This window comes from Stenella coeruleoalba, assembly GCF_951394435.1.
Source record: "Stenella coeruleoalba genome assembly, chromosome: 20".
NCBI classification, from domain to species: domain Eukaryota; kingdom Metazoa; phylum Chordata; class Mammalia; order Artiodactyla; family Delphinidae; genus Stenella; species Stenella coeruleoalba.
Window position 1 is genome coordinate 45,994,306 of NC_137166.1, and position 252,807 is coordinate 46,247,112.

At 50.0% G+C, this 252,807-nt stretch overlaps 15 protein-coding genes and 1 long non-coding RNA gene across 24 annotated transcripts in view; 10 read left to right on the forward strand and 6 right to left on the reverse strand.

Annotated features, from left to right (window-relative positions):
- Nucleotides 1–115, reverse strand: part of LOC307179033 (interferon lambda-4-like) — a 2,175-nt gene extending 2,060 nt beyond the window's left edge. Inside the window, exon 1 of the mRNA XM_079907771.1 lies at nucleotides 1–115. This exon is cut by the window's left edge and continues 217 nt beyond it. The gene's annotated coding sequence lies outside the window, so the exon portion shown is untranslated.
- Nucleotides 116–7,277: 7,162 nt separating this feature from the next.
- Nucleotides 7,278–8,851, forward strand: LOC307178391 (interferon lambda-4-like; the record flags this gene model as incomplete). Its single annotated transcript, XM_079906530.1, has 5 exons — nucleotides 7,278–7,445; nucleotides 7,864–7,935; nucleotides 8,027–8,170; nucleotides 8,411–8,485; nucleotides 8,616–8,851. The coding sequence occupies 5 exons, from the start codon at nucleotides 7,278–7,280 to the stop codon at nucleotides 8,712–8,714; spliced, it is 558 nt and encodes a 185-aa protein (XP_079762656.1). The 3' UTR covers nucleotides 8,715–8,851.
- Nucleotides 8,852–12,444: 3,593 nt separating this feature from the next.
- LOC307178446 (interferon lambda-3-like) lies at nucleotides 12,445–13,888 on the forward strand (the record flags this gene model as incomplete). Its single annotated transcript, XM_079906640.1, has 6 exons — nucleotides 12,445–12,454; nucleotides 12,558–12,739; nucleotides 13,019–13,096; nucleotides 13,366–13,509; nucleotides 13,618–13,701; nucleotides 13,790–13,888. 6 exons carry the CDS (start codon nucleotides 12,445–12,447, stop codon nucleotides 13,886–13,888), a joined length of 597 nt encoding a protein of 198 aa, XP_079762766.1.
- A 51,042-nt stretch (nucleotides 13,889–64,930) lies between these two features.
- Nucleotides 64,931–71,983, reverse strand: LRFN1 (leucine rich repeat and fibronectin type III domain containing 1). Of its 2 annotated transcripts, XM_079908630.1 has the most exons (3): nucleotides 71,931–71,983; nucleotides 70,076–71,518; nucleotides 64,931–66,283 (listed from the first exon to the last, which is right to left on the reverse strand). In XM_079908630.1, the coding sequence occupies exons 2-3, from the start codon at nucleotides 71,479–71,481 to the stop codon at nucleotides 65,374–65,376; spliced, it is 2,316 nt and encodes a 771-aa protein (XP_079764756.1). In that variant the 5' UTR covers nucleotides 71,482–71,518; nucleotides 71,931–71,983; the 3' UTR covers nucleotides 64,931–65,373. The 2 variants fall into 2 exon arrangements, with proteins under 2 accessions (XP_079764756.1, XP_079764755.1); XM_079908629.1 differs by lacking the exon at nucleotides 71,931–71,983 and having other exon boundaries at nucleotides 70,076–71,616.
- A 10,646-nt stretch (nucleotides 71,984–82,629) lies between these two features.
- GMFG (glia maturation factor gamma) lies at nucleotides 82,630–87,405 on the reverse strand. The gene is made up of 7 exons (XM_079908638.1): nucleotides 87,346–87,405; nucleotides 86,865–86,961; nucleotides 86,718–86,767; nucleotides 86,216–86,265; nucleotides 83,503–83,585; nucleotides 82,951–83,024; nucleotides 82,630–82,777 (listed from the first exon to the last, which is right to left on the reverse strand). Exons 1-7 carry the CDS (start codon nucleotides 87,346–87,348, stop codon nucleotides 82,706–82,708), a joined length of 429 nt encoding a protein of 142 aa, XP_079764764.1. The 5' UTR covers nucleotides 87,349–87,405; the 3' UTR covers nucleotides 82,630–82,705.
- Nucleotides 87,406–94,094: 6,689 nt separating this feature from the next.
- Nucleotides 94,095–131,467, forward strand: SAMD4B (sterile alpha motif domain containing 4B). 4 transcript variants are annotated; one of them, XM_079908631.1, is made up of 14 exons: nucleotides 94,095–94,181; nucleotides 105,989–106,045; nucleotides 107,302–107,704; nucleotides 116,936–117,406; nucleotides 121,936–122,175; nucleotides 122,749–122,858; nucleotides 123,018–123,104; nucleotides 123,844–124,186; nucleotides 125,299–125,384; nucleotides 125,885–126,003; nucleotides 126,586–126,784; nucleotides 126,974–127,097; nucleotides 128,886–128,969; nucleotides 131,287–131,467. In XM_079908631.1, the coding sequence occupies exons 3-14, from the start codon at nucleotides 107,509–107,511 to the stop codon at nucleotides 131,370–131,372; spliced, it is 2,145 nt and encodes a 714-aa protein (XP_079764757.1). In that variant the 5' UTR covers nucleotides 94,095–94,181; nucleotides 105,989–106,045; nucleotides 107,302–107,508; the 3' UTR covers nucleotides 131,373–131,467. The 4 variants fall into 4 exon arrangements, with proteins under 4 accessions (XP_079764757.1, XP_079764760.1, XP_079764759.1 ...); XM_079908634.1 differs by having other exon boundaries at nucleotides 129,389–131,416; XM_079908633.1 differs by having other exon boundaries at nucleotides 129,180–131,415.
- An 84-nt stretch (nucleotides 131,468–131,551) lies between these two features.
- Nucleotides 131,552–136,549, reverse strand: PAF1 (PAF1 homolog, Paf1/RNA polymerase II complex component). Of its 2 annotated transcripts, none has more exons than XM_079908637.1 (14): nucleotides 136,231–136,549; nucleotides 135,649–135,678; nucleotides 135,458–135,550; nucleotides 135,031–135,152; nucleotides 134,871–134,937; nucleotides 134,682–134,783; nucleotides 134,494–134,599; nucleotides 134,325–134,393; nucleotides 134,137–134,240; nucleotides 133,930–134,046; nucleotides 133,704–133,832; nucleotides 132,380–132,485; nucleotides 132,177–132,267; nucleotides 131,552–132,098 (listed from the first exon to the last, which is right to left on the reverse strand). In XM_079908637.1, exons 1-14 carry the CDS (start codon nucleotides 136,275–136,277, stop codon nucleotides 131,701–131,703), a joined length of 1,581 nt encoding a protein of 526 aa, XP_079764763.1. In that variant the 5' UTR covers nucleotides 136,278–136,549; the 3' UTR covers nucleotides 131,552–131,700. The 2 variants fall into 2 exon arrangements, with proteins under 2 accessions (XP_079764763.1, XP_079764762.1); XM_079908636.1 differs by having other exon boundaries at nucleotides 135,649–135,699.
- Nucleotides 136,550–136,785: 236 nt separating this feature from the next.
- On the forward strand, nucleotides 136,786–140,137 carry MED29 (mediator complex subunit 29). The gene is made up of 4 exons (XM_079908039.1): nucleotides 136,786–137,044; nucleotides 137,597–137,655; nucleotides 137,933–138,017; nucleotides 139,818–140,137. The coding sequence occupies exons 1-4, from the start codon at nucleotides 136,829–136,831 to the stop codon at nucleotides 140,058–140,060; spliced, it is 603 nt and encodes a 200-aa protein (XP_079764165.1). The 5' UTR covers nucleotides 136,786–136,828; the 3' UTR covers nucleotides 140,061–140,137.
- A 6,644-nt stretch (nucleotides 140,138–146,781) lies between these two features.
- Nucleotides 146,782–149,302, forward strand: ZFP36 (ZFP36 ring finger protein). The gene is made up of 2 exons (XM_079907296.1): nucleotides 146,782–146,853; nucleotides 147,666–149,302. The coding sequence occupies exons 1-2, from the start codon at nucleotides 146,830–146,832 to the stop codon at nucleotides 148,617–148,619; spliced, it is 978 nt and encodes a 325-aa protein (XP_079763422.1). The 5' UTR covers nucleotides 146,782–146,829; the 3' UTR covers nucleotides 148,620–149,302.
- Nucleotides 149,303–153,681: 4,379 nt separating this feature from the next.
- PLEKHG2 (pleckstrin homology and RhoGEF domain containing G2) lies at nucleotides 153,682–163,131 on the forward strand. 2 transcript variants are annotated; one of them, XM_079906603.1, is made up of 18 exons: nucleotides 153,682–154,347; nucleotides 155,148–155,419; nucleotides 155,498–155,598; nucleotides 156,505–156,571; nucleotides 156,691–156,737; nucleotides 156,977–157,127; nucleotides 157,449–157,586; nucleotides 157,779–157,979; nucleotides 158,423–158,515; nucleotides 158,605–158,691; nucleotides 159,278–159,311; nucleotides 159,403–159,504; nucleotides 159,603–159,650; nucleotides 159,728–159,766; nucleotides 159,933–159,949; nucleotides 160,135–160,311; nucleotides 160,420–161,344; nucleotides 161,427–163,131. In XM_079906603.1, exons 1-18 carry the CDS (start codon nucleotides 154,245–154,247, stop codon nucleotides 162,995–162,997), a joined length of 4,173 nt encoding a protein of 1,390 aa, XP_079762729.1. In that variant the 5' UTR covers nucleotides 153,682–154,244; the 3' UTR covers nucleotides 162,998–163,131. The 2 variants fall into 2 exon arrangements, with proteins under 2 accessions (XP_079762729.1, XP_079762730.1); XM_079906604.1 differs by having other exon boundaries at nucleotides 155,151–155,419.
- A 4,039-nt stretch (nucleotides 163,132–167,170) lies between these two features.
- Nucleotides 167,171–169,815, reverse strand: RPS16 (ribosomal protein S16). Of its 2 annotated transcripts, XM_079908247.1 has the most exons (5): nucleotides 169,683–169,815; nucleotides 169,444–169,545; nucleotides 167,664–167,760; nucleotides 167,515–167,562; nucleotides 167,171–167,374 (listed from the first exon to the last, which is right to left on the reverse strand). In XM_079908247.1, exons 1-5 carry the CDS (start codon nucleotides 169,728–169,730, stop codon nucleotides 167,229–167,231), a joined length of 441 nt encoding a protein of 146 aa, XP_079764373.1. In that variant the 5' UTR covers nucleotides 169,731–169,815; the 3' UTR covers nucleotides 167,171–167,228. The 2 variants fall into 2 exon arrangements, with proteins under 2 accessions (XP_079764373.1, XP_079764372.1); XM_079908246.1 differs by having other exon boundaries at nucleotides 167,515–167,760.
- A 201-nt stretch (nucleotides 169,816–170,016) lies between these two features.
- On the forward strand, nucleotides 170,017–173,508 carry LOC307178644. Its single transcript, XR_013825247.1, has 3 exons — nucleotides 170,017–170,110; nucleotides 171,975–172,132; nucleotides 173,274–173,508. It is a non-coding gene; the product is annotated as an uncharacterized lncRNA (long non-coding RNA).
- A 2,188-nt stretch (nucleotides 173,509–175,696) lies between these two features.
- Nucleotides 175,697–202,498, forward strand: SUPT5H (SPT5 homolog, DSIF elongation factor subunit). Its single transcript, XM_079908179.1, has 30 exons — nucleotides 175,697–175,749; nucleotides 176,014–176,091; nucleotides 181,007–181,172; nucleotides 184,809–184,874; nucleotides 185,415–185,426; nucleotides 185,947–186,016; nucleotides 186,113–186,181; nucleotides 186,291–186,356; nucleotides 186,642–186,672; nucleotides 187,411–187,479; nucleotides 190,918–191,169; nucleotides 192,362–192,451; nucleotides 192,560–192,630; nucleotides 194,207–194,312; nucleotides 194,544–194,637; nucleotides 194,726–194,862; nucleotides 195,293–195,448; nucleotides 195,548–195,694; nucleotides 196,560–196,706; nucleotides 196,793–196,918; nucleotides 197,799–197,883; nucleotides 198,208–198,327; nucleotides 198,412–198,514; nucleotides 198,598–198,725; nucleotides 198,817–198,922; nucleotides 199,376–199,534; nucleotides 199,656–199,824; nucleotides 199,940–200,143; nucleotides 201,914–202,009; nucleotides 202,098–202,498. Exons 2-30 carry the CDS (start codon nucleotides 176,017–176,019, stop codon nucleotides 202,239–202,241), a joined length of 3,264 nt encoding a protein of 1,087 aa, XP_079764305.1. The 5' UTR covers nucleotides 175,697–175,749; nucleotides 176,014–176,016; the 3' UTR covers nucleotides 202,242–202,498.
- A 1,219-nt stretch (nucleotides 202,499–203,717) lies between these two features.
- Nucleotides 203,718–211,145, forward strand: TIMM50 (translocase of inner mitochondrial membrane 50). Of its 2 annotated transcripts, XM_079907586.1 has the most exons (12): nucleotides 203,718–203,947; nucleotides 204,107–204,232; nucleotides 204,875–205,037; nucleotides 205,569–205,600; nucleotides 205,815–205,836; nucleotides 207,304–207,362; nucleotides 207,455–207,574; nucleotides 207,978–208,082; nucleotides 208,192–208,290; nucleotides 209,267–209,423; nucleotides 209,764–209,870; nucleotides 210,659–211,145. In XM_079907586.1, exons 1-12 carry the CDS (start codon nucleotides 203,840–203,842, stop codon nucleotides 210,758–210,760), a joined length of 1,200 nt encoding a protein of 399 aa, XP_079763712.1. In that variant the 5' UTR covers nucleotides 203,718–203,839; the 3' UTR covers nucleotides 210,761–211,145. The 2 variants fall into 2 exon arrangements, with proteins under 2 accessions (XP_079763712.1, XP_079763713.1); XM_079907587.1 differs by lacking the exon at nucleotides 204,107–204,232 and having other exon boundaries at nucleotides 203,783–203,947; nucleotides 210,659–210,927.
- Nucleotides 211,146–215,745: 4,600 nt separating this feature from the next.
- Nucleotides 215,746–223,557, forward strand: DLL3 (delta like canonical Notch ligand 3). Its single transcript, XM_079906531.1, has 9 exons — nucleotides 215,746–215,817; nucleotides 215,946–216,227; nucleotides 217,083–217,140; nucleotides 218,071–218,313; nucleotides 219,248–219,465; nucleotides 220,545–220,767; nucleotides 222,076–222,655; nucleotides 222,906–222,990; nucleotides 223,330–223,557. The coding sequence occupies exons 1-9, from the start codon at nucleotides 215,749–215,751 to the stop codon at nucleotides 223,333–223,335; spliced, it is 1,764 nt and encodes a 587-aa protein (XP_079762657.1). The 5' UTR covers nucleotides 215,746–215,748; the 3' UTR covers nucleotides 223,336–223,557.
- Nucleotides 223,558–235,394: 11,837 nt separating this feature from the next.
- Nucleotides 235,395–241,612, reverse strand: LOC307179268 (EP300-interacting inhibitor of differentiation 2-like). The gene is made up of 2 exons (XM_079908180.1): nucleotides 241,326–241,612; nucleotides 235,395–236,749 (listed from the first exon to the last, which is right to left on the reverse strand). The coding sequence occupies exons 1-2, from the start codon at nucleotides 241,488–241,490 to the stop codon at nucleotides 236,210–236,212; spliced, it is 705 nt and encodes a 234-aa protein (XP_079764306.1). The 5' UTR covers nucleotides 241,491–241,612; the 3' UTR covers nucleotides 235,395–236,209.
- Between the last annotated feature and the right edge of the window lie 11,195 nt (nucleotides 241,613–252,807).

Consider the following 252,807-nt stretch of genomic DNA (forward strand, 5'->3'; position numbering starts at 1 on the left):
CCCGAGTCCAAGCCCCTGCCTGTGGTTAGACTTGCAGAGGGACTGACGCTCAGAGCGTGGGCTGTGGACACACGCAGGGGAAGAGACAGGATGGGCCCCCTCCTACCCTCAGCCTCTCTCCTCTCCCTCCTCAGCTACAATGTGTCTCTGGAGCCTGGTGCCGCAGCAGGGCCTGCCTTCCACTGTCCTCTGGGTGGTGTCCAGAGTGGTGTCCACCTGGGACAGCAGTGCCTGCACCCTCCGTGGTGGCTTTTAAGTGCCCAGCTGGGAATGGTGAGCAAGCGGGCTTCCCCGTGCAGGGTAAGCTTTCCCAACGTCATTGCTGGCCATTGACTAGCCCAGAGGGTTGCAGGCAGGGGTTTGAGGACTTTACCCACCTGTGGGCCAGTGCCAGCGATGACTCTGCTCAACCCTCTCTCCTGAGCCAATTGCTACGTTTGTTTTCTGCACCTTTTGTGTTTTCTGTGTGTCGATCTTTCTTTTGCACTCTAGGAATGAACTCAAAACACACCTTTTCCTTTGGCTGGAAGCTGCAAGCTTGGCAGAGGTACCCATACAAGTGCCTGCTGTCAGGAGTTCATACTCCGGTTTCTTTCTTTCTTTTTAAAGATTTTTTTTTTTCATATGGACCATTTTCTAAAAAGTCTTTATTGAATTTGTTACAATATTGCTTCTGTTTTAAGTTTTGGTTTTTAGGGCCAGGAGGCATGTCAGATTTTCGCTCCCCAACCAGGGACTGAACCCACGCCCTCTGCATTGGAAGGTGAAGTCCTAACCACTGGACTGCCAGGGAAGTCCCCATACTAGGGTTTCTAATGCTTGCTCTTCAGTCTCTCTCTTGTCATTATATCCTTCCTCTCCCTGTCTTTTTTTCCCTCTTTCTCTGCACAAATATCCTTCCCTTCTGTTTTCTCAGCTTCTTTCCTCATCTGGGACTTAGACAAACTCTCTCTGGCTTCCTTAGTCTGTTATTAAATGACATGTATTCCTTTACCAATTATAAAACCATTCTTCGTTTGCTGTTGAAAATTGGAATTGCAAACATGTTTTTCTCAACCACTGTTAATAATAATTATAGTTGGTACATACTGAGCGCTTCCTGTATGCTTGGCTTCCACTTTAAGCTCTTCTCATGTATTTACTGCTTTATTCTCCCCAGCAAGTCTGTGAGGTAGGTCCTCTCACTGGCTGACGTTTTATAAGATGAGGAAACTGAGGTACCGAGGCCGTGCGTCTGTCCAAGCTCACACAGCTTGTAGATGTGATCCCAGGCTGTCTGGGTTATTACTGGTGATGCTCTGCCACTTCTCACCTATATAGACAGATCTATTCATGTGCAGAATAGTTAAGGCATGTTTTGGGCAAGTAAAGCAAAGTTTCCCACATGAGACCACCTTTAATTAATTATAAAGTTTATTAATAAATATTGATAATTACAGGCAAGTAATGGCTGTTTTTCCCATGTATGTCTTCCTCAGCATTAATATGAAAAAATTATTTTGTCTTTCAGTGTATACTTTCCTTATTGAGAGGCACAGAGGTTTTAAAAAACATCAAAGTGGTTGAAGCAGAAGTACTCTGAAAAAAACATGAGAGAAATTCTACTGAGACACTAGACGAGATCAGCCAATGTGTCCATGCGCAAACTTTCCAGGCTTCCATTACCTCTCCCCAACTCATCCCAGCATCCCCCCATTTCAGCTGGAGATCCAAATGGTTTGGGGAAGGTGACTTGACCCCCCGTCTCTGGGTTGGCATATGTGACTTGGCTGCAGCCATTGACCTCAGTTAGCCTCCTTGGCCACAGTGATTGCATTTGGGGGTGGGCATGTGACCTAAGCCAATCTACTCAGAATGAATCTCAGTGCTGGACATCTCATCCCCAGATAGTTGTGTGTATCAAGTTTGTTCCTTTTTATTGCTAAATGGTATTCCGTGGTACGAATGTACTACAGTTTTGGGTTTTTTGAAACAGTTACCTGTTAAAGAACATCTGGGTTGTTTTTTGGCTGTTATAAATAAAGCTGCTATAAACAATCATGTGCAAGATTTTGTATGAACGTAAGTCTTCATTTCTCTGGGAAAATGCCCAGGAATGCAATTGCTAGGTCATATAGTAGTTGCATGTTTAGCTTTTGTAAAAAACTACCAACCCTATTTTCCAGAGGGGCTGTACCATTTTGCATTTACACCAGCAATAAGTGATCAATTTCTCCATATCCTCGTTAGCATTTGACTTTATTTATTTATTTATTTGTTTTTAGGCATTCGGATGGCTGTATAATGATATCTCATGGTAGTTTTAATGTGCATCTCTTTGTTGGCTAACAATGTTGAACATCTTTTCATGTACTTATTTCCCATCTTTCACTCTTCAGTGAAATGTCTCTTCATGTCTTTTGCCCCTTCCCAAACGGACTGTTTAAATTTTCTACTGTTGATTTTTGAGAGTTCTTTATCTATTCTAGACACTAGTCCTTCATCAGATAGGTGGTTCGCAAGTATTCTCTCCCAGTCTTTAGCCCGTTCTTCTATCTTCTTTTTTTTTTTTTTTTTGCGGTATGCGGGCCTCTCACTGCTGCGGCCTCTCCCGCTGCGGAGCACAGGCTCCGGACGCGCAGGCCCAGCGGCCATGGCTCACAGGCCCAGCCGCTCCGCGGCATGTGGGATCCTCCCGGACCGGGGCACGAACCCGCGTCCCCCGCATCGGCAGGCGGACCCCCAACCACTGCGCCACCAGGGAAGCCCCTTCTATCTTCTTAACATGGTCTTTTACATAGCAAAAGTTTTGGATCAAATTCAGTTGATCAATTTTCCCTTTATGGATTAAGCCCTTGCTGTCAAGTCTAGGAACCCTTTGCCTTGCTCTAGATCCTCAAGATGTTCTTCATCACTTTTTCAAAACGTTTTATAGCTTTATATTTTACATTTAAGTCCATGATCCATATTGAGTTAATTTCTATTTTATGTGAAGTTTAGGTCAAGGTTCATTTTTTGGCCTATGGAGGTCCAATTACTCCAGCACTATTTTTTGAAAAGGCTAGTTTTCTCCACTGAATTGCTTTAGTATGTATGAGTATTTCTACATGCAAGGAGTGTCACACCATGTATATCATTCAGCGATTTACTTTTTTCACTGTGTGATATGTCTTGAAGATTTCTCCATGTCGGTGCCTATAGATCTGCTTCATTCTATTTAACTACTGCAGGTCTAGCTTAACCTGGAGTTCCTGGACAATAGGATTCAGGGGAGGGTGAACTTGCATGGGAAAAAGCTGCATCTCCATCTTCACTGACCTCAAACTGAAACTGAGCATTTCTTTCCATTATGAATGTAAGCAACAAACCACAATAATATTAGCAGAACCTGTGACGTTGTCACTAAAAGAAGCCACAGATATTTCCTAACACTTTACAGATGTGGCACATATCTTTTTTTTATTATTTTTTAAAATTTTTGGCGGCTTTAGGTCTTTGTTGCTGCGCGCGGGCTTTCTCTAGTTGCGGCGAGCGGGGTCTACTCTTCTTTGCAGTTCGCGGGCTTCTCACTGGGTGGCTTCTCTTGTTGCAGAGCACGGGCTTTAGGCACGTGGGCTTCAGTAGTTGTGGCACTTGGCCTCAGTAGTTGTGGCTCATGAGCTTAGTAGCTCCACGGCATGGGGTATCTTCCCGGACCAGGGCTCGAACCCGTGTCCCCTGCACTGGCAGGTGGATTCTTAACTACTGCGCCACCAGGGAAGTCCTGTGGCACATATCTTGAAAAATCATTTACTCCCATTACTCCCTCAACAGTATAGTAGTTATTAAACCTACTGCTATGTCTTGTATTTAGTTCATTAATAAAGAGACATATGTATTACTTACCACAAAGTTACTTTAATGTTGTGGTAACTGTGTTTCAAAATAATCGGTTTTCTTAATAGTCCTGTGTATTTAAAAACACGTTTCTGAACAAATAAGCGATTATAGCAAGGTTGCAGGATACAAGATTAATATGAAAAACTATACGGCTTTCTTCTATAACAGCAGTGAACAGTTTGTAGTTGAAATTTGAAATTCCATTTACATCAGCACCCCCAAAAACGAAATACTTAAGTACAAATACAACAAAATATAAATAAAATCTGTGTGAGGAAAACTATAAAACTTCGATGAAAGAAATAAAAGTACATCTAAAAATGGAAATATTCTATGAATATGGATAGGAAGACTCAATATTGTCAAGATGTTGGTTCTTCCCAACTTAATCTATAGATTCAATGCAATCCAATCAAAATCCCAGCAAGTTAATTTGTGGATATTGACAAAGTGAAAGTTTATATAGAGATTCAAAAGACCCAGAATAACTTTCACAGTATTAAAAGAGAAGAACAAAGTTGGAGGACTGACACTCTCTCACATCAAGACTTACTATAAAGTTATAGTCATCAAGACAGTGTGATATTAGTAGAAGGACAGACAAATCAATGGAACAGAATAGAGAGCCCAGGAATAGACCCACACAAATATAGTCAACTGATCTTTGAGAAAAGAGCAAATGCAATTCAATGAAGAAAGGATAGACTTCCAACAAATGGTATTGAAACAACTGGACATTCGCATGCGAATAAATAAAAAAATAAACAAACCAAGCTAGACGCAGACCTTGAACATTTCACAAAAATTAACTTAAAATGTATCATAGACCTAAATGTCAAGTGCAGAATTATAAAACTCCTAGAATATAGTATAGGAGAAAATCTAGGGAACCGTGGTGATGATTTTTTATATACACTGAAAGCACGATCCATGGAAGAAAAAAAATTGGAAACATTTTATACTCAGCCCTATGAAAGACACTATTAAAAGAGTGAAAAAGGGCTTCCCTGGTGGCGCAGTCGTTGGGAGTCCGCCTGCTGATGCAGGGGACGCAGGTTTGTGCCCCGGTCCGGGAGGATCCCACGTGCCGCGGAGCGGCTGGGCCTGTGGGCCATGGCCGCTGGGCCTGCGCATCCGCGGCGGGAGAGGCCACAACAGTGAGAGGCCCGTGCAAAAAAAAAAAAAAAAAAAGAATGAAAAAATGACTCCCTTTCTCTCCCGCAGTCTTGAGATCCATGATTTTAACAAAAGACTGGAAAGAATATCAATGCCCACCAATAGGGGATTGGTTATTCAATAATCCTGTTACAATGCAAGCCTTACCAGTGGTATATGCAGGATGTCTCCCATTTGCCCCTCCAAGTTCACTCTTCCCACTTCTCCACCCTCCTCTGGGCCCCAGGAAGCTGGCCTTTGGTTTCTGTTGGGTGCAGCCAATGGGGAGCCTAGCAGTAGGGCCAGAGAGTGGGGAAGGAGAGAAAAGTCAGAGTATTTATTCCCCAGGCTTCCTCCCTGCAGGGGCATCATGACTTCTCTGTCCCTCCCCCTGTGTACATGACTCCCTCCTTCCCAGGTGAGGTAACCACTCCCTCCCTTCTCCCATTCCTTCAGGCCTAGGGATGACAGACCCTCATCCAGGTGGGCCCCAAGGCCTTGCATTCCTCCTCCTCTGTTCTCTTCACCATCCAATCCCTTTGTAAACACCCTTGATATTAAATCACCACAGATTATCCTACATTGATTAGGCCATCTGTTTCCTGCAGGGGACCTCACTGATACAGTACAATTAAAGATGTGGGCGAATGCAAATGAGAGGTAATGGTAAGACACACAGAGCAGGCTACCAAACTCTATACAGACTCGTTCCAATTTAGAAGTTGCTCAAAGAAAGAGAAAAAAGAAAAAAGAGGAGAACTAGCAACTAACTGCTAAAAAGATTACATCCAGGAAGTGGGATTAAAGACTTTCTTCAACTCTCCAAGTTGTATTTTTTTTTAATATTTATTTATTTATTTTGTTGCACCGGGTCTTAGTTGCAGCAGGCAGGCTCCTTAGTTGCTCCTTAGTTGCGGCATGCATGTGGGATCTAGTTCCCTGACCAGGGATCGAACCCAGGCCCCTGCATTGGGAGCGTAGAGTCTCAGCCACTGCGCCACCAGGGAAGTCCCAATGGTATTTTTTTACTGACTGAATCTTTATAACAAATGTGTTACTTCGATAATCAGAAAACATATGTACAAATAAATATATGTAACATTTCTACTCATTGGAAAAATTGTTCCAGATCTGGGGTGATGGAAGACAGGTGGGTGGTGAAATTATAGGTGGGTTTTTAGCTTTATCCAATGACCTTGCCTTGCTAATTTTATCAGGAAAAGTAGTAGATTTTATTTTTAAAGCAAAACAAAGAGACTGAGACACATGGAGACAGAGAGACACAGGCCTGAATGTTTGCTAGAAAAAGGAATGAAGGACAGATGGAGTTATCGACAGAGACAAAAACAGGACCAGAGAGACAGAGACAAAAGAGGAGGCAAACAGAGAGGGAAGAAAGAGAAACAGAATGAAATGGGGACAGACATGGAGAGAGAGAAGGAGGCACTGAATCAGATATTTAGGGGTAGTTGTGGCTTGGAGATCAGGCTTTGGAGCTGGATTGAGTGTTGGTTCAAATTCTGCCGCTGCCAATCACTGACTGTGTGTCTTGGAAAAGTTCCTTCACTTTACTGTGCCTCGGTCATCCCATCTATACATCGGAGGTGGAACAATTCTTGCAGTGTCATTTTTTGAGCATTAAATGAGACATGTACATATCAGTTACTTAGAACAGGGCCCAGTAAGACCAAGCACTGTATAAGGGCTGGTTGTTATTATAGAACAGAGATAAGGACACCCAGGGTGATGAAAAGAAAGTGAGAGGATACAGAAAGGGACAGAGACCAGAACTGGTGGCAGAGAGCTGGGGCAGAGTCATCGCTGGCACTGGCCCACAGGTGGGTAAAGTCCTCAAACCCCTGCCTGCAACCCTCTGGGCTAGTCAATGGCCAGCAATGACGTTGGGAAAGCTTACCCTGCACGGGGAAGCCCGCTTGCTCACCATTCTCAGCTGGGCACTTAAAAGACACCACGGAGGGTGCAGGCACCGCTGTCCCAGGTGGACACCACTCTGGACACCACCCAGAGGACAGTGGAAGGCAGGCCCTGCTGCGGCACCAGGCTCCAGAGACACATTGTAGCTGAGGAGGGAGAGGAGAGAGGCTGAGGGTAGGAGGGGGCCCATCCTGTCTCTTCCCCTGCGTGTGTCCACAGCCCACGCTCTGAGCGTCAGTCCCTCTGCAAGTCTAACCACAGGCAGGGGCTTGGACTCGGGGCCTTCTCCTTGAGCTCGCTGACGTCCGTCGCGTCCTGCAGGAGCAGAGATGGGGCCGAGTGGCGCAGCCGCGGTGGCCGTGGGGCTGTGGGTCTTGGTGACGGTGGGCGTGGCAGCGGACCCCGAAGTGGTGGAGCCTCCGCGCCGCTTCCTCTCACACTACCGCTCCCTGGACCCCCGGGCGCTGCTGGCCATCAAGGCACTGAGGGACCGCTACGTGAGTGATGCTCAGACGCCCCCGCTCCCTGGACCGCGGGCCCACCGGGCTCGGAGACACCAGACTTTGTCCCGAGGGGCCCTCGCGTCCTAGCGTCCAGCAGGCACATCTCAGATTTCAGGGTCCAGAATTGTGACCACGACCTCTTCCCGGTGGTCAGCTCATGCCCGGCCTTGGTGCGGGTCACAGAGGGGCGCCCCCTCCAGGCGGACTCGGCTCCACATCGGGGCACAGGCTCCGCACGGGGAGCGCGGGTACCTTTCAGCCCCGCTCAGCCATCGGCGCGCTGCCTGGTTTGGGACACGATAAGCACAACCGTCCCGGCCAGTCCCCAGCCACGTCCAGGAATCTCCGACGTCCCAGTGCTTCAGGGGCCCTTGCCAGTAGACCCCGCGTCACCCCAGCCCTTGCCCCGCAGGAAGAAGAGACGCTGAGCTGGAGGCCGCGCAACTGCTCGTTCCGCCGGAGGAGGGACCCTCCGCGGCCTTCCGTGAGGCCCGAGGGCGGCGGGCGGGGTGGGGGTGGGGTGGGGAGCGCGGGCTGGTGCGCGGCCCCGTCTAACTCCCGCCCGGTGCCCGCAGTCCCGTGCGCTGCTCCGTCAGGTGGCCCGCGGCCTCGCCGACGCCCAAGAGGTGCTGAGCAGCCTGCCGAGCCCCGAGCTGTTCCCCGGCGTCGGCCCGACCCTGGAGCTGCTGGCGGCCGCGGGGCGGGACGTGGCGGCCTGCGTGAGTGCGCCGCGCCCTGGCCCCGCACACTTCCCGGCTCGCTCTGCGCCCCTGGTCTCGAGGCCAGGCCCCCGACAGCGAATCTGTCCCATGAGGCCAGAAACGGGCGCAGACACGATTCACCTCCTCTCGGTGTCCCCAAATCCGGGCTTTGGTCTGCGGCTGGGAGGGGAAGCGGGGGGGGGGGAGGGGGGGACTTGGTTCCCCGCCGCCTTCATTAACCTCCTGTTCTCCCTCCAGCTCGAGCTGGTCCGGCCAGGCTCCCGGAGCAAGTCCCTGCGGAGGCCCAGGAGGCGTCCCCAAACTCGCACAGCTGTGAGTGGAGCGGGAGGCGGGAAAGAGGCTAGACGGGAGCCCGGCTTGGAGCCGTGAGGGTCTGGAGAGGGGTCTCTCGGGGAAGGAGATTCCTGACTCAGGCCCGCTCCGCCTCCTTCCCGGGCTGCAGGACTCGCCTCGGTGCCACGAAGCCACCGTCATCTTCAACCTCCTGCGCCTGCTCGCGTGGGACCTGCGGCTGGTGGCGCACTCGGGTCCTTGTCTGTGATCCCGCCGCGGCTCCGCCTGGGACCCGAAACTCTGGGGGCGCCTGGCTGCGGACGCCGCCCTCCTCCGTGGCCCCATCGGACCAGGCGGATCTCTCAGCCTGGACCCGCCGGCGCCGGTGCCAGAGGCGCCCTTTTCCCAAAGACCACAACGAGTTCCCCCGGAAGCAGCGATATTTCCGCGGGATGCGTTGCCCTAAGATCTTCCAGGGCCCGGGCTGGCAGGAAAAGACTGGAGTCCGTGTCCGCCTTGGTCGCTGACCACCACGTACCATGGACCAGTTTCTACTTCTGTGGTTACAGGAACAGCCCTGTCTCATGACAGGTCCCAGCCCTGCTTTGAACCTTCAGTGCCCGCTTTGCGATTCCATGAATATGTGACTCTTGGACGTCCCTGCTGGGGAAGTCTCTTTCCCTGAGGGACTGGGTAGTGAAAGGGCCAAAAGTCCTCTGGATAAGTAGCTTTTTGAATTCCATTACTTAGGTGTGTTTTGTGTTTATGAAGTTTCTGTGTGTATTTGCCGTTCTGTCTTCTGCTGTTAATTTATTGCGAATTATTAACTATTTTTGCATTTCTTTGGGTTGTTTATTCCGTGATCATTTTGAGGGGGGCTGTTCAGCACAAAATGCTGAGACAGGGAAATCAAGTGACCTGAGTTTCAGTTCTGCCCCTGCCCCTTAAGTGTTGCGTGTCTGGGCAAATTACTTCTCTCTGAGCCTCAGTTTACTCATTTATGCCATGACATTGTTACACTTCCCTTGCAGTGAGTACTATACGTTGAAATAATGTTTCTGAAGCTTCCAGCTGAAGCCACAGAATGGCCTTAATAATTGGTCTCCATTAAATAATCACACACGTAAATGCAGAACAATTGCACTTTTAAAATCTGTCTGCATCTGTGTATGGGCAATCTTCGTGGCCAACTGCAAAGGCTGTTTGCCAAGGTCACACAGCTAGAGAGGGTCAGAGCCAGGTTTGAGCCCCAGAGTCTAGCTCCAGCTCCCATGCTCCTAACCACACCCCTGAACTTCCTTTCTAAGAGAAACAGTATGACGTTGAGGGATTTTGAGATAATTTGTCAATTTTCAGGATTCACAGTTGTTGCAATGTGTCCTCCCCCGATGTAAGGCCGATGCAATTAATAGAAACTGACCATAAAGAACACTGGTAGGTGACTTGGGCACATCCCTGCTGTTGCTTTTATTTTTATTATTATTATTTTTTTTTTTTTTTGCTGTACGCGGGCCTCTCACTGTTGTGGCCTCTCCCGTTGCGGAGCACAGGCTCCGGACGCGCAGGCTCAGCAGCCATGGCTCACGGGCCCAGCCGCTCCGCGACATGTGGGATCTTCCCGGACCAGGGCACGAACCCGTGTCCCCTGCATCGGCAGGCAGACTCTCAACCACTGCACCACCAGGGAAGCCCTGTTGCTTTTATTTTTAAAAAACATGTTTATTTATTTTGGCTGCTCTGGGTCTGAGTTGCGGCATGCATGCAGGACCTAGTTCCTCTACCACGGATGGAGCCCGGGCCCCCTGCACAGAGTCTTACCCACTGGACCCCCAGGGAGGTCCACCTGCTGTTACAGGTGAACCTATCTGCAGGGCAGGAGTAGAGACGTGGACCTAGAGAATGGACATGTGGACAGAGTGGGGGCAGGGGAGGGTGGGACGAAGTGGGAGGGTAGGGCTGACATATATACACTACCATGCGTAAAATAGCTAGCTAGTGGGAACCTGCTGTAAAGCACAGGAAGCTCAGCTCAGTGCTCTGTGACGACCTAGAGGGGTGGGATGGGGGCGTGGGAATGAGGTCCAGGACGGAGGGCATATAGGCATACATATGGCTGATTCACTTCATTGTACGGCAGAAACTAATACAATGCTGTAAAGCAATTATACTCCAATAAAAAAATTTCTAAAAAACGTTACGTCTCAGAGCTCAAGGACATTCCCAAATGAGGACTTTGGTCCACCCTCTCCCCGGAATTATGAATGAGGGAAAGAGGGGGTGGGAGTAATAGTCAAAAGGACTCCACACCTTCTGTTCGAGACGTCCATTACCTCCAAGTCAGGAGATGTAGCTACGCTGGGGCCGTTGAGTGTAGTGGTTACTCTCTGGTGTCAGACAGAACTCAGTTAATATCCTGCCCTCACCACTTGTTTGCTGTATGACCTTGGAGAAGTCTCTTACCTCCTCTGAGTCCCTGCAGTGTCCTCTGCATTTGCAATGTAGGCAAAGCACAGGATGTCCTTGGTGCTACCATGAGTATTCAGTAGCACGTTGCGAGGGAATTCCCTGCCATTCGAGTGGTCAGGACGCCGCGCTTTCACTGCCGAGGGCCCGGTTCAATCCCTGCTCGGGGAACTGAGATCCTGCAGGCAGCGCGGCCAAAAACAACAACAACAACAGCAAAGAAAACAAACCATATTGTGGCAGAGCCTCTGTGAACAGGGTGAGATGCACAGGCTCCCAGAAGGAGGGGCGTGTCTCTGTTTCTCTTTTTCACTGGCTGTTCCCTTTTCCTGGAAGGCTCCCCCTCAGATCTCCACAGACCTCCCTCCCTCACTTCCTTTAGGTCTTCCCTCAAATGTCATTTCATGACCTCATTAAATACAGATTTCCTCTCGCACTCTGCTCTCGTCCCTGCTTCACTTCTTTCATTTTCCGTTATCTGACTTGACCTAACGTAATACATACCACATGCCTCATCCCCGTGTCCCAGACAGGTACTATCTCGTACCTCTCTCCAGTAAAAAGCCCCATGAAGGATTGTTTCATGTCTTTTCTTTTTTCAATGCTTTCTTCCTGGCACCTTGAGCAGGGTCTGACCCAAAGCGGGGGTGGGAGGGCAAATAGGTACTTGGTGAATGAATGAAGGCATTTTTCTCAACCCCACCTGATTTCCCTGAAGTACTGGTCACAGCTCAATTTCATAGCACATCCTCCTATTCCTGGGTCCTTGTGCGCCTGACAGTCAGAGAGCAGGTCGGTGCAGGCTCCCATGCTGTCTCTATAGGTACCAGGTGGGGAAGGGTGGGGAGCAGCTGGTGTCCTCTCTGAATTCGCGAGTGTTTTGCCTTTCTCACTCTCCCTCCCACCCGCAGCAGCACCCCTGGACCTTCTGCCGTCTCCTAGACAGCCTCCCTCTTGGAAGTTCCAGGCTCTTCATGGCAACACCTCCTACAGGTGCCTTTTCCCTCTACTCCCTGTACTGGGGACTCTGCCAAAAAGGAAGTCCCTCTGTCCCCTCCCCACCGCAGTCCTAGATCAGCCTGGGCACCGGCGCAGGAGACCCGCCGTGTGGGGCTGAAGCTGCCCCAGCCCCGATTTTGACTTCCTTACTCACTTTCTTGGAGGTGAAATGGGACATGAATCCATGTCAGTTTCTCTTTCCCTGAGCAGCTCACAGGGCTCACAGGCCCCGCCCCGCTCTGGGCTTTCCCAGCGCTCGGCTCCCCTGTTGCCAGTGTCAGCCTCTAGCTGTGTTTTCACTTTTCCTACATCAGCTGGGATTGCCCAGCTGCACAGGCTAAAAGCTGCGCCATGGAACTCAGGCAGGAATTACACCTGAGACGGAGCTGGAAGTTCAGAGACAAGGACAGAGCAGCGAGCTGAGATCCAGAGGAGGAGGCTGAAGTCAGAGACGCCGGACGAGACTGAGAGACCCCAGGCGGCAGCCTCAGAGCAGACACTTGATCCCCATCTGCTGCAGAGACCAGAGAGCAGGAATGAAGCTGGGTCAGCCCCTACATCATTGTCTGGGGCCCTCGCCTCCCCAGAGCCTCCCCCTCCCCGCCGTGACGCCCTCCCTCCCCTCACCTTCTGTCCTTCCTTAACACAGACGTGGCCCCCGGCTGCAGGCTGCTGCTGGTGCTGATGACTGTGGCGCCGAGCAGGACAGGAGCGGTTCCTGTGCCCTCACCCCTCGGGGCCCTCCCAGGTGCAAGGGGCTGCCACATGGCTCAGTTCAAGTCTCTGTCCCCACAAGAGCTGCAGGCCTTCAAGAGGGCCAAGGATGCCTTTGTGAGTCTCTCCCGACCCCTCCTGCAGTGGGCGACCCTCCACCCCTCCCTCTGTGCGCTCCCAGGCTACCTGGGCTGAAGGTGGGCCTGCCCTCCCCGCACTGGGCTGACCTCCACCCTCCCCGCGGTGGGCGATCTCCTGTCCTCCTGCGGTGGACCTGCCTCTGCGGTCCTTCTGGAAGTCAACCTCCCGTCCTCCTGTTGTTGGCCATCCTCCAGTCTCCCTGGGGTCTTCCCTCTGTCCCTCCCCCCATGGGCTGACCTTGCCCTTGCTCTCCAGGAAGAGTCGCTCTTGCAGAAGGACTGGAACTGCAGCTCCCGCCTCTTCCCCAGGACCCGGGACCTGAGGCAGCTGCAGGTGAGTTGGGAGAGTCAGGCCCGCCTGCCCTCACCTGCTCGCCCTGCTCCCGCTCTGCAGGTGGCCCCTCACCTCCTCCTTCCCTCACGTCCTTCTCTCCCTGCCCTCCCCACCCGTCCCCTGACCCCTTCCCCTCAGCCAACCACATCGGCTCTCACCTGACCCCGACTTTCACCTTCCACTGTCCCTTCCTCTGTCCCCCTCACCTGTGCCTCCTCGCCTGTTCTCTCTCACGTGCAACTCTCACCTGTCTTCTGTCTCCTCCTCAGGTGTGGGAGCGCCCCGTGGCCTTGGAGGCGGAGCTGGCCCTGACACTGAATGTCCTGGAGGCCACGGCTAACTCATCCCTGGATCACATCCTGGACCAGCCCCTTCACACGCTGCACCACATCCACTCCAAGCTCCAGGCCTGTGTGAGCACTCGGGGCACCCGGGCCGCGTCTGGGCTCTGGCCACCTGTACGTGCCCCTCTGTCCCAGGCCCTGCCTCACACCCTCAACACCACCCTCCTCTGCCCACAGGTCCCAGCTCGGCCCACAGCAGGCCCCAGGCCCCGGGGCCGCCTCCACCACTGGCTCCACCGGCTCCAGGAGGCCCCGAAGAAGGTGAGTGACCGGGGAGGGGAAACCGATGGCTGGGCTCAGCTGGGAGCCCAGACGTGGGAGCTACTGAGCCATCCCCCTCTGCCCCCAGGAATCCCGGGACTGCCTCGAAGCCTCTGTCGTGTTCAACCTCTTCCGCCTCCTCACCCGGGACCTGAAATGTGTTGCCAGTGGAGACCAGTGTGTCTGACCCCAGAGACTCACCTGCAATGTGTCTCAGCATCTTCGATATTATTTATGTGTCAAAACCCTTTTTTAATTTATTGCCTCCAAATCACTATTTTTATATTTATGTGTGTAATTTCTCAAGCTCAGACCCCATAAAATGTTTATTTTTCTACTTTTTATAAAAACTGTACAAATAAACGATGAAGAAAAGATGCTCTTTGTGGTGTGGGACTGTGTGTGTGTGTGTGTGTGTGTGTTGGTTTTTCTTTGCTGCCATAACAAATTCTCACAAACTGAGCATCACAACACAAATTCATTATCTTACATTTCTGCAGGTCAGAAATCTGGGTGGGCTCAGCTAATTTCCCTGCTGTGGGTCTCACAAGGCTGATCAAAGTGTCACTGGCTGGATTGTTTCGGAGGTTCTGTGCAGGACCCTCTTCCAAACTCATTTAAGTTGTTGACAGAATTCTGTTCCTTGCGCTTGTCAGACTGAGATCCTTTTTCCTTGCTGGCCGTGACGGCCCATCCGTAGCTCTTTGCAACTTCTTTCTGGTCCCTGCACATTGACCCTACATCCCAGAGTCTGTAACGGTGAGTCAAATCCTTCTCATGCTTGGAATCCCTCTCATTTCTCCTTCTGCCACATTTCTCTTCTACCTCCAGCCTGAGAAAGTTCTCTGCTCTTAAGAACTCGTGTGTTTAGACTGGGTCCACTCAGGGAATCCAGGATGATTTCTCTCTTTTAGAGTCCATAAATCTTAATTACAGCTGCACAGTCCCTCTGGCATGTAACAGGGGATATTCATAGGTCTGAGATTGCGGGTTGGCATCTTTGGGGGCCATAATTCATCCTCCCACAGTATGTGTGTGATGGTATGATGGTGTCAGTAGATTGCATTCTGTTATAAGTAAAGTAATATTAACTCCAAGTGCCTTCATAATGAGAACATTTATTATTGTACAGGATGAGAAATCTCAAACAGCAGGGTCCGTTTAAGCTGAGCTTCCAGTATGGCTCCCAGATCCCAAGTAACCATTGTGCACTTGAAAGGTAACTAGTACAAGCCGAGCTGTGCTCTAAGTATAAAATATCCCCCAGAATTTAACGACTTCTTCCTTTTCTTATTTTTCTTTTTTCGGATGTTGCCTGCCTTGTTTCTCCACTGTATGCTTGCTATGTTTTCTCTTTGTCGTTAATAAGGATGTGGAGAGAGTTTGAGACCATGTAAATTCCCGTTACTTCTCAAACTCTGACCCATTCATTTTAGCATCCGTTGTTGGAGTTTGCCTTACGGTTACTATTATGACCATTACTAAATAGTGAGCCTCTCATGTCATCATTCTTTCTACATTTCTTAGTCGACATTCTACTCTTAGGAAGAGCTTTCCTCCCCTTCCTGATTCATGTATTTACCAATGGCTGTATATCAACATGGACTCATGAGTTATTATTTTATAATTGTAGTTCTTTACTATCATTTATCGTGATGCTCAAGTTGTCCCAGATGAGGCCAATGGGAACTTTTTCAAGAGGGCTCGTGTCCTTTTGATGTGTCCCCATCATTTGTTGAGCACCTCCTCGCTTTCTGGTATCAGATTCCCAGGCTCCTTTTGTAATTATCCTGCCTCATCTCTGTAACTCTGGCCATTTCCCCAAGGAGCTCTGGTTCCTTTTAGTGGAGAACAGTATTTAGAAACCAAGACCTGGGTGAACTGATTGCTACAAGGATATCATTGCTTCTATACTCTCTCAGTGGATAGAGCTAGGAAACAGATGTGTGTACATACAGAATTTTTATTTACTGTTTAAAAGATTTTAAATCATTAATAATTTTACACTGATTATATATTTAAATTATATTTTGGGTATACTGGGTCAAATAAAGTATATTTTAAATTAATTTCATATATATTTTTTAACTTTTTAAGCATGGTTACTGAAAATTTTAAATGGTATGCATGGCTCACATAATATTTATACTGAAGTGTGCCAGTTTAGAGAGCATGATGTCGTAGTAGAGCCAGGGTTTTTCCATCTGGCTGCTCCTCCATCCTCAGTGTATCAGTACTGTCTCCCCTCATGGTGATAAGATGGCTGCCACAGCTCCAGCCAACACACAACCACATAATTGTCTATAAAGCTGGATGGCAGAGACTCCAGCTAGCTGTCTCTATATCTGTTATCCCTTCTTCCTTTACCTAGTGGGTTTAAGAGTGCTGTACTAAAGACAACATTTTCCAGCTTTCCCTGCATCTATGGCACTATGTTTTGGCCAATGAAAATGAGTGAAAGCAATCTGAGCACCTTATGAGTTGGTCCTTTAAAGGAAATGGCAATGCCCTCCTCGTTTCCTGTCTCCACTCTTGCTGAATGACAGAAATGAGAGCAGCCATCTTATTTTGCCAATTTTCTAGGATATTTACAGTGGATATAGAATTCTGTGTTGACAGCTTTCTTTTTCTTTCAGTACATTAAAGATTCAAGGGTAATTTATATACGGACTTAGGTCCTCTTTCTCTGGGGCTCCCTCCATATTAGGATTTCTCCTCTCAGTTTCCAACTACTCTTGCCTCCCTGAACTCCAGGGTCTGATACTTCAAGTCAATGACAGGTTTTCTGGGCTTCCCTGGTGGTGCAGTGGTTGAGAGTCCACCTGCCGATGCAGGGGACACGGGTTCGTGCCCCGGTCTGCAAAGATCCCACATGCCGCGTCCGCGGCTGGGCCCATGAGCCATGGCCGCTGAGCCTGCGCGTCCGGAGCCTGTGCTCCGCAACGGGAGAGGCCACAACAGTGAGAGGTCCGCGTACCGCGAAAAAATAAATAAATAAATGACTGTTTTTCTGCTTGAGTTCAAGCTGTCCCTTGCCACACGAACGGAGGTGCGTCCTCAGAGGAAAAGCCCTATGAACTTGATCTCACATAGTGTGTTCCATTGTTTTTTTTTTCCTTCAGCTTTAATGAGATATGATGGACACATAACTTCACCTAAGTTGAAGGTATACCACATGTTGATTTGATACATTTATATGTGGCAAAATGATGACCACCGTAGCATTAGCTAACACCTCCATCCATCTCACCACATAATTCTCATTTCTTGTTTGTGGTGAGAACATTTAAGATCCAGTCTCTTGCAACTTTCAAGTATAAAATGTAGTGCTCTGATGAATTTTACACCTAAGTAACTGACATTTTAAGACGTGAGAGGAATTCCCTGGAGGTCTAGTGGTTAGGACTCAGCGCTTTCACAGCTGTGGGCCGGGTTCAGGGAAATAAGATCCTGCAAGCCATACGGAGTGGCCAAAAAAAAAAAAAAAAAAAAAAAGACATGAAACCTCTACATCATCCTGTGCCTTTTTCAACTCAATTCTTTCTACGACATAGGCAGTCACTAGTCTGCTTCTGGCTGCTGTAGATTAGTTTTTCCTGCCTGCTCTACAAATTCATGTAGTGGGAATTATCCAGAATTATACACTGTGTACTCTGTTGTGTGGGTTCTTTTTTCTTTCACTCAACATAATGGTCTTGAACTGCATCCACGTCGTGTATATCTTGTTTTTTCCTTTCACTGCTGAAAAGTATTCCCTTGTATGGGAATCATTACAAATCATCTATGACTTTCCGTGTCTGGCTTCTCTAATATCTTTATGGCGAAAAAGAGCCAAAAGAATTAGAATTGAAGCTTGTGGAGAGAGCTTGGGATTCCACAATGGGATAGAGGCAGTATAGATTAGGGTCTTGGCAGTAGCCAGAATGGACCATTTTGTGGCCAAGAGAATGGTCTGTGACAGCCTTCAAATTGCGCCACCTGCTGAGTTGGAAGGAAGGTATTGGACGATCCATATAAACTAGAGATGCAGGGGAGGTACCATCAGGGGACCTGGGAGGTGTATCCATATTTCCCTTGGAAGAGCTGATCTTGCCTCCCGCCTCAGATAATGGCTGTTGAGCTTCTTGCTGTTCTGACTGAAAATCCTCAGTATTTGGCTTTCTTGAGTTTTGCTCTACGATTCTTTTTTTTTTTTTTTTTTTTTTTTTTTTGCGGTACGCGGGCCTCTCACTGTTGTGGCCTCTCCCGTTGCGGAGCACAGGCTCTAGACGCACAGGCTCAGCGGCCATGGCTCACGGGCCCAGCCGCTCCGCGGCATGTGGGATCCTCCCGGGCCGGGCCACGAACCCGCGTCCCCTGCATCGGCAGGCGGACTCTCAACCACTGCGCCACCAGGGAAGCTCTGTTTTGTTTTTTAATATTTTGTTCAGAGTTGGCAATTGCTGTCTGTGGGGAAGTAAGACAGTACCCTCTCACCTGTCCATGTCGTGCCTTTCTCCTCCTCCTGTTTTCCCTCAGGTGAGTGATTTTTCACTTGGGGTCTTTCCCATGGTTGCAGTTGGATGTCAGCTGGGATTTGATTGACCTGAAGGCTTGACAGGGCTGGAGGGAGCTGATGGCTCACCCACAGGGCAGCTGTTGGCGGGGAGCTCAGCTGGGCACGCTGAGCGGAGCACTTACAGGTGGCTTGTCTGCCACCATCGGCTGAACCTTGACCCACCCACACTGGGTGCAAGAGGCATGGATTCTTTCCCAAGACCAGAACGAGCTCCCTGGGTACAGTGACGTTTCCGTGGGATGCATGGCCAGAATATCTTTCAAGGCGGTCAGCAGAAGACTTGATTCCTGGGTTGCTTTGGTCACTGACCCCCACATACCATGAACCAGTCTGACATAATTGCCTGGGCTCCTCTGACCATTACAGGCCTGGTCCTCTAATGTGAATCCCCAACGCCTTTTGGGGATTTTATAAATCTGTCACTCTTGGACTTCCCCACCTGAGCAGGTCTCGTTCCCTGAGGGATTTGGGGATCACAGATGTCAAAGTTCCCAGTTATGATACTTTGGTTCCTGCTGTTTATGTGTCCTCGTGTTTGCAAACCCTGTACCTCTGGTGTCAATCTTTTCTCCCGGTGTCAATTCATTTTCATTATCAGATGGTGTTACACTTACTAGTGGGAGCAGTCATTTTGAGACAGTGTGACTGGAGGAAGCCCAACTCTGAACTCAGACCTGAATTTGATACCCAGATGGAACATTTATCTGCTGAGTGACATTTAGTAATATATTTGCCTCTCCTGGCCTCTAGATTTCTTCATCTGAAAATACCTTAGGGATACCTCTCTTTGAAAGGTTCATTTATTCATCCACGCAGCCATTCAGTCATCCATTCATTATATACATGGACAGTATTTCCTAGCTGCCTGTTATTTGCCAGTATTGGGAATACAGAGCCACAGGCCCCTCTCCTCGGGGAGCTTCAGACTGGGGAGGGAGCTGGTCATTAAAATTTGAAGAACAGAAAGGAGGCCAGTGTGCTGCAGTCCAGAACTCCACGAAGAGGTGGCTAGGAGTGAAGTTAGACAGGTAGATAGGGACCAGGGCCTTGGATGTCTGTGAGATCTTCAAGCACTTGGATTTTCCTGGAAGATACACAGGCAGTCACTGCAGAGTTTTAAGCAAAGAAGCAACTGCTCCAGTTTATGTTTCTAAAAGTTCAGGCCTCATAAGAGGAGAGCACCCAGGAATGCCTAAGAGTAGAGGAGGGAGTTTAGGTGTGAGATGATGGTGACGTGCATTCATGTAGAGAGGTTCTTCTGTAAATTAGAAACAATATACGTAAAGCAATTAGCATCTCACCTGGTGGACAGAAGTATCTCAAGTACGATAAAGGAGACAGTATGGTTGTAGTGGTTAAAAGTGCAAGCTCTGAGGTCACAGAGATCTTAGAATCCCAACTTCTGCTCGCTTAGTTACTGCATGACCTTGGGCTAGTCAGTTAAACTTTTAGTTTCCCATCAGTAAACGATATTATAATATCCTTCGTCACTGGGTGGTAGTGGGAATTAAATGTGGTAAATCACGTCAAGTACCAAGGCACAGTCCCTGGCACAACCTAAGGACTCGTTATTAAATCAATATATCACCATTAAAATTTTTCTCTAACATGTGAACTGTCCAAGAAGACAGGAAGCTTTATCCTAGGGCCCTAATCCCTAAAATGGATAAAGGAGACACGGTAGTTGCCAGCCCAGCAAAAATCTCTCACGTCATTTTTTGTGGCACGACCCTTCCCCCACGTCATTCTTGATTGACCTAAACCAACCTACACGAGCCCTCTTGCTAAAGACTCCCGTAGGCTTGGCTCTGTGTCTGCGTCAGCCAGGATCCCCGCAGGAGACCAAATGGTCAAATGGGGTAAGGGAGTTATTTAAGCAACAAAGTACAGATGTGGGGTATGGTTAGGGCAAACCAACACAGGGCAGCACCTGGGCCCATCCAACAGCCGGAAGCTATCACTGTTCCTAAACCACCAGAAGGGGCCTGGGAGGGAGCGGTTACCAGTCCCCTGACAGAGATTCTGGAACATCACTGCTGCCAGCCCACAGCCCATCAGGGAAGTAGGAGAGTCAATACCCACCTGCTCTCTTTTCCTCTCTCCAATATTCTGCTAACACTTCCCACTGCTGAACCCAGCTGGAAGACAGAAGGCAAGGGAGTCCCAACTGATGTAATCCACATTCCTGGACCTAGAGCAGAGTGGAGAGTGAATCTAGAGGGAGAAGAGAGGACATGTTTTCAGACTTCCCTGGTGGTCCAGTGGTTAAGACTCAGTGTATCCACTGCAGGGGGCGCGGGTTTGAACCCTGGTCAGGGAACTAAGATCCCCTCGTGACGCACGGCGTGGTCAAAAAACAAAAGGAGAGAGGACGTGTTTCACAGTGATCCAGTTGGCCCATGATTAGGGGAATTTGGCTTGCGGGGAGGTGGATGCTCTAAGAAAGGTTTTGTTTTTGTTTTCTTTCTTTCTTTCGGCTCTGTTGGGTCTTCGTTGCTGCACGCGGGCTTTCTCTAGTTGCAGCGAACGGGGGCTATTCTTCGTTGAGATGCGCAGGTTTCTCGGTGCGGTGGCTCTCTTGTTGCGGAGCATGGGCTCTAGGCACGTGAGCTTCAGTAGTTGTGGCTCGTGGGCTCTAGAGCACAGGCTCAGTCATTGTTGCGTATGGGCTTAGTTGCTCCACGGCATGTGGGATCTTCCTGGACCAGGGATCGAACCTGTGTCCCCTGCATTGGCAGGCGGATTCTTAACCACCGCGCCACCAGGGAAGCCCTCTAAGAAAGGTTTTATGGTGTTTCATGCGGTAGGCTGAAAAATGGCTCTCCCAAAGATATCCATGTCCCAATCCCCGGGACCTGTAAATGTGACCTTATTTGGGGAAAAAAAAAAGGTTTTTTTAGATGTGATTAAATTAAGTTTTTGAGATGGGATTATCCTGGATTATCAGGGTGAGACTGAAATGCTATGGCAAGCATCATGATAAGAGAGACACAAAGGGAGGGAATTCCCTGGTGGTCCAGTGGTTAGCACTTTGTGCTTTCACTGACAAGGGCTTGGGTTCGATCCCTGGTCTGGGAACTAAGGTCCCTCAAGCTGCATGGCCAAAAAAGAAAAGAAAAGAAAAGAAAAGAGAGAGAGAGAGAGAGGGAGATTACACACACAGAAGAGGAGGAAGGAACATGACCAGGGAGGCAGACATGGAGAGATGCAGCCACAAGCCAAGGAGTGCCGGCAGCCACCAGAAGCTGGAAGAGGCGAGGAACAGATTCTCTCCTAGAGCTGCCAGAAGGAGCATGGCTCTGCTAACACACTGATTTTAGCCCAGTGGTCCTGATTATAGCTTTCTGGCCTCACAAAGGTGAGAGAATAAATTTCTGTTGTTTTATGCCACAAAATTGGAGGTAATTTGTTACAGTAGCCATGGCAAACTTATACAGTTCATTACAGAGACCAGGACCAATTCTGGTTAATGTCTGCAGTAAAGGATTTATTATAGGGTGATAAGTGGCTTACAGAAGTGTCAGGAAGGTTGAACAAATAGACTCTGTGTTGACCATTCAGGTATAACTTTAAGAGCCAAACCATAAACCAGAGCTTTTCAAAGGCCCACTTCCTTTCTAGGATCAGGATCCTGACTGCTTAATTAGGAATTGGCTTCCACTGCCATGATCAGAAAGGCCACAGGCCACACACCAGGGATCTGTCACAGTTATGGGACAACTGCCATCTGGGAACTGCTATGATCAGAAAGACCACCACAAAAAAGCAGACACTTCCATGGGGGTAGAGCCAGCAGAAGAATGGCCTCCACCCCTCGTCCATCATTCAAATCTTGTCTGAGTGCATCTGGTTGGAAGAACCCAAATGTAAGGCAGATCCCAGCTGCACCGGAGTCAGAAAAGTTGTTTTAAACCTTTCTGCCCCTGCAGGCAGGACGGCGTACAAGAGGGAAGTTGAAGTGAATGCAGAGCATCAACCTACATATTCAAGACAGGGTTCCTGGTTGCTAATAGGACCAGGAGATCCTTCCATCCCCTTCTTACCCTAGACGTCGCTGTATCTCCATGTGATGCCTGGAGCTGCAGCAGCCATCTTGGGACCATAAGGATCTGAGGACAAGTCAATTGTCTAAGACTAGCAGATCAGAGACAAGGAAGGAATCTAAGCCTTCCATACTTCCTTCATCTTCTAAAATTCATTAACTACCCTCCAGAGCCACCTACATTTAGATTCCTTCATTGTGATGAAATACATTCTCCTTAATGCTTAAGCCCAGGTGAGACACTGTTTCCAGTTACTTGCAGCCAATGCCTCCTGGTGACCTCACACAGGCAATCTTTCTGTGTGGAAATAGAGGGTCTCATATAAAACAGCAGCGTTCTTTTATGTAAAAATTTACCAGTTTGCATCTGCCCATGTACTAGTCACTGGAGTTTTAGTAATGATAAGACAGACCCTTCCTTGTCCTTGTGGAGTTTCAGACATTCTTCTTTATCCTTTAAGGTCTAACGAGATCCCCTCTTCCTCTGAGAGGCGTTCATTGGCTCCATCAGTAAGTCACATTCACCTTTCTTCCTACACACTTTGCACCCGACACATACTGAGTGTATGAGCTCTTTCTTAATGTGGCCTCTGAGTCCTCAGAGGGCTGAGATGGTGGGCCACACTGGATTCCAGTATCGAGGACAAAGTCCTGGACTCTGCAGACGCCAGAATACACGTGGCAGAAATATGTGATTCTTGGGCTTCCCTGGTGGCGCAGTGATTGAGAGTCCGCCTGCCGATGCAGAGGACAGGGGTTCGTGCCCCGGTCCGGGAGGATCCCACATGCTGAGGAGCGGCTGGGCCCGTGAGCCATGGCCGCTGAACCTGCACGTCCGGAGCCTGTGCTCCGCAACGGGAGAGGCCACAACAGTGAGAGGTCCGCATACCGCAAAAAAAAAAAAAAAAAAAGAAATATGTGATTCTTATATGTGGAATCTAAAATATGATACGAATGAACTTATTTACAAAATAGAAACAGACTCACAGACATAGAGAACAAACTTATGGTTACCAAAAGAGAAATGGGGGTGAGAGGAGGGATAAATTAGGAGTTTGGGATTACCAGATACAAACTACTATATATAAATTAGATAAACAACAGAGTCCTACTGTATACTAGAGGAAACTATTTTCAATATCTTATAATAACATAATATAATGGAACAGAATATGAAAAAGAATATATACATGTGTATATATATGTACATATGTATATGTACATATATATAAAACTGAATCAATTTGCTGTACACCAGAAACTAACATTGTAAATCAATTGTACTTCAGTAAATAAGTACATAAATAAGTAAAAGAAATATGTGATTAATGAATGAAGGAATGAACCAACAACTATAGTGAAAGTCATCACCCCTGAGGTGGGACATAACCTCAGGGGAGCCCCTAGGAGAGAAAGTCCAATTGCTCTTGGACCCCAGAAATCATCAAGAAATGTGCTCCCAAAGAATTTTGTCCACTTACTCAATAAGTATCTACTGAGTGAGTACCTACCCCTGTGACAGGCCCTGAACTAGGTGACGACTGGACACTGTGATGACCAAGAGAGCCCAGGTCCTGCCCTCATAGAGTTCCCAGGCCAGTTACTCTCAAACTCCTCAGCACTTCGTACTTCTAGTTCTTGTATTTAATACCATTCAGGTGAGTGAGTAGTGGTGCCTCATTGTGATTTTAACTTGCATTTCCCTAATGACTAATAATGATGAACATGGTTTCATACTGTTATTTACAATCTATGTATCTTTGTTGGTGAAGTGTCTGTTCAAAATTTTTGCTCAGTTTTATTGGATTCTTTGGCTTATTATTGAGTTGCAAGTTTTCAAAAATATATTCTGGATAAAAAGCCTTTATCTAATCATTGTTTTGCAAATATCTTCTCCCCATCCATGGCTTGTCTTTTCCTGTCTTAACCTTGTCTATTTTTTTTTTTTGAAATGAGGAGTGACTATTTTTTTAATAATCAGTTTACTGTTTTTATTTATTCATTCATTTATTTATTTATTTTGGCTGCGTTGGGTCTTCGTTGCTGTGTATGGGCTTTCTCTAGTTGCAGCCAGTGGTGCAGTGTACGGGCTTCTCATTGCAGTGGCTTCTCTTGCTGCAGAGCACGGGCTTCTAGGCGTGCTGGCTTCAGTAGTTGCAGCACGCGAGCTCAGTAGTTGTGGCTCGCAGATTTAGTTGCTCTGTGGCATGTGGGATCTTCCCAGACCAGAGCTCGAACCCATGTCCTCTGCATTGGCAGGCAGATTCTTAACCACTGCGCCACCAGGGAAGTCCCTATTTTTTATATATAGCTTTTTTAAGATATAATTGACATACAATAAACTGCACATATTTAAGTTTACAATTTGATCAATTTTGACATATGAAAACATCTGTGGAACCATCACCACAATCAAGATAATAGATCACCAACTGCTGAAGTTTTCTCCTGCTACTTTGTAATTCTTCCCTTCCTTGCACTCCTGAAATAAGCCAGAAAAGGGCCACATACTGGGTGATTCATTTATAGACCCTGGACTCAGAAACCACTCAGGCTGGGCTGATCTTTCCTCTGCAGCCTGATGAGGACACACATGGAGATCATCAGGCAGGGAAAATGCTCATCTGGGGGCTTTTTCTCTCTTATTTTATTTTATTTTTTTAGTACTTTTTATGGCTGCCATAATAACTTACCACAAATTTAGGAGTTTAAAACAACCCACGTTTATTATTTTACAGTTTCTGTAGATCAGAATTTTTTTTTTTTTCGGTACGCGGGCCTCTCACTGTTGTGGCCTCTCCCGTTGTGGAGCACAGGCTCCGGATGCGCAGGCTCAGCGGCCATGGCTCACGGGCCCAGCCGCTCCGCGGCATGTGGGATCTTCCCGGACCGGGGCATGAACCCGTGTCCCCTGCATCGGCAGGCGGACTCTCAACCACTGCGTCACCAGGGAAGCCCTGTAGATCAGAATTTTGAATGGGTTGAACTGGGTCCTCTGTTTAGGGTCTCTCACAAGGCCAAAATCAAGGTGTTATCAGGCCTGCCTTCCTTCCTGGAGGCTCTGGGGAAGAATCCATTTCTAAGCTCACTCAGGTTGCTGGCCGAATTCTCCTTACCGCTGTAGGGCCGTGTTCTCGGCTTCCTCCCTGGGTGTCCGGCAGGGACCAGTCTTTACTCTTAGAGGCTGCCTGTGTTCCTGTTCTTGTTTTCTACGCAGCCCCTTCCAGCAACCCTGGGTGGAATCCTTCTCACACTTTGAATCTCTCTGACTTCTCCCTCTGCCTCAACTCTCTGACCCCAGCCACAGAAAGTCCTCTGCTTTTAAGTGCTCATGGGATGAGATTGGGCCCACTCACATAACCCCGGATAATCTCTCTATTTTACTGTCTGAAACCCCAATTACATCTATAAAGTCCTTTTTGCCTTGTAACATACTTCTGTTACTCGCTTCTATTTTTTTTTTTTTTTTTTTTTTTTGGCCACGCTGCACTGCTCGCTGGATCTTAGTTCCCCGACTAGGGATCAAACTGGGACCCTCGGCAGTGAAAGCCGGGCGTCCTAACCACTGGACTGCCAGGGAATTCCCCTGCCACTCACTTCTGTCTTATCCACCCAACAACTTTCTCAGGCCCTGTTCCATCTTCCAATCAACCTGGATTTGCTCAAACTAACCTCAGCCTCTAAGTCTTCTAGACTCATCAGAATCCTTCGCTCAACCCCTGCAATCTGGCCCCCAGCCTCACCAGCCTACCACGACTGCCAGTGGTAAAGCTTTCGGGGAGCCTTTTGTTCAGTGGGGAGAGGAGAGATAATTGGTAAAGTGGCATCCTTTCAACCTCCTTCCACTGTATCATCCTGAATTGTAGAAGCTGGAAACTTAAAAATCTTTCTCAGACTCCTTTCCAGTCAAGTTCTGGATGCAAATTAGGTTTGGCCAATTAGGTGTGGTCACAGAGATTTAAAAGGGAGAAATGACACAAAGACTTTCCTCCCACTGTCTTGATTTTGCTGTGCAGCAGCATTCCAGAAAATTCCTACAGAGAGATTCACAGGTGTCAAGAAGCAGTAGGGGGCTTCCCTGGTGGCACTGTGGTTAAGAATCCACCTGCCAATGCAAGGGACACGGGTTCGAGCCCTGGCCTGGGAGGATCCCACATGCCACGGAGCAACTAAGCCCGTGCGCCACAACTACTGAGCCTGCACTCTAGAGCCCACGAGCCACAACTACTGAGCCCACGTGCCACAACTACTGAAGCCCACATGCCTGGAGCCTGTGCTCCGCAACAAGAGAAGCCACGACAATAAGCCCGCACACGGCAACAAAGAGTAGCCCCGCTCGCCACAACTAGAGAAAGCCCACATGCAGCACAAAGACCAACACAGCCAAAAATAAATAAATAAATAAATTTATTAAAAAAAAAAAGAAGCAGTAGGGGGGCGCTTCCCTGGTGGCGCAGTGGTTGGGAGTCCGCCTGCTGATGCAGGGGACGTGGGTTTGTGCCCCGGTCCGGGAGGATCCCACAAGCCGTGGAGCGGCTGGGCCAGTAAGCCATGGCCGCTGAGCCTGCGCGTCCAGAGCCTGTGCTCTGCAACGGGAGAGGCCACAACAGTGAGAGGCCCGCGTAACACAAATTAAAAGAAAAAGAAGCAGTAGGGGGACTTCCCTGGTGGCACAGTGGTTAAGAATCCACCTGCCAACGCAGGGGACATGGGTTTGAACCCTGGTCCGGGAAGATCCCACATGCCTCAGGGCAGCTAAGCCGGTGCACCACAACTACTGAGCCTGTGCTCTAGAGCCCGCGAGCCGCAACTACTGAGCCTGCGGGCCGCAACTACTGAGCCCACGTGCTACAACTGCTGAAGCCTGCGCCCCTAGAGCCCATGTTCTGCAGCAAGAGAAGCCACCGCAATGAGAAGCCCGCTCACTGCAATGAAGAGTAGCCCCCACTCACCGCAACTAGAGAAAGCCTGTGCGCAGCAACAAAGATGCAACGCAGCCAAAAATAAATAAATAAAATTAATTAATTATTTTTTTTAAAAAAAAGAAACATAGGACAACCTCATAATCACTGAGTCCCAACACAGGATGTGTTCTTGAAGTCATCTGTTCCAGTGATCACCTCGTGATCTCCCATCTTCAGCTATTTGTGGCAGAGGGATCAGTCAGGGTCCAGTCAGGAAAAGAGAACCACGCTAGGTTATTTCAAGCAAGAGGGTTTTAAATTCAGATATTTGTGCAACTAGAGATTATCATACTAAGTGAAGTAAGTCAGAAGGAGAAAGACAAATACCATATGATATCACCTATATGTGGAATCTAAAATGTGGCGCAAATGAACGTATCTACAAAACAGAAACAGAATCAGGGACATAGAGAACAGACTGGTGGTTGCCAAGGGGGAAGGGGGTGGGAGAGGATTGCATTGGGAGTTTGGGATTAGCAGATGCAAACTGGTGTATATAGAATGGATAAACAGCAAGGTCCTACTGTATAGCACAGGGAACTGTATTCAATATCTTGTGATAAGCCATAATCGGAAAGAATATGAAAAAGAATGTATATATATATATATGTATGTATAACTGACTCACATTGCTGTACAGCAGTAATTAACACAACATTGTAATCCAACTTCAATAAAAATCAATCAATCAATCAATAATGCAGATATTCGGTTGCACAGAGGTTTGCAAGGCTAAATAAGCAAAAAAAGGATGTCAGAGTAACTGGAAGATTGTAATGGAATAAATCCACTGTCACCTCTGGGACTGAAGGAACAAAAGAAGACAGGTGGTACTCTCAGAATCCAGGGTCTGAGAGATAAGGCCCCACTTATCTTGGTAATCTGGAGTCCCAGATTACCAAGAGCTAGGGCTGGAACCTCCAAGGAGGCACAAAGGCAGCTCATGCTCTGGCCTCTGAAGGGAGCCCCCTGCATCAGGTGCACAGGCTCTGAATGGAGAGCTGTGAAGCTGATTTTTCTGATCATCAAATGTAGGTTCCCTGCAGCTGGTTCTTTGATCATGCAAAGGTGCATGGCATATTGGCCTACTAGAATATTTTAGGGAAGGAACAGAGTAGCTAAGACTGGGAATACTGCAGTATTCCAGCTGAAACTAGAGTTATCCACTGTGTTGTAGATGCTACAATAAATGACCCAGACTCCCATTCAGGAATGAAGAACTTCTCCAGATGCCGGCCTTGCTTAGCTGTCGGCTCTCTTTAGGAATTGCCTGAGTTGAAGGAAACTGCTTTGCCTAAATTCACACCTCACTCCAGGGCAGCCTGCATCCAATAACTGATGAACATGGAGGTATAAAGACCCAGATCCTTCACCCCAACTCAAGACAATTCTGAAGAGTCAGCCAGAGGTCCCACAAGGTCGAGAGAGATCGTTACTGGGAAAGCATCACAGCTCAACTTCCCCTCTGCCCAATGCTGATTCAGTTCCCTCTTTCACAGGTGTGAAGGAGCCCTCCCTAGTGCTCTCCCTGGGAACCCCAGCTGTGACACACAGCCACTGAGAGGATGCCGATCTGAGCTAGAAGCAGGAAGAAAGTTCCTGATCCCTTCTTCCCTCATTGGCAGAACTTAATCAGAAGATGGCAAAGGAGTCCAGGAAAATGTAGTCTGTAGGCTTTCGGCCCTATAATCATAGAGCAGAGTGGAGACAAATGAGCTGGAGGCTGAGACTACAGATGAATAATCAGTTCTCCCCATTTGCTCCTGAATTCAACAGTCCCGCTATAGTCTTTTGAACTCCCATCTTCTGTTTGTGGCAGAAAGAGTAAGTTCTGCAGCATTGTTTGAGAGTCATTTCTGGAGGCCAAGCCTACAGCTTTCTCCTCTGAGCCTTTAAGTGATTTTATACGTGTATTAGTCGGGGTTCTCCAGAGAAGCAGAACCAATAGGAGATATAGATTTAGATATAGAGAGAGAGTCAGAAAGAGAGAGACAGACAGAGGTTTATGATTATGGAAGTTGGCAAGTCCAAAATCTGCAGGGTGCACTTAAAAGCCGGATATCCTGGAAAGAAGGGAGGTGGCCGTTCAAGTCCTAAGACTTTCTGCTGGCAGAACTTCCCCTTGTTCAGAGGAGGTCAGTTCTTTGTTCTATTCAGGCTTTCAACTGATTGGATGAGGCCCACCCACATGGTGGAGGAAAATCTGCTTTACTCCAAGTCCACTGATTTAAATGTTAACCTCATCCAAAAACACACTCACGGAAGCATCCAGGATAATGTTTGATCAAATACCTGGGCACAATGGCCTAGTCAAGTTGACGCATAAAATTAACCCTCACAGTAAGTGCTTAATACTTACTATCAAACTCCTTTCTGTTTAGAATAGCTAGAGTGGTTTATTTCTTCTAGAAATGAACCTGACTGATATCAATATCAGTCTTTTTGCAAGACACTTGGGAGCTGCTTCAAAGTCTTCCTCTTTACCAAGTCTCTTTGTTAAAGTTGAGGTGAGTCAGATAGATAATCTCAGGTGAGATCACTGGATTCAGGTCCCAGATCTGCCACTTACTAGGTATGCGCCTTTGATCAAATCATCTAACCTCTCTGTACCTCACTTTCCTCTGAAATAAGAGCAAAAATGACACCTAACTCATAAGGCTATTGAAAATCTAAAGTTAGTTAATGCATATAAACCACAGAATAATTCTCAGCACATCATCTGTGCTCAATAAATGTTAGTTATCATCATCACCACCTCTCCGTGCTCCTGAAGCTTCATTGCCCGCTTGAGTTGAATGATTTCTCCACAAACACTAGAATATAGGGACGTTTGGCCAGTCTTTCCAAGAAATTCTAAACCAGGAGAGGGAAAAAATCAATAAGGACAGGAAGAGAAAAAGACAGACAGATAGATTCAGGCTGTGCGGGAATCTAGCTACGAAAAGATTTCAAGAAAAAAGCAAGAAAAACTTGTTTCCACGTTGTTGTCAAAGAATACCAGACTGCTAAAAATGTTTCCATCTTTTTTTTTTTTTTAAAGAAGATGTTGGGGGTAGGAGTTTATTAATTAATTTATTTATTTTTGGCTGTGTTGGGTCTTCGTTTCCATGCGAGGGCTTTCTCTAGTTGTGGCAAGCGGGGGCCACTCTTCCTTGCGGCGCGCGGGCCTCTCACTATGGTGGCCTCTCTTGTTGCGGAGCACAGGCTCCAGACGCGCAGGCTCAGTAGTTGTGGCTCACGGACCTAGTTGCTCCGCGGCATGTGGGATCCTCCCAGACCAGGGCTCGAACCCGTGTCCCCTGCATTAGCAGGCAGATTCTCAACCACTGCGCCACCAGGGAAGCCCAATGTTTCCATCTTGATGCAAAATCTGCAGTGTTTATGCTAGAACAAAAATTGATATTTCAAAATCTTCAAGGCATTTTGTAACCATCAGTGGAATAAATGATTCAGATGAGGGTAATCCACGGATGCTAAAACCTTTGGGTGAAAAGTTGCTGGAGCACAGGATATTCACACAATCTCCAGTATCCTCCCACAGATGACTTATCAACTAGAAGGAAGCAAAGAAACCTTTATGATGGAGAAATTTGGCAGACTCCACCTTAACCCAATCACCAAAAAGGAGATAATCTGACAACATGTTCCTTGAGATATGACACACTGAGGACACAATGTCATCTCTGAATTACTCTTGGCCAAAACTTTTAACTTGAATTGAAATCATGAATAAAGAATCGAACAGGGCTTCCCTGGTGGCGCAGTGGTGGAGAGTCCACCTGCCGATGCAGGGGACACGGGTTCGTGCCCCGGTCTGGGAGGATCCCACATGCTGCGGAGCGGCTGGGCCCGTGAGCCATGGCCGCTGAGCCTGCGTGTCCGGAGCCACGGCAGTGAGAGGCCCGCGTACCGCAAAAAAAAAAAAAAAAAAAAAAGAATCAAACAAACCCAAGACAAAACATCCTACAGAACAGCTAGCTTGGAGTCTTCAAAAATGTCAATGTCATGAAAGAATAAAACAAAACAAAAAGGCTGTGGAACTGCTCCAGATCAAAGGATGGCAAGAGACATGACATTGACATCTAAATGCAATGCACTGTCCTAGACTGGATAGGATCCTGAATTTGAAAACATACGAAGAACAAAGCTATTATTGGTATAACTGGATAAATTTTAACATGGAGTGCATATTAGATAATATAGTGTTGATCTTGTTACTCTAATGTTAAAATTGTGGACTATTGTGATTTATGTAGGAGATGTCCTTGTTTCTAGGAGCTTCATAGAAAGTTTTTAGGCAGGAAATAGTGATGTCTGCAACTTACTTTCAAGTGGGAGAGAGAAAGGGAAGCAAAATATTAACAGTGGTCAATCAAGGTGAAGGGTGTATGAGTGTTCATTGTACTACTTTTATAACTTTTCTGTAAGAGTGAAAATTTTCAAAATAAAAAATTGGGGGCAAGTCCTTTTTTTTAAACTTCTACCACATTCCAAACGATTTTAAGTTTGTTTTTTGTTTTTTTTTCCTTCTCCTTGGAGTGTTAGCCAGAAGCACATTCATTCAATTCTTATTGAGTACCTGTTGTGTGCTAGGCATTGTTCTAGGCTCTGGGTAAGCAGTGGTGAACAGAACACATAAAAATCCTTGCTCTCCAATAAGTGGTGCTGGGAAAACTGGACAGCTACATGTAAAAGAATGAGATTAGAACACTCCATAACACCATACACAAAAATAAACTCAAAATGGATTAAAGACTTAAATGTAAGGCCAGATACTATAAAACTCTTAGAGGAAAACATAGGCAGAACACTCTATGACATAAACCACAGCAAGATCCTTTTTGACCCACCTCCTAGAGAAATGGAAATAAAAACAAAAATAAACAAATGAGACCTAATGAGACTTAAAAGCTTTTGCACGGCAAAGTAAACCATAAACAAGACAAAAAACAACCCTCAGAATGGGAGAAAATATTTGCAAACGAAGCAACCAACAAAGGATTAATCTCCAAAATATACAAGCAGCTCATGCAGCTCAATATCAAAGAAACAAACAACCCAATCCAAAAATGGGCAGAAGACCTAAATAGACATTTCTCCAAAGAAGATATGCAGATTGCCAACACATGAAAGGATGCTCAACATCACTAATCATTAGAGAAATGCAAATCCAAACTACAATGAGGTATCACCTCACACCAGTCAGAATGGCCATCATCAAAAAATGTACAAACAGTAAATGCTGGAGAGGGTGTGGAGAAAAGGGAACCCTCTTGCACTGTTGGTGGGAATGTAAATTGATACAGCCACTGTGGAGAACAGTATGGAGGTTCCTTAAAAAACTAAAAATAGAACTACCATACGACTCAGCAATCCCACTACTGGGCATATACCCTGAGAAAACCATAATTCAAAAAGAGTCATGTATCACAATGTTCATTGCAGCACTATTTACAATATCCAGGACATGGAAGCAACCTAAGTGTCTATCAACAGATGAATGGATAAAGAAGATGTGGCACATATATATACAATGGCATATTAGCCATAAAAAGAAATGAAACAGTTATTTATAGTGAGGTGGGTGGACCTAGAGTCCGTCATACAGAGTGAAGTAAGTCAGAAAGAGAAAAACAAATACCGTATGCTAACACATATATATGGAATCTTAAAAAAAAAAAAAAAGGTTCTGAGGAACCTAGGGGCAGGACCGGAATAAAGACACAGAGGTAGAGAATGGATTTGAGGACACAGGGAGGGGGAAGGGAATGCTGGGATGAAGTGAGAGAGTGGCACTGACACATACACACTACCCAATGTAAAATAGCTGGTGGGAAGCAGCCGCATAGCACAGGGAGCTCAGCTCGGTGCTTTGTGACCACCTAGAGGGGTGGGATAGGGAGGGTGGGAGGGAGACGCAAGAGGGAGGGGATATGGGGATATATGTATACGTATAGCTGATTCACCTTGTTATACAGCAAAAACTAACACAACATTGTAAAGCAATTATACTCCGATAAAGATGTTAAAAAAAAAATCCTTGCTCTCACAGAACTTTAACAGTCTAGTGGAAAATGCTTCTCAACCTGACATTGCTGTTATTCTCCACAACAGCACGCTCACCATCTGGCTATAGGTGCCGGGCAAAGACTGTTACTGGCCTGGGCTATATCCATTCTCTACTTTTTCAGTAACAGAACCCTGATTTAATTGCAGATGGCAATGGACCAGGTCAAAAGATGTTTACCAGCTTCCCTTGCTAAAACAAAAAAACTCAAGTCATTGGGTGGGGATTCCAGGAAAGTTTCTTAAAGGGAATAGGCAGCTGGCAGGTACCCTTTATGCCCTTTCCTCCTTCCATGGAATTTCTGCTTTGAATATGGCTTGGGCTCCAGCAGCCACAGTGAACCAAGCAAAGATCTCTTTTCTGTTTTTGTTGTTTTTTAATGTATAACTGAGTTACCTTGCTGTACAGCAGTAATCAACATTGTAATTCAATTTTACCTCAACAAAAAATAAATTAAAAAAAAAAAAGCTGAGAAAACAGATTATTTCCTTGTGTCCTACACCATCCCGCCACCACCGTGTAAACCTCTGTCAGCTAAAATTTGCCAAGTGAGACACCTGAGCACCTTTTCTGGCCCATGGGTGAGAAATCGTAGTTCGTTTCTAGAGATCGCTTCATTCTTCATTCTTTGAAGAAACGATCTTAAGAATGCAATCCATGTGCTGAGACTGGCAGAGCAGGAAGCTGAAAGGAGCCTGGATTCCTGATGCAGAACTGAAATACCAACCCTACCTCTGGATGTAGGGCTAGTATTTTACATGGGAGAGAAATAAATCTCTATCTTGCATAGGTGGTCTCTGTTCTAACAGTCAAATATAATTCATGACTGACACAAGAGCCCTCAGGAACATCAATAATCCAGCCTGAGCTGATGGGGAAAGTGTCAATGATGGTACTATTCATTGAGTGCTACCTACATGCCAGGCATTGATTTAAGTATTTTGCATGCATTAATTTATTTAATCCTCACAACCCTATGAAATAGATAAATATTAACCCATCACCTCCTGCATAAGCCAATTACTTGTAATGCATCCATCTCTAGATATATAGGTAGGTAGGTAGATAGATAGATATTCTACTGATTCTGTTTCTCTAGTAGAACCCTGACTGATACACTTGATAAAATGGTTTTTTAAAAAAGGTTTAAAAATCTACATGAAAGTAGAAAAAATAGCTACTAATCTCTGTTGAAATTAAATTTGAACTTATGATTTTAAATGCCGGATGTGGTTTTAGGTTCTGAGGATTCAACATGGACCAAGACGAACAGAGTCCCTGCCCTCATAGAGCTTGCATTCTAGTGGTGGGCAGGGAGAAAACAAACAGACACACAAATATATATATAATGGCAAGTAATGAATAGTGTTATACAGAAAAGATAAAGTGGGAAAAAGGGATAGAATTGTGGAAGCACTCATTTAAACAGGATGACATTTGAGCAGAGGATGAAGTGAAGAAGTAAGTCATGCAAACATCTGGGGGAAAAGCATTTTAGATAGCAGGAACTGCAAGTGCAAAGGCCCTGAGGTAGTATAGAGGACAGAGGTTATTTTTTCTGTCCAACATGTATTGATTGCTGTATCAGTCTGGGTCCTAAGAGAAGACAGAGACCACCCAGTAAGTTAAGCAGGAGAAGTTTCATATAAGGAAATATTAAGATATTAATATATTTAATATTATATATAATTATTTATTTAGTATAAAGAATTATTAAGCAATGGTAGGAGAGTGACTATGAAGATAAAAGAGAACGCTAAAGGGTACCCTAGGTCCAAGGAGGAATACCCAAGGAAGGACAAACTTGGAAGGGGGGTTCCGACCTCTACCACTGGATGGTGGGAAAGTTCCCTGGGTCACCGGGGCCAGAGCTGGTCACCAGTCATCAGGTAAGCAGAAAGAATGCTGTGGGTGCAGGTAAGCAAAGGCTTTTAGTGGGTGGGTTCACAGAGGGAGTTGGGTGGGCTGAAGGGTGCTATTGGAACTGGGTGCTAAAAAGGACATCAACTTCAGGGGTCTTGTGCACTTCTCTGTGTGGCTTGGCCAAGGCAGATCCAGGTCAGGTGCATGGGACAAGAACTGGATCATCAGCTCATTAGACAGCCAGCCCCATGTCCCCAGCCCCATCCCACCTCATTCCCCGGCATGCACATGCTTGGGGCTATTAACCTAAAATAATAAATCAGCCAGTTATTTTACCAACAAAATGCATTTATTCAGAAGCAGCAAAGAATTGCAATTCAGGACACACAGCTATGGTGAACCACATGCAAGTCCCCTAAGGCAAAGGAGAGGGAACTCTTTTATAGAGGAGAGGGAAAGTTGGGAGGGGCTGTTATAAACAAAAAGCCCATTAGAGGAAACTGGGAGTTTGAAGTATAGTGGCTTTTCTTTGGCTGAGTTGTGAGAGACTCTCATTGTCTCAGCTGTTGCCAGGCAAGTAGAACATTTTTCTTCCTCCTGCTGGTGGTAGCAAACTAGTGTCACTTCCTGCCCAACATGCAAAGTATGTACCTCCTGACTCCTTTTTAGGGAGGTTTCCCCTTTATTAATTTTCACAGGGCTGAGGAAAGGGGGTGAAATCAGTGACCCATCAGGACACAGCCCATGCTGCCTGAGGCTGCCAGATACCCTACTGCCACTCAGGTCAAGAGAGAAAGGACACAGAAGAAGAGAAAAATGTACCCTGCTGTAATGTGGCCAGGAGAAACCACACAGGACCAAGCAGTGGCCAACAAGCCACCACAGAAAGCCTCTTTCTCCTACGGTGTAACCTCTGGCGCCCTCTACTGGCCTGGCTGAACACCTTCCTGACAGGCCAAGGAAAAATTCATAAAAGGCCTAGCTCTATTATCAAAGAGCAGGCAAGGGAATATCCTGGCTGTCCACTAGTTAGGACTCCATGATCTCACTGCCGAGGGCCTGGGTTCAATCCCTGCTCTGGGAACTAGGATCACACAAACTGTGGCCAAAAAAAAAAAAAAGCAGGCAAAAAGAGTGAATGTGGAAACAAGAAGCAGGATGTTTAAAACTGACAACAATATCCTCCCACATTTTGGTAATTTACCACATTACAAGACTCAGACTTCCTCAGGTAGAAGCCAAAAAACTCACACTCCCAGACTCCCTTTGTCCTAGATAGTATTTCTGTAGACACGTGACCTGGGCTCCACCAATCAGATGCATCTGCATAAGTTTGAGTTCAAAAGTGAAAATAACCAAGAGAAATGAAAACGTATACCCCCACAAAAGCTCGTACATAAATGTTCATAGCAGCATTATACATAATGCAAAGAGTGGAAACAACCCGGAAGTCCACCAGCTGATGAATGGGTAAACAGAATGTGGTGTATCCATACAATGGAATCTTATCAGGCATAAAAAGAAAGTACTGATCCGTGCTACAATATGATGAACCTTGAAAACATTATACTAAGGGAAAGAAGCCAGGCACAGAAGACCACATGCTCTATGGTTCTATTTGTATGAAATGTCTAGAACAGGCAAATCCATAGAGACAGAAAGTAGATTAACAGCTGCCTAGGGCTGGGGTGGGGTGCGGGGATGGAGAGGAAAAGGGGAGTGACTGCTAACGCATATAGGATTTCTTTTGGCGGTGATGAACATGTTCTAAAATTGATGGTGGTGATGGCTTCGCAACTGTGTGACTATATTAATATCCACTGAATTATACTTTTTTTAAATTGTAGTTAATTGACAATGTTGTGTTCGTTTTGAATTGTACTCTTTAAATAGGTGGATTATATGGTGTGCGGATTATATCTCAAAGCTGTTACCAAAAAATATGTAAGCTGATGTCAGGTAGGGATACAGAGTGTGAAGTACATAAGACAGACTTGACTATAAAGCCTGGTGCCACCTAAAAACCGCTTGACCTTGCAAAGTTTGCTTCATCTTGCTGACCCTCAGTTTCCTCATCTATATAACTGGAATAATAATAATATCTACTTCAGGTAGTGGTTATGAGAATTAAATGAAGAAGATAACCGTATCTGGGAGATAATAAGTGCTCAATAAATGTTGGGTTTTGTTGTTTAAAAAAGGAGAGAGAGAGAGAGCCACAAGAGCTGGCCACAAAAGTGGAAAGCAGTCATCTGGTGGCCTCTGCAATACAAGCCTCTGGGAAAAGAATCTAAAAAAAGAGCGGATATATGTATGTGTATAACTGATTCACTTTGCTGTACAGCAAAAACTAACACAACATACTGTTTATTTTTTTAAGATTTTTTTTGATGTGGACCTTTTTTTTTTTTTTTTTTTTTTTTTTTTGTGCGGTACGCGGGCCTCTCACCGTTGTGGCCTCTCCCGTTGCAGAGCACAGGCTCCAGACGCGCAGGCTCAGCGGCCATGGCTCACGGGCCCAGCCGCTCCGCGGCGTGTGGGATCTTCCCGGACCGGGGCACGAACCCGTGTCCCCTACATCGGCAGGCGGACTCTCAACCACTGCGCCACCAGGGCAGCCCTGATGTGGACCATTTTTAAACTCTTTATTGAATTTGTTACAATATTGCTTCTATTTTTTGTTTTGATTTTTTGGCTGCGAAGCATGTGGGATCTTAGCTCCCCGACCAGGGATCAAACCCACACCCCTTGCATTGGAAGGCGAAGTCTTAACCACTGGACCATCAGGGAAGTCCCCTAACACAACATTTTAAATCAACTATACTTCAGTAAAATTTAAAAAAACAGAAAAGCCTCTGGTTCTTTGGGGAAGGTTGTGAAGGATGTTCCTGGAGCCTGGTTCTGACCTTTAGAGATTCTAAGCCTCAGGTACAGGGTTTTTCTCCCCAGAGAGGCCCTCATGGTGTGGCTGGAGATTGTTCCCGGCTTTTGGCTCCATAAGCTGCCACTCTCCCCTCTCTGGTAATCTATGAGCTTCCCAGTGTCTTTAATTGAATGTCTTTACTGCTCTAGCCAGTGTGGATTCTGTTGTTTGCAGCTAAGAGCCCTGACAGATATAGGCAGGAAGGGGCTTGCTGAAGGGACAGCAGTAAGGTCATGTGGTGGAGGAGAGGGGGGTGAAGAGGGGGATGAGGTTAGAAGACCTGGAGGGCCAGCCCTCAAAGGGCTTTGTAAAGCATGGCAGGGAGTTTGGATTTGATTCTGAGTGAAATGGGAGCCATGAAAGGGTCTTGAATAGAAGGGGGACATCATCGCTGACTGTATGTGGGAGACAGACTAGGGTGGGGGTGAGGGACCAGGGAGGAGGCTGCTGTGATCGTCCAGGTAGGAGGTGAGCATAACAGGACCAGATGGGGGTGTGGAGAGGATGAGAAGTGGGTGAATTTGGAAACACTTTGAAAGTACAGCCAGCAGGATTTGCTGATAAATTGAAAATAGTACAGACCATGTGTGAGAGAGAGACAGACAGAGGGAGAAAGAAAAATCAAGTATGACTTGATGGTTACAATGAAGCCTCAATTTCATCGACAGGAGGAGGAAAGCAATAATTACTGCATAGGGTCATCACAGGGAATCTCTATAACAGTGGGTGTAGAACACTTAGCACATTTCATATACCACTGTCATCATTATTTATTATGGGATGTGTTTGAGACAACTCATCTAAACCCATCATCTTTATTCTGACACCCCCAAACCCTACATGTGTCCACTGAGATTCCAAGAAAGCCCTCCACTATGCCCCAATTTCTTCAAAAACATTTGACCCCTTATTTTGTGTCCCTCACAAGGAAAATAAGGGTGACTCCGGGCAACTTCCTCCCCTCCCACCATTCCATGGGTTCTAAGGATTTGCCTGTCCAGGAGTCTCTTGCAAGGATACCAGTCTCCCTGTTCTAGCCTCCTTTCTGGTACTCTTCCAAATTCAGTTTCCCATTTGTCATCTCCTGGCCACTGCCCACCTGGGCTTCCTCAGGCCTGCCCAAACCCTGCCAGCAAATTCCAATTCAGCTAGTGTGTTCATTTACTTACATAAACTGGGATTGTCCCTCCAGCTAATCTGGTGGTTCAGGGTCTTTGCTTGCTTTGCAATTACCTGGGGAACTGTAAAGACACCAATGTCTGGGCTGCAGTCCCAGAGATTTGACTGGTCTTAATTGTCACACTCAATCAGTGGTTCTCAAACTTTAATGTGCATCAGAATCAGCTGGAGGTCTTGCTAAACCTGACTGCTGGACTCCACACCCAGAATTTCTGATTCAGTGTAGCTCAGAGAATTTGCATTTCTAAGAAGTTCCCAGTGGACTTCCCTGGTGGCACGGTGGTTAAGAATCCGCCTGCCAACGCAGGGGACATGGGTTCGAGCCCTGGTGCGCGAGGATTCCCACATGCTGCGGAGCAACTAAGCCCGTGCGCCACAACCACCGAGCCTGCGCTCTAGAGCCCACACGCCACAACTACTGAAGCCCGTGCGCCTAGAGCCCGTGCTCCACAACAAGAGAAGCCACCGCGATGAAAAGCCTGCGCACCGCAACAAAGAGTAGCCACCACTCGCCGAAACTAGAGAAAGCCCACGCACAGCAACGAAGACCAAAAAATAAAGTAATTTTTTTTAAAAAAAAGTTCCCAGGTGCAGCTGATGCTGCTGGTCCAAGGACCACACTTTGAGAAGCACTGCTCTATACCAAGAGGTGGTAACTTGAAATGGTTAAAACTCTTGCTCCTCAAGTGTGATCCACAGACCATTGGCATCACCTTGGGAGAATGCTAGAAATGAAGAATCTCAGGCCTGACCCCACCCCCACCTACTGAATCACAAATCTGTATTTTAACAATAACTTCAGGTGGTTCATACATATGTTAAAGTTTAAGGAGTACCGGGTTCAATCCCAGTTCTGCCTATGACTAACTATGAGATTTGGAAGTGGCTTCTTGAGGTCTCAGTTTTCTCGTCTGTAAAATGGGGATAATAATAATACCTATCTCATCAGGGCATAGTCAGGATTAAATGAGTTAACATAAGTATAACAGTGCCTAGCATAGGATATGCACCAAATAAATATTTGCTATTTTTGTTATGAGTATTATCAACTCCCCAGGTGTTTCTAATGTGCAGCAGAGGCTGAAAAACACTGAGCAAAGCTGAAAGCTGCCCCCTGGGGCCCCAGGAGCCATGGAAATATTGATAAAATATGAAAACAGACTGAAATAGAGATGCAGACACCAAGATAGAGGCTAGAGCCAGAAAACAGACAGCGGCAAAGTGCTAGAGACTGAGATCCAAGAAATCAAAAGCTGAACCCCAGACTCACGCAACGGGGGGAGACAGAGACTCCAGGAGAAATACACCCACAGAGAAGAAGTACCAACACTTTCCACAGCCAGAAGTTAGAGGCAAAGCTAGGTGAGGCAGACCTCCCTCCCCTGATCAATGCCCATCCATCTATCCATCTATCCATCTGTCCAATCCATGCCCCCCCCAGCCGTGACTCCCCTCTCCCTGCCATGTCCTTGTCCCTTCAGCCTGTCCATCCAACAGGTAGGGCCACAGGTCCAGCCCTGTCCAAGTGGCACCTTTGGGGGCACACACCTGGGAGAGACTGCTGTATTCTGAGGTTCTAGTCGGCAGGCATCCAAGAGAGCAGAGGCCATCACCTCTGTAAGCCTCCCCCATGAGTGTTAAGAAGCTCTCAAGTCAGGCAGACCTGGGATTGAATCTGACTCCACCACCTATAAACTGTGTAGCCTAGGGCAGATTACGTTACTTCTCTGTGCCTCAGTTTCCTCCTCTGGAAAATGGGAAATATAAATAATATGTCTGAGTTCGGTCCTAAGACTATTCTGAGGATTAAGGGGGACAACACAAGTGACATATTTAGAACAGTGCCTGGTATAGGGTAAGCATTCAAAGTCACCACTGTGGTTTATGATTTCCCACTTGTCCGGCTAAAGGCTCGCCTCTGGTGCGCTCACTCCTGGCACTGCTCTCTCAGGTCGTCTGTGGACTCACACTCTCCTTCGTTGGGAGATAACAGTGGTAGCTCTTACTGTTGAGGTCTATTCCCCCATCCCTCGTGCTCTGGGCTGAGACCCCCTCCCGCCCTGCCGCTGTCCTCAGACCCACTCCTCTCTGAGGGACCAAGGCAGTAAACATTTGATCACCCAGGGCACACACTGGGGGCTCATTAATATATGATGAGAGAACAGATGAGAGAATCCTTAGGGACTTGGTGGGCATGGCTCCTGCCCCTCCAGAGGACCTGAAAGCTGGGACCTGCTGTAGCAAGCGAGGAGCTGGGGGAGCTTAAAGATGGGTACATGTGAGGGGCAAAGCTGAGCAGGACAGTGGGGTCAGGTGAAGAGGGACAGGTGATCAATGAGAAGGAGACCCACAAAGTCAGGTTGAAGAGAGAGAGGTGAGGAGACACATTTGAGTGGCACAGGTGGCGGGCACAGGCAAGAAGCAAGTCAGAGAGGAGGAGAGTCCAATGGGCGTTTTAACTCTCCTGCCTCACCTGGCCGCCTCACCTGGCCGCCTCACCTGGCCTTTTCATCCGGCTCTCCTCCCCCGCCTCTATAACTTGTCTCCCCTCACCTTTCTCCCTCTCCTAACTTCCCTTCAACTCTCTCACTGTCCCAACTCCCTGCCCTCTTCACTCAACCTTCTCAACTGTTCTAATCCAGTTGTGGCTTCCCTCGCCTGCCTTGCCCACCTGTCCCCTCTCGGACACTCCTCACAGACCTCCCCCTTCACCTTTAACCCTCTGCCTCTGTCTTTTTCATCATTTCCCCTTCGCTTATTGCCCACTTGTCTCCTCTTCTGTATCCTTTTTGCTAGCAAGGGCTTCCTGTTTCCCACCCAGGGCGCCCCAAAGGCTCTCAGGGATTCTGGGCGCCCTGGGCAGGGTTGGGCAGGGCTGTGGACCTCAGGGCTGGGATGGAATGTAGGGGCCGGGGAACTATTCAGACCTGCGCAGGAGGGATAGGCAAGAGGTAGGGAGGAGCGTGCAGAAAAGGCTGTGCAGGAGATGGAGGTTCCCTGGGGTTGCAACTTCGGGGTGGCATCCAACGTTCTGCAGGGCAAGCCGGTGGAGCCAGTCCACCTCCTCTACCCCCAGCAGAACCGAAGTGCCCCTTTCTGCCGTCTCCCAGCCTCTGCCCTTGAAAACGCGCCCCCCGTGTTTGCCCCTTGGGTCCCCTCCACACCTGCAGTGGGGCTCCTGAGAGACGCACCAGAGATTTCAAGGTGGCCCGGCAGGCACCGTGGGAGTGATGCGCAGTGGGAGGGGGGCTGAGACCCCAATCAGGGTCCCCTGACTCAGCCCCTCCCACCCCCACCTGGGAACTCGTGCCTCCCCTTTACTTCTTCCCCCAGACCTACTCTGACCCCCCAGGAAAACGCTGGCCAGTTCCAGGAGCACTGCAAAATGAGAAAAGCAAATTGCAGAAAAACATATGACTGATGCCACTTTTGTAAAACCAAAACGAGAATGTGTGCACGAATCTGCATTTGATATAAGCGTATAGGAAAAGCTATGAGTTAACAATGGTTATCTAAGGCGATTGGAGTAGGGCAGAGAGGGGCAGAAAGGGAGGTAAGAAAGAAAGGGGAAAAGGAGTATAAGCTGAAAGGAAAAATGCGCATGGAATCATTTTTTTCTTTTAGTACATTTACTGCACAGTACATAAAAAAATAAAAATTTCTAAAATTTTACAATACCATAGACTTACAAGAAGTTGCAAAAATACTACAGAGAAGCTCCCTGTATCCATTATTATGTAACTATAGCACTGTCTCGACATTAGGAAATTGACATTGTCACAATGCAATTAACTAGACCACAGACCTTACTGGGACTGGGACTTCCCCAGCTTTCCAACGCACTCTTTTGTTTGTTTGTTTGTTTTTGGACTTTTGTGTATAATTCGGTGACATTTTATCATGTGTATAAGTACCACAATCAAAATACAGAATTATCTTCTCGCCACAGAGGAATGCCCAAGTGCCACCTGTTTATACAGTCATACCTTCCCTCCTCTTCTGTTACCCTTGACAACTACTGATCTGTTCTCTATCTCTCTAATTTGTCATTTCAAGAATATTATATAAATGGAGTCCTATAGCATGTAACCTTTTGAGATTGGCTTTTTTCATTCAGCACAGTGCCCTTAAAATTCATCCAATTTGTGTATGACTAGTTCCTTCCTTTTTATTGGTGAGTACTCTTCCATTGCATGGATGTGACAACAAAGGAATATTAACCACTCAGCCGTTGAAGGACATACAGATTGTTTCTAGTTTGGGGCTACTGCAAACTAATAATATTAACCAGTTTAGCTAGTATTAAATAGTTTAATGGGCTATTGGAGCTGTTATGAATATTCATATCTGATTTTTGTGTGAACATGAATTTTTATTTCTCTAGGATAAATGCCCAGGAGCGTGACTGCTGAGTCACGCTGCAGTGTAAGTGTATGCTTTACTTTTTAAGAAATCTCCAACTGTTTTCTGGAATGGCTGTGCCATTTTACATTCCCATTAGCAATGCATGAGAGTTCCAGTTTCTTCTAATGCTCACCAGCATTTGGTCCTATCGGTATTATTATTAGCCAGGCTAGTAGGTGTGTAGTGAATGATGAATCATCATTTCATCATGATTTCAATTTGCATAATTTTAATTTGCATTTTCCTAACAGCAAGTGATGCTGACATCTTTTCTTGTGTTCATTTGCCACCTGAATATACCGTTTGGTGAAATGTCAATGTTTTCCGCCCCTTTTCTAATTGGATTTTTTGACTTTTAAAAATTGATGACTTCTGAGGTTTTTAAAATATATTCTAGGTACTAGTCCTTGTCAGATATGTGGTTTGCAAATATTTTCTTCCAGTCAGCTACTTATTTTCTCATCCTTTTAAATGAGCCTTTCACAGAGTAAAATTTTTAATTTTGATGAAGTCCAATGGATCCTTTTTGTTTTTTTAAAGAATCGTGCTTTTGGTGTCAAGTCTAAGAACTCTGCCTAATCCCAGGTCATGAAGATGCTCTCCTATGTTCTCTTCTAAAAGTTTACAGTTTTACATTTTACATGAAGATCTATGACCTGCTTTGAGTTAATTTGTGTATAAGGTGTGAAGTTTAGGTCAAGGTTCATATTTTTGCCTACGAATGTCCAGTTGTTCCAGCATCATTTGTTAAAAAGACTATCCTTGGGCTTCCCTGGTGGCGCGGTGGTTGAGAGTCCGCCTGCCGATGCAGGGGACACGGGTTCGTGCCCGGGTCTGGGAAGATCCCACATGCCGCGGAGCGGCTGGGCCCATGAGCCATGGCCGCTGAGCCTGCGCGTCCGGAGCCTGTGCTCCGCAACGGGAGAGGCCACGGCATTGAGAGGCCCGTGTACCGCTAAAAAAAAAAAAAAAAAAAAAAAAAAAAAGGACTATCCTTCCGTTTTGATTGTTTTTCAATTTTTGTCAAAATGCATTTGGGCATACCTATGTGGCCCCATTTTTAGGTTCCCTACTCTGGTCCATTGATTAATGCGTCTATGCTTCCCCCAGTACCACACTGTCTTGATTACTGTCACTATCTAATAAGTCTTGAGATCAGGTAGTGTGATTCCTCTAACATTTTTTTTCTTTTTTAATATTGTTTTCACTGTTCTGGTTCTTTTTCTTTCCCATATAAATTTAAATATAATAATCCATGCAAATATAAATTTTAAGATAAGCTTGTGTATATATACTAAAAAAAAATCTGGTTGGCATTTTGATAGGAGTTGCATTGAATTACGAATCAGTTTGGGAAGAACTGACATCTTTACTACATTGAGCATTCCTGTTCACTGTATGTCTCTACGTTTATTTATTTCTCCTTTGATGCCTTTCTGTAAAAAGAGAAGAACAAACCTGATTCCATATCCGACCTATTCCTTTAGCTCTAACCCTTTGTGCTCTGTTGCCTCTGCTTAGTAATTCTGGCTCTGCACTTTTGTAAAAGAATGTTGCCTATAGCCTGAAATATACATGATAGCCCATCTGACCTTTAAATATATAACACTTTTCCATTCATATAGAGATAAAAAGTTGCAGGATAGAGAATAACATTTGTCTTGTTGGAGGTTTATAGGAGCATTGCAACCAACCCTACAGTGAATAGCTGCGAGAACAAAGGATTTCCCCACCAAGAAGCTTGCAACGACGAACCACACCCCCTCCCTTTTTAGCATGAAAGGAGCCTGAATTCTAACTCGGGTAAAATGGTTCTTTGGGACACGAGTCCACCACCATCTCGGTCTGCTGGCTTTCCGAATAAAGTCCCTATTCCTTGCCCCAACTCATCTCTCGATTTATTGGCCTGTTGTGCAGAAAGCCATATGAGCTTGGACTCAGTAACATTTCATCAGAATTTTGTAACTTTTAACATACAGATTCTATCCATATTTTGTTGACTTATATCTAAGTGGGTTTTTTTTAGCAATTGTAAGAGGTATCCTATTTTTAATTTTGATTTTCAATTGTTTACTGCTGGTATAAAGAAACATAATTCATTTTGTGTGTTTACCTTGTACCTTATTCTTGCTAAACTCACTTATTAGTTCTAGGAGTTTTTGTATTTTCCTGGTGTCTCTATACATACACATTCATGTCATCTACAAACAGAGTTTTATTTCTTCCCTTCCAATCTTCCTTTATTTCTTTCTCTTTTCTTCCTTCCTTCCTTCCTTCCCTTTTCCCTCCCTCCCACCCTCCCTTCTTTCTTCCTTCCTTCCTTTCTTCCTCTCTCCCTTCCTTCCGTTCTTCCTCTCTCCCTTTCTTTCTTTGTTTCTTTCTTTCTTTTTCTCTCTCTCTCTTTCTTTCTCTCTTTCTTTCTTCCTTCTTTCTTCCTTCCTTCCTCCCTCCCTCCCTTCCTTCCTTTCTTCCTTTCTTCCTTTCGTCCTTCCTTCTTTCCTTCCTTTCTTTCTTCCTTCCTTCCTTTCTTCCTTTCTTTCTTTCTTTCTTTCTTTCTTTCTTTCTTTCTTTCTTTCTTTCTTTCTTTCTTTCTTTCTTTCTCCTTATTGTACTGCCTAGGATCTCCAGCACTGTGTTAAATAAGAGTGGTGAGATTTCTCACTCATTAGGATGGCTGTTACCAAAAAAATAATAATAACAAGTGATGGTAAGGATGTGGAGAAATTGGAACACTTATGCATTGTTGGTGGGAATGTAAAATGGTGCCACCCCTCTGGCAAATAGTATGGCAGTTCCTAAAAATAATTGTAAATGCCATACCAACCAACAATTCCACTTCTGGGTGTATACCCAAAAGCATTGAAAGCAGGAACTCAAACAGATATTTGTACACCCATGTTCACAATAGCCTTATATACAATAGCCAAAAGATGGAAGCAACCCAAGTGTCCACTGCCAGATGACTGGATAAACAAAATGTGATCTATACATATGATGGATTATACGTATTATTCAGCCTTAAAATTGAGGGAAATTCTGACACATATCAACATGGATGAACCTTGAGGACATTATGCCAGTGAAATAAGACAGTCACAGAAGGACAAAGACTGTATGATTCCACTTATATGAGGTGCCCCAGAGTAGTCAAATTCATAGAGATAGAAAGCAGAATGGGGTTGCCAGGGGCAAGGAGTAAGGGAGAATGGGGAGTTGTCGTTTATTAGGTACAGAGTTTCAGTTTTGCAAGGTGACAAGAGTTCTGTGGATGCATGGCAGTGATGACAGCACAGCAATGTGAATGTACTTAACGCTACTGAACTGTGCACTTAAAAATGTCTGATGGTAAATTTTATGTTATGTGTACTTTACCACAATGAAAACAACAAGAGTGGTGAGAGTCGGCATCCTTACCTTGTTCCTGATTTTAGTGTGAAAAGCATTCAGTATTCCACCATTATGAGATCACCTGAATGTTTTTCACTGATTCTCTTTATCAAGTCAAAAACTTTCCTTCTATTCCTCGGTGGCTGAGAGTTTTCAATCAGGAATGGACCTTAGACTCTGTCGAATGCCTTTTCTGCATTGACTGATATGATCACATGATTTTCTTTAATGTTTTAAATTTTTATACAACTTTAAAGCTTATTTTCTGCTTACAGTTATTACAAAATATTGGCCATATTCCCTGTGTTGTACAATACGTCCTTGAGCCTGTCTTACACCCAATAGTTTGTACCTCCCACTTCCCCTCCCCCTCCCCAGTATTGCCCCTTGCCCCACCACTGGTAACCACTAGTTTGTTCTCTATATCTGTGAGTCTGCTTCTTTTTTGTTATATTCACTAGTTTGTTGTATTTTTTAGATTCCATATATAACATCAGTATTTATCTTTCTCTGACTTATTTCACTTAGCATAATGCCCTCCAAGTCCAACCATGCTGCTTCAAATGGCAAATTTTCATTATTTTTTATGACTGAGTAGTATTCCATTGTGTGTGTGTGTGTGTGTGTGTGTGTGTATCAATCACATCTTCAACATCCATTCATCTGTTGATGGAAACTTGGTTTGCTTCCATATCTTGGCAATTATAAATAAGGCTGCTATGAACATTGGGGTGCATGTATCTTTTCAAATTAGTGTTTTTGGTTTTTTTGGATATATACCCAGGAGTGGAGTTGCCAGGTCATATGATAATTCTATTTTTAGTCTTTTGAGAAACCTCTGTACTGCTTTTCACAGTGGCTGCACCAAACTACATTCCCACCAACAGTGTAGAAGGATTCCCTTTTCTCCACATCCTTGCCAATATTTGTTATTTGTGGTCTTTTTGTTGATAGCCATTCTGACAGGTGTGAGGTGATATCTCATTATGGTTTTGATTTGCATTTCCCTGATGATTAGGGACGTTGAGCACCTTTTCATGTACCTGTTGGTTATCTGCAGTTCCTCTTTGGAAAAATGTCTATTCAGTTCTTCTGCCAATTTTTTAGTTGGATTGTTTGGTTGTTTTTTTTTTATGTTGAGTGTATGAGCTATTTATGTATGGTGCATATCAATCCCTTATAGGTCATATCATTTGCAAATATTTTCTCCCATTCAGTAGGTTGTCTTTTCATTTTGTCAATGGTTTCCTTTGCTGTGTAAAAGCTTTTATGATAGTATGATTTTTTTTCTTTAGTCTGTTAATATGATGGATTCCATTGATAGATTTTCAAATATTGAACCTGCGTTCATGGAATAAATCTCTGCTTGGTCATTGTGTATGATGTTTTTAAAAAATATAAAACATCTTTATTCACTTTGGACTTCCATTCTTCCCGTAAGGTTACCTTTTTCCCCCTTAATTATAGTAAAAAATATACATATAGTAAAATTTGCCACTTTAGCCTTTTTTTTTTTTAGATATTCATTTTTAATTATTTATTTATTTATTTATTTATTTATTTATTTATTTATTTTTGGCTGTGTTGGGTCTTCGTTTCTGTGCAAGGGCTTTCTCCAGTTACGGCAAGCGGGGGCCACTCTTCATCACGGTGCGCGGGCCTCTCACTATCGCGGCCTCTCTTGTTGTGGAGCACAGGCTCCAGACGCGCAGGCTCAGTAGTTGTGACTCATGGGTCTAGTTGCTCCGCGGCATGTGGGATCTTCCCAGACCAGGGCTCAAACCCGTGTTCCCTGCATCGGCAGTCAGACTCTCAACCACTGGGCCACCAGGGAAGCCCTAGCCATTTTTTTATCTTTGGTATTTTTTTGTTTTTAGTTTTCTGTGGGTTTTGTTGTTGTTGTTGTTTGTTTGTTTGTATTGGCTGTGCCACATGGCTTGTGGGATCCTACTTTTGCAACCAGTGATGGAACCCAGGCCACCCGCAGTGGAAGCGTGGAGTCCTAACCACTGGACCGCCAGGGAATTCTGCCATTTAAACAATTTTTAAGGGTACAATTCAGTGGCATTAGTGAAATCATCACCAACCATCACCACTATCTGTTTCCAAAACTTTTTCAACACCCCAAACAGAAACTCTGTACACATTAAGTAATAACTCCTCTGTCTCCCATGCTCCCAGACCTGGGTAACCGCTAAACTATTTTCTGTATCTATGAACTTGCCTACCCTAGGTATTTCCTATAAGTAGAACCACAGAATATTTGTCCTTTTATGTCTGTCTTATTTCATTTAGCATAATGTTTTCAAGGTTCATCCGTATTGTTGCATGCATCAGAATTTCATTCCTTTTTATGGCTGAATAACATTCCGTTATATGTATATACCACATTTTGTTTATCCATTCATCTGTTCATGGACACTTGGCTTGTTTCCACCTTCGACTATTTTGAATAATGCTGCTATGAACATAGGCATACAAGTACTTTTTGAGCTCCTGGTTTCAATTCTTCTGGGTATGTACTGACTTTTTACATGTATTTTTATTGCTGGATAAAATTTGCTAAAGTTTTAGGTGTATTTTTTTGGTCTATGTTTATGAGGAATACTGATCTTCAGTTCCCTTTTCTTTCTTTTTTTCTCTATTTTTGTTATGTCTTTATCTGGCTTTGGAATGAAATGCAATGCTGGCCTCATAAAATGAATTGGAAAGTGTTGCATCCTCTTTAATTTTCCGGAAGAGTTTGTGAAGAATTCATGTTAAATCTTCCTTAAATTAATATTTGGTAGAATTCTACAGTTAAACCATCTGGGCCTGGTGATTTCTTTCCTGGAAGCCTTTTAATTACAGATTAAATTTCTTCAATAGTTAATAAGATTATTTATATTGCCTATTTCAACTTACGTGAGCTTTGGTAGTTTGTGGGTTTTAAGGAATTTGTCCTTTTTGTCTAAGTTGTTGAATGTATATGCATAGAATTGCTTGTAGTATTCCCTTATTTGTATTTTAATGTCTATGAGGTCTATAGTGATACCTCCTTTCATCCATGACAGTGGTCATTTGTGTCTTCTCTTTTTATTCTTCAGTCTTGCTAAAAGTTTATCAGTTTTACAATATTTTCAAAGAAACAGCTTTTTGTTTTATTGATTGTCCTTACTGTTTTTCTGGTTATTTTATTAACTTCTGTTCTTAGCTTTCTTATTTATTTCCTTCTGTTTGCTTGGGTTTATTTTTCTCTTCTTTTTCTAGCTTCTTGAGGATGCTTAGATTGTTGATTTGAGAAAATATTTTTCAAATATAAGCATTTAAGGCTACAAATTTCACTCTACGCACTGCATTAGCTGTATCTCACATATTTTTATATGGCGTATTTTCATTTTCATTCAGTTCAGTGTATTTTTTATTTGCCTTGAGATTTCTTCTTTGAGCCATGGATTGTTCAGGAGTGCATTGTTTCATTTCCAAGTGTTTGAAAAATGTCCTGCTTTCTGTATTGATTTCCAGTTTGATTCCATTGTACCCAGAGAATACATTCTACATGATTTTAATTCTTTTAAATTTATTGAGGTTGGTTTTATAACCTGGGAGATGGTCTATCTTATTTAATGTTCCATGTGCCCTTTAAAAGAATATATATTCTACAGTTGTTGGGTGGAATGTCCTACGAATGTCAATTAGATCCTGTTGGTGGATGGTACTGTTCAGTCTACGATATCCTTGCTGATTTTTGTGTCTAGTCATTCCGAGAGAGAGACATTGAAGTACCCAACTGTAACTGTGCATTTTTCTATTTCCCCTTTCTATTCTGTTGATTTTTGCTTAAGCTCTGTACTTTGAAGCTCTGTTATTTGGTGTATACACTTTTAAGGTTGTTTTGTCTCCTTGGTACATTGACCCTATTATCATTATGTAATGTCCTTCTCTGTCTCTGATAATTTCCTAAAGCCTACTTTATCTAGTATTTCTATTGGCACTCCAGCTTTCTATTGATTGTTATATCTTTTTCCATCCATTTACTTTTTAAAAATTATTTATTTATTTTATTTATTTATTTTTGGCTGCGTTGGGTCTTCGTTGCTGCGCACAGGCTTTCTCTAGTTTCAGAGAGTGGGAGCTACTCTTCATTGTGGTGCGTGGGCTTCTCATTGCAGTGGCTTCTCTTATTGTGGAGCACGGGCTCTAGGCACACGGGCTTCAGTAGTTGTGGCACACAGGCTCAGTAGTTGTGGCTCGCAGGCTCTAGAGTGCAGGCTCAGTAGTTGTGGCACATGGGCTTAGTTCCTCCACGGTATGTGGGATCTTCCCAGACCAGGGCTTGAACCCATGTCTCCTGGGTTTGAGAATTGGCAGGAGGATTGGCAGGAGGATTCTTAACCACTGAGCCACCAGGGAAGTCCCATATCCTTTCTTAAAGAATATTTTTCACTGGATAAAGAAATCTGGGTTGACAGTTCTTTTATTACAGCGTTTGAAAAATGGGTCACTTTCTCCTGGCCTCTATGGTTTCTGAAGAGCAATCCACTGTCAATCAAATTATTGTCCCCCTATAAAATGTAATGCATCTTTTCTCTCTGGGTCCTTTCAAGTTTCTTTCTTTGTCCTTAGTTTTCAGAAGTGTTTTTATGATGCTCCTAGATTTGGATTTCTTATATTTATCCTGTTTAAGGGTTATTCAGCTCCTTGAATTTGTAGGTTTATATAGTTTGCCAAGTTTGGGATATTTTTAGCCATTATTTCTTCAAAAAATTTTTTCAGACCCAGTTTCTTTCTGTTTTTCTTCTGGAACTTCAATGATGTGAATATTAGATCATTTTTTATTGTCCCAAAGGTCCCTGAGGCTCCCTTTGTCCCAAAAGCTCCCTTTTAATTTTTAAAAATCTACTTCTCTTTTGTTTGGACTTTAGTCTGTTTACTCTCTGTTGTGCAAAGTGGATAATTTCTATTGGTCTGTTATGAAGATCACTGATTCTTCTCTCTCTCATCTTCATTCTTCTATTTACCCCTTCCAGTGAGTTTTATTTCAAGTATTGTATTTTTCAATTCAAAAATTTCCATTCAGTTCTTTTTTTTAATATAAATTTATTTATTTTTGGCTGTGTTGGGTCTTTGTTGCTGCGCGCCGGCTTTCTCTAGTTGTGGTGAGTGGGAGCTACTCTTTGTTGTGGTGCGCGGGCTTCTCACTGCGGTGGCTTCTCTTGTTGTGGAGCACGGGCTCTAGGCGTGTGGGCTTCAGTAGTTGTGGCACACGGGCTCAGTGGTTGTGGCTCACGGGCTCTAGAGCGCAGGCTCAGTAGTTGTGGTGCACGGGCTTAGTTGCTCCGCGTCATGTGGGATCTTCCCGGACCAGGGCTCGAACCCATGTCCCCTCATTGGCAGGCAGATTCTTAACCACTGCGCCACCAGGGAAGTCCCACCATTCAGTTCTTTATGTCTTCTATTTCTTTGCTGAGATTTTCTATTTTTTAATTTGTTTCAGGAGTGTTCATGATTGCTCCTTGAAGCATTTTTACAATAGTTACTTTAAAATTCTTGTCAAATAATTCTAATATCTGCATCATCTTGGTGTTGGTATCTACTTATTGGTTTTTCCCATTCTGTTTAAGATTTTCCTGATTCTTGAGATATCAAGTATAATGAACTATTTTCTTTTGTATCCTGGATATTTGGAGGTTATAATATGAGGCTCTAATTCCTTTCTTAAAATGTTACTGCCAGAGCAATAATCAGAGCTCTGTTTATACATTCCCAGTGCTGGTCACCTTGTACAGTGGCTGAATCACATTTTTTGGAGTTTTGGATAATTTGTTTCATAGTAATTGTAACCAGATATGTATGTATGAATGTGTGTATATATGTGTGTGTGTGTATGTGTGTATATATATATATATATATATATCCATTTGTATATAAAAGGGGCGATTGTATATGTATGAATGTATGTGTGCCTATATAATTATTTTGTTCTCTGGGCCACAGAGGCCTGGGAGCAGTAGAGTAAAAATGGCTGTGTAGAGTCCTTGGTGGGGTGGGGATTAGAGATGATAGAGCCCCAACCAGAGTCTGGGGGTTCTGAGAGCTGGGCTGGATGTCCGAGATGTCTAATTCACATGGCTGGTAGTTGATGCTGAGTGAGGGTGGGAGCATGGTGGTCTCAGGTTATTCATCCTTTTCACATGGCAGCTGGCCTTCCCCAGACAGAGATTCTCAAGAGAAACAGGCAGGGACTTCCCTGGAGGTCCAGTGGTTAAGACTCTGCGTTTCCACTGCAGGGGGCATGGGTTTGATCCCTGGTTGGGGAATTAAGATCCCACATGCCCTGCGGCATGGCAAAGAAAAAAAAAAGAGAGAGAGAGAGAGAACCACACAGAAGCTACCTAAGTCTTTTCTGACTTAGACCCAGAGGTCATGCAGCACCTATGGTTACAAGTGAGCCACTAGGTTGTATGATAAGGCCACCCAAGATGGCTTTTCTCTTGCTCTCTGTACATCCCCTGCTTGACCAGTCCCTGCTTCACCTACACCCTACTCACATGACTGACCCTTCCTCTAAATCATAGAGTTTAATCAGTAAACACCTACAGACTTGCCTCCAGCCCCAGCTAGTGATTGTTCTAATCTTTAGATCAGAATGTCTCCACCAAGACAGCTTATCCGAGGGGTGGTGAGGGGCCATGCTCCTCTGCTGTTTTCCCTGGTAACCGGTGAACCAACCTGACATCAGTTCCCCCCTCTAACTGGTAACCTCCCTCCCAAACCCCCGTAGCAAATACTGCTACCACCATGTCCCGCCCACTGTCTGCCACACCCAGTGGGGTGTCACTCTAAGACCTTGCTTCCGAAATGTAAGGTCCCCCCACCCATTAAACCATTGATGTCTCTGTCACTGACTCTGGGCTCTTTCTTTGACCTTGAGGCTGGGCAAGTACAGGGCTTGCAGCCCTGCAGGGCACAGCCCAACAAAGGTCAACCCAGATTGAAGGGAAGGGGACAGACCCACTTCTCCGTAGGGAAAGGGTCAAAGTTTTTGAAGACATGCTTTGAAACTACTACAGTCTGCTTTCTGGCCATGAAATATTTACATTCCTTCCACATGCAAAATTCACTCACCTCTATCCTCAACCTCAAAAGTCTCATCTATGTTGCATCAGGCTCATAGTCAAAGTCTAGGACCTCATCATCTAAGTCAGAGCTAGGTGTTGAGGAGGCCACCCTATTGCAGGGATACAGGATCTCTCGAGCACCTCCAAAGGGAGTGAAGCAGGTGCAACAATTTGGGAGAACAAGATGAGTATTTAGAACTGCACTGCCCATTATGGAAGCCACCAGCCACATATAGCAATTAGATTTAAATTAAGGGAAAAAAAGAAATTGAAAATTCAGTTCCTCCAACACACTAGCCACATGTGGCTCAACAGCCACATGTACTCAACAGCCACATGTGGCTAGTAAATCCTGCATTGGACATTACAGATACAGAACCCTTCCATCATTGCAGAAAGTTCTACGGAATGGTGCTAACTAGACAATATAAGCACAGGTGTGCCCCCTGCCTCAGAAATCTTACTCCTGAATAGGGATCAGGATTTAGTTTGGGATCTCCCCAAAGCATGACCTGAGCAAAGGGTATAGGTAGTTTATCTGGGAGGTATCCCCAGGAAGTACAAGTGAGTGGGAAAATTGAGACTGAAAGAGAAAAAAGCTGGGAGTTCCCTGGTGGCCTAGTGGTTGGGATTTGGTGCTGTCACTGCCCTGGCCCCGGGTTCAATCCCTGGTCGGGGGCCTGAGATCCCACAAGCTGCAAGGCACAGCCCACATTTTTTTTTAATTGTTTTTAAAGAAAGAGGGGAAAAGCCAATAAATGGTGCAGAGTGTGGACTAGAGTGAGGCAAGTGAGGCACCTAGGGCGCTTACCTGAACCTGAGGGGGGCTGGCTTCTTAAATTTTGCTCCCTAGACACCTTGTTTCCTCACCCTAGTCCCAGCCCCGAAAGGGTGACCACTGTGAACAACTAGAGCTCATTGGTACCCAGGACCCTCTAAGGAGTTGAGAAATCGTGTAGAACATAACTCAGAATTGACTCACTGAGGAAAAAGGAAGCAAAAGTATTTAGTCACAAACTCCTGACCCTCGCTGGTTGAAGATTGCCCATGGGGAATTAATCCTGGCACTTCCAGTCTGTTCTGCATGCCCACAGGAGAAAGACCTCAGATGGAGAAGCAGATAGATACGGGCACATGAGGTGGGAAGCTGTCAGCACGTGTGGGAACCAGATGTACAAGTGAGAGAGAAAATGAGCTGAAGCGATATGGTGGGGGCACCCGCTTGGGGCTACAGCAGCCTAGAAAACCTCCCACAGAGAGGATGTGTGTGAGCCTTATGGTGATAGGGAGCTGGAGGCAACCTAAATGTCCGTCACTGGAGGAATAAATAAGTGAAGGAGTGCTGTTGGCACACCATGGAATACAACACAGCAGTTAGAAACAGAGAGCTTGGGGGCTTCCCGGGCTTCCCTGGTGGCGCAGTGGTTGGAATCCGCCTGCCAATGCAGGGGAGACGGGTTCGAGTCCTGATCCGGGAAGATCCCACATGCCGCGGAGCAACTAATCCCATGAGCCACAACTACTGAGCCTGCGCTCTAGAGCCCACAAGCCACAACTACTGAGCCTGCGTGCTGCAACTACTGAAGCCCGCAAGCCTAGAGCTCATGCTTCCCAACAAGAGAAGCCACCACAGTGAGAAGCCCGCGCACCGCAATGGAGAGTAACCCCGTTCGCCACAACCAGAGAAAGCCCGCGCGCAGCAACGAAGACCCAACACAGCCAAAAATAAAATAAATAAATTTATTTTTAAAAACCAAAGAAACAGAGAGATTGAGGTACACCACTACATGCAGAGACCTCAGAAACATACTGTTAAGTTTAAAAAAAAAAAAAAGAAGAAGGGGAAGGGCTTCCCTGGTGGCACAGTGGTTGAGAGTCCGCCTGCCGATGCAGGGGACGCGGGTGTGTGCCCCGGTCCCGGGAAGATCCCACATGCCGCGGAGCGGCTGGGCCCGTGAGCCATGGCCGCTGAGCCTGCGCATCCGGAGCCTGTGCTCCGCAACGGGAGAGGCCACAACAGTGAGAGGCCCGCGTACCGCAAAAAAAAAAAAAAAAAAAAAAGAGGGGGAAGAAACAGAACAAGATTTATAGCCCATTTATGTAAATTGGAGACATATACACACACAAAATCACAAAGTATAAAGATATATCTTCGCAGCTATGAATCAAGCACATTAAAGCGGGTGTCTGTGAAGGGGAGGGATGGGATAGGGATTGGGCATGAGGCTGGGGGTAAAACCTTAGAGGGTCTTTCATGGGCCAATTGTGGTTCTATATTATGATCCAAAGAGTATGATTAGTATCTTTCTGCACCTAAGGGCCAAGAAAAAAATAAAGGAATGAAAAATGTGAAGTGCCCGTACATCAGAGCAGTTCCCGTCTCGCTACACAGTGATTATCGCCGCAGGGGATGATGATAGCAAAGCGACCAGACTCTGCCTGCCTTCCGGAAGCCCTACTCACTGCCATCTTTCCAGGCAGCCCCTCCAGTCCCCAGTACGTGCTCTTGCACCGCAGACGAGGAACGTCCTAGCCTTTCACGCTACCCAGAGGGAGAGAAAGGAAAGCTGGACATCCGTGAGTCCCAGAGGTTCCCATCTTCTGCTTTGGCTGTACACAGAATAGGGAGTAATTGCATGGGATTCCATTCAAACCCCAGCTCTGCCATTAAACACCTGTGGGACCTCAGGTTAAGTCACTTTACCCTCCTGTGCCCTAGTTCCTTCACTGGTAAAATGGGGAATGATCATAAAAATAACTACTCACGGGAATGTTCGGAGCCTAATATGAATGAGTTCGTGGAACACGCTTAAACCGGCGGAGGAAGCTCCCTCTCTGCTGCTCCAGCAGCCCCGCCCACACACACCCCGCCCACACACACCCCGCCCCAGCCCCTGCCCTGCTGTGACAGCTTCCCATTTCTCTTCCTGCCTCAGCCTCAGTCAGGGGCTCCCCAACATCCCAGGGTTTCCTAAACTAGGTTCAGGAACTTCTCAGGCTCCCTCCTGGGATTTCAGTTTCTCTTTCCTTCTGGGCATAGCTCTGAGCTCACCTGGTCCCACCCATACCTGTCAACTCACCTGGCTTAGCAGCTGGCCCCATCCATTCATGCCTTTTAAAGTCAAAGCCCTCAGCCAGGGTTGCGCATTTAGCCTGGCTAAAAAGCCGAGCCAGGCAGCTGGGGAAGCAGCTTGCGATTTGACCATGGTTGCAGACTTGACGCTAGTTCTGGTAACGACCATGGGGCTGGGCTTGGCTAGAGCATGTCCTGTCCCCACCACAACCAGGAAGGGCTTCGACATTGGCGTGTTCAAATCCCTGCTGCCAAACGAGCTGGTGGCCTTCAAGAAAGCCAAGGATGGAAATTCCCTGGCAGTCCAGTGGTTAGGGCTCCACGCTCTCACTGCCAGGCCCGGGTTCGATCCCTGATCAGGGAACTAAGATCCCACAAGCCTCGGGGTGCGGCCAAAAAAAAAAAAGAAAAAAGCCAAAGATGCCTTGGTAAGTCCCTGTTGTGGGCTAACCTTTACCCCTCCTACCGTAGCCAAGCTGCTGCCCGCTACTGTTGGCCTAACCTCTATCCTCCTGCTAGCTTTTCGGCTATGACTAACATCTATTCTCTCTGCTGTGGATTAAACTCAAGCCCTCCTGCTAGACCTTCATCCTTGCTGCTAGCCTCTGTCCCTCCCGTTGTGGGTTGAACCTGCCCTTGCTCTCTGAGAAGTGTCGCTCTTGCAGAAGGACTGGAACTGCAGCTCCCGCCTCTTCCCCAGGACCCGGGACCTGAAGCAGCTGCAGGTGAGTTGGGAGAGTCAGGCCCACCTGCCCTCACCTGGCCCCGCTCCTCTGGCTTTGCTGGCGGCCCCTGATGTCCTTTATCTCACCTGTGCTTCCCTCTCTCTGGTCTCTCCTCCTCTGTCCTGGGCCCCTGTGCCTCCCCAACTGCTCCCTTGACCCTGTCCCTCCCCTGGGTTCCTTTTTATCATCTCTCTGCCTGTCCTACTTCCCTATCTCCCCCACCTGTCCCTCTCACCTGCACTCTTACCTTGTTCCTTCTCACTTCTCTCTTCTCTCCCGGCTCTGTCCCCAGCCTGTGCCCGTTGCCCTGCCCACCTTGTCACCATCTACTCTCAACACTGATTCCCTCTTCCCTTCTCACCTTCCCTCCCCACGCTCTCACCTCTCTGTCCCTTGTCATCTTCCTCCGCTGATCTTTTCCCAGCAAACACTCCTCCTTCCTCCACGCTTCTCACCTATGCAGCCAACTGTCCCGCGCTCACCTACCTCCCCAAACTGTTCTCTTCTCACCTGTTCCCATCTCTGTTCTTCAGACCTCTGTGACCTCCCTCATGAGTCACTTTTCATTTGTCCCCATTTCACTTTTTCACCTGTTCCCTCACTTTTCTTTTCCCTTATCATTCTGCCTCACCTGTATCCCCTTCATCTGCCGCCTTCCTCATGTGTTCCCCTCTCCTGTCTCTCTCTTACCTGTCCCATCACCTTTCCCCACTTAACTGGGCCTTCTTGCCTATCCTTCCTCACCTTTCCACCTCACCTGTTCTCTCTCACCTCTCCTCAGGGGTAGGAGCACCCCACAGCCTTGGAGGCGGAGCTGGCTCTGACACTGAAGGGTCCTGGGGACGGTGGCTAACTCATCCCTGGATCACATCCTGGACCAGACCCTTCACACGCTGCACCACATCCACTCCAAGCTCCAGGCCTGCGTGAGCGCTCGGGGCACCCGGGCCACATCTGTGGGTTCTGGGCAGATAGGACCTCACCCCTCTGTCCCAAGACCTGTCTCACACACCACCTTCCTCTGTTCTCAGGTCCAGGCTCAGCCCACAGCAGGCTCCAGGCCCCAGGAGCCACTTCCACTACCAGCTGCATTGGCTCCAGGAGGCCCCAAAGAAGGTGAGTGACCCGGGAAGAGGGTGGATGCCTGGGCCCTGGGTAAGGAGGAGGCTGACGCCTGGGCAATGGGAAACCACCTTCTCGTCTCTCCCACAGGAGTTTCAAGATGGCCTCAAGGCCTCTGTCACATTCATCCTCTTCCACCTCCTCAGCTGGGACCTGAATTGCATCTGAGCACTGGGACCTACCCCAGCCCATCTGGGAGCCCAGACCTTATTTATGCACTAACCCCAGCCCTGCCTTAAGTTATTTCTTCTCACCCCTGCAGCCCTGACGAAGACCTGAAAGAAATGTTTCTTTTTCTACGTTCATATAATATGCAGAAATAAACAGTAAGGAATTGGAATCTTCTGCGATAAGTGAATCTCTGAGTGTGTGTGTGTGTGTGTGTGTGTGTGTGTGTGTGTGTGTGTGTGACTGCGGGTCTGTGACTGAATGTGGATGTCTGTGTAGTGCAGGCAACATTCATGACAGGTTGCGTATATTTGCGTGTGCCTGACTTCTGTGACTGTGTATGTACACGCATCCAAGTGAATATCTGCCCGAACCTGAGTCCAACTGAAGATGTATAACAGCATATTCATGCCCATGTGTGTGTAAGTGTGTGTGTATTTATGCACATGTTTATATATCTCTCCCTGTCTGTGTGAACTGTATATCTCTCTTTTCCATATGTACCTAGGACAGGTGGAAGTCTGTATCAGTCAGGATGCTTTATCCTATAATGTGTCAGAAACCCAACTCAAATGGGTAGAACAAAAATGAATTTATTATGTCACAGTAAAAAGTGCATTGGCAGGGCAGCTCCAAAACCCATTCATTCATTCATTCAACCATGTCATTGGGGAACCAGGTTCTTTCCATTTCTGTTGACCGATTCTTACTGTGGCTACCTTACGGTCTCAAGACAGCAGCCATGGCTCCAGCTATCACACAAACAATATTCTCCAAGTCATAACAAACACCCCAAACTTAGTGGAGTAAAACAACAACTATCTTATTATGCTCACAGATTCTGCGGGTCACGAAATTGGACAGGGTCCAGCGTGGATCACCCGCCTCTACAGTTTGGAGTGGCCATGAGACTAAAGGGCTTCTTAAGGGAGTTAATTTATGTAAAGAATTGAAAACAATTCTTGGCACAGGCTAAGCCCCATATATGCGTTTATTGCTGTCATTTTTATTATTTTCGGATTTTTTTCTTCCCTAACACAAAGAAAACTCTTCCATTTGTTCCCTTCCTTCCTGCTTAGTTCATTGGTATAAGGATGAGAGACCTGGAGCTGTGGTGGCCAATGAGGCAGCAAGCCTGGAATATGAAACTATTCTTCCAAGGAAGGTGGAACAAAAGAGTAGGAGAATGGGTCATTGGTGATATCAATAAGCTGTTGTATTAGCAGCTCCAAACTCCCAACTCCAGACATATTAAATGAGATAACCAAATATCTTGAGTCATGTTAATTGGGTTTTGTTTCTTCAGCCAAATGTATCCTCAAAAATCCATCTCTGTATGCCCAGAAAGAACCCAGAGAAAGAGACCAATTATTTGATAATAAAAATTTGAATCATGTAGGACATGTCTGAGTTCAGGCATATACCCCTTTTCAGTATGAGTGATGTAATTGAAACAAGGTTGCAAACCTCTGCTTGGAGATGCCAAGGCCTAACAAAGAAATTTTGAACTGGATATACTTTGGTTTGCCTGCCCAGCGTCCATTTCACCTGGTAAAGCTTCTCAATTTTCCTTTGGGGCAGGATCCCCCTTTCCCATTCCCTCATTGGTTGGACACAAGACTCAGGTGTGCCCAGTCAGAGCACTCCGTCTCCAGAGTAAAGTGACCGGTCTTCCCTTGCCTCCCTCATGACAGCCTTTGCATAAGCTGCTCCCTCTGCTTGGGACACGTCCCCACTACTCTCCCACCACTACCACATCTTCATCTAATTTCCACTCATTCCCTATGTCTCAGTAATATCACTTCCTCCACCAAAAATCCTTCTGAGTGGGCTTCCCTGGTGGCGCGGTGGTTGGGAGTCCGCCTGCCAATGCAGGGGACGCGGGTTCGTGCCCCGGTCCGGGAAGATCCCACATGCTGCGGAGCGGCTGGGCCCGTGAGCCACGGCCGCTGGGCCTGCGCGTCCGGAGCCTGTGCTCCACAACGGGAGAGACCACAGCAGTGAGAGGCCCGCGTACCGCAAAAACAGAAACAAAATCCTTCTGAGTGGAGCACTGGGGTTTCTATTGCTTTTATATGCCCAATAAGTTTTCCCATCCTACTTTCCCAGTGACCATTTAGGTTCAACCATATGAAATTGCCAATGTTCTGCCATTTCTAACCCACAAAACTGGCAATTTCATATGGTTCACCCTAATATTTTTAGCACCTCCCCCTTCCCCAGGCCAAACGAACTGGACATGTGACCCCAACCTGGCCAGTCAAAGCATTCCATTCCTTTGGATATCACAATCAATGCAGGGGTGGCATGTGTCCCCAGTCAGGCCAATCAGAGCCCTTCCCTGGGATTTTTTTTTTTTCATTTAGAACTGGAGATTTTGCCATTTTACCTCTGGGCTATGGTGCTAGAAGGATTGAGTCTGTGTCTGCCCTACTACATGCAGTTGAAGGGGATAAATCTGAGTTGAGACAAGCGGAGAAGAGAAATGAATGGGAAGAGTGTCATGATGGAGTTGAGCCTGGGTTCCAGTCTCTAAGGCCAAGTTCCTGGTAGCTTCAACCTTGATTGTCTCCTTCCTAGCTACATGAGCCAACAAATGCACACTTTTTACACGTAATCCAGTTAAGCTGACTTCCTGTCACTTGCTACCAAGACTCTAACACACTTCCCTGAACCTCCAGGCAGGGTCAGGCAGCTCTCCTGGGCTCTGATAGGCTTTACGTTTCTCCCGCCGCAGCCCTATTGCCGTATCTGTCTGCCTGAGCTCCAAGAGGGCAGGAACTGGAGCTGTCTTGGTCAGTCAGTCACTGTTGACCAATTGGTCACTGCTGGGTCACCAGTGCCCATCACAGGGCCAGGGCACAGGGCAGATGTTCCAATACTCCCCTCGAATGATACCATGCCCTCTCTCACTAATGTACCTGTTCTTGGGTTTAAAGCTCTCAATTTTGGGAAAAAACAAAACCAAGCATGTCATTGGCATTGATAAATACTTCTCTGTTAAATGAAAGACCTGAAGTTACAGGGGAAGGAAGGTGATGGCTGTCATCCAAACGGCTGAACCAGGGACCATGTGGGTCCCAAATGTGCCAATGGGTGGATGCCAAGTTCTGAGGTGGCAGTTCCTGATTTTGTTTTGAAGACAGACACACCCTGCTCGAAGCTGGATTCTCCATGGAAATCAGGCCATATACTGCCCCAGCTGAAAACACTCCACAGGCTTCCCACAGCTCTGAGAATAAAATCTTTACTCTTGACCACAGCCCACAAGGCTCTGCAGAACCTGCTCCCTGCTTGCCTCTCCCACTTGCTCTCCTCTCACTCTCCCCCTTATTCCAGTCCAGACACGCTATACCTCCAACACACCAAGCACACTCCTGCCCCAGGGGCTTTGTACATGCTCTTCTCTTTGCCAGGAATGCTCTTCCCTGGCTCTTCCCACAGTGGATTTCTTCAGCTCCAACATCACCTTCCTTGACCTTCTATCCTAAAGTAAGCCTCTCAGTCATCCCATCCCAGCATCCTGTTTTCATGCTCAACGTGACACTTATTCACTACCAGACACTCATTATTTACTTGTTTGATTACTGTCTCCTCGCTCCATGGGGCAGGGGTTTCTCGTTTTGTCTATTTTGTTCACTGTTGTATCCCCTGCACAGGGCCAGGTACATAGTACATGCTCAAGAAAGCTTTATCAGGTGGATCAGAGACAATATAGTCAGATGGTTAGGTGTGCAGGATTTGGAGGCAGTAAACTTTCCAATCATGGCTCTGCCGTTTACTGCCTGCATGATCTTGGGCAAGTCCTTACCTCTCTGAACTTCAGTTTCCTTATCTAAAAAAAGAGGGTACACAAGGCCTCTTGCCTTCTGAGATGGCCCACACTCTGTCTGTGGAGCGTGTTTCTAAGTAAACCCACTTCTTACCTATCCAAAAATAAATAAGAGGGTGCACACACCGCACACATCTGTTGCAGAGTATAGATGTAATCATGCTTACTGTCTTGAGTCCATTTTGTGAGTGCTATGTGCCAGGGGCTGAGCTGCACACTCTCTATTCATGCATCAGGGAGGGTTTGTGAGCACAGTGCCTGGTGTGTGGGAAGCCCTCAGTACTCAGGAGTCGTGATGACTGAGATAGATAAGTGTGGCTAGGCCACTGGGTGATTCTGGCCTGTGATTCTCTGGTGCCTCTGTCCTTGCTGCCTACCACCCTGTCTGCCCAGATCCATTCCCCTCCCTCCTGCTCTGTTTCTATTTCTGTCTTTCTCTCCTCCTCCCCAGGCCTCAGGAGGCCCCTGGCTGGCATGAGGCCTTCTTCTTTCTTCCCCAGGATTGGGAAAGAGTTTTCACTGCAGGGCCCACACGCCAAAACAACTTCCCTTCCCCAGCCACAGCCCACACCTTCACCTGAGAAACTCCCCTCCCCACACCAAGCCCTGCGCCCTAAGCAGACCCCTTCTCTACCTAAGAGCCCTCAGATTCCAGACAGCATGACCAATGAGCCCTTTCCCTCGTCCCCTCCCCCACCAGGCTGGCTTTGGATACCCACGCTCAGCTAACTAAGGTCCTGGGGGCCATTCCCTAGCCTCCAGACACAGACATCAGAGGCTACATTTGGTAGTGGTGAGGGACAGATACTGAGGTCAAACTGCCAGGTCTCCAATGTCTTCACCAGGGGAGCCTCGGGCACGTGACTTCACCGCTCTCGGGTGCAGATTCCTGTCTGTAAAATGGGACCAAATGCATCTGCCTCCAACAGCCGTCCGACCTTGGAGAGATGAGCTGTGCTTAGCACAGTGCCTATGTGTAGAATGAACATTTCCTAGCTGCTCAGCACTAAAGATTCAGAAACCTGCCTGCCTTTTGAAAACCCAATTTTGCCACCTTCTGGTTATGTGACCTGGGGCAAGTTACTTTACTTCTGGGCCTCAATTTACTCATCTATAAAATGGGATAATGGTACCGATGTCCTAGGGCTGTTGTGAGGATTACACGAATTAAGTGCTTGGCACACAGCAAGCACTCACTAAACCCTAGCTATTGTTTGTGCCTTTGGGGTTTTGTTTGTTTGTTTTGTTTTTGACATATTATTCCCCACCTCTAAGTCTCTCAGAGGGTAGGAAACTGTCTGCAAAACTTCCTGGGCCCAGTTAGCTGTCCTACCTTCAGACTCACTTAAGAGCCCTTACGCTGTAATCTAGGTCACCCTCCCCCTCAACCTCCCCAAGACACATGGACACACACAGAGGTCAGCAGAGTGGCCTCAGACACAGAAAAATGTTTAATTCTCCTGCGGCGGAGGGTCCCGGCTCCGGTAGAGAGGGGGATTTGGTTTTGGATTTTGTTCATGTGGGGATTTATTTGGGGGTTAAGAGGAAGGAAGAGGGGTGAGTCTGGTCCTTCCAGTGGGACCTGCCCGGGAGAATGTGTACTGGGGAGATATAATCTGGAGAGACAAGGAGGCTGGACGCAATACGGGAGTTCAGAGGGAGAAGAGATGACGGGACAGAGAAATAAGAGACAAACAGGGAAGGACGTAAGACAGAGATGACAGAGGGCGTGACAGAGACAAACGAAGGGAACAGAGAAAGGGGCACCCCAAGCCAGACCCGACGGGACCAGGGAATTGAATGGGGTGGGGTGGGGGCTTTGGAGGCCGCCGCGGGACCGAATAGGATCTAGTCCAGCCAGATACAAGAAAATGGGTCCCTCGCCCCTGCCCCGGGTCCTGGGCAGGGGGAGGGGTCTCGTGTCTCAGTGCTGCAGTGTCGGGGGACCCTGCCCCTCCCCGCGCTTCGCTGTGTAAGGCACCGGCTCCAGCGAGGTCCGCGAGCGCGCGGGGGGAGGGGCAGGAGGGGGGCTTAAAGTCCGTGGGGGAGAGGAGCTCGGCGGCCCACCCTCCAACCCCCCTAAGCGCGGGGGCGTGACTTCGAGCCGCAGCCCAGGCCGCCCACCCCATCCAGGGAGGAGAAGGGCACGCCTCCCCTGCAGTCCGACGTCTCTGCTCGGAGCTTTGTCCCCCGAGTCCTGCCCCGGCGTCCGGGCGGCTGGGCGTTTGTCCGCGGCACCCAGGCGTCCCGGCGCCCGCCAGCCGCTCACACGGTACTCTCCAGCATCCACTCGGTGCTGGTAAAGGCCAGGCGCGCCCTGGCGGCGCCCAGCCCCAGGTCTCCGTCCTCCCCGGCCGCGCCCCCTCCGGCCCCGTCCAGGTGCGGCGTGGACCGGTGGCGCTTTGTCCGCCGGGCGCGGCGCGGGTAACTGTGGCTCTGGAAGAGCGCCCCGTAGTCCCCGTCAAACGAATAGCGCTGCTGCGGTCTCGGCCGGGCCGGGGCTCCCCCAGGAACCAGAGCTAAAGTGGGGGGCGCCGAAGCCAGCGGTCCCAGGGCCCCAGAACGGCTCCTCCGAGGGCCAGCCGCGGCCCAGGACTCCTCCCCGGAGGTTTCCTCGGACGGCAGCAGGCACAGCGAGGTGGCTGAGCCGCCCAGGGAGCGTCCAAGGACCGCCTCCGGTTCCGCGGAAGCCGTGTCGGCCGCCACGGCCTTTGCCTCGACGGCCACCGCCGCAGCCGGAGCTGGCACCTCGCGCAGCGCCTCGTAGCGGTCTTGCGCCGGCGGGGGCGGGGCTTGCGTTGCGCCTGCGCCTGCGCCGTTGGTCTGAGAGCACACGTGGCTGACCCGCGGAGGCGACCTGGAGGTGCCCTTGACTCGGCGGCCATCCCCATCGCCGTAGACCTTGTAGCGGATCATGAGCAGAACTATGAAAACGAGGACGGAGGCGACAATGACACCCCCGATGGCGATGATCATGGTGCCGCCCAAGAAATGGGCCCTCAGTGGGCGGCAGGGCGCGGGATCCCCCGCCGTGGTAAACTGCACGCAGCCCACCACTCGGGTGGCGGGCAGCGCCGTGGCCCCATCGTCGTAGACGGCCAGCACGCACAGGTCGTAGGCGCGGCCCGCTGCCAGATCATTCACCAGGAAGGTCTGGCTGGTGGATGGGATCATCCTGCGGGAGGGGGCGGGATCAGCGCGGGGTTAGCTCCACTCTGAACCGCGATGCTTCAGTTGCATGTCCCACCCGGGGGGACCAAACGATACATCCCTACCAGTGTCTCACCCTCTACTGGGACAACAGCAGCCATTCAAGCAACAAATTCTCACCCTCTCAGGGCCTTTGATACAGCCCATGCCCCTTATCTGCATGCCCCACCCTCAGACCCACCCCCTGTCCGTGTCTCATCACCTACTAGGATAATTTTAGCCATTCATCTACCCTCATCTACATATCCTGGGCCCTGCCAGGGAGGAATGCTACAGTTTTTATGCCCTGCCCTCAAGGGGCATGCTCCCTAGCAGTGTCTCATTCCTACTAGGACAAATGCCATTCAAGCGTTCTTATCTACATACTCCCACCTTTAAGGGGATGGATGCTACAGGCCACGCCCCCTTACCTGCATGCCCCACCCTCACTCAAGTGGACAGTGAGGTCACCTCACACCCCGTGTTACTCCTACTGGGGCAATGGGTGCTCTTCTAGTTCCTCTCTTCTACACATTCTTGTCCTTTCAGGGAAACCATGATACAGACCACTCCCCCTCATCTGTACATCCTTGGGTATACACATCTCATAGCTGCATCTATTTTCTGGGACAATTTCCAAGCCCCTCAACTCCATATTTCCACCTACTAAGGGGCCAGGGCTAAAGGCCACTTCCCTTCTGATTGACAGGTGCCTTCCAAGCCACACCCCACAACGGTCCACTGGAGATGGTTCCCCTACTGTGCCTAGGACCATGTCTACTCTTTGCATGTCCCGCACGTGTCCAGGTAATAAAGGCAACCACTCTGTGCATGCCCTGCCCCTATACTGCCTGAAGTCACTAAAGCATGCCCCCCGGTAAGTTTCATCCATAATTGGGGCAAATGTAGCCAAGAAAGCATGCTCCTTTCTTGCTATGGGCCCCTGCCCTCAAATGAGCAGCAGTGTAGAGAAGTGGTTAAGCTGACAAAGTCTGAGAGCCACGATGCCAGGGTTTGAGTTCTCTTCTGCTCCTTGCTAGCTCTGTGACCTCAGGCAAGTTTCTTAACCTCTCTGTGTCTCATTTCCCCCAAATGGGGGTATTAACAATTCCTCCTCCATAGAGATGGCGTGAAGTATGATGAGTTAACATAGCCAAAGGCTGGCACTTAATAATTTCACTAACAGCTTGCGTCCCACGCGATGCTGGCCAGTAACCCTTGCTGTGGCTCACACTCTCCTGCCAGCTGTGCTCCTCCGCATCTACAAGGCCATTCCCACTAGGCCTTGCCCCTCTTCTGTTGGCACACCCCTTTCATGTCCAGCCTCGGCTAACCTGGGACTGCCACATCCACATAGATTTGCATGCACTCAATCTCGCAAGCTCTCCTCTCCCACAAAGCTCTTAGTGGGTCACCAGAGACAAGAACCGCCTCTTCATCTGCGTGGGGACTATGCTGCAGGAGCGCCACCTCCTCTAAAGGCCATGCCCCCATCTCCACAGGCCACCTTCTGGTCCTGAAACCCACCTCAGTTCCTCCACCTCCAGAAGGTTCCACCACCACCAAGAGCCATCCTCCCACCGAAAGACTTCAGGTAAGGCCCTCACCACCTCATAAAGGCCAACCACCTCTCTGACTCTCCCCCTGCCTGCCATTTCACAGACCAGTGCCCCCCCCCATCCAACCTTGGGCCCCTGGCTCTAAGTCTTCCTCTTCTTCTCATCATCCCTTCTCAAAAAGCCTTGGATTCTTTTTGCTCCTTCCCCCAAAATAACCAGTTGCTAGGGACTCCCCCCTTTCCAAGGACAGAGGCTGGCTCCTTAAGAAAGCTTGAGCCCATGTGTCTCTAATTGGCTGTAAGACCCAAGCAAGCAGCAGAGCAGGCTTCTGGTTGGTTGTCACCTCCGCCCATGGCGGCAGTGAGGAAGTTAACCCCTGCAGTGCTGTAGCACAGGGGCCTGCAATGGGGGACGGAGGATAGGAACTGTGGCCCTACAGGGAATGGAAGAGTCCCAGGGTCTGTTGCCCAGCTGGAGACAGAGGGCCACCAACGTCGGCATACATGCAGGGTCTGGGGACCTGTAAACCTCCCTCCACTCCATCATGTAGTGACCATGGGTTAGAGAGAGAAGGAAAAGAGAAAGAGAGAGGTGGAGAATCACAGAAACCAAGAGCTGTTTACAGAAATGTATTATCCATCTCCCCTAATCCCTGCCTGGCAAACAGTAGGTGCTCGATAAACATGTGTTCAGTGTAAAAAGGGCAGAATTAGGTGTTAGAAGGGTAAGAACTGGAATCCTGGCTCTGCCTCTTTCTGTGTGACCTTGAGCAAGTGACTTCCCCCAACTGAGCCTCACTTTCCCCTGTCTGTAAAATGGGAGGGGGATCATGGCTGCCTCACAGCGGAGTTGGGAAGGTCGAATGGAGTAGAATCCTTGGTAGCACGTTATAAAAGTTTTTGTTTTGTTCATTTGTTTGCCCTAATGTTTGTAAGACTGGGCCAGTGTTTGATCCATCTCGGTAGGCCCGGGCCCAGCATGGAAACTGGCATGCAGTAGGCATTTATTCAGTGTTTGGTGACCAGATTCAAAAAGAGAGGAAAATGAGGATGACAGAGACAAGAAAAAAGGGAGGCATCTACTCATTCAACCAACAATGGGAAAATGCCTACTGTGTGCCAGGACCGTGGCCAAGAGAACGCTGGGCAAGGTGAAGATGGAGCCCAAGAGGCAGACTTCTCAGTGCAGGTCTGAGCACCCCCAAGATCTGAGGTTGCCCACGGGTGGGGAAATGGCTCCACCCGCTCTGGCGCCCCCAAGTGAAGTCAAACACAGGATTAAGCATTCAGTGGGCATTCTACAGTGTGTCCAAGGGAGGCAGAGCCAGGATGAAGGAGAGACGTCCACAGAGTCCACAACCACCTATCAAACTCTCCCACTGTGTGCCAGGTCTGTGGCTGTGAGCCACACTCAAAAACTACCCGGCTGCAGAGGCAACGCAAGGCCAAGGCTGTTAATACATCGTGTACGGCCTCCTCCCTCTGGGCTGTGAGCTCCCTGAGGGCAGGGACTGCTCTCTTGGTCTCCCTGTGTCCCCCGCACCCAGCTCAGGGCCTAGCAGAGAGCCGGGGCTTAGTGCCTCATGAGGGCAGGAGGGAGAGAAGGTACAGACAGACAGAGACATGGCGAGAACAAGAGAAAAACAGATGATGGGGGAAAGTAACTCTTTAACATCTGTCTACACCATACGTGTCTGTCCTCACCGGGGCGATGGCTTCTAACCCAGTGGATGGTGGAGATAATTTGTATTTATATCTTTTTCTCATACTTTTCTGTTTCTATAATGTACCCAATGTATTGATACAGTAGCACTGGTATATAATTTCCAAATATGAATGTAACTGTAAATATATATGTGTGAGTATACTTCATGCTCTAGAATGTTTAACTGACAAGGTAGACAATCGGACACCTTTGGCGAGCAGTGACGTAGACCATGAGCCCCACGAGAGCAGGGATCATGCTGGGCGCACTCAGTTATAACTCCAGTGCCCAGCCCCGGTCTGGCTCATGTGGGTGCGAAACGAAGATATGCAAAATGTGTGAAACACAAAGACAGTGAGACAGAAAGAGAGAGAGAAGGAAATATGGCAAATGAGAGCCGGAGACCACTCTACGTACCCATCTAGAACCCCAGCTGAGCAAGAAGGCCTAGTGAGCCGGCAGATGGGAGGGAGGGCCCCTGGGGTGGGAGGAGGTCCTGGGACTGCAGCACCCACCTGTAGACAAGGGAGTCATCCGCGGAGCTGTTGTACTGGACCTGGTACATGCGGATGCCAGGCACGGGCCTCTGGGCTGGCCAGCGGATGAGCACGGAGCTGGAGGTGAGCTCGGCAGCCACAAGCCGGCGCTCAGCCCCAGATTCATTGGCACCAGGTCGGCCAGGTGTGGCGATGTCCGAGGAGCCAGGCTCGGTGAGAGGTGGTGGGGCGGCCGGTGGGGGCGCCATCAGAGGCAGAGGCACCACGCACACCTCCACCGGTGCCGTGGCTTCCCCGGCGGCGTTGGAGGCTATGCAAGTGAACGTGCCACTGTCCCGCAAGGTGGTGATGGTTACATCCAGTGTCCCATCCCCCCGGACCCGGGTCCGGCTCGAGTTCCCCAGCAACCGCCCATCAGGTGCCACCCAATGCACTACCGGCTCAGGGTCACCCACAGCGCGGCACCGCAGGCTGACCGCCTGGCCCTCCACCACCAGGGCCCGGCCGCCTGCCTGCCGAGTGATCAACGGAGGTTCACACAGGAACTCCTCCTCGGGGATGGACCAGAAGTAGCGGTCGGTGAGGTGCTCAGGGGTGGCACACGTCTCCAGGTCATCCTCCCTTGTCAGCCGCCGCAGCCAGAGCAGCTCGCAGTTGCAGTGCAGGGGGTTGCCGCCGAAGCTGACCGTGAGCGGCGTGGGTGGCTTTGGCCCGGGGCCTTGGGACCTCAGGAAGAGCCCGTCAGGGGGCAGTTTGTGCAGGCGGTTGGAGGTCATGTCCAGGCGAACCAGTTTGTGAAGCTGCACGAAGGTACCTTCGGCGATGTGGTCGATCAGGTTGTGGTCCAGCGTGAGGGTGTTCAGGTTCACCATCTGGCCTACGGCCTCCCACGGCAGGGCCTCCAAGTTGTTGTAGGACAGATCCAGGTCCTCCACGGTGGAGAGAAAGGCGTCGAAGGCGGCCGACTCCACCCGGCGGATCTGGTTATTGCCGAGGATCAGGTGGCGGAGGTTGCCCAAGCCGCGGAGCTGGTCGCCCCGGACCTCCGCCAAGCGGTTGCTGTCGAGGTGCAGGGCGCGGAGGGCGCGGAGGTCTGCAAAGGCGCCGGCCGCCACCTGGCCGATGGTGTTCCGGGAGAGGGTGAGGTGCACCAGGCTGGTCATGTTGGCGAAGTCTCGGCGGCGGACGGCCGCGATGAAGTTGTCGGTGAGCCGCAGCTCCACCACGCGCCGGTCGATGGCCGGAGGCACAAAGAGCAAGCCGGTCTTGGCGCACAGCATGGTCAGCGTGGGCGCCACGTTCTGGCAGATGCAGCGGCCGGGGCAGGGCTGGCCTCGAGATGCCCCCGCCCAGAGAAGCAGCAGAAAGGGCAGGGCAGCAGGCGGCAGCGAGAGGAGCGCCGAGGAGAAGGGGCCTGGAGCCATGGTGCAGGGGGAAGACGGGAGGAGTGGGAGGTGAGATCTGCAAGGAAGGAGAAGGGTCACCCAGGCGTAGGGCTTGACCACCAGCCTGGCCACCCTGGGATTTCCTGCTAGGAGTTCGACCCAGATCCCTCCCTTCCTGACAAGCGGGTCCTTTAGAACAGTGACAAGACTGATCATCAGCTGGCATGCACTTGTTAATAGATAACAGTATTTCCATTGCTGCTTGGTAAATTACCACTGCCCCACCTCTGAGTGTCCTACCCACCTCTGCCCTTCTTCTAGGAGCTCCCAGACCTCTTATAATCTCACAACCAGAGGGATGTCATCTGGCCCAGCCTGTGTCTTCCACTACCCATGATATATTTTGAAAAATCACTGCTGACTAGGGCTTAAAGTCATGGATTTCAAAGCCATACTCCCTGGGTTCAAATTCCAGCTCTGACACTTACTAGCTGTGTGACCTCGGGCAAGTGTCTGAACCTCTCTGAATCTCGGTTTCTTCATCTGTAAAATGGAGATAAAAACAGGCCTTACCTCTGTGAGGATTAAATGGATTAATGAGCATGGTATACTCAGAACAGTGCCCAGCACATACAATGTGTTCAATACATGTAAGTGGATAATTATTATTATTATCATCGTGTCCAATATGTGCCAGAGATAGAAATGTGCACTATTATTAAGAGCAAGGGCTTTAGATCAAATAGACTCAGGTTCAAGTCCTGGCTTCCCCAGCTTGCTAGCTCTGTGACCCCAAACCAATGATTTTCCCTAACTAGGCCATAATTTCCTGATTTGTAAAATGGTCTGATAATTGTACTGTCTTCATTGGGTTGCTGCAAGAGTTCAGTGAACTCATTCATAGGGGTCACTGAGCATCGGGCCTGGCACACAGTAAGTATTCAGTAAATGTTAAGGGTAATACACCCCCCGCAACCTCTGGCTGTAGCAGAGGGGTTCTGAAGGTGGGAGAGGCTGAGAAAAACACATCAGTCTCCCTGCTCAGTCTTGAAAAGTCTTTCTCTGAGGCTGGTTTCATCCTGGGCTCTGCTGAGCTCCCACACAGGGGGCAGACTTTCATGCTCACATTAATGGGCACAAGGCCCCATATATGCCTACACACACACACACACACACACACACACACACACACACACACACACAAAATCAGGCTGTGCCTCTGCTCCAGGCAAAACCTTCCGGCAGGGATTCCCCCTGCGGCAGCTGCAGCCCACGACATGTCAACTCCCATCACAACACAGGGTGGGTGGGGGGTGAAGAGAAAAGGATGGGAAGGGGGGGTCCCTGAAACTGTTTTCACCCCACCCCATGCCCCAGTCCCTGCTGGCCCACCTCCCAGGAATCTGCATTTGGGGCCTGTGACCTGATGTGGCCTTGATCCTTCAGCCCATGAGGAGGGGGACTGTGGACACAGAGAAGGGACCAAGAGACAGAGACGAGGGGGAGGGAGAGATGGACTCGCAGTTACAGAGAGACAGATTCAGAGAGAGAGACAAAGAGATAACAAGAGAAAGAATCTGAAAGAAAGGTGAAGAGACAGTAAGACTGAAGCAAAGAGAGCCAGAAAAACTGGGTGGAGGAGACACACACAGAAAAGAGAGACTGAGACACAGAGATGGAGAGGGGGAGAGACAGGAAGAGAAAGTAAGAGTGTTATAGAGACAGATAAAGACGGGAAGAAAGAGAGAGACTGAGGGAGACGGTGATGGGGCTGAAGAGAGAAAAAGGCAAAGTCAGGGTATCCCACCATCTCTGAGGCCCCCCACTAATTTGTCTTGCACTCTCTCCAGGACACTGCTCTACAATGGACAGAAAACCCTGGCCTGGGAGGTGGCGCTCCCAAGGTAGGAGGCCCAGCTCTGTACCTGCTTGGCAGTAGGGTCTCTAGGGCTCAGAACCACAATCTATGCAACGGGAAGTCCCACAGCTTGGGTGGGACTCAAGTTGAAACTGTAATAATAACACTGAAAATAGCTAACATTCATCGAGAGGCAGTGCAGCCTTGCCGGACAGAATCTGGCCCCAACCTTTCCAGGTTCACACCCCCAATTCCCTGCTGTGTGACTTTAATCAGGTGACTTCCTCTCTTTGTGCCTCAGTGTGTTCATCTGTAAAACAGGGATGATAGCACCTGCCTCACAGGATTATTGTGAGGATTAGATGAGATAATACACTGTAACATGCTTAGAGTAGTTGCTGACAGAGTAAACACTATATAAACCTTAGCTGCGATTAGCGTTAAATTATCGTTTTCTCTGGCTTTTTCTCAGCCACCAGCAGGTCTGAGTATCAGGAGATTTTCCCACGTACACGCACATACACACACACAATGGTAAACTATATCCATGCCACTCTCCAAATGCAGGGTCATACCACGTCAGGAAACTCTTTTGGATCCTTTACTGATATGTGGAAACTTCCCTTTTCCGACCACTTGACTCATCCTGAAAGGGGATGCCTCCAGGTCTGAGACCACCACCTACCACCCATGCCATGGTTCTTTCGAGCCCTTACCCAAACACGATGTTCCTGACCTTGTCCCTACCCCCCAGCCTGGGGGGCACCTGGTCCCTGCCATACCCGCCACTGAAATCCATACAAGGCAGTGTTCCAGGCCTCCAGCTGGCTCAGAACAAGCCCAGTCACTCCACATCTCTCTCCCCAGCCTGTGGGACCCCCGCTCACCTCTCTTCAGGGAATCAGGGCCTGGGCCAGTACCTGCAAAGGAACAAAACCACACCGTTAACATTCTTCTGGCTCCTCTCCGGAGACCTGCCTCAGAGACCATCTCAGCCAAGGAAGTCCCTGGTGTGATCACTCTCTCAGCTCTCCTGCTGCAGATTCTGCATAGTCTCAGGTGGACCCAGGAAGTCATCTCTGGAAACCAAGGAGTCTGGGCCTAAGACTGTTCACCCTCCAAAACCCAAGAGTCTAGGACTTTTGTCCTTTGTCCTCTGGGGGCTCAAGAGGCTAAGAACCCCACCCTCCCCTTCCCTCAGATTCAAGAGTCCAGGTCTCAGTTCCTGCCTTTCTCAAGACACAGGATTCTGGCCCCCCAGCCCTCTTCTCCTTCAAACCCAGGATTCTAGGCTCCCAGCCTCCTCCTTCCAGAATCCACATCCCAGTCCCCCAACTTCAAAGACCTGAACAGTACCAGGAGCTGGGGGAGGACCAGAGATTCTCATCTTCACCATCACACCACTGTCACACCAACATGTGTGGACATGCCAAAACCCACATGGGCCCACAACCCACGACTCTCCATCTGGATTTCCATGGACACAGCAGCATGATCTGTGTGCCCCCCGCCCTCAACAGACTCTTGGTCCAGGATGTGGGCACACTTGTATCCATGGATCCCAGCATACCACAGGTCATGCCACATGGGCCCCAATTCACTGGGCCCATAAGTGGGGTCAGCCTTGCGTCAAGGACACAGGCACATGTGCGCATATCATCCTGAATATATGTATTTGAACATACACAACCCCACCCCCCAGAGACCAACGTGAACACAAAAATGGACTCACAGTATAGACACATACCCTCAAGGTTGACACACCAATGCACAACCACACATACCATATTGCCTTTTCCCTTGTACACTCACACACAGATGCACACACACAAGAGTGAAACCCACGTGTCCCCAGGTGCGTGCACCTATAACCGATCTACCCTTGCACACTCACCAACACACAGGGGCACACACATACAACAGATGCTCACGTGCACAGATACACAGGTGCATGCTCTTAAATGCCCAAACACACTCATGCAACTTCACATATCCCCATGATGCATGGTCACATACATTATCACACCAACAGATGCACGAATGCACACACTCGCGAATACACACCTCACACACATACACAGAACCACAACATGCACAGACGCTTACAAGGCTGATACACACTCAAACAAGCACACAGGTACAGAAAGACCCACCTCTGCACAGACACTCCCAGGTGCTCACTCATAACAGACGTGCTCGCACAACTGCCCTGTGAGGGATTTACACACTTACAAATACACACAAAATATTGAACCACAGTGGCACAGTCAACAGATAAGCAGAGAACCCCACTCACACACAGTCATGGACACACATGCCTCCCAGACCTGAGGCACCCCCGCCCCACCTACTGCCCAGGCCAAAGAAATCCTAACATCCCTCCCTCCCAGCACAACCCCTCCCCAGCCAGGTCAGAGTTCAGCAGGTCGAATCTCAGAGGGTTGAGGGCCTGAGTCGTAGAGCATTGGTCCAAGGCAATCCTCCCACCAGCAGCCCAAAGGTCCCTCAGCCTGGCTATCTGGATGCAGGCAACTCCGGCCCCATCTGCGGAGATCTGGCCGGTGAGGGAGTGGGGTGGGATGGGTGTGGGAAAGGGCCGGGTCTGCATCCCTCCCCTAGGGCCCATCTGTCCATCCCTCGGCCTCTCATCCCTCCATCTGTCCACCTACCGGCTGCCCATCCCCCCCCACCCAGCCACCAGGAAGGGGAAGACATGGCCGTCTCCCCCAAGGACCGCCGAGGACCACCACCCCCCCGGAGTTGACATGGACCGAGGAAGCGGCAAACTCCCCTCCCCCAAACCCACACAGAGGCCTGGTCCCACGAGGCGCTGAGCCCCAGCCCCCCGCCAGGAACCTGACATGGACGCAAAGACACACACCCTCGGAGACATACAACCCGCAGACACACACACACACGCACAAATGGACACCCAAGCGGGCACACCCGGTTACACAGATCCTGGGATGGACATCCAACCCGGACACAAACACCCAACGCAGCTAGCCGCGCGAAGACACTAGCTGCGGGGGGGTAGGGTGGGGGACCCACACCTGGGCACACAACCCACGCACACACACCTGCACACAGCCCCTCCGATGGGCGCGCGACAGCCCCCCAGACACACAGCAGGAGGGGCAGCCACCCGGGGGGACACACACGCACGGCAGGACACAGCACCTCGGCTCGACACCCGGCACACACCCGGATGGCCACACAAGCAGGGCGCCGCACACGCCGGCGCCGGGCACACAGAGGGCCGCGCGAGCGCACGCCGGGCCCGCCGCAGCGCCGCGGACACACACACACGCTCGCACGCTCACACCGGCGCTCACACCGGCGCCCCCACCCGCCGCCTCCCTGGCCGCTGCGGGCCGCGCTCACCCAGTCAAGGGGGGGCCCCGGGCCCGGCCCCGCCGCCGCTGCCTCGCTCCGCGCCATGGTGGGGGGAGGGCCGGGGGAGGGGGCGCGGTGCCGCGGGGCCGCCTCCCTCCCGCCTCCCGCCCTCCCTCCCGAGCCGCCGCCGAGCTCCGCCCTCCGCACCGCCCGCCGCCGGAGCCCCGCCGCCGCCACCACCGCAAGCGGGGAGGGGACGCCGACCGGAGGGGCCGGGCGGGGCGGCTACACGCCCCCGCCCCCCGCCCCTGGGCCAGCTGCAGACCCCTCTCCCCTGCGGAGCTGCCGGCCCGCCCCCAACCCCTCCCCAGCCCCACCTCCAGCCCTGCCGGCTTCCCGGGAGACCACCAGACCACGCCCCGACTGGCATGGGGAACCCTTGAAGCCCCAGTGGAGACCTCGGATCGTGTCCCAATGCCCAGGGGGACTCCAGATCATGCCTTACCTCCTTTGAGAACCCAGACCATGTTCCTCAGCCACCCAGGACCACAAATCATGTCCTGCTCTCCTTGGTGACCTCAGACTCTGCCCCAAACCCATCAGGGACCTTAGTCTGTACCCCCAAATCTAAGGGGACCCCAGACCACATCCCAGCATCCAAGGGGATCCACAGCACCCCCATCAGGGACCGTAAGTCATACCCCAACATTCAGGTGGACCCCAGACCACACCCCATCACTCAGGGCCCCCAGATCACACCCCAACATCCAGAGAGGATTCAGACTATATGTCAACATCCAGGGAGACCCCAGATCGCGCCTTACTCCCTTTGGGGACCCAAACCATGTTCTACAGCCACTCAGGACCACAAACCATATCCCACTCCTTCCTGGGGACCCTCTATGTCCTTCTAACCTCTCGACCTCAAACCATTCCCTGCCCCCCAATAGGAACTCCAGACCACGTCTAACATCTAGGAGGCCCAAATATGTCTCTTACCCACATGGGAGACCCTAAACGTTCCTGATTACCCCCATTAGATCCCAGACCGTCCTCCCCTCCAAGGCACCCCTTGGTTTACAGAATGCCCAATTTGCCCCAGATTCTTGATCTTCCTCCCCACCGGTGCTGCCCTCCTGAGGACCCAGCCTCCTCCCCATTCCTATTCTCTCTCTTGAACCCTGAAGACCTTTCCCCCTCCCTGTGACTTCTGTGGAGTCCAGAATGCCTTGTTCCTTCCTTGTTCAGACCCCTTTGCCCAACTCCTATCAAATAGCTGACCCCCAGCCCTTCTCCCACTGAGTATCTCAGGCCACTTTCCACCTCTTTTTGAGATATTCACTGGCCCCTAAACCCAGCAAGTCCTCCCCTCAAAATCTGTCTTATTGCAATTCCCCAGCTTCCTGGTGGCGCAAATCCCTCCCATTTTGAATCCCATTTGGATTCCAAGGTCTTCCCCTAAACCCCTTCCCTAAATTCTTCCCAGCCACATCATCACATGGAGCTTGCCCTGCCCCCCAGATCAAGGGCATCTCTGCAGAACATCCCTCTAGTGAAGCTCCAGTGAACCACTCACAACCATTAGATGCCCCTGGGGACACTCACAATCCCACCTCCCACCCCCTAGTCTTTAGATTTCACCATCACCATCACCATTACCACCACCACCCAGGCACCATCCCCACCTCTCACCCTGGTATTTGGTGCTCCCTGCCAGGATGTGGAGGACCAGGGCTGGGAGGACAGATGTGGGAGAATAATAACAGCAACAGCAAAAGTGGACACGTGTCAAACACTACTATGTACCAGGAGTGGATCTAAGGGCTTCACATATATGACTCCATTCACTCTTCACAGCAGCCAGATGAGGAAGTCGCATTATTATCCCCATTTTACAGATGAAGAAAATTGAGCCACAGAGAGGTTTAGTCACTTGCCTAAGGTCACACAGATGGTAAATGTCAGAACAAGGTGGAGGCGAAGGGGAAAGAGGGTGAGGGCAGGCCTGGGATGGACGGGAGTGGAAGGGGGCAGGGTGGTGAGAAGTTAATAATAAGAGAGACAAAGGTATACAGAGATGGAGAAACAAAGAGCCTGAGCCCAGGCAAAGACAGCCTCACTCACAGAGCATATCTGGCCCTGTGAGCTCTGGCCCCTGCCCACCTCTTGACATCATCCCTGACCACGTTTGTCTTTTAGCCTCAATAATGAATTTTCTCTTCCTCCAACATTACCACCTCAATTCCAGCCCCTTGGCCTTTGCACTGTTTTCCCCTTCCATGGCTGATCCCATCTTTTCATTCAATTCTTAATTCAAATGTAATCTCTTCAGAGATCTCTTTCCCATGACCGATTTACATCCCCACCACCACCAATTCTCCTGATGTCTGCAGATTACTTTGAAATACTTTAAAAATAAAAATGGATTCATGGATGGATAGATGGATGGCTATGTGATAAAGCAAGCACAGTCAAAACGTTAATGGTAGGGAATTCCCTGCCAGTCCAGTGGTTAAGACTCCAAGCTTCCAATGCAGGGGGCACAGGTTCAATCCCCGGTCAGGGAACTAAGATCCCACATGGCACATGGCGCAGCCAAAAAGAAAAGTTAATGGTAGAATCTAGGTGATGGATATATGGGTGTTCACTGTAAAATTATTTCAACTTTGCTGTATGTTTGAAATTCTTCATGATAAATGTTGGTGGGGAAAAAACCAGAGGACTCTTCTAGAGACTAAAGAGGCGGCAAAAAAAACACAAAACTCAGATGGGTCCCACCATTTTTATCATCCCATCACCTCATTTTATTTCCTTCATAGCCCTATCACTCTTGCTAATACTTGCTAATACTCTTGTTTGCTTGTTGTTTACCTATTTATCATTTACTTATTCATTTATTGCTTATTGTCTAGTCATTGAAATGTAAGCCACCTGAAGGAGGTGGCATGGGCACCAATTTTCTCCGGTGTCCAGAGTAGTAATTGGCACCCAGTAGGTGTTCGGTAAACATGTGTTCTTGAACTCCTCTTAAGAGAGGGTCTGGAAGATAGATCTGCTGCAGACTCACTGGAGAGCCCACACTCAGGAATACACAGGATCTCCCAGCCTGGGGTCCCTGCAAAGGGAAGGATATACCCCAGAGGCAGGGGAATGCCCCATGAGGTCAGGGAATGTGAGATGGCCTGAAAAACAGGGCAACAGGTGGAAGCTGATAGTATGATTAATTCCCTGGGGCCCTAATTCCTGACCTAGACCAGCTAATAGAGATCCAATCTAATTCTTCAACAACTTAGGCCCTGCCCCCAAGCATAGGCTCCACCCTCTGTCTCTAAGGCCCCACCCCACAGCAAAATCTCTCCCCTATCTGACCTAAATAAATAACACCCCTCGGGACATCTCTGGTGGGCCAGTGGTTAAGAATCCCCCTTCCAATGCTTGGGACACGGTTTCTATCCCTGGTCGGGGAATTAAGATCTCACATGCTGCGGGGCAACTAAGCCCACACGCCACAACTAGAGAGCCCATGTGCCACAACTACAGAGCCCACGCGGCCAGAGCCCACGGGCCACAACTAGAGAGAAGCCCACGCACCACCCCCCGCAAGGAAAGATTCCACATGCCGCAACTAAGACCCGAGGCAGCCAAAAATAAATAAATAAATACTTTAAATAACACCCCTCAAGCCTAGGTCTCACCCTCACAGCCCAAGCCCCACCCCTTTACCTTAGTCACCACCCTAAAATTTATAACATTCATACTTCTTCAGCCTGGACCCTGCCCCCACCTAAGCCCCACCCCTCCACCTTAGGCTCCACTCCAAAAGCGTCAAGCTTTCAGCCTAAGCACTGGCCCTTCAAGCCTAACTTGGGTACCCCATTCTCAGCTCCGACCTAACGTCCAGTCTTCACCTGTTCAACATAAGCCCTGCTCACATTCAAGGTTAGCAGGGAGAAGTGCCCCAGGAAAAGCCTAGGGAGCCTGGATTTGTGGGAACCTAGAGAGGAGGTTGGTGGAAAGAGAGGAGGTGGCTCCCAGTTTGTACCGCCCCTCAAAGGCCTGGCCCCAAACCAAAAGCAACGCCCCATTGAGCCCACTTTGCATTGTACAGCGGTATTCTGTTCTGACCTCTTTGATTGGTCCCTCCACAAGCCCTCTACTCAAACCTACTCTGCATTGGACTGCCCCTCAGAGTCACCCTCTCTGATTGGTCCCTGCTTTCCAAACTCCTTGCTCCTGATTGGGCAAGTCCTTGCACATGCCTCTTTCTGATTGGATCGTTTGCAATCATGAACCTGGAGGCAGACAGTTTAACCGTGGTGTGGGGGGTAGTGGGAGGAGAAAGAGGAGGTAGAGGAAGAGGAGCGGGTTCCCTGAATCCCCTGCCTAAGAGAGGGAGTGGCCGTGGACCACAGGATAGCTTTGGGTTAAAGTTCTAACTGTACAGACCACTAGCTGTGTGGCTTTGAGCGAGTATTTTTGACTTCTGTGCCTCAGTTTCTTCATTTGTAAATTGGGATAAAACTGGTACCTTCTTCACGGGTTACTGTAGGAATTAAATTAGTTAATACCTGTAAAGTGCTTATAGAAGTACCTGGCACATAGGAAGCCCTCAATCAGAGTTGGCTATTATTATCCATTTGATCATGTAAGTTCATGACCTTGGACAAGTCCTTTTGCCTCTCTGATCCCTGCAGACCAGGAGTTGCTGACCTCTTCATTGAATGACCCGTCCTATCTCCTCATCTCTAGCCTTCAGGAACTGAGGCTGTGCAGAGGGATGTGTAGAGACATCCCTAGCAAGAGAAATGGGATAGGGGCACCAGCATGGGTGAAAGAGAGGAGAGGCGCTCAACCCAACCCTCTCCCCACAGAAAACTGAGGGCAGGGGGGATCTCTCTATAGTCCAGTGTAGAGCGATTCTATCCTGAATCCCTCATGCAAAGGGCTTGTCCTGACTGGGGACAAGGGGCAAGGGATGGGACAGAGTGGGGTGATGAGGACATGTTAAGGCTGGGAAGGAAGGGGAAGGGTTGGAGCTGGGCTTGTGGACCCTCCCCCAGGAATGACAGGGCCGGGGGAGGGGCAGCCAGGGCCCAAGGTCACTCTGTCCTTGTTACCATGGCAACAGCCACCTCTCAACTGGGAACCTGGAAAAGGGTGGGAGGAGGGAGTTCCCAGGTCCCTGAATCTAGGGACAGAGAGAGGAACAATCAGAGACCTGGAGGAGAGGCAGAGAGAGACAGTGATTCAACTCTGTGAAAACCTGCCCATCTCAGAATCCTCAGAGCCTGGTACACTGTGGGTGCTCAATGAATGTCCCTCAGAAACAGAAAGCCTGAGAGAGTCAAATACCCAGAGATGACAGAGAAAGAAAGAAGAATCTCCAGACAGGGGCAGGCAGTGTCCCTTTCCTGCCTCCTCAACCTCATACTCCTCGGGGTTCCACTGAGAGTCCTGGATCCTCTTAATCTTTCCCAGACCTGGGCCCTCAGGCCTACCCAACTGCACAAACCACCCACCCCCAGCAACTCCCCAGCCCCTGAAGCTGTTCTATTTCACTTTTATAGCAACTTCAACAACTTTTCTGCCTTTAAAGTCTTCCTGCGTGGGGGCTTACTGAGAAAATTAGCATAGGTACCAGCTAATGCCTGCTAGGGTGGGAAGGTGAGAGGTGGGGAGACAGGCACTCGGCCTTCTTTACTCTCAGGGACGCAGGTGTCCTTGTCCCCCTTGGGAGTGGCCCCTCCACAGATTCAGATATCCCCCCAATCCCTCTAGGAGACCAGGCCTCCCTCATTTCTCCCTAGGAAATCCTGCAGGCCTCTCCCTTTCTTTCAGAGGAACAGGTACTGAATCCTCCTCTACTCCCAGGCCTCAGCAGGCGTCCACTGGATCTGCCTGCCCTCTACTGGCCTAAGGCTGGTACTGCAGGACTGCCACCTACAGCCCACAGTGAGGAACAGAAACTGAGCCAGAACTGAGGGTCTCTGAGTTCTTGTATTTTAATTTCTTTAAGGTCTCAGATGTTCAGGTCCTAGGGGGCCTGAGTTCAGGTCCCCCGCCCAGAGGTCAGCGAAAGAAAGACAACTTCTCCTGGAGCCAGGCCTCTGTGAGGTCATCAGTGGTGCGGATTTCAAACACCTGGGCAGAGAGAGGGCTCAGTATTATAATCCACTCAGGAACCGAAAAGAGTGAGGGCCCTGACCCCCTCCTCCTTCAGACCCAGGAACCCAGATCCCCAGCCCCCTCATGGCACAGACCAGGAGTCCAGACTCTCCCTCTCACACTCGGGAGCCTCAGCCCCAGGCCCAGACCTTTGTGAGCTCTGCCGTCTGCACCAGCCTGTTCTTGCTTCCTGCGTACATCATCTGTTGTTCAGGCTTGCAGCCTGTGTGGAAAAGAGAAGGAGGAAGCATAACTGGGGGATGCCAGAGTGTTCTCTAAGGCCCTAGTAATGTCCTGCAGACCCTGGAGTTTTCTAAGAGTCCCAGGAACTGTTCTAAGGAGGTCCCTGGAGGCTATAGTCAGAGTCCCCGGGTTTGTTTGGGGGCTTGAAGTTATTTTAGGGTCCCTGGAGTTGGTTTGGGGCCAGACAGGGGTTTCTAGGTAAAAGGAAGAAGTGAGTTTGCTTATACGCCTCAGGACGAAGGAGGATGGGGGCTCTGTGCCTCCACCTCCACCCAGTGCCCTCTCAGGACTCACACCACACACACCACACTCTCACACAGGCACCTACACACATGCACACAGTCACACAATCACCAGTCACAGGCATGCACACACACTTGCACTCAAACACACACACTTACGCACCCTCACACAGAATCTAAGACCACTTTCTCAGGATGAGTAGAGCTGTGTCTCACCCACAGGGCTGGAGAAGATGAAACACAAGGGGTAGGACACTCGGCCATCGGCGTGCGTGTACTTGTAGCTGTAGACCACGAACCTACAGCAGCAAGAGGGAATCCAAACTCAAGACTTGGCCTGGAGCCCAGGCCCAGTGCCCATTACCTGAGACCACAACCTTGAAATCTTGACTGAGTCTGAGAACCTAGGGTTAACAACTGAGACGCAGGGTACTAGCCTCAAACACAATAAATGATTTAAAAAATAATAATAATAATGGATAAATAATAAGAACCTGCTGTATTAAAATTAATTAATTAATTAATTTTTTAAAAAAAGATAACATAGAACTATACATACAGTGTATAAATGTCAGTTTCCCAGTTTTGATACTGTACTGTAGTTAGGTAAGATGTAACCATTGGGGGAAACTGGATAAGGGGTACTATATTTGCAACTCTCTGTGAATCTATAATAATTTCAAAATTAAAAGTCTTTTTAATAATTAAAATAATAATAATAATAGTAAATGCTAAATAGAACTACCATGTGATCCAGCAATTCCACTGCTGGGTATTTATCAAAGAAAATGAAAACAATAATTTCAAAAGATACATGCACCCCCATATTTATTGCAGCATTATTTATAATAGCCAAGATATGGAAAAAACCTAAGTACCCATTGATGGATGAATGGATAAAGAAGATGCAGTATACACACACACACACACACACACACACACACACACACACACACACACACAATGGAATACTATTCAGCCATAAAAAAGAACGAAATCTTGCCATATGCAACATGGATGGATGTTGAGGGCATTACGCTAAGTGAAATAAGTCAGAGAAGGATAAATGTCTTATGATCTCGCTTATATGTGGAATTTAAAAAATAAAAACAAAGAAACAAGCCACCAAGTTCATAAATACAGAGAACAGATTAGTGGTTGCCAAAGGTGGGGGTGGGCGAAATGGGTGAAGGGAGTCAAAACGTACAAATTTCCAGTTATTTGATTTCCCATTATTTATTTTAAATAAGTCCTAGGGATATGACGTACAGCATGGTAAGTATAGTTAACAGTGCAGTATTGTATATTTGAAAGTTGCTAAAAGAGTAGATATTAAAAGTCCTCATCGTAAGAAAAAAATTTTTTTAAACTATGTATGATGACAGATGTTAACTAGATTATGGTGGTGAACAGTTTGTAATACAGTATATACAAATATCAAATCATTATGTTGTACACCTGAAACTAATATAATATGTCAAATATATCTCAATAAAAAATTTTTTTTAAGAAAAAGTGGCTTAGGGACTTCCCTGGCGGTCCAGTGGTTAAGACTCTGCCCTTCCACTGCAGGGGCGCAGGTTCCATCCCTGGTCAGGGAACTAAGATCTCACATGCCGAGTGGTGCGGCCAAAATAAATAAATAAATAAGTGCTTATTTGATTCACAACAACCCTATGATGTAGGTACTATTATTATCCCCATACTACAGATGGAAAAATTGAGGCCCAGAGAGGTGAAGTCACTTGCCCAAGTTTCTATGGATAGATTTGAACCCAGGAAGTTGGCTGGTAGAGTATAAGTGCTCAACCACTATGTTTTACTATACAGAGAACTAGAATCAGGGGCTGAGACTACAGCCAGCTACATAATTTCCCAAGCCCAGCACAAAATGAAAATGCAGGGCCCCTTTTTATAAACACAGGAGAAAGGCTTTTTTCCTTTCTTCTGCAGTCTCTCTTCAGATTGATCTTTTAAAATTTCCTATTTAAAATCACGCTCTCTTGGGCATGGGGACACTCACAGAGGGAATGGAAATGCTCAAAGGCACACCCTGGAACTTGTCATGCAGGGGGTGAGTACCGACCCTGACCCTGACACTCCCTGAACCTGTAATCGGGTCCCCTGCCTAGGACAGAGGGCAGCAGCCATTGCTGGGCAATGCAGGGAATGGGTAGCTGAGAACCCATCCAGGCTGGAGATATGAGCTGAGGGAGGCTCCAAGCCCCCGGCGCATGCTCCATGGTTCCATCACACTTCACACAAAACACAGATTCAAAGATATAACTATAAAGAATTTCAAGACAGCAGGCAGTCGTAGAGCATCAAGCCCTGCATTCAAGGCTCCCTTCTGGGTACGGGGCCCTGTGTGACTGCACTTGTCAGACGCCCAGGATGCTGGTCCTGGCTGAGATCTAGAGCCTGAGATCTCAACTCTGAGGCTCAGAGTTGTAGGGCACCCAAAAATCAGTTGAGATGAAAAATCTAAAGAGACCAGTTTTCACAGAAGTGTCGAAAAGCTCCTCCACACACAAAAGCACCAGGCTCCTCTGGCTTCACACAGGATTCTCCCCAATCATTAAAGGTCAAATAAATCCTTTGCTACTCAAAGTATGCCCAAGTATTGAAAAATAAGGAAATTTTAACTTTTTTTTTAAATGAAGCAAGTGCAATGTTGAGACCAAAACCTGACATGGTTTGTACAAAAAAAAAAAAGCAAACTCTAACATTACATATGACTATTAGTGTAAAATTCTGCAATAAAATTTTGGTAAACAAACCAAAAGTCCTAGGACAGGAACATTTGACTTCAGAGACATAGATCCCGAGCCCATGAATAGGACTGGAACCCAAACAGTCCCTCAGTCTGTATCCCTATCGTCACCCCTCTCCCCATGGCCTGACCGTCCCCTTCCTTCCCCCAGCATACCTGGGCTGTCTCTCTGGCAACTCCATTTTTAGTTCCTCTGGAGAAATATTCTGGGGATGAGGGGAGAGAAAAAAAAAGACTGCCATTAAATGAACACTTACTGTGTGCCAAGGCACTTGTCCAAGAAATACACATACATGGATTAACTCATTGACCTCTCCCAAATCCCAGAGGGGTTGGTCTTATTGTTATCCCCATCTTACAGATGAGCAAACTGAAGCCCAGAGGTGTTAAGACACTTTTCTTCTAAACCCCCTACAAGGATTAAATCATTGAATCCACAGACAACTCTAAGAGGTAGGGACTGCTATCACCGTTTCACAGATGAAGAAAGAGAGACCCATACAGGTGAAGTCTCTCGCCTAGGGTCACAGCTAAGTTGGGACTTGACCTCCGGGTCTTTCTGGCCCCCCATGCCAGGCTCTTAGCATCAGTCACAGTCGCTTGGGTCTCCCAGTCCCACCCTGCCCTTCTTGGAGGTCCCATCCCCCGATCCCCTCACCTGAAATTCTTCCTCCAGCACCACCATCTGCCGGTCTTTGTCCACCTTCACTGAGGAGGGAGGGCACATGGGGGTTAGAGGCCCCTCCCATCTGCCCCCACGCTTGTCCCCATACCCCATCCTTCCAGGAGGGAAGATGACACTCACTTATTATGGCCGCATTGTCCGTCTCTTTTCGGAAGCGAAATTTCCTCAGCTTTTCCTTTAGCTCTGGGTCCACCTCGCACACCACCAGGGAGTCAGACTGTCAGAGGAGCCCAGCAAGAGCTGAGTCGCCTGGCCTCAGCCCTGCCCCCTTCCCCAAACCTCAGTTTTTCCATCTACTAATGAGGAGGAAGACCCAATAGCCCATAGATTGCCTTTGTGAACATTAGGAAAAGGCTCCTTTCCCTCAGGGCAGATGCTGCCCCTTTGCAGAGCAGAGGCTGGACTCGAGCCCTCTCAGCAGGTGCCCTTGGGCAACGCCCGGGGTGGCCCAGGGATCTGCTTGCCTGGGCTAAACCCGGAACCACAGTCTCTTTTCCCCCAGCCTTGACCTCCCTTCCACAGCCTGCCCTTCACCCTGGTGTCCTCCTAGCCCCAGCCCCACTCCAGCCCCTAGCCCTTTCCATACGACCCTGGCCCCAACCATGACTTTTCTGTCCACAGGCCTCTTCTTTTCTGGGTTCCGCTGTCCTCTAGGGGTGGGGACCAGGGCTACAGGGGGCAGGGTGTGGGGTAGGGGAAAGGTTTCATCTAACACCACATCCTGTTTATGCCCATTCTGGGACAACTGTCACAGATGACTCCTCCCCCTCTTTCCTTCCCCTCATCTGCTGGGACCTTCCAGGCTTTGCAGTCACCCAGACCAGGTTCGAATGCTGCCTTACTGTGTGGCCCTAGCTAAGTAACTTCACGCCTCTGATTCAGGATTGTTATGAGGATAAAATAGTTTCACATATCTCCCAGCATGGTGGACACACTCAATACACAGTAGGTAATGATGAGCTTTATTATTTTTTTAATTTTTATTGGAGTATAGTTGATTTACAATGTTGTGTCAGTTTCAGGTGTATAGCAAACATATGCATATACATATATCCACTCTTTTTTAGATTCTTTTCCCATATAGGTCATTACAGAGTATTGAATAGAGTTCCCTGTGCTTTACAGTAGATCCTTATTACTTATCTATTTTATGTATAGTAGTGTATATATGTCAATCCCAATTTCCCAGTTTATCCCTTCCCCTCCTTTTGCTCACTGGTAACCCTGTTTGTTTTCTACATCTGTGACTCTATTTCTGTTTTGTAAATAAGGTCATTTGTACCATTGTTTTTAGATTCCACCTATAAGTGACATGTATTTGTCTTTCTCTGTCTGACTTACTTCACTCAGTATGACAATCTGTAGGTCCATCCATGTTGCTGCAAATGACATTATTTTGTTCTTTTTTATGGCTGAGTAATATTCCATTGTATGTATGTACCACATCTTCTTTACCCACTTGTCTGTCAATGGACATGAGGTTGCTTCAATGACTTGGCTATTGTAAATAGTGCTGCAATGAACATTAGGGTGCATGTATCTTTTTTTTTAAATAAATTTATTTATTTGAGGCTGCGTTGGGTCTTCATTGCTGTGCACGGGCTTTCTCTAGTTGCAGCGAGTGGGGGTTACTCTTCGTTGCAGTGCGTGGGCTTCTCACTGCGGTGGCTTCTCTTGTTGCAGAGCACGGGCTCTAGGCACGTGGGCTTCAGTAGTTGTGGCACGTGGGCTCAGTAGTTGTGGCACACAGTCTTAGTTGCTCTGTGGCATGTGGGATCGTCCCAGACCAGGGCTCAAACCTGTGTCCCTTGCATTGGCAAGCGAATTCTTAACCACTGCACCACCAGGGAAGTCCCTGGGGTGCATGTATCTTTTTGAATTATGTTTTTCTTCGGATATATGCGCAGGGATTGCTGGATCATATGGTAGTTCTATATTTAGTTTTTTAAGGAACCTCCATACTGTTCTCCATAATGGTTGTACCAATTTACATTCCCACCAACAGTGTAGGAGGGTTCCCTTTTCTCCACACCCTCTCTAGCATTTATTATCTGTAGATTTTTTGATAATGGAATAATGAGCTCTTTTTTTTTTTATTTTTTTTGAATAATGAGCTCTTTAGCTCCTCCTCCAGGAAGACTTCCTGGATTCCCACCCACCCAATCTGGAATATTTTAATTCCAGAGCTGAAAGGGGGAACTTAGAGATGTTTGCTGGTCAAACTGCCACTTATTAGGTTGATGGGGAAATGGAGAATAGAGAGAAGACTCCACAGCACCCAAGTAATGATGAATTTTTTCCTGTAATTATTCAACCTCATGGGCCTTATAATGGTGCTACAACAATGGTGTTCCATCATATCAGACCAATACCTCCTTTTTTATTAAGAGCATTTTGTATTGCCCCCCCCCGCCAAGTTCCCATCCTGAAATGAAATTCCTAGATAACGCAACATAGTTATACACATAAGTTCTCCCCCAAATCAATATAATGTCCTAATTGTCATATAAAGGAGAAATAAAAGGGAAGTGATTGATCAGAAACCTGTGCATTTCCGTGAGAAAATATAAGCAAACAATAGAGAATTGTTAAAGGATCCAGCCCCATGATGTCTGGCCCACTGTACTGACTTCCCTCCATAGCAGTGGGCAGATCCCACCCTTTCTCACCTCCTCAAGGGCATTGCTGCAGCTGCTCTCCTCCCTGCATCATCAATGTCTTCACCTCTACTGAATCTTTCCCTCAGCGTACACGCCGTGTTATGTCTTCCATCTTAAAAACTAAAAACCCTGTCTCCCGTCGAGCCACTGCCCATTCATTTCCTTCCCTTTTCAGCAAGACTTCTTGAAAGAACTGTCCACACTCACTGCCTCCAATTTCTCCTCCCATTTCACTCTTCAACTCTCTCCCAGCAGACTCACTCCTGTCTCTCTCCAATGACATACACTTGTCGGGGCCACCAAGGACATCTGTGGTGCTGGACCTAATGGTCAATTCTCAGTCTTCATCTGCTGTGCCCTGTCAGCCACATCTGACACCATCCATCACTCCCCATGCCCAAAACACTTTCTTCACTTGGCTTCCAGGACACCACCCTGGCCTGGTTTTCCTCTGGTTCTTCTGGCTGTGCCTGCTCAGACCTTCTTTTTTTTTTTTTTTTTTTGCGGTATGCGGGCCTCTCACTGCTGTGACCTCTCCCGCTGCGGAGCACAGGCTCCAGACGCGCAGGCTCAGTGGCCATGGCTCACGGGCCCAGCTGCTCCGCGGCATGTGGGATCTTCCCGGACCAGGGCACGAACCCGTGTCCCCTGCATCGGCAGGCAGACTCTCAACCACTGTGCCATCAGGGAAGCCCCAGACCTTCTTTTTTTTTTTTAATTTTATTGAAGTATAGTTGATTTACGATGTTGTGTTAATTTCTGCTGTACAGCAAAGTGATTCCGTTATACATGTACATACTTTTTTTACATATTCTTTTCCATTTTGGTTTATCACAGGATATTGAATACAGTTCCCTGCGCTATACAGTAGGAACTTGTTGTTTATCCATTCTATGTATAATAGTTTGCATCTGCTACCCCCAAACTCCCAATCCATCCCTCTCCCACACCCCTCCAACGACAAGTCTGTTCTCTATGTCTGCGAGTCTGTTTCTGCTTCGTAGATAAGTTCATTTGTGTCACATTTTAGATTGCTCATATAAGTGATAACATATGGTATTTGTCTTACTCTTTCTGACTTAGTATGATAATCTCTAGGTCCATCCATTCATTTGTCGATGGACATTTAGGTTGTTTCCATGTCTTGGCTATTGTAAATAGTGCTGCAAGGAACATCGCAGTGCATATATCTTCTCGAATTATAGTTTTCTCTAGATATGTGCTTAGAAGTGCGATTGCAGGATCATATGTCAGCCTCCTTTTAACAGCCAGGTGTCCCAGGGATCAGTCCTTGGTCCCCTTCTCTTTTCCATCCATCTTCCTGTCTTCCTGATAGCAACAGCTTCTTGGTTTTCAAAGGGGATACCTTAATTATTTCTCCAGCTGGGCCTCTCCCTGAACTCTAGGCTCTTATATCCAAATGCCAGTGTGACATATCCATCTGCATGTCTTAAGAGTCATCCTTGACCCGTCTGTTTCCTCTGACAACGTACCTCAGAAATTGTCAGCTCTGAACTTCAAAATATAACCAGAACTGGTCCACTGCTCCCCTCCACAGCCCATATTCTTCTGCCTGAAATCTCACAGCAGCCTCCTCCCTGTTTCTCTGCTCCTGCCCGCCTCTCAACACTCCGTTCTTCATAGGACCGTCAGAGGCATCCTAAAACAACCCAAGCCAGGAATTCCCTGGCTGTCCAGTGGTTAGGACTCTGTGCTTCCACTGCAGGGTCACAGGTTCGATCCCTGGTCAGGGGAACTAAGATCCCGCATGCTGCACGGCGTGGCCAAAAAAGAAAACCAAGCCAGATGACATGCCTGCCCTCTCAAAAACCCTCTCATGGCTCCACTATTATTTGGGTGAAAGCAAAAGTCCTTATAGTGGCCTTAAAAACTCTAAATCATCTGCCACGACCCCTCCTCCATTACTTCTTGGACCTTGTCTTTCAATACTCTCCTCTTTGCTCACTCCTCTCCACCCACACTAGCCCCTTTCTGGTTCTGTGAATGATACTGTCACTGGGCTTTTGCACTTGCTGGCTCCTCTTTCTGGAACCCTCCTTCCTTCATGGTTCACCCCTTCACTCCTTCAGATTTCTGTTCAAATGTCACCTGATCAAAGGTGCTTTTCCCCATCTAAAACAGTGCCAGCCGCATCTCTCAATCCCCTTATAAGTTTTCTCCATAGAACTTATTACCAAGTTACATTGTATTTATTTGTTTCTGTCCCCCCCAACTAGAAGGTAAGCCTCATGAAGAGAGGGATTTTTGTCTGCCTCGTTCATTGCTGAATTTTTAGCACTTCGGGTAGTGCCTGGCACATTTTAGGTACTCAAGAAGTCTTATTGAATGAATAAATGAACCAGCACCCTTAGAGCACAACCATTCTATATGGTGTGAAAGTTGTTGCTTAAATGGAGGGGGTAATGCTTAGGGTTTGTGATATCCCCCCCCCACTCTGTTTTAAAATGGCCTTTCCAGGCTTCCCTGGTGGCGCCGTGGTTAAGAATCTACCTGCCAACGCAGGGGACACGGGTTCGAACCCTGGTCCGGGAAGATTCCCACATGCTGCGGAGCAACTAAGCCCGTGTGCCACAACTACTGAGCTCTTGTGCCATGACTACTGAAGCCTGCGCACCTAGAGCCCGTGCTCCACAAGAGAAGCCACTGCAATGAGAAGCCCGCGCCCTGCAACGAAGAGTAGCCCGCGCTCGCCACAACTAGAGAAAGCCCGCTAGCAGAAACAAAGACCCAACGCAGCCAAAAATAAATAAAATTTTTTTAATTAAAAAATTTTTTTAATAAAATGGCCTTTCCTCACAGCATCTGAGATGCCATGTTTTCCTGGTTTTCTTCCTCCTCTCTCTCTCTGGCTGTTCCTTCTCAATCTTTGTTGAGAGTGTCAATTCCTTTGCTCAAACCTTATACGTCTCCTCTTCTCAAGGTTCTGTCCAGTCCTTGTCTCCATTCATCCTTCATACCCACCGCACACTAGGTCACTAACTCCCACAGCTTCAATTACCATCTTTGATCACCCTCAGATCTTGGTTTCCAGCCCCAATTTTTCTCTTAAGCCCCAGCCCCAGGGGTGTGGAGCCACCTAAATCCTCATGCTGGGTGGCACACACTGGGCTCAGCATCTTCCTAACCTGTTTCTCCTCTGGGTCTCCTTCTCAGGGAAGCCCCCAATCCCCCCAACCTTCTAGCCAGAGGGCCTCATCTTGAACTTCTCCCTCCCTACCCCTCTGCGGCCACCCAGTCCCAGAGCAGGTTCCCCGGGCCTCCTGGGCATCCAGCCCTGCCACCCACTCCTCCTCCCCTCCCCACAGTCCCACCCTGGTGCAAACGCCCCTCTCCTACCCCAGCTGCCTCCCTGGACTCTCAGCTCCAGTTCTATTTCCTCCAATCCATCTTCCATATAAAAGCCAGAGACATCTTTGCAAACCCCCACTGACTCTCCTTGGCTTGAAGCCCTTCCATGGCTCCTCAGCGTCCTCGGGACAAATCCAAACTCTCTCAAGTGGCCAAACTTTTGGCCGCGGTGAACTCTATGTTCCACTCCGACTGCCTTTCTTTGGGTTCCTCTAACAACCACGCCTCTGTCACCTGACAGCCTTCTGAGTGAGCGCCCCGCTCTGATTAGTTCACGCTGATCCAGGACAGTGTGCGGAATGAATAGGTTACAACAGTCAGAGCAACAACTCCCACTTATTGAAGGCTTTGCGCCCACCGCTTTATCAACAATTTTTTTTAATTTTATTTATTTATTTTTGCCTGCATTGGGTCTTCCGTTGCAGGGCGCGGGCTTCTCACTGCGGTGGCTTCTCTTGTTGTGCAGCACAGGTTCTAGGCGTGGGGGCTTCAGTAGTTGTAGCACGCTGGCTCAGTAGTTGTGGCACGTGGGCTCTAGAGCGCAGGCTCAGTAGTTGTGGCACACGGGCTTAGCTTCTCCCGGACCAGGGCTCGAACCATTGCCCCCTGCATTGGCAGGCGGATTCTTAACCACTGCGCCACCAGGGTAGCCCTGCCCGGCACTTTTAAATGCTTCCTCTCTTTCAATTCCTATCTGAGAGAAGAAGCAACAGGTTCACAGACGGTTGCGGTGGGAAAGCTGAGACTCCAGCAGCCGGAGCGGTTACTCGCAACCTAGACAGTCAGGTGGTGGCGGGGCCCAGGCCTAGAGCGGAGCGTGCAGGCGGGTCACACAGCCGGGCCTTGAACGCCAGAATCAGGAATTGTGACTTAGCTCGAGGCCGCTGAGGTAGACGCGCGCGAGACTGTCCCCTGCAGGCCGGGAGGCCCAATCCCAGGCTCTGCCGGGCTCCGCAGGGCCCGTTGCCCGTGGCAACGCCGCGCGCGCCCCGCCCCTGCCCCGCCCGCCGGGCTGACTGCTCGTCAGCCGCGCAGCAGGCCAATCCCACTGAGCGGGGGGCGGGCCTCGTGGGCCTCGTTCAACCCCCGCGGCCCCCTTCTCCTCTGGGACCCCGCCTTTCTCCGCGCACACCTCCCGCCCTTCGGGCTGCCCTCGCAGCCCGTTGGCGGGCGTACCGTTCCTCTCCGCGGCGTCAGCTAATGCCGGCGCGCGGCAGTCCCGTCGGGGCGGGGCCAGGGGCGGTGACGCACGGCGCGGTGACGCAGCGCGACGGCGGCGGTGGCGGCGGCGGTGGTCGGTGAGGGAGGAGGGAGGGGAGCTCGCGGGCCGGAGAGGGGGCGACGGCAGTGGCGGAGGCCTGAGGAGGCCCGGGCGGCGGCGGCGGCGGCGGCGGCGGAGGCCGAGGCGGTGAGTGGTGGGCAGGGTCGGGCGGACGCGGGGCGGCGGCGGGTCGGAGCGCGCGGGGCTCACCTCAGGGCGCCCCAGGCCGCGGGCGGCCCCGCCCCCTCAGGGACCCTGGGAGGCGGCGGGCGTGGAGCGCGGGCCTCCGGGGTCCCGACCCTCGAGAGGATCTCCCACACCCATCCCCCGAGTCGCCCTCACAGGCCGCTTCTCGAGCTTCTCTCCGAAATTCTTGCCCCTCGGGGTGGCCGGGGGGCCTGGCAGCAGCCTATCTCGTGACCCCCCCAGGTGTACTTCGGACACCTCCCTGGAGGGCACGCCCACAGACCCCCCGAATCCGCCCGAAGCCCTCTGTACCTTTCCGCGGTACGAAAGGCTTCCCGAGAGGCCACCCCTGATATTAACACGTCTGCTCCAGACCCCGTCCTACGCCTCAAATATGTTCCTCAGAGAACCCCCGTCTGGTCCCAGATCCCCGAACCTCCTCCGTCCAGAAATATTTCCCCGGGGCCACTCCTCATATTCCAACGATATGTGTCAGATATCTTCTCCAGGAACCTCCCTCGTAAGCCCTAAAAATCTCCTTCAGATCAGAGATTCCCCGAAATCCCCTCCAGACCCTGTACATTCCAGAAATCTCCCCCAGCGACCTGCTTCGCACATCCCAACAGTCTCCCCCAGACTTCCTTCTCACACATCCCAAGAATTTTCCCTCCCACCTACCCCCATACCAGAAATCGCCTTGGAGATTTTCCACTCATAGCCCCCAAATCTCAGAGCCCCTCCCCTTGGAATCCTCCAGAATGCCCCTGATGTCCCCTGAAAATCTTCCTCAGAGACTCTCTGAAATGGCCTCGGATCCTCAAAACTCACTTGGAGCGCCCACCCCCCCCCGCCACCAATCCATCTCCCATATACACTCCCCCTTGACATATCCCAAAAGTCATCCCTTTGGCCTCTCCCACAGGTCCCAAAAATCTCTCTCAAAGACCTCCTCATGCTTCTCAAATCTCACCACCCTGAAATGCCCTAGAGATCACCCTCAGATACCCCAGAAATCTTCCCCTGAGACCCTCCTCACTTATCCCAGAAATCTTCTCCAGAGATTCCCTGAAATCTCTGGAGAACTCTTCTTCCACATTCCACAAGTCTCTTCCAAAACCCTTTTTATGTATCCCAAATCTCCTAGTAACCCACACAAAATGTTACAGAAATTGCTTCCTCAGGATTCCAAAACGTTTCCTCATAGTTTCTCTCTGATATTTTCTAGAATCGCTCTTCGAATCCCCCTTTCAAAATCTCTCCTTCTAGACCTACTTTCAGATGAACTTTCCTCCTCACAAGCCCTGTAAACCCTAAGACCCTCTCTTCACGACCCCTCTGAGATGCAGCTTTTCAAGACCTCCTCCTGTCTTCACAGAGACCCCAGCCACCTCCTTGAGCCCTCTGAGATATGCCCTTGAAATCCCTCCCAGAGACCCTTCCAGCACAGAGACCCTTGAATCAGCACTTAGAGACCTCCTGCCTTACTAAGAGACTTTTCCTAGATAGTTCCCTCCCTGAACTCACCCTCACAGCTTCCCTCAAATCCTCTAGAACCACCTGTAGAAGACCCCCAGCACCAACCGGCTCCTTTTCTTAGAAAGTCCCAGAATTGTTTTTTGAAAAACCCTCTACTCTGATGTTCCCATATTCCCCCACCCCAAGACCCACCTTCCCCGTATATCCTATTGAGACCTTTACTCAGAGTTTCTCATCTGAGCTCTTTGAGAGCTGTTCCTAAAAAGGCCTCTGTCATCCTGCTCCAGTAAATCTAAGATCTCTCACAGAAGACCACACCTCCACAGACTCCCTTTAGAGAATTTTCTCCAAAATTGCTGTGCATCAGCAACTCCAGCACTTTGTAAGACTTCCTCAGAACACTCTATCTCAGGTTCTCCCTCTGACATCCCCAAGAAACCTTATTCAGGGCCCTATCAGATATACCCCTTTTAGAACCCCCATTTACACCCTCTGATCTCCTCCATTCTTTCTTCTGCAATCAACTTAGAGATCCTTCTCAGATCTGAGCCTCCTTCCCCCATTATCCCACCATAGGCCCCCAGCATCCTGCAGACTCCTCCTCTCAAGAGTCTCTATGTCCCCTTTTATTAAACAGATCCTCAAGAGATACCCTCACCTCTTGAAATCCCAACTCTCAGAGATCTTTCTCAGACCATTTTTCTTAGGTTCTATCTTCATAGACCCCTCCTCCCTTTAGATCTTCCCTTCAGAGAGATGGAGAGACCCTTAACACCTTCCTTAGACTCTTTTTTTTTTTAAGGTTTTTATTTTTTTGGCTGTGCTGCAAGGCTTGTGGGATTTTAGTTCCCTGACCAGGGATTGAACCCAGGCCCTCAGCATTGAGAGCATGGAGTCCTAACCACTGAACCGCCAGGGAATTCCCACCCTCCTTAGACTCTCCTTGAAGACTCCCCTGATTTTCCTCTCTGAAGCCTTCTCCTTCCTTTTTCCACTTTGAGGGCCTCCTCACAAAAGAATCCCTCCCCCTGTAGTAGTGGTTCTCGAAGTGTTGTCCCTGGACCAGCAACATCAGCATCACCTGAGAACTTGTTAGAAATGCAAATTCTTAGGTCCCAACCCAGACCTGCTGAATCAGAAAACCTAGGAGTAGGGCCCAGCTGTTTTTAGGAACCTTCCTGGTGATTCTGATGCATGCTCAAGTTTGAGAACCACTGCCCTCTAAGAGGATTTCCCTTTCCCCACAGAAAGCCCCCCTGAAAGATATCTCAGCATATGCCTCTGTGCCCTACTGCCCACCCCCATTTTCCTGGGAGTCCCCTTTGTGAAGTACCTACCCTCCAGAAGATTCCTTACCCTCTTTGAAAGGTTTCTGGTTTCTCCACAAGGTTACCCCACCCTCTGAGCAATTACTTCATATTCCGTCTTTGAATGGTTCCCTTTCAGATCTTCCTCAGCATTTTCTCCTTCTGGCTTCCCCTCCACCCCTCCATACCATCCCCTTTCTGTGCTTCTGCTTCAGGTTGCTCCCTTCTTGAACACACGTGTCCATCTCTTATCCTTATCTAATCCTCATCTATTCTCCACATAGGCACCCTTGCCTTAAGGCACCTTCCAGTCTTTTCATTCTCTGTGTCTTACTGCCCAGAGCCTTCCATTGTACTTCTTAGAGCACCGCTCATCTTCTTCCTTGTAGTTTTTCATGTACTTGTCCACTCACCCTCACTGACCTGGGAGTTTGGAAAGTACCAGGATGTAACTTGTTCTTTTCTGAATCCCACAAGCTGGGATCCTTCCCTCTGTAAGTTATGAGGAATCATTGGCTCATGGGCAGCTCTTCCTGCATTTGGTCAGAAATCTCTGAGTTCCTTACTCTCACTCCCCATCCAGGTTCAACACATCTTATCCCCCCCCTCCTCTCCTCTCACCTCTTTTATTCTCTCTACCCAGCTCCTTTTGCCACTCCTCCTAGGAGAGGCTGCCTTCCCCACCCTCTCTCATCTGGAACTTTTCTTTGTGCTGTTTCCTGATTCTTAGCTACCCCACGTCCTATTCCTGGGGATCTGCCTCACCCCATCCTAGTTGGCTTCTCAGCCCTCCTCAGCCTTTGTAGGTTTGGGGCCTCCACAGGGCTCTCAACTTTCTCCAGGGGTTTTTGTTTCTCTCTAAGTTTGAGAAGAATAAACAGATCACGAGGTAAATACTGGGGCTGGCCTTCAGGGAGCTCACAGTACAGTAGAGAGGTTGGGCAGGTACACGGAACAGAACGTGAGGTACAAATTATATACTGTGGAAATTTGACAGTGAGAGAAGGCACCCTCTATCTGGAGAGACTTCATAGAAGAAGTGGTACTTGTTCTGGGTGCTGTTCCACAAGAGTTGGGACAAGGATGAGTGGCTTTCCAGGCAGAGGATGCAGCTTATGCAGTGGGTTAAAGACAAGAAAGACTCTTCATCTCTAACCCATGGCATCTCTTCTCTTCACCTAAAGGACAGAGGTGAAAGAAAACAGATCTCTTCCATCTGCATTGTATTTGCCAGATGCACTTTAGTGACCCACAGAGTAATAATGTTAATGACCACTGTTTATTGAGTAATTATTATCTGCCAGTCACTGTTTAAGTGCTTCACATGTATTGTCTCATCTCATATTCACAGGAACTCTATGAGGTAGGTAAACTGTGATTATCCTCATTTTACAAAGGATGAAATTGAGGACAGGTGGCACAAATAGAAGGTCTCTGGGCTCTGTCCGTCCCGGGATGATAGTGTCTGGGGTCAGAGAGTTGGATTTTCTGTTCAGATAGGGTTGGGTGCAATGGGGCATTGTAGTGTAGTGATCAAGTATGCAGACTCTGGGGCCAGACAGGATTTGCATCCCACATCATTGCTTACCCCCTGTTTTGTGACCTAGGACAAGTTATTGAACTTCTCTGGTCCTTAGTTTCCAGAGTTGAAAAATGAAGGTAATAATGGTATCTTACTTCATAGAACTATTATAAGGATTAAATAACTTAATATGTATAAAGTATTTAGAACAATGCCTTGTATATAAGTGCTCAGTTTTAGCAAAAAAAAAAAAAAAGTTCATATCAACCAAGACTCTAAGATATAGGTGACAGTATGTTAGCTCAAACTGGTTTAATAAAAATAAAGAGAATTAATTGGCTCATGTTACTGAAAAGTCCAGAACTAGGATGGCTCCAGACCTACCTGCATCCAGGAGTTCAGTCTTCCTAGTAATCTCTCCCCATTTCTCCACTGACTTAGCTTCATCCTCAACTGGTTTCTGCTTTGTGACGACAAAGATGACCCTCAGCAACTGTAGGCTTAAACCCCACCTTCTTAGCAGTCTCACTGGAAAGAGAACTCTTTCCTGAGAGCCCCAGTTTGAAAACAGTTTCCTCTCTGAATAAGTGTGAAATGGTGACAGAAGATCCTTTGAGACATGTTTAGGTGAGCGGCGCTCTTAGAGACTCTCTTGCTTGCTAAACCAGACAGGACTGTGATTCCATCCCATGACCTTTCTGAGGGTTGATGGTAGTCCCCCTCTTCACTGTTCCCCAGCCCCAATCATTCTCTTCTCTATGGTCGTTTGGATCCAGAGAGTTTATGGCTGGTCTCACCCCACCAGACCTTCCTTTGGGATCTCACTGGGAGAAACAGGAATGAGATGACTGGCCTGGTTTGGTTATAGCCTTGGGGTAGTGGAATCCAGGAGTACTCATGTTCAGTTCCTTACCTCAGCTTTGGGTTTCTAGGACTCAGAACTTTAGAAGAAGGTTAAGTAGATTACTGTGCGTAGAGTTTTGTTTTGTTTGTTTTAGGGTAAATTTGTTGAATACAGTCTGGTCGAGGGCAAGTAACAGAACAGCAGTGTAGAGTGTGCACATCTCAAACGTCTCCAGCAATTAAACAATTTATGAAAGCACTTTTCTAGGTACTGGAGATACAGCAGTGAATGAAACAGTCAAGGTCTTAGAGCTCTTGGGTCTTATATTCTGATGGAGGGAAGATATATAAACAAAAGAAATCAGATAGTGATATGTGCTATGAAGGAATTAAAACTGTGAAGGGGGTGGGAGGTTGGCCACTGTACACAGGATGGTCAGAATTGGCCTCTGAGGAGGTGACAGTTGAGCCTGATAACCTGAAAGATGAGAAGGCACCAGTTGTGGGAAGATCTAAGAGCTGGGCATTCTAATCTAAGCATAGTTACATGTGGAGAAAGGACTGCTGCAAGGTGGGGAAATTTTTCACAGATGCTTACTGAGGGTCTGTTATGTGCCAGGTACTATTCTAGGAATTGAAAATGTAGCCGTGAATAATACAGCCATAGTCTTCCTTTCCCTCGTGGATCTTACAGTCTAGGTGTTTCCGGAAGAGCTGCAGCCTTTGAAGAAACAGTTTTTGACGACGATATCAGACCAAAGACTCCTTCCTACTGGGGAGATGAGGAAGATTGGGGCACACATGAACCCAGATCTGATTGATGAGAAGGAACCAGCCATGTGATGATCTGGGGAAGAACATTTCGGGTAGAGGGGTCAGCCAGTGCAAAACCCCTGAGATGTGTTCAAGGAACATCAAGGAGCTCGTGGCTGAAGCATAAGTGAAGCAGAAGGGGCAAGGGCTTGGAGTGGTTGACAGAGGCCAGATCATGTGGGGCCTTGTGGGCTATGGTAAGGAGTTTACATTTTCACATAAGAGCATTGCGAAGCTATTAGAGGATTTTTTTTTTTTTTTTTGGCTGCGTTGGGTCTGTTGCTGCGCGCGGGCTTTCTCTAGTTGCGGCGAGTGGGGGCTACTCTTCGTTGCGGTGCGCGGGCTTCTCGTGCAGTGGCTTCTCTTGTTGCGGAGCACAGGCTCTAGGCTCACGGGCTTCAGTAGTTGTGGCTCGCAGGCTCCAGGGTGCAGGCTCAGTAGTTGTGACACACGGGCTTAGTTGCTCCGCGGCATGTGGGATCTTCCCGGACTAGGGATCGAACCCATGTCAGCTGCATTGGCAGGCAGATTCTTAACCACTGCGCCACCAGGGAAGTCCCTATTAGAGGATTTTTAAAGCAAGACAGTGACATGATTTGTTTGTTTGGTTGTTTGTAAAGAAAATTCACTGGTTTCTGCAAGGAAAACAGGGGCAAGAATGGAAGCAGGAGGCAATACATTTGTCCAGATGAGAAAGGATGATGAATTGAATATGGTGGTGGTAGTAAAAATGGAGATACAGATATACATGTTCCATGTTGAGAAAACAGGAGTTAATGATGGGATTAGAGAAAGAGGAATCCAGGATGATGATACTAGGTAACAAGTCTGTGAGGGTATTTATGCCTCACAACACTATGAGAGTAGGTACTATTATTAAACCCATTTTACAGATGAGAAAACAGACACTGCAAGGTAAAATCATTTGCCCCAAATTATGCAGGTTTTCCAGAGCTCCCCAGGCTCTGTTATCTTCCAGGAGGCCCTGCCTGGCTTCTCCCCTCCTCTCCTTCCCTTCTCCAGGACCATTCATACAAGAGCCTCATTCTTGGCTGAGGCAGTAATATGCATATTTTGTATACATATTTCACGAGTTTCTGAAAATAATGGTTGGTTTTCATAAGAGAGAAGTTGGGGTCCCTTGGCTTCTGACATTCTCCTGTTCTTCTCAAGTTGGGATAGTGAGTTAACCTGAGGTAACTAGCCTATTACTTTACTCATGAAATGAACAAGCTCCTCCAAGGCCTATGTGGATGCTGTAGAAAGGCTAGGGTTAGGTGGGAAGGCTAATAGGACCCTCCCGTTATTTGTCCAGAGATGTTGGCGTTAAAGGGTGTATGCTTTGGTCCAGCTTGGTCCAGCTTTCTAGGCAGTGGAAGGGAACTTATAAATATATATAAATATATAATATATAAACTTACAAATATATGTATATGTATAAACTTATAAACATATATATATTTATAAGTTTATATAATTAAATATAAATAAATACGCTGTAGCATTATTTGCAGGAAGAAGCAGACTGCTTGGCCTTAAAAATCTCAGCTTAGCTGTGTGCAGTCTTGGGTAAGTGGCTTGACCTCTGTGTCTCAGTGTCTTCATCTGTAAAATGAGAATACTATTATATACATATATATATTTGTAGTTATAGTTTTTGAGATCAGATGAGCTCATCCATGGAAAGCTATTAGCATAAGGCCTGGCACATGATACAATAATATATGATGTGAAGACATTTGAAGCATCATGCTAGGTGTTTTTATATATATTCTTTCATTCTTACAACAAGCTTCACTGAGGAAGAAACTGAGTTACTTGCCAAAGGTCAGCACAGCAAGTTGGTATCAGTAGGAGAGCTCTGGTTCAGCCAGGTCTCACTCCACAGTGCTGCTTGTGGATGAGGAGAACTGACCTCCAGAGGCGCCTCCTGTATGTGGGCTGTTTTTCACTGGGGCCAAAGAAAGAGTCCAGTGGACAGTTTTTCCTGGAACCTCTTAGCCAACTTTTGACTCCATTTCCCACCCTCCAGGGTTAGAAGATGCTTCTCAAGAAGGTTACTTGGTCTCTTAGAGACCAAGTATGGCAGCCATATTGTTGGACTATTTGAAAGACTTTACCATAGGGGTTCCCCTCTGGTGTCTTTTCTCAAAGGCAGGGAGTCATTTTTGGTCACATAAGGATGGAGACTAGAGCAGTGGTGAATTCTCTTGTATGGGAGCAGTCAAGGCTTAAAGTTGAAACTTTAAGTGGTAGAAACCCAGCTCAAACTGACCTCAACACAAAAGGAATTTATTGGACCATGTAACTGAAAAGTCTGGGATGGGGAGGTGGGATGGGGGGCTTCAGGCTAACTGGAGACAGGTCTTCAAATGATGTGAACAGGTCTCTCTTTTTCTCCCCTCTTTTGACTCTGCTTTCATCTGTATTGGCTTCATTCTGAGGTAGGCCCTCACTGTGAGGTAGCAGAAGTGGCAACCAGGAATATCAGGAGATGTTGTATAATCTGAGCAACCCTAACCAAGAACTTATTTTCCCCAATATTTCCAGCAAAAGTCCAGGAAGGCCTTTCCTTGGCCAGGCTTTACTCCATGTATGCTCCTAGATCCAAGAAAGACAGTTAATTCTCCAAAGGGAATTTAGGGGCCTGGTACCAGAAGATGGGCATGGATGTTTGGCAGACAAATCCACCAGAATGTATCATAGTAATTTGCTACCACAGTAAGATGTCTTCAAATAATCAGGGCTGATGCCTCTTCCCTGGCCAGTCTCACCAAGCCAGGTCTTCCTTTCTCACTGTTGCCAAGCACGCAGGAGAGGAGGTAGCTGGGGGCCTCTGGCTTTTTGATGGAAGAAAGCCATGCAGTTCTCCTCTCCAGTCACCATCCAGACCAAACACCCAGCATTCTCCTGTCCAAAACATAGGAACACTTCCTTTAGGGATGATTTTTATTGAAGTATAGTTGATTTACAATGTTGTGTTAATTTCTGGTGTACAGCAAAGTGAATCAGTTGTGTGTGTGTGTGTGTGTGTGTGTGTGTGTATGTGTGTGTGTATTCTTTTTCATATTCTTTTCCATTAGGGTTTATTACAAGATAATATAGTTCCCTGTGCTATACAGTAGGACCTTGTTGTTTTATCTGTTTTGTATATAGTAGTTCGTATCTGCTAATCCCAAACTCTTAATTTGTCCCTCCCCTAATAGTTTATTCTTAAACATGACTGTTTGTTACCTAAAGCCCCAGTGTTTCCTGAGGACTGTCCAAGCCATACTTGGGCACTAGATCCTCTCTGCCAATCATGTTTCCTGAGCAGTGGGGTGGCTTAAACGTGTAGGACCTTCTCTAGGCCCTCGAGAGGGATAGTTATCGGACTTTTGGTCTTATCACAGTTTGTGTCTATCTGGTCTAAGGACTGCAGGCCCCAGGCTTTGTTTGTTCTGTATAGTGGTTCATTGTTGCTCTTTTAATATGAATTATTTTCCAACATTTAAAAATAGGGGGATTTTATTTTAAAATCCAGATTTCTGGCTCCTCTTTAAAAAAAGTATATAATAATCTAAGATCTAACAATACTGGACCCAAATTCCTACATGGCAGCAGTTGATTAGAGCTAAATAGTAACTTCTCCCTTTAGACAGGGTGTGTGCTTTCCAGCTCACCGTAGTCCTCACCAGCCTGCTCCATTCAAAACCTGGCCTTGTAAGCATCATGTTTGAGATCCTGCTGTGTCCCAAGGCTTTGCTTCTAGCATTTGGCTCAGGGGAAGAAACTAGATTAATGTTCAGTCAGCAGTTTATTTGGGGGGCACAGTGCTGTTGGGGGGCAGAGTGCTGTTGCTTGGGAAAAGTAACAACCCAGTAAAAGTGTTTATAGGAAAGAGTGTGCACAACTTTGGTCTGTTTGTGGATTTGGTCATCTTTTTGCCGTAAACGCTGTTGGCATAGCAAACCTCCCATCACAGTTGTTCCCTCTGAAATAGTAACATGTCCTTCTATCTTATGAGTTGCCACCCAGTGAAGGAATCCCTCCCACTCCCAAGGGATATTCATCCAGCCTCTGCTTGACCACTTCCAGCAGCCAGGGAGCTTATTACCTCCTCATATGGCAGCCAGTTCCATTCTTGGACAGATACATTATTTTAAAATTCTTCCTTATGTTGAGGCAGCTGCTGTCTCCTTGGGACTGAAAGCCACAAAATGCTGGAGCTGGGAAGGGAAACTGATTTTTTTCAGGCACATGAGCTACCACTCATCCATCCCGTATCCAGGGCAAACATTGATAATCAATCACATTACTCTTTCTCACTGAGCCAGAAAGTAAAATGCAGCCTTAATTTTTTTAAATTAAATTTATCTTTAAAAATTACAAAAGTAATGTATGTTCATTTGCAACTAGTGAAATAGTACAAAGTTATATAAAGAGAGTGTTAATAATTCCTCCTTCTCTCAAGGTAACCAATATGAACAGCATGCACATTTTTCTACATACATACATAGACATTGACATATGAGATATATAAGGGCTTTTGTATATGGCTCTTTTTTTTTCATTTTACAAAAATGGCATGATTGTACATATTACTATGTACTTATGGACATCCCTCCATCTTCGTAGTTAAAGATCAAACACTGTACTTAGATCTAAATATATTGTTTGTATGCTGCTATCAAGATCAAGCATATTTTTAATTACTATCTAACATCCCCTTATATGAGGTGTGCTCCAATTTATTAGTCATTCTCCAGTGATGGATATTGCCATTGCTTCATTTCTTCAGGACCCTTCTCACTGCAGTGTTCCGGGCAGCCACTACCAATCGATTGGAGTTAGCCTGTGAGGTAAAACACATTTGTCATGTCTGACAAATGTCAGTCTCGCTCCTTATCTCACACATTCTAGAGAAGGGAAGCAGACTAGCTCAAAGATTAAAGTGACAGAGTGGCTGGGGCAAGACTAGAACTGAATTTTCTTGAGTTTCAACATTTCCCATATCTAAGTGCCTCTCACTTAGAGCCATCTACCCTTTTTCTCCTCTGGAGTAAATAAACAAATCTAATTCTTCTTCTGTGTGCTACCCCTTCAGGTATTTGAAGTCAGTTATGCCATTCTTCCTGAGTCTTCTCTTCCCCAGAGGAAATTTCCCCAGTGCCTTCAAATTTTTCTCTTAGGGCAAGGTTTCCAAATCCCTTTACCATCCTTTGGGCCATTCCTTCTATCACCTTCTCCCCAGGGGCTGTAGAAGTCCCAAGTGTGGCTTCCATGCTCACTTTCATTTATTCATTCAATAAATATATATTGAGCACCTTCTAAGTCCTAGTCACTGTCCTGGGCACTGCGCAACTATATAGCTTGCATTTGTTGGGAGGAGAGAAACAACAAACAAAAATATGATGATATCTGAGGGTGCCAAATTATATAGAATAAATGAAATAGCATTAATAGAGTGACAGAGAGAAACTCCTTAGATTGGATGGTCAGGGAAGATCTCTCTGAGGAAATGACATTGAGCTGAGACCTGAGTGACGAGTAGAAGCCAGCCATGCATAGGTCTGGGGGAAGCCATGGATGGGTCCGAGTGAACAAGAGCTTGGTACACAGGGAGGGTGGAGGGGCCACCAGAGTCTTGCAGGGAGCCCTGTAGGCATTTTATTTAAATACGGTAGGAAGTCATTGGAGGATTTTAAGCCAGGGAGGCAACATTTGATATGTCTTTTGAAAAGATTTCTGGGAGGCTTGTTTAGCTGGGGGAGCAAGGTTTCATTCCCCCCCCCTCACACACTTTCTCTTGTTTCTTATATCCAAAGGGATTGACAGCCAGACCAGTTTGCTCTGTTCAACTGTCCCACTGAGGATCTATTGAGGTGAGTCACAGCCATTGTCAGTTGTACCTCACAGCCCTCCTCAGCAGGAGCGTAGACATTCAGGGAGATGGCAATAGCTCCCTAAAACCTAGCCCAGCAGGTTCAATGGGTCTTTGTATGGAGTTCTCAGTCCTCTTGGCAGCCAGAGGGAGATGGAGCCAAATGGTTTGGGGATGGAGCCAAGAGCACTGGTTGCAAGAGAGGCAGAGGGGAAATGTGAGTGGAGACCTGGAGCAGGAGACACTTAGAAAAAGCCTTAAGAGTAGTGTCCAGAAACCAGTCAACTGAAGAATAGGCCTGTTGTCTGCCCAGTTGACACAGCTCCTGTGTAGTTCCTGCCTGCAAAAGGAATTTGGACACTTTCTTGCTTGGGAGTTTTTAACATCTGATGTGTCGCCTTCTCAGGTTGGTATCCTCTTGGCTCTTAGGAGTCTGAGTGACAAGCTGCCATGTCTGGGAGCCAAGGGGACATCCCAACCCAGAGGACCTGGGTCAGGAGTAACCTTCAAGGGAATGAAGAAGAAGGGAGAGATTCACTTCAGAACAGGGATAGGTGGGATCTTAGAGATCAGAGTAGGAGAGCTGGGTTGGAACAGATGAGATTCCCCCCAGCATGTTGGAGATCTTTGAAAAGGACCTCTGCCCCTACCCTTAGGCACCCAGTTACTGATCAGTTAGCTATCCACATACCTGAGATCTCCACCAGGGTCACCACCCACCTACATCCTAGCCTTGTGGGTCTTAGCTTGAAATAATACAAAGAGTCCATAGGGTCCTTTTAGCAGGCGAGCAGTCACTCTGCCCAGCCCCCTGAAGGAGGTGACCAGAGACCAGCAAGGAAAGGGCATGTGCTCAGCATCACATGTCTGCTTAGTCATGTCACCTGGGGCCAGGTCTCCATTAATTCAGATATTTTGCCACAGTGTGCATTGTCTCCTATTTCCCATCTAGAATATCTTGCCAACTTACTCTCTGCTTTAAATCCACTTCCTTTGGCCCTGTGACAGCCAGACCTGAGGGGCAGCATCTTCTCCTTTGTCTGGGTCTCTGAGTCCCAATCAAGCCTTTTCTCTGGATCTGGAGATTGGAGGGAGAGTTGGTTTAGTATCTGGTTAGCTTCATCTTTCTCCCGGGAGCTCAGCAGGGTAGGTACCTTGAAAGAGGAAGGCATGAGGCCTCCTTACCCCTTCAGCCCACACTCACCAGGCCAGTTCCAGCCGCTTCATTCTCTCTGACGACCTTGCTTCCTTTTCCAGGAGCCTGGAGAGGAGTGGCTAGACCAAGACCTCCCCCGATGTGAGCAGGTGTCCTCCTCCCTGCACCACCCATTGCCACCACGCCAGGGAACATCCTCAAGCCCTGGCCCTCAGGGGAGAGGTAACAGGAGCCCGCAGCCGAGACCATGTGACGGCGCTGGCCCTTGCCACCGCCGTCCCCCCCACCCTGGCCCCAGGCCTGGCACCATGATGTTCCGAGACCAGGTGGGCATCCTCGCTGGCTGGTTCAAGGGCTGGAATGAGTGTGAACAGACAGTGGCCCTGCTGTCACTTCTGAAGCGGGTCACCCGCACCCAGGCCCGCTTCCTACAGCTCTGCCTGGAGCATTCACTGGCGGACTGCAATGACATTCACCTGCTGGAGTCGGAGGCCAACAGTGCTGGTGAGTCTCCAGCGATGGGTGCACAGCAGGAGGGACACCTGGAACGGGAACAGATATCAGGTGTCTGAGGAGGCCTACCCAGCAATGGCACTAAGAAATGTGGGTTCTAGGCTTGTTGGTAGGTGAGAAATCCCTGACCTCCCAGGTCATCATCATGGCTCTTCTGGGGCTTAGTTGCCAGAAATCCTCAGACATGGAATGGGGGGCTCCTGGGGGAGTGCAGTGCAAACTAGAAACTACCCATAACAGAGGAAGGATCATGTAGGGTGGCTGGTCTGGGTGGCTAAAAGGAACAGACTAAAGTCATTACCTATGAAAGGGGGACGGAAGGTGAGCATTAGTTCATTTCTCAAGCTACGGGACGTCAGAGCTAGGAGGAAATTTTAGAACTCTTCCAAAATTCACATGTCATCTTACACTGTTCTTTACCCCCTCAAAGGTAGGTTGCACCTAAGGCATAAACAGCTTCAAGAGAGTTTTGAATTTAGATATAGTCCGTATCAGTTTCCTGAACACTCAGTAGAGAAGTGCTCTTTGTCCCACGAAGTTGACATTGGGATGGGTGAGCTAGGCTTTGCTAGAACCTCTCCCTCAGGCCCCAGGTCTAGCTAGGAGTTAGTCCAGAGAACCATCTCAAGGGGCACTGCTGAAGCCATTCTGGCCTTCTGGGCCTCCACAAGGCTGGATGGAGAGGTGTTGACCTAGGTGACGGGTGGGAGTGATGGAGGCCAAAGAAGGGGGGAGTATGTGCACCTGAAAGCTAGCTGGGGAGAGGACCCCAGGACCCCATGTAGCATGTGTCCAAACTTTCCCATGTTCTTCCTCAGGATAACAGTTCACATTGAGTCCCTACAACAAGCCAAGTACTGGTTTTACTTGTATAGTAACTTTGAAAACTGTTCTTTGGTGGCTCTAGAGTCAGACTGTCGAGGTTTAAATCCCAGTTGTGTCACTTGCTGTATAATCAAGTAACTTCACCTTTCTGAGCCTTGGTTTCCTCTTCTTTAAAATCAAGATGATAACTGTGCTACTAGGTTAGTTACGACCCCTCTGAGAACAGTGCCTGGCATGTACTAAACACTCAATAAATGTTAACTGTTATTTTTATTGTCAGTAACTCATTTAGTCCACGCAGCAACCTCATGAGATAGGTAATGTTGTTGTCTCCATTTTATAGGTGAGGAAATCAGCATGGGCTGCTAGGATTGGGATTTGGGGACCCCCAGAGCTGCTTCCTTCCTCTTCTCAGGCCTACCCATCTTAGCAGCAGTCACCTTCATTTTTCTGAGTTTTTATGTACAATTCACAGAAGCACCATGGCTGTAGGGGAAGACAGTTCCTCAGGCCAGGAATCATCAGCTTAAGTCCCTGTCTCGCAGACAGTGGGCAGCAGGAACCCAGCTTGGCTCCAGCAAGCCCAGACCTCAGCTATTTCACAGCCCTCCCATCCTCCCCGCCAGGGAGGGTTCCCCTCTGCTCTAGCACCAGGGCAAGCATTCTGGGGTTGTGGTATGGCTCTGCCCCTAGAGTGGGGGCTCCTTTGGGGCAGGCCAGTGTCTTAAGAAGCTTGGTCACACATCCCCACCACCCCATCCTGAGCAGGGAGTTGGGTGAGCACTGGGTGCCAATCCTGACTGTATATCAGAATCACACCCGTGCTTACTGCTGTTTATTTATTAGAGCATTTTTAGTTTTTGCTTTTGTTTTCAAAATTTGTGGTAAAATCAAACCGTATGAAAGGTAAAAAGTGAGGTCCCCTTCCAGACTTCCACGTTCCCGATTCGTGTATGTTTTATGAGATATTCTGTGCATGTATGAGCACATACAAGTTCTCCCTCCAGCTTTTTCATTGTTTTGATTGTTTTAGCACAAAGAACATTGCACACATTAACCAATTTGCTTTTTTCACTTAACAGTATTACTTGAAGATCATTCCTTATTCAGCACATACGTGTATACCTCATTGTTGTTAATGGCCGCTTGATTGTAAGAATAGTAAGGTAACAGAGCCTGACCTGTGTATCAGGCAGTGCTTTACTACCTTTATTACTCGTAACCCTCACAACAGCTCTGTAAGGAAGGTCTTTTAACTCCCCCATTTACAAACAAGACTGAGGTCTGCAGAGATCAGTGGCTTGCCCTGGGTTGTACAACTGGTCAGAGGTGGAGCTGGAATTTGACTTTAAATTTCTTCCTCTTGATCAGTAGGCTCTACTGCATGGTATGTTTTGTCTTACTCTTATAAGCAGTGCTGTAATGAGTACCCTTTAAGCATCTCTAGGATAAATTTCTAGAATTCTGTGGGACTGCTAGTTTGAAGTTATGTACGTTTAAAATATTTGTTGTTACCACATTGCCCTTGAAAGACATGGTACACTTTATACCATGGTATACTTTATGCCTGAGACCCATCTCAGACCGTTTACATTAAGATATTGTGGTTAATGCCTGTCCTTGAGAACTGCTGTGGAATGAGTTGACTAGTGAATGAATATATGAATCAAGGTCTTTAACCATAGCCCCATGTCAGGTGGTGAGAGGAAAACAAGTTGGTACTTAGGTGGATGGAGAGTTAGGGAAAACTTAAAATGAGGGAAGAGAGGGAGGGCCATGGTGTGTTCCAGAGTCAGCAGGAAGCCTGCCAGGATTAGAGCAGAGCATGACTGGAGAGAGAAGTGATCACAGAGGTAAATCCTGTGGGGCCTTGAAGGCCTCTTCCTAATAGACATGGGGACTCCAAGACTGTGTCTCCTGTCTCCCTCCCAACCTCAGGTAGAGCAGCTGCCCTGCCTTATTTGTGAAGGAAGGAGCTGCTTCCTGGGCTTGGAGGCCTGCATCCTTTTGGAGGGCTTGGAGGAGCTCTGCATCCTCTGTTCATTACGGCTTTCCCATCCCACTGTGTTTCCCAAATTTGCATCATCAGAATCACCTGATGGGGGAGAATGTGACCTAAAATCCAGATTTCTGGGCCCCTAACCCAGACCCAGTCAATCAGAGTCCTGAGAGGATAGGCCTGGTAGTCGGTACCCAAGTTCTCTTGCTGACCAGGCAGTTTGAGAGATGATGCTTTACTGATGATTCATTTGTCATGGGACATGAGAATAGGAATCAGGACACCCAGGAGTTCTAGATCAAGCTCTGCCACTAACACCTTTTGTGACGTGGGCCAGCCCCATCCCTCTTGGGCCTGAGGATTCACTAGACAGTACGGGGATTGTTCTAGATACTCTCCAAGTACATCAGTAGCCCTTAGTATTTTATGGGGTGGGCCCCTCAGCGAACCTGTCCCTCCTTCCCACCAAGATGCACACTTACCCCACAAACCAAATCTTCAGTTCAGTTGGTCTACCAATTCTGGATAAGGGTTGCCTATAACAGGGTCTGAAGCTCTTCTTCAGCTTTTCAGATCCCATCAGGCCAGGAGGGCCAAACAGTGAGGCAGATCCTCTGCTTTTTTCTGGGTTTATACTCCATGTCCCACCCATCCAATCCTGCTACTTCCTTCAGTTCTCCCAGGGAGACCCTGGGTTCAGGTTTGGGTCAGAGCTGCCTACCCACCCATCTCCTTCTCAGAAAGGGCCAGGGAATGCAGAGAGCTCAATCTCGGTGAGTGGGTTCCAATGCTGGCTTCATGTCAGAGTCACTTTATAAAAAGAACCTGAGGCCTCGGTCCTATCTCCAGAGACTTTGGTGTTTTTTAAGCTCCCTACTTGGCCCTTGTGTGCATCCAGTGGAGAACTACTAGTTTTGATGCTGACACTTGATTCTGGGTGGGCCCAGGAAGATGGTGAAGGTACTGTCACATGACCTACTGGGAGTGGAGAGAAGAGGGGCATGGAAGAGGCTCTGGTCTGGGCTGTGTCCCTTCATCTCAAGCAGCTAGGAGGGTGTAGGGAAGTCCCCCAGCCCAGGCAGCCAGCATTGATTTCATGGAGGCAGAGTCTGAGATAAAACCTGGGAACAGAAAAGGAACACCCAAGGGTCTCTGGAACAGGGAAGGAGAAGCCCCAGGTTTCCCCTTGTCATTATCCCTGTTCCTTCTCTCAGTGCTGTCTTCTCTGCCTGCTTGGAGCTATTACAGTAATCCTACAACCCACCCCACTTCCCATGCTGACTTGGACCAGAAGGGTGGGGCCGGGGAAGCTGAAATCTCCTTCCCTCCCTGGTCCTATAGCTTCCTGGGCCACATTTCCTGCATTTCTTCCCTCCGCCTGTCCTCTGAGTCAGAGTCCCCCTATCCAGCAGGTTTAAGCCCTGCCCTCTCTGGCTCATCGAATCTGGGTGGGGAAACCGAGGTCAAGAAGGGGCTGTGGGTGAGTGAGTCACCCAAGCTCAACTCTAATGCCTCCACCCTCCCCTTTCAAGCTCTACTAACACAGTTCATCAAACAAAAATGTGAACCCCCTTGCCCTCCCCTATGTTTGTGTGAGATGGGATGAAGCATAGAGGGGCATGTTTGGAGCCAAAACGCATCCCCTCTGGCTGGTGCCTCAGGCTGCCACGATTGTTGCAACAGCCCAGCATGTAAAAATGGATTTGCTCTTATGGCAGTCTCCAAGATATATTTGGCTCCTGTGATTTGCCAGCAACCAGGGTCATGACCTACTTAGCTCTGGTCACCTGGCCAAGGAGAGCACTCATATGCAGTCTCCCTCATCCTTTCTGGAGTCCAGGTTTGCAGCTTGGTGAACAGCAGTCATTGACATCACAGCATTCCCCAGTGCCCTCCCCCATCCGCCCACCTCCAGAATTTCATCATTGCTTGTTGTGCCTCTAGCTCAGAGGAACCAGAGACGTGTCTGTTTTTGGTAAATAACTGCATGAAATTCCCCACCTCTGTGGGGAATCTGAAGGGGGAGACCAGATGTGCCCTCCTATGTGAATTGCTCCCTCCTGCCCCGAAATAGCGTGGGCTTTAGATCTTCAACCATCAGCAATGACAATAATAGTTGAAATGCATGGAGCACTTAACACAGATCAGGTGCTTTGCACGATTGTCTCATTGAATCTTTACAATAACCCTGTGATGTAGGGGCTTTTAACTACCCGCATTGTACAGAAGAGGAAACCAAGGCTCAGAGAGGTTTAAAGGACTGGCCCACAGTTATGTTGACCTAGTCTTAGAGGCAGAGCTAGATTTCGAATCCAGGCAAGTTTGCCAGTTGAACTTGTACTCTTTACTCAGTATACTCTGCTAGGACATGAGACAGAGAGACCTGAGGTCAAGGGATCCTAGACAGGGCACATTATACACACACAGACACCACTACCTTCCAGGGGACCATCAGGGTTCAGCTGTGCAGGTATTCATTGGGCCTCTGCTGTGCCTCAACTCTGGGCCAGACTTTTCTGCCCTGGGCAGGAAACTAGAAGTTCCATCCCTACCTATCATCTGCAGCCCCTGCTGGGCTCACCCCAAGGGGCCTGAGGCTGTGCAGATTCCTTGGACCAGTTCCAGTTCTCTCTGATGCTTTCCAGTCATGGGAGGCCCACCCTTCCCAGTTCACCGCTGTGCAGACACATGAACACACATTTCCCTAGGGTCAGCCTCCATTCTTCCAAAACCACTCTCCCCTTTCACTGCAGTAGAACAAGGTCCTTCATTGAGCCCAACCCTTGGGGCTCTTCTGTCATGTCCCCTGGCAGTACCAGAGGAGAAGCTGTGTCCCTTAGCCCTGGCAGTACTCTGGGGTGGGGGAGGGACTAGACAAGGCTTCTCTCTGTCCCAGATGCCTCTGGCTACCCTGCAAGGCCTGAACAACAGCAATTGAGAGCATCAGGGTAGGGCTAAAGGGGTAGGCCAACTCTGCTGGAGGAGAAGGGAGAAAAACACCAATCATTGAGTCACATACTGAGTGCTTACTATGGGCAGACTCTGTCAGGTGCTTTATATTCATTGTCTCCCTAAATCCTCTCAACAGCCCTGTAATCCCTCTTTTACAGAGGAGGAGGCATATTGCCCAGGCAACTGTACCACACCTGGGATGCAAATCCTTAACTTTCTGTCCCTAATCTTCAGTCACTATATTTCTTCTTCCTTCTCATCAAAAACTAAAAACTCAGGGACTAAGTCAGGAAAATGGAGTACCAGGGAGGTCCTTCCCATGTGATCCAGTGCCAGATGGAGGTGGGAGAGCTCGAAAGGTGAAGACTCCCTGAAGTCAGGAAGGCTTATCCCACCTTGGAAAGATCTTTAGATATGGAGCTGACCTGAGAGATAGCTTCATGGTCATGGGGAGCTAGTTCAGAAGATGGATGGAGGGGATGAGGTTTCCTAGCCTTGTGTGGCAGGTCCTGAAAGGGATCTTGAAAGCCAGGGACAGGGGGAAGAAGAAGATAGGCAGCATTGGAGAGATAGTAGAGGGTTGTGGGTAAAAGTTCCTCCCAGTTTTCGAGGCAGAGGGACCTGGGTTCAGATCTTGGCTCTGTCACCTTGGACATCACCTTCCCAAATGTATTTTCTCATCTACAAGATGGGGGTGCTAAAACAAGAGTTGAGGTGAGGATGAAAGACAGTCATGTTCTTAGCATGTGTCTGGCTCAGAATAAATGGTCAGTAAATATCCATTATTACTATTATTGTGTAGTATTACTCTTCGTTCTGTTTTGGCCAGTACTGTGGGCATAACATGACTCTGAATAAATGGATGAACCCTTGAACACTTTAACAGGGGTTCTCTAGGAAGCTTGGGTCAGAGAAGCGCAGGCAAGAAAATGTGCACTTATATGGCCAGGAGTTGAGAGGTGTATGTGTTTCATTTTCTTAGAGCTACAAATGTAAGAATTAGTTATGTGAATTCCCAAGCCATAGATTTCCAGACAGGTCATTAAGGGAAAGAAATGTGTGAAAAAAGTATTTCTCAGGTTTTTATGCAAGGCTTCCAGTGGCCAGGTGTCTGGTCTGTAGTGTGGCCAAAGGAGACCAGAGGTCCTTGGAATATTAAGCCTTAAGGAAATTGGGTTGAGACACCATCAGAGGCAGAGGGATCCAGATCAGGGCTCACTTGAAATCCAGATGGCTAGAATTCTGAGGCCCTCCTTCTATACATGCCCATTCCCAGCCTCTCTGTTTCCTGGTCCGGCAGTTGGCTTATGCCTTGAGAATCTCTGTGGGTATTCAAAAGGAGGGAGCCCCTGTAAGTTATAATAACCATGGTGTTAGAAATGACAGCTGATGTTTACTGAGGACTTACTTTGTGCCTTCCTTTGTGCTTTGGTCTCAATTCATAGCAACCATGCCAGGTAGGATTGATTATGAGCCCCACTTTATGGACAGAGAAAGTAGAGCTCAGTGAGGTGATCACATTTACATCAGTAAGTAGGAGAGGAGGGACATAAGCCACATCACTGCCTGTTCTTTTTCATCACCCACCCCTCTGGGGTCCTAGCTCTGTTTGGTTAGAACCAGCTCCTTTGTCCCTTTCCAAGACCTCACCAATATCCCAGTAACTCAACTCTCAGAACTTCCTTGTTAGGTGTTTGAAAATCATTACCGTGGCTATAGATATGAGCTCAGTTGCCCAAGAGTGAGGGCAGAGTTGGTCCCAGTCTTTGATCATTGTCTCTTTTCTCAAGTATTGGTATACTTTGTCCCTTTCCCTTGCCCCATCAGCATTACCTGCCATCCTCCACTCCATTGAGCTAGTCATGGAAGTGGTAACAAGGTTTTCAAGGAGGACAGTCAGTCCTGTAACAGTTCCTTCCTGAGACCTCCTTTTTTTTTTAATATTTATTTATTTATTCATTCATTCATTCATGCTGTGTCGGGTCTTAGTTGCGGCATGAGGAACCTTTAGTTGCAGCATCCAGGCCCTTAGTTGCGGCATGCATGTGGGATCTAGTTCCCCGACCAGGGATCGAACCCGGGCCCCCTGCATTGGGAGCGTGGAGTTTTACCCACTGGACCACCAGGGAGTACCGAGGCCTCCTTTATGTGGCTAGCTTGGGGCCTTATTCTTGGGGTGCTCACTTCTGGGTAGAGAGAGGAAGCCTCACTCATCTTCACAGGACAGACAGGCCCTCAGACGATGGGATGGGAAGGAGACATCACCAGATCACCAGGGCATGGAGTAGCCACAGAAGGCTTCCTGGAGAAGGGCAGGTGTAGGCAATCCCTAAAAGAAGTAGAATTTGGATAGGAGGAAGGAGACTGTTGCAGGCTAAAGCGTTGAATCTCAGCCTGAGTATGGAAGCTTGGATGAATATGGCATGGAGAGAGCCCCAGGGAGGATGGGGATATCCTAAACCAAGTTTTTATCTGGAGGAATAGGAGGTGGGGGAGTGCCCTGGAAATGAAGGTGATGTTGGGCTAGGAGCTCTTGAGCTTGAGTCCATTGGTGCTGGTTGCCATTATAAGCTCCTGGTCAGGAACATGATATCCTGGTGTGCTTTAGGAAGATCACTCCATCTGGGTGTATGGGATGAATTGGAAGGGGAGAATCTAGAGGCTGAGTCCAGTTTAAAAAGCAACAGTAAGCATTTATTAACTATGTTCTATATGCCAGGCCACTTTCCATTCTTTCTTAGCTTCTTGAATCTCAGAGCAACACTGTGAATTGGGTACTGTAATTATCTTCAGAATTTTTCAGGTGAGGAAATCAGTGCTCTGTGAGGTTCAAGTGACAGAGGTCCAGCTAGTGAGTTGGGGAGTCCAGACCATCTGATTCCAGAGCCCAAGGTTTTTTTGTTTTGTTTTGTTTTGTTTTGTTTTGTTTGGCCAAGCCATATGGCATGTGAGATCTTAGTTTCCAGACCAGGGATTGAACCTGTGCCCCCTGCAGTGGAGGTGTGGAGTCCTAACCACTGGACTGCTAGGGAATTCCTGAGCCCAAGCTTTTAACCACTGTATTCCATTGTCCTCCAAGTCAGGAAAGAGGGTGTTTTGATAGTCAGGGGAAAGCAGGTACAGGCCATGAAGATAAAGAGTCGGGATACAGCAAGAAGAGCAGGCCTGGGGGCAGCAGGAGGGGCTCAGATTCCAAAGTAGCAAGTTTGGCTTATTAGGAGTCAAAGCAGGTTTCTGAGAGTGGGAGTGATGGAACCAGAAAAAAAATTACTCTGGAAGCAGGCTGAGTGTGTTAGATATCACCTGTATGAGGGACAAGGTCGGAGTCATGAAAGGAGAAGGGAAATGAGATTGGAGCTGAGGGAGCAGGCTATAGGCACCTCTCCTGGTTTTATGGGAGTCCCCCACCCTGGCTCCCCTGACATTCCCTCTTGTCCCCTCTGCAGCCATCGTCAGCCAGTGGCAGCAGGAGTCCAAAGAGAAGGTGGTGTCCCTCCTGCTGTCCCACCTACCCCTGCTTCAGCCAGGCAACACAGAGGCCAAGTCGGAGTACATGAGGCTGCTGCAGAAAGTGCTGGCCTACTCGATTGAGAGCAATGCCTTCATCGAGGAGAGCCGCCAGCTGCTCTCCTATGCCCTCATCCACCCGGCCACCACTCTGGAGGACCGCAATGCGCTGGCCCTCTGGCTGAGTCACTTGGAAGAGCGGCTAGCTAGCGGCTTCCGCACCCGGCCTGAGCCCACCTACCACTCACGCCAGGGCTCGGATGAGTGGGGTGGCCCTGCAGAGCTGGGCCCTGGGGAGGCAGGACCAGGCTGGCAGGACAAGCCACCCCGGGAAAATGGACACGTGCCCTTCCACCCACCCAGCTCAGTGCCGCCAGCCATCAACAGTATTGGGAGCAACGCAAACGCAGGTGAGGAGGTGGGAGTCCGGGAGGCCATGCCTACTTGAAAAGGGTCGGACCGGGCTCTCTCTTCACTCGCTCTGTGTCCCTGGGCAAGTCACATAACCTCTCTGGGCCTCAGCTTTATGAGACAGTGCAGAGGTTGTGAACTGGCATTCCCAGAGCCATTTCTGACCTGCAGGCATGTTTTATTGAGCTCAAACTCAACAAAACTTCGGTTTTTGTTTTGTTATGTTTTTAAATAAATTTGGTGATGTAAGGAATTGGGAATTTTCTCCTAAAAATCTGGATTTTCAGCTTCTCTTGAAAAGTCAAAAGATCTGGCAACTCAAGGCCTGTATTCCTGGTGGCAACCGTAAGATGGAGTTGAATATTGGTCACCACCTTCTGACCCTGCACATGTGTCCCAGTCGGCCTCTGCCCCTACCATCCCACTTTGGGCATGTGTGATAACTGCCTGACTTCAGTTATAGACCATCATAATTTGAGGTCCCTTCCAGCCCAGACATTCTGGATTTTTGTATCTGGCTCCAGCCTACAGACTCATTTCTGAGAAATGTATGTTTGTAAGCCTGTTCATATTAGGTGTAACTCATGCTGCAAGGCATTAGTAATAGTAGGTAACATTGTTGAGCATTGACTGTGCTAGGTACTCTTTTATAGGCACTTTTCAGGCATGATCTCGTTTAATCCTCATCACAACAATATCATTAGCCCCATTCTGCAGATGAAGGCACTGAGACTCAAAGAGACGAAGTCTTGTATTCAAGGTCACAGAACAAGTGGTGGAACTGGCCAGGGTTTAGACCCAGGCAGTCTGATACCAGAGCTTGCATCTGACCACTGTGCCATCCTTCAACTAAGTGGCTTCTTAGCAAGCACCCGCAGAGGCTGGGGTCAGCGGGAGGAGCTGGTATTCCAGTGAGTTTTTGAAATATTAGTTGAACAGTATAAGGGAGAATGGCGTTTCCAAGGATTGATGAGGTGACAGGACCTGACTCAAAGCAAGAAATTTCCAAATTTAACCTCAAGGTGGCCGGCCCCTTTTTGCAGGCACTGGGTAAAGCAGGCCAGGAGAGGGTGGCAGTGAAATGTTACCTGTGCCAGTGGGTGGGGTGAACCCTGGGTCTTCATTGCCCAGCTGTGTGGCACCTGTTACATATCAGTTACCCCTGAGCCTCTTTCTTCCCCAGCTGAATATGGATATCCTGGTCACCTGCCTCCTTCCAAGATGCTGGCAAGAATCAGGGAAGATAGAGGGGTAGAAGCGTACTTCCGGGAACTCTAGCAACCCAAGGTGTCTTGGACCTTGTTTTCTAGTCTCAGAGCATGACAGTTTCTGGGTCCATGTTGGGAGGGTATATTAATAATCGTAATTCTAGCTAAAATATATTCAGTGTTTAGTCTTTGCCAAGAGCTGTTCTGAGAAGTTTATACTTATAAATTCATTGGCTGAGGCACAGAGGAGTCACTTGCCCAAGGTGGTGTAGCCAGAATTTCAATCGAGGCAGTCTGGCTCCTCAGCTTATATTCTTTGTTACTGTGCTACACTGCCCCCACCTAAAAGTGACCCTCCCGAAGATGCTCATCAAGGGGAGGGGTCACCCATGCAGGGTGCCCATACAGTCCTTCCTCCCCACGATGGGGATAGCAGCTTTAGAGGACCAAGCTGGAACAATGTTGAATAGGGGATTTGAACCAGAAGAGGAATTGGGCATTCCAGGTACAGGGCACAGCATGAATTGAAGGTATAGGGGTGTCAGATTGGAGGGGACAGTATGCAGACAGGTCTGGCTAGGATGGAGAAGTGCGAGGATTTAAATGAGTAATAGCAGTAGCAAATATTCATGTTTACCCTGTGCCAGAGACTTCACATGGAAGTGGAGACAGAGGGGGAAGATGAAGTGACTTGCTCAGGATCATGAAGTTAATAGATGGCAGAGCCAGAATTTGAACGCAGGTCTGTCTTGACTCTCAGATCTCAGTATGTTAGGGCCACATTCAGAGGGGGCCTTGAAGGCTAGGATGAAGCTTTTCAATTTCAATTTCAAGCAGTTGCAGGAAACAGGAAGCCATTAAACTATTTTTGAGTGGGGAGCAAGGATTGGCCTGTAAGGGCAGGCAGGGTGGGTTTGGGGTGCTGCCAAGGACAGGCCAGGGCTTCTTGGAGAGTGTGAGGCCCTGGATGTCTGGCCGGCATTCCTGTTTTTATGGTTCTCATGCTGTGGCCAGCCTCCACCCCAGTGTGGGTCCAAAAAGGGCTCCTCAGGAACTGCACAATCGTTCCAATGAGGATAATTTCCAGCCCTCTCAGCCTCGCCTTCCCGCTTCTTGGTTGAGAAGGGAGGAAGGAGGAAGCCAGGAACACCAAGACAGGCAAAAAAAAAAGGCCTGTGTTAAGGGTTACCCAGCCCCCCCAGGGCCCAGAGGGTGACATCTTCTAGGAGTCCAGAGGCTTGGAGGAGCCCCTTGCAGAGAACCCCAGAAGTCACAGATAGGGGGAGGAGGCTAGCCTTAGTGGGTGGGATCAATGCGCTGCCCTCTTCCTCAGGCGACTTCCTGGCTAGGATCATAGATAACTGTCACAGATGAGGGAAGGTGCTTTGGGGACCTGTACCAGGCTGGGTGTCCTTCTGAGGCTGGGTGTCAGTGTAGCACTGGCAGGAATCCCAGCCTTTCCATCAGAAACAAGGCTGGGGTTCTTCTGTCTCTGCCTCCCAACTCTTTGTGGGAATTGGGGCAAAGGACTTCAGTTCCCCAGGCCTTGATGTTCTCACCTACCCAGGGTGAGGCTTTTGGCTTTGTTTCCTTTTCTTTTTTTGACTTGGGATACTTCTAGATTTCCTGTGTCAAGCTCAGAGGCCCCCTTAGCACCCTTAGGATGGTGGGTGCCCTCCTTTTGGACTTAGTGAAACTTTGAAAATTCCTGTGTATCTTGCCCTGACCTGGAGGTACAGAAATGATTGGGCAGGCTTGCAGCCATCCTATAGAAGCCCAGAGTCCAGTGTGAGGCAGGCTGGTAAAGGGGGCAGTACGTGCTGGACTTGAGGTAGCACAGGGGCCCAGGGAACGCAGAGGAAGGAGTCACAGAAGAGGGAACACTTGAGCCAGGAGTGAAGGCTGAAGTGGCTGGCAGAGAAGGGTGGACGAGCGGTGAGCTAGGGGGAGGGAATAGCACTTGTAAAGGTCTGGAAGCTCATGGGAACCTGCCCTGTCCTTAGAATGGTTAAAAATCAAGTTGGATCCTTTTTCTCACCTCAGGAATGGGATGGATGGAGGATGTGAAACATCCTGTGGATGAGGGCCTGGATTCACCCTGATTTGGGCTCAGTATAGGAAAAATCTTTGGGAGGTGGTGAAGCCCAATAACAGAGATGTTGAGGAAGCAGTTTATGTACTTCATTCACTTACTTTGCAAGTAGTTGTGAAGAACCTCCTCTAGTCGAGGCCCCATTGTAATTACTGAGGATACAATGATGTTTAAGACAGGACAGGGCCCTGCTGTCACAGGTCTTGTAGGAGGGGCGTACAGTTAATAAGCAAGTGAACAAATAACTAGATAAGGTCATTTTAAGCTGTGATAGGTGCTGTAAGAAAGATAAGGCAGCGGGGCTTCCCTGGTGGCGCAGTGGTTGAGAGTCCGCCTGCCGATGCAGGGGACACGGGTTCGTGCCCCGGTCCGGGAGGATCCCACATGCCGCGGAGCCTGCGCGTCCAGAGCCCGTGCTCCGCAACGGGAGAGGCCACAACAGTGAGAGGCCCGAGTACCGCCAAAAAAAAAAAAAAGATAAGGCAGAGTGATATGATAGGGGGTTGGTGGGGGACAGCTACTGCTGACAGAGGGTTCAGGGAAAGCCTCAGAAGAGGTGATTGTTTGAGATGAGACCTGGGGGAGCCAACTGCTAAGATCAGGAGAACAAGAAGAGCGAGCAAGCACAGAAGTCCTGAGGCTGGAACAAGCCTGACTGTTCCAGGAACAAATTGGGGCGGGTGTGCGGCAAAGGCTAGAAGGGCTTGAACCAAAGGGGCGAGTCATGAGAAGTCAGAGGTGAGCAGGGCCCAGATGCTGCAGGGCCTTGTAGGTGTCAGGGGAGGAGTTTGAATTTTATTCTCAGTGCAAAGGGAAGCTACAGGTAAGATTTAATCGGGGACTGACTGGGTCAGATTTGCATTTTTAAGAAGGATCAGTGTGGCTGTTGTGAGTTGATTAGACTGTAGGGGGCAAGGATGAAGGCAAGAAACCGGTGAGGAGGTTGTGACAGTAATTCCAGCTAGGGACGCCAGTGACTTGGCCCAGGGTGCTAGCAGAGGAAGTGGAGCGGTTCAGAGAAGTGGCTGAGAGCTTGCTGATGGATTGGGGGGTGGAGGAGTGAGGGAACCAGCAGTACCTGGTAGGTGGTTCCCCTCAGACCCCAGGGTCCCTTCCTCTTGTTGAATTCCAGGGCTGAGCTGCCGTCCATGGCACTGACCAGGGGGACACGGTCTCCTGTGGTCAGATCCCCAAGCCTGACCTCTTGCCTCTCTCCCCCTCTGGCCAGGTCTCCCCTGCCAAATCCACCCCAGCCCGCTGAAGCGCTCCATGTCGCTCATCCCCACGAGCCCCCAGGCCCCTGGTGAGTGGCCGAGTCCAGAGGAGCTTGGGGCCCGGGCTGCTTTCAACACGCCCGACCACGCACCCCTCTCGCCCCAGAGCAGCGTGGCCTCCTCTGGCAGCGAGCAGACGGAGGAGCAGGGCTCCAGCCGGAACACTTTTCAGGAAGACGGCAGTGGCATGAAAGGTACAATGTGGGAGAGTAACACTAGGACCCTCCTCAAGAGGCTTCCGCAGAACTTACAAGGACAGAAGAGAGCTTGTAGCTGCCACCCCACCTGTCCTGTCCCTCCCCACCCAATTCTTCCTCTCCCCGACTCCATCCCCGAGAAGGGGACAGGTCTGAGGAGAGTGGACAGGCCCTGCCCTTAGGGCTTAAGACTGGGCAGAGGGACCCCCACAGGTCCCAGTCTGATGGGGGAAAAGCCTCTGCCCTCAGGCACACCAGTCTGACAAGAAAGCCAGGACACAGAGGTAACTGATGGAATAGAGGTTCCAGGAATACTTTTAAAGACATCAGAGGTCATCCTAGTACACATCCAACCCAGCAACTCAGGAGGATCGGGTGTTCTGACCAGGGAAGGCCACCTGGAAGGGTCTGGCTGGACAGAAGAAGGTAGCTTATGGACCCTTGGCTTCTCCCTACCTCCTTCCAATTTTCTACAGCTTTTAAGGCTGCCTATGATTTATGCCTGGTCCTTCCCCACATCTGTCACCAGGGCCAGATTCCTGATCTTAGGCCCTCCCTTCTTTTCCACAGATGTGCCCTCGTGGCTTAAGAGCCTCCGCTTGCACAAGTACGCGGCCCTCTTCTCACAGATGAGCTATGAGGAGATGATGACACTGACTGAGCAGCACTTGGAGTCTCAGGTAAAGCCGAGGGGACCATCGGTGCGGGGTTGGGGGCAGTACCATTTTGACATTACCCTTGCAGCCCAAGCCTCCTCTGCCTCTTTGGGCCTTGTTGGGGCACCTTCAGTACCTCAGCCTCCCATTTCCAGCTTCCTCTCCCCTTCTGCCCTACCGCAGAATGTCACCAAAGGTGCCCGCCACAAGATAGCCCTGAGCATCCAGAAGCTGCGCGAGAGGCAGAGTGTCCTCAAATCCCTGGAGAAGGTGAGGACCTGCTATCCCCATCCAAGGCCAACTGGCTACCCAGTGGTGCTAGTGGCTGAAGTCTCTGGGTCAGCCTTGTTGCCCATGTGGCCCCCACCTCGGGACCTCCCCAGCCCTAGGGAACCAGGGTCCAAGGACCAAGTGCAGGTCGGATCACAGGGTTCACTTGCTGTGGCTAAGCTAAGAGGCTCTCCTCCCTGTCTGTCCTGGCCTGTGTCTCCAGAATCTTGTTTGTTGACTCAGCCCCTCTCTTCCATTTCACTTTTCCATTTCTAGCAGCTCTTTCTGATAGAGCAGAATGTCTCCCCTGTGTGCATGATCTCTCTTTCCAGTTGGTTGTTTCTTATCCGCTCACTCTCCTTACACATCTGCCTTGATTTGCATCCCTTTTTCCCTTTCCCTGCCACTTACCTTCTGGTTTTTGCCCCCTTCGGTGTCTTAGTCCAGATCTCTGGGTCTGAATCTGGTTCCATCCTCGGTGGGACCCTGAGGCCCCACCTTCTAAGCTCCGTGGGACTCTACCTTGAGGGGGGAACAGGGACTGTGTATGTACAAATGTGTGTGTTTGTGCATGTGTGTGTGTGTGTATGCTCTGGCAGTGCCCTTACCTGCCTTCTCTGTGTGCTGGAACCCAGGGTCCCACCAGCTCTCTGCAAGGACTGTTTGACCCCACATGTATAGTCATTCTACGTAGCTCTGGGGGTTGGCATGTGACCCAGGCTGTGTCTTCCCCACTCAGGATGTGCTGGAAGGCGGGAATCTGCGAAACGCTCTGCAGGAGCTGCAGCAGATCATCATCACCCCCATCAAGGCCTACAGTGTCCTTCAGGCCACTGTGGCTGCCGCCACCGCCACCACCTCTACTGCCAAGGACGGGGGCCGGGGGGAGCCGCCGCTGCCAGGTGCGGAGCCTCCCCTGGCTCACCCTGGCACAGACAAGGGCAGTGAGGCCAAGGACCCTCCAGCTGCAGAGGGCTACCCCCCTCCACCAGCTCCAGCTCCCACTGATGGCAGTGAGCCAGCCCCGGCTCCCGTTGCTGATGGAGACATCCCCAGTCAGTTTACACGGGTGATGGGCAAAGGTGAGACCACCCAGGGCCCAGCAGGAAATTCTGGGGCAGGGTGCCAAGTGAACCCAGGCATCAAAGGTCAAATCCAGTTTAAATGATGGAAGCAAAACTTTTCAAAGCACTCTGGGGTTTAGAGCACTACAGAGAGTGGCTAAGACTGAGATGACAGGGCCCCTGCCCTCAGGTGCATCCAGGCTGATGGTGGGAGACAGCCCTTACCCTCAAAGTGTCTCCAGCCTGAGCAGAAGATGGGACGTTGTGTCAGTGGAAACTGCATACAGTAAGGAGTGAACAGATAAGGCGAATCCGTTGGTTCTTTCAGAGGGGACTGAAGTCCACAGGGTGGGTATGGTGAAGCTCTTAATGGGCTCGCCTTTTCCTAAGGCAGCACAGTGTAGGCAACTTTACACTTGGGTTTAAGTTGTTTCTTTTTTTTTTTAATAAGTTTGTTTTCTTTTTTGTATATATAAATTTATTTATTTATTTACTTTTGGCTGCATTGGGTCTTCATTGCTGCGCACAGGCTTTCTCTAGTTGTGGCGAGCGGTGGCTACTCTTCCATTTCAGTGTGCGGGCTTCTCGTTACAGTGGCTTCTCTTGTTGCAGAGCACGGGCTCTAGGTGCGCGGGCTCCAGTAGTTGTGGCGCGTGGGCTCTAGAGCGCAGGCTCGGTAGTTGTGGCTCACGGGCTTAGTTGCTCCGTGGCCTGTGGGATTTTCCCGGACCAGGGCTCGAACCCGTGTCCCCTGCATTGGCAGGCGGGTTCTTAACTACTGCACCACCAGGGAAGTCCCAGGTCTAAGTTCTTTTAGCTGAGTGGCCTGGGACAAGTGACTCAACCTCTCTGAGCCTCAGGCTAAAAATGCCTACATTGATGAGACTGTTGCAAGACTTAAAAAGGAGAAAAGGTATCATTTACTTCACATCTGCTTTATGCCAGGCACTATGCTGGGCACTTTATATATCCTCGTGATAAGCCAGGTACAGTGCTTGACACATAGCTAGTACTCATCCAGCATGAGTTTCCTGACCCACCTTCTGTGCCACCCAGCTGGGCCAGGGAAGCTGGAACATGGCAGAGGGCATGCTGGTAGCTAACCTCCTGCCCTCTCCCATGTCCCCAAGTGTGCACCCAGCTGCTGGTGTCCCGACCAGACGAGGAGAACATCACCAGTTACCTCCAGCTCATCGAAAAGTGCCTGACTCATGAGGTGAGGCCTTCTCTAGGGGTCCCAAGAAGGGAAAGGCTGCCCCATCACTCTCAGGACCAACATTCCTTATATAACCAATAGGGCCCTGCCTGACTGGCACGTGCCCACCTCTCCAGCCCTCATCCTTCCCAGTGTTGGGTTCAGTGGATGCCCCTGAGCACTCATTCTTAGAGCCTTAGTACATAATCCTCTGGGGAGTAAGTCCCCCTCCCGTCTGCTGGCCCCTCAGATCTCAGTTGATACATCTGTATCTCAGGGATGCCTTGACCAGCCCCTCATAACATCAGGTTTCTTGTGCCTCCTGTGCTTCTCCCTCACAGCATTTATCACTTATGAATGCGTGTGTATCTTCTCCCCAACTAAACTGTAAGCTCCGTGAGCACAGGTCACCTCTGTGTCCCAGCTTTGACCAGCACAGGCAGTTGATAAATATTTGAGCAAATGGATGGAAGGCAAATGTGAAAGAAGCACACACACCCCTTTCACCCCCCTAATTCTAGGCTTTCACGGAAACGCAGAAGAAACGGCTGCTGTCCTGGAAACAGCAAGTGCTGAAGCTCCTCCGGACCTTCCCGCGCAAAGCCACACTAGAGATGCAGAACTACCGGCAGCAGAAAGGGTAGGCGGGCGGCCAGGGCACAGGGACTTCCCTCCCTAGGCCCTCGTTGGTTGACAGGTAGTGCCTAGAGGGGTGATTGCATTCTGGGCTGGGAATCCTGTTATACTCATTCAGTAACTGGGTGTCTTTATGTAAGTCACCCAGTGAGGACTTTGCCATAAGAAAATCAGGTGGTCCCTGATTTTCCATTAGAATAGAGTGCTGAGCTGGCAAGACCAGCACATGTCCCCATAGCTGGCCCCTTGCCTGTCCCTTGTTCTCCTGACCTGTGTGCAGAGGACTCTGAAGTCCCTTCTCACTCCAAACAAACAGCAGAAATATTGTGCTTGAGAACTGAAGTTAGGAGAACTACTTTGAGTGGACTTGAGGAAACCGTACACTCCCCGTCTCCATCCTGGGAGTACCCTTGGGGCAGGAGGAGACGATGTACAGAGCAGGGCCTTGGACAGGGAATCCCTGCTCAGAGCAGATCTGTGTTCTGTCTACCCATGGGGGCTGCCGGGGGGCGGGGGCGGTGAGGAAGAGGTGAACAGATGGGCCCCATCCACCTAAACTGACACCCTGCCTTCTGCTCTCTCACAGCTGGGCATTCGGCTCCAACTCACTCCCCATAGCTGGCTCTGTGGGGATGGGGGTGGCCCGGCGGACCCAGCGGCAGTTCCCAATGCCTCCCCGGGCCCTTCCGCCTGGCAGAATGGGCCTTCTGAGCCCCTCGGGCATTGGGGGCATCTCCCCTCGACATGCCCTCACCAGCCCCAGCCTTGGGGGCCAGGGCCGACAGGTGAGCCAGCTGGAAGCAAAGGACCTGGCACTTCTGGGGTTGGGGTGGTGGTGCCTGAGATATGTGTCCATATCTCTGTGTCTGGGCCCAGCGTAGAGGGGAGGGGACGACTCTGCCAGCTCCACCACTTCTGGGTCTGGGCCTCTTCCCCGCTCACCCACTGCTTTCTCTCTCCCATGCCACATGCAGAACCTGTGGTTCGCCAACCCTGGAGGCAGCAACAGCATGCCCAGCCAGAGCCGCAGCTCTGTGCAACGGACCCACTCGCTCCCGGTCCACTCGTCCCCCCAGGCCATTCTCATGTTCCCTCCAGGTACAGTGCCCACCCTTACGACTCGGCCTCAACAGCACGCTTAGCTGGCCTTTCTTTTCTCTTCTGGGTCTTGTACACACTATCCCTTGCATGTGTTCTGTCTCTCTGTCTTTCTGTCTTTCTCCCCCTCCCTGTCATCTTCTCTCACTCCTCATTCCCACCGCCCCCAATCTCTATCTCTCTCCCTCCCTGTGTCATAATCTTACTGTTCATACTGGTCTCTGTCCCCATCTTCTTCGAGAATCATTAAGTACTCAGTTTGGAAGGGTGGAGGGGATGAGACAGTCACAGCAGCCAGGTGTCTATAGAAGGGAGTCCTGCCTATCAGTCCACTGGCATTCTTTCAGGAGCCAGTTGACCAAGCAGGAACCAGTAGACTTCAGCTCTTGGAATGGGTTCTACACTAAAGGGTGGAAGGTCTGTCTTCCCCTCTGCTCACAGATCAGCCTAGAGATGGGAGATTAGAATGAGGGCAAAGTGGGCAAAAGGGAGGTTAGAGAAGTGCTAGCCCTGCCTTGCTCAGTAAGTCAGGGGTGATTCCCTATGCCAGGCCTGCTGCTGGGCACTGAGGCTGCAGAAGCAGATAAGGCTGGTTTGGAAAGGGCTGCCTCTAGAGAGAGCTTAGATTTGCCTGTAACCCTAAACTCTTCATGTCACAAATAGCCAAATCAGTAGGGATTCTTTATGAGATTATGCGAACTGCCATCTGTGGGAGGCAGGAGACCCCATTTGTCCCATTCATCCTAGCACAGGGCTTGGCACATGGTAGGCATCTGTAAATGATATTAAATGACTGGGTGGATGAATTACAGGAGTAAAAACTGAGAACAGTTCTTTTCACCAGTATGCCGTGTGCTAGACTGTGTCAGACAGCTTTTCTGCACTGTTGAATGAAATCCTCCCAACTGCACATGTGAAGGCACTGATATTATTTTCATCTTATTAGTCATGAATCTGAGTCTCAGGTGATTTGCCCAAGGTCAAAAATTTTTTTTTATTAAGGAGAGACAGTTAGATGGTCTGACATGGCTCATGGGTTCAGAGGGGAGGTCGTGAGAGGTGAGGCTGGAGTGCGAAAGAGCAGGGTCTTCTAAACCTAGGTAGAAAGCTTAGAGTTCCTCTGGAAGCAGTGAGGAGCCCAGGAAGGGTTTTAAGCAGTGGGTGGTGTCAGGTCTGCCCAGGGACCTGGTGGGCTCTTGCCCAGGTTCCAGAACAGGAGGCCCTTTGAGAGACTATGAAGACCAGCCCCCATGGCTGCTGTCCAGATTTGCCGTGCCTGCTAGGCCTTCCCCAACAGCGTCCTGACAGAGGAGCAAGTCCAGGTGGGAGGGAACGGCTCTAATTAAGCTTCCGCACCAAGTACAGAGCAAGTCATCAGTCAGGGAGCACGGGGCTGCCCAGTGCTCAGGGCAGATGCCCTCACTGTGCCCAAGGGAACGTGTAGTGTGTCCAAAATAGTCGTGGCCTCCAAGCAGCTCCCCAGCTTTACATCACTTCCTGTCAGCCTTTCTCCGTGTTGCCAAGCCTCCGCCCTTGCCATCGTCACCTCTGCCTGCTTAGTGGCACTCCCAGGCCTGTCTGTCCTTCAGCTCTGCCCAGTCATACCTTCCATCCAAGTGTGTGCATGTCTTACATTCTCTGTGTCTCTGTCTCTTGCCTTTACTTCCCCTTCCTCCCTTTCCCTCTCGTCCCCCTCAGCCTCTGCCTCATGCCAGCCTTTGTCTTCATGGCTCTACCTTTCACCCCAGTCCAGTTCTTACTGCTTCCATTCTCCTGTCTCCCACCCAGACTGCCCGGTCCCTGGGCCTGACCTGGAGATCAATCCCACTCTGGAGTCTCTGTGTCTGAGCATGACAGAACACGCCTTGGGTGGTGAGCATTTCCTCTTTCCCTGACCCAGCTCCCACCTACCCACCAGCGTCTCCACCTCTGAACTGAGCAACTCAGAGTCATCCTGAGGGGTCCCCAGGGGAGGCCGGACTCCAGGGAGGGCCCGACTGGGATGACAGGCTACCTGAGCACCTTTTCTTGGGCCTCCCGCCAGCTCCTGACCTTCCTCCCTTCCTCCCTTTCTTACCACAGATGGGACAGACAAAACCTCCACCATCTGACGGGACCCACAGCCCAGCGCACCCATAGGCTCCCCGGGCGGCGGGCGGGGGCCAACCCCCAACGGGCTTCTCCGCGACAGCGAGAGGGTGGGCTGGCTCAGCTATACATTCTAATATTTTTCTACTCTCTCACCCTTTTAACTTTTGTTTAACATTGGCACACGCCTTGCTCACTCCCAGGCCCGTCGAGGGATCTCTGCTGAGGCCCAGGGAGGTAGGGGGCAGCCAGGATAAAGGGGGCAGGGACTGGCCAGCCTGCCTGCCCCCTCCTTCCCTCCTTCATCCCCCACCTGGCCCCGTCCCACCCCTGCCTCCTCCAGACTGCCGGCCACCTGCCCCTCCCAAGGAAACAGTCTCCCCCAGAGACTCACTGACCCACTATCTTGTGGGGCCTGCTCAGAACCATCTGACATTTGGGGAGAGATGAGTGAGGTAGATAATCTGCTCTCCTGAACGTTATTTGAGAGGAGCTGAGGAGATAAAGGCGGGTGAGGAGCGTGTCTGTCTTGGCGCGCTCTCTGTCTCTCTCTCTCCCTCCCCCCGCCCCTCACCTCCTTGCCGCCTTCTTCTCCTTCCCCATTCCCATCATTCCCCAAGGACAGGAGCCACTCTCCTCTCCCTCACCTCCTTTTGCCCTGTTTATCAGAGGTTCTCTGCAATTAATTTCTTAGGCCTATTTAAGATACATATTTATATAGTTCTTAACGGTTTTTCTCTCTGATCATTCCCTCTCATTTTTAGAACCCCCAGGCCTCTCTCTGAGCCAAGAAAGTGGCAGGGGGAGCCTGAATTTTACGAGGGGAGAGGGCAGAGCCCTCTCCTCCAGACCCCTCTAGCCCTTCCCCACTTGCCCCCAGCCCTGGCTCCCCAGATGCAGAGGTTGAAGGCTGGGAGCCAGGGCAGCCAGTGAGGTCAGGAAGTCTGTTGCCTTAACGTCTCCTTCCCCCACCGAAACAAATCCTTCTCCACTCCCAGGTCTGGTTGCTGAAAGACTTGGGGGTAAGGAATAAGGGAAAGGGGATGGTTTTTGGTTTCTTTCCCCACCCCCATCCCCTTTTCTTTCACCCTTATCCCACCCCCACCCCCCATTCTGTCATGACCTCACTTAAGTGGAACACTATATCATAAGCCAGAGATTCGTCCCAGTCCCAGAGTCATACAGACCCTCTGATCCCTGTTCCTCCTGAGGGGTTGTGCTGGGGCCCAGGTGGAGGGAGGGGATTTGGGGGTTCAGGCTGTAGGGAAGCCAGGGTCCTCTATTCCAACCCCTTGTCCCCCTCAACCGGCCCCCCCCATTGGGACATTCTCAAGCTTTTCACACCGAAAAGGAAAAAATGTTATTTTTAGATACATTTTATGAATAACTTTTGTTATGAATATGGCTGGTAACCATTGTGTATGTTATTAAAGATACAAAATGTTGGGAAAAAAAAAAAACCAAAAAAAAAAAAATTTTAAAACCACCACCCTCCCTGCACTCACCCATTCCCCAGACCTTCTTGCCTCTGCTCTCCTGGTCTGGACCTCCCTCAACTCTGAGCCCAGGGAGAGGGAGGAAGCCAGGGGGTGGGGTGGCCCTGGGGACCTGCTCTAGGTCCCCACCTCCTCTCCCAGTGCCGGGCTGGGTAGGGTGTCAGGTTTATTTATGTACCTCTTGCACACTCATCAACCTATGCAAGTCCCCCACCCCGGCCCCTCCATGTTTCTGTGCCTTTGCTCATTCCCCTCCAACTCCCAGGGCTTCTCCAATCCTCTCCTAGCCCGGGGAAGTGGGATGGACAGGGGCCACCTCGTTTTGGAATCAGCAGGGTGTTCCTCTTAGAGACCCTCACCTCTTCCCAGCCAGTCCTGTCTTGTTCACTACCCATAAGGGTGAGCTGGGTCTTCCTGGCCCTGGGAGGCGGTGAGGGACACCCCCATACACAGTGGGAGGCAAGAGTTGCCCCCCTCCCCCCACCTGTCAGCAGAGTGTGCAGGACGCAGGCGGCCCCACTCTGATGGGCAGGACCCTGATCCACTCCCGACCCTCCCCGGCCCCTGCCCCTCCACCATGATTTCACTCTCCCTTCTATTCCCAGCCCCACCGGCAGAATCAGCTTTGAGTAACTGTACAGTTTTTCTCGCTGTTGGAGAAGACTTATTTGTTGGAGTTTCACTTGTTTAATGGTCTGGGCTTATTTTGGAAAAAAAAAAAACAAACAAACAAACAAAAAGGATTCTGACCTTTGTTATGCTACATTTCATGAAAAACCTGGTGGCCCTGCCTTTGTGGCCTTTGCTTCTGTGCCTTAAGCACCAGGGGTGCGGGGGTGGGGGTGGGGGCAGGAGAATGAGACCATGGTGCCTGGAGGGTAAGTAAAGAGAAGTTGGCTTTATTAACAGCAGAGGTTTGGAGGAGAGGGAAACAAAGCAAAAGGCTCACAAAGAGACCACTTGAAAAGTGCCTTCCTGCACGAAGTAACTATCCGCATCAGCCCTGAAGGCCCTGGGACTCAGTCACTGTCACTTTCAGCTTCACTGGAATCAGAAGCTGCGGCTTCACTGCCATCCTCCTGAGCAGAATGCTCGCTGCCACTGGGGAAGGGGCTGGCGCTCCGGCTCCGCTGGCCACCCCCATCGCTGCCACTGTCTGAATCATTGTCACTGCCGTGGGCCCGTCCTCTGTCCTCATCATCAGAGTCAGCGTCGTCCTCCGAATCAGCATCACTGCCGAAGATCTCCTCTTTGTCCCTGGCAGCCCGGGCCTCATCCTCACTGCTTTCATCCTCACCGCTGCCACTCTTGTCACTCGCCTCGTCCCTGTCACCCTCCTCCCGTTCACTCTCACTGCCTGAGCGCTCATCCTCGCTGCCTTCCTTCTCACTGCTGCTGCCCTTCTCTCGTTCCTCATCTGTGAAGGAGCAAGAAACAGTAAGACCCAGTTCCCCACCCTCCCAGGGCTCCCAGAGTTTGACCTGTCCAGCTTTACCTGAGCCCCCAGCTTCTTTCTCTTCCGTCTCCATTTCCTCCTCTTCTTCCTCCTCGGGTTCGTGGTTCTCCAGCTGGGCCTTCCGTGCCTCCTGGAAGCAGCAGGGTTGAGGGGAAGGGGAGGGTGTTCTATCTGGTTCCTGCCCCACTCCTCACGAACTACCACCCTCCCCATGGGTGCCCTGGGTCAGTGGTGCTTGTTACCTGGGCTTCTAGTTCCTTCTCATTCATGTCCCGGTGTTTGACCACAAGCAGGGCATTGGTACCCGACTGAACCCCAGCCTTGGCTCGGCGCTTACTCAGGCGGACCCTGCGGTGGTGGAGTTGGGGGAGGGGTGTGTGAGATTCAGTTAAGGACCCCCGTGGGCAACCTGGTCTAATATGGTTCTTAACCATCCTTACTCATCTATGCTTAGCCTAGAGCAGACCAGAATAAATACAGACTGAATAAAGGAGACTAAACTTGGGGGTAAGGGACGGGCGGCATGACAGCCATCAGGATAGCAGTTTGGTTGCCCTACACTTTATATGTGTGTATATGTATGTCCTGTACACATACACATAAACGTATAAAGAAAGAGACTTTAATGTGAACTAGATACCAACACTTTAAAAGAACATAATCTGGATTTCTGGCTTTTGGAAAATAAGATTCTGTGACCCCCACCCCAGGCCTTTGTTGCCTCGCTGCCACCCCCCACCCCCACCCCAAGCATAGCGGTAGATGGGTTGCTGTGCTGGGTCACAGTGCCCCTTGGAGGTTGCCAAGAGCTCCAGGTCATCCAGCCCCCAGCAGCCCACTGTGCCTTTTAGATTTTGTGTGTGTGTGTGTGTGTGTGCAGTATGCGGGCCTCTCACTGTTGTGGCCTCTCCCGTTGCGGAGCACAGGCTCCGGATGCGCAGGCTCAGCGGCCATGGCTCACGGGCCCAGCTGCTCCGCAGCATGTGGGATCTTCCCGGACTGGGGCACGAACCCATGTCCCCTGCATCGGCAGGCGGACTTTCAACCACTGTGCCACCAGGGAAGCCCCCTTTTAGATTTTTTTGCCTTAATGGGATCAGAATTTGGATCTCTCCTTTAAATAGAAACTCCAGGTCACACTTTCCCAACCTTACACCAAGGGTCCCAACACAGCAGTAAACTTTTAACCATCAGGGAAGTCTGGGGGGTCATGTTTTTTGAACTTGGGTATCTAGCGCTTCATTTAAAACATTCATGCTAATTTTATGTATTACTCCATACTTTAGCTATGTTTACTCTTACACAAAGTCTCTTATTAGTATCGGTAAACTTGGTAGTCCTACTCTACATAAAAGCTCTAAATATCTCCAGTGTTAAGTAAAGATTTTTTCTGGGTTCTTGTGTTAGAACCAGGTCCAGCCCACATGCATGAACAGGCTTCTGCTCTTACAAATGCACATGGCAAATCTTTAGGTATAAATGACCTCCAAGGTGGCTCTTGCATACCCCAGGGTACTGAAGTACAAGCCCAGGCTAATCTGAGTGAGGTAGGACTGTGCTGAGTACCTGGTCTCCAACTCATTGTAGTAAACCCCATCACCCTCTCGGAAGATGAAGAAGTAGTTCTCCTCGTAGCCCTTGCTAGCCTTGTTCTTCACATTCCAGTTGTACTCCCGAGCAATCTTGTAGTCGTACCTGAGGATAAAGGGGATAGGGTCAGCCCCATTTCTTCCCTGTGAGGGAGAAAAGGAGACACTTCTCAATACCCAAAACCTAACCCCAACCCACGCACACGTCATCTGGTGCATAATCCATCTCCTCTTCCTGGTCCCGTTTTCGTTTCTTCAGTGTTTCTTCCACAGGCAGGAAGTAAGCCACAAATTGGTTCCCTTCCTCATCCATCATGCCCCTGGTTGGGGGAAGAGGAGGGGCAGTTAAGAGTGAGTGAGGAGAAAGAGACAATAAGAAGCAGGCCAAGGTGGACAGCAGGGCCACTTACCTGATCATGGCCTGAGACATCATCTCCAATGCAGCTGCACCACTTGTGTCCTTGGGGGCAGGGTCTGAATCAAAGATTACCTGAGCGCAAGGGTTGATCCACATCTGGGAGATGGAGGGCACTGGAGTTAGACTGGGACAGGCAGAGATGGCAGGCTATCCCTCTCTGCCCCCTGCCCTGGATCTGACCTTAAAATCTGGAAAGACAGGCATGACCTCCACTGGTGTCACTCGGGGCTTGCTGTAATGCTGGGAGATCTGGCAGAGGCAAAAACAGGGTGAGAAGGAGTACAAAGTGCTCTGGAACCACACCTCTGTCTGCCCCACCCCCACCCCCTCATCCCAGTGCCTCAATTACGGATTTCTGGGCATCCTCAAAAGTCTTCTCAATAGCTGTGATCTGGCTATCCCTGTCTTTGTATATTTCTTCCTCAGTGAACTGCTGCTTCACAGAAACCCCAATCCTAGGGAGGAAGAAAAAGGCCTTTAGAGGCCACTGGATATACCTGAATGCTCCACCTTCCCTCCCTACCCACCACAACTTACTTAACCTCAGGCTTCTCATTGGAAATGCCATAACGATTGAACTCGGTGGAGATGTACTCTGTCTTCCGCATCCATGGCACCACCTTTGCATGCTGCTGGGATCTGGGGCAGGAGAATCGGGCACCTCAGGACCCCACTACCTTCCTCCCATCAGAGCCAGTCCTGAGTCCCCACTCAGCACCCCCTCACCTCTTGGAGCTGGTAGGGGCCTGAATCTCCTCTTCCAAAAGCTTCTCATCAGCTGGATCTAGGAGTACTAGAAGAGAGCAAGGTGAGAGAAGGACTATGACCGAGGACCACAGCCAGCCCTCGCTAGCCTAGGGGAGGCCCTCCCTGTCTCCCAACACACCATTGGGGTCGATGCGGTATGTATCAGGGTTGATGAGGTCAATGGTAACTCCCAGGTCTGGCTCAGTCAGGAGATCATGTTTGTGCTGTTTCTCCAAGGAAGTCGCTTTGTACTGGACGAACCTGGGTGGGGAAACATGCCCATTATGGTTGCCTAATTCCAGGCTTATCCCTCACATCCCTGCTTCCCAGAGGCTAAGCTCCTCCAGGAAGGAACTCAGAACGAAATGTCCCCCATGTTGGAGTCAGCAGGCGAGCAGCACTCGAAGAGACTTGGACACTGCTTCTTTACTTAAATATTTACGGGGCACCTACTATTATGTGCTAGCTACTGTTGTATGCCTGAACAGTCAACAAGAGCAGTCCTTGCCCTCAAGGAACTCATATTCTAAGTGAGGCGTTTCCCTAACCCCCATGCGCAGTCTCACCTGTTCTGGTCGAAGGGATAGGTGATGAACTTGGGGTCGAAGGGGATGTCAGGGAGGCTGTTGCAGTACTTGACTCGGCAGACCACTCCAGACCTGGGAACACAGTGGCTCAAAACCCAGCCCCTGATGCCCCACCTCTGTTCGCAACCCCCATTGGCCCACCCGTCCTAAGAAAACACAGTGGAGCTCACCTCTCAGGCAGAGTCCGGTGAGAATTGGGCCTGGTGGGTAAAAGAGAGACACTGACAAAAGATGGAAAGAAAAAGATTGACAGGAGAGCAAAAGGGGTTTTTCCAAGCTTTTAAAAGGGAAGGAGAGAGTGACAAACGCTAATTCCTCTTGGAAGGGGTGTCCCAAGTGCTCTAATGAGAGTGTCACGTATTCCTTTCAGTGTCCCTAAAGGCTTTAATGAATGAAGCCAAGTGCTCAATCCCTTTTGAAGGAGATGTGTTCAAGTACTTTAATAAAAGTCACATGCTCAATTGTTTTTGGGAAAAGGGGTCTCCAAACGTTTGACTGGAAGAATAAAAACTCAATCCCTTCTGGGTAAAGTCCCCAAGAGCTTAATTCCAGAACTCCACGGCAGGGAAAGAGGGGGGCAACACGCCTTCTGAGACCCGCCCCCGTGAGCGGGTGAGCGCTCCGTGACGTCACGGGCTGACCTGGGGGTGCTGGTGAGGTTGTAGGCTGACAACTGGGCTCGACCCTCCCACCTCGCCGATGCCTACCCAAACGTAAAGAAAAACAGTACAGTCAGGCGCCGTATTGCCTACCTGTGGCCATCCTCGCGCTGGGCCTGGGTCTGGATAGTGGGCGCCATGGCGACGATGCGAGATAAGTCCTAACAAGAGCCTCAAAAAGCCACGGTAAAAGGCGTGCCGACTTCGGCGCACGCCCAGTCCGAGGCAGGGCTCGGGTGGACACCGCTCTCCTCAGGGATAGGGTCGGAGTGAGGTGGGCTGGCGAGAAGAGTTCCAGCAACACTGGAGTACTACGCAGTACTCAGGTAAACCCGCAAACAACGCCAGAGACTGACTCACAGTTCCAGAACACCAACTGCCGCCAATGCTCTGAGGACCGCAGGTCGCCTCAGGCGGCGACGCCTTCTGGGAAATAGAGTCTGATTGGAACCACACCCGGATTGGCGAGCGTCTGGGCAAAGGGCGGAGCGAGGCAATGTGATTGGTGAATCGGTATCTCAGTCTAGACGTCGGATTTGAGAGTCGAGTTGGAGGGTGGGTTCTTTCCCCCCATTGGTTAAATTCTCTGGGAGGCGGAGCTAACCTGCAAACGGGGCCTAGAGACCAAGACGCTAAAAAGAAACCGGGAAGACGCGCTTCTGACGCACTTCCCGCCCGCGAAGCGAGAAAGATGGCTGCCTCCCAGCAGCAGGCTTCCGCGGCTTCCTCTGCCGCTAGTGTGTCAGGTCCGGGTTCGGCCGGTGGCTCGGGTCCCCAGCAGCAACCACAACCACCAACACAGCTTGTGGGACCTGCCCAGAGCGGGCTTTTGCAGCAACAGCAACAGGACTTCGATCCTGTGCAGCGCTATAAGATGCTCATCCCGCAGCTGAAGGAAAGTCTGCAGGTGATTGGTCGGGAGATTTGGCTCTCTGACACCACGGGGGCGGGCGGAGGGACTGTTTAGTCAGGGAGAGAGCAAAAGGAGCGTTAGGCAGGGGAGAGGGATGAGACTTGATCTTCTTCGTGAGGCCAAAGCGAAGCTCTGTGGATTGACAGTGTGAGGTGGGATCAGGGCGAATTATGAGCTTGAGACTGACTGGAATTCGAGGGGGAGGGAATTTAAAGGAGAAACTTAGCTCTGGTCGTTAAAGCCTGAGGAAAGGACTGGCCTGTACAGAGACTGACCGTGACTGGTGGGTGAGGGAGGACTCTAAGGTATGTCCGGGAGGGTATTGGCGAGAACCCCAGGTGAGAGCGGGCCTCTGGGAAAATACAGGTGGTTATTGCTATAGAGGAATGGAAGCTGGAGTTACTCTGGAGTGACAGGAGGGTAAGTGCCAAGTGAAGAGGAGGCCTGAGATTGGGTGTATCTTAAGGAAGAGTGTAGATCTACCAAAAGTGTCACCTCTTCTCTTTCTCCATCTGCTGCACCTCTTTTTTTTTTTCTTTAAACTAGACCTTGATGAAGGTTGCAGCCCAGAACTTGATTCAGAACACTAACATTGACAATGGACAGTGAGTACTCCTCTTTCTCAAGGCTGTCCTAACTCCATCCTAGTCTTAGAAACTCATCCCCCTTGCACCACACCCACCCCACTTTTCTCTTATTTTCAAGCCTGGCTCCCTAGCGCCTGACCTTGCCCTTTTTGCCCCTTCTTCTATTAACTGTCCCCTAGGCCCTGCCTCGGGTCTCCTGGGCCTATACCTGGTTTTCTGATGGATACTTCGTTGGGTAGTCACTTAGTCCCAGAGATTGGAAATACATTCCGCACCTTCTTCTCCCGGACTGTAGGAAGAGCAGCGATGGACCCATTCAGCGCTTTGACAAGTGTCTGGAGGAGTTCTACGCACTCTGTGACCAGCTAGAGCTCTGCCTGGTAAGGGGTCTCCTAGCCACCGGGTGACCACAACCCTGCCTCAGTTCCGGGTGCTTCAGGAACCTTCATTCAGTCAATCGACACAGGCTCACTGAGCACCTCCTGCGGCCCAGACCTGTGCTGATGCTGCAACTGATGCTGGGGGCACAATATTGCCCAATCCTTGCCCTCACAGAGCTTCCAGTTTAGTGGGGTGACAAATATATCCTCAAACACTGACAGCTCAGAGTAGTCAGGGCTCTGATGGGAAAAGCGCAGACCATGGAGAGCTCTGAAGGGGGAAGCATAGACAGAAGGCTCAGGGCTGGAGTCGTGGAGGCACAGGCAGTGGGGGCAGGATTAAAATGAGGGAAGCTCAGGGGGCTGTGGAAGTCCAGAGAAGGCACCTGACCCTGCCTAGGGCAGGTTTAGGGAGGAAGTGGCTCAGGGTAGACTACTAGTGGAGAGCACATCTGAGCGGAGGCTGGAACAAAAATGGAAGAAGGGCAGAAGTTGAGAGGAGGGCAAGTGTCTCAGAGCACAGCCTTTGGAGTCAGACGGACCACCAATCTCTACCTCTGAGCCTTGGGTTCCTCCTTTGGAAAATGGATTTTTGGGAAGGACTCAGCAAGATCTTGCATATAAAGCACTTAACCTGGTACTGGACACATGGCAAACGTTTCCTGTAGTATCCTCATTGTCATCATTATTTTGAACTGGACTTTGAAGGAAAAGTCAGTCTGAGGAGCCTCGTAGTGGCAGAAAGGTATTCCAGCCAGACGGAACAGCTTCTGCTTTAAGTTCCCTTTAGGAACATCATGAAATTCAGTCTGGCTGAGGTGTGGTAGGCGTTGGTGCTTGTTGCATTTTGAATATAGCCTGGAGGGCGCTGGGGAGCCATGGAGGGTTTCAAGCAGGGAAGGACATGGACCCATTTGCTTTTTTAGGAATATGCCTCTCTGGCTGCCACATGAGGGGTGGGTGCAAGGGGCTGAGAGTGGAGGCTGGGAGCCCATGGCAGGATTCAGGAGGGCCAGGTTCCACCAGAGCAGGGTCCTGAGGAAGTGGGAAAGGGCAGGTGGGAGAGATACTCAGAAGGCTTTGTGCACAGGGCCATGGGACTGACGGGCTGGGGGAGGAGCCTCCAAGATGAGGCCCGGGGCTCTAGTTGGAATGGTAGGGCCGTCCCTGAGACAGGGACCCAGGAAGGAGAGTGGTTTGGGGGGCAGAGTATGGGAACTCTGGAATTTTAGGGGAGGCTGGGTGCACAGAAGTGGTGTCATCAGTACAGAGGTCAGAACAGTAGTGTGTGTGAGTGAGACAACCCCTAGAGGGCATGAGAATGAGAGGAGGAGAAGGGATACGGGAATTACCACATTTAAGGCTTAGATTAAAAAGCATCTAGAAGGACCAGCCAGAGAAGTAGGAGGAAAACCAGGAGGAGCAGGTGCCGCCAGAGAAGCTAGTGCCAATGCCAAGCCTAGGGTCAGGACAATCACAACAATAGTAGTTGACATTCATCAACTAGCACTTAAGTTAACTTGCCAGGACCTGTGCCTGTGTCTCTTGCACGCTGCTCTCACCATTCTCACCTTATTAGATAGTAGAAGTAGTTATTAAGCCCATTTTCCAAAGGAGGAAACAGACGCAGAGAGGAGCAGCCGCATGCCTGAGGTCACCCAGCGAGTGGCAGGGCCAGGCTCTGACCCCAAGACCCCAGGATTCCAGAGGCTAAAAAGGCTACCCCAGGCTGGCCCTTGGGGTGGGGTTGGCAGTACCCGGAGTGAAGGCTGATGCCACACCTTGCCTGCCTGCCCACAGCGCCTGGCCCATGAGTGCCTGTCACAGAGTTGCGACAGTGCCAAGCACTCTCCGACACTGGTGCCCACAGCCACCAAGCCTGACGCCGTCCAGCCTGACAGCCTGCCCTATCCGCAGTACCTGGCGGTCATCAAAGCCCAGATTGCCTGTGCCAAGGACATTCACACTGCCCTGCTGGACTGCGCCAACAAGGTCACAGGCAAGACGCCTGCACCGCCTACGGGCCCGGGGGGCGCCCTGTGAGCTGGCAGGGCTGGGAGCGGGGCTGGCAGTGGAGGAGGGAATGAAGAGTGGCCTCAAAGCAGCTGTGTCTCTGACTTTTTTCCTGCCTGCGCACTGCGGCTGGCGCCAGCAGGGGGCAGCAGAGGCCAGCAGGGAGCGCCCAGGGCGGGGCCTGGCCTCTGCGGGCTGCCTTCTCTCTTCCCTGGCTGAGGGTGGACTTTGGATTGTGCCTGTTGGTGACCTCTTCCAGGGGCTCTCCCCCAACCTGGCCTGGCTCTGGAACCCTGACTGGGTCCCTCTCCCTCAGTCCTTCCTTGATTCTGTCCCAGTTTGGGGGTGGTCTCTGTCCTGCTCCTTTTTCTAGCTGTTCCTCTGAGCGTCTTGTGTCATCCGATCTCTTTGTCCCCATCTCCCTGTCTCTGACCATCTCTCTCCCAGTGCCCCTTTGCTGTCTTCTGCCCCCAGCTCCTAACTGGGACTCTGTGCAGGGGGCCAGAATGGAAGCCAGAACCCCTGGCTTACCTGGGGCTAGAAGGAGCTTCATTTCCAGGGACCACAGTCACATCCAGGGATCCCCAGCACCTCCCATGTCAGCTCAACCCCCAGTCTGTTTGACCCAGGAAAGAGGAAGTGGAGGGGTCTAGGCCCTGACCTCAGCACGCCCGATCGGGGAGCAACCCAGCCCGCCACCCCCGGTACCCGGGGTCTGCGTCAGCAGCACTCAAACGAGGGGCGTTGTGCAATCTGCGGTGACGCCTGGCGCAGTTGGATGCCTGGGTCCCTGTATTTTTAGCCCCAAAGGAGAAGTGAAAAGGCCCCAGCAGGGGTGAATCATCAGTCCTGGGGAAGAAGACAGGCGCCTGGGCCCCAGCTCCAGGAAGCAGACCTTGGGGAGGGGGCTTCAGGGAGGGAGTGCCCCACCAGGCTTCCCCATGGCCTTCAGGCCTGGGCAAGTACAGGGCGGAGCTACCAGCCCAGGCCCAGCTGGTGGGTGTGAAAGGCTCAAGTGACTCAGCCTGGTTGGGGGACTGACCCACCCAAAACCTTCTGTACCCTGGTTCCCATGGCACCGCCCAGAGGCCTCCTGTCCTGGACTGCACATCTGTGAGGAAAACCCGGGACCATGGAGACCTGCAATTCACCCAGAGCCTGCAACTGTGTGTGTGTGTGTGTGTGTGTGTGTGTGTGTGTGTGTGTGTGTACACACATCCCAGAAGTTCCTTCCCTTTCTCCCTGACCTTCCTTGAAGTGCCAGGCACATGGGGCCAAGCTCCAGGCAGGGCAGCAGAACTCTTGGACACTAGCTGAAGCTGCGGCCCATAGGTAGAATTTCTTCTGAAAGGAAGCCACAGCTCTGTCCATTTATCTGACTGAATCAGCCCCCACCCCCCCATGTGACTCCCCAGATCTTCTAGGATAACCTACTTAAAGTCAACTGATTATAGACTTTAATCACATCTACAAAATACGTTCACAGCATCATCTAGACTAGTTTGATTAAATAACTGGGGACTGTAGCCTAGCCAAGTTGACACATAAAACTGACCATCATAACCTTGTCCTTGTCAATATGACACCCATACACATCTCCTTAACCATACGTAAGGTCCAAATAAATACAAAAACAAAGTTATATTTCCACCTAACATGATGCAATTATCTGAGTACAGCACGCTTTCCCCAGAAGAGCCCAGTGGCTTCCAGCCTGTGGGCACACACCACATACTGGTAGAGATGTGTCAGTGCACAGGCCCACACACTCAGAATGAAGTACAGCTGGCCCTGTGAGGCAGCATCAACACAACATCACACACAGATGGGGGCATGACATCCCAGCAGCCCTGACATGGGGCCCAGCAGTGCTTAAAACCATACCCAGGGAGACTGCGGAGACACCTGGTGGGCAGTGAGATGATGGACGCACAGTTCACACAGCCACACGGTGGAAATTGTGCACCCGAAAGTGGAATTCATTCAACACACGTTTGCCGAGCATCTATTTTGGGCCAAGCCCTATACAGTGTGAACCAAAGATCCCTGCCTTGCTGGAGCTGATATTTTAGTGACAGTTAAGTGTGATAAAGTAAAACACAGTATGTCAAGTAATGAGAAATTCCAAGAAGGAAAATAAAGCAGAGAAGTGAGATCAGAAGTGGAGAGAGATAATAGGAGGAAAAGAAAAGTATTTGGGAATAAGTAACACAAGATTTGCATATGGGGGCTTCCCTGGTGGCGCAGTGGTTGAGAGTCCGCCCGCCGATGCAGGGGACACAGGTTTGTGCCCTGGTCTGGGAAGATCCTACATGCCGCAGAGCGGCTGGGCCCATGAGCCATGGCCACTGGGCCTGCACGTCCAGAGCCCGTGCTCCGCGACGGGAGAGGCCACAACAGTGAGAGGCCCGTGTACCGCAAAAAAAAAAAAAAAGATTTGCATATGGAGAATTATGTTACTTTATTGGAAAACATGAAAGTTTGAGAGTTTAGGTTGGGCAGTGGTTCACGTGTATTAATGTGATCTGTAAATAGATGTTACATGTATTTATTATTTGTTAAATAGATGACAAGGTTATTTTTAAACCTGTTAAAGTCCTTGACCCAGGTCATGAAGGCCTCACTGAGAAGGTAGTATTGGAGTGAACTTGAAGGAAAGGGAATAAGTTGTGGACATTCCAGGGAGAGGAAACAGTAAGTGCAGAGGCCCTGCCTGAGGAATAATGTGGAAGCCTGGGCCACGGTGAAGAGGCAGGGATAGGAGAGGACCTTAGTGAAGGTTCTTAGTGGATTATTAAACCCAGAGGGAGACTGTACAGCCTCGTGCACAACCACCCACTCCAGGGAAGCATGCATATGAGATGCACAGCCACACAGGGCAAAACAGACCATGGCAAAACACAGGCGCACATGACACCCCTCTTCCCTAGCAGAGAATGGCATAACCCACCATCCTACAACCATGGTGTCCCTGGCGTCTCCGTCCTGGGAGCAGTCCCACAAACAGACTCAAGGAACAATCCAATTATGTGAAGATACAAACAACCCTCTAACCACCCCTTAACCCGCTATCTCCTACCCCATCTCAGACTTTGCCCATCACAGGCTGACTCAGCCCTGCCCTCAGCTCAACATTATCAAAAGCAGCGGAGGCTGGATTTAGATAATGCTTCTCAGGTTCGAGTGTGCGTGCGTGTTTTCCTCTGCTCTGCTCACGGAGGCCTGTGTGAACCGCAGGAGTGGGCCAGCTGCCCTCCCCATCATGTGCACTTGTAGACGTCAGGAACCAAAGTTCAGTTTCACTGCCCTGTGACTGAGCCACAGAGGAACTGCTTCCAGACACTGGCCTCCTGGTGTTTTCAGCTACACCCCGAGGACACAGACACAGGAACACTATTCACACACCTGATGATCACACACACAGTCAGCTGCAGGCGCCCTGCACACAGCCACAGCTGCCTACAGCCACGCACATGCTCCCACACACCCTCAGCTCCCAAGCTGTGTGCTCACAGAGCCTCATCACACCTGAGGACACAGACAGCGACTCTCGCCAGCCTCCCTCAAAGAGTTACAATCACTCAGTCACTACAGATCCCAAGGTGTTTCAGAGCTACACACAGATGTGCAGGGAGGTATGTAAGTCACACGTTCTCACGGATGCCACCTCAAAGACAGTTACAGCTGAGTACACACTCCCTCCCCCATAGATGGTGAGAGTAAATACAGTCTGGTCAGAAACACGCAGGCATAGGCGGTTTCCCGCATTTATTCTCACAGCCATACGTTCCAGGTGGGTTGTAAGGACACAGCGTTGACACAGGAAAGTGGGCGCACTTGTGTCCCACACCTAATTGCCCAATTGCACATCCAGGCGCGCCAGGGCAGCCCCACCTCGCACCTACAGCGCACACGCGGTCCACACGCCGCAGGGCCCGCGCACCCGCGCGCACTGCCAGCCCGCGTCGGCCGCACCCGCTCCCGTCCAGTCAATCACGCCTGGGGCGCACAAGGCACACGTGCCGGCGCGTACACTGTCCCCAGCTCGCCCGCGCACTCTAGCCGGCTCTCACACCCCCGCGTTTCCCGTCCCCGCTTGTTTTTCTGGAAACTGCTCAACGTTCCCCTCCCCCTAGGCCGGAAGCGCTCGCTGTATTTTTAGCCTCTCTGGTTTCCGCCCCTTTCCCCCTCGGTCTGCCCGCCCAAGACCTGCCCCCTTGCGCCCCACGGGGGACCCCGGCCGTCCCCTTCCCCACCGTCATTCCAGAGGGGATTCCCGGCCCTAGCCGGTGCCACGGATTTTCCCGCTGGCTACGTGGGGAGCGGGGCGGAGCCCTGCCCTGAACTTCCTCCTGGGCTGGGACGCCTGAGGCCTGGATGGGAGGGGCGGGGGGTGAGGGGGGGGTGAGGGGGGGATGGGAGCCAGACTCCTAAACCGTTGGGAGAGGGGCCTCGGGGCTCGGACTCCTGCATTTGAGATCGAGGGTAGCTGGGGGCCTGGACTCCTGGGTCTGGTGAAGGAAGGGGCTGGGGGCCGGGTCTCCTGGGTCTGAACGAGGAGGTGGCTTGGAAACCCGGACTCCTAGATCTGAGCAAGGAGGGGCGGAGGCCCGGGCTCTTAGGACCCCCGCTCCCGTCAGTGTTTCCAGGGGTGGTCTGTTCTTCATCGCGCAAAGCCCCCTCTAGCCTCTTCGAGAGTCGCCCAGTCCGAAGCGTCCTGGCTCTCGGGCCGATGACTCAGCAGTTGGGAGAGGGGAGGGGGTCTGCTTGACTCAGGGATGGGAAATGCTCCCTGTCTCCAGGGAATCGAAACTGGTATCCCTCCTCCAGGATCGCGGCCAGAGCCGAGCCGGACACCGGGGACCCCAGGGTGCCTCCCACCTCTCGTCTTAGCGCCGCCTTAGTCCCACTAGCCGCACAGGGATTTGGAGCCCAGCCGGGTGGCGGGTGCCAGGCACCTCCCCTTTCCCCCTTTTCCCGTAGCCCTCGAGCGTCTGTTTACAGGCGACAGAAGCCCTGGTTACAGAGAGGAACCCTGGCATCCAGGCCTAGCCTCCTCGTCACGGCTTCCAGGAAGCCCCACTCCCTCGCCCCGTGCGAGTGAGTCACAGGCTAGAGGGAGGCTGCAACCGTGCCAGAGCCGCCCGCAGCCGCCCAGCTCACGAGACCGGCCGGGAAGGCCCCTCGGCCCCAGAAAGCGCCGCACCAGGGATTCCCCCGTGCTCTGTCGGACGAGCAAGTCGGCGTGTCTAGCAGAATCTCCCCACCTCAATACAAGCCCGCAGCCTGCAGTCGCAACCTGCAAGAATGAACTTTCCACCATTATAACTGCACTCCGTGTCAACGGTTTATTTCTACCCCCGTGTTTTCACTCAGGGCAGCCAGCTAGCTCATCGAGACCCAGTTTAAAAATTAGTTTCTTCTCCATATCTTAAGAGAGCATCACTCAGTGCAACCCCTTGACAATAAAAGACTTGCCAATAAGGGGAGTGATTTCTGCACATTTAGCGTTTTCTCAAGGTACATCCCTTTATTAGAGACCCATCCGACCATCAGTGGGGGATGACCCATTTCTGCCATTCGAGACAGCTTTCCATCAAGGAAACCCGCCACCATAATAAAGATCTCCCCCTTTCCAATCTTGAGTTTTCTCTGAGCACAAACTCTTAACATAATTTAAGGCCCTGGTATTAGGCTGCTGCCATTTACTAAAGGAGGATAACTTGGCCTCTCTCTGCCAGGGTTTCCTGGTGTGTAAAATAGGCATAACAATACCTCTTTGAGTTAACGTGTGTAAATACAGCACTTTCATGCAACAGTGCCTAGCCCAGAGGAAGCGATCAGAAGTGGCATTATCTGCGTGAGGGTGAGAAGACACAGAGGAATTGGGAAATTGGGAAAGGAGGCCCCTTTCCAGCCTCACCAGGTGTCCAGAACCACACCCACCCCCAACCCCCGTGAGTGGGGGCGGGGAGGGCGGTCCAGGTCTCCGGATCTGGGCTGTTTGAGAGCGAGACCGTGCCAGGCCGGCAGGTCTCAGAAGAGAATTCTCCACCAGGCCCGTGGGTCTCCTCTCTCCGTTTTGCTCCTGCGGATTTCTGTCTGTGGATGCTTGTTTCTCCCAGTTTTCTCCCTTTTTCTGTTTCTTTATGTGACTCTCCCTCCCTCCCGCTTCCCGCTCTGAATTTGTCTCTCTGGGACCGACTATATCTTGTCTTTTCAATCTGTGCCTCTCCACCTCGCCTCCTCTCCTTACCCTATCTCTCTCTCTGCATGTCTCCCTGTATGCGCAACTCCCTCCCTCTGTGTGCGTCCCTGTGTTTTTCTCTTTGGTCTCTCCATTTCTGTCTCTTGCTCTCCGTGCGTCTCTCCCCGCCCCTGTCGGTCAGTCTCTCGATCGCACGCCCTCTCAGCCTCTGCCCTTGTCAATTCCCCCAGGAGCCCTGCCCCCACCTCCGTGCCAGTTCCCTTCTCCGCGCCTCAGTCTCCAGCCTTTGAAAACTGGGCCGACACCCCCCACCCCACGCACTCCCCGCGGTGTTGCGACCGCCCGCAGGCCCCCCTCAGGCGAGTCCCGGCCGGGAGCCGGGCGGATGGGGTCCGGTCCAGGGCTGGGCGGGCTGAGCCGGGGGCGCGCGTCCGGGAAGCGCCCCTCCTGGCCCCGCCCGCCCGGGCCAACTCCTCAAGGCCCCGCCCCCCTCTGGCTGGATAAAAGCGGCGGCTCTTCCACCCCACCGCAGCCTGACTTCAGCGCTCCCACTTTCGGCCTGTACCTCAGCCTTCGGCCATCTGCGCCGCCATGGATCTCACCGCCATCTACGAGGTGAGCCCCCGCTGATCGGCACCCCGAGGTCCGCAATGCCTGACTCCCTTCTCAAACCAGGGCTCTCTAGCGCCACAAACTCCCGCCCGGGACCCTTGGCTCCTTTCTCAAACTGGAACTCCTTAGTGCTTCACACTTCGGCCCGGGGTCCCTGCCTCCCGTCTCAGACCAGTGTGATGCTCTGGAGGTGAAAATGGAGCCCGTGACTTTCTGGTCTCGGTCCAAACACGGGTGGGGTGGCCCTCGGAGATGGAAAGCTGGAGAACTTTTCTCAGACGGGGGCTGTCTGCAGGCGGAAATGACCCCACACCTGGCTTACCCCTGGTAGTTGCTGAGGGTGCGGTTTTGCGCGGAGGCGTTTCTTGGGCTGGAGTCTCAGGGTGAGGGGGAGCCGACTTCTGTCTCTTCACTCCCTGACCCAGAAGACTCTGGCAACTCTAAAACCGAAGAGATCCGGACTCCTGGGTTAACTTTGCCCGCTCCTCCACTTGTGAAACTGGAGAACCTCAGATCCCTAGAGGCCCAGAGGCTGAAAATTGGAGGACAGCGGTGTGTCCTGACTTTAGAGCCCCTCTGATCCAGCCGGGGGAGCCGGGATTCCTGGGTCCCTCGGGATAAGTTTCAATCGCGAATAAACTCAGAACCTCCAAATCGGGATCCTTGCGATCCGGAACCCATGTTTGTTTTCTGCGGACGGGTGGGGCTCAGTCTGGGAGCCCACAAACCGGACTGGCAAGCTCTTAGGTGCCCTGCAGCTGGGGCGGGGCGTCACCCTGCATTTTCGGTGTCTTGACCGATCCCTGTTCCCACAGACCCTCCAGTTGCTGAGCCCTGACCTGCCTTCCGACCACGGAGAGACTGAGTCCAGCTCGGCCTGGGCCTCCTCGGGACTCTGGAGCCTCGGCTCACCCGACTCCAGCTCGTCTGGGGTGGCTGCCCGCCTGCCTGGCCGCTCCACCAGCCTGGTGGAGGGTCGCAGCTGCGGCTGGGTGCCCCCTCCCCCAGGCTTCGCGCCCCTGGCTCCCCGTCCAGGCCCTGAGCTGTCGCCCTCACCCACCTCGCCTACTGCGACCCCCACCACCTCCTCCCGCTACAAGACCGAGCTATGTCGGACCTTCTCAGAAAGCGGGCGCTGCCGCTATGGGGCCAAGTGCCAGTTTGCCCACGGCCTGGGTGAGCTGCGCCAGGCCAGTCGCCACCCCAAGTACAAGACGGAACTGTGCCACAAGTTCTACCTCCAGGGCCGCTGCCCCTACGGCTCGCGCTGCCACTTCATCCACAACCCCAGCGAGGACCTGGGTGCCTCCGGCCACCCCCACGTGCTGCGCCAGAGCATCAGCTTCTCAGGCCTGCCCTCAGGCCGCCGAACCTCGCCACCACCAGCAGGCCTAGCAGGCCTTTCCCTGTCCTCGTGTTCCTTCTCACCCTCCAGCTCCCCACCACCACCACCCGGGGACCTTCCACTTTCACCCTCTGCCTTCTCTGCTGCCCCAGGGACCCCAGTGGCCCGAAGGGACCCCACCCCAGCCTGTTGTCCTTCCTGCCGAAGGGCCACCCCCAGCAGCGTCTGGGGGCCCTTGGGTGGCTTGGCTCGGAGCCCCTCTGCGCACTCCCTGGGATCTGATCCTGACGAATATGCCAGCAGCGGCAGCAGCCTGGGGGGATCTGACTCGCCTGTCTTCGAGGCCGGGGTTTTTGGGCCACCCCAACCATCTGCAGCCCCCAGGAGACTCCCCATCTTCAATCGTATCTCCGTTTCGGAGTGACAAGTGACTGCCTAGTGCAGATTAGCTGGATCTTAAGGGGGGCCAGTTCTCTTATGCTGGGGGTTCCACAAGGGGTCCCAAGGCTGCGGGGGAACTGAGGGACTCTTAATCAAGTAGCTTCACCCCACCTTCCAAAGTGCATTAACTCACTCCCCTGACCCAACGCTGGGGCAGGTCCCCGGTGTGCAAGCTGTTCATGCTGTTGGGGGAAGGAGTGTTTTCTGGGGTCTTAAAAAAATGTAGCAAATTGGAGGTAGTGAGGCCTCTTTCACCTCTCCCCCGCCCAATGCTGTGAATAATAAGCCCCCGCTGCCCCTTCCAATTTTTTCTAGATCCTGAGGTTCCGGTGTCTGATGGTGACTGGATCCTCCCCTGAAGGGGAATCCTGGTGCTCAAATTTCCCTCCAAAAACAAGCAGCCAAAGCCGTTGCCAACCCCCCGCTCTCCCACCCACCCACCCACGCCTTTGGGCCTTTTATTTATGACGACTTTATTTATTCTAATAGATTTTATAGTATTTATATATATTGGGTCGTCTGCTTCCCTTGTATTTTTCTTCCTCTTTTTTGTAATATTGGAAACGATGGACTAATTATTGTTATAAGTATACTATAATATATGAAGTAATATATATTGTTAAAATTTTATTTTTTTTGGAATTTTTAAATAAAAGAAATCTGTGTGTAAACTGGAATCCTGGCTCTTCTGCGGTCTAGAGGTAGTGAGATGGGAGGGGAGGACGGTGTGGCCTTTTTTAGAAGCGGGATGGAATCAGCCGATAGCTCCTCCAAACCTCCCCGGAGCCGAGCTGCCAGCGGCGCTTACCTGGCAGGAAGTGACGTCACCTGGCCCGGCCATTCACCTGAGAGGGCGGGGCCAGGTGAGATCACCGGGTAGGAACCTGGAGAGCCAGTTCCCGGGGCGTGGGAGGCGCTCCCGTCCCGCCGGGATCCTTGACCCAGCTCTCGGCCGGGCGCGGGCGGGGACGGGATGTTTCCGTCCCCATGGGGCCGAGGGAGGAGGGCGGGGCGGAGTGGGGAGGACGGAATGTGCCGGGGCACGAGCCCAGGGCAAGCGAAGGAGGCCGGCGCGGCGGGTGGGGGAGGGGTCGTCCCGGAAGCCGGGGCGTCCTGGGGTCCCACTGCCCGGCCTTCCAGGATCAGAGAGTGTGGGGGACTCAGGCTTTCGGCATCTCGGCGGAGGCAGCTTGAAAGCCTTCAGGATTCTAGAATGTCAACACTGGGGAATCTCAGACTTGGTCTCGGCGACTTCTAGACCCTGGGTGTCCCAGACGTTTAGGAATCGCAGAACTGTAGCCTCTGGCTTTCCGGGCTCCTAGACCTTCGGAATTCCAGAATCTTGGCCTGTCGGGATTCGAGAAGTTCGGGATTGCGAGATCTCGACATTTCTGAGCCTTGGAAACTCGTGGTCTCGCGCCCCAGGCGGGGTGGGGGTCGCGGCCGCGCCGGGACGGGGCGGGGCCCCCGGGAGAGCAGCGTCCTCGGACCATACAAGGCAAGAGGCGGCGAGAACCACACTGGGGCGGAGGAGCCCAGCGCCAGGAAGCCGCCTCGCGTCAGTGCCTGCGCCCCGCCCCCTTCCGTCGCGGCCTCCTACCCCTCTTCCCCCCGCCCCTCACTTCCCTCTCCTCTCCCTACCTCACCCCTTCTCCTCCCTCTCAGTTCCTCCTGCCCAGACCCTCCTGCGCCGACCTTCCCCTCCCCTTCTTCCCCCACCCTCCCCAGCTCTTCCCCTCCCCCACCACTCCTCTCCCCTTCCCCTTTTTAATATCCTTACCTTCCAGCCGCCCATTCCCCGTCCTCTATCCCCTCCTCTCTTTCCTTCCAATTCCCCTCCTCCTCCCCCTTCTGGCCTCCTTTCCTTCTCTCTCCACCCATTCCTTCCCTGCCCACACTCTTCATCCCCTCTGTTCCACCTCCCTCCTCACTCCATTTCTCTTCACCCCATTCCCTCCATCGAGTGTTCTCCTCTTCCCCTCCCCTCCTCATGCCTCCTTGACCTCTCAGCCCTCGTTGGCCCTCTCCCCTCGCCCACTGGCAGGCCCTGACCTTTGATCTCCTCTTCCACGAAGCACCCACGCCCCCGCGCCCCGTTTTGGGAAAGGGCTCAGGTCCCCATACTTGGAGAGGAGGTTTGGGAAAGAGAGAGAGAGAGAAACCCAGAAACCCAAAGACGTTGGAGAGGAAGAGCAAGCCACGCAGACATTCACAGGCACTGAAAGAACAAGAAGTAACACATCTCTGGTCCTTCCCTTTGCGAAAAACAGATTCTCTGCCCCTTGAAAACAAACGAACTAACAAATCCTCACTTGCAAAAATGGCACCTAACACCAGCTACCAGTGCCAAACACCTGAGAGTCATTCCTTTTGACTCTTTCCTCAACCCCCACACCCCAATTCAACGTCAGTCCCGTCTGATTCACCTTCTAAAGAGATATTACAATCCACCCTCCTGCCTCCTCCTCTGGCCCCCACCCTGGTTCTATCGGGCATCATCTCCCACCTGAACCATCATAGCAGCCCCTTCCTGGTCTCCTGGCCCAGGCCCCTACCCTCAGTCTCTTCCCCACTCCCCCACTAGGCAACCAGAGGGAAGCTGTCATGACACCTGAGTCAGATCACATAAAAGTCAAAGTCTTAAGTCCTCACCAGCCTACACAGCCTGGCTCTCATCTTTGATTACTCTTGCTCTAGTCACTCTGGCTTCCAAACAGTGCATTTGCCATACTTCAGCCACAGGGACTTTGCACTTCCTGTTCCCTCTGCCTGGAATACTCCCCCAGGTATCCCAACAGCTTACTCCCCTTCTTCAGGTCTCTGCTCAAATGTTTCTTCAGTGAGATGGTCCCTGACTACTATTATTGCAACCCCCATCCTCCCTACCTTTCTGTATTTTTTCCAAGATGTTTATCACCACCTAACACATCAAATGTACTTAGATCTTATGTTTATAGCAATCTTCCTCCCCCACTAGAATGTCAGATCCTCAGGGGCAGGGACTCTGACTTTGTCTTGTTCACTGCTGTATCACTCACACCTAAACCCTAAACCCAGGAACCAGTCACATAGTGGTCACAAGCTTCAGAATTTGTTGAAAAAAAAAATAAATCGATTCAGAAATGGGGAGAGAAAGAGAGAAAACTCCAAGACACACACACACACAAAATAGTGACTGTGTGAAGTAATGATGTTAATTAAACATTGTAATTATTTTACAATTTATACGTATCTAAAATTATTATTTTGTACACCTTGGACTAACACAATGTTATACGGCGATTACATTTCAATAAAACTGGGGGACGGTGGGGGGGCGGGAATCCAAGACAAAAAGATGGAGAAGGAGACAGTATCACATAGGCAGTTTGCTGAGGACCCACAGCCTGACACATCTCCTACTGATTTGCAGACTCAAATTACCAGGCATCTAAGAGGCAATACCACCCCCTGGTGACCAAGAGGAAAACGGCATCTCCCTACAACAGAAAACACTCCCTAACAGATCGTCACCAGAGTCCCAGGATTCCTCCCAGCTTAAAAATTCAGGAGACCGAAACGTTTATTCTTTTAAGTGATATAGATGTTCGGGTTGATTAATAAGATGCATAAATTGACAAAAACCGGTAAGAGAAAACTAAAAGTGCTCCAGGTGAGGATCGAACTCACAACCTCGGCATCGCTCCGCTCGCACTGTTATATAAGTACCGCGCGCTAACCGATTGCGCCACTGGAGCTCCGGCCGCACCCTTGCGCCGCGGGGTCTTTCAGTCATTCCTGGCCACGTGACCTTGATGGATTGCTCCGCCTCGTCTTTGCATATACAAATAGGAATCTTTGGATTGGCCAATAGGAGAAAGTGCGTTACCAGTTCCGGATTCTCACGCCTGGAAGGCTCTTGCTGTAAAAGGGAAAAGTCCGCGAGGCTTTTGGAATGTGGGGGTGTAGCCTGCCTGGGACTCGCCTTCTCATGAATATTCAGAAACCAGAGAGGAGGGGTCTTAACCCTTCGTTGGCTGGCCGGCCGGAAGGCGGCCCCTCCCCCCTGCGGGCGGGAACAGGATATGAGCCCGGGCGGCTGGGGGGAGGGGAAGCCCCAGGCGACCGCCCCCCCGCCCCACTGCTGGGACCGGGCTCTCCAGCCACAGATGTATGTGGCGCCGCCGCCGCCAGAGCCGGCGCCACCCATCCCGGAGCCTGAGGGGTCCACAGTCGCAGACTCCAGCCTCCCGAAACTGCACCGCGTCCTGAGGGACCCCGAAGCCCAGGCCCCAGCGTCCAGGCTAGAGGACCCCAGATATCCAGGTGCCCAGCGCCCCCTCCTGGAGGAGCTGGGAGTCCGGGACATCAGCGCCGCGCGACCCTGGAGGCCGAGCTTCCTGCACCCGGTTTCCAAGAATTTAGGATCCCAGACCGGAGATTCCCTCCAGAGTTTCCCAGAAAGCTGAGCCCAGGACTCCCCGGGTTTGAGGAACTTGGGATACGGACTCCTAGCGCCCCATCCAGCCCGTTTGGGGTTGAAGCGCCAACTACTTCAAGAGGACCCTGGAATTTGGGGCTCCCTGCGCTCCCTCCTGGAGTTGGTTTAATCCCTGCTCTTAGAGTTAGGGGAACTCAGGAATCCGGCCCCCCCACCCCACGGCCCCATCTAGAAGACTCAGGAATTTGGGTTCCCAGCACCCCCATCTGAGACTCAAGAGTCGACGCCCCCAGCATCTTCCATTTAGAGGACCAAAGAAATTTGGACCACTGCACCCCATCCTCCGAGAGACCCCGGATTCTGGTTCACGGATCCTGAGAGCCCGAAGTTCAAACCCCTGACTTGCAGAGAGACCCAGGAGTCCCGGCTCTGCGCCTCCCCGGGGACCGTGCTAGGGTCGAATAGGAACTGGGCTGCCTCGGTTCGGGGCTGGAGACTCCCCGGGAGGTGAGGGGGGAGGCGAGGGGCCCCGACGGGTTGGGGGAGGGGGCGGCGCCGCTGCCGCTGAACAATGAGGGGGCGTGCCGGCGGGGGGCGAGCGGAGGAGCTGGCGGGAGTTGGGGGCTAGAGGGGTGTGGGGAGGCGCTGCAGGGGAGCTGCGGCGGTGGGAACAGTGAGTGGATCACGGAGGGACTGGCTGGAGGGGGTCGAGAACTCAGGGCCAGCGCCCCAACTCGCAGCTCTCCGCGGGGGAGGGAGCCGTCTGCAGGACCCTGGCATCCGGTCCCCCAGCCTCCTCCGCCCTCCCCTGGGACCCCGCGGCCTCCCGCCCACGGCTTTTTCCCAGCCCTGCCCCTCGCCCTCGGCTCCAGCCGGAGCCCAAACGTTCCCAGGATCCCTGAGCCTCCGGCCCCAGACACGGCAGACTCACAGCTAGGACGACTCTTTCGCTCGCTTTACTCTTTTGTCTCACCCTTTCCATCTTTTTCTCAGTGTTATCTCTCCTTGCTCCCCTCTTTCTATCACTTTGCCTCTGTCTCCCCCAGTAGTTACTCCCAGGGCCCCCGGATTTAGACCACACTGTTCATTCTCAGCCCCCAGCCTCTGAGCGTGGGGGGCAGGGAGGCCTATGGGGTCCTGATATCCAGGAAGGGGGTCTTTCTGCAGAAGCCGCTGAGCCACTCAGCCATGCCCGAAGGAGCCCGTGGACTGGGCCTGTCCAAACCCAGCCCTAGCCTCGGCCGCAGAGGTGAAGTGTGTGACTGTGCGGCTGTGTGTGAGACTCAGACAGGTGAGCCTGTGAGGGAGGGGTGGAGCCTGCTGGGCATTCATTCTTTCATGAAAGACACTGCAACGCTCTGGGGCTGACCCAGTGCTGGCAACACAGGCTGACCAAGACAGCCCCAGCCCTGCATGCACAGAGCTTCAGGTCTGGTCCGGGAGATGGACCCATCCCCATACCATGATAGTCCAGAGGGGAAGCCCAGCATAGAGTGGTCAGGGCTGGGATGAGGAAAGCCCCGGGGACTGTGAGAACTTAATCTGGGAGGTCCAGGGAGGCTTCCTGGAGGAGGGGACATCTAAACTGAGAATTGAAAGATGAGGAGGAATGAGTTGAGCGAGGCAAGGAAGAGTGTTCTGCACAGAGGGAGCAGTATGTGCGGGGGCACAGAGGTGAGAAGAGGCTGCTTATTTGAGTAACTGAAAGAAGCTGAGTGTGACTGGAGTCCAGAGGGTAAGAAGTGGTGTGTCGGGACGAGAGCAGACTGGAAAGGTCTCTAATGGCCACCTTGCACAGGCCCCTGTGGATCTGAGGAATCTGGACTTTACCCTGAGGGCAGGAATGGGGTTATACTCATGGGAGTGACGGAGTCAGGCCAATTAATAAAGTTCTCCCAGGATGACACATGGAGGTGGATTTAAGGAATGGAGACAAGCAGTCCAGAGAGGACCCTGAAGGGAGAGGACAGGGCACAGTGAGGGGAGCAGGGAGCCCATGGGAGAGCTGTTGAGCAGGGGTGGGTGAGCGTGGGGGCTAAGCGCACTTACTCAGTTGGGGAGACCCCCTGATCGCCTCTTCCACACCCCCAGCAGCCCCTGCAACCCCCGCCATGGCCTCCCCCCGAGGTTCTGGGAGCTCCACATCCCTGAGCACAGTGGGCTCAGAGGGGGACCCGGCTCCGGGGCCCACCCCAGCCTGCTTGGCCTCCAGGCCAGAGCCCCTTCCGGGGCCCCCCATCCGCCTGCATCTGTCGCCCGTGGGGACCCCAGCTTCGGCGAAACCCTCGAGGCTGGAGCGTGTGGCCCGTGAGATCGTGGAGACGGAGCGGGCCTATGTCCGGGACCTCCGCAGCATCGTGGAGGTGAGGCGGGTAGGCACCCAAGTGCAGTGGGGACCCAGGCCAGCCCCTCCACCCCTGTAACCCCAGTCATTCCCACAGGACTACTTGGGCCCTCTGCTGGACGGCGGGGTTCTGGGGCTGAGCGCGGAGCAGGTGGGCACGCTGTTTGCCAACATTGAGGACATCTACGAGTTCAGCAGGTCAGGGACGGGTGGGATGGGCAGCAGCGCTGCCTCGGGGGGTCGGGGAGGCAGGCTGTGTTCTAACCCCAACCTTGGCACCCCACAGTGCCCTGTCCAGTCTGGAACACGGGGCGTCATGACGTTGGGCAGGGGTCATGATGGGGAGTGAGGATCCAGAGAGGTGGAGGAGTGAGGTGGATGGGAGCCTGAGGGCCCAGCTGAGGTCCAAATATCGGGATGGGTCCAGGCAGCGAGATGGGGCTATCGCTATGTCAGGTTTGGGATCGTGATGAATCCAAGGCTTGTGTGGGGCCTGCGGATCATGACAGTGTGAGCATTTGTGTGACCGGCTCATCCTGGGAAACCCCTCAGTCCCAGACAAACCAGAATGGTTGGCCACTCAGTCCAAGGAGCATGACACCGAGTGTCTTGATGACACCTAATTACACTTATTATTATTATTTTTTGGCCACACTGCTTGGCTTGTGGGATCTTAGTTCCCCAACCAGGGATTGAACCCAGACCCAGCAGCGAAAGCGCGGAGTCCTAACCACTGGACCACCAGGGAATTCCCTAATTACACTTAAAGTTACTGCAGGAGGTTCGTGAGTCACGACAGGGTCTCGGGGTCACAGTGGGATCTTAAGATATCACAGCTCTGAGCGTCCTGACACCCCTCTCCCTGGGTTGTGCCATGAGATGCCCCAGGCTCATGCCAGCTGTGACAAGACCTCGGGCCGAGGAATGTAATGGTAACCAAGGACAAGGTCTGAGCAGGTTGCAGTCCCCCATGTCGCGATCAGAGGACCCTTCGTATGGACATGACATCCCTTGAGAGATCCTGGCAGCCACCAGGGCCCCAGTCTCCTGGAGTCCTCCCATGGGGGGCAGGGCGCCCCCTCACCCTTCCTCTCCCCTCCACAGCGAGCTCCTGGAGGACCTGGAGGGCAGCAGCAGTGCCGGGGGCATCGCCGAGTGCTTCGTGCAGAGGGTGAGGCGAGGGCCTGGGCTGGGGCCTGGGTAAGGGGGGAGCAGGCCTGGGCTAGGCGTTGCGGGGGGGTCATGGGGAGTCGGGAACTGAGGTCTCCCTGACGCCCTTGCTGCCCACAGAGCGAGGATTTTGACATCTACACGTTGTACTGCATGAACTACCCGAGGTGAGGGCCAAGGAGCCCCTGCGGGGCCCCAGGCTGTGCCCACGAGCTGATGTGCCAGCCAAGCTCCCTCCACCCGGACCCATCCAGCTCCTGCCATACCGTGACAGCGTCTACCCTCTCCCTAACCCACCCCGACCCGGGTGGGCCCCTGAGAATTCCAAAACCCTGGCCACTCCCTGACCCCTCCCGGCCTTGCCCACTGTAGCTGCAAGTCTCCCTGACCTGTGCTGTGCCCCCAGCTCCCTGGCCCTGCTCCGGGAGCTGTCAGTGTCTCCGCCAGCAGCCCTGTGGCTGCAGGAGCGCCAGGCCCAGCTCCACCACTCACTGCCCCTGCAGAGCTTCCTGCTGAAGCCTGTTCAGCGCATCCTCAAGTACCATCTGCTGCTGCAGGTCAGCTGTGGCCCCTGGGGGGCTGCTTGGGGAGGGGCAAGGTCCTGTCCATTGGCCACCTGGTGAACATCTGGAGATTGGACCCTGGACGAGTTGGGCAAGGCCTGGGGAGGCATCCGGTCCCTAGAAACTGGGCCGGTGCTTGGGGCAGGGTCTTGCTGGCAGTGGGGGCTGGCGCCAGCTGATTTCACTTCGTGTCTTTGCCTGTTTGTGTCTCTCCGCCTCTGCCCCTGCCTTTATTTGTCTCTCTCTCTTATCCTTGTCATTCTTTCTTCCTCTGTTCCTCTTCCACTCCCTGGGTGCCTGGTGGCTGCCCTCCAGGAGCTAGGCAAGCACTGGGTGGAGGGCCCAGACGCCGGGGGCCGCGAGTTGGTGGAGGAGGCTATCGTGTCCATGACAGCGGTCGCCTGGTACATCAATGACATGAAACGCAAGCAGGAGCACGCTGCGCGCCTCCAGGTGACCCCTGGGAGAGGGCTGGGACCGGCGGCATGGGGGGCAGCGGGCGTGATGGCCTTTGCGGGGTTCGGTCCGTGCGTTGGAGGGCGGGCTGGGACAGTGCAGTCTGATTGCTAACCCCCCTGTGTTGGTATGCGTACACCGCCCACTGGTGTGTTCCTGTGCCCGCTGCACCCGGCGTGGTCCCGGCAGGAGGTGCAGCGGCGGCTGGGTGGCTGGACCGGTCCGGAGCTCAGTGCTTTTGGCGAGCTGGTGCTGGAGGGCGCATTCCGAGGTGGTGGAGGGGGCGGCCCCCGACTTCGAGGGGGTGAACGGCTGCTCTTTCTGTTCTCACGGATGCTGCTCGTGGCCAAGCGCCGGGGACCAGAATACACATACAAGGGCCACATCTTCGTGAGTTCAGGGATGGGGCAGGGCCAGAATGTTACCTGCCAGGTATGTTCTATACACGCATACCTGTAGACCTAAAAGCTGGGGGCAGGATCCGCAAGGAGGGACAACCCAGCTTAAAAGGGCCATGTTTTCTTGAGTCCGAGGTGGGGGGGCAGGGTTTAATAAGGAGGGGTGAGGCCAGTGGGATGCACGGGTGGTGCAGGCCTGGAGGGGGAGGACCTGGATTTGCCCACCAGACAAGCATCTTCATGGGCAGGCATGTCTTCTTGATCCAGATGAGGCGGGGAGGGCTGGTGAGGGAGAGCTGAGCCCAGCCTGGTGGGGAGGGTTGACAGGGGGAAAGGGGACATCTTTCTAGGGGGTAGGGACCCAGATACACACGAGGGGCACATGGATGAGTCTGAGGCCTCTGAACTTGCCTCCCCTCTCTGCCCCTCATCCAGTGTTGCAACCTGAGTGTGACTGAGAGCCCTCGAGACCCTCTAGGGTTCAAGGTGTCTGATCTGACCATTCCCAAGCACAGACACCTGCTCCAGGTGAGCAGAGGGTGGGGCTGGGCGGGCAGGGATCCCCCAGTCCCTAGACCTCACCCCTGGCTCCCCATTCCACCCCACCCTGCCCCCAGGCCAAGAACCAAGAAGAGAAGAGGCTGTGGATTCACTGTCTCCAGCGCCTCTTCTTTGAGAATCACCCCGCCTCCATCCCTGCCAAGGTACAGCTCCTGCCACCGCGGGGGGTCCTCAGGGTGCTGGAGACTCCCCTCCCCCAGTAACACCGAAAAACCCTGACTGCAGGGGGTGCCGTCTTAGAACATGGTAGTTAAATTGCAGCGTTACGTTGCCGGGGTTTCAATCCCAGCTCCATCACATCCCTGCTTTGTGACTTTAGGCAAGTAATTTAACCTCTCTGGCTTCAGTTTCCTCACCTGGAGGAATGATAGCATCAACCTCATAGGGTTGCGGTGAGGATTAGTCATTATCAGTCGTGTAAGGCACCTGACATGTAGTAGCACCCTTTTTTTTTTTTTTTGCGGTACGCGGGCCTCTCACTGTCGTGGCCTCTCCCGTTGCGGAGCACAGGCTCCAGACGCGCAGGCTCAGCGGCCATGGCTCACGGGCCCAGCTGCTCTGCGGCATGTGGGATCTTCCCGGACCGGGGCATGAACCCGTGTTGCCTACATCGGCAGGCGGACTCTCAACCACTGCGCCACCAGGGAAGCCCAGCAGCACCCTTTAATAGGACCGTGACTGGGGTGCTCAGGGACCAGCCCCCTCATCCCTCATCCTTGTCTCTTTCAGGCAAAACAAGTTCTCCTTGAAAACAGCCTGCACTGTGAGTTGGGGCCCTGTGTTGGGAGGATGTGGCAGTAGAGGAATCACTTCTAAGAAAAAGTAAAGTGTTAGCCCCAAATCTCTCCCTGCAGGTGCTCCTAAAAGTAAGTCTATCCCAGAGCCCCTGACACCTCCACTTGGGTCTCCCCGACCTCGAGATGCTAGAAGTTTCACCCCTGGACGAAGGAACACAGGTAAAAGAGATGGAACCCTGAGTTCCCTCTCCCTCCACTCCTCCCCCAGAAGCCTGGAGCTGGGCTCCTAACAAGGTTCTGATCCGCCTCTCCCATAGCTCCATCTCCAGGACCCGCCACTACCCGCCGTGGCCGCAGACAGTCTGGTGAGTACCCTTCACCTAAAAGTGAACTAGGCATCAGGTGGGACCTGGCCCCTGACATCACTGTGTCCTCCCTCCAGAGCCCCTGAAGGACCCTTACGTCATGTTTCCACAGAACGGTGAGGGACCACCCACCCCGGCCTGCTCCGTCCCTGTCTGTCTGTCTGTTCCCGGGGATGCCCAGAGTTCGTGAGGGAGGGGTGATAGGGGCAGCTCATCAATGACAAGGAATAACACTTGTTCTTACATCTCACTCTTTTCTCTTTCTCATGTCTTCATCCCCAGCTAAGCCTAGACTCAAGGTGAGAAACATCCTGGGACAGGGTTTGTTTTGGGTCCTGGACTCCTGGGTCTGAGGGAGGAGGGAGCTTGGGTTCCAAAGTGCTGGGTCTGAAGAAGAAGGGGGCTGGGGACTGGATTCCTCTGTCTCAGGGAGGAGGGGGATGGGGCCCTGGACTCCTGCCCTCCTTCCTTTCCTTCCTCACAGCACACTGGCAGTGAGGGGGAGCTCTACCCGCCCTTAGAGCCTCTGCCACCAGTTCCAGCTTCTGAACCCCCTGAGGACCTGGAGGACACTGGGCCCCCCACGCTGGACCCCTCTGGGACCTCAATCACTGAAGAAATCCTGGAGCTGCTAAACCAAAGAGGCCTCCGGGATCCAGGGGTGAGTCGGGCATCCCCTCACGGTGTCCTTGGGGCTCTGGGCCTGGGCAGGCACAGCCTGGGGGTCAGGGGGGGCAACCCACCCTGATACCTTGGGCTTCTTCCTCAGTGCCCACTACAGCCACCCCCCCATGACATTCCCAAGTTCCCCGGAGATTCCCAGGTGCCAGGCGACAGTGACACCCTCGCATTCCAAGCCCTGCCCAGCCGGGACTCTTCAGAAGAGGAGGAGGAAGAAGAGCTGGATACGGATGAACGGGGCCCTTCCCCACTCCACGTCCTAGAGGGGCTTGAAAGTTCCATTGCGGCTGAAATTCCTGACATTCCCAGCCTTTCCAAAAGTCCTGATGTACCCAACCTCCCTGAAATTCCCAGCCTTTCTGAAATTCCCCAAATGCCCCGCCTTCCCAGTCTCTCTGACATTTCCAGTGTTTTTGAAATGCCCTGCCTTCCAGCCATACCCAGTGTCCCCGACATTCCTAGTCTCTCCAACGCTCCCACCCTCCCCTGTGACTCCTGGCTCCAGGGACCTCTGCAGGAGCCGGATGAGGCTCTAGCCACCAGGAGAGAGCTCTTCCCTGGAAGCAGTTCTGGAAAACTGGGAGAGCCCTCCTCAGAAAGCAGGGCAGGCCAAGAGGAGGGTGAAGGAGTATCATACCCAGCTTTCCAGCCCCGGGATGTCACCCAAGGTCAGGAATTCCCAGATGAGCTGGAGTTCCGCCCTTGCTCAGAAATCCGGAGTGCCTGGCGGGCACTGGAGCAGGGGCAGCCGGCCCGGCCAGGTTTCCCAGAGCCGCTGCTGATCCTGGAGGATTCAGATCTAAGTGGAGGCAGCGGAAGCGGGAAGGCAGGAGCCCCAACTTCGGAGAGGTCAGCGTCCCGAGTGCGAGAGTTGGCCCGGCTTTACAGCGAGCGGATCCAGCAGATGCAGCGGGCTGAGACCCGGGCATCAGCCAACGCCCCCCGCCGCCGGCCACGGGCTCTGGCCCAGCCGCAGCTGTTGCCCTGCCTGCCCCGTGAGCAGGCTGAGCCAGGTGAGGTCCAGGTATGTGGTTGGCAGACGCAGCCCATGTGGGGGCATCCATCCTAACTCTCTCCACCTTGCTTTGCATACAGGGCCCCTGCCTGCCTTTGGACATGTGCTCGTATGTGAGCTGGCCTTCTCGCTGACCTGCGCCCAGGAATCTGTCCCCCTAAGCCCTGCTGCCCAGGTTCAAGCTGCCACAGCTGTGACTAAGCAGCGAGGCTGCCTGGACGGCCAGCGTCTAAATGTTTCAAGTTTGCCTGAGCAACACCATCTGGGCATCCAGGTTCCAGCTGCTACCCCTCTGCCTGAGCAAGGAGGCCTCTGGAATATCCGGATTCCAGCCACCACACCTTTGCCCAAGCAGGAAGACCCCCCCAACGGCCAGATGCCAGCTATTACAACTTTGCCGGATCAAGAAGGCCACCCGGAAATCCAAGTTCCAGCTGCCACTCCTTTGCCGGAGCATAGAGGCCACGTGGATATACCGGTTCCATCTACCACCTCTTTTCCTGAGCAAGGATGCCACGTGGACATCCAAGTTCCAATCACCCCAGCTTTGCCTAAGCGGGGAAGTTGCTCTGATGTCATGGCTTTAGCCGCCACTCCTACGCCCAAGCGAGAAGGCCACCTAGACAGCCAGAGCTCAACCAACACCCCGTTAACTAAGCAAGGAGATTCTAGGGCTGTTCAGTCCCCAGCCACTGCCTGTGGCCAAGCCGTCGATCCTTTGCTTATACACAGAAGCAGCCTAGACCCTCAGATCCCAGCTGACACCCCAGTGCCCTTGCAACACGACCTCCCTGACATTCAGGTTCCGGGTACCTCACCTTTGCCTGCACATGGAGGCCACCTAGACCATCAGACCCCAGCCAACACTCTGCCGTCCTTGCCCCGGGACCTCCCACACTTTCAGGTTCCAGCTGCCGTACCTTCCCCGCAGCCACAAGGCCTCACGGACACCCAGGTCCAAGCCCTCCCACCTTTGCCCCAGCAGGGAGGCCTCCCGGACATCCAGGGTCCAGCTGCTGCGCCTCTGCTTGAGGAGCAAAGCCTCACAGACCTCCAGGGTCAGAAACTGACACCTTTGTTGGAGCAGAAGAGCCTCACCAACGACCATGTTCCAGCTGCCCCACCTTTGCCTGAGCAAGGGGGCCCTCGGGACATTCAGGGCCTGTTACCCACCCGAGTCCAGACCACGGTGGTTTTGTCTAAACAAGGAGGCCACGCGGTCTCTCACGTTGCCAGGTCAGAGTCGTCAGACTTGAGCCCACCCCACAGTCCCCCACTCACAACCCGGCAGCTCCTGGGCTCCAACGCAGCTGCCCTGTCAAGATACCTGGCAGCCTCATACATCAGCCAGAGCCTGGCGCGGCGGCAAGGGCCTGGAGGAGAGGCTCCCCCGGCCTCCCGGGGCCCTTGGCCCTCCTCCGCCCCCACGTCACGGGCACCTTCACCGCCACCCCAGCCTCAACCCCCAGCGCCCCCAGCCAGGAGGCTCAGCTATGCCACCACGGTCAACATCCACGTCGGGGGTGGCGGGCGGCTACAGCCAGCCAAGGCCCAGGTCAGGTTGAACCACCCTGCTCTCTTGGCAACCCCCCAGGAATCAGTGGGCCTTCGCAGAGCCCAGGGGGCTCCCGACGCCCCTTTCCACATGTGAGCCAGGATGTCGCGCTTCTTGAAAAGCAGAGACTTCAGCCAGATGCCACAGACCCTCAGAATTCACCCGGAAGTCCAGACGCTGAACACAGGTCTAAAAATTGCCACAGCTTTCCAACACCTGGCGTCTTTGGCACATGGGCCTTATTACTTAACCTGGATTAACCCAACAGGGATGGGGAAGGGGATGTCATTAATATTTTGTTAATATTATGAAATTATGTATCTTTCCCATTCTGGGGGCCGTGGGGGATGACAGAAGACGACAATGAATGGGAAGGTCTGATACAGCACAAATCAGTCGTTCTGAAAATTTGGGGAATCTCAAACTCCTTTGAGAATTACTGAAGACTGGACCCATTACAGTTTGGTGTGTGATTCTAGAGGGTTTCTGAACTGCTTGATGCCTATCTAGGAAGGCCAAGTTAAGAAGCTTTCTCCCAAGCAGATCCCTCAAAATTCATTCCCTTAGCAGTTTATCCAGTTGATGTGTCCCACCATCATCTATTCCTCTCATCTACTTAGCCAATTCTATCCACCCAGCTATCTCTCCATCATCTCCCTCTGTCCATCCGTCTTCCAATCCATCATCCCACCCATATGTCTTGCTTTATTCAACTTTCTCTACCCTATTCATCCATCATCCTACCCCACCCCCCATCTAGCACCCGTTCCTCTGTCAATCCACTCATCTATTATCCCACGTGTCCATCTTCTCCAACCAACTCTCTCCATTCATCCATTTGTCCCTCCATATTCCCATCTATGTCCATTCATTCGTACATCTCATCACTCAACCATCTCCTAATCCATCGAGCCAACCGTCCATTTAACCATCTCTGCCACCATCCATCCAACCATTTTAATCTCTTTACATCCATCCCTCCTTAATTGGATTCTTCTGGGTCTTGGTACTACAAAATTTCGGAGACAAGTTCCCCGCTAATGCCAAAATGGATCAGGTTTGGGGTTCTGGCAGAAGGGTCCCACATCTGCCTTATTTCTCTTGGCAACCACTCTCCACCCTCCTAAGTATTCCAGTTCTCGTACCCACCCATCGAATTCTTCTATCAGATCTCTTTACTCCCTCTCTCTAGTTGGGGACCTCTACAGTGCCTCAATATGCCCCCACACCCCAAAGTAATTCAGGTCTTAGGGACAAAGGCTTTTATATTGAGATCGTTCTGTCCTCCTCCCAGCAGTGGTATGACCAGTGAGAAGCACAATTTAAGCAGTTTCTTTGGTCATATTAGCTGCTTTTATTGAACACTTAACCTCTTGTGCTTTAGTGCATCATCTGTTTAGTCTTCCCTGGAATTCTCTGCGACACCGCAGCATCATGGCTGAGTTGAAGTCCCAGCTTTTCTAGTACTTGGTGTGTTAACTTCCCTCCGAGCCTCGGTTTCCTCATCTGCACAATGAGGACAGCAATACCTGCCTCGCAGGATCATCGGAAAGTTTCAGTAAGCGTATCCTTACTTCCCAAATGTATTTAAGCCTGACTCACCGAGGCAGTGTTCAAATCAGATGCCCCAGGATCTAGTCCCAACCCATGGAATGAGAACCTCCAAGGCAGGAGCCTAAGAGTCTGGTTTTAACAATCAATTAACGGCAACAACAAAAAATGCTGTTATTGAGTACTAACTGCATACCACAGGCATTAGTCACTTTATTTGAACTCGTTCACTCTGAGTCCTCACAACATCCCTAAAAGGCAAGTGAGGATGATTCTTACCCCCCACTTTAGAGATGAGGAAACTGAGGCACATAGAGGATAAGGGACTTGCCCAAACAAGTGGGAAGGAGCAGAGCTGGGACTCATCCACACTGCCAAGCCCGTCGGCACTTTTACTTGAGTGTGTCAGGCGCTGTTCTTGTCACTGGGGGCACAACAGGGAATAATTCCTTGCCCACAAGGGGCTTGCAGCCTGGTGCTCCAAAGGCCCTAGGTAATTGGTCATTAGCTGGGTAAAATGAGTAAGTCCTGGCTCAGTAAGCGTCAGCTGCTGGCTTCTATTCAGTTATTGGAGTGGTTACCATGCCATACACCAGAGCCTAGGCTGAGTCGGCTTCTTGGCCTGGACCTGCTCCGCTGCAGCCTCCCGACAAAGGTCAGGGCTGAGGCTGGCCCTCCCCTCTTCCGCCCCCGGCTGCACATTCCCAGCTGAAAGAAAGTTCCCAGCCTGGCCTGGGCTCCCAGCGGTGCCGGAATTCCTGGTATTTGAGGAGGCAGCAGGGAGGAAGGAGGCCATCTACTCCAAGGCTTGGAGTGAGGAAGGAGAGGCAAGCCCCCTCAGCCACTCCAGATGCGTCTCAGCTGTGCCTCTGGGAGGGGGCTAAGAGTCTCAGTAAGGGGGTCTCCGGACCCCGTGCGAAAACCCTGGGCACTAGGCCTGCCTCGGGCCCTCCTACTCCCTGCCCCTGAATTCCATTCCTCCTGCCTGCCCGACTCCTACCTCTGCTTCATAACCCCAGCTCCAACGCCTCCTCAGGAATACCTTTCTTGCTGGTCTACTACAGCCTGCCTTTTGTAAACTGCCTTTAGAGCTGCAATTAAGACAGGCTTGAAAAGGGAAAGGGCAGCTGTCCACTGCCTTCTTTGGGACACTGCTGCCCTCCTTGGGATGTTTAGGTTAATGCCAGCCAAACCCAGTTAACCCGAGTTAACTCCAGCTCCAGTGCAAAACTTGGTAAGTTATTTAGCCACTAGGCTAACTTTCTCACCAGCTAACACGAAGACACCTGCCTGTCGCCAACCTCACAGGGATGTTGTAAACACTTAGCCTGGCAACCAGATGGAGCTCAATCAACCCCATTCTCCATCTGTAAGAAGCACTTTGTATGTTTTCTCTGTACACCAGTGCTGTCCCACAGAATCTTCCTGTGACAATGTTCTCATCAGTGCAGCCCAGCTTGGCGGCCACATGTGGCTACGGTTTTGGTAGGGCAGACATACAAAAAGGGCAACTAGTCAGTAAATCCCAAGGTCCTTCTTTTATAAAGAAAATTTGTGAAACTCTCCTTGATTAAGTGTGTAATGATGTTCTTGCCAGTACTCAGCAGGGGGAGTAGCGAGGAAGCCCACTTGGGGGCAGATCGCTTAAGTATCTAGGTTGGCTGCAAAGGCTGGTATGGAAGCACAGATGCCCTTCCCACCCCAATGATGTTCACTAGCTTCCTTTAAAAATGGGGAAAGAAACTGAAGGCAACTTAATTCACAAACAGTACTTCCCAATACGTATACCAGGGCCATCCCACAGAACTTTCTTCCATGATGGAAATGCTCTATCATCTCTGCAGCCCAGTGGTAGCAACTGAGAGCCCACCTAAGTCAGCTATTATCATCCCATGGCAGACACAATAGATGAACAAGTCCTCAGACCTATATGTTCCCAGGCCCATAAGGACAGTCACCACACTGAGCATAACTGGGACCTGCTTTAAGGAGGCCATGGGGGTGTGGCAGACTTTCTCAGGAGTTATTGTTGACATCCTGAAGGATGTGGCCAATCGGGGGGAAATCATGCACCCATCCACAATGGGGTGGTTACAGCCCCCTGCCCCAATCTCAATCCTATCTACACTACAGGTTGGCATTAAGGAAAATTCCTTTCCCAACACAGGCATGGATGGCTCTTAGTTGCTGACTTAAAGACTCCATCCAGGCAGTTTCTCCTCACTTTGTAGTAAAGATTATTGATCTTACACATTTCCCCTGCTCTTCTCTGACATGTCATTAAAACAACAGCAAAGAGACTTCCCTTGTGGCGCAGTGGCTAACACTGCACATTCCCAATGCAAGGGGCCTGGGTTTGACCCCTGGTCAGGGACTAGATCCCACATGCCACAACTAAGACCCGGCACAGCCACATAAATAAATAAATATTTAAAAATAAATTAAAAAATAAAACAACAGCAAAAAGATTGGGGGAAAAAAAAACTCACAAGGATACCCCACACAACCAATGACCTAGAACCACGCCCACCTCAGCTGTGCCAACACACTGGACTCTACTGGAGGTGCACAGAAACTGAGACCAGGGCTGCTCCCACCAGCCTCTCCAACCCAACCCATCTCCTACCACGAGTGGTAGCCTCTAGAAAGGCTTCTGGGGCATCTCCTGTATTCCTTTTAGACAAAGACCACCTCAGAAGACCACAGCGTAGTCCTTGAAACCTTAAATCCCGTAACATTTTTATTATAAAGGTGAACCCTGATCTTTACGACAGGCTTAACGGTAGGATTTCTGGTAGCGAGCACGGGCACCAGGACCTCCAAACTTTTTGGATTCGCAGCGACGGGGATCAGCTACCAGCAGGGTCCGGTCATACTGGATGAGGATGTCTTTGATCTCCTTCTTGGAAGCCTCATCCACGTCTGGGGATTAAAGTAGGGGTAAAGATTTAGATACGCCAGGAAGTGTCCTCCTGCTCTTTGTGACTAAATGCAAGAGTGCCAGAGCTAGACCTTGACCTGCCCCCCCCCCCACCTGATGGGAAGGACCCACCCTCACTCACATTTCTGGTAATAGGCCACCAAGGCTTTGGAGATGGACTGGCGGATTGCTGTGAGAAAGAAACACACACACAAAAAAGGTACATCAACTTTAGGAACACCCAAGGGTAGGACCCACCTTCCACCCATGTGCCCAGTTCCTGGGACTCACCATAAATCTGAGCTACATGACCACCACCCTTCACTCGGACACGGATGTCAACACCAGCAAATCGCTCCTTGCCCAGAAGCAGAACAGGTTCCAGTAGCTAGAGCAACAGGAAGCATGACAGGATTTTAGATCACAACCTGGGCAGCCAAGCCACCTCACCGAACATTCCTCCACAACTCTCTCCAAGTAGCTTCGGCCACCACTGGCCTCAAAGTATTAGTGGAAGAGGGTTGGGCTGTTACTCAAGGCACTCTGCACAGCCAGCAGAGCAGGGGCGTTTCCAAGACAGAAGAGATCGCTGAAGGCAACCTGAAACTTGAGGTGGGCTCCCTCCTGTGTTTCCCTCTGGACATCAGATTACCTTTCTTTAAGACTGATTCTAAAAAAAAAAAGACACCCTCCTGAAAAAAAAAAAAGACTGATTCTTAGAATGCTGGCACTTTAGCCCAACACTAAGGAACACCTCTGCAGCCACCAAGGCTGCCCCAAACAGTGAAAAGCCACTCCTGAGCTACGTCACGTGCTTTCCCCACCTGAGCTCTGTGCCCTCCCTTTGAGTCTCACAGATTTCCAGAAAAATTACAACTATGCTATAACCCTATTTTGTTTTACCTACTTCAGGCCTCAGCTCACAAGTCTCCCCCAACCCTGCTCTGAAGCTTCCACCCAGGTTTGAGCCAGAAACCTTCTCTGGGCTCCTGTACGCCAGCTTTGACTACTTTGGAGCAGTGTCTGGTACTGGGGTCCAATGTGTCTCCCCCACTGGATTGGGAGCTCTGTGGCGGCAGGCCCTGAAGCCATCAGGGTCACTGATTTGTCTCCAGCTCTCAACACAGGCTGCACACACAAAGCCTTCGAGTAAACTGACAGTAAGAATAAGCCACAATACTCAATTATCTGCTCTACAAAGGAATCTCAGACACCACCTTATTAAGTTTTAACTAACCCTGCAACGGAGATGTTATTCTTCACCTTTAAAAGCAATAGACTTAACAAATGCATTCTCACACACACCAACAACCTCACAAGGAAAATCCAATTTACCCTCACAACAGCCCTCCAAGGTAGGAATTATTCCTATTTTACAGAAAAGGTAAGTTACTGCCTCAAATCACTCAGCTAGAAACGGCAGAAATCAAACTCGGATCTCTTTCCATTCTGAGCCAAAGAAACTGAGACCTTCCAATAAAACTTTATTCAGGGAAAAAAAAAAAAAGAAACTGAGGCTCAGACAGAGAGAGGAGGAACTCCTTTCACAGCCAAGCAGAACAAACTCAAATTCTTATAATGCTTATTAAGTATGTACAATATTCAAACCCTACTTTATTCACAATGTTTCGAAAAACAAAACATTGATTCCTGTTGTCGGAGAGTGTATACTACCCTAAAAGTCAAAACATTAAGAAATAAACAACCTTATATCCCTATTAACTTATTGCAAGAAATCAGACCACATAAACTTGCGTAATCCCCATGCCATCCGGTCCCCAAAACTGAGTGAGCTTCCAAATAACCCAGTTAAGCACCTGCTTAATCTTCAACATCCACGTTTTCACTCTCAATTCAAGCTTTTGTAACATCGCCTGAACCCCCAACACCCGACTCCATTCATCGACAAATACCCCATTTTTCTGTCCCCTACTAAGCTTCTAAACGTCCCATTATTGACACCAGACCCTTCAGCTTCCAAGATCGACGAACTCCAGGAACCCACTTACTCCAACATCTCCATCTCCAGAACCCTCCACTCAACCCAAACAACCATCCTTAATTCCGGTACCTTGTACTGCAGCGTGCGAGGTTCGATCATCTCCAGGGGACGCCCGTTTACCTTGATGAGGCCGTTACCTCGTTTGCAGTGCGCCACGGCCGTGGCCGTCTTCTGCGGAAAGCGAAGGGAAAACAACGGAGCCACGTGAGCTCCGGGCCCCGGCTCCCAAGTCGACCCCAGAACCCTGCCCACAAGCCTCTCCCCGACCCAGGCCTCCTCTCGCCCCTACCATCGGGAGCCCGGCTTACCTTGCGTCCGAAGACCTGCACCGACTGCAGAGGGCCCTTAGCCGGCATGGCTGCGAGCGTTCACAGGAGCTCTTCACCGTGCGGCGCCGCAACCGGAAAAGGAAAATCCGGGCCCAACCTGGCTGCTTTTCACGGTCTGCGCAGGCGCGTTGTGCTCACCTTCGCGACAGGAGGGAGCTTTACGGCTAGTGGGCGGGGCTTTGGATTGGCGGCGGGAAGGTGGGTCCAGAGAGCGGAGGGGGCGGGCCCCGGGAGCGGAAGGGGCGGGGCTTGAAGGGTGTCGGGGGGCTGACAGAGAAGGGTGCGGACAAGACGAAATTCACATCCTTGGTCTTCCTTGATCACCGCCAGTTCTCATTTGCATTTAGGCTCTTTAATAACCTCCCTCCGCTCCCATACGCAACCGATTATCGCCCTTTTCGAAGGAGGTTTGTGTTATGCTTCATCATCGGCAATCTTCTTCCCCTCTAGAGTTCCCTTCTGAGAAACCTGGCAGGATTCAGACTCCCCCTACGTCCTAGAACCCACTTCCTTAGAGAGTCCCCCCAGAATCCTTTTCCTCTTAGAGGCCCCTACCCCAGAGTCTGGCTTTCACCAGAACTTCCTTTCTTTTAGAGTCTCCTCCTGCCAGAATTTTTCTCTAAGAGGTCTTCTCCCAAAACCCCCTCCTCAGAATCCTCACACTAGACTCTTTCTTTCCCTGAATCTCCCTCCACTCAGGGCCCTTTCCCCCCGCCATAATTCTCCCCAGAATCTTTCTCTCCTCAGACCCACGAGCCCTAGAATCCCCCTTCTTCAGAAGCTCCTCCCCCAATCCGCTTTTCCCGCAACTGTCCCCCTAGAACCCGTTTTCACAAAATCATCACTTTCAGAGCCCCCTCCCTCAAAATCTACCTTTCCCAAGAATTTGTTTTCCTTCAGAGCCTCCTCTCCCCAGCAATTGTCTCCCCTGAAATTTGCCTCCCCACTAGAATCCCCCACTCCTTGGAGACGCTCCAAAATTCTACTCTTCAGAGTCTCTATCTGAGAACCCTCTTTCTCCGGACCCCCCCAAATCACCCTCCTCTCTAGGCTCCTCCCACACAGAATTCTCTATCCCAGGAGTCCCCAACCCTCAGGATCTAACGCCAGGTGATCTGAGGTAGAGCTGATGTAATAATAATAGAAATAAAGTGCACAATAAATGTAATGCACTTGAATCATCCCGAAACCATCCTCACCCCCACCCCCGGTCCTTGGAAAAATTGTCTTCCACGAAAACGGTCCCTGGTGCCAAAAAGGTTGGGGACCACTGCTCTATCCCCAGTCCCCCCAGCCCATCTGAGGAACCTCAGGATTGGGTAGCTCCCTGGCCCCCCACCACTCAGGATGCTCCCTTCCTAGCCCAGAGCTCCCTCTCAGGGCTGCAGGGAGCCCACCGTTGCCTCAGTTTCTCTGGCAGCACTGGGTCTGGAGTCCAAAGTGCAAAAGGGTGTGGTGGCTCACCTGTTCCTGGAGGGTCCAAGACAGGGTGGAGATTGGTGGGCAGGTCAGGGGCCGGAGGGAGGATCCTGCAGCTCAGAATCCAGCTCCTAAAGGGTGAGAGAGGGAGAGGAGCCAGGCCCTGGGGAGAGAGGAAGGGAAGACCCAGTGGCTGACTTGGAGGGACCCACGGACAGATACACAGCACAAGAGAGAGACAGGCACACATGGAGGAGAAGGCAAAGACGGGACCAACAGAGGAGAGGAAAAAGAAGAGAGACACCAGGTCAGTCAAAGATAGAGCCAGGAGACACAAGTGACAGAGATCCAGAGGCAGAGAGGCCAACCCTCAGAGAAAGAAGACAGGCAGGTACAGGCAGGCACGAAGATTCCAAGACACTTTCAACAGAAATAGAAGTAGAAAGCAGAGCAGAGACTCCCAAATATGTACCTGCAGACACAGATAAAGCCTAACCCTGGTGTTTTCCAGTGAGAAGACAGGCCACAGAATGCACATGCTTTCACACACTCTGTACTGCCTTATGGGCCTGTTTGGGGGGCAGGGGAAGCTTCCAAACTCTCCAGTCTCTCCACGGTGATCCTCGTAGCCTTGCTAAGTCTGGTATCTTGGGTGGGGGGAAAGAAGTGGGTCTGGGAGTCCCCTGACCTAGGTCCTCCCTACTCTAGGGTCACCATCTCCTCCAACTTCTTGGAGTACATTTCCTGGGTATCTGTGGATTGAGTAAAGCTGGAAGGGAGGGAAAGGGGGCAATTCCCTCACCTATTCCAGTTTTCCAACTTGCTCCCACTCTCTGTACCTCTTGTTTCCAGGACCCCAGGCCGGAACCAGAGAAAGTCTGGGGGTGGGCAGGGTGCCCATGTGGCCTCTCTGGACCATCCTCCTGCTGGTGCTGCCCTTGGGAGGCCTAGGACCACCCTTCTGCCCAAGGGAGACTTTCTGCTTCCTCATTGCCATCATGAAGTTGCTGGTGAGTAGGGAGGGAAGAGCCAGCAGACAGGGGCAGGCTAGTTAGGGAGTGGGTGGGGGGCATGTTGAGGAAAGGCCAGTCTCTCCCCCCCACCAAAATCTGATTTTACTCCCTACCTCGCCATTGTAGGGAAGCAAAAATGATGGTACTCTTTACACCGCAGATGATCTTTTGGTGGGTATCTCATTAGCTCCTTACTGAAGTTGGAAGTTTAGGGAGAGCCCACTAGGCTCAGAACATGCACATGTTAAGGCCAGGAGACAGGCAGGCTGGTATTCTGGTTGTCCAGCTCCTGACCCACCCCAGCCTTGACAAATATATATGGCCTGCATTGTGTCTTCATTGCTGCGCGCAGGCTTTTTCTAGTTGCAGGGAGCTGGGGCTACTCTTCGTTGCGGAGCGCGGGCTTCTCATTGCGGTGGCTTCTCTTGATGCACAGCACGGGCTCTAGGCCTGTAGGCTTTAGTGGCTGTGGCACTTGGGCTCAGTAGTTGTGGCACATGGGCTTAGTTGCTCCGTGGCATGTGGCATCTTCCCGGACCAGGGCTCAAACCCGTGTCCCCTTCATTGGCAGGTGGATTCTTAACCACTGCGCCACCAGGGACATCAACAAATATATTTTATTCACTGCGGTCTCCAACACCTACTACAGTGACTGGCACATAATCACAACAAAGGATGATGGTGATGATTACAGCTATTCTCATATAGTGCTTACCCTGTGCCAGGTACTCGTCAGCATATTAGCTTAATTACTCTTCACACTGACCCTATGAGGTAAACAAGGCCATCATGTATGGATGTGAAGGTGTACACTGCACAAGAATCCCACATCTACAAGGACAGTATTCTCATCTTGGATATATTTGTCAATTTCCAGCAGACGGCAGTAAAGTATCTTGTTCTAACAAAATCAGCACTTAGAAGTACTTTAAGGAAGGAGTGTCTTTTTCTAACTTACACAGGTGCAGTTCCAGTGAAGGTAGAAGGTAGGGATTATTCAGAGCTCCACTTTACAGACGAGGAAACTGAGGCTCAGAGAAGTGAAGGGGCTTGTCCCAGGCCACAAGTCAGAAATTGTGGGGGTGAGGACTTGGGATCAGTCCTTGCCCAGAGACACCAGATCATTCTGTCCCTACAGGTGTGTCCTGCTGAGGCTCTAGGCTACTTCTGGCTGGAGCTGTCTGTGATTGGGTTTGAGGAGGGCCCATCCATGGAGACTGCTGTGTTCCGGCTACAACGCCTATTGGATGCCCTCAGGTCCTGGCTGTGGGTGACTGGCTGGGGCCCTTGTCCACCCTGTGGAGGACACCCTCAGAGACCCGTCCATCTTTTTCTGGCCAAACTCTTGGAGTTATTACAGGGTGCTTGTGCTCAGCATCTGCCCTCAGCACGAACCTGGGAGGTTCGTGGGAAGGATACAGACTCCCTGGTACTCCCGGAGAGGCTGCGTGGAGAGAGGGAGAGGAGATTCGGTCTTCAGCCCCAGTTCCCAAACCCCAAGCCTTCTCCTTCTAGGCCAGAGGATCTTACCCAGAGCCCCAGAAGCCAGGGGAAGAGGAGAGAAAGTAAAATATAAGGTGAGATCTGAAGCCTGAAGTCTCTGACCTACTGGGGCAGAGGGTTGGATAAATTGCCCACACCTGTCCCCGTTGTTCTCCCTCTCTTTCAGATACTCCCTCCTCTCTCCTCTTCCAGGAAGGGACCGAGAATTGCACACCCGTCCTCCAAACTCATCCCCATCCCTTGAGGACAGGAAGAGTCTTGTGGCTCACATTCCTGGCTGCAAATAGTCATCACGTGGAAAACTTTTTTTTTTTTTTTTGCGGTAAGCGGGCCTCTCACTGTTGTGGCCTCTCCCATTGCGGAGCACAGGCTCCGGATGCGCAGACTCAGCAGCCATGCCCCACGGACCCAGCCGCTCCGCGGCATGTGGGATCTTCCCGGACCGCGGCACGAACCCGTGTCCCCTGCATCGGCAGGCAGACTCTCAGCCATTGCGCCACCAGGGAAGCCCTGGAAAACTTTTAAGTGATGCTGATGGCCAGGTCCCAGCCCAGAGAATTTGACAATTGGTCTCTGGTGAATCCTGAACATCTATATATGTATTTTTTGAATATTTGAATTTTATTTATTTTTTTATACAGCAGGTTCTTGTTAGTTATCTATTTTATACATATTAGTGTATATATGTCAATCCCAGTTCATCCCACCGCCCCCCCACCCCCTGCCGCTTTCCCCCCTTGGTGTCCATACGTTTGTTCTCTACATCTGTGTCTCTATTTCTGCCCTGCAAACCGGTTCATCTGTACCATTTTTCTAGGTTCCACATATATGCGTTAATATACGATATTTGCTGAACATCTATATTTTTAAAATCAACTTTATTGAGACATAATTTACATACATTTTTTAAAATATAAATTTATTTATTCATTTATTTAGTTTTGGCTGCGTTGGGTCTTTGTTGCTGCGCGCAGGCTTTCTCTAGTTGCGGTGAGCGGGGGCTACTCTTCATTGAGGTGCGCGGGCTTCTCATTGCGGTGGCTTCTCTTGTTGCCAAGCATGGGCTCTAGGCATGCAGGCTTCGGTAGTTGTGGCACGCCGGCTCAGTAGTTGTGGCTCGCGGGCTCTAGAGCGCAGGCTCAGTGGTTGTGGTGCATGGGCTTAGTTGCTATGCGGCATGTGGAATCTTCCCGGACCAGGGCTTAAACCCGTGTCGCCTACATTGGCAGGTGGATTATTTTTATTTATTTATTTCTTTGCGGTACTCGGGCCTCTCACTGTTGTGGCCTCTCCCGTTGCGGAGCGTAGGCTCCAGATGCACAGGCTCAGCGGCCATGGCTCATGGGCCTAGCCGCTCCACAGCATGCGGGATCTGCCCGGACCAGGGCACGAACCCGCGTCCCCTGCATTGGCAGGCGGACTCTCAACCACTGTGGCACCAGGGAAGCCCGGCAGGTGGATTCTTTTTTTGCGGTACGCGGGCCTCTCACTGTTGTGGCCTCTCCCGTTGCGGAGCACAGGCTCCGGACGCACAGGCTCAGCGACCATGGCTCACGGGCCTAGCCGCTCCACAGCATGCGGGATCTTCCCGGACCGGGTCACGAACCCGTATCCCCTGCATCGGCAGGCGGATTCTCAACCACTGCGCCACCAGGGAAGTCCCTACATAGTTTATTTTTGAGCTTTGGTTACCTTGTATACAAACTAGGGGTATCTACCTCCTAGGAATGTTTCAGAGGCTGTGAGATAAAGTCTGATTTATTTGCAAATTTGTTATTATTTGCTAATCTCATGCTTCCTCACGGCTTGGCACACCACGTTAGTGATCTGGACTAAATTCAAGCAAACACTTATTTCTGGCTAGAAAAGGCCGATCCCAGGGTGTTATAACACTCCGATTTGACCATCCCAAGATGTCTGCTCCACGCTCTACTTTAAGACATCTCTGCCACTCTCAAGATGGCGTCCTGGAAGTGCGTCACCGGGGATGAGCCCCAGAAATCTCGCGTTAGGCGGGGCCAAGTGGTAGGTTCTCGCGAGAGTCACGTCAGTCTCAGCCAGGCGTCGTGTGAACAGCAGCTGGTGCCGAAGGCGGAGGTGGCACCTGAACGGTGAGCGGTTGGGTTGGAGGCCGTGGTGGCAGGCCCGGGAGTCGCCGGGGGCCAAGGAGGTGTAGAGACCAGATTAGGGGACTCGGGAGATATAGCGGGTGGCGTGTGTCGGGGGGTGGTCCCATTTTGGGATCACGGTTGCCGGATCAAGGCTGCCGGAAGTGCGCTTTTTCTTCTCCCCGGGAACCCGAGGGGAAACTGAGGCTCGGAGTGGGGCTCGGAACTGGGGGAAGCGCTGAGGCCGCCGTCTTTTCCTGCGAGCAGAAGATGTCGGACAGCGAAGACAGCAACTTCTCCGAGGAGGAGGACAGCGAGCGCAGCAGTGACGGCGAGGAGGCCGAGGTCTGTGGCTGGGACGCTGGGGGAGGCGTTGCGCTTGGGGACAGGACCAGAGCAGAACGGCCCATGTGGAAGCTTAGCGGGGATCAGAAGCATCTCTGGCCTCTGGGAGCTTCCAGGTTGTCGGGAGAGATAGGGAAGTAGGCAAGCCCAAGTCAAGCAGAGGCTCAGGTGCTGGAGACCCGGGATGTTCCAGGTCCAGTGATTTAACAAGTGATGTGTTTGAAGGACTTGGCATATAGTAAGAACTCACTATTAGTTTTTATATTTAGGTGTGCTCAGTCATTCCAGAAATATACTTCTAGCGTCTACTACATGCTAGACACACTTCTTTACCCTTGGGCTACGCCAGTAAACAAAACAGATTTTTAGAATCTTTCTTTGCTCTGGTGAGGGTAAACAAACGTAACTGAGAAGTAAATCATTTAGTGAGCTAGAAGGCACTCTGGAGAAAAGTAGAGTAGAGAAGGGGAATAGGGAGTGCTGGTTGCACTTTGGGTAGGGTGATCCTGGTGAGTCCGGGAGGGTGACATTTGGAAAAAGATTTGTGAGGTGAGTGAGTGAGTCATGTCATGTGGAAGAAGGGTGTTCCAGTAATGGGGAACTGCAAGTGCAAAGTTGGGAGCATGTCTGTGGTGTTCAGAAAGTAACAAGAAGTTCAGTTTGGCTGGATCAGAGTGAGTGCAACATAGAAGTAACAGGAGCCAGATCTTGTCGAATCTTAAAGGCTGTGGTGAGGAATTTGTCCTTAACTGAGTGAGATGAAGCCATGAGAAGGTTTTGAGCAAAGGAAGCATGTGATCTAATATTTTGAAAGGATCACTTTAGCTTCAACCCAAAGGGGTCTGTTGAATGTCACTGTTTTAGGAACCAAATAAACATTTCCTGGGACATAGCTGATTTCAGATATTATTTTATTAGCTATTAGCCTGTTTTATTTATTTCTCATTTACTCGTTTGTTGAACAGGTAAATGTTTGAGCATCTATTGCTATGTTCCAGACACTTCCTAGGCGTTGGAGAGAGTGGAGCAAGGCAAATTTCTGCCTTCACAGAGTTTACAGTTAGTAGGCAACAATTACAGACAAAGAGATGGCAGTATGATTATAGAAACGTTAACTTATTGCTTAAGTTAGTTGCCAGCACTTGTAGAAATTTCATGTAAAAATCAAGCTCTCTTGCTTTTCTGGGACAATGGGAGGAGCCAGCAATCTGAGTGACACCCCAGCCCTTTTCTCAAGAAGTGGCATCCCTTCTTTAAAGTTAGGAATTTTCTCCAGTTCCCGGGATATATTAATTGCCATTTGTCATCATGCAGATTTAAGAAAAGGAAAGATTTCATAAATCTGTGTTCTGGAAAACATCAGGTAGGTGAAGAGTGCCATAGGTTTCCCTTGAGCTGCCCTACTTATTTACGTTTCCTGTCTGCCCTCTGCAGGCATTTGATTGTCAATCCTTGTTGCGTCCTTTGGGGAGTCCTCAGCTTGCCATGGTGGGAATGGGACAAGAGGGAAGATGACACGAAGGGCCTTTACTTGAAGCTGTCTCATTGAGTCCTTGGTCTCTGACTCATGGCTTCAAGACACTTTGCTTGTGGTTAAAGCCTGATGGTAATGAGACCCTTATGAGCTCTCTGTCTTGAGGTGGAGGTAGTTTTATAAGCAGATGGTTACTCCAGGGGATGCTGAGGACGGACTGTGTAAGAGCACGTTCAAACCCTGAGGTAACATAGAGATAGTAGTGAGAGCTATCTCCTCAGAAGATGCGGAGCCAGGTTTGGAAAGAAGACTGCTGGGACTGAGCCAGGGGGATGATGACAAGGTTCCTAGAAGTCAGGCTGTGGTCCTCTTGTAGTGTGAGTTGTTAAAGTAAGGGACGTTGTGGGCTAGTTAGGATTCTGTATTAAGCAAATAGAATTGACCCTTGAACACGATGGATTTGAACTGCTCGGGTCCACTTATATGTGGATTTTTGTTCAATAGTAAATTGTACTGCATGATCCAAGATTGGTTGAATCCTGAGATGCGGAACCGTGGATACGGAGGAACCTTGTATTCGGAGGGCTGGCCATAAGTTATGTGTGGATTTTTGACTACACAGAGGGTTGAAGCCCTTGACTTCCATGTTATTCAAGGGTCAGCCTTATTTTTTTAAAGTCATTTTCTGTTCCCAGCCCCAGGCTGGGTGGTGTGTTAGGGACCCAGCAATGCCTGAGCTAGCATGGGCCTTTCACTTAGGGAGCTAGCTCTCGGTGGTCAGGGCTGTGATGGAGGAAGCCCAGAGAGTTGTGAGCCCGGAGAATGTGCCTGACTTTCCTTGGTGGGGAGAGGGCAGGCGTCACTTCCTGGAAGAGAGGGTATTTTTTTTTTTTTGGATAATTTTATTCTTTTATTAATCTTTGATATATATATGTATTTATTAATAAAATTCAGAGTTGCTATATGGAGAAATAGCTTTGTACCAATATTGTCTTTGTATGTGTTTATCAATAATGTATGAGATTGCCTCATGTGCTCCTTTTCCTTTATTCTCTTGCAGGCAGTAGATGTAGTTATCAGTTGTTTTTAAAATTTCTAGGCAGCCAAAGGACTAACTAGTATCACTTAAATAAAGAAGGCAAATTGTCCCAAAGTAGGAACAATTTACCTTCATTATGGAACATAAAGTCCTCATATGAAGGGGGAAGAATTTCATAGCTAAAAGCTTTGAACTACAGAAGATTTATGAGTAACTATGTATGTTGTTTCCAAGTGGACTCTATAATTAATGTCTAGGGGTTATCTTTGGTATACAATGGATTTTGATTTTTTAAATATTATTAGATAATATACAAAAGAATGTATTTAATTGTATGTAAGTTATGAGAAATAATAAAAAGGAGAGGGTATTTTGATTGAAGTATGAACAAGAGGCAGAAGAGAAAGGCTTTTTATGCTGAGGACTGGCATGGATGCTGGACAGTGCTATGAGAGCATGCTGCAAGTGGTTCAGTGTGGCTCAAACCTAGCATTTAGGAGGGGGAGCCCAGCGAGGCGGATGAGAGGGAGAGGCAGAGGGCACAGTGTGCACTCCCAGACCAGGCTGCTAGGGAGCTGGTTCTTTGCCTGAGGGCAGTAGGGAGCCGTGGCTGTGTTTTAAGCAGGGCACCAAATGATCAGATTCGTGTTTTTTTGTTTTGTTTTGGTTTGGTTTGTTTTTGTTTTTTGGCCGCATGGTGCGCGTGTGGGATCTTAGTTCCCTGACCAGGGATTGAACCCATTCCCCCTGCAGAAGTGTGGAGTCTTAACCACTGGACCACCAAGGGAGTCCCCCAGATTCGTGTTTTAGGTCATAGTTTCCCAAGACTGTAGGATGTTTTCCAGGTGGGGAGTAATGAGAAGTGCTTTTAGGTGGAATAAGAATAAGACCTGAAGCCACATTGACTCATTTAGTGAGAAAGTTATTTTCTTTTTAGTTGTACACCCTATCTTTTAATTGGGTCATGGAGAAAGTTTCACTTTAGTGCTACTGTGTCTTGAACACCTTTCTGAAATTTGCTAGTCTCTGTGTTTGGCAGGGAGAACAGGCCTTAGACTTAGCCTGCAGCAGGCAACAATATCATGTTGGGACTTAGTAACATTACTTTTATCTTTATGGTTACTTTCTGTCTATAACTAGCTAACCTTTAAAGAGTTTTAACTTCTGAAACATTTCAAAACAAAAAAGTTTGCCTCAGAAGTAAAAATTTTAGTGAATTTAAAGAAAATATTAGATAAATGGGTTGTACCGATGTGGACATGGCAAAAAGTCATGAAGTTAATGAGCGAAAGGTTGAAGTTTGGGGAACACTGTTTTGTGTGGGTCATTTCCTTTTGTGGTTTGTATGAAAAAGAGGGATTGGAGGCCAAGAGACAAGAAAGGAAGCTGGGGCAAGGATTCAGATTTAGAGGGCAATGTTCTAGCCTAGGCTAGGGGCTGTGCAGATGGGGAATAAGGGACGGATTGAAGAGACGATGCTCAAAAAGCAGAAAGGTCAAGAATTTGGTGCCTGATGGGAGCTAGAGGAGGCAAGCACAGGTCTAGGGGAAGACACAGAGGCCAGTTTGGGGTGTGGTGGTTGTGAAGGGCTCAGAGGACATCTGAGGAAGGTATCCAGGAGGCTGCTGGCACAGGAGGGTCTCTAGTTCTGGAAAAAAGTAGGGGACTGGAGACTGATGGGATGTCATCTACAGAGACAGTAAGTGAGATCGTGGAAGGTAAAATGGCCAGGAAGAGGGTGCATGGAGGGAGAAGGAAAGTGGGCCCTTGGTTGAACCCTGGTGATTGAAGCCAGTATTTGAGAGGTGAGCACAGTAAAGGGAGCCTGCAGAGGAGCAGGCGGAGAGGTTGGAGAAAAGCCAGGAGAGTGCGATGTGGCAGACACCAAGGGAAGAGCGTTTCCCTGCATGAAGAGTGGTCGGTGGTGTGAGAGGTCTTATAGGTAAGGACCAAAGAATGTCCATAGAACAGCTGTGAGAGGCGGTCAGTGGCCTTGGCAGCAGTGTGGACTGGAAACAGACGTGGGAGTCATCACAGAGATGTCCACCACAGCCAAGGGAGTGGATGAGATGGCCCAGGGGAGTTGTAGCATGGAGAGAGACAAGAGCCAAGGACCAAACCTAGTGGAGTGATAACATTTAAAGGCTCGGTGGAGGCTAGCAAGGAGATCTAGTTTGGGGGGTGGGGTCAGCTCCCAGATATTGGTTGGGTGGATGGCGGTGCTGTCACTGAGATAGGATGGCTACCAGGGAGGCCTGGCCAGGGTGGAAGGACATGTATGCAGAGCAGAGGGGGCTGTGATCGTCCAGGCAGAGCTGAGGTCAGATTTAGGGGTGGAGAGCATGGTGTCTGGATTTGGGGGTTTCAGTACACTGGTGCCCCAACCCTACCTGACCCTGCAGGTAGAGGAGGAGCGGCGGAGTGCAGCAGGTAGTGAGAAGGAGGAAGAGCCTGAGGAAGAAGAGGAGGAGGAAGAGGAGGAGGAATATGATGAGGAAGAGGAGGAGGAAGATGATGACCGGCCCCCCAAGAAACCCCGCCACGGCGGCTTCATTCTGGATGAGGCTGGTATGTGACAGGGCTGGCGAGTGCTGAGCAGAGGCTGGACTTCCACCTTCAGTTCTATTTCTCCAATGTACTTTTTAAACATTTTCTTTTGGTAAATGTCAAACACACAATCGTAGGGTAGTTTACGGAACCCCCGTGTGCCATCACGTAGCATCAGTAGTGAACAGCTCAGTGCTGCCCTGTTTTGCTTATTCCTGCTCACTCCCACCCACCACTGGATGATGTTGAAGCCAATCCCAAATACACAATTTAACCCCAAAATATTTCATATGTATTCCTATAAGATAGATCCTTTTAAAACCCAGTTACAATGCCATTATCCTCCTTTAAAAAACTACTAATCGTGAAAAGCTCAGATGACCTAGAAGTAGGCAGCTGGACAGGGTAGTGGAGGCTGACAGATGCAGGTCCCTTCTGGCCTCGCTCTGCTCTTTTCTCCACGTGGCCCTGGGCAAGTTGCTGCCTGTCTGTCTGAGCCTCTTTTCCCCCTTGTACAGGGGGACAGGCAGTTCTGCCGACTTCAGCAGGAATATTTTGGGGATTTGGGGGACTATGCATGTAAAGCACGTCAAGCTGATGGCAGCCCAAAGTATAATGCCCAGCCTGCAGTAGGCCCTCAGAAAACAGGGTTATTATTTATGTTACATAGACCCACAATGTCTCTGCTGTTCTGTAACTGCTTTTCTGTTCAATGCTTGTGGAGGTAGATATAACATAGATAGTTTAGGTTAAATGAGTTAATTCTTGTAAAGAAAGTTTTCTGAACATTTGGCAAGTACTCTGTAAGTTTTAGCTGCTCTCATCATCATCATCATCACTGTTGAAATATCTGTTTTTTTCCAGTGGCTGCACATTGTTCCATTCTGTGATGTGCTTTATTGAACCAGTCTCTTGTGGGACATTGATGTTGTTTGTAGTTTTCAGTAGTATAAGCAGCATTGCCTTGAGCATCTTCATATAACATTTAGACTCACATATGCAAGTTATTACCTAGATCAGGCATTCTTAATCTTTTTTGTACTGTGACCCCTTTTGGAGTCTGGTGAAACCTATGGAAGTGTGATTCCCTGACCCTTCTCAGAATCATGTTCTGAAATGCATTTAAAAAAATACACAGGATTCCAAAGAAAACAATTATATTGAAATACAGTATCTAAATATTAAGAGAACATTGTGATGTATGTGCTTCTTTTTTAGCACATTGAAATAACAAGATTTAGTGGAGGATCTGTTAAGAATTTAATTTTGAAGTAACACTGATTGTGAGTAATATTTTAAGATATTTATAGCTGTACTGTGCTATGAAAATTATCAGATTTCATGGCTAACACTACTGTGGTTTGTTGCCATTGCGCATAATTGATGTAAATACTAAATTTCACTTAGAGATTAGTGAAAATGAAGATGTAGTTTTTTAACTAACACAGACGTGGCAGATTTTTTACATGGTAAATCCCTATAAGTCAAATTGCTGGACAAATGGGATGCATTTTTTTTTTTTTTTTTTGCGGTACGCGGGTCTCTCACTGTTGTGGCCTCTCCCGTCGTGGAACACAGGCTCCGGACGTGCAGGCTCAGCGGTCATGGCTCACGGGCTCAGCCGCTCTGCAGCATGTGGGATCTTCCCGGACCGGGGCACGAACCCGTGTCCCCTGCGTTGGCAGGCGGACTCTCAACCACTGCGCCACTAGGGAAGCCCGATGCATATGTTTTTAAAGCTTTTTGATATCTTTGGCCAAATGTCAGCTCCTGAAAATGTTGCTACTTGATACTCCCACCATCCATACATGAGAATGCTTGTTTCCCACACGCAGGTAAAGAGAAGCGACTTGAAACACCACCCTTCATTTTCTTGGGACCTTCTTACCTGAGAGGAAACCAGGGAACAGAGGGGCAGGAGATGCTCTAGGTGTTCCTGGTTCTCAGAGAGCTTCGGCCCTTTTCTGAAAGGCTGAAAGGGAGGGAGTCCTTGCTTAGAGAGAAAGTCTTAGACAGCAGATGGGCTCAGATCAAGAGAACGGATAACATGCCATGTGACAAAGATGTGGGCCACTAGGGACACCTACTTGGTGGTGGTGGGAGTGACATTCAGCACTGCCTGTGGCGATGCCCATTAACATCTACCACATCAGGACCCTAGATCCAGCAATTCCCTTTTAGGAGATCACCCCACAGGTACATAAGGATACAAGAACAAAGACACTTGCTGCGGTCCTGTTTGCAGTTGTAAATGTTTGGTGATCTAAATGCCCATCGATGATAAGAGCCTGGTATAATGAACTATAGGACAGATAATGAGGTGTGTGCTGCTATGGAAGAACTCCAAGCTACTAGTACTGCTTTAAAAAAGAGGGTGGGACAGAACAGTGTGTTAAAAAGGTGTGTGGAAGGGGACTTCCTTGGTGGCACAGTGGTTAAGAATCCACCTGCCAATGCAGGGGACACGGGTTTGAGTCCCGGTCCGGGAAGATCCCACATGCCGTGGAGCAACTAAGCCCATGCGCCACAACTACTGAGCCTGCGTTCTAGAGCCTGCGAGCCACAACAACTGAGCCCGCGAGCCACAACTACTGAGCCCGCATGCCACAACTCCTGAAGCCTGCGTGCCTAGAGCCCGTGCTCCGCAACAAGAGAAGCCACCGCAGTAAGAAGCACGCAACCACAGTGAAGAGTAGCCCCCGCTCACCACAGCTAGAGAAAGCCCGCGTGCAGCAACAAAGACCCAATGCAGCTATAAATAAATAAATAATAAATAAGTTTATAGGAAAAAAAATTGTGTGAAGGGAAAATAGTGGTGGGGGATTTATATGCATTTCTTGTATAAGGTCAGATTACCTCTAGACTAGAAGCTGGTCACACAGTTGCATCTGAGAAAGGGGATTGAAAGGGGTTAGAAATGGGAGGGAGACTCACTGTACACTTACATCCTCTGTACACTTTGGATTTTTTCGTTGTGTGTTGTTTCAGTTTTTAGTGTAATATTCAATACATACAGGAGTATATGTTATGTAGTGGAGAGGTTAAGCGCATGGACCCTGGAGCCAGACTGCCTCTCAGGTATCAGCTGAGAGTCTTAGGCAAGTTAGGTGACCTCTCTGGGTTTCAGAGCCCTTACTGTAAAATGAGAACAATGGTGGTACTTCCCTTAGGGTTGCCAGGATGATTCAATGAGGAATTTGGGAAGTACTCAGAGGAGGGCAGGGCACACAGTACGCTCTCAATAAGGGTTGGCTGTTACAAATGTAAGCGAATAATAATAAAACCAACAAACCACAAATCCTATCTTTAAAAAAACAAACAAATAAAACTATATACCAATTTTCCCTTCCCTTGATAGTTGGGAGGGAACTTTTCTGCTTGCTTATTTTTATCATATTTTTAAAATGGATCTGTGGATGGTAGGGGGAGGGATGACTTCTAGAGTCAGGCGGATCTGCACATTAGACCTGACCCTACTGCTTGAGGCAGTTCTGAGGCTTTGGGTGAGAGCCTCACCTGTCCAAGCCTCAGTGTCCTGACCTGTGAGGTGGGGATTTGTAGTGCCTGTTGCCCAGAGGAGATGTTTCCTGGGAGCTGTTGTCATGAGGTCGTCTTTTCCCTGGATGCCCCCCTGATCACCTGGCGTTTCCGTTTCAGATGTGGACGATGAGTATGAGGATGAGGACCAGTGGGAGGATGGAGCAGAGGACATCCTGGAGAAAGGTGTGTGTGGGCCCCACCTCTGGGAGACCACTGGGGGTGTGGCCGAGAGGGCCTTGAGAGCCCACCCCCACCCCCATGCCCGGAGCCACCCCAACCCACACCCTCCTCACCTTGCTTCTTTCTGTCGTTGCCAGAGAGGCCAGCTCCGCACCCTTTTCCTTTTAGGCCCATGAGTTGGGGGGATGGGGGCTGTGGGGAGAGGACTCTGGGCTCCTAGGGCCCCAGTGAATCCCTTCTGGGGGCTGTGGGGGTGGGACAGGCTCTATCCCAAGATACCCCCCACTTCCTGGGCCAGTGCCACCCCTTCCCTGTTATTTTCCGTTCTGTGCGCCTCATACATTTCGGCTTCTCCCCCCACCACCTGGTGCCTGGCCTTTACTTTTGATTTTCAACCTTCTTGTGTCCCTCCCTTCCCCTTCCCCCAACCCATTGGTTGATTTCGCTGCTATAATTTGGCTCATACTTTGTCTGCCCTCGCCCACCACCACCACCACCACTACCACCACCACCACCACCACCACCTCCTCTTCCTCCAAGTAGAAGAGATTGAAGGTAAGAACCTGAAAAGTGTGCTTCCCCGACCCTCCTCCCATATCCTGACATCTCCTCCTTCCTGCCTGTGGCACCCTCCCTCACCCCTGACCCCTCCCCGGCCCCGGGGGCTCTGACTCACGTAGGGTCCAGAGGCAGGGGGTCTGGGGCCAGGTCTCCAGCAGTTGTTGGCCTGGGAAAGCGTGTATGTGTTTATGTGTGCGTGTGAGTGTGAGCATTGCCGGTAGCAGGGTGAAGGGGTTGGGGGGCTGGGATGGAGTTCAGGATGTGCTTAGGCAGTGGCGATGAGATGGGGAACAGCTGGATGTCCCCAACTGCTGGGCCCCATCCCCAAGGAGGACACTGAGAAGCAGGATGTTGAGTAGGCCAGAATAGGAAGGTGAGGGTTAGGGGTTTCCTCAGTGAGGCATCTGTTGCCCCAGGACCCACCTCTGACCCCCTTAACCCGCACCGCTTTCTCCAGGCCCCTGCTTGCTCTTCATCTCCCCTTACTCACCCCATCTGCCCATTTTTTTTGCAGCCTCCAATATCGACAATGTTGTCTTGGATGAAGACCGTTCCGGGGCTCGCCGCCTACAAAACCTCTGGAGGTAAGCAGTGAGGGGAAAGGGAGGTTTGGGGGCAGGTCAGCCCACCCTCCTCTCCTCAACCTTCAATTCTTGTTTACTTTCCCCCTCACACCCCAGGGACCAGCGAGAAGAAGAACTGGGCGAGTATTACATGAAGAAATACGCAAAGTCATCTGTGGGAGAGACGTAAGGGTGTGGGCTGGGCTGATGGGAGGCTGGGAGCAGGTGGTTCCTTTCCGAGAAGGGTCAGGGGTCTGACAGACCCCTTCCTTCCTGACGGCCCTTCTCTCTCCAGAGTATATGGAGGATCCGATGAGCTCTCGGATGACATCACCCAGCAGCAGCTGCTCCCGGGAGTCAAGTAAGGGGGTGGGACAGGAGGGCCGAGGTGGGAATTTTTACTGGGGTGATGTGCCCACACGGCTCACTCCCTGAAATAAATCAGATCACAGTGTCACACAGAGTGGTGGATGGTGGAAAAAGAGGGGAAGGGCAGATTGGCACTGTTCTCCTGTCTGCTTATGGATGGAAGGATGGAGAAGGGAGAGGGTGTGGAGGGAGAGGAAGAAGGATGGGTGTGGTGATTTGTATGTTTCATGATCAGGAGACAGTTTCACTAAAAGGCTTCCTTTTCCTCTCCTGTCAGGGATCCCAATCTGTGGACTGTCAAATGTAAGGTATGTGCTCTGGCCTCATGGCTTGGGGGAGGCAGGGGAATGGGAGAGGCAGCCTCATTGGGGGGAACTCTCCTTCTGTCTTTCCTGGGTCTTCTTGATCTGTCACTCTCTTCCTTCTGTCTGCCTCTACATCCGTCTCTCTCCCCCCACCCTCCTCCTCCCCTCCCCTCTCCCTCCCTCACTCAGTGTCTCCTCCCTGTTTTTCTTGCTGTCCATTACTCTTGCTCTGTAATCTCTCCATCTCTCTTGCTCCTCCCTCTCTCCTACTTTATCTTTTTTTTGGCCATGCCACGTGGCTTGCAGGATCTTAGTTCCTCAACCAGGGATCGAACCCAGGCCCCTGGCAGTGAGAGTGCCAAGTCCAACCACTGGACCGCCAGGGAATTCCCACTGTCTTACTTTATCTTTTTTGCTTGATGATTCTTTCTTTCTTTTTTTCATTGAGGTATAATTGGCTTACAATATTATGTAAATTTCAGGTGCACAACATAGTGATCCACAATATTTTAAAGATACTCCATTTATAGTTATTAGAAAATATTGGCTATGTCCCCTGTGTTGTACAATATATTCTTAAAGCTTTATTTTATTTTATACATAGTAGTTTGTACCTCTTAATCCCCTACCCTTATCTTGCCCTCCCCTGACTCTGTCTTTCTTGCTGCTGTCTCCTGCCCCCTTTTCTATGTCCTGTTCTCCATCTTGTCATTTCTCTTAAGTCTGCCTTTCTTCTTCCAGATTGGGGAGGAACGGGCCACAGCCATTTCCTTGATGCGCAAGTTCATTGCATACCAGTTTACAGACACGGTAAGTTGGGTAGGCAAGCAACTTGTGGGTGAGAGACAGGTAAAGCCCAGAGTGAGGGACAGTACAGGTTCAGGGGTACCAGATACCCCTTGCACTGAGCAGCACTGCCTGGTAGGTGAGCTGCTTCAGCTAGAAAATGACCACTTTCTGGATCAAAGTGTTCTTCATGCCTTATAGAGGTACTGTCTTTATTCTCTCTGCATTTCTGGCAGGATTCCCCAGCCTCTGCACCCCTCTGGAAGTCAACCATCTAGCTCCCTGAGCCTTTTCTGCCTGAGAACGAGTTCTGCCTGTTCACCAACCCTGGTGGGCAGCTGTCACCCTCTTACTGTTTGGTTGCGAGTCCCACCATAGGGCAGTGTGGCTAAGTGCATCACAGAACAGGCCTTTGGGGAGGAGAATTCCTTCCTTCTCTCTTTCACTCAGTTATCAAAATCCACTGAGCCCCTCCTCTGGGCTGGTCCCAGCATTGGGAGATGCTGAGGATACAGCTGTGACCATGCCAGAGCTGGTCCCTGCCCCTTAAGGGCTCATTCACACACAACACACAAAACATGAAGTAATGCCGGCTGCGTGCAAGGCAGCAGATGCTGCATTAAGGGCACAGATTTTTCTTTAGACTCCTTGGTTTTGAATCCTGCCCCTGCTGCTTCCTCACTGTGTGACCTCTATCAAGCCGCTTCCCCTCGTTGCGCCCCTTGCTTGCCCCTCAGCATCGTTAGGATTAAGTATATTTGAATATGTCCAATCCTTAGCCGGGACTTGTTCTGCAGCTTGTGTTCAGTAAGTGTAATTGTTATCATAGGCGTAATTGTTAGTTTTGGAACCAGGACGTGCTGGTTGGTAACTTTCTCACTGAATATGATTTGTGTTAGGCTGAGTGCATAGCTTTTACCTGCCAAAACAGTGGGTGTGTGTCAGTGGGACCAAGTGGACAGTTGCAGGATTTGCAAATCATGATTTTGAATGTGCTCAAACTTCTACCCTATGCCCTGGGCGAGATTCTAGTGACCCCATTTGAGATGGGACTGAAGTGGTACATGTATATCATGAAAGCCAAAATCTCTCCATACCCAAGTCCCATTTTTCAGAAGTAATTACTGTTGGTTTGTGTGTCTTTCCAGACTGTCTTCTCTGCATATTGAAAAATAGGTATTAAAAAAAAATAAAATGGTATTATATACGTATCATTCTGCAGAGAGCCTTTTGTCAATACCATAGTCATCTTTCCATGACAGTAAACATAAGGTGGTTTCCATTTTTCACTATCACAGCGAATACGGAAACAAACTAGGTGCTTTTTAAAAAATTGAAATATAATTCACGTACTGTATGAAAACATGTTGCTGGATTTGGTCTTCTACTATTTCATTACAGATTTTTGCATCTATATTTATAAGGGATGTTGGTCTGTAGTTTTCTTATGATGTCTCTGTCTGGTTTTGGTATCAGGGTAATAATGGATTCATAGGATTAATTGGGAATGTTCCCCCCTCTTCTATTTTTTGGAAGAATTTGTGAAGGAGTGGTATTAATTTTTTAGATGTTTGGTAGATTTCACCAGTGAAGCCGTCTAATCCTGGGCTTTGGGTATGTGTGTGTGTCTGTGAGAGAGAGTGTGTGTGTGTGTGTGTGTGTGTATGTTTTTTGCTTATTAATTCAATATTTTTACCTCTTATAGGTCTATTCACATTTTCTATTTCTTTTTGAGTCAGTTGTAGTAATTTATGTCTTTCTACAAAACATTCATTTCTTTTAGGTTATCTAATTTATTGTCATGCAGTTATTCATAGCATGCCTTAAAATTCTGTAAGTTTGGTTGGTAGTAATGTCCTTTCTTTCATTCCTGATTTTGGTAATTTGAGTTTTTTCTTTTTTTCTTGGTCAGTCTGGCTAAAGGTTTGTCAAATTTGTTGATCTTTTCAAAGAACCAACTTTTGGTTTTGATGGTCTTCTCTATTGTTTTTCTAACCTCTATTTTACTTATTTCCACTCTGATCTTTATTATTTCTTCCTTCTGCTTGCTTTGGGATTAATTTCCTCTTTCTCTTCTAGTTTCTTAAGGTGGAAGGTTAGGTTATTGATTTGAAAAAAAATTTTTTTTCAGTTGGTGTTTACAGCTGTAAATTTATCTCTAAGCACGGCTTTTTCTGCATCCCATAAATTTAGTATGTTGTGTTTTTGTTTTCATCATCTCAAAATATTTAAAAATTTCCCTTACTATTTCTTCTTTGACCCACTGGTTACTTAGAAGTGTGTTCCGCATATTTGTGAACCTTGTAAATTTCCTTTGATTTCTGACTTCATTCTGTGTGGTTGAAGAATATATTATACTTCATATGATTTCAATCCTTTTACATTTGAGACTTGTGTTGTGGCCTAACATATGGTTTATCCTGGAGAGTGTTCAGTGTGCCCCTGAGAATTCCACTGCTGTTTGACAGACTGTTCTAGCTATAGATGTCTGATAGGTCTTGTTGGTTTGTAGAGTTGCTCAAGTGTTCTGTTTTCTTGTTGATCTTTTGTCTAATTGTTCTGTCCATTGTCGAAGGTGGGGTATTGTAGTCGCCAGTTATTATTGGTGAATTACCAATTTCTCTCTTCATTACTGTTGGGTTTTGCTTCCTGTATTTTGAGGCTCTGTTGTTAGGTTCATATATATTTATAATTCTTATATCTTCTTGATGGATTGAACTTTTTATCATTATTAAATGTCCTCTGTCTCTGGTAACAATTTTTGTCTTTAAGTCTGCTCTGCTGTTAGTATAGTCACTCCAGCTCTCTTTGGTTCTAGTTGCTTTTTCCACAGAACATATGTTGGATGTCTTTCTGTGTCACTACATATAGATCCATCTCATTGTTTTTTTTAAGTACTACATTGTATTTCATGGTACAGGCAGACCTCGGAGATACTGGTTCCAGACCCTCACAATAAAGTGAATATCATAGTAAAGCAAGTCACATGAATTTTTTTGTTCCCCACTGCATGCAACACTTACGTTTACACTATACTGTATTCTATTAAGTGTGTCATAGCATTATGTCTAAAAAAAACAATGTACAGACCTTAACTAAAAAGTAATTGCTGTTGGGAAAATGGCACCGATAGACTTGCTCCCTGCAGGGCTGTCACAAATCTTCAGTTGTAAAAAACACAATAGCTACAAAGTGCTATAAAGCCAAAGAGCAGTAAAACGAGTTATGTCTATATGGTTATTCCATAACTTAACAAGTCTTTCTTTGGGGGCATTTAAAAATTTCCAGTCTTGTTTGTTTTCTATGCTAAATGGCTCTGCAGTGAATGTCCCTGTGTGGGGGTCATTGCACAAACGTGTTTCTGTGGGATAAATTCCTAGAAGAGAGACTGCTGAGGTGGCGGTCATTACTGGTACCAGCAGTCGTGTCTCACTGTCTCTTTTCACTGGCTCGGCCCTCCAGCCCCTGCAGATTAAGTCGGTAGTGGCACCAGAGCATGTGAAGGGTTACATCTACGTGGAGGCCTACAAGCAGACCCATGTGAAGCAGGCCATCGAGGGCGTGGGCAACCTGCGGCTTGGCTACTGGAACCAGCAGATGGTGCCCATCAAGGAGATGACAGATGTGCTCAAAGTGGTGAAGGAGGTGGCCAACCTGAAACCAAAATCCTGGGTCCGCCTCAAGCGGGGCATCTATAAGGACGACATCGCTCAGGTGTCTGGGGCTGGGCTGGGCTGGGGTGGCCGAGGAGGCCAGGGCTCTCTGTTCTGTCCTCCCCTCCTTTCTCTTTGTCCTTTCCAGCCCCCTGACTAGTGCAGAGAGCAGAACCCCACAAGGATCAGGTGAAGCAGAGTCTGGACTTTGTTGTGAGCACACAGGAAAGGGATAACCATCTTCTGTGCATGTTCTATGCGTGTTGAGTAAAGATCTGAAGGTGGTGAGGGAGTGAGCCACGCGGAGTTCTCGGGGAAGGGATGTGGCAGAAGGCAGCCCATGAGCTAGGACCGTCACTGGCCGAAGCAGAGTGAATGAGGGTGAGAGTGGCAGGAGATGAGTTCAGGAAGGCAACGGGGCCTGTGACTCATCCTAGAGCTTTGGCTTTTACTGGAGTCAGATGGGAGGGTTCTAAGGGATACAGTGTGGCTTGGATTTTGATAGGATTACGCTGCTGACTGCATTGGGACTAGACCACTGGTTCTCAAGCAGGGGTACCCCCAGGGGACCTTGCACAATGAATGGAGACATTTCTGGTTGTTTCACCTGGGGAGGGAGTTGAGTCTGATATCTAGGGGCTAGAAGCCAGGGGTGCTGCTAACATCCGTCAAGGCGCGGGACGGCCGCCACGACAAAGGCTTACCCAGATGAGAAACCCTGCAATAGACTGGATGGGCCACGGGAGCAGGGAGACCAGTGAGGAGACTGCTGCCACAGCCTAGGTGGCAGGTGATGGTAGGACAGGACTGAGGCTGCAGTAGTAGAGGAGGGGGGAGAGGTCAGAATTTTTGAAGGCAGAGCTGACAGTTTTGCTACCAGGTTGGATATGGGTGTAAGAGAAAAAGAGTGAAGAATGCCTCCCACGTTGTGTGCCTGAGAAGAAGGAAGGATGGAGAGGGACAAGATGGGGAGAGGAGTGGGTTTGGGGCAATCAGGAGGTTAGTTGCAGTTACGCTGGGTGTGCGGGACCTTCTAGGCATCCAGGTGGAGATGTCAGGATGGTAGTGGATACTCAGTTTCAGAATGGAGGGAAGACAGGCTAGAGAGTGAATTTGGGGGACTTGTCAGCAGTTTCATTTCTTCCCCATCACCCTCTGTCCCTTGCCCTTCCTGGCATCTCCTTTCCCTTTCTGTGTCCGGGGTCAGGAGGGGAGGGCTGGGCCCCTGCTGACCACCTGTCTGGCCTTCTCAGGTGGATTACGTGGAGCCCAGCCAAAACACCATCTCCCTAAAGATGATCCCACGCATCGACTACGACCGCATCAAGGCCCGAATGAGCTTGGTATCGTGGGGATGTGCTGCCAGTGGGGAGAGGGGGTGCTTGATACCCCTGCTGGTGGCCAAGCCCTCGTCCCTCACCCTTCCTACTCATGCCCCTTTTCCTACACAGAAAGACTGGTTTGCCAAAAGGAAGAAGTTTAAGCGGCCTCCACAGAGGCTATTTGATGCAGAAAAGATCAGGTGAGTGTCCTTGGGCTGGGCCAGGCCGGGTGCCCAGAGCTGTGGTGTAGGATATGCCTTTGCAGGTTCCCCCACAGGGCTGGGCTCCCGGAGCCATCCGTGGTTTGTGAGTGGTTAACTTGGCAGTATAGCCTTAGCCATGTTATTTAACATCCTTGTGCCTTGGTTTCCTCTGCTGCAAAGATTATAATAGTAACCCCCACTTCCTAGGATTGTATTGAGACTCAAATGATTTAATATGTGTGTGTGCCCAGAACACCACTTGACACCTAGTAAGTGTGATTAATGGTATCACATATTGCAATGAGATTTATCGACACATCAGGCTTTATAAAGTCTCTTACCCTCATCTCCTGATGCCTGGACACCTCAGTTGTGGGTACAGAGCCCCTTCCACTCAGGGTGTCTCCCTTCCCCTCCCCGCTGGATAGAGCATTGGAGCAGTCCAGGGTTTCCAGTGTTCCAGGGCTGCCGGGGGCTCCAGCGGGAGGGCAGGAGAGGAGGAGTTGGAGAAACAAGAGCCAGTGACACTTTTCCTCTGGTCCTGTTCCGGAAACACATCATGAGCAGCCAGTTTTTCACTCTCTTAAAGGCTGGACTGTAGAATGAGCCTTTTGATTTGCCAGCCTGGGCTAATACCTCCAGGCCAGGCCAGATTAATACTTCACATGCCTGAATTGGACTCATTTACACCAGTGGTCTCCACTCATCTGGACATCCCCTGCTGAGCACAAACTAGAGTGACCCTTCCCTGCCCCCCAGTAGCCGGTCTGACGCAGTGCCCAGACATGCGCAGCTGAGCAGTCTCGCCTCTTGCCAAATGTAGCGTGGGAATGAGAAGATGATTGAGCAGTTGGCAGGAGGAGCTCAGCCTGCTCCCTAGCGCTCCGTTTTTGAGAGCGGGGCAGGCTTTCCCTCCCCACTCTAGAAGCATGGGCAGGAACTAAGGTCCCCCTGTCCCACATGCAGGGCCATTAGAGCTAAGCACAGGCTTGGGAGTCCCACCGCCCTGCATTTGAATCTTGACTCTCAGACTCAAGGGCTCGGCCATGTTGGCCATGTGGTGTGCCCTCCCTGAGCCTCCTTCTCTCATTTCCCTGGAAACAAGGCTCATATTACTGATGTCATGGGCTTTGGGGAGGAGTCGGTGAGGTCATATGTGTCCGTGAGTGTTAACTGTTAGCAGTGTCTGATACTTTGTCTAGCTAGTACTCACTGAGTGCCTGCTGTGTGCCAGGCCCTGTTATAGGGGAAATAGTGAATAAAAGATGCTAAGTCCCCCCCTTCTGGAGCTGCCATTCTAGTTAGGAAGATGGGTCAAACTTGCTGTAGTGGAAAATAAAGCAGGGACGGGGGGCAGCAGGGTGCAAGAAGGTGGGTGCTGTGCGCCCTTCTGTCGAGGCGGGGCCTTCGGGCTTTGTGAGAGGTCACTCTCGCCAAGGGGTGTGTGTTTTGGGGGGGGATGGCTCAGGCATCCTGTGCCCTTTTCCCCCTTTGCCAGCAGAGGAGACTGAGGTACAGCAAGATTCTCCTCTTAACCTCCACTTCCAATGTTCTCTCCCCCACAAACTCCCAGGTCCCTGGGGGGTGATGTTGCCTCTGATGGTGACTTCCTCATCTTCGAGGGGAACCGTTACAGCCGGAAGGGCTTTCTGTTCAAGAGCTTTGCCATGTCTGCTGTGGTGAGGGTCCCAGAGGGGGTCGTGCTAATGGCGGTGGGAAGCGGGGAGGCCAAGCTTTCTCCCTCCTGCAGTCCAGGCCCCAGAACAGTGGGTTATCTGGGCTTGTCTTGGATCCTCAAGTTAGGAGTATCCCCAGGGGATTAATCTCACCATCTCTCCAGTCCGCTCAGCCGGGCTGTGACACTGACTTTCATCCACTTCCTTCTCTTCCTCTTGTCTCTTGGGGCTCAGATCACGGAGGGTGTGAAGCCCACACTCTCTGAGCTGGAGAAATTTGAGGACCAGCCAGAGGGCATCGACCTCGAGGTGGTGACTGAAAGCACAGGTATTTGGTCCTGGTCAGTAACCCAGGCCAAGGAGGGGGCGGCCCATGGTGAGCAGCCCTCAAGTTAGCCCTGTGCCTGCCCCCACAGGGAAGGAGCGGGAACACAACTTCCAACCTGGGGACAACGTGGAGGTGTGTGAGGGTGAGCTCATCAACCTGCAGGGCAAGATCCTCAGCGTGGATGGCAACAAGATCACCATAATGCCCAAGCACGAGGACCTCAAGGTGGGTACCATGCTGCCCGTGTGTACGTGGTGGGTTGAGGGCATGACGAAACCATGGAGTAATCTTGAGGTCACTGGTTTTAGTTTGCTTAGGGGTGGTTGTGTCTGAGGCTTGTCTAGGCCCAGCATGGTGTGTCTGGGGTGAGGCTGTCTCCAGGTGGGTCTGAGGAGGTATCTAGTCTGGTGTCATATGTCTTGGGGACAGGCTGTCTCTGTGCGGGGTAAAGGGTTGTCCAGGCTGATATCCTGAGTCTCCGGGGCAGGCTGAGGTTGGTCCAGGTGGCCTGGGGTAGTCTGTGGTTGGGGGTGAGCCTGGAGTGGGTTTTGGCCAGGGTCTTTCTGAGACCACGAGTGGAATCTGAAGATGGGGAGACAGATGGGTTGTGGTGACTTCCCCTGACTTGCTTGTTGTCCTCACACCCGATCCCTAGGACATGCTGGAGTTCCCGGCCCAGGAACTTCGGAAGTACTTCAAGATGGGGGACCACGTGAAGGTGATTGCCGGCCGGTTCGAGGGCGACACAGGCCTCATTGTGCGGGTGGAGGAGAACTTCGTCATCCTCTTCTCGGACCTCACCATGCACGAGGTAGCTAGTGGAGGGCTGGGAGTGGGGTGAATGTGCCAGGAGGAGACCGAGGCCGATGAGCCACGTGGACCCTGCTTCACCCTTTCCCGTCTCCCACAGCTGAAGGTGCTCCCCCGGGACCTGCAGCTCTGCTCGGAGACGGCATCAGGTGTGGATGTCGGGGGCCAGCATGAATGGGGGGAGCTGGTGCAGCTGGATCCCCAGACCGTGGGTGTCATCGTGCGACTGGAGCGGGAGACCTTCCAGGTGTGTGTGCTGCACGCAGAGGCAGGCTTACTCTAGGGGCTTCCTCTCCCTCCAGCTCCTCATCCTGGGAGGTGGCCGCACATGGTGGCTAAGATCCCAGACTGCTCAGGGTTGCAGACCTGGCTCTGTCACCCATGGCCAGCTGTGTGATATCAGGCAAGTGCGTGTCATTTACCCTCTCGGTGCCTCAGTATCACACCCTGTAAAAAGAAGATAGCAGCAGCATATACTTCGTTAGTTGTGACTGAATCCGTGACATCAGATACGTACCCAGGCATTCGGTGCTTTCTCAAGGGCTGGGTACTGCTGGTGCCTTCCTCCCCTTCACCGTGCATGTGGGAGCCACAGAGCGTAAATGCTTAGGACCCTGGGCTCTGGATTCACATCTCAGCTCTGTTGCTCTGCGCTGTATGACCCTGGGCTAGTAACTTGCCCTCTCTGGGCCTGAGATTTCCCCTCTATAAAATGGGAATTGTGACAGCATCCATCTCAGAGGGAAATTTTGAGGCCTCAGTGAAATCTTGTGTGAAGAATTTAGCATGGGTCTGGCACAGAGTGATGGGTAGACATTAGCTGTTATGTTAACATCTATTCCTCTGCTCATCTCTCAGGTCCCTGATGCTCAGTTGGAATGGAGGCTCCTCCCAGAGGGTGTTTTGGAATATGACTGGGGACATTTTCGGTTGACCCAGTGCCTGGGGGGTGGTTCTCTGACATTACCTGCCCCAGAGTCAGGGAGTCTAGACGTCCTGCAGAGCTTGGGACAGTCTCCTACAGGAATAATCATCCCACTGTAGGGAAGCCCTGCTCCACCTCACCCCTTTCTACTCTCATCCCCTCAGTATCCCCTCCCCTCCCTCCGTAGGTGCTGAACATGTATGGGAAGGTGGTGACTGTCAGGCACCAGGCTGTGACCCGGAAGAAGGACAACCGCTTTGCCGTGGCCCTGGACTCAGAACAGAACAACATCCATGTGAAAGACATTGTCAAGGTCATTGATGGCCCCCACTCAGTGAGTATAAGCTCCTGCCCGTCTGTCACATCTGAAAGAGTTGGGGTGGGGCATGGCCACGAGAGTGACTGTCCTTCCCCATCCAGGGCCGGGAGGGCGAGATTCGCCATCTCTTCCGCAGCTTCGCCTTCCTGCATTGCAAGAAACTGGTAGAGAACGGGGGCATGTTTGTCTGCAAGACCCGCCATCTGGTGCTGGCAGGGGGCTCGAAGGTGAGACAGGCATGGTGGCACCCTCTCTGTTGGCCACCTGACTCGGCTCTCTGACCTACCCTGGCCCCAGGAGTGACAAGAATGGGCTTGTGGAGGATTAGGAGGGCAAGTGTCAGTGTCAGATCCTTGGCAAAGTATGGAAAAAAAGGGTTATTGGGATATTGAGCTATTTACCAAATAATTTGTTCATTCAGTTTTATTGTGCACCTGTTAGGTGCTTGACACTGGGGGTACGGCAGTGAACAAGACAGAAAAATCTCTGCCTTTCTAGTGCTGCTGCTCTGGAGATGAACAGATAAATAAATACATGCATAATACAATTGGGACTGATGGCAAGCACTATGAAGAAAAATAAAACGGGATAAGGAGACAGAGAATGATGGGCGCTGCTGCAGGTGGCATTTGAGCAGAGACCTGAAGGAAGGGTCAGAGAGCCACCTGAATGTCTCAGGGGAAAGCAGAGTTCCTGAGGTGGGATTTGTAGGGAAGTTGTACAGAACCAGGTATCAGAAAGGAAATCAAACCTGGGATCTGGGGAGCTGGGACCAGGAGATGGTTTTCTCAGGCCCTGCAGGTGGAATGCTGAATTCCCATGGCTTGCAGTTTCTGTGTCACTGGGGGTTTAAATTCCTGACTACCACATTTTAATCTCCTTGCCCAAGGGAGGCCTGGGCCTCTTGATTGACAGGCCCACAATGGCATAGGGGTGACTGTTTTCCCAAAGGGAAATAGAGGCATTGTGACCAGAAGGAGGGAGGCAAGGCTGCTGGGCAGGTTCAATCAGGAACTGTTCCCAAATGGCAGCAGGCAGTGTGGTGCAGGGGCTGGGAGCCTGTCATCCAGGCCCTGCCTTCCTGTTCACTTCTTGCCCTTTCCCCAGCCGCGAGATGTGACCAACTTCACAGTAGGTGGCTTTGCCCCTATGAGCCCCCGGATCAGCAGCCCCATGCACCCCAGTGCTGGAGGTGAGGGGAATTTGGGGTGGGGATATGTCTGGGGGGTGGAAGAGAGAGGCTGTTCAGCCCACACTCACTGAATGTCTGCTCTGGGCTGGCCCGACCATGATGGGGCTCACAGCCCAGGGAAGACCCGACCCCCTACCACAGTGCAGCTCAGGGTGGCTAGGGCTGTGATGGGAAAGCCCAGGGCTCTGGTGGTGGGCCCCCAGAGGAGCCTCCTAACCCAAGAGTGGAGGGAGTCAGGTGAAGAGGGGGCTGGAGGGTACCCTGACTGTGGGCACAGCACATGAGAGGATGGCCCCAGGGACTGGTGACAGTCTTCTTCCCCAGGTCAGCGTGGTGGCTTTGGCAGCCCGGGTGGTGGCAGCGGCGGCATGAGCAGGGGCCGGGGGCGGAGAGACAACGAGCTCATCGGCCAGACTGTGCGCATCTCCCAGGGGCCTTACAAAGGTGACCTGCAAGACTGTGTGGAGGCCTGGGGAGGGGCACGGTGAAGGAGAGCCCACCCAGCCTGACCTCCTGCCTCCCCACCAGGCTACATTGGCGTGGTAAAAGATGCCACGGAGTCCACAGCCCGTGTGGAGCTGCACTCCACCTGCCAGACCATCTCAGTGGACCGTCAGCGCCTCACCACAGTGTACGGGCCAGGGCAGGGCTGGGAGGGAGGTTGTTGGGTGGTGCAAGAGCCCTACTCACCCCACTTGTTCTCTGTGTCTACAGGGGCTCACGGCGCCCGGGCGGCATGACCTCGACCTATGGGCGGACACCCATGTATGGCTCCCAGACGCCCATGTACGGCTCTGGCTCCCGCACGCCCATGTACGGCTCTCAGACGCCTCTCCAGGATGGTGAGCACTCCCACGGGACGGGGATGAGGGGCAATGTGGGGGGATCTGGAGCCAGGACAGAACTGATGGACACACATCTCTCCCGTTCCAGGTAGTCGCACCCCGCATTATGGCTCTCAGACGCCCCTGCATGATGGCAGCCGCACTCCTGCCCAGAGTGGGGCCTGGGACCCCAACAATCCTAACACACCGTCACGGTGAGGGCCAGGAGCTTGGGGGCTGGGGCGGGGTTCCCTGAGCCACTGGGTGTGTGTGCCCATGTGCGTGAATGGTTCTGCTGTGTTTCTGTGTGATGGACCGGTCTGTGTGGTCCACCCTGTGTTCTCTGCTCAGCCCCAGGCTGGTTATGTGAAGGGGTAGGCAAGGCTGGGGCTGGGGGCAAAGTAATCTTTCCAGCTCCCATCGTAGTAGCATGCTGTGGTCAAGACCTGGGCTTGGAGACAAATTGTGTGATCTTGGTCATGTGACTTTGGGCAACCTCATCTCTATTTCCCAAGTCTCCTCACCTGTGAAATGGAGGCCTCTGGGTGGGGCTGTTTGTGAGGATGAAGTTGCCTTGGTTTTGCCTGGTGTTCAGCGCTGTTCTGGAAGCATTTGCTATATTATTGCGATCACCACAGTCATTCTCAACAGACGTCTCTCCCCAACAGGGCTGAGGAAGAATATGAGTACGCGTTCGATGATGAGCCTACACCATCCCCACAGGCCTATGGGGGCACCCCCAATCCCCAAACACCTGGCTACCCAGACCCCTCGTCCCCGCAGGTCAACCCACAGTACAACCCGCAGACGCCAGGGACGCCAGCCATGTGAGTCCACTGGGGCTAGGCCTTATCAACCGCTGTCCAAACCCTCCCCACTGCCACCACCTCCTTCTCTCCCCTTCTAATGCCCCCAGCTAATGCCCCCCACCTCTCCTTGTCTCTGCAGGTACAACACAGACCAGTTCTCCCCCTATGCAGCCCCCTCCCCGCAAGGCTCCTACCAGCCCAGCCCCAGCCCCCAGAGCTACCACCAGGTGGCGCCAAGCCCAGCAGGCTACCAGAACACCCACTCCCCAGCCAGCTACCACCCCACCCCCTCGCCCATGGCCTATCAGGTACTGCTCACTTGGCACGCCCTTGAGGGTGGTGGGCTAGGATGGGCCTTGGGCCTATAGGGACAACCAGGCCAAATAACCTGTTCCCAATGACCCCATCCCTTTTTCCCTACAGGCCAGCCCCAGCCCAAGCCCTGTTGGCTATAGTCCGATGACACCTGGAGCTCCCTCCCCTGGTGGCTACAACCCACACACACCGGGCTCAGGCATTGAGCAGAACTCCAGCGACTGGGTGACCACTGACATCCAGGTGAAGGTGCGGGACACCTACCTGGATACACAAGTGGTGGGGCAGACAGGCGTCATCCGCAGTGTCACGGTAAGCGCCCAGGCTGGTGGGTGGGCGGGCATCCCTTCCTTTGGGGTCCCCAGTCTCTCTGGTTACTGTTTTCTGTTTTCTTTTTAACTGTCTATCCCCATTTTCCAGTACTCATTTATAGCTGGAAAAACAGATGTGGAAAGGTTTGGCATGTAAGCTCTACAGGCCAGGGACTTCTGCCTTTTGTGCTCATGGCTGGGCCCCCAGCGGCCTGGGACAGTGACTGGCACCCAGGAGTGTGGTTACTTTTTGACATACTCTTCTAAGATCAGTTCAGTAACATGGACTAAGTGCTCCTCTGTGCCAGGCTTCGGCTTAGCGCCAGGCACCCACGCCCCCCGGGCGTTCCCAGCTCCAGCTCTGCTGGCCTCTCTCCATTCTTCTCAGTCACTGAATTCTCAGCAGCCTCAGGGCCTTTGCTTATTACTTTCCTCTGTCTAGAACTCTCTTCCTGCCATTCTTTGTCTAGTTAACTCCTACTCATCCTTCAAGAAAGCACTTGGGCTGTCTCAGATCTGTCTCTTATGGGTCCATGTAATTCTTTTTCATGTTATCTACCTGTTTAAAAGCTTAAAGTTTACCCTGGTGTGGTTCTTTGATTACCAAGCCTATATTTTCTTCCCAAGTAGCCCCAGTTCCTAGATGAGGGACTGACACCTTGTTGGCCCCTCAGTAAATATTAATTGAATTAATTAAACACCAGAGAGGAAGACAGCTCCAGGCCCTACCCTCACAGATTTCACATTCCAGTGGGGGAGACAGACACGTCTCCAGACAGTGACAGCCCAAGTGGCCAGAGCTGGGATATAGGAAGCCCAGAGGGCAAGGGGAGCTATGTGAACCCAGGGAGGCACCTTATCCAACTTTGGAAGGGATCAGGGATGGCTTCCGGCAGAAGGTGACATCTGCGCTGAGACCTGAAGAATGAACATGAGTAAGCCGAGAGAAATGGCTGGGGAAGGGGTTGAGTGTGTTCTAGATAGAGTGCACGTGCAAAGACCTGGAGGTGAGGGAAAGCCTGGCACAAATTGGGGGGTTGAAGTCTTCATTGTGGCTGGAACATAAAGATTCAAGGGGGAAGGTGAGTGATGAGGCCAGAGGAGTGGCTGGAGCTGGTCACATGCCAGCCTGGGGAACTTGGATTGTGTCCTGAGGGCACTGGTAGGTGGTGGAGGAATCTAAGCAGGGGAGTGGTGGGATCAGATCCGTGGTTTGGAATCAATTCACTATGTTGCTCTGTCATAGTTGGATCGGGGCTGGGAGCCCAGAGGGAGGTCAGGCTGTACTACAGGGCTGTGGGGAGGAGAGGAAAGAGGGAGGTGGGAGAGACCCTCAGGAGGCTGAATGGACAGGCCTCAGAGCTGGAGGTTGTTGGTGAAGTTGCTGACTAAGACGAGGTCTAGAGCTCTGGCTGGTGCCGGGGACCATTGGGCCATCCTTGAGACGGAGACCCAGGATGAGAAGCGAGTGTGGGGAAGAAACTGAGGCCAGTTTGGGACACGATGAGTCAAGAGCCTGAGAAACAGTCTCCCTTTTGGCCTAAGTTAGCTTCATGCTGGAGCTTCCCTTGCTGATCTGATCACCCTGCCCCCATACACCACAGACCCCAGGCCTTGGAACCAGGCCCAGCCTTCACCTTTCCTGCCCCTGTGTCACTTTGGGAAAGTGACTTCTTAGAATAAGCCCTGATCCTATGTCCCTTGGGGGGGGGGGCGGTATCAGTCCTGTGTTGGGAGCAGGCCAGGCTGACCAGGCTGTCCCCACCCCCAGGGAGGCATGTGCTCCGTATACCTGAAGGACAGCGAGAAGGTTGTCAGCATCTCCAGTGAGCACCTGGAGCCCATCACCCCGACCAAGAACAACAAGGTAAGGGAGGACAAAGGGATGTGGGGGCATTGGGCTGCTGCCAAGGACCGTGACCCCATGTGTCGTGTTGTCCCCGCCCCCCCCCCAGGTGAAGGTGATCCTGGGTGAGGATCGGGAAGCCACAGGTGTCCTGCTGAGCATTGATGGCGAGGATGGCATAGTCCGCATGGACCTTGATGAACAGCTCAAGATCCTCAACCTCCGCTTCCTGGGGAAGCTCCTGGAGGCCTGAGGCAGGCAGGGTGGACTTTGGCAGATGAATCTGGTAGATGGAGAGTGTCCCTCCTTCCTTTCCTGGCCCTTGGCTCTGACACAGGATCTGGGCCCTGGAGCAGGGCTAGCCGGGTTGATCAGGATTTCTTTTATTTTCCTTTCTGGGTTCCTGTCTCCCTCCCTGATATTCATGGGAATCAGAGTAGAGTCGACAGGGACAGTCCCCACCTTCCCCAGCTTTCTTTTGTGTTACGGTCTTTCAATAAAAAGCTGTTTGGTCAAAAGTCGTGTGTGTGTGTGTGTGTGTGTGTGTGTGTGTGTGTGTGTGTGTGTGTGTGTGTGTGTGTGTGTGTGTGTGTTTGTAAGTGGGGTCATTTGCAGACCCCACTTACTTCCACGCTGTGTGGCCTTAGGCAAATAACAGTCCTACAAAAGCCTGTTTCCCCATCTAGAAAATGATACTCCCTACCCCAGAGGGCTGTTGAATGTTTAAGACATTGGAAAGAGATTATTAGAACAGAGCCTGCCATGTGATTGACAAAGTTACATCTTACTCATGCTCGAGTTAAGTGAAAATCAGTGAGTATCCCTCAGGAAGCCTATATTGCTCCTTTGGTGCAGGTTACAGCATTTGATAGTTTTTTCTCTTGAGCCCACATAGCAGTGACACCAGAACTGCTGTAGCTTGTGTAAGGGCGTGGGGATGGGGAGCAGTGTGGAGAGTGGGCTTAGTACTTGACCTTTCTTCACTTTCCTCATTTGATATTCACATGTCTCTTTACAAATGTAATATAAACTGTATTATAAAATAGTTCAAATGTTTAAAAAGGTATGTCAGGAGCACCCATGTCCCCACCACCCAGCATAGGAACCATATGTGTACCGGATAGTAAGGACCCACTCGAGCAGCACACCCAGTCCATTCCCCTCCAGAAGTAACCGCACCCTGAATCCTGTCTTTTCCTGACTTTGTACATTTACTACCTTCGTAAATGTCCCTAAATGTTGTGTGGTGATTTACATGTTTTTAAAGTTTACATAAACAGTATGACTTGTTTTCCTCTCAAAATAATTTGAGGAAGATTCATCGTGGTTCCTGTAGCCTCTAATTCATGGACCTCCTCTTAATACCCCGAGTCCGCCAGATACGGGCAGCTGTTCTTTTGGCTGAACCTCCATGAAACTGGCTGGTTTTCCAGACCCATTTTAAGAAGCTCACGGGAGGAGGGGCAAGAAAGGGTTCGGAGAATGGGAAGGAAGACGGATGAGGCCTCTGGGCCGCACGTGAGTAAGAAGGTGTGTGAAGGTGGCTTTCAGGTTTTAGGACAAATCACGCAGCCACAGGTTCCCTCCGTTAGGGCTTCCGCTTCACCTCGGAGCAGTGGGTGTCCGGCGCCGACCTGGGGCGTGGGCGGTGGAACGCCGTCCGGCGCGAGGGGGGCGTGGTGCCGTCTGTCTCCCAGTCCTAGTTGGAGTGCCCGCGGCAGTGCGCCCGCAGCCCTTTGTCTCTCTCGGGCTCCCGTCCACCCGCCCCTCTCCTGCACCTCCCATTGGCCGCGGCCCCGGCCCGGGGCGGGGAGAGAGTGAGGGGGCGGGGTAGCGTGGCGTCAGCGCAAGATGGCGGCCTCAGCGGCGCCGTTCCTGCGATTGCGGAGCGGGCTCCGGCAAGGCGCGCGGGGGCTGTGCGCGAGGCTCGCGACGCCGCCCCCTCGGGCCCCGGACCAGGTGAGCGGGGTGGGGGTGGGGGTGGCCTCCGGGTGCTGGGGCTCCTTCCTGGAGTTCCAGGCGGACCGCCGCCGCCCGGAGGTTCTGGGACGCAGCACCTCAGGGTGCTGAATGGAACACCGCCAGCATTTTGGGTCTCTTCCCCGCTTCCCGGGGTAGGCAGCGCTTGCGTCCCGGGCTAGATGCTTGGGGGCTCAAGTGCGTCCTCTGGACCCCACCTCCTCGACCGCACGTGGGCGCCGGGGGAGGGGAGTCATCTGTTCCCCCATCTCAGTGACTGTTCAGGTAATACTTGAAGGGGAGGATCCGGGGACGCTGGAGTCCCAGCCTGGCCTTGCGGGTATTTCCCCCGCGGTGGTGGTGGTGGTGGTGGTGAGGTAGATGTTCGGGCTTCTGATTTGACCTGCCTCCATCTTGACAGAGACCCAGTCATTCTGACCTCCGGGTCCATTACTTCCGTGCCCTAAGCCGCAGCAAGCGATTGCCCCTCCGGCCCCGCTCCCATTCTCTCCCCCTCCATACCCCGCTACTGTGAGCCCCAGGCGTCCGGAGGACTTAACTCTCCGTCCTATCCCCTTGAGTGTCCTTCATTGTCTTGCTCCAGGAATCCCAGTGTTCAGCTAGGCTCCCTCATCTTATCTCCCTGCCCAGCTTTTTCCGGCTCCAGGCCCTCCAATCTTTTGCTTTTGGGATCCCGGGCACCAGAGCTTGTCAACTCTTGAACCCCTGGGATCCTGGCGCCAGACAGTTTAGTTCTTGACACTTCTGAGAGACCCAGTCTCCTGCCTGCCCCTCCAGGCACACAACACCTGGAGGCCATGTGGGTGGTTGCTTCCTGGCTCCCAACCTCGATTCTTCTCAGACCAGGGTGCCCAAATCACCCTGACCTTCTTTCTCTCCTCTCTTGGCCAACCTACCCCCTTTCAGTTGCAGGCTACAGAGATTGGGAGCCGAGCAGGCGCTAAGGCCCAGACCCAGGGGCCACAGCAGCAGAGGAACTCGGAGGGTCCCAGCTATGCCAAAAAAGTTGCACTCTGGCTTGCTGGGCTGCTCGGGGCTGGTGGGACCGTGAGCGTCATCTATATTTTTGGTGAGGAACGTACCCTTGCCCACCAGTTTTGTTCTGTTGGCCCGCTATTCTGCTTGGGAACTTCCCCCTCTTTCCCCTAAGGGCTTCACCCGTCTTCATTCCCTGGCTCCTCCCTCAATAGGGCAGCCAACTAGAATTTGGAAATGAGGGAAGTCTCCCTACTGCCTCTCTACTCAACGTTCTACCCTTTCTAGTTGGTTCCTGCACTAAGCTATGGGGGGAGTCAATTGGAAGAGAAGGAAGGATAGGCTGGGCCCACCCCCCTAAGCTACCTCTTCCCTCAGCACCCAAAACTCCAACCGTCCCCCTAGTCCCTTCATTCCTCAGAGACCCAGGAGACTCTGCCCCAGCCCTTCTTGTCTCAGAGGCCCAGGTATCCTGGCTACCAGCCCCTTCCTCTCTCTCAGGAGGCCATGATGTTCTAGCCCGCTTCCCTCAGACCCAGGAGGCTAGGCCCCCTGCCCTTTTCCTTCTGTAAAACCCAGGAGACTGGATCCTCAGTCCTCTCATTCATCACTATCTGCCTTACAGGAAACAACTCTGTGGATGAAAATGGTGCCAAGGTGAGCTGGAGAGAGACCCAGAGCCTTACCAGGGGTCCCATCCTGTGGGTCTCCTCCCATTTGGCCTGTTCAGGCTCTTTCTGGTCTGGGGTGAACCTCTCCCTCCCAGGGACCTTTGCCTACTCTTCCCAGGGCCCTGGAGATTCCTTTTCTGGGTGTGATGGGGTTCTGCCTCTGCCATCCCAAACCCTCCATTTTTCTCTCTACCTCCCAGATTCCCGACGAATTCGACAACGGTGAGTAAACAAGCACAGATTCTGGGGTCCCCTGACCCTCTCTACTCTGCCCTCCCCATTTGGTGCTCCCCCACCCCTCCATTGGGAGGTAGGGGAGTCAGCAGCTGGATGGCTTGGGGGGAGGGGCATACAAAACTCCAGCCCCCTTCCCTGGCCCCTCAGCCCAAGAGCAGATGGTCAGGGACAGATAGATGGGGGAGGGGAATCCTAGGTGGGTGGGAGTGCTTGGGGAGAACTGGGCTTTCTATCGCCAGACACATGACTTCCTGTGCCTTAGATCTGAGCATCTGCAGCCCCTCACCCCCTTCTTTATGACAGTTTCTTTTTTTCCCACCAGGTCCCTACCCCATCCAACTCCTCATTTCCGAAACAATGCCTCCTTCCTTCCTCCCCCTTATGATTAACCAGCTCTTAGGGAGCTTCTGACAAGTTGGATAGTAGAGAGTAGTTGTTAATTTTATCACATCTGGTCCCTCCCAAGAGAAATATAAAATTGGTAGGTCCAGAAAGCCACTTGTGGTAGGGATGTTTGCAAACTGGCATGTTAGTACATTGATTGTTTTAAACTAGGCAGGTAGGTAAGTATGCTGGTTTAACTGGGCAGATGTAGAATCATACTGGTTTAAACAAGGCAGTATACTGATTTAAGTTGGGCAGGTAAACTTGTAGTTTTAAAGTGTGTGTGTTTATTAGCTTAAGTGGTGTTTCGATATTTTGGTTTCAAAAAGGCAGGCCCACAGACAGTAGATTAACTGCACTAAAAATATTGTATTGAAGAAGGTAGTCATGTAAGATTTCTGTTTTAAACTGGATTTGGTGTATTCACTTATCCAAAATTTGTCAGCCTCAGCCATTCTGATGCTATAGATCATGTAATTCTTTGTTGTAGGGGAGTGTCCTATGCATTGTAGGATGTTTAGCAGCATCCTGGGCCTCTATCCACTAGATGCCAGTATTGTGACGGTCAAAAATGTCTCCAGACATCGCAGAATTTTCTGGGAAGCGAGGAACAAAACTGCTTCTAGTTGAGAAGCACTAGTTTAAAGTGTATAGATGTGTGTATGTTTATCGTGGCTTAACTAGATTTCACATACTTGATTAAAGTGGGCACATCTAGAAACCTAGAGGTTCAAAATGGACTAAATATACTGGCATGATGTCAGCAGGTTTATTTATATGTATGTGGGATTTAAGTGGGCAGATGTATAAGTATTCTGATTTATATCTGGGGTGGTGTGTGGATATAAGTATTCAGATTAAAACTTGACAGGTGAATGAAAACATTTGTTCATACCTGGCAGTTAGATATGTCATTGCTTTTTATCTTTGTACTCGGAAATGAGCTGTTTCAAACCAGGTGGGTATGTAGACCTGTTTGTATCTAGTAGATAAATAAACCCCTGGTTTGTCCAGGAGGTTGAGCAGTGGCTTATCTTGGAATCCCTTTGTGCCCTGGTGTTCTCCTAGATCCAATTCTGGTACAGCAGTTGCGCCGGACATACAAATATTTCAAAGATTATAGACAGGTGAGCAGGAGCCCTGGGCCCAGTCCCTATCCCTTCACCCCCAGCCTCCTGCCTCCTTGTCTGAGTGCCCCCATTACATCTCTCTTTCACAGATGATCATCGAGCCCACCAGCCCCTGCCTTCTCCCAGACCCTCTGCGGGAGCCGTACTACCAACCACCATACACACTGGTCTTGGAGCTCACTGGTGTCCTCTTGCACCCTGAGTGGTCGGTGTGTCCTGGGGAAGGCAGCGGGTTAGGGACACCAGATAGGGCTGGGTGGCCGGCTTATGATGATGTGGTTAAGAGCATAGACTCTGGAGGCCCCAGTTCCACTCTGTGATCCAGGGGAAGAGGTATCACCCCTCATTGCCTTGCTTCCCTCAACTGTGCTACTCCGCAGCCCGGAGGTAGTTGTAAGTGTGCCTTGGCACACAGTAAGTGCCGTAGGGGAGTCACGTCCTCCATACTCCTGGGCCCTCAGCCACAGCCATGTGCTCCTGCACCCCTCCGAGAGCCACAGAGATGGAGAGAGCATTCTGGTTCCGGGAATCCCCCGAGACTGGGTCTTTGTCCTCTTGGGGCTACAGGGACCTCCGGGTCTCAGTGTTTCACTGTTCTCACTGCCTTTCCAGCTGGCCACTGGCTGGAGGTTTAAGAAGCGTCCAGGCATCGAGACCTTATTCCAGCAGCTCGCCCCTTTGTATGAAATCGTCATCTTTACATCAGAGACTGGCATGGTGAGGCCCCCGGGGCAGGGGCGGGATGGTCGATGTGGCAGGAGGTGAGGGAGAGCTGCAGGGCCAAGGCTCAGCCTGACCTTGTTCTCCCCCCGACCCCACCCCCCAGACTGCCTTTCCACTCATCGACAGCGTGGACCCCCACGGCTTCATCTCCTACCGCCTGTTCCGGGACGCCACGAGATACATGGATGGGCACCACGTTAAGGTGCCATGTGGGGGCCATGGTGGGGCGCTGGGATTTGGGGGAGGGCTGGCACTTCCCAAAGGAAAGAGGACCTAGCTCGGACCCCAGCCTCAACCTGTTTCTGGTTGAGAAGCAACCGGCTGCTTCTGGTTCTGCCCCAGGTCTGAATCTGGTAGGACACTAGCCTGACGCCAGCCTGGGCTGGGCCTCTACGCCCTTTTCTCTGTCCCAGAATCTGGGAGTGGGAGCAGGGGAAAATGGGGTCTCTCCAAAGAAAACAGTTGGGAGTACGGGGTAGGGACATGACATTTGGAAGTGGATTTTTGTCTCTGTATCTGGAGCTGAGTGTCTCTGGGACTATGTAATTATAATAGTTTAAATGAGACTGTGTTGGAATTTGACTTGGGGTCTGTTGCTGTGACCAATGATATATCCAGGGGTCCAGGAGTCTGTGGGGCTGTGAATGGGCCTCTTTGTGGGTCTTTGTCCAAGTATCCATGGGTCTTGGTGTCTGTTGGGTTTCTCACTGTGTCTTGGGTCTGGGGGTCTGTGTAGTTTTTCAGGGTTCGGAAGGACATGGGCTGTGATTGAGGGTCTTGAAGGGTCTGTCTGGGTACCTGTCTTTGTGTGACTCCCTGTGTGTTGCTGTGGATCAGTCAGCACCTCTATCTGTGAGAAGTTTACAAACGTGCAGCTTGTCACAATCACCTGGGGCAGTGGTTAAATACGCAAGTGCCACCTCCCTCCCCAGGGAACCTCCAAGTCAGCCTGCCTGAGCACCAGGCCCTGGGTCTAGGAATCTGTGTGACTAGCTCCTCTGCTCCCTGCTAGGTTTGATGTCTTCATCCCAGCCTGGTCTTCGGGAGGCCGTGTCGTGATGATCCCAGTGTGTGATATCAAGTGCATGTGTAGTCTGTCCACCTCTCTCTCCCTCTGGGGGTTCCTGGTGGGAAGGGAAGGAGCCCAGGCCTTGACCTGACCTGTCATCCACTTCCAGGACATTTCGTGTCTGAATCGGGACCCAGCCCGAGTAGTAGTCGTGGACTGCAAGAAGGAAGCCTTCCGCCTACAGCCCTACAACGGTGTCGCCCTGCGGCCCTGGAATGGCAACTCCGATGACCGGGTCTTATTGGACCTATCTGCCTTCCTGAAGAGTAAGGCTGACCCCTGACCTCCTGGCCTCTGACCCTGGAGCCTTTGACATTCAAGAGGAATGATAAGATGCTTGATTCTGGCTTGTTTTTTATATGAAACCAGGGACTTGTGATGCAGGAGATCCATGAGCATCTTGCAGTCTTTAGAAGCTTCTTAGAATGTCTGGGATGCTTCTCTGAAATGTTTAGGGGATGCCTGGGAATATTCAGGGGAATCCCTTTTAGAATGCTGAGAAATGTTCCACGTAGCTCTGACCCCACCCCGGTCTGACCTTTACCCTTGCGGGCCCTGCCTCCCTCTGACCGTCAGCTGGCTGACCCCCACCTGCTATCCCCACAGCCATTGCTCTGAATGGTGTGGAGGATGTCCGAACTGTGCTGGAGCACTACGCCCTGGAGGAAGACCCACTGGAGGCTTTCAAGCAGCGGCAAAGCCGGCTGGAGCAGGTGAGTCCTCAGCTTCCCAGCGTGGATGGGGGGTGTCACCGTCAGTTCCCCAGGCTCTTGAAGGCGGAGCCCTGGAGCAGCTTGTCTCCACTCTGGCTGTGTGACCTTGAGCAACTGCCTTCTCTTTCACACCACCCGTCCCAGGGGGCCCTTTAATGAGGGGCGAATTGATTCTGCAGCCTGCGCTGAGCACAGGAGGCAGGAAACGCTAAGCATTTGAGATAGGTCCAGAGGCCTTGATGGTCTGGGGGTCCTCGTATTTTGTGGGGTGGGGGTTTGGATCAGGTCTGGGAAGAGGGATCCTTGGACACTTGGCCCAAGGGTTTGGGCAAGGAGTTCTGATGACCTGTGATCCTCTAATTTTTAAGTGGGGATAAGAATATGAATTGAGTCTGAGAAAGAGATTCCGAGGAGTCTAGGCTGAGGTTGATCGAGTTTGGGGTTGTGTTCCTGGCTAGAGCTCCTGAGTACCCAAAGGAGGAATCCCTGGAGATTTGGGCCTGGGGTCCCTCAGCATCCAGACAGGGGTCTTAGGGCTCAAGACTGGGCACTGGGGGCTTAGGGAGTAACATGTTGTAGTCCAGTGTAGGGCCTGGGTTAGGTTCCCAGGGTTCAGGGGACAGGCCCCCTGGGATTTGAGTCTGGGCTTCTGTGGCTCAAAGCTGGCTTTTGCCAGTGTCTGAACTGGGTCCTTAGGTTCTGGGTGCATCCTGTGTCTGGGCTGGGCAAAGGTTTAAGGAAGGTGGCCCCTGGGCTGACTCTCCCACTCTGTCTGCCCCCAACTCCAGGAGGAGCAGCAGCGCCTGGCTGAGCTCTCCAAATCCAGCAAGCAGAACCTCTTCTTTGGCTCCCTTACCAGCCGCTTGTGGCCTCGCTCCAAACAGCCCTGACCTCTGGGCCTCCTCAAACTCAGTGCCTGGGTTCTGGGCCCCAGGCCCAGTGCTCCCAGACCACGGCTTGGCCAACCACATGTCCAATAAAGTTCATCCCAGACGCCACACTGCTGTGTCCGGAGAGTGTCCAGATGGGGGCATCAGGGTGCAGTGTGGGACTCTTCGGAGGTCGTCCCACAGCGGCTGATCGGCTGCTGAGCAGCAAGGGCGCTCTGGGGGGTGATGGTTGGTTTTAACTCTGGCCTGGGACTCCGAAAACCTGTGTAGGGCCCTGCCCTAGCCGTGTCTTCCCATGTGCCACGTGGTCTGTGAAAGTGCATCTCCCTCTTTGGCCCCAGATTCCCTATGGAAAAGAGAAGAGAGGACGGCACTGTGGGTTGAAATACAGGTAGCCGCCAGGCTGCTGTGTAAATGTGTGAAGTGTGGGCGCATGGGGCTTCAGTGGACCAGAGGCTGCCCCGCCCCATCTCACGAGGGCAGCTGCTGCTCAGCTCTGCCAACCATGGCCCTGTGGGAAGGTGGGCCTAGAGTTGCTTGATCTTCTGGTTTTTCAGTAGAAGCCAGGAAAGGGGTTGTTATATTAAATCTCCCAATTTAAAAATGTTGGCTCCTAACTAAAACAGACTGTAGCAGCACTCTGCAGTGGAGCTTTCCGCGATGTGTACCCCGTGTCATGTATCTCCACTGTCCGGTAGAGCAGCCAGTGGCCTCATGGGGCCATTGAGTACTTGAGATGTGGCAAGGGTAACTGAGGGATGAGATTTTTAATTTTGTTTCATTTTAATTAAATAGCCGCGTGTGACTACTGGCTCCTGCAATGGACAGCACATTTGGGTATTATCTAGGAGTGTTGAGTTCCAGACTGGTTGTTATTGGCCGCGCAGCAGCGCAGCATATGGGATCTTAGTTCCCTGACCAGGGATCAAAGCCTGCTGCAGTGGAAACACGGAGTCTTAACCACTGGACCGCCAGAGAAGTCCCTCCAGACTTTTATAAACCCAAATCCAAGTTCGGATCCAAGCTCTATGCCACGTCCTGACTTGTGTGATCACAAGCAAATGAGCAAGTTACTTCCCCTCTCGGTGCCTCAGTTTCCACGTCTGTGAAATAATAGTCCCTACCTCATAGGCTAGGCTTGAAGGCTCAGTGAGGTCCCCCAGGTAGGCACTCAGATGGTAGCTGTATGCACCTTGGGAGCACCTTTCTGCCTCCCTTGCCTCATCTCTAAAATGGGGGCGATGATAATACCCATTGTAATAGAGTGGCTGCGAGGAGTAAATGGGACAGCTCATGCGCAGGCTGCATGTATATTCAGTGGGGCTTATTGTTACCAGGCCATGCTGGTTCTTCCCAGACTGAAATGTCCTGTACCATTTTGGCAGTTGCCTGCCCCCCGGCTGTCTCAGCCTCTCCTGCTCTAGCCAGCATTTAGTGCTTGTACCAGTTAGATACTTTTAAAAACCCTTCCCTGGTATTTGTGAAAAGAATTAAAATGTATTTGAAACTGTGTGGGCCAGATTGAACTTGAACTCTAGATTTTTAAGCAAGGCTCACAGATGTCTACAAATAAGTAACATTTGCAGCCCTCCACCCCCACCCTGAGGTGTACCATTTGTAATCCAGGAGAGAGTTTCCTCGATATCCTCAGGATTCCCTAGCTTGAGAGCATCTGCAGGATTGAGGGAGGGCCTGTGTTTCCTTTGCAGGTGGCTTTGAGTGTTGGAAACTCCTAACTGAAAGCAAGGTATTTGGGGAACATGATCCTGGGGAGAGGGTTTGTGGACGGAGGGAGCCACTGCAAGTAAGTGCTCGCCTACCACAGGGGGTGACCCATGGGACCTTCTGAGAAGCTTTTGAAATGTGACTCAGATCTGTCCATCCACGGGGCATGAAAGGAGGAAGTACGTTTGTCCATTGGCCCGTGGCCCTGGGGGTTAAGGTTAGCACTCTGGGTGGCACATGCTTCAGTGTCCAGTGGGTTCCTCCAAGGCCTCTCCCCGACATTGATGCTGGTTCAGGGATGGTGCTGTCTGTCAGGTCACACCTGCTTAAAGCTGGATGGGAGGAGGAGGTTTGACTTGTGCCAGGTGGCCTCTGAGACGCTGCTTACGTGACATGGCGTAGGATGTTTATATCAAATGCTCGGTGCTAGGGCTGCATTAGGGCGTCATCCAGTGGGCAGGATTGGGCCAGTGTTGAGGCATATCCCAGCAGGGGCTGAATTCCCAGGTTGCACGCCACTTGCAAGCCCTGTGACCCTGGGCAAGGTCTCAAGCATCTCAGTTTACTCATTCATAAGAGGTTAATAATAGTACTTCTCATTTGCTTACTCAACAAATATATCCTAAGTACTGACTGCCAGCCCTCATTTTAGGCACAAGGGTGTACTGGTGAACAAACTAGAGGAAAAGCTCTAGAAAAAAAGGAGCTGATGTTCTCATGGAGGAGACAGAAAGTGGTCAGATATTTCTTGGGGTAAAATAAATGCATACAGGAAAGCATGGTAAGGAGATAGAGTGGTTTGGGAACAGGAGTGCTGTTTTAGATTGAATGGGACAGTCAGAGAAGGCCTCTTGGGAGGGTGTATTTGAGCAGAGACCAGAATGAAATGAGACAAACCATGGGGATATCTGGATGTGCCAGGCATGGTCACCCCAGGGCCTTTGCACTTTCTATGCCCTCTGCCAGGAATGTTTTTTCCCCAGGATCCATATAGCTCACTCCCTCCCCTCCTTCAGGTCTTTGCAGATGTCACCTCAGCATAGCCTTCTGTGGGCTCTAAGGTGGGCACATAAGGAAAAGTCCTAGATAGCCAAAAAGATGCTTGGAAATCCCTTAAAGTACACGTACAGACTTGAGAGAATTCACATGAAACACTATCGTGCCTGGCAGAAACCCTCAATAAAGGCTGGCTATTTTTACAATCTTTAAAAATTTTGAGCTATCTCAGACGTGGAAATTGTTACCTCCCCAGTTATTATCCACGGCAGGAATTTGCCTTCTCCCACAGCTTCTAATAACTGTCCAGATCTCATTTGAATAGTTCCTGTAATGGGAGGCTCACTCCTTTACCTACCCCAGTACAGGCCCTAATTTGCCTCCCATTAACTGGGGTCCACAAGGTCTGGCTCTGTGCTTTGGGGCCACAGAACCTGTTTGAGTAGGGGGATGTGGAGGGAGGGCCTTAAATGTCAACCTTAGAATTTCAGAAGCTGGGAGGCACTGGGGAGCCATGGAAGAGTCTATGTAGGAGAGGGACATGGTCAGATTTGTGCTTAGAAAGACCTCATAGGCCAGAGTGGTTGGGGCTGGGATAGAGGAGTCCCCAGGGGCTGTGGGAACTCAGAAGAGGTGCCTGACCCCCTTGGGGGGTGTTAGGGAAGGCCTCCTATAGGAGGTGAAGTCTGGTAACAATTTAAAAAGAAGGAAGTGGAAAGAATATATCAAGTAGAAGAAAAACCTGTGCAAAGGAACCTGGGATGTTCTGCACAATTGACCATGGCCCTCCCCTGTTCAAAACCCTTCCATGACTCCCGTCCTCAGGATTATGACAAAACTGTTTAGATTGAGTTCTTTCATTCATTAAAAATGACTGAGCACTTACTGTATGCCTGGCTCTACTGGGCTGTGCTTTATTGAGCACCTTCTCCAAAAGAAAAATATGTACGTATATAATTGAACCTGTATCTCCCCCTATAATTATTAGCTTCTAAGTGTTAAATTTTTTTCTTCTGGAAAAAAAAAAGTTTACTCCATCTAAAGGGCTTTGCTCAGCACCTGGCAGAGTAAATGATTGGGACCGGAGGGCTGGAACATCTGCTCTAACTGGCTTTCCTTGCGGTGGTCCTGGAATACTAAGGAGCTTCTGGAGGGCGCCGGGTGCCCCCGCCCCCCATTCATCCTGGAGTGAGGGAGCGGGCCCCTGATCTGTGAGGACCGAATTTCCTGCCCATTTGCTGCTCACACCTTCCGGAGGCCAAACGGGCAGCCCAGCTGCGGCCCAAAGGGGGAGGGGCGCGGCCGCCCAGCAGATGGCAGCATTTACATACAGCTGGGAGCCCCCTCTGAGGCGGGGGCTGCTCGCCCTAGCGTCTGGTGCATCCGTGATGCGGGTTTGGGGAGGGTGGCTTTGTTTTGGGGAGGGGAAACACACTCGAGCATGCGCGCGTGCTCACACACACACACACACACACACACACACACACGGGTCCACAAAGAACACTGGATCTTCATCGTATCCACACAGGGCTACACTCATGGACCTCCCACACCCAGCCTCCTTCACACACAAACCCTCAGCCATTCACAACCTTGCACAGACCTTACCACACACACAAACACACACAGCCACCTAGAGGCACCTGCACAGACCACAAAGTCACAGGTTCCTATGACTACACACAGTGGCCCAGGAGCTAACACATTTTTGTACACCTGAACAGAGAAGCATCTACACAGCCACAGAATCTCAAAAGTCACACAACCATGAAATCATGTACATCTCCATTCTCCCATGCAGGTGTGTGTGTGCGTGTATACATACACACACACACACACACACAGAATCTTAGAATTATTTACAACCTCACAAAGAGGCTTAACCATATACAATTTCAAGCACACGTGGAGCCACACAATCTGACCTAGACACACAATCACAGTCATGTACACCCTCCAGTAGCTCTGGCTCACACACCACACACAGAGTTTTAAAATCATATCCAACCTCACACACAAGCTTAACCCCCCCCCACCCTATCCTCAGCCACACAAATCATGCCCACAACCGCATATAAGATGTACACTCACTGCATTGCCTGTGGCCACGACACAGTCTCACGGCTGCTCCAGCACGCTCTCCTTCCCCTGCGACCTCCTCCCCTAGGGTCCCCTGGAGCCGGCGGCTGCCCGAAGGGGCGGAGCTGTCCTCTCAGATATAAGGCTCCGGAGCCAGCAGCTGCAGCTCCCAAGACCTCCGGAAGGCCATGGTCTCCCCGCAGATGCCCCAGCTCCTCTCCCCGACGGTGATCCTGGCGCTCTTTTTCCTTCCCCAGGTCGGAGCCCGAGTGGAAAGGGTGGATGGGAGGGTGTGCGACCCGGGGGTCTTGGGGAGGGGGGCGCGGGGCGGATGAGACGTCTGGGTCCCCGTAGTCCCGTCACCCTGTACCCCTTTCCGCCCCAGACACGGCCGGCCGGCGTCTTCGAGCTGCAGATCCACTCTTTTGGGCCGGGACCAGGCCCGGGCGCCCCGCGGTCCCCCTGCAAGGCCGGGGACACCTGCCGCCTCTTCTTCAGGGTTTGCCTGAAGCCAGGGATCTCCGAGGAGGCCGCCGAGTCTCCGTGCACCCTGGGCGCGGCGCTGAGTGCGCGCGGACCGGTCTACACTGCGCAGCCCGGAGCGCCAGCGCCTGACTTGCCGCTGCCAGACGGCCTCATGCGCGTGCCCTTCCGGGACGCCTGGCCGGTGAGACCCAGCCCCGGGGCACGCTCGTGCTGGGGGCCTTACCCAAACCTCGACTGCCATCTGCCCTCCAACTTCCAAGACTCTGCCCCCTGGGGACCCCAAATTCCCAGTAACTCCATCATCTGGAATCTCACATTCTCAGACCCATAAACCCTACCCATAAACCCAAATTTTCTGATTCCGAATTTCCCTCTAGGGAATCCCAGATCGCAGCCTTGCATGCCTGGAACCCTGAATTCCCAGAACCCCAAACTCACCTTCTAGAAATCCTCAATTCACAGGACCCTACCCCTGTTCCTTGGGGATCCTTAAACACTGGTATCCTCATCTTTGTCCCCAAATTTCCTTGCACCTAGGGAGACTTTCACACTCTGTCTTGGGGACCCCCAATATCCTCTCACCTTATCTCTTCTCAGACCTTCCAGTTGGGGCCTGTATCCATGACTTTTTCACCTCCAAAATCCTACTTCCCATCCCACAACCCCAAAAGCATAAAGGTGAACAGAATTGTTTTTGAATTCTAGATGCTTATGCTTTTGGGCAAGTGACTTTCCCTTTTCCAGCCTCAGTATCCTCATCTGTAAAATGGGATCATCATGGTGCATTACAGTGGTCCCTTTTGAGAGATTCAACCAGGTATCTTGAGTATAGTGCTTACCACATAGTAAGTGCTCAATAAAGAAAGCCAAAACAGTCATTCCTTGCCTGGGCCAGCCTCTGGGAATTGTCCCTTGCCTGTCTGGTCCCTGGAATGGTCATCACTCTTTACCTCTTAAAATCTGGGCTTCATTGAGTACCTACCTGCCCTGACCACTGTCTTCATTCTTCCCTCTCCACCTTCCTCCACCCAACCAGGGCACCTTCTCTCTCATCATTGAAACCTGGAGAGAGGAGTTAGGAGAACAGATTGGAGGTGAGTATCTTCAATTCTGGGATTTCAGTGTAGAGTGTGGGAGAGCCAGGGAGTTGGGGCCCGATGTGAGGTCCAGGAGGGTGACATGGGGCTGTCTGTAGGGTGGGGCATTCATGGGATTGCTGGACCCATGATGTCATCACAGCTCCCGGAGTGTGGTGCTGGGTGTTGACAGCCCCAGGGCTCTTGGCATGTCGACACAGAAATGTCCTGATACCAGGCAAAGCGGGGTGGGGGCAGGGAGAGGCGGGAAGAAGCTCTCTTACTATCTTGGAGTCGAAGCAGCAGCGTTTCACAGTCCTGCTCTGTCACCATCTGATTTTGAGAACCCAGGGTACAATATGAGTTACTTTCTGGTTCTTGTAGGCAAAGCTCTGTCACCTTGTCCATACAGAGGGCCTCAGGACCCCTTTGGGACGTTGCAGTTTCACCAGAGAGGTTTCAGGGAGGGATATGGGGTGATCTTAGCCTTAATTCAAGGGGGACTTTGATGCTATATAAGGCCCAGGGGGGGGGGTTCTGTCACCATTTTGATATTGGAAAATCCTGAGACACAATTTGGGGGTGTTTTTGACCTCACTTCAAAGACCTGTCATTGCCCTTTGGCCATATTAGGGATATCATATGTCCCAGGGTGTTAGGGGTCTCATAGCTACTTTAATATACAAAGATTCTGGGGCAAAATATAGGGGCACTTCGGCTTCTCTGGGAGAACTGTTATCATCATGATGGTCATAGGGTTCGCGTCATCGAAGATCCCAGGGCGCATTAGGGGAGTTTGCAGCCTTGCTAAGTAACTGCCATTCTCAGGACTCAAAAGGGGTGTTTTGGCTTCTTAAGATGGGAAGGGAGAGTGCGAGCCTGCGCGCTCCGTCTCCATCCCGAGACCGCGGCGGGCCGCAGCCTAGCACATCTCCCTTCTCACCTCAGGGCCCGCTTGGAGCCTGCTGGCGCGCGTGGCGGGCCGGCGTCGCCTGTCGGCCGGGAGCCCGTGGGCCTGGGACGTGCAGCGCGCAGGCGCCTGGGAGCTGCGCTTCTCCTACCGCGCGCGCTGCGAGCCGCCGGCCGTTGGGGCCGCGTGCGCGCGCCTCTGCCGCTCGCGCGGCGCCCCCTCGCGGTGTGGCCCGGAACTGCGCCCCTGCCCGCAGATTGAGGACAAATGCGAGGCACCGCGTGAGTCCTGCGTTCAACCCCACCCCATCCCGTCACGGCCCCTCTGGCTCCTTTCACAACCTAGTTACCCTCTTCAGGGAACTGGGGACCCGAGAACCCCTCGCCAGCTTCACTCATGGTCTTCAGCCTGCTCCCATGATCCAGCTACCACTTTCTGGGAAGCTACGGACCCTAGACTTCTCTCCAGCCCTGCCTGGGCACTCCAGCCCCCTTCCCCCTTCCCTCTTCCCAGCACACTTGTCTCCCCAAATAAGAACCGCACACCCATTTCCCACCCTTGTACCCCCAGTTCCTCCCCTAATCCATACCCACACCCCTTTCCAGATGCTCGGACCCCAAAGCTCTTCTAATTCTGGGGCCCTGCCTATCCCCACTCAGGAGCTTTGGAAGCTCCTCCCATCCCCCCCAGGGGTTCCACCATCCTCCCTCCCTGTGATTACACTCTAGACCCCACTGCGTTCTAAAGCTTGGGGTCCCCCAACCCACCCTAGATATCCCAATGTCTGAGCCCCACTGAAGCCCCTAAGACCCCCAGGCTTATCCAGATCCTCCCAGACCTCCCCTAATCCAAGGCCCTCCCATTTCCCCTGAAAGGCCAAGGGTCCCTCCTCAATCCTCTTCCTTCATTCTCCTCTCTCCAAGCTCAGACCTGGGAACCTCCACTCCATTCTCCTTCCAAGAGCACAGACTCTGGAACTCATTGGTCTGGGTTCAGATCCTAGCTGTGCCACTTCCTAGCTGGGTAAATCACCCTGCCTCTCAGGGCCTCAGTTTCCCTGTCTGTAAACTGGGAGTCGCAATACCATCTAGCCCATTGGGTTGACAGTCACAAAGATGAAACAAGTGATGCCCGGAAAGTGCTCAGAAATTTCTCTGATTTCCTATCCTCCCTTCATCAATATTCCTCTTCCCTCTGCCTCTCCTTCCCCCATAGCGGCATGTCGAGCAGGCTGCAGCCCAGAGCACGGCTTCTGTGAGCAGCCCGATGAATGTCGATGCCTGGAGGGCTGGACTGGGCCCCTCTGCACAATCCCTGTCTCCACCAGCAGCTGCCTCAGCCCCAGGGGCCCATCCTCTGCTACCACTGGATGCCTCGTACCCGGGCCTGGGCCCTGTGATGGGAATCCGTGTGCCAACGGAGGCAGCTGTAGTGTCAGTATCACACACACCCCCACCCCCCGATCCTGGGTAATACTTTTCCCAGGGAGTCCCCTGTCTGGGGCTCCATGAGACAACAGCCTTGCGGGGGTGGGGGGGCGGCTGGGACAGCTATCAGGGAGGGCTTCCTGGAGGTGTCCAGCCTGCATCTGGGGCCTTGAAGTAGGATGACATGTTGGGGAGAGCAGCCCCAGTGGGTGGCACCTAAAGGTGTAGATGTGGGAATGATGAGGGATCCTATCGGGCCGCAAACTGCCCCGCCTATGGGGTAGAGAACAAGTCAGAGCTCAAGGTAGGGGTGGTGGGGCCGAGTGGGTTGAGGATTAGGGAAGGGCGGGCATCAGAGAAGGCTTCTGAAGATGGACCCGGGCTGGGGCTTCTGAAGTAAGCCCCATTTGGCAGACAGGAGGCGACTGGAGAAGCTAGACCGGACGAGTGGCCTGGGGGAAGCGAAGGTGTGGTGGTGGGAGTGAGCCTGGGATGAAGCAGAGCCTGGTATGGGCCACCTGGACACTGCCACCACGGGACAGTGAGAAACACTCAGCGTTCAAGTTAGGGGGAGGGCCTGAGAAGGGGAGATCCAGGGAAGGCTCCATGGAGGAGGTGGGCTTAGAGCTGAGACCTGGAATTAGGCCTGGGCCATGAGGACAGCATCGGGGAGGGCAAACAGGGCGGGCAGCATTTGGCAGCAAAGGTGCAGAGGTGGGAACGGGATCTCTCCGGGCCTCCAGAGCCTCCCCTCTGTGGGGTTGGATGTGCAGACCCAGAAACGTGGAACAGAGAGTTTGTCTCGGCCTCAGGGACTTCCTCGGTGAGGCCCCTACACCCTAGGAGGTGGGACTAGACCAGGAGCAGCCCCCCAGTGGTCAAGACTGAGGAAGGGGGGACTTCCCTGGCGGTCCAGTGGTTAAGACTCCATGCTTTCACCGCAGGAGGCATGGGTTCAATCTCTGGTCAGGGAACTAAGATCCCTCATGCCGCACTGGGCGGCCAAAAAAAAAAGAAAAAAGACTAAGGACAGGGATGGGATTTCTAAGGAGATGCTGATCCAAAGTCCTCTTGCCTGTGCTCAGGAGACCCCGGGGTCCTTCGAATGCACCTGTCCCCGTGGGTTCTACGGGTTGCGGTGTGAGGTGAGCGGGGTGACATGTGCGGATGGACCTTGCTTCAACGGCGGCTTGTGTGTGGGAGGTGCGGACCCCGACTCTGCCTACATCTGCCGTTGCCTGCCCGGTTTCCAAGGCTCCAATTGTGAGAAGAGGGTAGACCGGTGCAGCCTGCAGCCATGCCGGAATGGTGAGGTGGGGAGCACAGAGCGGTGAGGGTGGGGAGTGGGGGTCCCTGCATGGTCAGTGGGCAAGAGCAGGGCTTGGCTCACACAGTCCCGGGTGGGGATCCTGACTTTGCCTCCTCTCGGTCTGCGGCTGGGCTCCCCTCTGCCCAGCCTCAGTTTGTTCTTCTGTAAAATGGGCGAGGTGACATTCCTATCTCATAACTATTTATTGAGCATCTACTGTGTGCCAGGCCCTGTTCCGGGGATACAGTAGGGAATGAGATGAAAACCCCCACCCTCACAGAGCTGATGGAGCAGAGAGACAATAAAGAAGATCAATGAGTAAATATAGGAGGTTTTGTGGTGATAAAAACTAAGAATAGGGAATCCCCTGGTGGTTAGGACTCTGTGGTTCCACTGCAGGGGGCATGGGTTCAATCCCTGGTCGGGGAGCTAAGATCCCAAAAGCCGTGAGGTGCCGCCAAAAATAAAACAAACAAACAAAAAAAATGAAAAAAAAAAAAAAAGCCAGAAGGGGGATGAGAAGTAGTGTGTATGGGGTGGCAGGTTGACATTTTAGCTAGAGTGGGTAAGGAAGACCATGCTGCAGGTAGGGAGGCAGCCGTGGGGGGATATGAGGGAAGAGTATGTTCCAGGCAGAGGGATGAACAAGTGCAAAGACCCTGAGGTAGGAATATGCCTGGTGTGTTCGGCATCGCAGGGAAGCCAGTGTGGTTGGAGCAGAGGGAGTGAGGGTAGGCTGGTGAGAGATGAGGTCAGGCAGGTGACTGGGACAGATCCTGTAGGGCTTCATGGGTTATGGGGAGGATTCTGGTGTTACCCTGAGATGGAGCCAGAGGAGGGTTGGGATGGAGGAAGAATCGGATGGCTTTCTGGAGGAGGGGACACCTGAGCACAGACCTGGAGGATGAGCTCGAGAAGAGAACAGGTGAAAAGAATGAGAGAAAAGGAGGAAGGGAAAAGGGAGAAGAAGGCACGGGCAAAGGCCAGGTGGTTCAAACCCGTCGTTCCAGAACTGTTGAAACTATTTCAGTACGGTTAAAGCCGAGAGAAAAAGAGAAAGAGACCCAGAGAATCAAAGAGGTGTGAGGCCGAGTTAATCCAAGACTTCACCGGGGGAAAAGAGGCGGGTCGGTTTTACAGGCAAACTCCCAGAGGCTGGCCCTAGAGTTAGACGGTAGAGGGGCGCCCAGAGAAAAAATGAGGGCGGGGATCACCGAGCTGAGAAGAAATCGCGGGCAGGCTTCGAGCGGCGGGCCTGGGGGGCTCCCCTCAATCGAGCCGCGCCCCTGACGCCCTCTTCCCCACAGGCGGGCTCTGCCTGGATCTGGGCCACGCCCTGCGCTGCCGCTGCCGCGCGGGCTTCGCGGGGCCACGCTGCGAACACGACCTGGATGACTGCGCCAGCCGCGCCTGCGCCAACGGCGGCACCTGCCTGGAGGGCGGCGGCGCGCGCCGCTGCTCCTGCGCGCTGGGCTTCGGTGGCCGCGACTGCCGCGAGCGCGCCGACCCATGCGCCGCGCGCCCCTGCGCCCACGGCGGGCGCTGCTACGCACATTTCTCCGGTCTCGTCTGCGCCTGCGCGCCCGGCTACATGGGCGCGCGGTGCGAGTTCCCGGTTCACCCCGACGGCGCAGGCGCGTTGCCCGTGGCTCCGCCGGGTCTGAGGTCGGGGGACCCGCAGCGTTTCCTTTTGCCACCGGCTTTGGGACTGCTGGTGGCCGCGGGCTTGGCCGGCTCTGCGCTCTTGCTGGTCCACGTGCGACGCCGTGGCCCTGGCCGGGATACTGGATCTCGCTTGCTGGCGGGGACACCGGAGCCATCGGTCCACGCGCTCCCTGATGCACTCAACAACATGAGGACGCGGGAAGGTGCCGGGGATGGCCCGAGGTGAGGGGCTTGGCCGCAGACGTAAGCCTTGTCCCTCTCGGCTTCTTGCATCAATCTCCGTAGTGCAATTGGCCTGATTCCTTGATGGGCCTTCCTTGATTGGTCCCTTTCTCTTATCCCAGCTCCAACCTTTTTCTGGTTGGGTCGTTTCACAATTCCTCTGGTTGGCTTTGGGTTCCCTTCCTTGGTGGGTGGGAAAACAAGATATGAGAATTTAAAGTGTCTGGATCTTACTCTTTTCCTCCCGCAGCCCGTCCTCAGATTGGAATCGCCCTGAAGATGGAGACGCTCGTTCGGTTTACGTCATATCTGCTCCTTGTATCTATGCTCGGGAGGTAGTTACCCACCTTTCCCCACCCTGCGCACGTTGGGCATGTTGGGCAGAGGCAGCTCCTGCTTTTCCTGTAGCTCTCCTTTATCTGTAAAATGAAGAGGGTAGTGTCTCTGGAAGGTCCTCTGCCCATTTTTCAGTTTTGACTTAATTTAGTTCTATCTTGCATGCCTTTTGCTATCGTTTTGAGCTACTTGGCATCTTCTCTTTGGATGACCTTTGGGCCTCAAGAGGTCACAGTGGGGAGCCTCAGCCAGAGCTTCTCCACTGATTTCCACTCACTGGGGAGAGGGAGGGGAGGTGGAGGAGCAGACCTTTCTAATGCTTCCTACTTTGTTCCTAGGCCTGAGCTGCCCCTTCTCCATCAGCACCTGGGGACAGAACATGGATATTTTTGTATTCTCTGCTTCAGACACTTTGGAATTCAAGCTGGAAGAGGTGAAGGGGAGGGTTTTACCATTGGACGTTGTACATAATGGTTATTTATATCCTATCTTTTTCTTTCCCCATCTCTCCAGAGACATCTATAAAGGCTCTTAGTTTGATCAGCTTTGACTCATCAAGTTGTGTGCTTTGTATGTGGGTTTGGGGCTGAGGGGAGAGATTTTGTCTCCTGAGAAGAATAATAGGACTCTACTGCAGGGGTCAGATACAACTCAAAGTAGTTTAAATAAACAAGAGAATTTATTAGTTTATAAAAGTGAAAATCCTGTGGCAGGTGTAGCTTTAGCAGGGCTGGATTCAGGGGCTCAGTGTTTTCCTCCAGTTGTCTCTAGGATGACTTCATATGTAGACAGGCTTTCATTGGCCCTGGCTTGTCACATGGCCTTGCTCAAACTAGGGGCCAGGCAGTATGGCTTATTTTGATTGGCCAGGCTTGGCCGTCTGTCTAGTGCGTGGCAGGGATTAAGGTCAGCCTGTCCAAACCACATGGAATATGTGGGCAAAGGAGTGTCCCTTTCTGTATCAAAAATCAGCATTTGTTACTAGATATAAGTACCGTACCTGGCAGGCAAACGGACAGAACCAGTCAGTGAGAGCAGAAAGTAACTATTTTACAGGGGAATGGGAGGCTCAGAGAGTGGAGTAACCGCTGCAGCTCCTTCCTGATGAGATGGAACAAATCTAGGTAAGATCTAGCAGAGAGGGGTAAGCTTCCTAAATTTGGGGACTATCCTAAGACAGTTCATCACACATCTAATACTGCTTCTACCACTGAAAATATAAAAAGCCTGCATCAGCCAATTTCTGCCAATCCTCCTTCCCCATATTTTCTAGTGGGGAGTAGGCTGGAACAGTGCCCAAGCACTTGTGGAAATGAGCAAAATCATAGGAACTGAAGATGAGAGAACAGAGAAAAGTAACAAATGGAATATAGCAACAAATGAACAAATGAAGGAGTCCTTTTATTAGAACATCAGCCAAGGGATCCACATATTTTAATTCAGTCAACAATACCATATATTGAATAAATACTTATACATACAAATTCTCCTTTCAAGTTTCGCTATATTGAATTTCTGTCATGAGATTTAACTGTACCATTAAGGAATATGGACATTGAAACAAAAGCGTACTATCAAATGATATTTAAATTGAGATTAAAGGCAGACATCAACACCAGCCCATTGTTCCTTCAAAGACAACGCGATATTCAGAGGCCGAGTCTTTGCTGCCTTGAACAAATTATACCACCTGCCGAGAGAGCAGAACTCAATTTAAAAGCAAAGATGGGAAACTGTGTTACATTCATCACGTATTTTTTAAAAAATTTATTTATTTTATATATTTATTTTTAGCTGCGTTGGGTCCTCGTTGCTGCGTGTGGGCTTTCTCTAGTTGCGGTGAGCGTGGGCTACTCTTCATTGCGGTGCACGGGCTTCTCATTGTGGTGGCTTGTCTCGTTGCAGAGCAGGGCTGTAGGTGTGCGGGCTTCAGTAGTTGCGGCATGTGGGCTCAGTAATTGTGGCTCGCGGGCTCTAGAGCGCAGGCTCAGTAGCAGTGGTGCACGGGCTTAGTCGCTCTGCGGCATGTGGGATCTTCCCGGACCAGGGGTCGAACTCGTGTTCCCTGCATTGGCAGGTGGATTCTTAACCACTGCGCCACCAGGGAAGTCCCTTCATCGTGTATTTTTGATCAGTGACTGCATGCAAGCTGAAGGCAGGCAGCTGAATCCCATGGATTCCCCCCTTTGATGCACTTCTGGTGTCAAGGATGCCTCACCTATCTCAGAGTCTTGGCACCATCACTGTACATGTCGGTGACTCATCACAGGAACAGTACTGGCTGGATTATCAAAGAGTGATGACCAGAGTCCTCTGATTCACCACCACAAGGGAAGAGTCCCACACCCAAGTCTGGAGGCCCTCTAAAGTGCAGGCTCTGTTCTATCGCTTTGTCTCATAGGCTGCTGCAGGCTCAGCCTAAGGTCGTAGCCTCTGGGGCAAGGAAGACTATCTCAGATGATCAGAGCTTGCAGGGAAGAGAAAGTTATTCTCTGGTCCAAATCCTTCAGTTCAAAGGTGAAAGGAAGCAGGGCCCCAGAGGAGTAAGGTGGAAGGCATTGCACACCAAGGAGAAACTTGTCATTTTTTTTTCTCTTTTGACAGAGCTTTAAATCTTTAAATCAGGCATACACTTATTGCATTTAGCACAATGGCAGTAGCAAATAAAGCAACCTAAATGATCACTCCAAAAAAGCACAAACCAAGACAAAAAACCCAAAAGCCTACAAATGCACAGAAATCAGACTGCTTTGGTTCAGACCTGGTTCTGCCATGTATTCAGACAAGTCACTTCACCTCTCGGTGCCTTAATTTCCTTATCTGTAAAATGAAACTAGTAGTAGAATCTGCTTCACAAGTTTGTGAGTCTTAAATGAGTTAATAAGTACAAAGCATTTTACAACGGAGGCTGGCATGCAATAGATGCTCAGTAAATATTACTTCTCAATATGCTATAAGAGGAAAGCCCATTTGAAGTTCATTTCACAGAGGGGCAAAGTGAAGCCCAGAGAGGGGTAGACGCTTGCCTAGAATCGCACAGAAAATTCAGTGTCTTTCTTGATCTTCCTGGTTTCGGGGACCCAGGCCCAAGGTTTAGCACAGGAGGGGGTCTCAGGGGTTGGGAAGCACAGTGGACTTCTGTTTGAAACCCTTCCATTAATCTGAATAAGGTCTGTACCTGACCTAATTGTATTGGACTGGACTTCCCTGGTGGTCCAGCAGTTAAGAATCCACTTGTCAGTGCAGGGGACATGGGTTTGATCCCTGGTCCGAGAAGATCCCACATGCCTTAGGGCAACTAAGCCTGTGTGCCACAACTACTGAGCCACACGCCGCAACTAGAGAAAGCCCACGCGCAGCAATGAAGACCCAACACAGCCAAAAATAAATAAATAAATTGAGAAGTTAAAAAATATGTTTATTAATTGATTATAAAATAAAATCTGCATTTTCAAGGAGAAAAGTCCTTTCCAGAGGTTTAGCAGATATGCTCTTAAATCTGATTGGCCATACTGGGGTCAAATGTCCATCTCAGGCCAATCAGTCCCTAGCAAATAGGAATGGATTGCCAAGCTCAGAGCAGCAAGTCTCAAATTGTTTGGTCTCAGGCCCACCTACACTTGTAAAAGTTATTGATCGTCCCAAACAGCTTTTGTTTATGTGTATTCATCTACTGTTATTCATATCTTAGGAATTAAAACTGAGAAATCCTAAAACCAATTTAAAACAATAAGCCCATTACATGTTAACATAAATAATATTTTTTATGAAAATATAATCATTTCCCCAAAAAAATAATTCAGTGAGAAAAGTGACATTGTTTTACATTTTTTGCAAATCTTGGAGCATTTAGTCCCTTTATATTTAAGGTAATTAATTAATTATTTTTATTTTTTTGCCGTACGCGGGCCTCTCACTGTTGTGGCCTCTCCCGTTGCGGAGCACAGGCTCCGGATGCACAGGCTCCGGATGCACAGGCTCCGGATGCACAGGCTCAGCGGCCATGGCTCACGGGCCCAGCCGCTCCGCGGCATGTGGGCTCTTCCTGGACCGGGGCACGAACCCGTGTCCCCTGCATCGGCAGGCGGACTCTCAACCACTGCGCCACCAGGGAAACCCTACTGTTTTTTTTTTTTTAAAATATGTAATTAATTAATTAATTTTTGGCTGCACTGGGTCTTCACTGCTGCACGCGGGCTTTCTCTAGCTGCGGCGAGCGGGGGCTTCGTTGTGGTGCACGGGCTCTAGGCGCGCAGGCTTCAGTAGTTGTGGCGCACGGGCTTAGTTGCTCCGCGGCATGCGGGACCCTCCCAGACCAGGGCTGGAACCTGTGTCGCCTGCACCGGCAGGCGGATTCCCAACCACTGTGCCACCAGGGGAGTCCCACAATTACTGTTTTTTGACATCATATTTTACATCTAATTGTTTTGTGTATGCCTTAACTGCTTATTGTGGATACAGATTGTGCATACAGATTGTGGATACAGATTTTACTACTTTTGTCTTTTAACCTCCCTACTGGCTTTGTGTGTGGATGATTTCCCACCTTTGCTGTATGTTTGACTTTGCCAGTGAGCCTTTTCTTTCCGTAGTATTCTTTTTTCTAGTCGTGGCCTTTTTTTTTTTTCGCTTAGAGAAGTTCCTTTAACATTTGTTGTGAAGCTGGTTTGATGGTGCTGAATTCTTTTAGCTTTTGCCTGTCTGTAAAGCTTTTGATTTCTCCATCAAATCTGAATGTGAGCCTTGCTGGGTTTCCTCATTTAAAAAATCTTATTTCTCTTTCCTCTTCTACTTGTATCACAGAGTTCTATCTTCAAGCTTGCTAATTCTCTTTTCCATATAGTGTGCTCTATTTCCAATGCTTTCTAATGCATTCTTCATCTCGTTTATTTTGCTCTTCCGCTCCAGAATTTCTGTTTGATTCTTCTTTAGAATTTCAATCTCTTTGGTAAAGTATTTCTTCTGTACATTAATTTTATTCCTGAGCTCATTGAACTACCTTTCTGAGTTTTCTTGTAGCTCCTTGAGTTTCTTCATAGAGCTATTTTAAATTCTCCATCAGTGAGATCTCAGTAGTCTGCGACTTTAAGTTTGGTTTCTGGAGAATTGTCATTTTCTTTCGTGTTACAGTGTTACCGTGGTTCTTCATGGTGCTTGATGAGTTGCTCCTCTGCCCATGCATCTGAAGTAGGGGACACCTTTCTGCTTGATGCTAACGATTTAACAAGTTAGAAACTGAGGCGTTTCAGGGAGTTCCCTGGCGGTGCAATGGTTAGCACTCGGCGCTTTCACTTCCATAGCCCCGATTCAGTCCCTGGTGGGGGAATTAAGATCCTGCAAGCCAAGGGCCACGGCCAAAAAGAAAGAAAAAAAGAGAAAAAAAAAGAAAATTGAGGCGTTTCTTCTGTTTTCCAGTAGGTGGAGATATAGCACAAGGTTTGGGTTTCTCTTCCCTGCGCTGCCTCCGGTTATGTTTGAGAGTCTGCATTTTCCACACTCCACTACCTTTATCGTTGCTTCAAGCCCTCTTTATTGCTCCTTGTGCCTCCGGGGTCATTGGTGCCTTGTTTCCTGCTGGAAACACCAGTAGGTGTTTCCGCCTGGGGCTCGGAGATGATGTGCTCTTCTCTTACATTCGGGATCCCCACCCCTTGCAGACTCCGCCCCTGGGGGAGGGCGATGGTGGTGGGCGAGTGGTGCTGCACCTGGCGCCTCTGCCAGTATTGTAAGGTTTGCCGGCTCCACCGCTGCGAGTGGGTGGCCAGGGGTCAGAACTGTGGATGCCTCAGCAGCTGGAGGGATGGGATCTCAGGCTCCACTGCTACCGGTGACTGTGGGCACCGCTGCCGCTGGGAGGTTAGAGTCGTGTGTGCCGCTTCCTCTGCTATTGTTACTGGCTCTCTGGGACTGCGGCCTCAGCTGCCATGGCAGGAGAGCTGGGTTTGCAGGAACCACCTCCCTGTTCCCTCAGTTCCGCCTCCTCTGTGTGTCCCTGTACATCCCGCTGTAGCTGTTCAGATGTGTGAATTCTCTGGACACATGGTGTTTGTGTTGTGGATGTTTTAGCGGTTGTAGATTGAAGAGACAGTTTTTCATCTGCCATGTTGCTGACATCATTCTTCTGAAACAGTTATTTTTCATAAAACTGTTAACATGTAACTACTGAAGCCCGCGCACCTAGAGCCTGTGCTCCGCAACAAGAGAAGCCACCGCAGTGAGAAGTCTGAGCACCGCAACTAAGAGTAGCCCCCGCTCCCCACAGCTAGGGAAAAGCCCGCGCACAGCAATGAGGACCCAATGCAGCCAAAAATAAATTAATTAAAAAAAAAAAAGAAAAGAAAGGACATGAAGTCATCACTTGTCTTACTTGTAGGCTTTGGATAATTTTTCATAATGTAACTGTCGATATTGTTAACATTACCCCCATTTTACAGATGAAAGACTGATCCAGAGAAGTAGAGTAATTCACCTTAGAGCTCACTGCTGGTAAGAAGTGGAATAGGGATTTGAACCTTGACAGTCCAGCTCCAGTATTCGAGTATCTCATTGGCCCAGCCTAGTTGAAGTGCCACCGTTGATCAAATCAACTACAGTTGGAGGGGAAGTGAAGTCACAAAGGTCAAATAGCATTAAGAGGGTGGGGTGAGATTCCTAGAGAAAGGAGGACGTAGTGGGTAGCCATCTCAAGAAGTGTCTTCTAGAGTCAGAGTGGAGTCCTGGGAAAAAATTTTCTGGTCAGCACTCCAGTTCATTTCTAAAGGTGGTCCATTTTGGCAATCACTGATGAATTGATTATTAGTATGAGTTTTGGAGGCAAGAAAGCTGGGTTTGAGCCCTAATTCTACTGCTTCTTAGCTGTGTGAACTTGGGTAAGTGTGATGATAAATTCTGTGTCCACTTGGCTAGACTATGATGACCAGCTGTTTGGTCAAACACTAGTCTAAGATGTTGCTGTAAAGATACTTCCTAGAAGTGATTAAGATTTATCAACAGTTGGCTCTAAATAAAGCAGACTTGCCTCATCTAATCACTTGAAGGTATGTATATATATATATACATATATATATATATGTGTGTGTATATATATATATATATATATATATATATATATATATATTTTTTTTTTTTTTTTTTTTTTTTGGCCGTGCAGAGCCAAAAAGATCTTGCGGGATCTTAGTTCCGTAAGAGCAAAAACTAAAGTTTCCTGAAAAAGTGGAATTCTCCTCTAGATTGCAACATAGATATTCTCCCTGAGTTTCCAGCCTTCACATTCAGGACAACAACATTAACTTTACCTAAATCTCCAGGCTGCTGGCCTGCCCCACAGATTTTGCACTTGCCAGCCTCCACAATCCTGTGAATGAATTCCTTAAGATCTCTTTCCCTCTCTGTATATACAATATATATGTATACATATACAATATACATTACACACACACACACACACACACACACAGAAAGAAGCCCATGTGCCTAGATCATGGCTTTCCTATTGGTTCTATTTCTCAGAAGAACCCTGACTGATACAGCTAGTAAGCCTCAGTTTTCTCATCTATAAAATGGATATGCTAATACTCTTTACCTCACACCATGGTGAGAATTCTGTGAGATGCCATAAATAAAGCACCAAGATCTGTGCCTGGATCACCATAAACTCTCAACCAATGGCGATGGTGGTTATATCATCTGTGGTGACCGGTTTCCAAAGATGGCTCCCCATAAACCGCAGTGCTCAGGATTCACTTCCTTGGGTATTGCCTCTCCTCCCTGAAATGGGCTGGGCCTGTGTAACCCACAGAATGAGGCGGATGTGTGCTAGCTCTGGGCCTGAGTCTGAAGGCCTGGCAGCTTCCCACCTTTGCACTTTTGGAAGCCCTGAGGCGGCCACATAAGAAATCTGGCTACACTATTGGAGAGCAAGGTGGAGAGGAAGAGGGTTTGAAACTGCATACAGGGAGAGGCCCAGCCTTCCAGCCTTTTCCCACCAATATGACAGGCACGTGAGTGACCCGTCCAGGACATTCCAGCCCAGCTGAGCTCCTGGCCACCATCACGTGGAGCAGAACTGCTGAGCTGATTTCGGTCAACCTACAGAAGAGTGAGCAGTGATAAAATGGTTGTTGCTTAAAGCCATTAAGTTTTAGGGTGGTTAGTTACACAGCAAGAGATAACTGGAACATCAGTATTAGGGGACAGAGACTAATTTCCCCCAGAATTCGTAAAGAGAGGCCAGTATTGGTTTGGAAGAACCATCATGTTAATTTGATTGGACTTTGTCCCTAATTCCCAGAAGGTAACCAAATTCCAAATTCCAAATCTTTGGAATTTCCAGCGATAGTGTTACCGAATGCAAGTCCGTGTGCCCGACGCACAGTGAGGCCAAACGATACCAAAACGTCCGAGTTTGGAGCAGAGAAAGGTTTATCGCAGGGCCATGCAAGGAGATGGGTGGTTCATGCCTGAAAAACCCTAAACTCCCTGAAAGCTTTCAGCAAAGCCCTTTTATAGCAATGGTGAGGGAGGGGCGTGGTCAGTTGTAAATTTCTTGGTGTCAGATCCTTTGTCCTTGAGGTCAGGTCACGGTCAGGTAATGATGTTCCTGTAAATCTCCACCCAACAAATGTTATTCTCTGTTCTGACAAGAAAGGGCAAAGTCCTAAGGCTCAACTTTCACCCTCCGAGGTCCAGGTCCTGGCTAAGAGGAGGGGGTCCCTGCGGGGGCCAGTTACCCTGCCCAGGAGCGTTCGTCCGGCACCCAGTCTGGGTCCTCCCGGCTGAAGAGGCAGATCCCAGCTGGCAGTGCCCTCAGGACCAGGTCCCCAGACCCTGCACAGCTGTCATCACTGAGGGAGCCAGACGCCTAGGACCCAGCCGGCCCTCAGGCTCCTCAGGCCGCCCAAACGGCGGGGGCCAGGTCCCGCAAACTGCGTCCCACGCAGACTGCCGCTGCCATTAGGTCGCGGAGGTGGGAATGGGGGCGAGGTTCACCGCAGCCTCAAGGCCTGGGCCCGGCCAGTGGGGGGCCTTGGCGAGGGCTCTGGAGCCCTGCAGGACACAGGCCCCAGCCTATCCCCAGCCCCCCAGCTCACCTGCTGGCCCAAGGCCAGAGTGCCCGGAGGGCCCCCGGGAGAAGGCCGGGATCCGCCTCCTACCTCACTTTTCCCCAGAGAACCACCAACCGCCTGACTGGCAGAAGGGGCCCTCTAACCGGCCAGGCTAGCGGTCTCGCTCTAACGGTCCCGCATTAGCGGTCTCCCGGTAACGGTTGCCTGGTAACTGTAGCGCCAGAGGCAGCTATGCGAGGGACCTGTTCGTTACAGAGCAACGGTTGCCCGGTAACTGTCGCGCGGTAACGGCCGCCCCATCCCCATTTCAATAGGAGTGTCTTTGTTACTGGTGTGTGTGGGGAACCCCTTGGGCCATCCCTGGGAGTCATAGAGGGTTTAGGCCTCGCGATTTCGGCCTAACTTCAGGGCTCGTGGAGCGTCCCTGGTTGGTAAATGCTCTGCACGTGCCGGAGGATGATGCATCCCTGAGGAGGGCAGTAATATCATGTTTGGGACTCTCCCAGACTTGGTCCTACTCGTCTTTCCCTTTAGCTGGTTATGATTTGTATCCTTTGCTATCATGAAATTGTAATCATAACTGTAATGCTTTCTTGAGTTCTGTGAGTCTTTTTTTTTTTTTTTTTTTTTTAGCAAATTATTGAAACTGCATGGGAACTGGGAATCCTCAAACTTGTAGCCTGCTGGTCAGACGTGGGAGTGGCCTGGGGACCCCTGAACTTAGAGCTATGGTGTCTGTAACAGAGGACTGTGTCCCTGACCTGGGGAGTTTGGCTAAACTCTGGGGAAGAAGCCACTGTACGTGCTGACACTGCAGCTGAAATTGTTCAAGCAAGAGAAGAGGCTCCTTAAAATGCTTTGAGAGACAAGAAGAGGACTTGATTTTGCTCCTGAGATGAAAGGTGAAGAGGAGGGAAGGGGAGAAGTTGAAAGGAACCAGCCAGGTGGGGAGGCTTGTCCTTCAAGGGATGACCCCAGCCCTGCGACCCACCAGATTTTCACTCAAGTCTACCAAAGTGAAGGGGTCGGTCGTGTGAGTGGATTTGATTGGAAACGTATGAAGGAACTGTCAGGGAGGGGGAAATTTTCTCTTGGACCCATCTTGAGGTCTTGTGGCTGGACTAATAATAAAATTGACACAAGACAGATTAACAGGAGAAAAAGAAACAAAATTTAGTTCATGCGCATGGAGGTCTCATAGAAATGGGATCTAAGAAGTGGCCAAGGGAATTCCCTGGCGGTCCAGTGGTTAGGACTTGGCGCTTTCACTGCTGGGCCCAGGTTCGATCCCTGGTCGGGGAACCAAGATCCTGCAAGTCACTTGGCGAGGCAGAAAAAAAAAAAGGATTATATCTCATTTGTAAATAAGGATCATTTGAAGAATGCAATCATGGTGGTGGATATAAAAATAACACCTTCATGGATTATGAAAAGGCCTTTGACAAAATTCTGTAACCACTCTAGATAAAACACACACATGTACAAATAGTGAGAGATGGATATGTGAAGAATTTCTACAAAATTAGGACAAGTTAATGATGCTTCACTATCATTCATATTATTTTACATTAGAAAGAAGGTACCAATAAAGTACCTTCTGTCTAATGTATAAATAAAGAGAAAGAAGTCAGAAGTATAAACATTATAAAAGAGGCAATACTGTCACTATTTGCATATGACTTGTTCCCCAATCTAGGAGATTCAAATGAAAAACTACTGTAAAACAGTAAGAGAATTCAGTATGTTAACAGGCTATCAAATAAATATGCAGAAATGAATTATTTTCAAATACATAGGCAAGCTTTTAGAAAATATAACAGCGATAATCCTCATTTACTATAGAAAAAACATAAAAGATAAAATGTCTAGGAATAAATGATTAGACCTGTAAAAGACCTACTTTAGGAACACTAATTTAAGGACAAACATTAATACTCTTCTGAAGGATACAAAGGAAGCCTTTAAAAAATGGAAAAATAAATAATTTGGATATCTTAGCGATGGCAGTTATCTTCGATTTATTAAATATAATGTGATTCTAATAAAGAACTTTGAAATAAGGTAAGCTGACTTTGAGGTTGACGTAGTAATATAAATAAACAAAGATAGCCAGAACACTCTGAAAATGAAGTATAATGAGAGGTTTTAGCATTATTACCTGTAAAACTAGTTAGAAAACTTTAAAAAGTTTAGTATATGATGAAGAGGCATCTTTAAACAAAGTTAGTCGGGAAAAGATGGGCTAGTTAGTATCTGGTGTTGCGGCAGCCAGGTAGCCACCTAAAAAAGAAAATTTGGATCCTTACCTCATATTGTACATCGGGATAAATTCCGAATGGTTCAAAAATTCAAATATGAACAATAAAACCACACACATACATACACATGCACACACACCGAGAAAACCTCGAGTTTCAAAATCTTGCAGGTTTTTTCTCTTTTTTTTTTTTTTTGGCCACGCTGCACGGCTTGCAGAATCTCAGTTCCCCGACCAGGGATCAAACCCGTGACCCGGCAGTGAAAGCACTGAGTCCTAATCACTGGATCACCGGGGAATTCCCCAAACCTTGCAGGTTTAAAAGATAAAAGGAAACAAGAGCAAAAATCTCCATGCCAAAAGGCTTTCAGGAAAACCAAAGACAAATGACAACCTAGGAAAAACTATCCATAACACACATTACAAGCTATTATCATAGCTGATCTCACTATTTCATTAATAGTTAACAGACTCAATAAAGAAAGGACAAAATTATTCAGGAAAGAAATGGAGAAAAGATTTTGAATAGATAGTTCATGGAAAAGGGAATATGTATAACTCAAATGAAAAGATATTTAACTTCCCTCATAATGAGAGAAAAGCAAATTAAAACTGATATACCATTTTCCAACTATATAGACTGGCAAAATGCAGACACTTGATGACTTACTGTGCTGGTGAGGCTGCAGGGGAAATGTCCATGTTCAGCAGTTGCTGGTGGGAGTGTGAAGAGGTACAACATGAATGGAAGGCAACTTAGTAATATCTCTAAACTTTCACATGAGTGCATTCACCTCAGAATTCTCACCTCTGGAAAGTCGTACTAAGATATTATACATAACAAGGAATCTAAGAAGCTGCTGATTATAATATGCACCATTGTTTTTATGAAAATGCTGTATTACACCATCAAATGTAAGACACACCCCAATTTCAGAGACGTCACTATATGAAAAGTGCATTTAGAATCAGAGCAATACTGTATTTGTGCCCATGCCATGGGATATACAGACAAGATTAACTATTATAGGAACTTTTTTGGCCAATAGAAAATGATGGGGGAAAACCTAAATGCCCATCAGTATGTTCCTGGTTAAGTAAATTACAACATAACCACAGAATGGAATAAAATGCAGCTCTAAAAAAGAATGAGGAAATGTAGTGGTTTGGAAGGATCTTTAAGATTTCTTACTGAAAATGCAATGCATAAATCAATAAATATAATTTGCCAACTTTTGTGAAGAAATGAAAAAAAAAAACCCACCCAGATTTGTATTTGCTTGTGCATACATAGGGAAACTGAAAAGACAGAAGAGGTACTGTGGTTACAGATGGGAATTGTGGTAGGTACTGGGTGGGCGGGGGGCAAGGGATAGAAGACTTTTCATTGCACACTTTATATTTTGGGGGCTTATAAATAGATTATTTACCAAAAAAGTATTAAAAATTGAATGAAAGAAAAAATCCAGAAATTTCCGATAGCCTTGAATACATAATTTATCATGTAATATATACAGTATTTACTTTGCCTTTCATTTGAAATGCCTCAGAAAACACAAAATCAATCTTACACTATGGGCTCTATTGGCAGTTTTTCTTCATCAAGTCTCCATTATATAAAACCATTCTTCACTTTAGTGAAGCAATTCTAAAAGACATTTCCACAATGCAGGGAAAACAATCTGGATCAATCACAAACTCAAAGGACGTTAGAGGAGTCATAACGTTTTTTATTTTCTTCTATTTCTTTTCTGATGGTTTTTCTTGATAAGCTTCCTTTTCTTTTTCAACTGTGCCTTGCCTTATTCTCAAATACTTTGACTTTTTAAAATCAAGTTACAGGATTGGTATGACTGTACTGGACACAGAGGTTCTTGAAGTAGTTTCATCACTAAATTATTCTCTACCGATAAACTTATCACAACCAAGTTCTTCTATCAGAGGATTGATAATTTCAGATGCAGTCAGAGTTATACTAAATGTTAAAATATCAAAATCCATCCTCTGAGGATTCCGCTGATATTCGGCATCAAACGCTGCTTCCCTTGCTCTGCAGGCTTCCACAAATCTCCTGCGGCGTCCTTCAAGCTCCTGAATTCTGCCGGGAGCAATCGGGTAGTGTTCCAGATAGTGGCGGAGGAGCTGCTGATAATTAATTCCTAAAACGCCAAGTGGGTGACGGAGGCGGAGATTCGGCAACGCAGCCAGGCCGGGGCTGTTCCCGGGCCTGGACCGGCGTCTGCCCTCAGGACCCTCTTCCTCTGCTGGCTCCGCCAACAATCGGGCAACCTCTGCAATCCGGGCTTCCCTGGCCGCCGCCATCGGACCTTCCCTGGCATCCGCCACTGGACCTTCCCTGGCCGCCGCCATCGGACGGTCCCTGGCCTCCACAGGCTGCGCTGGGGCCGGCTCCCGCCTCCCGCCGCCTACCTCCGCCTGCGGGACGTCGCCGTTGTCATTCGCCGCGCCCTTCGGTGGGACACTGCTGTCTGCGGGCAGCTCGGACATCCCGGACCGCGGGGTCAGCTCGGCCGCTCTCAGAAAAACGGGAATAACGGTACAGCGCGATCAGCGGTGTGCAAGTAAATGCGCGTGCGTGAGCGCTGTGCACACGGGTCAACGCTGTGGGCAAACCCACGTGCACGAGCGTAGGGCCTGCGGCTGAACCTAAGAGCACTGCGCATGAGTCATCCCCACGCGCCTGCGATCTTCCAGGTGCCACCTAGAGGCCGGAAGAGCCAACAAACACACCTGAAACCTTCCCCTGTTACCCAGAATGTCTAAGGGCGGAGTCGAGCCTTGTTTTACATTTCAACCAGTTTAATGTTTACAAGGAAAGTCTCACAAGATCGCTTCCTGTTGGCTTTCCCAAGATTACATCCTAGGATGCCTCTTCCTTCTTGTTCTCTAGTGATTATAATGCCACTTCTATTATATACCCAGATAGTTTAGATTCATGGGTTATTTTGGGGGTAGGGTGTGGTTCTTTATTCTTTTCCATTTATTCATTTGCCTATCTTCACCCATACCAATCCTCTTAATTACTAAAATTTTGTAATAACGTTCCCTTGTTATTTAAAAAAAATGCTTTGGCTATTCTTGGACATTAATTTTTTTTCTAAATCTTTTTCGTACAATATAACATGCAGGAAAAATATACAAAATATAAATATACGGCTGAATGATTTATCGCAAAGTGAATGTCCATGTAACCACCACCTGGGTCAAGGAATTGAATATTTCTAGTATCCCAGAATCCTTTCCCTCTTCTTATCACTATTGTCTCCTTTCTACCCAGAGGTAACTACTATACTGATATGTATGGTAATTATTTCTTTGCTTTTCTTTATGTTTTACTACCTAGAGCTGCATTCTGATACTGTAGTTTAATTTTGCTTGTTTTTTGAATTTTACATACTCTTGTGTCTCGTTTCTTTCCCACAACATTATTTTTATGAGATTCACCTATGCTTTTCGTTGTGGTTATAAATACTTCATTTTCTTTCTTTCTTTTTTTAACATCTTTATTGGAGTATAATTACTTTACAATGGTGTGTTAGTTTCTGCTTTATAACAAAGTGAATCAGCTATACATATATATATATCGCCATACCTCCTCCCTCTTGCGTCTCCCTCCCACCCTCCCTATCCCACCCCTCTAGGTGACTTAATTTTCTTGATAGTTACATATCCATTACCATTATTATTTTTCTTTTTGCGGTACGCGGGCCTCTCACTGCTGTGGGCTCTCCCGTTGCGGAGCACAGGCTCCGGACGCGCAGGCTCAGTGGTCATGTCTCACGGGCCCAGCCGCTCCGCGGCATGTGAGATCTTCCTGGACCAGGGCCACGAACCCGTGTCCCCTGCATCGGCAGGCGGACTCTCAACAACTGCGCCACCAGGGAAGCCCGCATTTTCTTTTTAAAATAAATTTATTTATTTATTTATTTTTGGCTGAATTGGGTCTTCGTTGCTGCACACAGGCTTTCTTTAGTTGCGGCGAGTGGGGGTTACTCTTCGTCGTGGTGCGCAGGCTTCTCATTGTGGTGGCTTCTCTTGTTGGGGAACACGGGCTCTAGGCGTGCGGGCTTCAGTAGTTGTGGTTCGCGGGCTCTAGAGCGCAGGCTCAGTAGTTGTGGCTCACACGCTTAGTTGCTCCACGGCATGTGGGATCTTCCCGGACCAGGGCTTGGACCAGGGCTCGAACCCGTGTCCGCTGCACTGGCAGGCGGATTCTTAACCATTGCGCCACCAGGGAAGCCCCGAGGTTGCATTTTTTTTTTCCTGGTCCAAGCACCACATTTATAAAACACAACATCCAGCCTATGTGCTGCTTCAAACACAGCTTCACCCCAGCATCTGGGCAATGACTAAGTGTGTGGCTCCTTAACAGCTCCCAGGCTAGTCTGGAGACCAAAGGTCCATTGCTGCCACCCTCAGGCTGCCTGGAAAATCACAAATATTTAATAGAAGAATCCCCAGACTTGTGTAATAACATATTATTAGAGGGGGAACTAGAAATTGCAGTAATTTGCTATAATACTATGGAGGCAGATATCTGTCCTGTCTTTTGAGGCCCCAAATCACCTTCCAGCTGAAGCTGAAAGGCCCTCCCATTATCCAGGGATAAGAATAGCTCTAGAGAAAATTATGGTGTATTAAACAGAAGTGCTCATGTGGGGAGATGAAAGCAAAAATTTGAGATAGATTCCAGGTTCGCTATTGCTCCCAAGACTGTTCCTGTGTAGCGGCTGTAGCATCTTTGTCTCTGACTCACCGCCAGCATTTCAGAATCATCTGAGGACAGTTTTAGTCATGGTGCAGACTCAACAATTAAGCGAGCTGATATCAGGGGCTCCACGCTGGTATATTTTTACAGGAAAAAATAGAGAATTTAAACCCATGGTCATACAATTAACATTTTAAAAGAGGAGGTGAAGAGTTTATAAGGAAAGGGACTGGATCTTCTTCTCCCAAAAGCTGCAAAAGCCTGTAATAAATAGCACTGGTGGGATATTTATCCTTACTGGGAACAAAGACTTCCTTTAAAGGATAAATACACATGTTGACCTAAATCAGTACTTTTATGGATAGGGGTTGAAACCACAACTCAGAATCTGAACCTGGCTTAGGACAATTGGGGAAATCATGATGTCATTCTTGCCTCTTTATTACCCCTGATTATTCTAGGCCTTACATGTTCTGCTCACTAGATGGGCTTGAGCTGACTTAATGGTGGATATAGGTGCTTCTTTCTCTAAGGGGATTTTCTAGATTTGCTTATCTCTCCTGAGATATTTAATGCTGTGTTGAGGTCTAAACATGATGTTACAAGCCTTGTCTCTTTTCCCAAGATTGCTACTGTGCTAGATTAATTGTAAAAGTGGTCCCAATTCTCCATCCTCTCTGTTTCTACACCCTTTGTAATAATAGTTTGTAGCTCTTCTCATCAATAGGTAGATTCCTTTTCTCCATCCCTTGAATCGGAACTGGCCTTGTGACTTGCTTTGACCGATAGGATGTGGCAGAAATGATGGTGTATCAGTTTCGAGACTGGGCCTCAAGAGGCATTTCATGCTTCCGTTCTCTCTCGGACTCCTGTCTCGACCATGAGAACAATCCTGGACCAGCTTGCTGGACGGTGGAAGACACCTGGGACTGGGAAACGTGGTCTCAGACAAGGCATTCAAGGTTAGTCAGTCCTGGGAATTCCCTGGTGGTCCAGTGGTTAGGAGTCAGTGCTTTCATTGCCGGGGCCCAGGTTCAACCTGTGGTTGACTCGTGGCAGGGTCGGGGGGAAGATCAGTCAGCTCCACCTGAGCCACCAGCTGACTTTTAGGCTCATAGACTAAATAAATGCTTGATGTGATTTGCCATGCAACATTATTGTGGCAATAGATAACTGCTCCAGAAATTGGTATCAGGAGTTGGGTAGTGCCCTAAGAAAAGGCTAAGATACGTAGGGAAAACAGTGAGGAAATTGTTATTGGAACAGAAAAAATGATGACTCATTATGATGTAGTGAAATAATCGTCAAACTGTCGCCTGTGATTACCCAGAAATAGAAATAGAAACAGAAAATAGAAAGTGTTTGGCTAAGGAGATACCCAGGCATAATGCTGATTACTCACTGATGAGCATGATACAGCGTAGCAAGAAAGGGTTGACCGATAGAAGGAACTGGCTGACCTTCCAGAAGAATTTAAAGGAAATGTAGAGAGACTATGACTTGCTAGGTTGGGAAAGAAAAGCTTTTTTCACATCCAGTGAAAAAAAAAGATTGTCAAAGTGAAAAACAGCCTGTGAGTATAGATCAGATTAAAGGTGTGGCTTTATGACCCTTTGTTAAAAGTTCGAAAATGTGAGGCAGTGCATAGGTGAGCTTCCCAGCTAGAAGAAAGGGTTTCTAGGAAGCCCACAGGCATGGTCCTAAAGAAGCCTGATCTTAAAATAGAAAGAAGTCTAGAGGAAAGGTATGTTTTCCCCCCAGCTTTATTGAGATGAAATTGACACGTAACGTATAAGTTTAAGTTGTACAATGTGATGGTTTGATACATGTATATATTTTGAAATAATTACAATAGGGTTAGTTAACACTTTCATCACCTCACATAATTAACTTTTTTTTTTTGGTGGTGAAAACTATTCCCTGTCTTTCAGCTCATCGCACCCGAGTTCTGCAGCCAGGTGACTGAGAGCCACAGATGTAAAGAGATCTTTGATAAATGTACAATCAGACAGACGCTGGGATAACGCGTTTGCCAGCTGGAATCGTGGGCTACTTCCCTTGCTCTACACACATCCGTAACACACCCAGTTGGGTTCGTCAAACCCTCTTAATCGGCTGCCGTGGGCGCTGGGCACCTCTTCCCCACAACCAAGGCTACGCCTGTCCCAAGTCAGGCTCGAAGCCTTCGGGCTCGCGTTGCGGTCGTGGGAATTCGGCCGGGTCGGGGCCGTTCCCCTGCCGGGGCGACTCTCGGGGACCCCCGTCCCCGCGTGGCCCAGCCACCGGGCCTTCTCTGTCCTCGTCCGTCATCCGACCTTCCCCCGGCTCCGCAGGCCCCGTAGGGGCCGGCTCCCGCCTCCCGCCGCCGACCTCCGCCTGCGGGACGTCGCGGTCGCCCTTCGCCCAGCCCGTCGGCGGAACACTGCTGCCTGCGGGCAGCTTGGGCATCTCGGACCGCGGAGCCCGCGCGGCCGCTTCTCAGAAACTTTGGAACAACGGAACAGCACAACTGTGCGCGCGAACACGTGAGCGAGTGCGCATGCTCGTGCGTATCTCTGTGCGCGTGCGTGCACGTGAGCGTGTACGCTCGCGCGGGTGTGTTTAACTGGCATGCTTGTATGGTGACCGTGCCTGTGAGAAGGTTCGTAATGTTAAGTTTCGGCAAGGCTTTTGTTGCTGTCAGTCCCCAACGAATGACAAGGGCTGCTTCATACTTCTAAGTTTTAGTCAAGAATTCTTTTTTTGTGTGTGTGTGGTACGCGGGCCTCTCACTGCTGCGGCCTCTCCCGTCGCGGAGCGCAGGCTCAGCGGCCATGGCTCACGGGCCCAGCCGCCCCGCGGCACGCGGGATCCTCCCGGACCGGGGCATGAGCCCGTGTCCCCAGCATCGGCAGGCGGACTCTCAACCACTGCGCCACCAGGGAAGTCATAGTCAAGAATTCTTGGTAAGGCACACCGACACCATCAGTGTCTCGATCCCTTTTTTTTTTTTTTAAAGAAGATGTTGGGGGTAGGAGTTTATTAATTTATTTTTGCTGTGTTGGGTCTTCGTTTCTGTGCGAGGGCTTTCTCCAGTTGTGGCAAGTGGGGGCCACTCACTATTGCGGCCTCTCTTGTTGCGGAGCACAGGCTCCAGACGCGCAGGCTCAGTAGTTGTGGCTCACAGGCCCAGTTGCTCCGCGGCATGTGGGATCCTCCCAGACCAGGGCTCGAACCGGCAGATTCTCAACCACTGCGCCACCAGGGAAGCCCTGGGTCCCTATTTTATTTTAGAAAGCTGTGCAACTTTTGATGCTGGAAACCTGAAACTGCCCTCCCATGCATGCTGCTGCGTTATGAACTCTTGCCCCTCTTGGCGTTCCTCACCTCCTTTTCTCTTTCCCGCTTTTCTCTTTCCTTTCCTCCCCTCCCCCCTCTTTCCCTTCTCCTCCTCCTCTCTTCCCTGCTACCTTCTCCTTCCATTCCCCCTTTCTCTCTTTCCCTCTGTCCTCCTGCCCTTTCATCTTCCTTCTTCTCCCAGCCTCCCTCCCTTCCATTTCTTTCTCCCCACCCCTTGCCTTTCGTCTTAAGTCTAAGTCTCTGGCAGGCTCCTCTGCCTACCCGACTGTTGTAACGTCCCAGACTTTCAGCCCAGACTGCTTCTAATTTCTAAGGGAACTGTCTTCCAGACTCCCTTGTAATGCCACGTCTCTGCTTGGGTCTGTTTCTGGACTTCTGCTCTTTTCTTTCCCCTTCCCCTTCTTCTTCTTCTTCTTCTGAGCTGTGTGGCATGCAGGATCCTAGTTCCCCGACCAGGGATCGAAGCCCGTGCCCCTTGTAGTGGAAGCCTGGAGTCAACCACTGGACGGCCAGGGAAGTCCCATGTCTGTTCTTTCCTGTTAATTTATGTGCTTATCTGCACCAATACAAATCGTCTTACTATAATTATATCAAACACTTTAATACGTGACTTATTGACATTGGATGAGGCTGAATCCTCCCTCCTAGTTCTTCAAGATTGTCTTAGCTCTCCTTGGACTTTTACACTGTGTGTGAATTTTTGAGTCAGTTTGAGAATTTCCTTAAAATCTTATTGGGATTTTGCTTAGAAATTCATGACTTCTTAGTTTAATTCAGGGAAGAACTGGAATCTTTAAAATGGATTCTTCTCCTGCATTAATGTGATGTATGTGTGTATCCACTTATTAAGGTTTTCTACTACATTATAAAAGTTTTATAGTTTTCTTTCTAATTGTTTTTAGATGTAGATAGTAAAACTGTAACTAAAAACAATAAATGAGAAATTCAAAATGGAGTTTACTTGGGAAAGTGAGCAAGTAGAGGCAGTGGGGAGGGACACCGAGAGAAATTCACAGGTGTTACCAACCAGGGTTCTTGGCCTCCTTAATCAATAGAAATCGACAAGAGGCCAGACAAATTCAGGCAAGGCTTTACCGGGGCTCCTGCTGCAGCAGGAGGGAGTGAAAACAAGTAACAGTTTCTCTTGCTGGCTCTCTGAGGGGGGTGGCCAGCTGGTTCCTTTTATGGGGGTGAGGGTAAGGGTAGGTGGGTGCAGGGGTTAGGCCAGGGGCTTGGCTTCGGCCACCCCCTTGGTGGTGCTGGGTGGGTTTTTGGTCTTTTTGTATCTTGTTGTTCATAATTTGCCTCAACTGTGCAGCGCGAAGTTATTTTTAGTCCCTTATAGTTTCTTTGTATTTTACTGCTCTAGGAGATGTCTGTCCAGGTGCAAGCACTGCAGCAAAGGGTCCCAGGTCCCAGCCTGTCTCACAGGTACTAATGTTTTTATTTCTGAAGCTTGGTGGTGGGTACATGACTAGTTTTTGTGTTTTTTAAAAAATTTTAATTATTCTAGTTTGTTATAAGTTTTATGTGCATGATATATTTCACAGTTTAAACAAATCTCTCCTGCCTTTTATTGGATTGAATTTTAGGAACATTAAGCATTTAGTTGCTGTGTGGATAGGCTCTTTATTGCAAAAGGACTCTCACGCTGCTCTTTAAGAATGCTGACGGTTCCCATGTTGTTTTGTCCAGTAACTTTGCTGAATGTAAGTTCTAACAGACTTTAAAAAATAGTTTCTTTGCCCATTGCAAATAATTTGAGCATTCTCTCTTTTTTCTTGGTCAGTATACCTAACAGTTTGTCAATTTTGTGAATCTTTTCAAGGAACCAACTTTTGGTTTTTGATTTTGTCTGTTGTTTTTCTCCTCTCTATTTATTTCTGTTGTAATCTTTATGATTTCCTTCTGCTTGTTTTGGGTTTAGTTCGCTCTTCTAGTTTCTTAAGGTGGAAGGTTAGTTTATTTATTTGAAAATTTTCGTTTTCGTTAATATAGGTATTTCCAACTATAAATTTCCCTGCAAACACTGCTTTTTCTGCATGTCATAAGTTTAGGTATGTTGTGATTTTGTTTTCATTTATCTCAAAATATTTGAAAATTTCTCTTATGATTTCTTCTTTGACCAGTTGGTTATTTAGGAGTGTGTTGTTTAATTTCCACACATTTGGGAATTTCCCAAATTTCCTTCTGTTATTGATTTCTAATTTAATTCCATTGCGCTCAACATACTTTGTATGATTTCAGTGCTTTAAAAATTTTGAGAATTGTGTTATGGCCTAACATGATCTCTCCTGGAGAATGATCCATGTGCACTTGAGAAAAATCTGAATTCTACTGTTGTTGGGTGATCTGTGGATTTCTGTAAGGACTAGTTGGTTTATAGTGTTGTGCAAGTCTTATATTTCCTTGGTTTTCTGTCTAGTTGGTCTGTCCATTATTGAAAGTGGAGTATTGAAGTTTCTATTATTGTTGAATTGTCTCCATTCAAGTTTGCTTTTTGCTTCATGTATTTTGGGGCTCTGTTGTTAGGTGCTTATATGTTTGTTATATCTTCTTGATGAAATGACCCCTTTTAAAATGTCATTCTTTGTCTCTAGTAATAACTTTTTTAAAATAAATTTATTTATTTGTTTTTATTTTTGGCTGCATTAGGTCTTCGTTGCTACGTGCAGGCCTTCTCTAGTTGTGGCGAGCGGGGGCTACTCTTTGTTGTGGTCGTGGGCTTCTCATTGCGGTGGCCTCTCTTGTTGTGGAGCGTGGACTCTAGGTGCATAGGCCTCAGTAGTTGTGGCACGCGGGCTCAACAGTTGTGGGTCACGGGCTTAGTTGCTCTGCGGCACGTGGGATCTTCCCAGACCAAGGCTCGAACCTGCGTTCCCTGCATTGGCAGGAGGATTCTTAACCACTGCGCCACCAGGGAAGCCCTCTAGTAATAATTTTTATCTTGAAGACTATTTCTCAAATATTAGTATAGCCACTCTGCTTTCTTTTGTTTACTGTTTGCATGGTATATGTCTTTCCATCCTTTTAATTTTGTCTATTTGTGTTTTTGAATCTAATTTGTGTCTTGTAGATAGCATATATTTGAATCATAAAAAAAGTGAATTTTACCAATTCCTGCCTTTTACTTGGAGTTCTCTATGCTATCATTCAGGGAACCAGGTTGGTTTCAGCCCTGCCATCATTAACACCTGGATTCCCAGGTCACCCTGGAGGTTTGCATGCCAGTCAGCCAGAAGAGGGAGAATGGAGCCTGCACAGGAGGTTTTTGTGGGACAGGCTTGGACATGGTGCCTACCACTTATATTCCATTGGCTAGAAGTCAGCCATGTAAATATTTAACTGGTAGGGGGGTTAGGAAGTGTGCTTAGCTCTGTGCTGAGGACAAAAGAAGAAAGGGACTTAGTGAAAGACTAGCAGAGTCCACCACAGTTATATAAGAAAAGGACAATGTATTTGGAGAATAACACTACCATCAATGGGGTTGCATATTCCAGTTGCTAAAAGATCTTGCTGATAACTTCTTCAAATCAGATACCTATGGAGATGGTGGCTATTGGAACTAAAGTCCTACAGAATTCATGGCTCTGGATTTTGCTTGGATAGCAGGAGGAATTAATACTGCAATTGTCAAATTATTATAGACCTTAACTAATAGAAGGGATGTGTACTCTCACTGATAAGGAATGTCAGGCCTATGTGACTCAGAAACTAGAAAATGTCCATAAAGAAGCATTGAGGCTACACAAGACTGGGAGCTGGGTTCTGTTTACATAACTTGTAGCCTTTAGGGAATTTTGGGATACATATTTTACAGTTATTTTAGTAACACTAGGAATAATAACTGGCACATATGCAGTGGAAATGTTTATAAAAAGTGTAAGCTCTAGGAACACATCAAGAGCTTTCTCACCTGAAACAAAACAAATAATACACCATTTGTATTTAGAAGACTAGAGAATGAAGTCCAAAGGGAAAGGTATGAAGAGTCTCATGCATAAGCAAATTTAAGATAAACTATCCGTAAGTTGCAACAAACAAGGGAAACTGTTGAAAAACATTGCATAACTTGTCTTAGTTTGGGTTTTTTCAGAAGTAGACCCTTAGACCCGGGAACAAGTGTAAGTAATTTATTTGGGAAGAGAAGGGAGTTAGGGGTGTGTTAACAGGGAAGGGAAGGCAGCCAATAAAGAGTGCTCTATTAAGCCAGCAACTACAGTGCAAAGCTGAAATTTAAGCCCATGTGAAAACTTTGGAAAGCAGTGCAAAACACGCCTCAGAATGATCTCACGGGAGGGTTGAGGGTGTTGGGCTATTTATACAGCAACTCCTAAGTGTCGTTGATTAGGGTTATTTCCTGGTACAGTACATGTTAATTCTTTGGCGTTTCCAGATTGCCACGCATATGTGGGCAGTATGGCTTTCTATAGTTCCAGAAGAGGATAATAATGCACAGATGAAGATACTGGCAGTTGGAAATCTGCTGGTGCACACTGAAGGTCCAAGGAGCATGGGCAGGGTGTTGATAGTTTCTGTTAGAGTCACCCCTTGCACCACTCAGGGCCACTGGTGCCTCACAGAAGTGCACTCCATCCTGCCACTGCTCTGTCAAGTTGGCAGCCAGTCACACTTGTTTTTGTTTCGTTTTGTTTTGTTTTTAAAGATATACAGTTGGACGAGGTCTTCACTGCTATAGTTGGTCTTGGTCAGAATTTTGTTTGTATATTAACATTCAAGACTCCTCTCATACTTGACCAGTACTTCTCTTGATCTATGTTGCTTACTTGTTGAAATAAACATATACCTTCCTGTCTGAGCAATCTGAACCCTGGTTACTTTTCCCTCATCACACTGATGATGCTGCAATTCCCCATCTACAGTTAGTTCTGGGCATGGAGGCATCAAGAGTTCTAGACATATTCTTCCTTGTTCCTATTACACAGCAGCAGTCCTGTTTCCTGCCAGTATAGTAATTTATTTCTTTGCTTGCTGTTCTCTTGACATGAAGAGCCCAAAAGTGATTGGGTGGCAATGAAAGCTTAAGGTTAATGGAGCTTTTGCTGTGTCCTCTGGCGGAAGTGGTTCCTCCCCTGGGAACCACGACCTCTAGATCTGCAGGGTCTGGAATCGCAGGAACAGAAACACATATTCCCCAAAATGGGTCATGGGAGTCATGGTGAGAGGGGTCAATTCTATGTCTACCTTTTATTGAGAACTATACTATACAGTGGTTGTTGGTATAAGGCATCTTGAGGGACAGTACTCCAGTACCACAGGGTATAATCTCCAAGTTGGTGCCTTAGCTGTGTTTGCAAAAGGTCAAACAAAGGCAGGGAGTGAAACCTGGATTCTGTTCTCAGTTCCTTTTAATGTACTCAGCTCATTCAGATCTGAAGGTGCGCCCCCATTAGGGTCTGGGCTGTTTTCCAGAATTGCTCCCTATACCAGTGGATTCTGTCTTCCTGTCCTGCACCAGCCATTCACCACCAAGAGAGATGGGAGGAGATATCAGAGAGATCCACAAAAAACAGTGTCCCTGGTTGAATATTCAGAGTAGAACTGGGGCACGCTCACTCACTTGGTTATTCCTGCACTCCTTGCACACATCTGTTTTGAGTAGCTGCTCTGCGACAGGGCCCATGTAATTAACATCCCCTGATTTCCAAACCATGCTTTCTCTCCCTGTGACAACTTTCACAGCAGGGGCCCTGGGGATGGGACAGTCTTCAGGTTTGGTAGACACTTGGTCTTCATTCATTGTTCTATTTAATAAATAGTGTCTGATGGCAGAAGACGACCTTGTTGCTTTCCGACTCTGTAGCTTCCTAAGGCTCACAGATGTCCTCAGGACAAAGTATAAGCCTCTTATGTTGGTACTCAAAGGCCTTGTGATAGGGATCCTGCCTCTCTGATATTTACCAGAGCTTCTTAACTCATCTTGTGGTCCCTAAAAATAAAATATTGAAGTAGAGCCATAAACATGCTGTGGTATATTTCTTCTTTTTTTTTGTTGGTAATATTGTAACTTCTGCTTATTTTTTACATCAGCCCTTTATTGATAGAACATACTAGTACTTTAATATTCAGAGTAATTGCCAACTCTTGTTGAATTATTCCCTATATTAATGTTTTATCTATTTTGTGAGGGAAGGGTGAGGAAATCCCATCCGTCTTGATATATGGCTTATGAGACCATAGTATGGAATGTAGATTTATTTTACCATTGCAGTTTTATGAAAATGAAAACAGCAATTTTTTTGCTGTTTTTGAGCAACTTTTACAGCATCTTGGTTCTTTGGGAGGAAGAATATGTAAAATATTTTAATAGTTGTTGAGTAATCAATATATGAAATGCTGATGAAAATTGAGTTTTTCTCCAGTTCTAAACTCTCTTGCGTAAGAATTCCTGTTAGAAGAATCTGAAACAATTTGCAATTTTTGTGTGTGTGGCCGCACGGCATGTGGGATCCTAGTTCCCTGACCAGGGTTCGAACCCGTGCCCTCTGCAGTGGGAGCAGGGAGTCCCAACCACTGGACCGCCAGGGAAGTCCCTGCAAATTTTTGTACAGAAAATCCAAAGTGAATTTATGTTTCGTCCATCATAGAGAGTTAGTGCTATGACTCATCAGAAAAAAAGGCCCTTTTATTCTGTGTTGCCTGCCCCTCACTTGGAAACAGACGTGCTTCCACATTAGAGCCATCATTAGTCAGCACCACGGACACGCCACAGAGGGGAAACGGCTTTTGGGGACTTGGGCATCAAGAATAGAATTATCCATATATCTGGAATCTAAAAAAAAAAAAAAAAAGGTTCTAATGAACCTAGGGGCAGGACAGGAATAAAGACACAGAGTTAGAGAATGGACTTGAGGACACGGGGAGGGGGAAGGGTAAGCTGGGACGAAGTGAGAGAGTGGCATGGACATATATACACTACCAAATGTAAAATAGCTAGCTAGTGGGAAGCAGCTGCATAGCACAGGGAGTTCAGTCCAGTGCTTTGTGACCACCTAGAGGGGTGGGATAGGGAGGGTGGGAGGGAGACGCAAGAGGGAGGGGATATGGGAATATGTGTATATGTATAACTGATTCACTTTGTTATACAGTAGAAACTAACACAACATTGTAAAGCAACTATACTCCAATAAAGATGTTAAAAAAAAAAAGAGTAGAATTATCACAGAACAGAACTTCTTCTTTTGGGGACTCTGGCACAGACTGGGAAGAGCAAAAGGCACTGAGAAGGGAAGGCTTTAGGACCCAAGACTGGCTTTCCATTTCTTGAGAAATGCCCTGTTAGCTGAGAGATGATCAGGGATTGAGAAGGATTGAGGAAAATGGGGGCTGGGGAAGTCACCAGAGGCACTTCAAATTTTTGTATCTGAAAATATTTACAAATATTTGTATCTGAAACACCTCTACTGGCCACCCTGAGCACAGAGCAGTATCTAAGATGGAGATGAATGTAACGATCTGTGTGAAGTGGACTGGTTGACAAATATCATTCAGGGAAGGGCAGTTATTACATGTTTGTTTAGCAGGGCCACTGTGCAGGGTTCTGTAGTTTATTCAGATAAAGTAGCCACCAGCCAAGGGACAAGTTGATATAAAATCTAACTCATGCTCTGCTCAGTAGGCTGTGGGCCACAGGATAGTTTTTATCCACTTAGACCAAGAATTGCCTAATTCCCCAAAACATGAGTTACAGGCTACTGATGGGGTTCTACGATCCATTTTCAAAATGCTGAAGTGACCAAGAATGAGACAGGGCAGGTGTAAGAAGGAGATTGTGCCAAATCAGAACCCAAGAGTTTACAGATAGAGAGGAGGAAATTTCATTCCCCTGTGGAATGAGACCAGGAAGAAAGGCCTGAAGAGCATGGTGAGCCGTGAGTTGCCCCCTCAAGGTATCCGGAGGTTACGTTGAGAAGGTTAAGGAAAGAGGCAGACCAGTTAGTAAGGTTACAGTTGAAGAACAAGCTGTGACGGTGGGCGTGGTGAGAGATGATATGAATGATCAAAACGGATGCCTGAGATAGTCCTTGTGGACACAGAGGACTTTCTTCAATCTGTCTTGGTCTATTTGTAGGCAGTATCTCGTGTCTCCTAAGTGGTTCTCCAGACTTTACTAAGGAGCAGATGATCAGAGCCTCTAGAAGGAAGGAGCTCCCGTTTTACCGTCTTGCAAGAACTCATAGAAGCTGAGAATGGAGGGTGGTGCCAATTGCTGCAGAGAAGGATTCCCGTAGAGAATGATAGATTTGAGGCTGGCTGGTTTCAGAAATGATAGGGACCGAGGATTGCTATACATCTCCTGCTGCCCCCTCTTAAAATGGGTGTGTTGACTGCGTTTTTCCCCTGTGTCTCTTTCAGCGTTGTGTGCTTGGTGTGTGTGAGGCCGATCATGTCCCTTTAGCGCTCACGTTGAAAGGAACTGCACCTGAGGATCTATACGCATCGACTTCGTGAGCACCAGGTCCTGGTTGAGATAATGAGATGCTGGACATCATTCCTGAGCCTGTTTTTTTGTGATTGTACGACGCTTGGGAATTCTTTAGAGAGACGTTAGTGTTTTTGGTACGTGGGAAGTGTGAAGTCACTGGGGCCTGAGGGTGGAACAGTAGGTAGTGGCCAAGGATGACTTCCCAAGAACCATAAGTCAGAAGACCCATGCCCTATGTAGCCTCCTCCCCATGATTTTGGCTGTCTCTTTTTTTTTTTCCCTCGGGTTGTTTTCCTTCCATTTTTATTGAGATATAATTGACACACAGCACTGTGTAAGTTTCAGGTGTACAACATAATACGTCATGAAATGATTACCACAATTAGCTTAGTAAGCATCCATTATTTTGGCTGTCTCTCTTTTTTTTTTTTGCGGTACGCAGGCCTCTCACTGTTGTGGCCTCTCCCGTCGCGGAGCACAGGCTCCGGATGCGCAGGCTCAGCGGCCATGGCTCACGGGCCCAGCCGCTCCGCGGCATGTGGGATCTTCCCGGTCTGGGGCACGAACCCGCGTCCCCTGCATCGGCAGGCGGACTCTCAACCACTGTGCCATCAGGGAAGCCCTTGGCTGTCTCTTTGACTTGCCTTTGAACAACAGGATGTGATGGGGGTGGCACTGCCTGACTCCCGGGGCTAGGTCCTATTATATCTTGTACCTTCTGCTTCACTGGTGGAAGCCAGTCACTGAGTCCAAAACCCCTGAGGCCTCCATGATTGAGGCCATCTAAGATAGCCATGCAGGTTTTGTAAGAAAGAAATAACTAGCCTACCCTTAGCTGTTTTAGCCACCCCAAATGAAATGTCAGACATGAGGAAAGCATCCATCTGCTAGCCCAGACCAGGAGATCCTTCAGAAAACTCTATGCCCCATCATGATCTGATTAAAGCTGCATGATACGGTACCCATATGAGTGGGGGTAAACCTGCAAAACTGGGTGAGATAATAAATTATTGCTTTAAATCAATATGTTTGGGGGAGATTTGTTATTCTGCAGTGGTTAACTGGAACAACATCAAGACCAGAGTCTGGTCACTGCATCCATGTTTACAAAGTTTGCTTGTTCCGATAACAAATTCTTCCCTCCCTGGTCTAAAAGCCTGATAATTCATTTCCAAAATGTAAGCCCCAGGTGTCCGCCCACATAAATTGCAAAAATCTTGCAATTTTTGGATACAAGGGAAAGGATTCTTTGAGGGCAATTTTCTGTGCCCCGACTCTTCCTTGGATTAAAAGTTTCAAATTTCTGACCTTGTCATTTTCTTTCTTTAATTTCTCCAGTGCACCTTGCACAAAGCGAGGCAGTGTCAATTAACAATAAACATCCTGGGCTTCCCTGGTGGTGCAGTGGTTGAGAGTCCGCCTGCCGATGCAGGGGACGCGGGTTCGTGCCCCGGTCCGGGAAGATCCCACATGCCGCGGAGTGGCTGGGCCCGTGAGCCATGGCCGCTGAGCCTGCGTGTCCGGAGCCTGTGTTCCGCAGTGGGAGAGGCCACAACAGTGAGAGGTCCGCGTACCGCAAAAAAAAAAAAAATCCAAAAAAAAAAAAAACCACAAAAAAACCCAAAACAATAAACATCCTTAGAATGAAGGAAGAATTAAGAAATTTCACCTGATTTTAAAAGAATCTGTGTGAAGCACTGTTGTTTTTAAAAAAATTATTTTATTGAAATATAGTTGATTTACAATGTTGTGTTAATTTATGCTGTACAGCAAAGTGATTCAGTTATACATACATATACATTCTTTTGCATATTCTTTCCCATTATGGGTTATCACAGGATATTGAATATAGTTCCTTGTGCTGTACAGTAGGACCTTGTTGTTTATCCATTCTATGTATAATAGTTTGCATCTGCTAATCCCAAACTCCCAGTCTATCCTTCTCCTATCCCTCTCCCACTTGGCAATCACAGGTCTGTT

Bases quoted from the DNA above. Each gene is read 5' to 3' on its own strand.
- LRFN1 (XM_079908630.1), bottom strand. From the start codon at position 71,481: ATGGCTCCAGGCCCCTTCTCCTCGGCGCTCCTCTCGCTGCCGCCTGCT. The intron at 66,284-70,075 runs GTGGGTGCTGCA...CCCCTCCCGCAG, and splicing joins GATGACTCCCTTGTCTACAG to GATGATCCCATCCACCAGCC.
- GMFG (XM_079908638.1), bottom strand. The intron at 83,025-83,502 runs GTGAGACACAGC...TTTTCCACACAG, and splicing joins CATCTTCTCCAGCCCTGTGG to GCTGCAAGCCTGAACAACAG. The intron at 82,778-82,950 runs GTCTGGGCCTGG...CTCTCTGCCCAG, and splicing joins AGACGGCAGAGCTCACAAAG to GTGTTTGAAATCCGCACCAC.
- SAMD4B (XM_079908631.1), top strand. From the start codon at position 107,509: ATGATGTTCCGAGACCAGGTGGGCATCCTCGCTGGCTGGTTCAAGGGC. The intron at 125,385-125,884 runs GTGAGGCCTTCT...CCCTAATTCTAG, and splicing joins AAAAGTGCCTGACTCATGAG to GCTTTCACGGAAACGCAGAA. The intron at 128,970-131,286 runs GTGAGCATTTCC...TTCTATTCCCAG, and splicing joins GACAGAACACGCCTTGGGTG to CCCCACCGGCAGAATCAGCT.
- PAF1 (XM_079908636.1), bottom strand. From the start codon at position 136,277: ATGGCGCCCACTATCCAGACCCAGGCCCAGCGCGAGGATGGCCACAG. The intron at 134,938-135,030 runs GTGTGTTGGGAG...GCTCTCTTCTAG, and splicing joins ATACCGCATCGACCCCAATG to TACTCCTAGATCCAGCTGAT. The intron at 132,099-132,176 runs GTAAAGCTGGAC...GCTCCTTCACAG, and splicing joins GAAAGAAGCTGGGGGCTCAG to ATGAGGAACGAGAGAAGGGC.
- MED29 (XM_079908039.1), top strand. From the start codon at position 136,829: ATGGCTGCCTCCCAGCAGCAGGCTTCCGCGGCTTCCTCTGCCGCTAGT. The intron at 137,656-137,932 runs GTGAGTACTCCT...CCCGGACTGTAG, and splicing joins ACTAACATTGACAATGGACA to GAAGAGCAGCGATGGACCCA. The intron at 138,018-139,817 runs GTAAGGGGTCTC...GCCTGCCCACAG, and splicing joins ACCAGCTAGAGCTCTGCCTG to CGCCTGGCCCATGAGTGCCT.
- ZFP36 (XM_079907296.1), top strand. From the start codon at position 146,830: ATGGATCTCACCGCCATCTACGAG. The intron at 146,854-147,665 runs GTGAGCCCCCGC...CTGTTCCCACAG, and splicing joins ATCTCACCGCCATCTACGAG to ACCCTCCAGTTGCTGAGCCC.
- PLEKHG2 (XM_079906603.1), top strand. From the start codon at position 154,245: ATGCCCGAAGGAGCCCGTGGACTGGGCCTGTCCAAACCCAGCCCTAGC. The intron at 154,348-155,147 runs GTGAGCCTGTGA...CCACACCCCCAG, and splicing joins TGTGTGTGAGACTCAGACAG to CAGCCCCTGCAACCCCCGCC. The intron at 159,312-159,402 runs GTGAGTTGGGGC...CTCTCCCTGCAG, and splicing joins CCTTGAAAACAGCCTGCACT to GTGCTCCTAAAAGTAAGTCT.
- RPS16 (XM_079908246.1), bottom strand. From the start codon at position 169,730: ATGCCGGCTAAGGGCCCTCTGCAGTCGGTGCAGGTCTTCGGACGCAAG. The intron at 167,761-169,443 runs GTACCGGAATTA...CTGTTGCTCTAG, and splicing joins CTCGCACGCTGCAGTACAAG to CTACTGGAACCTGTTCTGCT. The intron at 167,375-167,514 runs GTGAGTGAGGGT...TTTAATCCCCAG, and splicing joins GGTGGCCTATTACCAGAAAT to ACGTGGATGAGGCTTCCAAG.
- SUPT5H (XM_079908179.1), top strand. From the start codon at position 176,017: ATGTCGGACAGCGAAGACAGCAACTTCTCCGAGGAGGAGGACAGCGAG. The intron at 194,863-195,292 runs GTGGGTACCATG...CCCGATCCCTAG, and splicing joins CCAAGCACGAGGACCTCAAG to GACATGCTGGAGTTCCCGGC. The intron at 197,884-198,207 runs GTGAGGGGAATT...CTTCTTCCCCAG, and splicing joins CATGCACCCCAGTGCTGGAG to GTCAGCGTGGTGGCTTTGGC.
- TIMM50 (XM_079907586.1), top strand. From the start codon at position 203,840: ATGGCGGCCTCAGCGGCGCCGTTCCTGCGATTGCGGAGCGGGCTCCGG. The intron at 207,363-207,454 runs GTGAGCAGGAGC...TCTCTTTCACAG, and splicing joins ATTTCAAAGATTATAGACAG to ATGATCATCGAGCCCACCAG. The intron at 208,083-208,191 runs GTGAGGCCCCCG...CCCACCCCCCAG, and splicing joins TTACATCAGAGACTGGCATG to ACTGCCTTTCCACTCATCGA.
- DLL3 (XM_079906531.1), top strand. From the start codon at position 215,749: ATGGTCTCCCCGCAGATGCCCCAGCTCCTCTCCCCGACGGTGATCCTG. The intron at 215,818-215,945 runs GTCGGAGCCCGA...TTTCCGCCCCAG, and splicing joins CGCTCTTTTTCCTTCCCCAG to ACACGGCCGGCCGGCGTCTT. The intron at 222,656-222,905 runs GTGAGGGGCTTG...TTCCTCCCGCAG, and splicing joins GGTGCCGGGGATGGCCCGAG to CCCGTCCTCAGATTGGAATC.
- LOC307179268 (XM_079908180.1), bottom strand. From the start codon at position 241,490: ATGCCCAAGCTGCCCGCAGGCAGCAGTGTTCCGCCGACGGGCTGGGCG. The intron at 236,750-241,325 runs GTGGCTGGGCCA...GACGTCCCGCAG, and splicing joins ACGAGGACAGAGAAGGCCCG to GCGGAGGTAGGCGGCGGGAG.